The sequence below is a fragment of the Sycon ciliatum genome, chromosome 2 (assembly GCF_964019385.1).
Source record: "Sycon ciliatum chromosome 2, ocSycCili1.1, whole genome shotgun sequence".
In the NCBI taxonomy this organism is placed as follows: Eukaryota; Metazoa; Porifera; class Calcarea; order Leucosolenida; family Sycettidae; genus Sycon; species Sycon ciliatum.
The window spans coordinates 41,065,997-41,294,170 of record NC_088644.1 but is presented as its reverse complement, the minus strand read 5'-3'; the positions used below and the strand labels follow the sequence as shown (position 1 = coordinate 41,294,170).

Genomic DNA, 228,174 nt, shown 5'->3' with positions numbered 1-228,174 from the left:
TAACACCGTTGTTTAGGACACAGACAAACCTTTATTGCACATATAAGCGCATGGGCTTCTACCCGAACATGTTCATACAGCAAAAAATCTTTTTTGTAGCAAATTTTCACTTATAAGCCCATGCGCTTACATGTACATGTACATGTATATGCGGGGAAGTACGGTATAATTATGGTATTTTACGACTCCGTGGGTTCAATGGCCAATTGAGTCATCTTTCCAAGATTCCTTTTGAGTCTCTCTCTCCCCTCTCCCGGGGAGACCCACGTGACCAGTTTTGGCAGTGAGCAAGTGTGTGTGTGTGTGGGGGGGGGGGGGTATTACGAGACTGGATACTAGCACTATTTGGCTTTATATTGTGCCGCCGGGTGATGTCTTTGAGAAAAATTGCCCTCGAGTCTCAGCTAGCCCTTTCCCAAAGGTGCTCGCCCTTTTTTTGGCCCTTTTTGGCCCTTTTTGGAAAAGCCCGTTTCTTTCGCCCTTCATTGCGTTTTTTGGTGAATATTACCCCTTTTGAGCTTTTTTAGCTGAAAAAGTGCTAAAATCTGTTTCCTCATGCATGCAATCACAGTTTCCGAGTGCTCGATATGGGCCTTGCAAGCTTGGCACGCTGCTTTTTGGGGGGGGGGGCACAAGTTGGTGAAGCTTGTACACAATGCTGTAAAAAATGGGTGTTTTGAACTTTACTTCCTGTTTTCCCTTTCGTGGACCCATAAATGGAAGAGTGCGCATTCATTTCTCCGCTTGGGTTCATATCTGAACATGTACATGTATCATGGCTATGTTTCACTGAAAAAAGAGCACTTTTTGCCTGTTTTCACTGAAAAAAGAGCACTTTTTGCCTGTTTTCACTGAAAAAAGAGCACTTTATTATTTTGAGGGACGCGAAAAGTAAGTGCGAATTAAGGTGGGACTATGCCTTCGCGGACCGGCATCGGCAAACGGGACGTAACTTCAGTCTCCCTCATTGGAATTGCACAAAATTTTCTGTGCTTTCTTCTAACATATCACACCGTACTCTGAGCACATGCCAATGAACCAAACTGGTCACTCTATGTACAAATTAGAAATTCTTCGAAAAATCACGTATACTGAGCTCTAACCGCAAAATGAAGAAAATCATGTAGAGAAGAGAGGAACAAGTTGCAAAACACAATTGCTACTATATAACTTGAGGTGCTAAACCAAAGAAAGGATTGATCTGTTGACAAGGAGAAATACAGTACCCAGAGCAAGAGATATACAAATTCGCGCACATTGACAACGCCTCCTTCAATGAGGTAAAAACATCATAAAACTTGCAGTAATGCATGGAACAATTGGTTTAGCACCTAGCCAAACAAGTCACAGAGTTCAGAATATATACATTGTGGGGGGTGTCATGCACTGGCATCCTGCAATCGTGGTTAGAAGCTGCGGAACACCCCTAAAATAGGAGAAAAAAGGCACTCCAAATCTCAGCATTTCACCGCATGATCACAGCATGATGATGTATTAGTGACCACCTGGCACATAGGGAGTGCCTTCTATCTCTTCTGCTGCATCCTGTCCACCCTTCCTCAACCTCCTGCGCTTTTTCCTGGACAGCTTGATGTGCCCCAACTGCTTTCTGGCTGCACCTGACCTTCTCTTGGCATCCAACAGCACACTGGTGGAGGCGGTGTATTTGCCTACGGGTAGACCCATCTTGCAGAATAGCATCTCAATGCTTGCAGCACCATCGTTGAACCAGCTTGCTGCAATGTAGACTGCAGTTTCTACAGTCAGAGCGGAACAGAAGCTTGTCTTGGGGCAGAGCTGCCACACAATTCCGTTGAAGCATTCGTTCTGGTTTTGTGTGGCGCCACGCATACAGCGCTCGAGTAGTGGGCGTGCGGACAGGTCCATGAAGATCGGCTTGATTACAGAGAAGATTGCTTCAGGTATAACGTTGTGGTGCTCGTAAGGCGGTCCACCAGCTTGCTGTTGCTGCCACTTGCACCAGCTCTCCAGTCCCGGTGGGCAGTGCAGATGTTGGGGCTTCTCATCAGTTGACACTCGGTGCATCACCGAAGCCCATATGGCTTTGGCCATGGACTGTAGGTCGCCCTTGTTGCTGCGCACTGCCATACCATAGTAGGCTTGTAGTTTGTCTATAAGTTGGTCTGTGAGACGACCACGACCACTGATCCTGCCACCATCAGCCAACTTCTTCCCAGAGAGGTCCTTCTTCAGCTTCCGCAACCGATGTCCAACGCGTTTTTGAACATGGCCCACGCATTCTTCCTTCGTGATCTCCACGTCTTCGCCGTATGGATATGAGTCATGCACTGCCTTGAAACACTTTGTATCTCCGTCCCCTATAAAGACACTGTACCGAAGCTTCCTCGTTTCTCTGGATCTCCTCCATATCTTCAGGGCAGCTTCACATTCCATTGCGGGTGCTGAGCTCTGGGTGTTGGCACGGCATTCATGGTTGTCCAGCTTGTCCTGCAGTTCAGCATTTGTCAACTCTTTCTTTGCATGCTGGTTCTTGAAGTGGGCGCACTGGTGGCAGAATCGGGATAGAACTTCAACGTCAAGGACTTTGCCTGTGCTCCATGCCATGGCCACAAAAACACCATACAGCGATGCATAGCCTCGGCGCATCCAGGTTCCGTCATACGTAACGGCAGTGTCGGCAATAACGACATCTCCAGGTGCATTGTCCAAGACTTGTGTTGCTGCCGCACTCATGCTATGCTCAGCAACAACCTTGGCCGATTTGTGTAGAGCCTTGGCATGTCCTTGGTATGCGGAGAAGGTCATGGGCACAGGCATATTCAAAGCAGCTCCCAACTTCAGCATTGCTCCGTGCCTGCGACCGATCCAGCGCATGCCAAACACAGCTCGTCGGTTTACATCCCAAACACGCTTATGTTTGTCTGACATATACTGCGATGTGTGAGCTTCACAGGTTTGACAGGTCAGCTCCAGGCAGGATGCAAACCCTTGCCTCTTCGGCTCACTCAGAGTGACTGGTCCATGACAAATTTTGCAACACACAGAAGCCAACAAAAGAGTTTGAAGGCACACCAAGTCGACGAGCCTGAATCCATGAGGTAGTTCTGCATCATTCTCATCGTCCGAGTCTGAACTGGATCCTGAACTCGAATCGCTTGTGCTCAGGTCATCCTCGGAAGAAATCTCAGCATCATCAGAACTAGAAGGCAAATAATCGTTGAAATTTGGCAGAGAATCGTCAAGATTTTCTGGCGCACATGCTGCAGCTTCATCTTCCGATTCGGCTCTCAGCGCCGGTTGATTTCCATGAAATTTTCTCTTTCTGGGTCTGCCTGGTCGGCCTTGAGCTCGCTTCTTCCCCATCGCAATAGAAAAACAACGCCTGCAAGCTTGTACAATTGTCACAGCTAGTACAGAACGAAACAACAAAGACGTTTCCATCAAATAATTTATTTGAATCAAATTTGAATTTGCGCATGCGCAATCACTCTGACGGCTGTCATGGTAACCAAACCCATGCGCAGAGGTCGCCAAATCACTCCGCGCACTGCTCCTGAGATTTCCACAAAATTTGAACTATATCAAGGAAGGTTTTATCATAACACGATTGATTGCGTTCTAAAACGAAAAGAACCAATTGCAAAATCAAAATTGTGAAATTTGCAGATCTATCTCGATCTTTGAAATGCTCTATCTCTGAAGTCCTTTGAGCGAATCCCCTCAAATCTTCAGGAGTCGTGCTTCAGCACAAGAGCTATCGTTTGAGATAGTTTTCGACGCTTTGTGAGAGATTTTCATTTTTGACCTTCTGAAGGCATAGTGCCACCTTAAAAGAGCACCTACCTTTGGGAAAGGGCTAGTCTCAGCAGTACTACAAGTACGAAGTGTGAAGGGGGACGATTGTGATCAGTAATTTAAAAGGGTCGTGCATAAACACAAGAATATATTGTATGAGTTCAGTCAGACCTCGCTTAACCAAAAAAAATCCGGTCCTCTTTTATCCGGATCCCTCGTCATCCGGAAGAAAATCGGTTGTCACCGTTTTACAGCATATCCGGATATTTTTGTGGAAAACGGATGTGTGCGGTTAACTTCCCCTTTAATGCTAAATGCTGTTGTGACTAGCCATGGTGTAAGTAGTAGGCCTTGACGGATTATGCTAATATTTTCGTGAAATTATGCTTTTCGCATTGCTGAAAAAAATGGCAGAATTATGCTATTTTCATGCTAAAAGTTATCATATTATGCCGCATCATGCTCACATATGCTGCTAATGTATGATGGTTCTGTTCAAAATAACAAGGGAATTTTTTGTAGAGGGCGTTGTACTGTAGTAGCAAAAGTTCAACGGGGTCACGTCAACGCACCGTCCGACCTAGCTACGACCGTCACTGGACATGTTATCAAGGGAATCGTAAACCTACGACTTCCTGGTGCATCTACTTGTACTTGTAGAACATGTACAGCTGTATGGAATTTGATGCGAACAGTCGGATTATTCCAATTTATGCGATTCGTATGCAATTTGCCTCGAATTATGCGATTATTCGATTTTGGGAGGAATTATGCCAAAAATTATGCTAGCATAATCCGTCAAGGCCTAGTAAGTAGGGTCCGGCGGATTCTGCCGGCAGAAAAATTGGCAGAATTCGGTACTTTTTCTGGTAAGTTTCATGCATGTTTGGTATGTGGATAAAGAAATGGAGCAGAATTCGAGGCCGCCATAAGGTTTGTATGGTTCTGCCAATTTAACTGCTTTTCGAGCAGAATCCGGCGGTCCCTATAAAGTAGGTGTAAGTGACAGCTAGCGGCACTGCGGTCTGCAGTCTGCACTGGTGTCTCCGAGAGATTTTGTTAGACCCATCTGATCGATCAGCTGATCGCATGCGCAGGCGCATCTGCATGATCCGAAAAAGATGGACAGGGAATCTCTTGTCATCAGTCGGAAATCACACGCTGATCACTCGCCGGAGATGCGCGGTGATTGGTTGACATGAAGTGGGGCTAGCTAGTACTAGTGTCAACATTCCTGCGCCTGAATCCTGGCACGCACCGACCGTTACCATGTACCAGTCCTCCTCTACCCGTACGCGTACCCTCGCAAGCTTCACCAGCCCTTTTCTTATGGCTTTTGACGGTGTACGTGTGTGGCGATATGGCATAAACTACGGGTAGATCTACGAGTACTGTACGCCCGAGTAGGTCTACTAGTAGTACTAGTAGTGCTTGAAAGGTGCTTGGCCAGCACTGATGTAGCCAGCTTCCGACTGCCAGTGCCACTTCTTGCCAGCACGTCCGGGTCAGTCCTCGGGAGCACAGGTCTTTGAGTGAATGTGAGCAAGTGTCTGATTCTGGCAATCCGCTTTCAGGGATTCGAACGGTGGAAGACAGTTGACCGTTGTAGCGCTCTCCAACTGTAGCTGCGTTGTGGACTTCTGCTTGCCAAAGTAAAGAGCAAATTTTGCTTGACAACCACCCCCAAACTAACAACAATCAACCATGGCTGTTGACTCGAAGAACTTGCAGGCGCTCAAGGACATTGCCAACCGCCTGCGCGTGTACAGCATTGAAGCTACAAGCGCCGCAAACTCCGGGTAAGCATCCGCGGAGCGGAGGGCCACGAGCCTGCGGGAATGGTTGAGTGGTCGTGGTGATTTGATTTTGATGTGCTCTCTCTCTCTCTCCCTCTCCCTTTCTCCCCCTCTCTAATGTCCCGTTGCGGAATCAACTTGTTTGTCTTCCTTGGCAGTCATCCAACGTCATGTATGTCCGCAGCGGAGATCATCTCTGTGCTCTTCCATAAGGAGATGCGTTACGATGGTAAGTCCTACAAGTACAACCGATACCCATGGAGATCTACCGGTACAGGTGTTTTGTCCACATGCGTGTGACTGTTGTCTTCGTGTTCCGGTACCCAGCACTTTGCATGCCTTGCGGGCGTTCATTGTATGGGTTTGTGACTTTATGTTCCGAACGAATCTTGGGGTTGTCGGACGACACTCCGGAAAGCAGGTCCCAGGCGGACAATCGGAAGTCGTTGCTGTCCGTTCTGTATGGATATCAAAGAAGCACCCCTTTGACTTTGTACTTGTAGCTCGACCCCTTGCCGACATACACTTTTGTACTTGACGGTCTTCCCCAGCATTGTGCGCGTGCCGAGTCGGTGCACGTCGCGTTGCCATGCATTGTTCTTCAGTGGCTACTTCCGGTTGAGCGATAAAGACGCTGGCACTGCACTGGCTGTGTCCTGGAGCACTTTGTCTTTGTCTTGGCGTGTGCAGTGTACTAGTATTCTGCAGCTACGCAGATCACGGGTACCTAATTGTTTTCCTGCAAGTGCTGTCTCGACTCTCGAGAGGCTTCTCCAAAGCCGTCCCCAATTTTCGCCCTGGGTTGATTTGCATTGAGTCCTCATCTTCGAGTCCTGCACGAAAAGACATACAGGTATCCGGTAATGTCGCAGCAAAGCTGTATTCCAAATCGATACTAATGATTTCAAATCCAGTGGTTATTCAGTCATGGCGCCATATCAATGGGAAGGGCCACCCCACTGTTTCTGTGTGTGTGTGTGTGTGTGTGTGTGTGTGTGTGTGTGTGTGTGTGTGTGTGTGTGTTTTAGGCTGGAATATCATGACTACTGATTGTGTTACGTGCCTCTCGTTGGGCTGTACTTGTACAGTACTAAAATAGTAGTATTAGGAATGTCCCAGTATCCCTCCATGCCAGTGGCGCAGATTCACCCCCCCCCCCCCCCTCCCCCCTTGCTCGCGAAATGCATGAAGGTGTATATCCCTCCAGTACCCCAGAGTATCAGAGTTGAATAAACTAGCTGGGGATGCATGTACATTATAGCTCTACAGTCCTATACTGGCCTAGGTCTGTTCGCTGCCATGTTTGATTTCAAGTGTATGCATCGTGTGACTCAGTACAGTGCTGCCCAATGAAATCCAGTCAATGCACCCAGGGCATGTACACGCCGGGCATTGCGCAGCCCTAGACCTGCGAACACTGGGCTTCGAAATGGTGCAAGGTGCAAACTTGACTTCCGCTACTGGATTTCATTGAGCTGCACTGTACTCCGGATATTATGTGAAACCAGCAAATGACACTTTCTAATGATATCCGTCACCTCCATTAGTACTTAGTAGTCAGAGGTGTATGTTCCATGTGCACGCTTGACATGATCCACTCCATTTGGACATTCAGAACTCAAGCTGGATCCTTATCCAACAACACTGTGAAAGCCAGTCGTGTTCTATCAGGCTATCCCAAACGGAACTTTGGAGGAGGACAGAGGGCATTGGTAAATGGAATATCTTTGGTGCAAACCAGATCTTGAAAGTATTGGGGCATGACTGTCCACATGACCTCAGCCCGGGTCAGTGAGGTACAGAAGTACGAAGTATCACGTAGGATACAGTACAGCACGTGGGTGTTAGCTCTACATACAGGTATGATGGTATAAACTAAAAAAACACGCCATCTCATCCTCATCACCTCTATTCCCGAAGCTTGACGATAATGTTCCGATAGAAGATAAGAGTTTGCTTGATAAGTTTAATTGGTCTGGTTGTGTGGGGGATAGCGCTGCGATTAAGCATTTACAACGACTTTTGTTAAGCATGCGATCGGTAATTGCGGTAGATGATAATGACGTTGGAAAGACAGACGAAATACATCACACTATCACACTTACCGACAACCGTCCGATCCGCCACAACGCCCGTCGATTATCACCGGATAAAGCGAAGCTGACTCGTAAATTAGTAGATGACATGTTGGAGCAGGATAAAATCGTGAACCTAACAATGGTATAAACTAGCAAAGATGGGTAGTATGCAATCCAGAATGAAGGGCATACTGGCATCAGCCTGATAGGTAAGGACGGGTGCTGAGATGAGGTGTTGGCGGAGTTGGTTGAAGGCAGTCTGTGCCTCGGGTGGCCAGGAGAATGTTGAGTGCTTCTTTGTCAACGCATGCAGAGGCGTCGCAATCTTAGCGAAGTCTTGGATGAATTGCTTGTAGTAGAATGCAAAGCCGAGGAACTGGTGCACACCGGTGATGGACGTAGGTTGCTTCCAGGTGGAAACAGCATTGATTTTGGCGAGATCAGGTCGAACACCATCAGCAGAGAACACATGGCCAAGATATCCAACAGATGATTTTACTAAAGAGCCTTTAGACGGCTTGACTTTGAGGTGGGCATCACGGAGACGGTCGAGGACAGAACGTAGCCGCTGGACGTATTCCTTGAACATCCTGGAGAATACTATGATATCATCCAGATATACAAGACACGTCGATGGGACAAGATCTCCCAGAACAGCATTCTTCAGGCGCTGAAATGTGGCAAGTGCATTGCATAAGCCGAAGGGCATGCAGGTCTACTCATAGAAGCCAAAGGGCGTAGCAAAGGCAGACTTACGCCATGCATCTTGATCCATACCGACTTGCCAGTAGCCAGACGCGAGGTCATTCGTTGTGAAGTAGCGGGCACCACTCATTGCGTCAATGGCATCATCGATACGCGGCATTGGCAATGCGTCTTTTACCGTGATGTTGTTAAGCTGACGGTAGTCCACACAAAGTCGAATGGAGTTGTCAGGCTTCCGGACAACAACAATAGCTGCAGACCAGGGACTGTTAGACGGACGAATAATGTCATGGTCACGCATCTTATCAATGTGCGCACGGCCCACTTATTGCTGGTGGATTGGTAGACGACGCGGTGCTATGCGGACAGGAGTGTTTTCAGCTCGGAGTGACTTGCAGTGTGCATACACTGGACAGGCTCAAGTAGCTACATCATTATACTGCATGTATATTCTTAGCTCTTAGCCTAGGTGGATGGAGAGTGAAGGGGGGGGGGGGGGAGGAGGATAAACTACCAGGCAGTTACTTTGTGGGACACTAATCTCACTCAGCTATATCTACTACGGTGTCTAGGCTAAACGACTACACCGTTAGCTTAAACACTGTGGCAGGCTGGCTCAGTAACGGTAAACTATAGCAGAGCTAGAAAGTAATGTCACTTGCCTGCGCAGTGCGGTGCGTAGCAGACAGGCTCGGCACCCCCGGCTGAGGATTTCGAGATTGCACAGGTTGCCTCCATCCTTCGTTAAGTCCGTTGTCCGGCCGTCTCGCCGAGTTGTCTCTTTCTCAACAGTGGCGATCAGGTCCGGCGATCAGATCAGGCCCCGGCGTAACATCGTTGGTTTGGGCTGTTCTGTGGTGACTAGCACTAGTGTATGAAGGCGATGACGGAACAGAAGCTTAGCCGGTGAAAAACCGGACAGGCAACCGCATCAAAGTAAACTAAATTAGATACACAGTTCCAGATACATTTCAGTTCCCAATTATGCTCCTGTTGCTGCTGCTGTGTGTGCGTGTGCGTGCGTGTGTGTGTGTGTGCATGCGTGTGTGGGGTTCCGTGTGTGTGTGTGTGTGTGCGCACGCTTTGCTCTGTTGTTCAGTCTCAAAGCCAAGGGACCCCAACAATGACCGCTTCATCCTGTCCAAGGTGAGCTCTCCACGATAAACTGCAATTTAATAAAGTCCATGTCGTACACATAGCCAATGTGTAGACTCTATACTTCCAGCACCATGATTCTATTCACTTGTTCAATATGCCACGCCTGTTTGTATGACCAACCAGTGTCCGCTCCTAAATGTTATGTTCTTGGAATTGTGCATGTTAGGGTCATGCTGCTCCAGTGCTGTACGCCGCATGGCACATTGCTGGGCACAAGGACGTCACACACGAGGAGCTGCTCAAGCTGCGACAGTACGGTGCTATGCTGGAGGGTCACCCAACGCCGGTGAGTTCCGACTGTTGTGCGAGGTGCATGCATTCCTTTCCCAACTTGTGCCATGCTTCCCGGCCCTTCTTCTCCTCTCTTCCCATCCTTACTTCGCCATTTCCAGCCAGTGGCTATGTTGTTCTGTTGCTGTGTGTTGTGTTGTATGGATGGAGCACAAAGACCCTTCTTTTCCACTCTTCCCATCATGGATGCAGCTGACTATAGCATTAGGAGAGGACCTTACCAAATGCTGATACTCTAGCCATACTAGAGTGCAGAAAGCCGTGCATCTCTGTGCTATGTATGTTAGTCGAGCACATTGTATCAGTGGCTATGAGTGGATGAGTTTGGCATACGATACGGTGTCAGGGCCCGCTATGCCACCCATGTGTTTCTGATCAGCTTGTGTTTGTGATTTCATATTGGTGTCCTTCTCCGGTCCTTGCTACTGCTGCTGTGTCGGTTTCAGAAACTCGACTTTGTGGACGTGGCCACCGGTTCTCTTGGCCAGGGTCTGAGCGTTGCTGCCGGCATGGCTTATACCGGCAAGTACTTTGACAAAGCCGAGTAAGTCCTTGCGGGCTGTCACCGTTGTGGCCCGGAGAGAGTATTGATGATGAGCTATTTCCATTTGTATTACTCCCATGAATGTGTAGTGCTCCCTGATGAAGACCCAAGGACGAATAATTGGAGACTAATTTAATTGCAATTGCAGTGGAAGACCTTGATTGTGAAGGTGTTGAAGAGATTATTGGAATTTATTTCCATTCCAAACATACTAGATATGCTCTATTACCTGTAGCACTGTGGTGATATTTTGATCCGGACTGTAATAAGAATGTGCATGTGTGTGTGTGTGTGTGTGTGTGTGTGTGTGTGTGTGTGTGTGTCAGCTAGTTAGGTTGGCGGGTACACTTATGCTTGATTGTGTTGGGTCTGTTGCCAACGGGCTCGGTTACTTGAAGGTGTAATGTTGTACCTGCCACCTTTGTTGGTTCCAGGGTTCATATACTTTCTGTTTGAAGTATACATACATGTTAACCATGGACTGCTTCTGGCTAGATTAACTCTTGTGTAATCAACGGTGCTAGTGAAGCTTATATCAGATCCACTCTGATTTAGCCACCCACACTAGGAGCAAGTATTACCTTCACTGGGGGCAGGGATAACTGCAGTTGGATCCCAGGACGGATACCCTGATGCCGTCAATCCATTTTCTGCACCTTGTCCTCGCCCACTTACAGAGGTGTGGTGAGCCCATAAGTGGGATCATTTTCAAGTCCACCCAGAGTTTTGGGGATTTCAGGGGGTGTCGGCCGTTGGGCGGTTCAATAGCCAATTGAGTCATCTTTCCAAGGTTCCTTTTGAGTCTCTCTCCCCTCTCCCGGGGAGACCCACGTGACCAGTTTTGGCAGTGAGCAACAAGTACAAGTACAACAAGTGTGTATGTGTGTGTGTGTGTGTGTGTGTGTGTGTGTGTGTGTGTGTGTGTGTGTGTATGTGTGTGTGTGTGTGTGTGTGTGTGTGTGTGTGTGTGTGTGTACACAATTTTGCCCATCTTCACGTGCAAGCACACATGTGCATGATGGTATTGATGTCATGGCAGCATCGGCGGGTGTGCATCTCAGTGAATGTATACGTACGTGCGTGCACGTGAACACTTCGTTTCTCTCATGTTCTGCTTTGTGTTGTTTGCCCGTTGCCTCAGCTACCGTACATACTGCATGCTCGGTGATGGTGAGTCTGCCGAAGGCAGCAACTGGGAGGCATTCTCCTTTGCTGGCACGTACAAACTGGACAACTTGGTTGCCATTCTGGACATTAACCGCCTTGGCCAGAGTGACCCGACTGCTCTTCAACACTCCGTTGATGTGTACTTGGCACGTGTCAATGCTTTCGGGTAAGTTGAAGGCAATGCGACCAGCCTATAGTGCTGCTCAATGAAATCCGATCACGGCAGGAGGCGATGTCACGCCGGGCCCTGTGCAGCCCCCAGGCCTCTGCACATTGTGCTGTGCACTGGTGCAGGGCGCAAACTTAACTCGCGCGATCGGATTTCATTGAGCCACGCTGTGCATTGTGTGTACATGTACATGTACTCTGTACACTATTGGCTGGGCTTGGGCTGCTAGGACTAGAACCTTCTATGAAATGTACTGAAACTTCACTGCAATGCCCTTTGTCTTGTGTATGTATGTCTGTTAATCGAGCATCCATCATGAATATCTGCATTTGAGATTCAGCTGCGGCCAGTCATATGCTGCTGATGCACGATCTCTCCCGTACAGACGCCCAGCAAGCTCATCGTATTCCTTGCACTGACTGTAACGTTATGTGTGTGTGTGTGTATGTGTGTGTGTGTGTGTGTGTTCAGATGGCATGGAATTGTCGTGGACGGCCATGACGTTACTGCCCTCATCGCTGCATTTGAGGAGGCCAAGGCCACGAAGGACAAGCCAACGTGCCTGGTATGCAAGACCTACAAGGGCTACGCATGGGACAATGCTGCCGAGGGTATCAACGACCTGATGGGATGGCATGGAAAGCCTCTCGGCGACCGTGCAGCCGACGTTCTGGCCAAGATCAAGGCGCAAACCAACATGTCCGCATTCATCCCGCCGCCAAATCCTAACGTTACCCTGACCGAGCCGGGTACCGAGTTCATCGGCCTGTCGGCGCCACCGTCGTACAAACCTGATGAGAAGGTACACGTTTTAACGTACAGCCATGACTTGAACTGTGACCATAGCGTCTAGGATATACCGGTACTGAGGACAGCCGTGACTCAAACTGTAACATAGCGTGTAGGATACTTTCGTAACATGGTCACATGACTGTCACCAAGGTACCGACCACTGAGAGCGAGAGTAGAGTGGGCTGGTGATGTGGGTTGGAGGTGACATTGCATAATACATAATATACATGTGCAGTAGAATGATCCAAACGTCAACTATCTGAACGACTGATTAGCCGGAATATCTGTTCGAACTGAAGCGAATGGAGAGAAAAGAGCTTTTGTTGACTTCCCTACTTGCAGCAGAATTAATGGTAGCAGGTTGTCATCAACATGTATCCCCATGGAAAATTTCGAGGAGCTGGAGTGTGCCGAATTCCTGTGGTAATGTGGTAGAGAATGAGAAATGATGAAAGCATGCAATAATGCATGTTGCATGGGTGCTGGGCCGCATTCTTTATCCCAACAATGCCCCATCCTAACCCAGTGGAGATAGCTCCGTGCCCTGAGCTGGGGTGCGGATAACCGGCACTCTACTTTGAATCATTGATTTACGGCAGACCAGTGTTGACCATAGTTGTGCGTGTGCGTGTATGTGTGTGCGCGTGCTTTGATGCTTTTCCATTTTGTTGCCTAAGGTTGCCACTAGGAAAGCATACGGCACAGCCCTGAAGAAGTTGGGAGAGTCGAGCACGCGTATTGTTGGAATGGACGGCGACACCAAGAACTCTACCTTCGCCATCACCTTCCAGGCGGCGTTCCCGGACCGTTTCATCGAGTGTTTCATTGCTGAGCAGAACCTGGTGGGAGTGGGCATTGGGTGCGGGTGCCGCAAGCGCACCATCCCGTTCATCAGCACCTTTTCGGCTTTCTTCACACGCGCATTCGATCAGATCCGCATGGGCGCCATCTCCCAGGCCAACATCAAGTGCGTAGGATCTCACGCCGGCATCTCCATTGGTGAGTGAAACGTCTTTCAGCTGCCAATCCCGGCTGCATGCACTGATTCCACATGCTTCCTGCAGCATGCAGTTGATCAAGAGTTGCCAAATGACCAGGTGTTTGAACCACAACTACTTCATGGCAATCATTCAAACACCACTTTCACCCTAGAGGCAGTATGATTTTGAATAGCAGAAAAACTGGAAAAGTATTGGCAAGGCTGGATTACTGCATACCAGTGTTTTCAAGCACTACTTTGTGAAAGATTAGAAAGAACATTCCCGCCTGGACACATTGCCTGTACATTCTTCAACGTGTATAAACTTACTGTACAAGTATGCATGCTGTTTGGTACTTGTAATTGTGTGTGCTCAGGTGAGGATGGTCCGTCTCAGATGGCTCTAGAGGATCTGGCCATGTTCCGTACCATTCCTACTGGCACCGTCTTCTACCCGTCCGACCCCGTGTCCATGGAGCGGGCCGTGGAGCTGGCCGCCAACACCGAGGGCATTGTCTTCATCCGCAGCAGCCGCCCTACATCTGTCTGTGTCTATCCCATGGACGAGAAGTTTGAAGTTGGAAAGTCCAAGGTTAGGACTACATGTACTAGTATTGTGATGGAAAGCACCACGCCTGGCACGAGAGCTGTCTCCTTGGGATTGTAACGTCTCCTAGTGTTCATTGAGTGGCTAGGCTTGTCATTTCCAGGAAAGGCTTGGGATCGCTTGCCCAGTGTGCCGGTATATCATCCGCTACATGTATACTTTGTTCAAGCTTGTAAGCATTTACCGAGCTAGCTTGCAGTGTCTGTCCGCTTGCCACCCAGGCAGCCGGTTTGGCAGAATAGTAACAAAAATACCACTGCTGTTGCTATTGCGGCTGCTGTCTGCCTCTGCAGGTGTTGCGGCAGAGTGCAGATGATAAGGTGACTGTTGTCGGTGCTGGTGTGACTCTTCACGAAGCGCTGCAAGCCTACGAGACACTGAAGAAGGACGGCATCAACATCCGTGTCATTGACATCTTCTGCTTGAAGCCTGCCGACAGTGACTTGTTGAAGGCTAGTGCTGCTGCCACCGGTGGAAAGGTTGTCACAGTGGAGGACCACTACCCAGAAGGTACAGCCATCAAACTGCTCTCTCTTTCTCTCTCTCTCTCTCTCACACTCTCTCTAGTGTTACAGCCATCAAACTACTCTCTCTCTTTTGTGTTTAGCAGGTGAGTATCATGAGCTGACCAATATGTGTACATTTGTCGTGTTCTCTTGCCAATCAAGAGTGCGAGATGTTGGTCATTGAAATGAGGACACACACACACACACACACACACACACACACACACACACACACACACACTGTCTGGCCTCTGTCTCGGCCTGTGTGTCTGTCTGTCTCTCCCTTGCATGGAGCCACAGTTTTTATTGTTATGGACTGATTGTGTTGTACCCTGGATTTGTTTCTGTGTGCAGGCGGTATTGGCGGTGCAGTTGCCGAAGCTCTGAGCGAGGTGTCCGGCGTCACAGTGAAGCGCCTTGCCGTCAACGGCATGCCTTCAAGCGGTCCTGGCGCTAAGCTACTTGAGGTGCACGGCATCTCTGCCAGTCATATTGTCGCAGCTTGCAAGCAGCTGGCCTAAGTCGCGCACAAACCAACAATCCCGTTGCTCGCCGATGTCGGTGTAACGTTTCGGCAATGTTAGCCGCACCACCATCGCCATTGTCCTTCAATCCCGCAATGTCATCACCACCGTTGCTGTCGTACTTCATCAATCAATGTGTATTCCATGAAAAATAACTAGTTTGTTTGTCCTAGACACTCTGCCAGTGAGTTGGTAGTGTTTGAATTCACCAGTTGGATTGGCTAGAATGCTTCATTTCTTGCTTTGAATCTCTCTCCTAAAGCTTTCTTTGCTTGCACTTCATAGTTTGGATTTCTCCATAAGTAACCCAATAGGGGCATCCATTACTCTCCCTCTTCAGGGTTCTAACTTCTTCCGTTCACAGCAAGTATTAAAATGAACATTCCGTCATAAATAGTTACTCTTGTGGTGTACGAGCCTTGTGTGTGTGTGTGTGGGGGGGGGGGGGGTATTTGTTACACCGCAAGAAGAGAGGAGTATCTGCAACTCATCACGAGCCCAAGTCACATTTGTGCATGATCAATAGACTCAACGGGCGGGTTTGCTTTATGGTGCATTGTTGGTTACCAGTTACCAGGGGTTTATCTCCTCTTGCCAGAAAATTGCAATTTCATGGCTACAAATCTGACGAAGTTCCATGATTTCCTCTGTTCTCGGGTAAACCGCGATTCCATGGATGTATCTATTTCGGCAATTTTACGAATTTGCGGCGATTTTTGAAGTTTGTTTTTGGAAACACTGAAACACTCTCTCTACCCTCTTCTGAAAAATAGGCGGTTTTCTGGCAGACAAAACGGTAAATCGGCCAATCAACTTGCAAGTTTACCAAAAACTGTCGCCTGCAACTTTGCCGCAAATTAAGCCAATGTTAGAGAAGCAAAAAAAGTATTATTATAGAGGTTCCACATAACATAACCACGAAAAAACGTAGTCAATCTACGGAAAGTCTTACGTAAACTGCATGCGGATCTGTGTTCCGCCATACGGAGAAATCACGTAGCTGCATGCCCTTGGCAACTCCGAAGTCCGAACGAGGCAGTGTACGACCGGATGAAACTGGGGAGACAGTCATAAATTTGTTCCCCATTCCACCTTTACTGTGGGAAAACCCTAGTAAATAAAATAATAATAATAACTTATGGAGCACCTATGTTATCAGAGCCCTATCTACCAGATCTACGTACTCTACGTAGACAACTGTTACTTTCCGTAAGTGGAGTGCAGACTCGCGAATTCACGGGTTTTCCCGCCCATTGACGTAAAGTAATTAGTTGCTCAACTTTACGTAGTGCGGAACCTCTCTATTTGACCGCAAAATGTGCTGCAAAATTTCGAGCTATTCTTTGGTGATTTCCACCGGGGACAAGAATTAGCCGTGCTTTTTGAATTTCGTGTGACCTGAAAGAGAACCACTCCAGTTCTGATAGAAGACCCAGAGAATGGAATGCAAAAATATTCGGCAGCACTGCATATGCACGAATGCTAATGAGTCTCATGACAATGCAGGGGTGTTGGAACCAGTGCGACAGGTGCGGCCAAAGATGCAACAATGAAGCTATACAATATGGGCTATTTGGACCCAATTTTCCGATTTTTTCCTGCGGGGAGCCCCCCCCCCCCCCCCCCATAGCCACACCAATGCGGCAGCATGCCGAATACCTTCCGATGCTCTTGCAATGATGATGACCATGTGCATGTAGATATTGATTATGATGATCCAAATCATTGCCGCAGTGCGGTGCTATGCAGTTATGATGTAAGCAGAACCATTACGGGATAAGCGCACGGGGCACAGCGGGCGAATTCAATCGGCAGCGCCTCAACTAGAGAAAGAAGTCCGAGCTTGACAGTTATGTGTCTTGGTTAGCAGTGAATACGCTCCAGAGATGATCTAGTTGAAGTGATTTTAAAGATGACGTTGTTGCTTGCAGGCGAGGCTGCAGGTTTGACCAGGGTCTATTTCATGAGAGATATTACATTACTAATGGTAACTAGTGATTGGGAAGATTTTTCAGCATGCACATTGACAATACAGGTCGTCGGTGGCAGACAACCACAGCCTAAACAAAATCAAGGACAAGAAGAAAGTAATGCTAGAACAGACATTGCACATACAGAGTCACACCCACCCACACCACCACCACCACCAGTTATAACTTTGATCGCCTAGCAATGGATGATGGGCACACACAAACACACACACACACACCATGGGTGATAGGCACACACATACACGCACACACACACACTGACACGCCGGTAATGGGTTACGGACACACACACTGACACACACACACTGACACACCGGTAATGGGTTATGGGCACACACACTGACACACCACACTGGATACTGACTGACACCCTCGTTCCAGCGAAGGGTGACTGGGCCGTTACGTTAGTTTGTCAAGTTCTTTCCGGCATACGTCTGCTTCCTTCTTCAACTGAGCCAGCTCCTGCTTGCAGAAGAATTCCTACAAGAGAACAATAAATGAGACCAGAAAACATTCTCCGGACATTGTGGAATCGAGGCAATGTTCAACGGAAATGTAAAAAGCTCCGCAGTGCCCATATCAATGCTCAAGTGACAAGACGAGCAAGTCTACTCAACGAGGACTGGGAGTCTGTGTTCTATTCAACAGGTGGGTTATGCCTAAGAGCAGGTGCATGATTTGACAACCAGGTTATCAGTGATAGAGAGTGATAAATAGATAGATAGATAGAGAGATAGATAAATAAAGAGAAAGAGAGAGAGATAGATAAAAAAAGAGCGAGAGATAGAGTGAGTGAGCGAACGCGCGCGCGCGCGCGCGAGAGAGAGAGAGAGAGAGAGAGAGAGAGAGAGAGAGAGAGCAAGCAAAGACACTCTAGCCTGGTCGCCTTACCGCTCTGGCCACTTGTCTCTTCAGCTCCAATGCAAGGAAGTCTTTGACAGTCAGCTTGCCAATATCCTTACTTAGTAGTAGAAAAGGGCACTTGGCAGAGTGTGACTTGTGCTCAGACCTGTGCAATACAACAGACAACATCTCTGCGGTTTACAAAGGTGTCTTAATTGTTGAATTTTCGAAATTACACCCGGAAAGAGAATATTGGTATTCCTCAGAGTCTGCAGGATGGCAATGGAGACCCAGTGCGGTGGTGTCCAGTGCTTTTAAAAAAGATCGCCATGAGCTTTCCTCTATGTGATGGGTCATGCTGTGTGAAATAGTTCAGTACGGACACACCAAGTCCTGGGCGGAAATGGCGAAGCAAGTGAGAACTACCTTCAGCGGCGAAGACTGCATGAAAGGCCACAATGCGATACTGAGAGATGCGATCGAGGCCAATGCCCAAGCACGGAGGAACAGAAACATCCACACCCACACCCACACACAGATACGCACACACATGTACATGTCCGAAGCTGGGAGCTTGAAAAAGCAATGAAGCCGACGCTGGAGATGGCTTTGCCACACGTCTGCATCCGCATCTGCTGCGAAACCTTGAAAGTGAGATTTTGTCGCTCAACTAAGTTGTAAAACAACACCAAAAATCATGCAGCTGGCCACCATGGAAGTACAGCATTGGAAATTAGACATGGAAATCACAGTTGATACCACAGCCAGCAGCATCAGCATGCCGAAAAAAGCAAAGTACGGAGCACACATGCAGTCGTTGCCAAAACTATCCGGCCAATGCTACGCTAGCGGCACGGTACATGGACACCGTATGCACTACCACCGCTTGTAGTGCACTGCACATGCAACATATATGCCCTCAGGGCCTGCATACACTCACTGCGACTCAGTGCATGCAGTGCTGGTACAGTAAATGCATGCATGTTAACAGTACATGTACCATGCGACCCGGTGAAGCACCGCTGTGAACGCATACCATACCACTGTATCCATGGGAACGCGTACCATACCACTGTATCCATGGTATCAGCATGGGCCGGTTTTTTGGCGACCACTATGCATGTGGTCGTGTGGTGTTCACTCACCAAGGATCATCATCAGGGTCCCAGCCGTCAAGCTCCTTCTGGCAGACAAAGCATCGCACCAAGTCTGGCTCCATGGCACTGGGAATGTGAAAGAAGCCAGCCTTAGCCATCTGAGCAGCACGCAGGAACACAGGCAAGACACGATGGCATGCTGAGTGTTCATTGTATCTGACATGGACATTCATGATGTGATCGAACGTCTCTGTCTCTGTCTTTCTCTGTCTCTCTGGACGTCATCATGTGTGAACATGTGGCAATGTAAATGGCAAGGTGAATGGTACACCTTTCACTACACAAATCCAGGGGCGTAAATGGTCCCCCCCCCCCTTTGGGGGGGGGGGGGGGGTGGGGTAGGGGTGCACGGCAGCTGTATCATGCGTGTAGCCTAGGATGGCTGGCGCATGTCACCATGTTCATTATGTGCATGCTGAACATAGGTAGAAATTGGGGGGGGGGGGGGGGTGCACGTGCCCCATGCGGGCTACGCGCCTGCAAATCCTAGATTTAATTGTTCAGTATTTACTACGTAAAAGGCTGGTGTGCAATATAAACATCACGCAATGGGTTCACATGATAGCTACAGTGTGCATCAGGGTTGTGCAGCACTCAGAGGCTGCATGGTTAGTTTGGGTTTCCCTGCACCTGCAGAACACTTGGTTGTACTGGAGTTTCAGGTTGCCTAGTCAAACGCGCACACTCACACGCACACACACGCACACACACATACACACACACACACACACACACACATACACACACATATTATACATTATATTATCACACTCCTCAATGCCCAGGCTACTGACAAACAATCGGGGATACAACAGGCTTGTGCTGTGCACTGTGTACTGGCTGTGCAGAATCAAGACGTAGAACCTGGGATTCAGCAGCTGCTGCCTACCAGGTTCCAGTTTAGCTTGAGTTTGCATTGCATTGGCCAACACACTACCTTCAAGCAATGCCACAGATAATGTCATGATAGCAGGGATCACTATTATTGTCTACACGTTTTATATGGAAAAGGCAGGCAAGGTCATAGTCAGTTGCATTCAAGCATGCGAAAACATACACTTCGAGTGTGGAATTGGACCTGTCTTGTAACAGACTTGACAGAAATCTGTTTTATTGTCATCATAGTATATCCATACGTATGGAGACGAATTTGCGTTCAATGCACAACATGATTGTATTCATGTACGACGTACATGTACTTCGATTTCAAAAAGTGAGCAAGTGATTTTCGATAGAACTTCTGAACAATTTCCCCTGCTGGCCCGCGAGCCTGAGCACACTATGGTTCTGTTTTTCTACCGGTATCTTGCTGGAAACAAGTATCAAAATCTGGGAGAAGGGTTGATTGGTTTACTTTGCAACTTACGTTTTCAGGCGTGCAAGTACAATCGACAGTAAATGGCCAGCTGTGTTTCGCGAACGTCGCCAGCCGCTCCTCGTAGTTCCACAGCGCGAACTCATCGTCCACGTTGCTGTCAGGGGATTTGCTCGCGGACGCCATTCTGGTAGTGCTTCACACAAATTCTACTACACAACACAACGCCATGTCAAACTCAGTCATTCCTCTTTCCCTTTGATCCGAGGGGCTGAACAAATCCCAAACATGCCTTTTTCAAACACTCCCGCGCCACCATGACAAACGTCATTTTTCCGTTAGAAAAACGATGCAAAACACCCGGATTGCAATCCCAAACTCCCGTTTGGACAAAATCCTCGTTTTACTTTGATGAAACCAATCCATTTCCATGGTGAGCAAAGGACGCATTTCGAACGCGCAACCATACGATACCGTACCACTGACACTGCACAGGACACGTCGTTCTCATGCAAATAACCAGCCTTCTCGTTTGAATGGCGCCTCTATTTTCCATCTCTCCTCCGCAGTTGCTTTTCTGCTTCAGTGCTGGAAGTTCAGCCATGTGAGGCCAGAACGGGGGCTCAGGTAGTCGACCACAGATCGTTGTGGCCCACGACGCTATCCTCCACACCCGTATCGCTTGCCCGTGATACAAAAAGTATTTCAACTGTGTGACACCACTATGAAGCTCCGTTTCCAATAACTTACTTTCGACCAAGACTGCAAGAGCAAAAATTGGGTGGGTCGCCCTTGTGGAAAAATCTAGGCGGGAGCATGGAGGACGCTTGTTCCGTGAGCCTGCTTCAGACGACAAAGTCGAGAACGTTGGAGACACAACTTGCTGGGCAGCTCACTTCCTTGAGCGATGCCTCCGCTACCGGCGCACATCTGACAAGAACCCGCAAAGCACCAGCGTAAGTCAAAGTTACCACCAACGTTTGTTGTTGTTTGTTGTTGTTGTTGTTGTTGATTTTTATTTTACTTCGCAAGGCCACGTTTTGATGACAAACTCTCTACGTCTGTTCTTGAGGACATGTACAATGTGTAGATGGTTTTAGTGACTACGTCACAGTGCTGCTAATGGTGTCTGGTCAGTTGGTGTGGGATATTGGAGAACAAGTTTCAGTTGGAAATGTTTTCACGTTTTCTTTAGCTAGAGCCGTAGAGGAGTTGGAAAAGTTGTCATGACCAGAATTCTGCAGCCGCTAGTGTGTGGCGCGGTAATCCTGGTTTGAAAACGCACGTTTTATGTTCTTGCAGAGGACACGAGATGTACATCATGATGTACAGTGCATACACGTACCTGAAGGAATGCTACATAAATACTACTACCCCCCCCCCCCCCTCCGGCGTCACCGCACACTCCCGGGATGAGTATGGAACTCTATACGGGGGGGGGGGGGGGCAGTTGCTTAGAAGCCAAGTATTTGGCGGCATCTGCCTCATTGTGAATGCCATAGTGTGTGGCTGCATTCCCATGGAATTCACCGCCAAGTTTCTGGTGGACAAGTGGTTGAAAGTTGCTTTCATGTCGTGTGACGATTGCCTTGCACCATGTCGCAGTGATTTTTAATGTCGCTCTTGGAACCAAGCGGAGCATCCTTGCTGTTCAATCGTGGCAGCTTTAATCTTCTCAGCCCCTGCGCAGTCCACAACAACAGGGGTCTTATAGAAGTCATCCGGGCTGTCAACGTTTCTCGCTGGTAGCGTGACAGTGGGTACTTGCACTGCAGAGCTACATGTATCATCTAGATCGCTGTCGCTGTCTTCAGCTGCATCATGATCACTGGCATCGCTGTTGCTGTCACTGCTGTTAGCCTCGAGAGCCGTGAGTAGAGTGGAGCTGCCGTACTGGCCAACAATACCGCTTGTGTCCTGTGCGAGGGCAGCCTCCTGAGCTTTACGCAAGTCATCACGGAGAGATTTCTGCTCACCGGGGTTCGGGAGGCGCTTGTTCAGATGGACTGGGTTGGAGTGCGGCTTCAATTTGGCCGATTTCCTCTTTGTGCCAAGCCTTGCCCGGGATAACTGCATGTGAGCTATAGGACTTTGTGACACCTTCTTGGGCCGAGGTCGGTTCCATTTGCACAGCTTAGACGCGGGGAGGTGTTACCCTCCTCTCTGAAACCAAGACAGACAAGCTATTCCAGGACACATGGAAGAGAAGCGACATTATTGCACACTCCACCGAGGCCAGCTGTGCATGTGCAGAGGCACTCTTTGGTCTTATATACGGTGTCTTTCTTCATCGTAGGCAACATATTACAGCGAACAAAACTCTGATGTGTATGGGCAACTGCTTCGATCTTTTGCACATGCCCGCCATTGTAAATTTTAAATCCTTTGTCAACACCCTTTGCAGAGGAGAACACCTCACTTGCGTCAGGATCAGTCCTCGAGCTACTGGCATCCGCGTCTAGGGACCGGCGGGGCGGAGGCAAGCACAAACTGCTCCATGAAATGCCGGTAGATAGTTGCAAAACTGACTGAAGGTATATTGCGGAGACGTGACGTCCAACCCTCGGCAGGGAACATCACAACTTTGCTCAGATTAGGCAAAAAGATATTTTCATTGGCAGCCTTCAGTCGTGTACCGGCTTGCTTCCTGACAAGTTGGTAACAGTGCAGTAACAATGCATATGCACATTCACTGGTTCAAGCTGTTGTTTTTGCCGATGACATGATGTTGAAGATTGTTGGTGACTGTAAGTCCTCTTTCTTTGTGTACTGCAGAGCTGTGAGGACTGGACAAGATGTGCATTACTTCCGTCGACTACGGGAGCAGCACTTCATGGAGCTACTGGAGGTCAGTGATGTGAATTACATTTGTACAGACTGTGGAACATACCTCAGTGGACACCTCTGAACAAATGGCACTGCCACAGCCAAGGCACGCCTGCACAGCCCCCAACTCACGTTTCCCAAGGAAATAGTATGACGCTCTGCGATTGCAGTGCTGCTCAATGAAATCTGTGCGTGTCACTCAAGTACGTGCCGGGCGTTGCGCAGCCCTAGACCTGCAAACGCTGGGCTGCGAAATGCTGCAAGGCGCAAACTTGACTCTCGCGACTGGATTTCATTGAGCAGCAATGTAGTACGACACTACTCCTTATGCAGGACAGAAATGCCTTGTCCATGGGGATGTTTGAAGTTAGCATGTTCCACCATAGTGTTGAGAGCTGATGTGTATATTTAGAGGAGAACATAACAGGAGCTTTTTACACTTTTCTTAAGGTGTGTAGGCGAGTACTCGCTTGAAAACCGTGTTACTTCGAGGTCACTGCACCCTCATTTGTGAATCAAGTATTCGTTATGATTACTTAAACATTACAAAAAAAAAGTGAACTACTGTAGCGGACATGGAAATCCATTCGATTGACCGGGGCCGGCGCCCTTAGCGCGTAGATCTACAGAACGCTGCGTGCAGTGCACAGAGTCATGTTGATCTGATGCGACCAGCGCGCTGCAGCGCGTAATGCATGTTCCGCTTATCGATGGAAGCTTGGCCAGCGCCCTGGGGACGCTAGACGTGCGACCAGATTTCCATGTCCACGGCAGTACAACAGTCCGTTCTGCAACACTGTACTCTCTGTGGGTAGGATATTTTGTGGGATTGCCTGGGTATGAGGACCTGGGGCTATAGTCTAGTACACAGCGGGCCACACATCAACTGAAACTTGTAAAGTGTAGTTTGAGTACAAGTTTTTTGGTGTGCGAAATTGTCTGTTTTGTATGCCGCGCATGTACGGTGTGTGTGTGTGTGTGTGTGTGTGTGTGTGTGTGTGTGTGTGTGTGTTTGTATATATGTGCGTGCATGTGCATCAGGTGCCGGAGATGCCTCACTGGTCCACACTGAGGGATACGATGCAGCAGGAAGAAGCCGCATGCTTGCAGTCTGACTTCTCACCGGAGACTTTACCCTTGATCTTGCACCAGGTTAGTTAGTCCTCAACACAGCTAGTGTTCTATGTTGTGCTTACAGCCTCTTACCTTACACGGTATACCACGGTGTCATCACGCGCACCAACTAATGACATGGCGTCGTTTCATGCGGTTTACCAAGGATGTACTAATCCAGAAAAAATTACATAAATCGTACAAAACTAGGTACATTGCTCTTGTAAACCCTGGCAATTCGAGGAATTATAATAATAAATATTAGCAGCGACAAGAAATCCAGCTGCAACCATCACGTCGTAACATGGTTACTGGGGCATCTGTCAAGGCAGTGACCACGGTGGGCTTCAAAGCAGCATGGACATGGTTGCCATTGAATGCGCCACCGTGGTACACCTGACGCTCGATGTGGTGCTTCTGCAGAACGGGATCCAAGGAGCTCTGCAATGGACCATGTAACTCCTTCGCCTTGCCTGTGGCTTTCTGAATCTCTGTCACAGTTCAAGTTTCTGCTCCTGTTTCTCAAGTTCCGCACGTTGGCTAGACCCGTGCGTCAACCCGTCCTGCAGCTGGCATGCCATCTGCTGCCATTCGTCACTGTGCTGCTGTGTCCAGAATACGGTGAACTGGAGCATATGTTCTAGTAGTGTCTGCTGATGTTCAAACTCGGCAATGTTGGCAATGTATGCACTTCTAGATATTAGGCTGCTGATAGTCGGAATCCTCTTCCATCAGCATCCACCGGAGTAGACCGAGTGGCATGTTTTATGTCAAGCTGGTTAAGTTCTCGTTCTAAACGCTCGAAAAGCCATGCGAAAATACCGAGGTCCAGATGCAGACCTGGAACGACAGCGTCGGCAACTGGTATGGGAAGCAGGATTGGCCGAATGACGTTAAAGTTCTTGGCGTGACTCACTCTTGACCCGTCGCACAGGAAGCGTTGGTGGTCGTCTGCCAGTGTTATCAGTGTTCTTGGTTCTTTGCCCTCCTCTGGCTGACGACTAGGATCCTCAGCCATCGACTTTTTCAAACAATGGCAATGCTGGCATGGCCTGGCACCACTCGGGCCTGACAAGCCATAGCTGCTACATTGAAATTTGTAATCTCCGAAGAGAAAAACACGCAGGCGCTTATCCTGCCAGGCTATACCCATCAGCTCACTTATTTGGTCCTTAACTGTTATACATAAAAGCTGCGTGCAGATTCCCGGGAGTATCCTTTTCGTTGAAGATGCATATGGGAACAGTGTTCTTTACAGTGTTTGGATGCAAGATGTTAGCGACCTGTGCACGGCATAATTTGACACCACAGCAACAACACAATGTTGACATGACATCATACTGAGATCCATGTAACGTTACCTCTAGCAGTTGCCACATTATAATCTGCAATTTGTTTTCGCAATCGTAATATAATAATGCTGGTTGATACTAATGATAAATTCTTACCTGAAAGCTGAGCTTAAATGTGCCACCGCCATGGTCACCGCCGACCTTTATCCATACTTCTGCCTCAGGTATGCCATTGCTCCATATGAGCCTATCCGCGCCCTTTAACTTTGTCAGGGAAGAATGTGACGATACTGATGAGATCGGGCAGATATATAGTAGCAGCCATGACAATGTCTCCACTTCGCTTCATCATTGGAATGTGTTTCACACTGTACTGTGGGACTTGGGTGGCAGTGAACGATCTCATCTTCCTTTCCGCTGACGCCAGCTCCACACCCATGGACTTCAGCCATAGACGCACGCAACAATCGGAATTTGTTGTATGAAAGCTGAAGATTAGCTATCATTGTCAGGGCTATATCCGGACTGGTAGCCGAGTAGTGCAGGCCTATTTCTCGGAGCAAGCTCTCTTGCTCGGCTATTGACAAACGCTTTATGCCAGCTGCTTCCTGGGCTCGCAGGCCTCTCTCTCTCCACCATTGAGTATGGTATACCTGGGGTCTGGTTTTGACTTCTAGTCGTCCTTCAGTGGGTTTTATTTGTGACGATCGCACCGGCAAGCCGATCAGCGATGTCACCTCGCATCTTTGATGGTGAGGCCTGCAGGAACTTCACCGACCAGGGACGATGCACTGACTGCTCGAATAGGCATTGCTGGAGTTGCAGGGTTGAATGAGCAGTCACTCACATGCTGTTGAAGACTGCGCAGCACAACTGTGACAGGGCACCCTACCATAGCTGGCTCATAGTGGACTGTGAAGTTTTGGAGGAACCCACAAACTATGTTGTTTGGCTGCTCTAGCTCTGATGCTTGCATCGGTGCTGTGCATTTCGGACAGGCGGCTTTCTGCTGTAGCCAATTGCAAATGCATGCACAGTAGAACATTTTCTCACAGCAAGCTGCAAGCACTGCTCCCTCCATCACATTCTGACATAATGGACACTGTGCTCGCTTAACGACGTTCCGATCAATAAACCGTTCGGGCTGCAGAGGTTTACCAGCTTGATATGCGGGTGTGGCATGCTGCTGGATATCAGACTCCGTCCTATCCATGTCGCTTACTGGGTATGGTGGGGTGAGGGTTTGTTGGTGCTGCTTCTGTCGGTGATGTTGGCGTGCTCGTGCGTGCGGGCGATGGGGTTTTCTCCCATGCCGCACGTTCGTCCTGCATTTGAGTTGCGCGCTCCGGCTTCCTACCTGGTTTGGAAGGTGTGCACACTGAACATTTTGTCTCACTATGTGGCTCCCATTTCTTGACCGGTCCACATCCACCTCCAGCGAATGTTGGGCCCACAGCACTAGCACTGCGATCGATAACCAATTTGCATGTGTGGCAAAAATGATCAGGGTGTACATTTGGCTCATCTTTTGACACATTGAGGTGAAATACTGCCAAAATGGATTCAGTATGATCTGCGACACGATACTTGGTCCGTACACTCCTTGACGCGAATTTCTCCCCTCCAATGCAACACACAAAGACAGGATGTTAACATGAGCCTCCAATTCTGAACAAAATAATGTCTCTTAACTGGCCACGAATAGTTAGAGTGGTGCACGTGAAGCTTAGGAATACACTAAATCGAATGCTGGGACATCGAGGTATCCTAGAAAATTCCCTGCGAGGTGGAGAAAATTCTCTGACGAGGTTGGCGAGGCCTTGAAATCGAGCGACGATCCAAAAATAATTGTACCCACGTCGAGAAAGAAACCATGCGTAGCGCGTGGGCGACCCAAGAAAATCGGTCGAGCGGTGGCACAGCCGAAGACAAGACCAGTCCAAGCCCTAAACTCTATCGAATGACCTGGCAAACACCCGTGGTTTCAGTTGACCTTGCCCATTTGAGATGGAGGTCAAGCGAAATTGCAAACATACGACTAGGCAAGGTTGCGTAAAAAAAATGAAAAAGATTAAAAGTTGGCCGCCATATTGAATGAACGAGCGTCGCATGCATGGGACAGCCGTGATACTAGCACTCCTGCCTGGAATGGAGGCATATGCCGTGTAGACATTGATTTTCTTACATTGAATGAATAGAGACTGTGTGGTGCTGTTAGAAACACCAGTGCACAATTCTGCTGTAGGAATGCAGTGGACCAGTGCAGTGGACCAGTGCAGTGGACCGGTGCAGTGGACCGGTGCAGTGGACCAGTGCAGTGGACCGGTGCAGTGGACCAGTGCAGTGGACCAGTGCAGTGGATCTGTGCAGGGGATCTCCCCCCTGAATTTTTTTGAAATTAGGGTGCAAAATCCTGCATTCTGGGCACTTTTTGGTATTGTTTTACTATGGTGGTCGTGGTTGGGCGAAAAAGTGGTCCGGCCAATGCCGGACCGGCCGGAGCGGCTGCTACGCCCCTGCTTAAGAGCATTGGAGACATGGAAATCCAGTGTGTTGTGCCTTGTGCAAATCCAGTGTGGTGTGCCTTGTCTGTAGAAGTAGTAGTCTGTTGCAGCAGGTCAAAATTCCAGCCTTTATGTGAATGCATGGACGCTGAAACATGTGTGTGTGTGTGTGTGTGTGTCCTTCTGTACATGTGTGCATGTATGTGTCTGTGCCGTGTTCTTGTTGCTACGTGCCCATGTGACGGTGTGTGCAATGCAATACAGTTTTTCGTGGACCGCATCGCGTCGCTGGTTCGTCTTCGGCTGATGTACATGCAGCGCTGGTCTAAGCAGCAGAACGTGAACAGCCTGGGCACTACAGCACTCTACGAGCGTTACAAACAACACCTTAGGTTTGTCAGCGTAATGTAGTTGCTCGTCTTCTCCATTCGAAACCACTTGCAACCTGAGATGTGAATTAGCCTCTTTTCAGCCTTTCCCATTTCATAATTATGGACACTGTTGCGTGGTATTCGGAAGATATTGATGCAGTACACACTGGTACTGTGTCACGGTTTAGAGAATTGGATAGCATGCATGTTCTACAAGTGCGGATGGGTATTTTCAGCGTTCTGCACAATATGTGGAAAGAAATTGACGGGTCAATGTGTATGTATTGCATAGAGTACTCAATTTACTAGCATGGTGGAATGGTGGTTGCACAGGCAAGGCATGTTTAATCCTGGTGTTGTCGTGCTAATGTTAGGTTAGTCTCTCTGCACAACAAACATTTGGTAGTCAACATCTTTCTTGGCTGTTCCCTGGCATTGATTGCACGCTCACTGTCCTGCCCGCATTCACATTCGGACGGACACTCGCGCTCGGACATTACGCGAGGAAACGACCGTGACCATTTCACAAGCATGTGCACATGAGAGAAAAGACTACAAATCACAGAGTCATGATATTACACATACCCATCACAGAGTCATGATTTTATAAGTACTATACAGTCAAACCTCTTTAGGACGAACACCAACGTACCAAGGGTACTTGTTCGCAATATCGGGAGTTCTTCTTATCCAAACTATATACCCAATGAATATACAGTTCTTTGCCCAATAGAGTTACGACTACGAGTACTAGTTCTTCTATAGCAATAGTTTGTTTTATCCTGAGTGTTCTTCTGAACGAGTTTTCACTTTAGTATATACGTGGATGAGCATGACGTAATGCAAGACATAGCACTCACACTTCCATTGCGTTTTCCACTGGTCTTTGAGTATGCGTGCTTCGATCACGTTCTGCTGCAGTATGGTGATGACGGAGTATGACGACTGCGTGCAGAGAGCAGAGCGCCTGGCTAGTGCACACGATGCCTGCCTTGCTGGTAAGCCTGTGCGGCTGGGCCTGGTCAAGGACGAAGATGTCAACATCTACCTGCGGCACCTGGTCTTGACGGAGCAGAGCTGGAGAGACCCCTCTGCCTTCCTAGCTGTGAGTAGAGATGGTAGGACCATCTTATTAGTACGCAATCTGGATACAGTATGGTTGGTCCATTGTAGGTTCATCAATGCAGTACAGAGAAATGGTGTAAATTTTTGTACTTACATTTGATTTTACATGTAAATGTACGCTCATACTTGTGTTGGGGTAATTGTTTGTATTCAGCAACTGAAATGGCTACCGCATAGCAACCTTCATGTGCTCCACCAACTCTTGCCAGTAATGGATGTCAACGCCTGGGAGAATGAGGCTGACGCTCGCAATGAACTTACCAAGCTGAGAGCGGTACGTATGTGTGAATGTGTGTGTGTGTGTATGTGTGTGTGTGTGTGTGTGTGTGTGTGTGTGTGTGTGTGTGTGTGTGTGTGTGTGTGTGTGTGTGTGTGCGTGTGCATGTGTGTATGTGTGTTTGCCAGGCACCCTATATGACCACTGAGAGGTGTGGTAGCATAGTGCTAAGTTTCCCCTGCTCCTTTCAACTGTCACTTGCGCTTGACCAAAGTTGCAAACGTAATCACTTCTAGGCTATCGTTAGTGGAGAGTACCCCTACATACCACTGTATGTGCCTAGTCACCTACAGGTAGGTCACACCACTGTATGTACCTAGTCACCTGCAGGTAGCTCACATGCTTAGCTGTGTGTGTTCATCAGGTTGATACCAGTGTTGTGCCATTGCTGTCTGTCTGTGTACCCAGATGGCACCACGTGCCAATGTACAGTGGAAGATCGCTTTCCAGAAACGCCGAGCCACAGTGCCTAATCCCACTGATGTTGCCAATTCCACGTCCAAGCCAAAGCTTCCCCTACCACTCCTTTCGAAAGTTCTGCAGCGGCCAAAGTCCGAAACAATTCAACAGGAGTCAATTGCGGAGGTTGGCGACAAGCCGTACTGTCTCTCCAGTCCGCTGGAGGAGTACAACGACTACGGCGATGTCACTCCGCATGTGCACTGTGAACGTGCGTATCGCGCCGTGCTGGCAAGACTGCTGACCACATACGGCCTTCAGTCTGTGAGTTCTAATCCCCTGGGTATTCCGTATCCCTTGCGTAGTGCTTACCTCTGTGTATCGTTAATACGCACGTACTACTGGTGTGTTTGTTTGATATCTATGATTCTACTGATAGAACTTCTGAACAAAGTTATCTCATCTCTGAATGTGTGAGTCAGGTTTTCTCCTCTCTGATAACGATTCCTCTGGTTGTGCGGTAGAAACCAAGTAACTCTGTCTGTGTGTCCTTCGCAGAGTCACTGTGAATGAGTCACTTTCCTCAGGTGATGCGGGCAGCGCACTTTGTGTCAATGTTGTTGAGGATTCATCTTTTCTGTGTTGTCTTACTTCTTAGTCCTGGAACTACGAGAAGAAGTCTGATCAGCTGGAGATGTTCAAGCTTGTCTCCGACAAGTTCAAGACGACCATGGAGCGCCAGGGCAAGCAGATGACTTTCAAGGTTTATCTATTTCCAGAACACTTGGTAAGAAGCAGTGGCGAGGCTTCCTACAGCTTCATTCATAGGAAATAATTTAGCGAAAACCCGCTCTTTCCCATGCGTGCTGCAATAGTATCAAATTCGTTTTTATTAATTCTGACAACGTCTCGGCAAAATCGCATTCGCCAGATTTGCAGCTTGATAGGAAGTCGTGACTACTACTTGCCCGAGACTAGGACGCATGATGTAGGCACACTGTCGTGTGTGGTGCGCACCGCTCCTGGCCTCCTACCCACCCACACCTCGTCAATGTCTCCGTGACTGTGTTGTGTTTGCAGGAAGACAAGAAGCCGGCAGATGCTGGCAAGACGCCACGCACCTCCTGCAACAGGATCTGGTTGAAAGAGGCAAACTGGCAAGACGAAAGCAAGCTGGTGTGAGTATGACTGTAAAATTTCATTTGTACCTTTTTCGGTGTTTGACCTGTTTGGTGGTGGGTCTGATCTTCTCATGTTAGCTCTGTGTGTGTGTGTGTGTGTGTGTGTGTGTGTGTGTGTGTGTGTGTGTGTGTTTGTGTCGGCTCACAGGCCGTATGTCGATCCTGTTCAGGAAGAAGTCGTCAGCCAACTGAGGAACAATACCAAAATTGATGAGGTACCTTTTCTGGCTCTGCCTCACGCCGGTGTGTGTGTGTGTGTGTGTGTGTGTGTGTGCATGTGTATGTGCACGTGCATGCGCTCGTGTGTGTGCATGTGTGTGTAGGGAGGGGGGGGGGGTGCATGCATGCAATGCCTGTATTATTTCTACCGGTCATGTGTGTGGCTTGTCACTTCAGAGCTTTGCAGCGCTCTAGTCAAAGAGTTTGTCCACAACTCTCTCAAACTTCATAGCCAGCCTGTGTAGAAAATGTGCCATTGATGCACTGGCAACCTCCAAGCTGCTAGCAGTTTTTTTAATTTTTATTTACTTACTCCACGCAGTCTCAAAGCATAATATTATGCAAAACAACAAAAAATTCACGGTTCGCGTGAGACTCAGCTGGAAGCCGAGTTTTCCGCATCCGTAGGAACGCCACCACCCTCTAGGATCAAGGCGTAGATGCAGCTCGTAAGCGGTGGGAGGTGAGTAGATCAGACACACCGCAAATTGGTCAAAGACTGAAATCCCACTCACTGCATATATAGGCTGAGTGCATAATTGCCAGAAGAAATCCGCTGTCTGACATCCGCTAGCCGACTTTCTGTTGCTGTGCGTATACACTATCTGCACCACAAGTATTCTGTGCAAGGTATACCAAATGTTTGCAAGTAGCTTCTGCTGTTCCTGTTTGTATTATTTATATGTTTCACCTTGTCATGTCCCTTATTCCCTCTCTCATAACAGCCACCTTCACTTCCTTTCCCCAGGAGACTTCCTTTGATAGACATCCATTTGCCTCTGGAGAATCCTTGAAAATATAATATCAGGTATTGAGCCAATAATAAATGTAGAAAGGAAAAGGACATATGGAAACGAGTTAAGAGTAACTCTCCACCACTGTAACTGTATATAGTATCTAGTTACAGTGATGGAGAGTTACTCTTAACTCGTATCCATGTCCTTTTCCTTTCTACAATATAATATCAAAAAATAATTATGCAAGCAGTGCTAATAATATTGTGGGGAGCAACCTCAGAGATGAGGGCGATACCCAACAATGGCAAAGGTACAAAAAAAGAGGAGAAAACATTGGAAAGAATGGAACAGGGAGGTTTTGATAGCAAGATGACTGTCATGTCATGTGCCATCTGTCACTCTTTACCAGTTACTACGGCTGTCAATGGATGCTTGTCAGCTGCATCACGCTGAAAAAGTCATTTACTCTCTGAAACGTCACGTTGCCACGAGTCGCAAGCCACCGCCACTCTCCTCTCTATCCAGACCCTCAACCACTCAGTACCGTAGCACAAAACGAGATGACCACGTTCCGGCTCTAACGCAGATGTGGGAGCAGATCTTGAAAGGCGTTGATCCGTTTGAGTGAGTTCTCATAAGCCTTCAGAGCTTTTAGCCCGAAGAGACCAAGGGAAGGGCTGTGAAGTCTAGTACGTGTTTAGTTCTCTCTGCCCGGTGTTTAGCCGATAGGAATTAAGAGGTGCCTGTGAAATCCCGTGCATGATTGTTAAAGGGGAAGTATACCCTAAAATCAAATTTTCACCAGTTGTAGTCTTCGGGGTGCTGAGTCGAATGGTCTTGGTCCGAGGAAGCTGAGACGCTCCCTTCCTACTTGAATCCCAATCGAACTCGCGCACTTCCACCGAAACTGGGTGACTGCGCCCTACTAGATGGGGATTTGTATGCAAAATGTCACTAAAAGCGCCATTTCGTTCTTATAAAAGCACGGATGACCGCGATTGGCCCATATATTGTAGTCTTTTGGACGCTGAGTCGACTGGTTTTGGTCCGAAAAAGCTGCGATGCAGCGTTCCTCCTTTATTCCCAATCGAACACGGCTGAACAAGCGGTCACGTGCTCCTGCGTACACCAGTCACCTGGTCACCGTGCCTGCAGGGTACAACTTACTAGCCTGTTTGACCTTTTTTGGGTGCAGTCCTGTCACTCGAGTTGACCTCGAGTTGAACCTTGGTGTGAAAGTTGTCGCCTGCTGGCGCGGTGACCAGGTGATTTGGGCACCCAGGAGCACGTGACCGCTTCTTCAACCATGTTCGATTGGGAATAAAGGAGGAACGCTGCATCGCAGCCTTTTCGGACCAAAACCAGTCGACTCAGCGTCCAAAAGACTACAACATATGGGCCAACCGCGGTCATCCGTGCTTTTATAAGAACGAAATGGCGCTTTTAGTGACATTTTGCATACAAATCCCCATCTAGTAGGGCGCAGTCACCCAGTTTCGGTGGAAGTGCGCGAGTTCGATTGGGATTCAAGTAGGAAGGGAGCGTCTCAGCTTCCTCGGACCAAGACCATTCGACTCAGCACCCCGAAGACTACAACTGGTGAAAATTTGATTTTAGGGTATACTTCCCCTTTAAGTCCATGTCTCCGCTACGCTGCAAGTGCTAGTGGAGGAGATCCGCACAATATTGTGGCTGTGGAGGTTATTGGCATGCCTCGGCCACGACACACCGTATCAACATGAAACTGTGTCTGATATCAACTGTCTGTCAGTATCCCCGAATGTACAGGGTGCTGGCCGTCCAACTATTCGATCTGTTCCCAGGGGACATCCTCTGTTTGAAGAATGATGTTGCTTTCCGTGTGACGACATTTCCCAAAGCGGCTGTCTCTTGTCTCACGTGCACATGTGATCTGAGCATGATTGTATATATTTCGCAAGGGAGAACACGTCTTCACATACATTGTGTTTTTGGGTGTCAGAAGGGGTTGGATAGCCTGCCATTATCATCTACTGTACCGCACACTGTGTCCTTCACAAATAAGAGGAATAGCTAGCTGACCAAGATGTGCTGTATACAGGCAGATAGAACTTGCTCATGCAGCACATTCAAAAGAGTTGCAATACGTTATCATCTGTTCTCCCTACTATTTACTGCTGTCGATGGTTGAGCTTTGTCATGTCCTGCTGCCGTCGTGTATGCTATGTTTGTTTGTGCGTACTGTAGTCCCTCGTTTCGAATTAATGGCGGCAAGAGTCGTGCTGGCAGTGGTCGACCTCGGAATCTGCCAGACGACGCAAAGCAAGTGGATCATGGTGCGGACGGAGTGGATCCATTTGCAAAGGTTAGTGCACACTGTTGAAAATGCAACTTCAACAAATTGGAATTTATCACTCCGATGCATTCTGTGGCACGTTTGACAGGACAGTAAGACTGTGCAATGTAGAGATGTCCCCATTTCAGTGCAGGTGCTCACCATGGTTTGGTTACTAGCATACTTCCACACTACATCAACCAGAGCTGAAGTTCTAAGCGGTGGGCTGTGTATGACTATGTACTGACAGGAAACAGAACTGAGCTACCTGCTTCTCTTTCTTTTCTTCATTTCAGAAAAGTGTGCAGAAAACAAGGGTATGCAAGTAAGAACTAAGCGTTGCTGATACACACTTTCCACGCTTAGTTTTTTCTTTTCCTTTTTTTTACAGATACAGACCAGTTCGTTTGACTTCAACAGTGCTAGCAGAGTGTTGGCTGAGCAACAAGAATCGCTGTTCGGCTCACATCAGCAGCAGTCGGAGGAGCTCCTGGACAGCTTCACGGCCTTCACCATGCTGCGACACCTGCGCATCCGCGACTTGCGCCGTACGGTAAGCCAGGTTGTGTTTGCGCATGTGAGTGTGAATGCATGGGTGAGGTAGAGATACATACAATGTAGATTGATAGACAGGGAAAGAAAGAGAGAGTGAGAACATACGTGTGATTTTGCACTTCTTAGCCTTTGGAACAGTTACTGCTGGTAAGGCCACGGAAATTCCAACTGATGTGATGCCGTTGCACAGTATCACGTATGTAAAGTCACTGGCCCCTGCATCACTGCGTAGAGATCTTGGGAGGTCATGGCATTGGGCGTAGTCCATTTCACTGGACATCATCCCTCGTTTCTGGTACGGATGTTCTGTATGGTCATTATTGACACTTTCCCAAAGTATTAGTTTTCCTGACTAAACCACTCGTGCCGTAAATGCATGGTCCTAGTTGTGCCCTGGTGTTTGTGCCCGTTGGACCCAGCATCCTTGGACTACACCTGTGTGACCTAGGATTGGATGATGTGTACAGCGACATTCCAGTGAAAAGATATGAGCGGTGATTGCCTTGTGTTTTGTTTTCTCTCTTGTGTCGCCTGCAGGCGTTGAGCATTTTCAACTACTTTCGCTCTGTGGAACGCAGCCTGGTTATCGGCCTGACAGGCCTGGCTAAGGGCAAACAGCCAGGGAAAGCGGGCACAACGTAAGTGAGGGAGGGATGGAGATGGGGGAGGGAGAGGGTTTCTGTGGACTACTCTCCATACTGGATTCTACCTCACGAAAGGCATACACCGAAATTTGGAAAGGAAAAAATGTTACGAGTTAGGAACTAATAAAGTTACGAGCTACTGGAGTCCTTCTTATAATATGAGTGTAATTGGCTCACTATCCGAGTACAAACTGCCATTTAGCAAGTCATTCTATTTGTCCATTCGCAACAATGTGCATTGTTGCTGGAAATCGTCGGAAAGCTCAGTATGTGCACTAGCTGTCTAGTGCTGCTGTAACTGGGCCGGTCAAATGTAACTTTACACATTGCTGCTGTGGTTGGACTGGTGACCAGGTCTATTACAACTTTACTCGGAATGGCAGACAGTGAGACAAGAATTTGGAGCCACCGAGAAAAAGGCATGACGTCATTGTTACCAATGCATCATTGTGCCGTGAACAGCCTGTTACATATCCAACAACCTATACAGCGTCGATTGTTGTTTGTGCTCTGTTTCTACAGCCAGGCGTATGTGTTTGAGAAACCATCAGACTATCAGATTAGCGCCCAGGAATTCATGGAGATCCAAGAGGTATGTGTATGTGCCCGGCTTACCCCTTCTCCATGAAGCAACTCTGTGTATCAACATGTGACGGGCGGCTTTCCCCTTATCCATGAAGAGACTTTTGTTGTGTCTCTAACCAAGAGACTGTGGGTTCACACGTAGAGTTTACATACAAGTTTATTCTACGGTTGCAAAGCAATAAGAAGCGTTGAGGTATGATTGTGCTAGGGGATATAGGAGTTGTATCCCGGGTGCGGGATGCGTTGGGTGTTGGGTGGCAGTACAATGAATTGCTATAGAGAGTTCATGCCTAAGCGGTTGTGGTTTTAGGGTGGATCAATAGTACTTGCAATTAGATGAATACATGTCTGGTACATACACTACATTCCTCCCCTAAATGTTATGGTACATGTTGAGCTACGAGGTATTCCTATACGGCATAACATTTAATGCACAAGAAGAAGAAGCGGATGAGCTGAGAGCACGGGACAGCAATTGTGTGAGCAAGAAGCAATTCAGTCTCTCAGGCGAGCCGGCAGGACTCGGGCTCTCGGCGGGTTACGGCGGGGTTCAGTCGTATCTTGTGCCAGCGGCGACTGGACCTGCTGCGTTGCCGTAGTTGCAGCTACTAGTGTTTGCGCAGGCGGAGGTGTTGGAGTAGCAGCGGCTTGGACACTGGGTGGTGTCGGAACACTAGCTGGCAAATGAGCAGTCGGAAAGCACAAACTGTGATCCGGTTCTGCCACGGACGGCAAAGGCGCTGTGTTCATCGGTACGGATGATTGCGGAGCGGAGTCGGCTGACCGGAGCTGTTCAACATGGCGCCTCCATTGCTGGTCTGGGCCAACTTCCACTGTATAGTGGCGGAAGCCGTGTACCGCTTCTCGGTGTCCGTCAGGGACCGTGACACGAAGGCAATCGGCCTTTCCGTACCATCCGGCATGATGTGCGAGAGCACCGCCCCCAGGCCATATGGCGATGCGTCGGTTGCCAACTGCACGGGCAGATCGGCATCAAAGTGCATGAGGACCTGATCCGAGGCGATGGCTGCCTTGATAGCCTTGAATGCAGCCGCGCATTCAGCTGTCCAGCGCCAGGACTGACCCTTCCGGAGCAGGTTGTTGAGTGGATGCAGGGTCGTGGAGCAGTCTTTGAGGAAGCGCTGGTAGTAGCACACCATGCCCAAGAAGCTCCGTAGCTGGGACACGTTCTGCGGTGCTGGGGCTTCGTTGATAGCCTTGACCTTGCCATCAGTCTTGCGCAAGCCGTGGCGACTGACAATGTGTCCACAGTACTCGACTTGGTCTGCAAAGAACGTGCACTTGGCCGGGTTGACTCTCAGGCCGTGGTCCGACAGACGACTCAGGATGCTTTCCACATTGTCCAGGTGGTCATCGTCGTTGCGGCCGGTGACAGTAATGTCGTCCAGCAGGCAGGCCTGGCTTGGGACGCCGTGCAAGATGCGGTCGATAGCCTGTTGCCAGAGCGCTGGGGCAGAGGCAACACCGAACCCGAGTCGGTTGAGCTGATACAGGCCCTTGTGCGTCGTGAGTGTGAGGAGTGGTTTGGATGCGTCATCCATCTCCATTTGGAGGTATGCCTGCTTTAGGTCGATTTTGGTGAATCGCTGGCCTCCAGCCAGGGTGGCGAAGACATCTTCCACGCGTGGTAGCGGGTGCTGGTCCACCTTCAGGTGTGGATTCAATGTGGCTTTGAAATCTCCACAGAGACGAACTGAGCCGTTGGGCTTCATCACAGGCACAATAGGTGTCGCCCACTCACTCCACCGTACCTTACTCACGATACCCAGACCTTCCAGCCTGTCCAGTTCAGCTTCCACCTTTGGCCGCATGGCGTAGGGCAATGGGCGCGCCTTGAGGAAGCGAGGGCTTGCATCGTCCTTCAGCTGGAGACGAGCCTTGGTGTCCTTGAGCTTGCCAAAGTCGTCGCTGAACACATCGGAGAATTTCTCCTTGAGCTGCTCAAGACGCGTACCTGCTGATCCTGGATGCTGCTGGCCAGGGGACACGGTTGCGGAGGGGACGTCAGCCATCTCGACCTGGAACAAGCGCTGCCAGTCGAGAGCGATGTGGGCAAGCAGGTCCCGGCCACAGAGCGCTGGCCCCTGCGTGTCCACCACATGCAGTGGTAGCTCCGCGGATTGATGGTAGTATTCCACGCGTGCTACGAACGTTCCGCGAGGATGCACGGGCTCGCCGGTGTACGTACGCAACTTCAGCTTGCTCGCGGTGAGAGGCGAGGCAGACAGCGACTTTCGATAAATCGCACTCGGAATGATTGACACCGCAGCTCCAGTGTCGACCTGCATGCGGACCGACTGGCCATTGACGATAGCATCAATCCAAAGTGCCTTCCGCACGGTCGTGGGTGTCGTTTCATCCGTGGCGACTGCTGGCGCTTGAAGGACGTCTGCGGCTAGAAGAGAAAGTGAATTGAACTCGTCGTCGTCCGCGACATCGACAGCCAAGCTGTGGCAGGCGCTGCTACCACTTGAGCGTTTCGCTGAATCTGTCGATCTTTCCGCGAGGCGCTTCTTGCAAACCTTGCGGAGGTGCCCAGTCTTCCTGCAGTGGCGGCATTCATATGCCTTGAAGGGACATTCACTTGCGCCGTGTGCCGTCGAGCCACAGCGGAAGCATGCTGAATAGCTCGTACGGGATTGACCTGAGTTCGCGGACTTCGCACCTCCGAACGATGGTCTGCCAGCACGACTATGTTGCGATGTGCCCAGAACGTGTACACCAGCAGCAGTGGCACTGCCCGCGAGCTCGGATGCATCGCGAGTAGCTACCTCCAGGCTGTTGGCTTTCTCGATGGCGGTCTTCAGAGTGAGGTCCTTCTCTGCCAACAGAACTTTGCAGAGAGCTTGACTCCTGATACCACACACGAACCGATCCCGCAGCGTGGTATCCAGGACATCGCCAAACTCACAGAATCGTGCCAACCGTCGGAGCTCCGCGAGGTAGGCATTTACTGACTCTCCTTGGCGTTGATCCCGCTTGTGGAAACGGTATCGTTCCGCGATCACCAAGGACAATGCGCAGCCAGCGCGTCGGACAGCTCCTTCAGCGTCTTGGCCTTCGGTTTGTCCGGGCTGACCAGGTCAGCCAACAGTTTGTAGGTCAAGCCACCAATCAGGGTCAGGAAGGTGGCTACTTGCCTGTCTTCGGCCACATTGTTGGCAGCGAAGTACTGCTCGACGCGGTCATAGTACGTAGACCAATCCGTCGTTCCAACCGAAAATGGTTCCATGGCTCCAATTGCAACGGCCATCTTCGTCGCCAGTTGTTGTGTCTCTAACCAAGAGACTGTGGGTTCACACGTAGAGTTTACATACAAGTTTATTCTACGGTTGCAAAGCAATAAGAAGCGTTGAGGTATGATTGTGCTAGAGGATATAGGAGTTGTATCCCGGGTGCTGGATGCGTTGGGTGTTGGGTGGCAGTACAATGAATTGCTATAGAGAGTTCATGCCTAAGCGGTTGTGGTTTTAGGGTGGATCAATAGTACTTGCAATTAGATGAATACATGTCTGGTACATACACTACAACTTTGTGTATCAACATGTGACTGACCCTGTTTGCTTCTTGTCTAAGCATTGGTGGATAACCATGAAACACCCAGTAACAGCCTAAATTCAGCCTATTTCCATTGCTAACTTGTGTCCTGGCTCTGCCCTCGTGGCATTGAGTACTTTTTGTAAGGGGTTAGCAATACAGCCTGTGCTACTGACCCAGTGCAAATCAATTTGCTGCTGTTTGTTGCTGAGCCTGTTGTTGTTGTTGTTGTTGTTGTTGTTGTTGTTGTTGTTGTTGTTGTTGTTGTTGTTGTTGTTGTTGTTGTTGTTGTTGTTGTTGTTGTTGTTGTTGTTGTTGTTGTTGTTGTTGCTGTTGCTGTTGCTGTTGCTGTTGCTGTTGCTGTTGCTGTTGCTGTTGCTGTTGCTGTTGCTGTTGCTGTTGCTGTTGCTGTTGCTGTTGCTGTTGCTGTTGCTGTTGCTGTTGCTGTTGCTGTTGCTGTTGCTGCTGCTGCTGCTGCTGCTGCTGCTGCTGCTGCTGCTGCTGCTGCTGCTGCTGCTGCTGTTGCTGTTGCTGTTGCTGTTGCTGTTGCTGTTGCTGTTGTTGTTGTTGTTGTTGTTGTTGCTGTTGTGGCTGTTGTTGCTGTTGTTGCTGTTGTTGCTGTTGTTGTTACAGGTATCAAACCATGATGACCGGCATGTTGTGGAAGGTGGACGTGTGCAGGTCAAGGACCAGTGGAAGTACCATGTCGTGTATGACGTTGCCGTCGACGACCTCAAGTAAGATACATTCACCTACATGTACGCTAAGGGGTCGTCGCAAAACGTTTTTTGAACATCGTTCGTTTCGTACTCGGACCCCTCCCCTTTGAAAAGAACGCAGCTTGCTATGCTGGACGACAAAAATCGCAGGCATGAGTGATGTTCGCTTCAGGGATGACAAAAAAACTTTTGCGACGACCCCTAAGATCCATTCACCGATGTTACTCTATCCTCAAGTATTGACACATTGACGTACATGTATGCTAAGACACATTCACCCATGGTATTGTACATGCATGCCAACACTCGACTTCATTCATGAACCCAGCCTGCTGCACCAAAAACACAGACTGCGTGGACAACGGCACTGCATTGCGCTCCAGATGCCCCGTTCAGAATACCTTGGATTTAAAAGGTTGTCGGAGGATGCAGCCAGATGCTGCGTGGAGCAAATGACTAAAAACGGCAAAACTGCTTTCATGGTTTGTGAGGAAGTTGATCGCCTTGTATTTGTGCTATGCATTCACAGTGCATATTCAGTGAACCTCTGCCTGGTGGTGTTTGTTGTGCAGAAAACTAGAAGACTACTTGGTCTTGGTGGGCAGTTACTACCTAGTAAAGCACCACTCCAGTGCGGCTGCGACTGCCGACGATGCGAGACGATTCGCATTCCTGGTGAGTTTTGTTTTCGCCATGCATTATGGTTATTTTAAGGTTGCACAAGACGCGGCTTACTAGGATTTGCATGCTCAATGATGGTGTAGCAGGCTTGTATTGTGTGCCCTGTGGCCAATCTTGAGCTTGTATCTTCATCACATTCAGTCAACTTCGCTAATAACGACTGAGGATATAGCGACTATTCGCGAATAACGACAGAATTTCCATGCCCAGAGCAAAGTCCCATCTAACTGTAATACGTGTAGTGAGACTTAGGGTATAACGACGTTATACGCAAAGTTGACTGTAAATGCATGATCCATTGTTTCTACTGATTTACAAGCTGCTTGCACGCAATTCTCAAGTCTTTGGTTATCGATGGGGTCCATGTATGGTGTTCAATTGTAGCCTGGGTGTGTGAGCTGTACTGTTGACCTGCTGTCTATTCTGATTTTCCACAAAGGCACACAATGAAAACCTTGGCAAATTCCGTTATGACTCAGAGTTTCATGGCTGAACCAATCATTCATTCAACGATATATTCTGATCTTTCTTGTGTTTGCCTAGCCGGAGGAGTCTGATATGGCATCACTCAGCGGACAGGCTGTGGATCGCTTTGCTGTTCTGCTGGACCTGTGGAACTGTCACGTCAGATTCATGGAGCGCAAGCATGCGGTACGTTGAGTGGCGTGGCATGTTCTATAGGGGTTATGTTTTTATGCAGTTGTCTAGGGCCTTCGGGCTGCGAGGTTATGTGATTACATCATCAGAAGTTGTGTGATTACATCATCAGAGGTTGTGATTACATCATCAGAGGTTATTCGATTGCATCATGAGAGGTTGTGATTACATCATCAGACGTTATGTGATTACACCATCGGAGGTTATGTGATTACATCATCAGTTGAGATTCTCTGGCAGACTTCTATTTCTAGACTGTATGCTGTGTCTTGTTGTCCCTGGTCATGCCACATGCACAGTTGCTGGACTGCTATCTGGAGGCATATCACAATGTATATGATCAACAGGAGAAAGAACGGCTGGCACAGGTTAGTTAGAGAACGGCTGGCACAGGTTAGTTTATCATGCTACTCCTCCGAGTATCTGCTAACTGTGTGTGCCGGTATGCACCTTTCAGAGCTTCAATCTGATTCAATTGGATTCGTTTGACAAGCACAATTTCCTATTGAACTGTTGTAGAACGACTGAGAACTGTTGTAGAACGACTTCCATAGAAGCGTGGCAGATGCCGCTACTTTCTTGCGAGATTGTCCATGTATTGTGTGAACATTGCCATGTAATCCCGGCGGGTGAGCACCGTTCCCGCTGTCTCTCGCTCTCTGTTCCCCTCTCCTCATCTTTACTTTACAGGTCATCATAGACATTATCTACCAGCAACCCAGGCATGTTCTGGAGGCCAACTGGTTCCTTCGCTGCTACAAGACCGAGATTGAGTGCCTGGAACTGCACAGAGAGATAGCACACACTGTGCTGACGTCACAGGTAACCTACATGTGATATGGCAGTTCACAACTGAGATGACAGTGTATAGGCTCACACCATCCCTTTGCGATGGCTGCTGGGGAAGGGAAGAAGGGAAAATTTCTTGGAAGCATTGCTATCAAACGTGTTCCTTCTGTCTTTGTCAGTATGAATACACTTTTCTTGTTGTTGTGTTTACGTTGTTGTGGGTTTGAAGTTTGGCTTTGTATTCAGTCCCATTGTGGGAGTTAGCTTGGCTTGGAGTAGATCCCTTCCAATGGATACCAGCGCTTACACACATCACTTTCATTGGTGATACTTTCGTCAATAATCCAGTATTGAAAATATGTAGTTTGTGAGGAGAGTTGTATGGTCAAAATGTTCATAATACTCTTTCCTGATGGTGGATCAGCACATGACCATAACTGGCTCTGTATTGCCGTGCACACAAAACAGCGTCTTGCCGCATGCCCTGTGTGTTTCAGATTTCTGCTCAGCGAATGTTCTTCACCGGTTTATTCCCGTCGGGATCATCACCCAGTGAGTGCCGAGCACACTGTGCCAGTCTGCCTTGTGTGATAACCATGTTATTATAGTTTGTACAATACTCAGTCAGAACACGGAACAAGGAAGTTTGTATGCTTTCAAAGGATTTCGGAAGAAGAACGAACTTGGCAGCCAAAAAAAGAACAACAATACTAGAAAAGTCACAGCAGGCATGCGCTGCGTGGAAAGTCAATAAATGAGCCGAGCCAAGCTAAAAGGTGGCTTAGGCATAATTTTGGGAAATTTCTTTTTTCATGCCAAAGTGATGTCTATATATCCAACTTCCATCATGGAAATTTTGGTGCCCATCTGAAATGTGTATGTGCCATAAATAAGCATACATTGTGCACATGTCACAGAATGGCTGGTATCAATGACACTAAGGATTCCAAGACCTTCCCAAACTCCAAGAAAACATGGGACACAAAGTAGAGACAAAGCTTAGCAGGTGTGCAAGCAATAAAAGAAGAATGGGCACTTGTGTTCTAATTAGAAGATCCAAGAAAGAAGAAATGACAGATCTACATTAAATTTTCATCATGACTCATGTCATTTTATTACGCAATACGAATTTTCATATCATTCAACATGATGTTGTTGTGACTAGATGTTTCGCTGCGTTGGGGAACGTCGTATCTTACCAAGATAGTCCGTCATACTCTCTCCAATCACCTATGCCAGGATGAATTAATCCTTTCATTTAGCTCGTAGTGCTGTGCCAGAGATCTAGCTCCATTGGTGTACTGCCCTCGCACCTGCATAGGTCCAGGAGACTGCACATCGCTAACAAGCGGCACTGATTCTTTGTCCGTCCTAGTCCATGTCATTCTCCTTCCCTGCCAAGGATACTGGTAGAAGGCGCCACGGAGCAATATGCTAGCAGGTAGAGTCAATGCATCGCTTCGTCGTGTGGCACTATTTCCTTGAAACGAGGAAATTTTGGAATCCAGTACGCCACGTCATGAACACTAAATTGAAGGTAGCCGAAACAAAGTGAAACATCGCAGCAAGAGCCAACTCACCAGGCCGCTTGTCAGAATGATAGTCGGAAGGCTTGTAGACGTCTCCCCATAGCTACACTCGCCACTCTAGTCGTGGCCACGATAAGAAACACAGCCACTATGAATGAGCGACTCTTCCTCGTCAAGTAGGTTTTGGCTCACACGGATACAGAATGTCATCCTGCTCACCTCCACAGTCTCTAGAAGCTCCATTACGATCTCTGGCAGGGCTGAGGAATCCCCACAACGATGAGAGAGGGAACACTGAAGAAGTGTTGCTCAAACAGAAAAGGCTTCTCTCTTCATCCGCTTGCAAACTGGACTGAAGTGAATATTTTCGCGATCGCGCTCGAGTAGAATTTTGCCAACTGTGACGTTTTGGTGATTTTCTCGATTTGTTGGCAAAACACGAAGCCACTTTTTAGCTTGGCGCGGCTCAAATGATGACTTGCAAGTACAGATACCACACACGTACTGGCAAATAGCAGTGTGTTCAGATTGACCTAGAACGTTGGTGGTGATATTCATACTCACACCAACCAATTCAGTTGAATATTTGGTAGGGCAGTTATGCATCTGAAATTGCCTATGAAAGCATGGTTTATTCCTGTTCAGGTTGTTGCTGGGTGTATGCTGGTATTCTAATCCGGTATTTTCATGAGTGTGAACTAAAAATTAAGCTTGGGGGGCCTATCGTCCATATTGAAAATCAGGCTTTAATTTTGAAACAGGCTTCATTACAAGATACGAATGACATTGCAGTGCACTATTGTAGATGTACTGGCATAGAAGATGCTCAAGCCTACATGTATGTAAGCTGGAAGTCAATTTTAAATAATCTCTGCGAGTATTACTATTTTGCGTCCATGTGCTCTTGCAGATATGGTTGGTGTGCCTTTACCGACATTGTCCAAGTGTCCAATCTCGCTCAGCACTAGCAGGTAGGTGGTGTATATAGGTGTGCTCTGCTTGGGTTAGATAACAAGCGGACAAGGATATCCCACTGTCCAAAGAGCACTGACCCTCTACAACTGGGGGCTTGCTCTTACACTAGTAAGGAGCATTCGGGATATCGCTGCTAACCATGGATGTAGTATCACAGCATAGATATTGTACAGTTACACACTGTGAACAAATTTTGATGGCAATTGTGCCTAATCCGCAGGCATGACTCTTTAGCTACTCTTAGTAAGTTTGAGTTCAGATATTTCTTTTTGTGTGTGTTAAACTAATTCTTTCTTTCTCTTCCTCTCACCTGTTGCCAGTGCACTGGGACAAGTGTTCTTGTTGGAGTTCCACCCATCGTTATGCGTGGCCAGTCGTCTTCCTGCTGCCCTCAGACATGCGGCAAACGTAAGATTACAAGTCTTCTTTCTGAATAGGTTTGTTTTGAAGTGTAGTTGCTTAGGCTTGTGCGAGTGTACAGCTTATTTGTCTCGGCAAAATGTGTCTAAGATTTTGTTTTGGAGGAATAACACTCTGTGTCCGTCTTCTTCTGTGTTACTGTTTCTGGTATCAGTGGACGTTTTTCCAGATGGGCAAAGTCGGCACTCACAATGTCTTGCGTAGCTGTCATGCCACTTTCCAGGTAAACACATTCCTCCGCCGTGGTGCCCGCTGTTGTACGTGTCACTTTGTGTGAACCGATGTGCTGTCGGGCTTGATACTGATATGATTTTTTCCGGTGTTCCAACCAAGGTTGGTCTATAGTGTGCTGTTTTTGGGTTGCAATGAGCTGAGCTGCTGCAACCATCGCTTTACCATCTAGTTCTTTGAAGAGCTCTCTGTACATATGCTTTAATTAGTTTATGGGACATGAGGTATTCTACTGTGTCAGTTTGTGACCGGCGACAAACTCCGGCCATTTTGCATTTCGTTCAAACAGAATAGCAAGCATATATTCGGCTTTGTGCAATACTATTGACCACAAGTACCACTGTGTCTGTAGTGTATGAGGATAGGTACGGGTGCAGACAACAGGCAGTTGTGAAAAGAAGTACGCTTTTATTACACGCATGGTCATTACAGTGAAACCTGTCGAAGACGACCGTCCAAGGGACCTTCAAAACGTGGTCTCTGTTACCAGGTGGTCTCTTTTACCAGGTGGTCTCTTTTACCAGGTGGTCTCTGTTACCAGGTGGTCTCCTCATGCAGGGTCATTTGACTGCAAAAAGCATCCCTTGGTCCTGGCTTCAGTGATCTTTTAAGACAGGTGGTCGCCCTACCCGAGTGGTCGCCCTACCCGAGTGGTCGTATTGACAGGTTTTACTGTACTTTCAGAACGTCAGCTGTTGTTTTATGTTTTCCTTTCTTGCTACCCATACCATATGCAGCTGGCTGTACGTAAGCTGGGTGAATCGAACAGTCTCATCCAGGCGTACAGTTCTGAGGTCCGACAGGCGGTGAGTACACCAGATAGTACTGCAGCATGGTCTTTCCTACCTACTTTGTGGAAGTCAGCACCATTGTTTATGCAGTTTCATCAAACGTGTTCCTGCAGCAGTGTGATTGGTAGTCAAGGAACTGTTGCCGGTGGGTGTATATGTGGATTGCGTCTTAACTTCGTGTAATTGATGTCATCTGCACACCGGCCCATGAGCTGCAGCTGCTCCAACATTACCACTCACCAGAGATGGCCTCATGTCAAGCCACTGTACCAGCTCCACGGTCCACCATCACCTTACCAGCCTGTCCACTGTACACTACAGTAGTAGGCTGCTCACAGCTTTAAACTGAACAACAGCAGTAGCTACAGCAGCACCTGTAGTGTTCACATATACATGTATGGACTGTTGTATGCACACGGCACCGTTTGTGCTCCTATCCATTTACATATGCCGCTTCCCACGCCTGTGTTGACAGTCGGTACGCACCGACTCTGTACTCATACACCGACACCATTACTCTCTGTTGGCATTTAGCCGTTTCTACTCCCCCCCCCCCCCCCTCCCCGTTTCTCTCCTATAATATTGTGCCTATGCAGCTCTTCCAGAACCCCCTGATGGAGAATCCACTGTTCGTTACCTCGCTCATTCCCCAGCAGAAGAAGGTTGCAGTAAAGGCAGTGGGCGGCGATTCCTCCGACCCAGCTGAGCTGAAGAAGGCGGTGGCGTCAGCTTATTGCGATGTTTTGCACGTAAGACGGGCGACAGTTCTTCACAATTCTGAATTGAACTTTTACTGTTATGATCATAACTGGATGACTTTATTGTGTAGTTATAAAACTCTTGCTCATACTTGTGCTAGAGCAACTAGTAGCAGTGTTGTCACTTCGAAGAGGTATCTTAGTGGAGGATGAAATCGTTTCATGGATGACTGTTGCTAACTCTGATGATATTCACGGTTTTGCTCTTCTGATTGCAGTTTGTTTCTTCGTATCATCGACTGGCTGATGCCTGTTTGGAGTCCTCCCAACTGTTGAAGGTAGCTAATCCAGCAAGACTTCCCTACACCCACCATGCCCATGAGAATTGTCCTTTGCTGACGGAGAAATGCTGTTCAGGATTTGCAAAGGGGAAAGAGCGGGGAGGGTGAATCACACACGATCGCATTTCAGGGTATTCGCTGTAGTAGTTCGTTAGCCATACTTCCCTCTTGGTAACTAGGATTTGTTTTGTATGCAGACACCAGAACAAGTGCTAGTAGCCAAGTACAAGCAACGTGGCCCAGGGGGATTTCTGAAGGACTATACCTTGGTCTTTGGTCACACTAGTAGTTATAGAAATGTACTCAGGACTTGTACAGTGTTGCTATTGTTGGGTTTTGATTGCCTTTGCATGAAACCAGGCGTTCTAGCATAATAACTTACTTCACTCATTTCCTGGTGTGCTGACGACTAGGCAAGGAGCTGCTTGTGAGACCCAATGGTGAATTTCTGCCTCTTTCCGTAATCTACTGCTACCACTTTCATGCCCTCCTTGATCCCTTCCTTCATATCCTTATGTGCTCTTTTCCAGGGGTATCACCTGCTGTCCGATCCACTCGGCTTTGGCCAAATGCATGCATTCATGCGGATGGCAAGCATAGATGTTGCCGCATCCAACCCCGGCACTATCCTGAAGCCTCTCTTTCTCACCAGCATCACAACAGAGGGCAAGGACATGTTTGATCAGTAAGCTGTGCGGGGAAGCCGGGCTGCTGCTTCCAAGCAGGAGTTGTTGTGCTGGCATGATACACATATTCTGCACTTCTTGTTACGTGTTAACTGTCTTACCGTCTCCTCGACGATTGTTTGTATCTTAAACGGAGATACAATCGCGATGAGACGGAATATCTGAATAATGTGCTTCAAAAGCATTATGTTTGTAGGTGTATTGTCACGCGAGAACGTCTTGGAAATTAGTAAATTTAGAATATCCTTTACATTGTTATGACTGCACAATTTGTCTTATTCATTGCCATTTTACGCTTACTGTCTCCTCGACGATTGTTTAAATTTCTCGTCCCGTGTAATCAACTTTGCTGGAAAATTGCTACATAGCCCACAGCTCCTTATGTCTATAATGTGTAGCACATTATGTGTATCAAATACTAGTATCATGATTTGAGGCGTATTGTGTGTATTCAAATGCATGAGATTAGTCATGTTCCTATCAAGCTGATGGACACGCATGCAGCTTGATTGATATCTGGATGCACAGCACAGGTAGTGACTTGGCTAATGGTCTGATGAAACGATGACCTGCAGTGATTAACATTTGCCTTTTGCTTTCGTGGCTATGTTTTTTAAATCTCGGCCTACACTTGTGTCGACGCCATAGGTACATTCCAGTCAGCGTGCCTCTAGCAGCTCATGAGATTGATGATAAAGTGTTCGCACTGCAGCTGAGCACTAAGGAAGACGTTATCAAGGTAAACACAGAACCCGTTGGTCTGCAGCGAATGACTGCCAGTTGTGCTGGCGAGTATGCAGGGTTTCACTGTTGCATTGCACCGGTTTATTTTGCTTACATCAGTTTCCTTGTGAAGGGTGCATTTGTGGATACCCTCACCTAACTCAATTTCTCTCCTGTAAGGTTTACAGGCTAGTTGCTCTGTTCTGAAACCTGTTTTCTCTTATCGCGCAGATGCTGTCTGCAAGCAGCCTGGAGACCTTCCGAGCTATCCTCTATGCTCAGGTATGCCGTATGTGTTAGCGTGAAGGCACATCTTGTATTTGGGGGATGTTGTAAATCCAGTGCTGTTTGGTTTTGTGCCTCCACATATGTTAGAGTCTTCCGAACAGGGCAATACTAAGTACGTACCTGTACACATCTAGGACATTCCCGTCATCCTTTCCTGTCGGTTAGAGTTTGCAACTCACAGCAACAGGTTTACAGGCTCTCTCTCTCTCTAAGTCGTGTGGTTTTCATTTAGTGATCGGTTTGAGGGAGTAAAAAAGGGAGCTGGTCTGAAGACAATTGACTCGTTCCTAATCTACGGTGTAGTCATAATCCCAGTAGAGACAACATTCTCCTCAGACTGTATTTCATTCCTGCTATGCACTATCCAGGTCGCGCAGAAGAACGCTCTCATCATTGGTGTCCTGCACACACGGGCCTGTTGTCAGATACACAAGACGTCGGCATCACTGGAGCACGTGGAAGCGTATGTCGACCGCAGAGGCGGATCTAGGGGAGGGCGCGGTGGGCGCGCGCCCTCCCCTCAAATATTTCGATTTTCTTTAGTGCATGCACGTGGGCAGTTGCGCAAGTGTTTGCACATACTGTGACAAGTAGTTTCTAGTGTCAGATAAGAAAGTTCTTCTGAACACGGAGTAGTTGTTTGACTTTTAGTTTTGAAATTAGTGTTCAGTTGACGAACTTGTATAGCTAAGTCGGTGAAGGGGATGGCGCACCGCCCGCCCAAGCGGCCAGGGAGCCAACAAACTCTCCATGGATTTTTCGCGAAGCGAACTTGCGCTTCATCAGCTGCTCAGTCGAGCGACCTGTCTTTGGAGGAGAATTCGGACCACAGCGAAGGTCCTGAGATTGAGGTCTGCTCAGACTCTGATCTTCCCCAAATGGAATCTGAAGTAGATTCTGACGACGATGGTGGGACTGTCAGTAGTAGTGATGCGAGTCAGGAGCGTTTACCTGCTGAAACTATCGCAGATGACGACGTTGTGCTTGTCACGAATGATGTGGCTGGTGGCACTGCTATGCAGCATTATTGTTCTCTATCTCAGCATGTCTTGAGTTTTGAAGCACTATCTTTACACAGTTTAATGTAGTACGGCTATGTTCTACTACAGCCAGAGTCCTCAATGAAGTGGTTGAAAAAGTGGGAGTGAATGCATGTGCTAAAATATTAATTCTACATAACCGCTACCGTAGTTCCGCGCATATAAGCCCATGCCATGGGCTTAATATGTGAAATAATGCAGTTTGGGGATAAAATATCCAGTAAAACATGTTCATTTTTTAGCCCATGGGCCAATATTCGAATTTTGAAGGTTCACGAAAAAGTACAAGTCCGTGCTCATAGTGGGTCTACCATACTCTACTGCCAGTACTGGTAAACTGCACTGACCTGCTGTACCTTGGTAGGAAGAGTCTACATTGTGAAAAATTCTTGTTGACACGCGAGTTACATTTGTGTCTGTTTATAAGCCCATGGGCTTATAAACGGAGGTGGGCTTATATCCGGATATGCCCGTGGGTTTATACGCGCGGAATTACGGTAAGCCTGAGACGTAAAATAGCCGTAATGTCGTAATGTGTACAAGATACATGTATAGCATGGGTTCCCTGTCATGAATATTACCCGCACCCTCCCCTCAGCTGAACTCTGGATCCGCCGCTGGACCGCATGCTCGTATTCTGCACATCTTCATTGTGATCATTGTTATCATTGTGATGCGTCACGTATGATCTGAGTCCAGCCATATCATTGCTGTATCACAGAGTGCTTTTATCATCTCATAATAGTTTGCTAGCGAAGGGCCCTGGTTCGAGTCCTGGTGGTGACAAACCCATTTTTCTTCAGACTTTTTCCCGTTGCCTTTCCCTCAACTAGTGAAGTAATAGATAGCTGTTGGTTGTGTTTATCACCTTTATCAATGCACTTACCGTCACTCATGATTGTTTCCTCACAGAGCTGTCGATAGTGGATCATCGTTGGCAGCGCTGACCAGTGGCAAGCCTCGTGTCAGCTCAGCACAGCTTGTCATTGGCCTGGACCTTGTGCAGAAACTCACCGACATGTTTGTTTCGCTGCAGTTGCACAAGGTACGAACAGCCGCGTATCCCAGTTTCCATGATTGGTCTTTGTGGAAGCATCTGGTTTACTACAGCAAGTCTTGCATGACCCCGTTCCTCACATTCATTAAATCTACTTAAAGTAGAGTATTACTGAGGATTCATTTGGTGTGCTACATGTACTGGATATGGAAATGATTACTTGACAAACATATTGTCAACTGAAGAGCTGCACTGACCTATGCAGAATACAGCACTGCCGGGTTTTCTCCATTGTGCACCTTATCCTGTTGGTGGTCACGTCATTCCTACTTTTCTTCTATTCTGTATTCCATCCTATCGGCCAGGTGGTCAGGTCATTCCTACTTTTCTTCTATTCTGTATTCCATCCTATTGGCCAGGTGGTCAGGTCATTCCTGCTTTTCTTCTATTCTGTATTTCTGCAGGCGGCTTCTCGTGATATGGTGCTCCATGAGCTCCTGACCCAGCCCGGGATTAGCAGCAAACTGCAGTCACCACAGGAGAACGTGAAAGTGAAGCGTGTGACACTGGTGCAGTACTTTGAGAAGCTTGGCAGCCTGTTGGCACCGCAGGCCCTGCGTATACAGGTGGGAAAATTGATATTGATATTATATTTCATTTTATTTTACTATGATCACAGCTCGCAGGAAAAGACAAACAATTGCAAAATGGGAGCTCAGTAATGGCGAGTCGTGTAGCCCTCCGCCGATCTGGAGTCTTGACATCATATACTGTGCTCTGCGTGCTCTGTTGCTGGTTTGTTTTCCGTTCACATTGATTGCATGAAACAAGGTGCATTTTTTTGGACTTTCATCTGCCTCTGAATACCCACGGGGTCTTGTACATGTACATGTGGTAATGCACTAAATCAAGTTAAATGTGAATGTATTTGATAACTTGTAGCACTGTACTGGTCTACGGTGGAGTGTGCATGAGGTATTGGACACTGTCTGAGCAGTGGAAGAAGCTACATGTATGTGTAGAGCCGTGCGGCATGTCGCTGGGTTTGTTGACAGACAGCTGGTGCACCCCATTAGCTTTGTGTGTCTGTATTGCATTGCCTGATGTGTTCTCAGCTTTCAAGTTGCATGTTCAGCCTGCATCAACTGCTAAGGGATTTCCCCGGAACTCGGTGAGTGAGAGTCAGCAGATCTGAGTATTTTGCAGCACTTCAAAGGAAGTGTAGTTGCTAGGTGTTTGTTTAGGCAGAGGATCACGCTGGTGGTGAGGAAAGGAGGCTAAGGGGCTTGGAGAATAGGAACAAGCGACACTCGGCCGTTTTCAGAGTGTTAACATACAATATACAATAGAAGTAGCTATGCATGCTTGTGCTAAGCAAATGCATACAAATAGCTATGCACAGCTGATGCAGGATGAATTTTTTGAAAGGTAAATCCCCTATGGGCGAAGGAGCAGAAGGGGGAGGTAACGGATTACTTATTTTCTCGTTCTTTAAAATCCTCTTTTTCATGCCATGTGTTGTATGTTGCTGTTTGCCTGTGCTTGCAGAGATGCTGTATTTGAGATAGGTCAGGACACTGATTACAAAAGCGGAACTGGCAAGCGTCCGCAGAGTGCCACGACTGCAGAGTCAGGCGAACAGACTCCCAGCCATGGCATACCAGTATTTGAGCCCAGCTTTCGGTAGGTAACTCACCTCTTAGTTTCTACAACTATACCATGCCATAGATCAAGGATAAATATAAGTGTAATCCCCTATGTTTTGTCCTTTTCCTCGTTTTTTTTGTTCTCCACCTGTTTTCCTGTAGGGCTGTGTCAATAGTAAAAAAAATAAAAAAATAAAAAGTCCATAAAGTGTTGCCAGGGGAGTTCCAGTACCTTTCGCAATACCACCACCACACGCCACCACTGCCACCATCACCAGCAACAGCAGCAGACCATGTACATATTTACTCCAGCACTGGTTGCAGGCTGCATGAAGAAAGTGACAATCTACAACCTACAAAAGAGTGTGCAAGCTCTTGTACCCCCCCCCTCTTCCCGCCCCCCCCCGCCCCCCCCCCCCCCCCGCCGTGCCTGTCCTGACTAGGCATGTAGTTAGAATTATGTGTTCACAGTGAACAGTGAACTGAAAGTGAACTGAAAGAGGTATGGATTGATCCTTGTGAGCTGTAATGTTATTCAACTTTCATCATGCATTCTGTATTCGTCGTTTCAGGGCTGGACGATCTCGCGCAAGAGCTTTCATGACTGTGGATGGCAAGCATTTGATGAACTTGTTCTTCTTACCCCATCCACTGGAGGTGAGCGCGACTTAGCTCTTCGCATGATAACGATGATGATAACACTGTCTGTACTGCAGTCTGATCACCGGCTAGGCATTCTCGCTAGTATTGCTTACTCTGTCATGTCCTGACTGGCTGTTATCCGTTCCTCTGCCCTCCCCAGGCTCTGGCAATGTTCCGCTCGCTGGATTTGGATGAGGCAATGCCGGCTTTAAACTCTGCACTGGTAAGCAGCCTGTGCGGGTCAGCTGTATGTTGCTTATGGTGCAATGTCACCACGTTCACACCAGTGTAACTTCTACCTATTTATTATTGTGTTATCACCTGCAGAGACTTCTCACATGTCTACATGACATCTGCAGTATTATCTGTGCCCGTGCGAAACTCAACTGTCCTATACTGCAAGCAAGTGGAGGCAGTGGAGGAGGTCAGGCACGGCGACGACAAGGCTCTCCTCCAATTCTGAATGCGTACTCTACCGGGCTTAGTGCTGACTGGGGTGGCCTGGAACGGATAAGTGAGTTCTTGGGAACACAGGTGGAGTATGTGTTTCTAAAGGAATGTTAGGAGGGGCTGGCACAGATGAAAAAGTCTTGAGAATATCGGTGGATTGTGTGATTCTTAGGGAAATGGGGGAGAATGGATTTTAGCTGACTTCATTCATTATCCCATGTAGTCAATTTGCTAAGTATGATGTCCAGATGTGATCCCTTTCAGGGCTTGTGGCCAAAGATTCAGCAAAGAACAGCTACGATATTTGCCAAACTAATCCGGCCATTGCTGCACATGGTGACTACCACATGTGCAGCAATGGCCGGATTGTTTTGGAGAATATGGTAAGACCCTTTTCTGGTTGCGCAGCATGTCTTCTCGCGTGCGCTTATTTTCACATGCATGGATGCACATGTGGTCGTGTTCGGTGTACAGCAAGTGAGCTTCAAGAACTGCGCAAGGCCATACAGAAGCTTGAGTGCCCGACGGATCCTGTCCAGGTGGCGGAGTACTTGGAAAGCGTGCGGGAGGTACGCTATCGCCAGTTGCTAGTGGTCGTCCGGGATATCCTGCCCACGACATTCCTGGACATGGGCGATGAGCAGGGAGCACAGGTATGTTGATACACTGTATGAACTATGCCATTCTAGTATCCACTATGTTGATATGAAGAACAGTAAAACCTGGTTTAAGCGGCCAACCCACGGTCCAAGCAAAAGCGGCCGTTAAAGCCAGGTGGTCTTTAGAACCAGGTCCCACAGTGTGTGTGTAGAACTGTCGGTGCATGGAAAGACGGTCGTTAAGAGCAGGTGGTCGCTAAACCCAGAGGTCGCTAAACCCAGAGGTCGCTAAACCCAGAGGTCGCTAAACCCAGAGGTCGCTAAACCCAGAGGTCACTTACACCAGGTTTTACTATATACCATTCTAGTATCATTTTTGTTGATATGAAATGTGTTTTGCTGATACACTCTATGTTGAACTTAGAACTCCCCCCCCCCCCCCTTACGTCCGTATAGGAGCAACCAACTTCTTCTATGTTGATATGAAGTATGCAATGCTAGTTTCCTCTATGTTGATATGAACTATGCTACGCTTATATCCTCTATGATGATTTTCTTGAAAGAAAGAGCTCTCCAACCACCCCTGGTCCAAGAGCCAGAGGAGTGGCCTGTGTGCTGCGTTCATCTGAAATAAATATGTTCAAAGTGCTAACTTGTCTCTGTGGTCGTTTTCTGTTTCTGGTTGGACTGCAGATTGTCCAAGCCAAGTCTCGCCAGTGCTTGGACATCATCGCCAATGTCAGCAGGTACATGTATACTAATTGCTGATTGTCTGACGTTGTACTGAACTCAGAAGTGTGTTATGCAAAGCATTGCGTCAAGAAATATGTCTGCTGTGAATTAAACCTTACAACATGTTCCAGCACATTTAAAAATCTAGATGCATGTACTGTATAACTGTGCTGTCAAAGGACAATACTAATGCAATGACATCATTATGACATCATTGCTACGCTTCATATGAGTGAAAAGCCGTTTCGTGTAATGCCGCTCCATACACAGCACGTCTTATAGTGGTGTGCTTCAATACATGGCTATCTTTAACCATGTGCATAGATACAGTGCTTGTCAATTCCTCTGGAACGGCCGTCCTGTACCTCAACCACTTCATGTCATGAAGAAGAAAGCTGCTCGGTTGATGCCCTTGGCAAAATTCACATCTGAGTGAGTATCTTGCCTGCTACAGCTGAAAGGAAGTTGCCAGTCATGTCAGAATGCCTAGGTACCTTTGCACCTCCCTCAAACGTATGAACATCTAGAATCCGATCACATTAAATATTGCAAAGTGAATACAATGCCAGAGTATGTGATCATACTCTACCTTCCAGGTATTCTGTGTGTCTGCCTGTCGGAGCATCCCAGTGAAGTTAGTTTCAGTGAAGCTGCTTCCTTGGTTAAGTTCATAGGCATTTCAACCACGAATTTTACTCTTGCGAACCATGTACCACAACCGAAGTATTAAACTGGTTTGTAGATATAAAGATGTGGATGTTTAGGGGTTTAGATTTGGAGGGACTAAACGGCTTGGCGTATCTGCCTCCCTTTCTTTACTTCGAACTTTCATGCGCCTCAGTCCCAGTTCTTTGTTCAGGGCGTGTCGCTCATTTGTTTGTTTGTTTGCTTGCTTACAGCCGTGGACCATATCCGCATTGCGTATCTCCGCCGACTGAGCTGTCGAAGCAATGCATCGCCATGTTCTGCTGTTTGCACAATGAACAGCTGTAAGTTGTGTGCACGGCTGTGTCAGATGACCACACACACGCACGCACGCGCGCACACACACACACACACACACACACACACACACACACACACACACACACACACACACACACACACCATTGGACCATTGGACGCCCATCGCCGGAGGCGATGATAGCGATGCTACAGCAGAAGCCATAGCAGCTTGTGCTGGGATTGCACCATTGAACAGCTTGCAAGGCTGAAGACTTGACCACCACTTTTCAGCCTGGTCTACACCACACAGCTATGAAGTGGCTTTTTCTGGCCAGTGAATCCCTACTTTTTGGTCTTTTTCATTTTTTTTCACGCACACACATCACACCACATACTCCGGCATGCACTGGTGGTTGGTAACCACCCAGGAGAATGAAAGAAAAGTGAGGATGAGTCTGAGAAAGAGAAGAAAGACGTGTGTGACCATAATCGTCGGGAATCGAACCCGCAACCTATCGATTGGAAATCGCTGCACATACCACTGCACCATATGGGACACACCTTTGACCTTGACCTTTGACGCCCATCGCCGGAGGCGATGATAGCAATGCTACGGCAGAAGCCATAGCAACTTGTGCTGGGATTACACCATTCAACAGCTTGCAAGGCTGAAGAATTGACCGTCACTATTCAACCTGGTCTACACCATACAGCTATTTGGAGTGACATTTTTCTGGCCAGTGAATCCCTATTTTTGGTCTTTTCATTTTTTTCCCGCACACATCACACCACATACTCCGGCATGCACTGGCTGTTGGTAACCACCCAGGAGAATGAAAGAAAAGTCAGGAAGAGTCTGAGAAAGAGAAGAAAAAAAATGGGACACCCACCCACACACACACACACACACACACTGTATGCACGGTGCATACACGGCTGAGACGTTTTTTCGTGTTGTGAATTATATGTTTGTGCACAGTAATATAACACACGGCGTATTATGCGAGATGACTTTGCTACAAAACGAGGCTTGCCAAGACGCAGCAGCAGCAGCGGCAGCAGCAGCTGAGCAGAGTCTTGCAGACAGCAGTGCTGACCAGGGCCGGACATCCATGCTGCTGTCCTCTTCGGCGTCGCTCAAAGCATCCTCCGCATCTCTCAAGAAATCTGCATCATCCATGTCCAGGACGTCTACAGCTGACATCAAGCCTAAGAGCAAGGTAGGCTGTACTCGTATGCTGCTGACATCAAGCCTAATAGCAAGGTAGACTGTACTCGTATGCTGCTGACCAACTCTGCATACGTAGTATTGAGTCATATCAAGAGTAGATAAACAAGAGTGTGCAACTCCGCGATGGGTTGGCCCACGGCGGAATTTTTTGTTGACGTAATCTTTTCGACGACGCACGCGCTGCGAGTCGTTTCGGAAAGTTTTCCCTCGTGCTCTTGGCCGGCTTTACACTACAAGGTCGGTGCCCAGCACGTGCGCTCACACTGCTCTGCGGCAAAATGCGCGTTCTTCTGAAAAAAGGTGACGTCAACAAAAAATTCCGCCGTGGGCGGGGGTATCTGCAGATTATGCAGGAGAGATCCGGAGTTGCACACTCTTGTTTATCTACTCTTGGTCATATGGTTCTCCTACTCCTTTGCATAATGATTGTGTACTCGTGTCGGCTTTGTGCGATGTACATAGCAAAGTATGTTAGCTACTCGGAATGATTTATTGTTGGCATGCAACCATGATCTGCAGCATATACACAATTAAGATAGATGCAACAGTTAGTCCCAATAACAAGCAAAAGATCAAAGCCACATGCCTAAGACGTTTTCCGTGCACTATCTCATATCGTTGCCACGTAGATTCAAGTTTCCCCAATACAGAATACTGTGCGGGTGAATAATGATGGAGGATTTCAGCAGTGTGTGTTCTGTCGTCCATTGTATCTAACCGTAGGCGGTTCGCAAGCCATCACCTACGCTGGATAGCGAGGCTCAGTTGGCATTCCTATCACTGTCCAGTCGCCTGGGTATCCTTCGGTCGGTCTGGTTCGTACAGCAGAGCGGGCCCCAAGCCCTGGAGCAGAGCAGTGTCTACAGTGCTGTCCAGTAAGAACAATATTATTGATATTTATATATTTTCAAGGATTCTCCACAGGCAAATGGATGCCTATCAAAGGGAGTCTCCTGGGTGAAGGTAGCAATACCGTCGTGATGATGTGGATTGCAGTTCTATTGATTGCTTCTTGATATTTTCTTGGTTACTGGGACTTGCTTGCTACCTTGTTAATCACCATTGTATTCGACTTGAAGAGTAATGGTACGAAAGGCCTAGTCGAAACTATATGGCTTCTGTGCTTCGTGTGCTGATTTCCTTTCCTCCAACCAAGAATCTATTTTTTTCTTGATATTGTGGGAGAACTGGATCTAAACTCTACTCTCAAACATCCTTTGCCCAACACAACACTAACACACCGCCAACACAACACCAACACAACACCAACACAACACCAACACAACGGCAACCTCTTGGTGAAAATGTGATAAGTAAAAATGCAAGTCAATACAGTGAAAAGAGAAGAGAAGAACAACCCAAAGACCCGAATCACCAGCACTTTGGCAGGAAAAACACGTCACACTACACGCATTGTCATTGTACTGTCCCAATGACAGATTGCTTGCTCTGATGAAGTCTAGTTGTTTCTGTTCAAACTGGCACTCTCACCATCCTGACATGACTTGTTGTCTTCAGACAGACAGATTGGTGTCAAGGTGTGAATAAGTGTGTGGCACACTAGCATGCTCCTTCAGGTGCAGGAAGTCCTGATCATTAACACCGAGCTGCATCGTGCAACCTCGACAGCAAATGTTACCTTGAATTTGACTTACAGGAAGAAAAGGACAAAGGAACTACACGTTACGCTATTGTCCATTAACACCACCAGCTACTTTACAATCAGCTCATGCGATAACATTGTACATTGCATAACTTGTAGTTCCTTGGTCCTTTTTCTTTCCTACAAATTTATGCTTGGCTCTCCATCCGAGTCTAACTTTGAATTTGTTTCCCTGTCCCTTTCCTTCTCTCGTGGATATCTCTCCATCTCTGTGCAGGAGATTGTATCAAACGTCCGTGTTTGAAAAGGCACTGAATGCAATCATTACCCAGCGCAAGCTAACCACCGCCGAGACCAGCCAGGTGAGAAAGAGCGTGGCGGTGTCAACAACCGGCATTGGGGACAGCGGTGTTGTCACGGAGATGGAGATGCGACAAGCGCTGGTAAGTGGAACGCCTGCATTCTTTGCCGCTGGGCACTGTAAGACCAGTAATGTTAACGAACATTTAATAATTCTAACGAGTTAACGAATTTGAAAGAATCCTTAACATTTGATGTTATGTGCAAAACGATATGTACATGTACAGTCATTTGTCGGTTTTGAGACCAAATTCGTTAAAATTTCACCTTGCTAACCCACAAAAATAGATCGTTAACTTTAGTTGACGTTAAAATCTCTGGTCGCACAGTACTGCACTATTCCCTGGGCAGGTGATACAGTACAGGTGTACCCTCCTTAGTATTACATAGGTTACAAGACAAACAAACCTCTTTAGGAGACAATCAAAAATCCCTGACACATGAAATGCGTACATTCACGTCTGGACAGTATATCATACTCATTTACGGGTATAAGACAAACAGTTTGAAACCCACGGGGTTATCTACTAACCAGGGTAGACCTGTACTGCTGCTGAGGTTTCAAAGCAGATGTTGCAAACTTACCACCTGCCTTATTTGTGCTCGACCTCAAAAGAAGAAGAATCTGTACTCTCCCGCAATGCAACTAGTGCTCCATGTAAGTGCACACATCCACATCTTCCACGATTGCCTTGACACACTGACAGAACCATAAGATAACGAAATACATGGGATTACCAGACGGCCCGTCGAAGCTACTACGACAATACACGTGGGTGCATAGGAGATATTCTTTGGTTCGGGAGGATTATTCGTATTCCCCTTTGTCTGCCTATATGTACAATGTTCATTTCGCTGTGCTGTCAGACTGGCACATGTGTATCAACTGAATGTAGAGTGCCTTATTACTTCATGAAATCTCGCAATGTTAAAGATACTCTATGCGTATGGTTGCAGGTGGAGGCTCTTGTGGACTCAATCGAGTGCCACATGCTGGTCGACCTTCAGAACCGTGTCACGCGTGATATGACTCAGGTGCAGACCGAGATGATTCGTAATGACGGCACACTGCCAACGGAAGTCTGGAAGAAACTGGTAAGAGCGCCAGCGGCAGATTTGTAATAATATCCTGCTTAACATCATTCTCCTGCAATGGTGATAAACATAGCACAGACAAAGCTCTGTGTCTGAATGGAACTGATGGAAATGCTCTACTGTGCAGTCATTCACAGCGGCACTGTGTTTGTTGAGGCTGATCACTTAGGTCCGGCAGCCATACCAGCCTTTGCTGTCCACTGGACCAGGATACAGTCGTATTATTAGTTCACTAGTTGTAACCAGACAGATTCAGCTCTGAGTAGAATCTTCAGTGTTGCTGTAAGTAGGACAGGTGTCTCAACGTCAGAGCGTGGGGGAGTAGTAGTACTGATAGTACTGAGTACTTGGTCCGCGTCAGCGATATTGTCGCTTATCTTTCAGCTTTGTTTATATGTCGCCAATGCTTATTTGGCAGCCCATTTCATCCCAGTTTTGGTTAGCAAGTTAGTTTGCTAGTACCTAAAAGGTCTAGCTAGAGTTCGAGTAGATTTCGAGAGCGACAGGTGGGTGATTCTGATTGATACAGTGCCGCATCAAAAAAGATTATCTTGTTACGCTGTGCAGGCAAGAGCAGCGCAAGCCACAAGAAAGTAATCGGCTACTCGGAATCAGCTCCATTTTGGTGAACGGCCGAGATCGTTCACCTCAGGGATCGCTCATCAAGCTGAGATCGCAGCTCCCTTACCTCCAGCTCCTCGCTCGGAGTATCCAGCGCGTCGTGGAGATTTGCAAGTACATGTACTGTACGCGTCGTCGTCGTTCAAAATAAAATCTTGCAAAGAACGGCGTCTGATTTGAACCACACAGGCTGTCGCGCTGCCCAGGCGAAGTCCTTTAGAGAAGGCGACCGTCACGATCGACTTCTCTTTAGAAAATAGCCAGGCAGAGGAGAGGAAGAGAGATGAGCTTGCAAAAGCAAGAGAGTCGATCCCGAGCAAAAATATTTGTCGCCAGAGCCAAGAGCAGCGATGAGGAGGACCGAAAAAAGTAGGAACCCTTCCTTGGATAATAAATTCCTCGCAGCTAGTTGTCATTCTATACCTTACCGTCCATCGTACCAGGTTTTATCACTTCAAGTGCACGCGTTCATGTCCAAAGTCTAAGTTCAAATTGTCGAAAGATAAGCGACAATATTGCTGACGCAGACCAAGTATGTGGGTTAGGGAAAAGGAGAAAAGGAGTATCGCTTAGCTGAAAACGTAAAAACCTGTATGGTTGCGGCAGATCCCTCGAGATTTCTAGCATGGATTTCTTCTAAAGGACTGTTCTTGTTTGCATGAGTGTTGATCTATGCTCATTGCTCAGTGCTCTGTAGTCTAGAGCTCCCCCATTCTCGACCAGTGTGGTGTATCACCGGGAAACACAGCTCACTACACTGCTCACTACACTGCTCACTACACTGCTTGTGCTGCGGCAAGGCCAAGTGGTTGAGTAAAATTCCATGAGCATCTACCAGTATTCATCATGGATATGAGTGTCCTGCTTATTCACACTCTCTGTGTTTCCACTCCTGAATCTGGATCTTTACCATGCTTGAGTCCTTTTCTGTTTTACACCATTATGTTCATGATGCTATTCTGTACCTATGTGTACAGTACACAAAGGTGTCGACCTCCGTACCGCAGTCGGCAGTTGTCACCGATCTCTCTGATGCCCTGATGGACAAGTCGACAGAGAGTGGTGATGATCTGGTCATTTCAAAGGTGTGTACGGTACGGCTTGTGATGATTGCCATTCTTCCACGCTATCGTGTTTCTGGTTGAGTGGGTGCATGTCTACAGACATGTTTGTGCATTGTAACATAGCTTCACCCCTACACACCCACACCACTATGGCCGGCTTGTCATGATGCTGTTGTGATTGTTCCATGCAGTCCTCTCCCCATGTAACACAATCCCACAGCAGTACTGAACTGCACTGTATTCTCACCTTCCTGTGCATTACAGAAAGACTTCGAAGCTTGCTTCCGGTCAGCTGATCAGGCATCCGTCATCAGAGATCGTCGACTATTTGATGGGTAAGTGCAATTATGGCTATTGCTCCTGCTACTGATACTGGTTGTGAATGTCCTGGAAACTTTTTGTCTTATTGCAATGGCCTTAGTTTTACTTTGTTGATGTCTGTATGTTCTCTTATCCTCAGCTTCACGGTCTACTACGAGAATATGGTGCAGAAGGCTCAGCATCAGCTACAGCTCAAAGATCGAGTAAGTTAAGGCTATTGATACCTGCACATTATCAGACTAGGCTTCGGGAGGAGATGGTAAGCGAGCTTCTAATAGTCTTCTTTCACTTCATGTACTTGCTCACTGTACCCTGTTGTCATCTAGTGCATGATGAGAATGCCGTATATAATTGTTATTTGCAGGAGATTGCTCACTGGAAAGAGCAGAGTCAGCAGCAGGATGATTCTGCCCACCAAGCCGCAGAGAGTCTACTGATGGAGCAGTGTAACCCACTGATTATGGGTGAGTTGTACACGGCAGCCCTTTGATCATTGGAGCATGGCACACATGCCTCAGTCATCTGTTGTTTACCATGTGCAGTTCATCCACCGACCGTAGAGGGCTCAATTTGCCGAAGGCAAAGAGCGGAATACACAGACAGAAGAACGAGCAGTTGCGGTTTCGTAACTCTGAGTTTGACGAACTGAATCGATCATCAGACGAAAATTGATCATATTGTTGGCTTTGTCATGGTGGGCTGGTAGGTGCATATCCCATGGTTCAGACTGGACAATGCCAATCACAGATGTCATGATATTCATTTGTGTGTTCCCACTTGGAAAAGACTTCACGGAGAGAATGTAACGTTACATCCGAATGGCTTGTGATTGTTGAAAGCAGAATGCATGACTGCATTGCAAAAGCATAATACTAGATGCAGTGGCTATGATACCATCTAATTTTCCTGTATAGTTACAGTAAAGGACACGCATAATGCATGGTGTTGCATGGTGTTGCATGGTGTTGCAGTCTACTTGCCTCTGTTTGGCTTCATGCTCCACATTGTTATCGACTTTGCACTTCTTCATTTTGGACTTGTGATGTATTGCATGTCTTTGCTGCCCTGGACCTTTGACCCCTGGACCCCTGACCCTTGACCCCTGACCCTTGACCTCTTGACCCCTGACCCTTGACCCCTGGATCCCTGACCCTTGCCCCCTGGACCTGTGGTTTGGTTTGGTTTTATTATTTCAGTTTCGTTGCCTCAACAGTAAGTAAAAGTAAGTAAATTATCGTGTCCGTTCCCGAAAGGAACTCACGACGGCCGCTAACACCCGGTAAACCCTAGCGGCAGATGCAGCGCCTAACGGTGGGGGTGAGTGGATAAGTCTCACAACCACTGACACAAGTGCTGAGAACGACCCCATTAGCTGCATCCATGTGCCCCTTGTGCCTGGCCACAAGTTCCCAGTTGACTGTGGGTAGCAACACGGCTGGAAGAACCGCTCCCAGGCAGGACTTGAACCAGGTACCTCTCGTATCTCAATCATGGTCTTTGACCAACCCACTGTGCCTGCCTGGTCCAACAGTATAAAGTACAAATATCAAGAGGGACGAACGAAAAGAGAAAGTAAAACAGAGCAGAAAGGACGATGCACCTAGAAGGAAAGAAAAGCGGAGAAGGGATGCGGACTGGGCGGATTCATGAACCATTCGGACCCCTGGAACCTTGTCAGGAGCGAAAACACAAGGTGTATTCTAAAGGCATACATCTACATGTACTTGTTGATGCTGTAATTGTTGTTGGTGTGCTGGTGTCCTTTCAGAAATCATCTCACTTCGGGTATGCCTTCAGAATGCAGAGAGTGTGCTGGACCTGAAGGTACTTGCACTCTGCACTTGTAACATCACCGCATTCTATACCATAGGAATATGGCCTTATTGCTGGGCGTATCTCTAACTCTTTAACGGCTGCGCCAATTGTTCCAAAACATTTACAGAACAATTTTACATGCCCAGACAAGTCTTTCTATTTTTTTATCCTCGGATTTCTTTTATCTTCAAGCATCTTCTTGACACACCTGTTTGCTTATTACGTTGAAATGGCCTATAAGAGGAGTCACCGCATCATTTCCACACGTGCCCAGTCTTTGCAAACACAGAGAATACCTTCACAATAGAGGACACGCTGGTAGATTGTGCACTATTGCTCTGTATTGAAAGATGTCATGCCCTGACGAAGTGTTTCGCTTCTCGATCCCCTAGGTGGAAGAGGCACGGGCTGAATTTCAGCGGCACTACCAAAGCCTAGCGGAGGACCTCTTCAATACGTCAAAGGCCGTTCAGAAACGAATGGAAGAATACAGGCAAGTTGATACCAGCAACCTGAGCTCAGTATTATCCATGTATTTGAATCTTTCTTAAAAGTTGCAGGCTCCATTACAGCCATTTCATATCGAAAACCTTACACCACCGCAAACACAAGTGGTCTCTGTAGGTGATAACCTGTACAATCTCAATCAAAGTTTCCGCCAGGAGCCGCAATAAAAGTTTGCTTTGCCGAATGTCGTACTTCCTGACCTTACAGTATCTTGGCAATAAACCGGTGGGCTTGCATGCGTGCATGAGTACATGTGTGTGGTTGTGCGGCAGATCCTGTGGCAGATTGAGCCAGTGTGCGGCTGCTGTTCATTCTATTCATGGAGTATAGTCTGACGCTGATATGACATAATTTGTTGCTAACACCACTTTTTGTATAATTTCCTTGCATTCGGCAGGTGTAACATGTTTGGTGACATTGCTACCAACATACGTGACTTGAAACAGTCAGCTCTGGCAGATCTACAGCAGATAAGAAGCAGTGCCCTCACGTCACTGGGTATGACGGAAGGTCAGTTTTACTCTGTTGTATGACTGCACTCTGCAAACACACCATATTATCGCATAAGCTTGTCGTCCATCCATTGGCCAGTCCTCCACCTCTCTAATGCATTCTTCAAATTCCCTGTTTTCTCTTTCCTGTATTCACCCAATGAGAAAGCTGTGAAAGCGGTTTGTAGCCAATGTTTTTGCTTTATGTTCTCAGATTCTGACAGCAGCACCGCGGTTTCTGATGCGGCTAATGAGCTCCAGACAACCCACAGTCTACAGCTGGATAATGCTGAGCTTGTCAAAGCGGTAAGATTGTGAGTGCTATTCTCACGTAAATATCTACATATCACATGGTAATTGATACGCTGGGCTTGCCACATTCATGGTGTACAGCAGTACTACTCTCAGGGCAGGGTCAGTATCAATTTTCGTCTGATGATCAATTCAGTTCGTGAAACTCAGCGTTACGAAACAGCAACTGCTCGTTCTTTTGTCTGTAGGTGTTATTCTCATACTGTCCGGAAAAGTAAAATTCTTTGTCCCAGCAAAAAGCTGTGTACAGAAGCCGAGCTCATTATGCACTGGTAGCGATTGGAATAATTTTGCGCCGTAGATGATTCCTGTGAGCTGCTGCAGGGTTACCTGGGTCGTCAGCTGACATTCCCACCGAGTGCCTAATCCTATACGTGCGCTGTCACAGGAATTCGGCGATCTTCTGGTAGAAGCCCTGGTTTTTCTTCAGTATCTTGATTGTGCTGTTCCGCAGGTTATATACTAGAGTTTGGTGCACCTTTTTCCTTGCCTCCCAGTTCACCGCACAGTTCACCCTCGCAATGTATGGACAAATCAGCAGTGTTGAAAAACTGAAACTCCCCCCGACCGTCGCAGTACACACTAGTGATTAGGTTTAGTGGCTCCCTCCTATTCGTCATCTGTTTTCAATCTGATTCGTGCATTGTTTACTCATAGTGTCATGAAGCTTCTGGTTCAACTTGTTTTCTGTTTGGTGCTCAGTTGAACCTGGAAAGGTCTTTGAACCAATGGCGAGTCACAACTGCTAAGCAGGCTCATATCAAGCAGGTAGTGTTGTCAATGTTATGTGAAGTGTGTGCCTTGAATGTATCCTTGTATATCTGTATGACTGTGTGTGTGTGTGTGTGTGTGTGTGTGTGTGTGCGTGCGTGTGTGCGTGCGTGTGTGCGCGTGCGCGTGTGCGTGCGTGTGTGTTGTGTGTGCGTGTACATGTGTTTGCATGCGTGTACGCGTATGAAATGGTGCGTGTGTTAATGTGTGTATGTGCATCTGTAGTTGAGCTTGTGTGTGCATGCATGCGTGCATCTGTATTTCACTTGCATGCGTCCTTCCACTTCAGCATTGGTCCAAATGGAAGGGTAGGTTGGTGACAACTCCAACTTCGCAACCCCAACTCCACCCCACTCTGCAACACACACACGCACACACACACACACACACACGCACACGCACACACATGCACACACACACACACACACACACACACACACACACACGCAAACACATCGGCCCTAACCATAAATAATTTGCGGTGCCCTCTTTTCTTCCGACTGCTTCTCAGCTGGCTGATGCACAACTGGAGTTGGAACGATTGCGTGTTGACAGTCTAAATACGGGAACCGCCACAGCTCAAGCTAGTCAAGCAGCTGATCAGCAAAAGGATGCCATGAAGAAGGTAATGTGCCAGTATACAGTAAATACGGCCATTGAACCAGGAGACCTTCTCTCTTTACTAGAGACCACCTCTCTTTACAGACCACCTGTCTTCACAGACCACCTGTCTTCACAGACCACCTGTCTTCACAGACCACCTGTCTTCACAGACCACCTGTCTTCACAGACCACCTGTCTTCACAGACCACCTGTCTATAGGGACCACTTGTCTTCACAGACCACTTGTCTTCACAGACCACTTGTCTTCACAGACCACCTGTCTTCACAGACCACCTGTCTATGGGGACCACCTGTCTTCACAGACCACCTGTCTATAGGGACCACCTGTTTTCACAGACCACCTGTCTTCACAGACCACCTGTCATCACAGACCACCTGTCTATAGGGACCACCTGTCTTCACAGACCACCTGTTTTCACAGACCACCTGTCTATAGGGACCACCTGTTTTCACAGACCACCTGTCTTCACAGACCACCTGTCATTACAGACCACCTGTCCATGGGGACCACCTGTCTTCACAGACCACCTGTCTATAGGGACCACCTGTCTTCACAGACCACCTGTATTAGGAAGTATAGTATTGTACCTGTTCTATGCATTCTCTATCTAGGTTCGTTCCGTTGCTCCAGGACTGTCGTTTTGCCACGTCGCATGACTCTCAAAATGCTACTTTGCGGTCTTGCAGCACATGCACCTCCATTACGGCAGTTTCTTACTTGTTTCCACCTGTGGTGGTGTGAGATGGTGTGCGGTACTTTCTCTATCCTATGTCAATTTTCCTTTGACAGCGTTTGGCTGAGCTGGAGGAGAAGCTAAGCGAAAGTGAACAGCAAATGGAAGCAGAAGTAAGGTGGTGTCAATGTGTTACTCAACGTCTGTGTGTGTACGTGTGCTTGTGTAACTCTGTCCTCATTGCCTCTTTGAGGCACTGCATCAGGCGGTTTCAAGGTGTGTACATGCACGTGTGTGTGTGGTTGGCAAGTGGGTTGTACCTGCAATCATGCACACATTCGCACATGTTCGTGTGTTCTTGCCCTAGATGTGTATGTGTCCATAACAGCGTAGTTTATAGGGCAATTCTTGCGCTGTGCAACTTACTTGGTACCACTCATATGAAGCGTTTCATTTTGTTTTGTTACTGCTTTTTTGGTTGTGCCTCACCTGTAGCTTGCCATGTTTTATCATACAAAGGTCTGTTGATATAATTTCTGTGTTTGCATACTGTAGCGCGTAGCTAATCAGAAGAGACGGCAGCGGGAGCAGGTAAGTCACAGCACTTTGTCTGTCAAACTCTTGCTCTAATGAATGTGTTCCAGCTCCACCACATGCACTCTCTCTCTCTCTCTCTCTCTCTCTCTCTCTCTCTCTCTCTCTCTCTCTCTCTCTCTCTCTCTCTCTCTCTCTTACTCGCCTCATGTAGACCAGCAACATGAGTCCCAGGGGCGGATCCAGGAGGGGTTCCAGGGGTTCCGCGGAACCCCCTAAATTTCGTAAATGTACTACTAGCAGCCACATGAGTGTCCATGTACATGTATCAGCTATTCAGTTTTGACTATTCTGGAACCCCCCTGTGGAGATCTCTGTATCCGCTCCTGTATTGACTCCAAGCCGCTTTAAAGGGGAAGTTAAGGCTAAAATCAAAATTTCACCAGTTGTAGTCTTCGGGGTGCTGAGTCGAATGGCCTTGGTCCGAGAAAGCTGAGACGCTCCCTTCCTACTTGAATCCCAATCGAACTCGCGCACTTCCACCGAAACTGGGTGACTGCGCCCTACTAGATGGGGATTTGTATGCAAAATGTCACTAAAAGCGCCATTTCGTTCTTATAAAAGCACGGATGACCGCGATTGGCCCATATGTTGTAGTCTTGTGGACGCTGAGTCGACTGGTTTTGGTCCGAAAAGGCTGCGATGCAGCGTTCCTCCTTTATTCCCAATCGAACATGGTTGAAGAAGCGGTCACGTGCTCCTGGGTGCCCAAATCACCTGGTCACCACGCCAGCAGGCGACAACTTTCACACCAAGGTTCAAATCGAGTTCAACCCGAGTGACAGGACTGCACCCAAAAAAGGTCCAACAGGCTAGTAAGTTGTACCCTGCAGGCACGGTGACCAGGTGACTGGTGTACGCAGGAGCACGTGACCGCTTGTTCAACCATGTTGGATTGGGAATAAAGGAGGAACGCTGCATCACAGCCTTTTCGGACCAAAACCAGTCGACTCAGCATCCAAAAGACTACAACATATGGGCCAATCGCGGTCATCCGTCTCGGACCACGACCATTCGACTCAGCACCCCGAAGACTACAACTGGTGAAATTTTGATTTTAGCCATAACTTCCCCTTTAAGCATGTGGTAGAGGTGGAACAGATTAAGTGATGAACAGGCCAAAAGCTGCTGCTTACTATCGTGTTAAACTCGTGCTCTGTTGTTTGATTTCTCTTTTAATACATCGTAGTGTTATGTTTCTCTTGTCACCTCGATCCATAGAGTGCAGTGTGCAGTGTGCAGTGTGCAGAAAGGGGTTGAATGTGTACCATGCGGATCTCATCCACTAGCACTGCCTGGATTTAAATGGCCAATGATTCAGACATGTGTGCACACATGTATACACATTTATACATGTCGCCTGATGATCGTGAATACGTGAAACTCGGAGTTGTAACACAGCTTCCAATCTCTCTCTAGTGTACATGTTCTCGTGTACTTGTGTTCGGCGTGCACATGTAACGTTTCAAAGTGCATTGCCTGAAACAAGTAGAGAAGTAGAGATGCTCTACAGTTCCCTGAGCTGTGCATGGCTCATACAAGCACTCGGACTCGTTAACTTTGTACTAAGCGAAGGTGCTTGGTTCGAGTCCTGTTGGTGACAGTCGAATGCTCTTCAGACCTTTCCCATTTTCAGCTCCCTCAACTTTATGCATAGGTTGTATTTTTCTTGTTTTGTATCCGTTGCACGGACGCGGAACCCTTCTCTCTTGATGTGTTCTATGCATACTATTTCAGGTGGTGAAGCCAATATTTGATATGTATCAACCCACGGTGGAAGACCTGAATAAGCTGGTAGGTCTCACCTTGCTGGCCACTACCGGCCAGCCAATGGCGGTGGTCACACACCATGACATGATAATGCACACATTGCACACTGCCAGCCAGTAGTGGTCGCATACCGATACGTGTACAATGAGAGTGCACACATTGCTATCCACTGCCAGCCAGTAGTGGTTACATACCGATACATGTACAATGAGAGTGCACACATTGCTATCCACTGCCAGCCAGTAGTGGTCACATGCCATCACAACATGATGAGAGTGCACACATTGCCCCATACAGTCCAGCATACAGATGAGTACACATACTGTTGTTTGTAAGCCTGCGAGCTAGAGTCCCTGGAATCACCCGCAAGAGTGCTAGGATAACCACCAAGAGTTTAAACATACCGGTAACCTAGTAGCTTTACTAGATAAGCCGTCACATTCCCGCTGGCCAACACAATGAGCAAGTAGTCAAGCCTGGATACACTCTCTACACACACACAAACCAGCATGACAGTAATACCTCTATTCTCTGCATTCTCTTTGTACTTTCTGTTGTGTCACAGAGACTGAGTCTCCAGGATGCTGAGCACAAGCTGGCTGTGGTGCAATGTGAGTTCACAAACGCCTGCGACCACTGCACACCATTGGTATTGAACACAGAGACTCTTGTGCGTAATTATTCTGTTCATTGCTAGTATAGAAGCCTGCCTACAGAGAGCAATACAGTTACTATTTTCATCAGAAGTGTCTGAAGTTGAGCCGTTATCTTTGCGGCCTAGACTCATCACTGCCTTCATGGGAAATGACGGAAGAAAGTCAAAAGGTTTATCTTGGTAGCATGGAAGGAAGCGTGATTGCTGCTGTGCTCTGCAATGTACATTCTTGGCAGTGGAAGTGTCGCAAGAAAGGCGTATGACAGCGGCAGCCTCAGCGCGCACCAAGAAGGCAAGTGTTCTCTATTAGCCCTGCCGACTTCTGACCAGTTGAAGTTGTGTGCACTTCTAGCATCTTCACATTAGTAGCATATTAGGACATACCACTCTGGGATGGTTCATATTTCGTGACTGATTCTAAACTTGTGAACGATATGAAATCAAATTGTGCTTGAAATTGCACGGTACATACAAGCATCCCTAAAGCTGCAATGATCAAAATAGGAATGAGGTGAAGTGGTGCAGATCTGTGCTGTACTCACTATAGATAAGGGCCAGTATTGCTTGTTTGCAGTATGCTGCCATTAGCTTCTGCGTTATCTATGGCGCGATTGTTCAGTGACCTGTTACTCAATGTGCTTGTGCAGAATGTTGCCAATAGTGTCTAGAACGGTCCCTTTGGCCAGTCACCTGTTACTCAATATTCATACTACTTTTCTTGTGCAGGATGTCAAGCAGCTACAAGGCAGGCTACAGCAGGAGCGAGCAAAGAAAGTGGAAGCCTATACCATGCTGGAGAAGTACATACCAGTAAGCAAACGGCACTCACCACGGGCATTGTCTTCTCTACAAGTGATATGTCCTTATTGACAAGATGAGCAGGCTTGTAGCGCGCATGGGGAACGGGGGCACGTGCGCCCCCCCCCCCCCCCAATTTTCGACCTAGGTTCAGCATGCACATAATGACTATGAATGACATGCACCAGCCGTCCTACACATATGCGGCGGTGCACCGCCATAAAAGGCGGACTAGCTACGCCCCTGATGAGAATAGAACAGGAATCAAATTGACCAAAAACAAGGACTGAAGATCTGACAGAACGCGGCATGGGGTTTGGTGCTTTGTCTTTGTGCAGTAGTCTTGGAATTTTGTAGTTGCTATACTTGAGTTACACCATGTCCCGGCTGTGTTTGTATAAAGTTGTGCTTTGGTTGTGGTTGGGAATTGCTATTCTGTTGTTTGATGTGTGGATGCTTGTGTTGTGCGTGTAACCATGTATTCTCCAGGATGATTCAGGAAAGAGGAATGCCTTTGCCGGTGTGGCACATCGTAAGTTTAAGAGTTTGTGGTGGCAAACCTCTGTGTAATAATTATAATTATGCCATTTTGCTGTACGCTGAAGATCCAGCCTCACAGTGGAAGTGTTTGCATTCAGACTGACAGACCAGAGCTTATTGCGGCTCCACACTGATCTATGTGTTGTGCGGTATCACGAGGGCCCAAATGTAGATGTGTCGTAACTATAGTTACGCCGTCTATGGCTGCTTACACTGATCATGCAAACAAGCGGATACATGTGATTGTCACCTTTATGTGTAATATCTCGAAGTCAAGGCATGGCATTGATTCACAACAGGATGCTCTGTGAATGCATCAAATGTACAGTGCTAGTCAATAAAATCCGACCGTGGGAATCAAGTTTACGCCCTGCACCAGTTCACCATCCCAGTCAGGGTCGTCGCACATGGTACGGTCACTACAGTATTGACCGTACCACTATTTGCCCCAAGTACCCCGTGAATCAATAGAATACACTGATCTGGGCTCTAAATTTCCGAAATGTTCGGCTCAGCCATCCCCCACAAGTAAATTGTGCTTCAGACGGCTGACCGTACCACACTAAAATGCCTTCCGACGTCCCTGCCACTGCCCGCATGTCTAGGGTTGCACAGAACCTAGCGTGGCATTCTCTTGGTCGATCGGATTTTGATTTAGCAGTACAGTCTGTGCATCTGCCATTCCAGGTCTGCATAGCTGTTTACATAGCTGGTGCAATGGCAGGGCTGAACTTCGTGTTTGAATGTTTCTTGTTGGGTCTGCTGTTTTCCTTTGTTGTTTTGTAGGTGGCTCTGGTATAGCAAGTCATTCCGCCACGGCATTGCTCTCTGCTGACTTTTCTCCGGATGTACCGGTGAAAGCTGCAGGTATGCGTGCATCTCAGTCATAAACACACCCACAGTGACGGAGTATATTGCGGTTTGCATTCGTGTATCAGTCTGTCCAACCTTGCCACCATTCCAAAGCAGGACACCTACTGTAAGAGCAGAAATTTTCGGTGGTGTTTTATTTTCGGTAACTTCGGTGCCGACAGGTTTTACCGAAAATAAAACGCACCGAAAATTTCGGTACAACCGACACTGTACACATGTAGTACTAGTACACTTACCTGGAGAACGGGTTTTACCGAAAATTTCCCTCTACCGAACCGCCGATTTTGGAGAATACCGAAAATATTACACCACCGAAAATTTCTGCTTTTACAGTATATAAAATGCATACAAAGGCAATTGTCTCCCATGTAAATGTACACAAATGTTTTCGTCCAAAGCAGGACTGTCCTGCTCAAAGCAGGACTGTTGGACAGTCTGGTGTATGATGTTGCCAAGTCCCCCCCCCCCCCCCCATACACACACCTTGAGCAAGGTCCTTCTTTCAGTATTGCTAGTAGTAGTGACTTCCCTGTCTGCGTAATATCCATGTTAAGTACATCATTCAAAACTCATCCCTGTGGCTCAAAGGTCGTAGGTTGTAGGTTCAGAGTACACTGCTCAAGTCCTGGGTCAAATGCTTGGTATTGGTTTCCTGTTTTCTGTGCTCATTAGCTAAGAAAACACGGACTAAATCTGCTGCGCCGCACACACTGGATGGAGAAAGCATGTTACCACACGGTAAGCGAATGCTTGTCAGTTCTTGATAATAGAGGATGAGCAGTTGAGCACCGATTTCACTGTTCCGCTTGGGCTCCCCGTGAATTCATGCCCTGTGCAAACTAGCAAGCGTCCCTATTTGCGAATTTTTTGTATTAGGCCTGAGCCCAAACTCACTCTGCTGGTTTTCCAACGATAGTGTTGTGGCCAGTGAGAACATGTGAGAACATGTGAGAACATGTGAGAACATGCATGTAAACCAATACTACAGTCAGACCTCACGTATCCGGTCCTCTTTCATCCGGATCCCTCGCCATCCGGAAGAAAATTGTTGGTTACTGATTTACAGCATAATTATGTCATGTACACATACATACAGTATGTGTGTTCGATTATCCGGTTCCCTCGCCTATCCGGATATTTTCGTGGAAAAAGGATGTGTGCGATTAAGTTCCGCAGTGGTATTGGTATGTTGACGCTATAATTAATCATAATAAACTGTGTGGACGTGTTTTCTGGCTATGTACAGGGTATGCTCGTTCCGTGACGTCTGCGTTTACACAGGATGCTGGCCTAGCTGCCACAGGTACTTGTGGGCATACATAGGATCTGTGCACACATGTACACATCATGTGCACACATTCGTTGCACAACAAAGCCTTGAAGTCACCGGTGCTGAGTCTGAAGCCTTTCTCTGAGCTTGTTATTTAGATATCAGCCCATGGTCCTAGTAGTCGCAATAAGGGTTTGGATAAGAGGTTGGTGCGACTTCAGCGAGGGATTTCTCGTGTGCTCTGGATGGCAGTCGTCAGTCAAGTGAGAATTCAAGTCGGCAGGAATAGCGCAAGCTCCCACGCAGGGAGCAACACACAATTCCCCAAGGGTTTGGATAAAGTGCTCAGTGCGCCAAGTACACGGCTATATGTGTGCACATACAGGTGACACATGGGCTGTTTGTTCTCTGACCTCGTGGTAGTAATGCCGTAAGCACAACAGCAAAAAGGCATCATCAGACCCAGTGGTCTCTTTGCCACGTCCCCGGACACGTCTTCCTCAAACCAACTCGCTTTTTACGTCCATTGTACCCAGCAAGAGAGAATAGGGTGCGACAAATTGTATCTCTGACGTCTGTACAAGCACTGGCTATACATGTGTGTGTGTGTGTGTGTGTGTGTGTGTGTGTGTGTGTGTGTGTGTGTGTGTGTGTGTGTGTGTGTGTGTGTGTGTATGTGTATCTGTCTTCAATTTCCAGTTCCTACAACGAACCCAGGAAAACAATTCTCGGTTAGTCACATAGTGTACTCACATGTGTGTGTGTGTGGGGGGGGGGGGGTCATCACTTGCACTGTGCACAAAAGGCAGGTGTATGAACCAAGAAGGCTGCAGTGTGCGGTTGTACTGCAGTATATGCATTGTTGGAACATATGCCGATTATTCACCAGACATTGATCGGTCTTGCTCTCGGGAACTTTAACTGCGACACGTCGCCATGGGAAATTTAAAAATATTGAAATATTCCAGTACCGTAGTCTACAGTCTACAGTAGAGTCGCATGATTTGCGTGTTTCTTTGGCTTTACAATTTGAACATAGTCGGAGTTCTGAACATCACTCACAACCAAGGTCGCGTATCTGACCTCAAGTCGATCAGCAGAGTCAGACTGTGTGCCATTTCGGTAGGAAAGGGACAGAAAAGAGTACTGAGATACAAGTCAACAGCCTGGTATTTGCAACAGCCTGGTATTTGCAACAGCCTGGTATTTGGCTCTGATTAGTACTAGTTATATTGCTGAATACTTTCGTGTTGTTCTGTACCGTCTTCTGTACCGTCTTCTGTACCGTCTTCTGTACCGTCTTGTTTCCATACAGTCGAGAACCTATCAAACTGGTCGACTGTCCAATATCCACTTCAAAAAGTAGGACCACATTAGCCGACCATCCTCCACGCACACAGGAGACAGTTCCCAATGATCATCGTCGAAGAATAGATTGGCTAATTGGAGCTCCCATTGTTGGATGGTGGCTGTTGGAATAATCTACCTGATGATGTCCGTCCCACTCGGCTTGAATACTATTGCATCATTTCCCCCAGATCCCTTTATATTGATTGTCCAAGTTGCCGTCATCAAGAGAGAAGTTAACGTATATGATTGCACATCTTATTAAACCATCTTTATAGTCATCTTGTCAAGAGAGTGTCAATAAGTTATGATAAATGTATTCCAATACTTTCAAGAAAAGAACTTCATCTCAACAGAACATTGCAAACTGTACATCAAGGTTAAAATGATATTATGTATAGCATTAGGATCTATGCCTGGTGTTTGGTTGATGGTAGATACAGTAGATAATAATAATGATAGGTAATGCTAGTGTCGTGTTGAAGCTATGATACCATATCATGCAAAAGCCAATTCTCATGTTGACTCGAAGTCGCGCTGGAATGCCTGGTATTTCTTGGCCATGTGATGCGCTGAAGGCTTAGTGTGCTCCAGTGCTGCTTCCACATCGGACATCTCAATAGGTCGCACTGTCAGCTGGGGAAATTCCCCTCCGCTAGCTGCATGAAACAAATCGGGAGAGAAGGTACCAAAAACGAGACTCTTTCAGCTGGGGATTTTACCCTGCGCTAGCTACATACATACCATGTGCCGTGCCGCTTACCAACCCAATTTACACCAAAGCATTCCCCATACACCTCACCTCACCTCACTCCCCCCCCCCCCATAATGGGAAAACTGCTAGTTATATGCTTGACTTAATCTGAGCTTGATCCGGTGGCCAAATTTACAGCTATGAACCTCACTCACCCTCATAGTTTTCGAGGCAGTCGAAAATACGCCTCACTGGCCGCATGGCTGCCTCTTTGCAGACAAGCTTGATGTCTGATCCAGAATAGTTCTCCGTCATCTGCACATAGACATAAACAATAGATGAATAGTTCTCCGTCATCTGCACATAGACATAAACAATAGATCCTTACAACGCCGTTTGGCTCATCTCTGCGAAAAGGCACACATTGACTGTCGCACGCCTGCGAGACTTACCAGCACCTCACTGTCACTGTGAGTGTGAGGTGCTGCTGCATTTGCCACCTGCAATGTAGTGACAACTAGGCATGTTGGCATGTTGGTGGCTTGGTACAAGCAACTCTTAGCTAGTTGTGCTGAGGCTAAACACAATGGTGTAGCCCGTGGTAATGCAAAATTCATTTTTTTAGTTAGTAACCTCTCAAGCTTTTATATAGGCAATGCACGAAACACACAACCACAAACAAACAGACACACACACACACGAGCACGCGCTCGCAGCATCTATCATACCTGAGCTAGTTTTCCATAGTCCAGCGAGGAAGAGATGGCAAGGCCGCCATTCTCAGCGGGTGTGTGTGGTGGCAAGTAATGCTCCATCATCGCTTTGCGTGCAGCCTCTACGGGTAGATCAACAATGATACGCTTTTCAAGACGCCGAAGCATAGCCGCGTCCAGTTCCCTGTGCACAAACATAAAACGCGGAGATACTAGTTCATAAAAGCCCCATTATCGAGACAAGTTGCCCCATTCTTGGCAGGTGCACCCATGGCAAAGAGTCCCCAGTCTTCAAAATTTGATCTTTACAAGCAGACACCAGATGTGGTCACCCCCGTGGCGCAATGGATTAGCGCATTGGACTTCTAATCGGGCTAGCTGCTTGACGGCATTCAAAGGTTGTGGGTTCGAATCCCACCGGGGGTGGTACTTCTTTTTAGTCTTTTTTGAAAAAAATAATATCATATCTTGCAATATCCGGGCGGTCCAGGACCGGGCAGGGTAATTGTTTTTAAATGTTTCGCCATGTATGTAAACACAACTTCACAAGTCTGCATGCAAATCGTGAGAAACTGGTAACCATGGTGACATAACATGATACAACAACCGTGCACAGACATCAATGTGTTTAAAAAAAGGTTAATCAAAATTTCACCAGTTGTAGTCTTCGGGGTGCTGAGTCGAATGGTCGTGGTCCGAGGAAGCTGAGACGCTCCCTTCCTACTTGAATCCCAATCGAACTCGCGCACTTCCACCGAAACTGGGTGACTGCGCCCTGCTAGATGGGGATTTGTATGCAAAATGTCACTAAAAGCGCCATTTTGTTCTTATAAAAGCATGGATGACCGCGATTGGCCCATATGTTGTAGTCTTTTGGACGCTGAGTCGATTGGTTTTGGTCCGAAAAGGCTGCGATGCAGCGTTCCTCCTTTATTCCCAATCGAACATGGTTGAACAAGCGGTCACGTACTCCTGCGTACACCAGTCACCTGGTCACCATGCCTGCAGGGTACAACTTACTAGCCTGTTTGACCTTTTTGGGGTGCAGTCCTGTCACTCGAGTTGAACCTTGATGTGAAAGTTGTCGCCTGCTGGCGCTGTGACCAGGTGATTTGGGCACCCAGGAGCACGTGACCGCTTGTTCAACCATGTTCGATTGGGAATAAAGGAGGAACGCTGCATCGCAGCCTTTTCGGACCAAAACCAGTCGACTCAGCGTCCAACAGAGTACAACATATGGGCCAATCGCGGTTATCCGTGCTTTTATAAGAACGAAATGGGGCTTTTAGTGACATTTTGCATACAAATCCCCATCTAGTAGGGCGCAGTCACCCAGTTTCGGTGGAAGTGCGCGAGTTCGATTGGGATTCAAGTAGGAAGGGAGCGTCTCAGCTTCCTCGGACCACGACCATTCGAGTCAGCACCCCGAAGACTAAAACTGGTGAAATTTTAATGTTTGCCTTAACTTCCCCTTTAATGTCTATCTTACCAGGGCAGATTGCTGGCAGCAAGTACAAAGACATTGTCAGATGACTTTGCCAGTCCGTCCATTTGCACAAGTAGCTCCGTTTTCAAACGCCGACTTCCCTCATGCTCACTGCATGAGGCAAAGGCCACAGAACATTCATAGCCACATGACTTGTGTATATTCTAATAGAGGCTCACAAGATCTTATGCTGCTGCTACTTAGCTTCATGTCATGACAAGTAAAATCCGGAAGTCCGGCGAGATTCCGTGGGTTGCCTTTTGTTCTAGAAAGCTTCCAATTTCACGTCATGAGCAAGTGCAGTGAGATCACAAACAACGAGATGGTTTAAGTACAGTAAAACCTGTAAAGGCGGCCACCCGTCCCAGCAGACCACTGCACCCAGGACCAAGAGATGCTATCTCCAGTCCAATGATACTGGACAAGGATACCACCTGGTAATAGAGACCACATTTGAAGGTCCCTTGAGCGGTCGTCTTAGACAGGCTTCACTGCAGTTACGTTTTGCACTATTGTGCTACGCTGCATGAGCAGTGTGAGTATACAGGCAGATGCCGTGTGGCCGGATCTTGCTAACCTCATTCCATCACCTGACCCTCGCTTGCTCATGACCGAGTCCAGCTCGTCGAGGAATATCGTTGACGGCGCATGATAGCGTGCCAGCTCAAAGAGAACCTAAGACATTCAGGTAGAAAGTTAGAAACCATTCTATTGTTAGTACTGCATCTAAACCAATCTACTGAAGTAATTGGTAGCATTGAAAGTGCATCGTAAGCACTGGATATTCTATCCACGTACTGGTACAAAATAGATCTACTGCTGATTTCGATAAGGTTTTTCATGACATTACTTATTATAATAGATACAGTCATGGCAATTTTGTGAACGTACAGTATAACTATATAGCTTTCTTGGTAGTGAAGCAGTGATTGGCATGAGTGGATTAAATGTGAACCAATATTTGCCAATATTTGCCTATGACTGCCCACTTGCCCTGAAAAGCGGCACTGGTATCACAACACTATCATCCACTTGCTTCACAGCAGCATGCCGGGATACTCCCTGTCATTTTGTTATTCCAGCATGTGCACCGGCACGACAACTGCCGCATTGATGTACTGGAATCTGTATACGTTGCTAGGTTTCAATTTTCAAACCAGAGCTAAATAGACAGAGGCGGGGGGGGGGGGGGGGGGGGGGGAGATACTTAACTGGTACTACCTTGATTTCTCATCTCTGTTCTCACTTGGGTAATGTCACACCTGGATGATGTTGGACTTTACGATGGTCCTCCAAAGTTTCGGCTCACTGGATACTATCATCTTAGAAGTTTTTCGTAGAGTTCACATCATCCGAGCTACTTTGTATGGACCAGCAACGCAACAGGATAACCGTTGTTTGCCAATCAAATCTCAATACCAACTAGCACAGTTTGCCTCTCCGTATACGACACAACGTTTGCTGCCCTGGTCCACACTCTATAGAAAACACACGCGGTGTGCTCATTCACACAACAGCTATAGGTAGAATTTTGTCATCAAGGGAGAAATAATTTCCTATTTTCAAAATTAAAACAGCGCCGAGTTGAAAATCTGCAGCTGACCTTCACAAGTTTCTCTGAATCTCCACGCCATTTGCTGACGATGGTGGACGCTGAGATATTGAAGAAGGTAGTGTGGCATTCGGTTGCAACAGCCTTTGCCATCAACGTCTTACCAGTACCTGAAGTGTAAAGGAGGACAATGCCATGGTAAAGATTTAATGCCATGAGATCTGATAAATCCACTGTGCTTAAAGGAACAACAGATTCTGCTTTCATTTCTGGTAAATTCAGCACAACTCTCCACAGTGGACTCGTATGGAGGGCCAAGGATAAATTTATAGAAAAGAAAAGGACCAAAGAACTACAAGTTACGCTGTGATGTCCACTAACACCACCAGTTACTTGACAATCAGCTCATGCGATGACATTGCACGACACTGACCAACAGTACTGAAATTCTTCAACTTACTGCCAGTCAGCTCTAGCACGTCTTGGACGCGCACTCCAACAGCCTTCCAACTAATACTTGAAAGGTTCTAAGTTATACCACAGTAACGGTCCTTCTCTCCATAGCAACGGTCCTTCTCTCCATAGCAACGGTCCTTCTCTCCATAGCAACGGTCCTTCTCTCCATAGCAACGGTCCTTCTCTCCATAGCAACGGTCCTTCTCTCCATAGCAACGGTCCTTCTCTCCATAGCAACGGTCCTTCTCTCCATAGCAACGGTACTGTGACTGTGATGGTGACAGCAAAGCCTACTGGTTACTGGGTGTGTACTGCACAGACCATCAGTCCTCTTTTCACAATTAAAATTAATAAACGGTGAATAAAACATCCGGGCCTGGCCAATTCCTAGCCATAGTCTCAGGGAAGAAAGCTGGCCAAACTGTCTAAGTTTTAAGTTTTAACCATACTAGGAACACTGGAGGCCAATACTCACTTGAGTTGACTGGTGTTCACACTCACCTGGAGGCCCGTAGAGTAGCAGCCCTTTCCATGGCGACAATATTCCAGTGAAGATCTGGGGGTACTGCACACAGAAAGGAGCAGATAACACCGCCGGTTCATTGTGGCCATTACCCGCAAATTACAAATTGCCAGTAGACTACTACGCCTGAAAGTAGACGTCTCACCAGATATGCAGCACTGCTGACCTTTCGATCGACACACCCTCACTTGACACCACAGTATATCTACTGACTACATCTTCTGATATGAGCCCGATCTATTCATACAACACCTGCAATTGTAGGTGTGTGCTTATATAAAAAGGCGTACATATCAATCACCTGCCAAAGAGCATCTGCTGCCATACAAATTGCGGCGGTTCAGACCTCAAATATTATTCTCGAATGACCGTGACTTCTCATGTCCTAGAGTTTGTGACAAACGAGGACCTAACTCAACACAACACATGTCACATCCTTGTGCTTTCCGAGAGTTGCTGAACCAAATGGAGACTGCCTATCCACCAACTCACACCACCGTCTGCTTACCTTTATGGGATAGACAACGGCTTCCTTGATAAGCCGTTTGGCTCCCTCAAGACCAATGATGTCCTTCCAGTGAACATCAGGGTCTTCTGAGTAGATTTCCTGCCATAGTTCAGGTTGCAAGATGTACAGACCACATGAAGTTTAGAACATCGGATATTATGCATGGAATAAAACCATTCGAAAGCTGTAGTGCACCAAATGCATGTGATATTTGTGCATCTACAACACGCAATTTAAAATTATATTTGCGAAAGGTCAGCATATATTGCCACATGCCTGAAAATAAGTGAAATTTTCCTCCTTTGATTTCGTTAGAAGGAGTACTCAGTTATGTACAGTTGCGCTCACTGAAATCCGACCCGAAGTGTAAAACTGGCGCCCTGGACCAGTTCACATTACGTCACTGTACTTGAACAGTGGGTGTCTAGCCGCATTCGTACCACGTCTAGGGTGTCAAAGGCCATGCGAGTTCCGGGCGCCAGATACGCACTTTGGGTCGGATTTCACCGAGCACGATTGGAAGTACCGTATTAGAAGGATAAGATGCGAATCAACCTGTCATTTTGCAGACGTTGGAAGGGGGGGGGGAGATTCCCAAATCCTTCAGACGTGGCAGATGGGAACAGCCAAATCATGTAGCAGTACTTGGACGTCGAAGTATCATCTTTGACTTACCCGACTTATGACTTCGGCTAGGTCTCTCATTTCCCCTGTGAATCCCGACATACCAGCTATAGGCTTGAGCAATCGATCCTAACACAAAGGCAAAGACACATCCATAGAGAGATGATGACATGGGATCCTACGCAATTCTTACCACGATTAAATGCTTTTAGAATGATTTGTTGTTACCCCTCTTGATCATTATTTTGTTGAAGACCCCAAAAAATCACGGTTCGTGTTCCCGCCGAGTTTTCCGCATTCGTAGGAACGCCACCACCCTCTAGGATCAAGGCGCAGATGCAGCTCCTAAGCGGTGAAGACCCAAGTGCAGCATCAAAAATAATAACAGTGGTGTTGATGTTGGAAACACACACCAGGTTCCTAGTGCAAACTGCTGCTGGCGGTGAGAGAGGGAGCCTCTTAGCCAGAATTTTTCAGTTTGGAGAGTGTACTGGACGTGGCGTGTATTTACCACCATTTCTCCTGGTGAGCTTTACCAGCATTACTCTAGTACAATAGGGTTTTGGTGGGGAATTTGGGTGAAGAAACCGGACATAAAGACGACACGCTGGTCTGGAACAGCTGTGATCACTCGTATCGCGTAAACTACAGTTTTTGTAACCTGAAATGCAGCAAACTAGAACACGAGGCACAGAAACCACTGTTAAATCGGACAAGGCATTTCGCATCATTACTTTTTAAGATCGGTGCATTGGTGATATGAGCAGCAGCAAACAAACACAAGTCCTCGCTATCCAACTCTCTAGGTGGTCAAAGCAGTGACACAATGGCACCAAAATGTTTAGAGGGCGCAGGTCCATTGCATCCTGTTTACGTCTGCTAATTTGCCTTCTTCCACCGATACCTCGAATTAGATGCACGGTAAAGTGCTACAAGCAGCAGGCCATGTGATAGAGAAATAGTTCTGACAAGGGGTACGGCCTTTACCTGCTGTGTTTCTGTGACTTGTGGAATGCCACCGATTGCATCTTTCAGCATGGACCGCATGTCAATCACCTAACAGAAAAAGAGAGAGGGGACAGATTGTAGCTTAACAACTAAACTGCACTAAAATGCACATCCTAGTCCTCGCTGGACCCTGTAAGTAGTTTTCTATCCTCACTGGGCAATGCATGTTTGTTACTAACAAGAGATACAGAATATAGCCATTGACAAGCTGCCTGCACCAAGCACTCACCTGTCTGCCACCTACTCCTGCTGCTGCTGCCGCTGGTTTCGGCTGACTGCCCTGTATGAAGAGAACCTCGTTCTGCGCTGACAGAGGTGACGGTGAGTTGCAGCGTTCCTGGAGTAACACAAGGCCATGTTCGGAATAACGTTATTGTACCTGAAATTCATCGGCTATGAAGGGGTTCTAGAGGTTGAGGTGAATAGACCTCCAGTGAGCAATACTTGTGCTGGCAGCAACACCCTGGACCATGCATGTTTACGCCAATCAAGTTAAGTACAGTTTTAGCAAGTGAAAGAAAGTATGTCTGTCTGTGCCCCTAACTTCTACAATGGACACCAGCATTGCAGCAGGGTACTGTGGCTATACCAGCACACAACAATGACCTATCATATTTCAACTGTAGCCGTTCGCAAAAGAAAGAAAAAACGACCTACAGCAGATCGCAGATTGGCTATGTCTACTTACCGGTGGTACAACTGCCACCCGATCTCCTCTCTCCCCGGGAAGTTTGTCGGAGTTTGTGTGTCGCTGCTTGCGACTAGGCTCGGTTCCATTGCCGTTGGAATGCAGTGTAAATGGTTTGTGGTTGTTTCGAAGCTGTGTTGCCAGGCTGGTCGACTTGCCTGATAAGTAAACATCAGAAGAAGTGTGCACTCTGATGACTGGATTAGCACCAGAAAACTCAAAGTAACTAATTAGATTTCCTATGTGCTGCTGTGCCTTCCCAGAATGGACCGTTTTCCTCCGCATATTGAGCACTCTGTGCTGTGCAGACTGTGTAACGATTCGAATTATAATTATGTCACACTTATGTGTGATCACACCTGATAATTATGCTTTAAACACAGTACCGTATTTACTATTAGCCTCAACATGAACACTGTGTACAATGCCAATAGACAACAGATCAGGAGAAGTACACAATGAGTGCAACACATAACACGATTGTTATCTTCAGTGAAGCATATTTCCCCAGCACCATGCCCATTCATGATGCATGACATACGTATAATAGTTTGTGCTTATGCACTAGATAAAAACTAATTGAACGTATCCAAAATACTTGAAGTAGGATCTCTTGTGAACTGTTTGCTGTGTAAGTTCAGGTTTTCGGTAAATAGGAGAGACAAAATCGTAAGTAGAATTGTTTTACCTTCACTTGGATTAGCTGTTATGCTAGCTGTGCTTGATGAGGAATTGCCGGCTCGGCGGGGCAACGGTGGTGTTGGGTGAAGCTTGGGCAGAGTGTGGTGTCCCCTGTAGATAGACAAGGAACAGTCATAGACTTGTGAGCTACTCTGACCATTGCTCTAGCAAACATGTGCAGCACTTTGGCTGCATACACAGCCATAAGGTGCCAAGCCTGCAGGCGCCGGTATTATTAAACCTGAGCTTTCTAGGAGTGGCAATGGTGGCCTTGGGTGGAGTTTGGGCAGAGTGTGATCGAATCCATGTGTTCAATGCATTCTAGGTTGCTAACATAACAAACCAGACCAGACACGGTATGGACTCATGATTGTATGTAGGTGTGAACAAGTTAGTTTCTGGAAATGTTGTGGTGTTTGGTTTCCGCCCAACATTGTCGATCTGCATGTTTGCATGTTTGCACTAGCGTGCAGCTGAACCAACGCAGCCGAACCAACGTGCCTTGCAATGCTTTGCTAGGCTATTCTTTCACTGTATCTTTTTGGTCACATATAATACCGTACACTTTTCTTACTCAACAGAATCTTAGAACGAAGAAGGAGCGGTCGGTTGTTGTCTTTGGCGGTGTGTCGGATCATAGTGCATGCTACTAGGCGCCATTCGGTTACAAGAGTGTGGTTCCCAATTGAGATTGGCAGAGCACAGTCAGAGACTAGTGCGTAACTTTAAAACCAGTTTTCTACTCTGAGTAGCCATGTATAAGAGAAAGCAATCAATGGAAGCTTACTTGATCTTGTGACCAGATCCAGGGTGTCCATCTCCTGGAAACATAAACGGGAAGGAAATGCAGTGGAACTCACTTACTTGAAGTAGTACTTGTATGTACTCTGATAAGAAATACTCTTGCTCATTACGGACATCGCCTGGAGCACGGGTGCATTGAATATTGATCAGTACTGAAGTATGTTGGGATACTACTGAAGCCCTCCTCCTATTCATTAAAATTTTAGTGCTCGCAGATATTTGCTGATAATACTGTGATCATTTTACTGAACTGGAGCAAGTACCTTGGGTGCAAAGTAAAATTCCCTGCTGCCCATTGGAGAACAACGTATCAGAGTTCTACTGTATCTTTCAAAGTTCATTGCAGTGGCTTCTATCCTGATCAAGTGCAGTGCGTGGATTACTGGTGATGGTCCTAGACTTGGCAACTGGGAGCCTGCCACGTTCAAGGCAAGGGCTGAAACTTGGCAGCTTACGATCTTGGGAAATCCGGTGTTGTTACTTTGGGATGAAGCAGCAGCAAGAGATTACATACCTGCAAGCTTCTTGCTGATCTTCGGAATGCGACGGAACTTCACATAGTGATACGATTCAAACTCCTATTGTCGTGTGCAAAGAGAAAACACACCGATAGCACGCGAAGCTAGCGCAACAACTACATCCAAGTGGCCCAAGAAATGAGCTACACAGGGGCCAATACCGTACGGGATTGTGTATAGTACCTACTGAGTGGCATGGAAGACTAGCCGCCTTCAGTCGGAGCCTTTTACAGTCAGTAGCATCAGCATTGTATTGCGCTGACTACAGGACAGTGGTTCTCACTCATGATATGCACAATAGAGATCGATTATAATGACTGCTTCAGGAGATGAGGAGGTCACTTTATTCAATCTGTTGCAAGTAGTCTTGCAAGTACGAACAACAGAAACTAGCCACAAGACCCAAGCTGTTGTTGTGCTTACTACGGAGTCTGGCGTCCTAAAGGCAGTGTAGCCCCAAACAATTTCACCAACATCCTGCTGCTCTACGCAGTAGAATGGTTTGATGTTTCCAATGCAACACTATGTATGTATGTATGTATGTATGTATGTATGTATGTATGTATGTATAGCAGAGCTATGGTGGTAAGAACACACACGGCATAATGATTCAATGATTCCTTGATACACCATCAGTTTCTCGCAAGGGCCACTGGATCGCTCAACACACACGGCATAACTGGCAAAGTAGCCCAGTGGTAAATACATGCCTGCCCAGACAATGCTCTCTAAGGTGCAATGTTCTGGTGGCGAACTCTGCAGGCTGGGGAGCGTTGACCACTATGTAGTAATCACCATTTCTCCCGGTGTTAATAACTCCACTACTCCAGCACTTCTGCAGATATTCAGCAGGGTAGTATTCCAGAGGTGTTCATCGACTGCAGTGCTGGCCGACACCTGCCGTTCTTATTGCTAAGCGCAAACATCCAAACACACCCACCCACCTAGCACCGTACCTGTAGGATCAAACACTCCCACCCACCTAGCACCGTACCTGTAGGATCAAGGGCAGATCAACATTGTCACACAGTCCGTATCGGTTCAAACTGAGTCCGCTCTCTCTTTCCAGCGTCTGGACACTTTGCAGGTAGCTGAAGACAGACAAGACATGGCGCATCAATACAAATCACATCAGATCAGTACTGCGGGAGCAGCTACAATTATATAACCTACTTGAAGTGGCTTCTATTGACCAAAACATAGAAACTGCGACGAACCCGGCTATTCGAAAATTTGAAATACTCCACCACTCCACACTGCGCTCTTGGCCCGCATTCACAACACCATACTGCATAGCGAGGAAGTTCGTTCTTGGATAGATGTTCCATATCCTCCAGACAGCTGTTTCGCTCAAGGGCACAATGTGGAGTGGTGGAGTGTTTCAACATTCTACTGACCACTCTCACTGTAGGTTACTTCTGCAAGACACCCACATTGATAGCCAGTTAGAGAATATGACTGTGCTGGCCCTATTTTGTCTTACCCTTCATCTCGCAGGTACTCCAGTGTGAGGATGAGCAGATCTTTGCGTGTTTGAGCTGTCTTCGCCTCTTCCTATAGCGTAGGGCAGAGCAATAAATACAGTGGCTACTTTGCCGGGCCTACCCAAATCCAATACATGCACATGTACTGGCTACTAGTAAGCAAAACTTTCTACTTCAATGTACAGTGAAACCTCGTTAGGAAGAGCACTGGTAAGACAAATGTTTACCTAAGAATAACTAGTAACCGAAACTGTTTTGGATAACACCCTGTGTATTCACTGGGTAAAACATATGGATAAGAAGAACTCCTGTTATTGCGAACAAATATCATCGGTCCCTTGATGTTCGTCCTAAAGAGGTTTGACTGTACATGCACTACAAATCATGTATGGTTACACAAGAGAGTGCACGAGTGGGATTTGTTTTCAACAACCCGCACAGCCATCGGGGTACCCGTCGTACCATTACTATATGCACGTTGGTGCACTGAGACTGGTGGTTCCTTATCATGCAGTCGCGCGACTCTACGTAGGTACTGCTGCATTGGTACTGCCACTGCACTGATCCAGCTAGCCAGTGCCGCATGCATGAGCGTCACGATGGCCAAACTTACACTGACTCTCGCCTCGTTGGCATGCTTCAGTTGCAGGTAGCTTAGGTCCTGACTCATCATCGAGTCTCTGCGATGTTAGTCACAGTTTCGCTGTACACCCTGCATGCAGACAACATTGACATGACTGGTGAAGATTGGACCCATATCTGTACAATATTGACTAATGAAATCATGGCCGAATTGGCCTTTTCTTGCGGAACAGGGATAAATTGCACCTTGCAAGAATTTACACTATGGTGAATATCTTCAATTCAAGAATGCAATGCTTGTGGCAAGTCTTCAAGGATGCAAATGACCCGCACTGCTTCGTTCATGACTCCAGATTTCTTTCCTTTGACTTAATCTTGGGTAGTAGTGTACTGTATGAACTGGTGGTATCGTGTGAGGTCCAAAGTCATGAACCCGGATAACAAACAGGCCCGCCGGAACTGGTGCGGTTGGTCAGGTTATCACCGGACCAACTGTGTACCCACCAAATCATGTCTACTGCTGAGGAGGGTATACTTTCTCTGCCGTATCATACACAAACTGTATGAACTTGGAAGGACTGTGGTATGACCGGACCCGGCAATTGATGAATGCTTCCGGCGGTCCTGACAAAAACGTCGGCATGGTGTGGTCCCAGCACTGTGCTCTCTCTCTCTTTTTATAGGGAAACCTGCCCATTAGAATTCGCCAAGTAAAACTAATTATACAGCAGCGGCGGCGGCGGCAGCAACAGCAACTGCAGGAATAGCCCTTTCACACGACGGGAGAATGTCACGGATTCTCGGCTGTGCGACAGGATCACCAGGGTGATCATAGATATATTTTGAAATCTGAGCCGTAGGCCCGTAGCCCGCAAGATCGTAGCCTGCAACACCTTGACCCCCTGGCTGTGCGTTTTCGATTTCGGTTTCGCGTTTCATGAACTGGCTTGTATGCGCTGGGTCTGCAATTCATGAACTGGCTTGTCACAATCGTGTCTTTGTTGTGTGCGCTGTGTCTGCAAAGCTAGTCGTCGTGTGAAGTGTCTTGCCGTGCATCGTAGAATCATAGTATCGTGCAATCGTGAGCACGAACCGCCGTGTGATAAGGCTATAACCGACAGACTCAGTGTATATTCTTGTTGTATGGGAGTGGAACTGCGAGAAACGACCATCCAAGCACAGCTCATTGAATACGTCATGCAGACAGAGCATTGATTGTTGATGTCAGCTGTGGACGGTAGCAGTAGCAAATGCTGGTGCATGTAATGGAATAGTCACATAGGGTGAGCATACATGGATATATATGTCACTACCGCATCATCATCCATGTCTACACACAGGGCCATAGTAGCTGTGCAGGTCCGGGTATGTCTTTCATGAAGAATGCGTGGAATATGAACCATGGCATGCTTACCGAAAAGGTCTGATTTCGGCCAGTTGAACTTTCAGCCAGGGCTGCTATCGATATCTTGTGCGCTACTGGCACAAGCAGTCCATGTCGCATGTAGCAGCTAGCTTCTTTCTCCTGCCCTTGATGAGGTGAGCTAGGGAAGGCTGCAAACGTCAGCAAAATCCTGCAGGTCTACTGCAACGTCGAGTTTCTCTTTCAATGGTTCATTCTGTCCTTGGCCCTTCACATTCGCTGCCAGGGAGAGTGCAGCGGCTCCCAAAATCAGGAAGGGATAAGACTGCTGAAGAGTGCCTCGGCAGTATCGCTGTCATGTCTGATTTTTCTCACTCTCACAGCTAGCTCATGTCATGAGCTCATGCAGCAGCATTTTCAAGCGTTGCTTCGCCATGACAACAACATAATAATGTCATCACGTGCCCGCACAGAATTTTTTTGTAAACAAGAGAAGAGCGCTTCCTTTTGCAAAACCTTTTCAAATATTGTACGGTGAGGAAGTCGGAATGAAGTCGGTGGGCATGGCACTGCATTGGTGAAAGCCGAGAAATGGCGTCAAAGGAAGAGCTAGGAGTGCCTGCTGAAGAGCGGCCTCTGTGCGGAAGCACAGCGGCTAATTCATCCGGCATGTCGTGTGGAAATCTGAAATATCGCTTTCTGATGACTGGCATTGCGTGTCTTGACATAGTAAATGTTTGTCCTCGCTTTCCCGAAGAGGATGAAGACATGCGAGCTGTGGGGCAGGAGTGGAGGCGAGGTGGCAACGCTTCGAACAGCTCGTGTGTTATGTGCCAGCTTCCTGGCGCACGCTGCTGGCTTCTGTCCACTCTAGCCAGCGACGGGTTCGAGACTGAGTTTGTGCAGCGAGACCTGGAGCAGAACGGTGTGAAGTTGGATTACTGCGTGCGCCATGATGACTGTCGCCTACCGACGTCCTACGTAGTGTTGAGTCAGGCCACCGGATCACGTACTATCGTGCACTATCGTAAGCTACCCAATCTGGACTTTGCTGATTTCGATCGCATCCCATTGGAGCATTTCAGCTGGGTGCACTTTGAGGCTCGTAACATGACCGAAGTCAGTAAGATGATTGAGAAACTGACCAGGCACCAGCAGTGTCAACCTGATCAACGCCTGACAATATCTGTTGAAGTGGAGAAGACACGGCGAGAGACGTATCCGCTCATGGGCATGGCTGACGTTGTATTCATCAGCAAGGAAGTAGCTCAGGATCTTGGCCGCAACGACGCTAAGTCGGCAGTAGTGCAGCTGCACTCGTTGCACTGTCGCAAGGATGCAAAGCTGATATGTGCATGGGGCAGCTGTGGAGCGGATGGGTTCAGTCAGAGCGAGGGCCATGTTCACTGCGATGCATTTCCACCCGAGTCTCTAGTGGACACGCTGGGAGCAGGTGACACGTTCAACGCCGGTGTACTGTACGGCCTGGAGAGTGGCGCGTCGTTATTCGAATCCATACGACTGGGATGCTGGCTAGCTGGCCGAAAGTGTGGTCGCCTGGGTGTAGGCAATCTGCTCGATGGCCTATCGGAATCAGACACAGTATACAGTCTGGTTTCAGGTCAGCAACACTGACTCAACGCCGGTGTACTGTACGGCCTGGAGAGTGGCGCGTCGTTATTCGAATCCATACGACTGGGATGCTGGCTAGCTGGCCGAAAGTGTGGTCGCCTGGGTGTAGGCAATCTGCTCGATGGCCTATCGGAATCAGACACAGTATACAGTCTGCTTTCAGGTCCAGCAACACTCACCGATCGTTACGCTATATCCAGTGCAGAGCGCTGGTGTGCTAAATTTCGAATAACATTTTCAAATTCGCTATAGTCTTGATACTCAACAATTGTTTTTTTCCCATATTTCCCCTCAGCGGTAACGTTAGTCTTTATCCTCGCAGCAACCTTGCTCAAACTATCAGACCGTTGATTTTAGATCCGACAATATTTGAAGGTTTGCGTATGGCAGAACTGTTGATTTCCATAATATTTTTTAAAGAGTGTAGCTTCGGTCTGTGTATTCCGCTTTTTGATTTCGGCAAATTGAGCCTTCTACGGACGTTGGATGAACTTCACAAGGTGAAAATAGTGTAAGTAGTGGTTTTGGAATACCTATAGTCATTATCAAAGTTTTATTTTCTATTGTTGCCAGGTTTGGCTTGGTTTCTGTGTACTACTCTGATGGGTGTGAAAATGACCAAACAGTACTGTCCACTATTGCTAGTCTATTTTATTTTCGGAACTATGCTTCGGCATGAATGTTGACAGGCGACAAGACATTGTCCAGCCCCTCACACACAGAGCCCGGCTTCAGCAGCAATGGCTACCATATTGGGGATGGATGTTCGGCTGAAAAACTGGGTACACATGCACACATTGGTTTCTTCAATGAATAATAACTGTGACACATGGTCAGAATATGCTCCCCTTGGGAGCCATGTTGCTACAAGAGAAAAAAACAGAAATCTAATACTGCAAGGGAGAACACATGAAATCAAGACGGTCCATTGATGGTTCGCGCAAACATATCCGGATTATGGATTCACGAATGTACATTCTAAGAATAATAGAGTTATTACATGCGTACGTCTGTACACTCCGTCCTATCAAGAAAAAAACTATCTACACGTACATGTATGCAAAATTCTGTCAAAACCTTATCATCTCATATTGTCGATTTCCCACACACTTCGTGATATTGAGAATAATTATACGTCCCTGCTAAAGATATTGTTTATGAAAGTAACATTGGTAAATATGTGAAGAATGCTTATTCCCTGGTAAAGCCTCTATTTTGTTATGTACAAGTACTGTCCGGCAGGCGAGTGCGTCCCGTACTGGATTCATTGGCTACTCCTCTTCCGCGTTCACATCCTGACTTCTTTTCAGGTCACCAGGCATGGTAGGGCTGAGCGGTGGGGCAAAGTCATTGGGAAAGTCCCAGCGCATGATGGCGCCATCCTGGCTGACGCTGACGATGAAGCGCGTGTTCGGGCAGATCTTGATGCGGCTGATAGTGGCACTGTGGCCCACACCGATGTGTGTCACCCGGCCCTCCATGTAGCGCCACAGCTGCATGCACATGCACACACGTAAACACAGGTACAAAATCTACATCTTTGAATTTTAAGTGTGCAGCGCATGCAAAGCTCATACATATAAATTCAAATATAAATACACACACACACACACACACACACACACACACACACACACCACACACACACACACATCTTGCATGTGCATGCAGAAAGACAAGCATAAAGTAAAACTGTAAAGGAGAGTAGGAATCCACTCTCAAATAGTCACCAATCCACCAAGACAACCATCTTTCTTTAACACGGACATTGTTTTAAAGTCAATACAGCTCTATTAGGGCGACCAATAACTTAACACGATGGCCAACCACCCCTCTACAACCATTGTGTTCCACACTGCAGGCATCAGGCATACATCTCTACATGTGTGCGAAGTCATGAGCCTATGTCTACATGTGTGCAAAGACCGAGTGCTCAAAATGCCAGGGAGGCAGAGCGTACTACTCAGAACAGTCAAACAGTGGACAGAGAGGCTCTGTGATTGTAACTCAGAGTTTCATGCACAGCCCTGCAATCATCAGACACGGTGTATGAAGTCAACGTGGCTACGTGTCCTTCATGCTTCATTTGGCTATGGAGAATACCTGGCCAAGGGAACCGGATAATACCTGGCCAAGGGAACCGGAGAATACCTGGCCAAGGGAACCAGAAAATACCTGGCTAAAGGAAACCACCTTTCTTGGTGGCTTGAATGGTACGTCGTCTTTGACTGCAATAGGCAACGCTTGGCGAGCTACCAAAGTCCAAGTAGTACTGACCTTGACAAGTCGGTCTTCTCCACCGGACACAAGGAACATGCCATCCAGCGAAATGTCCAGTGCATTCACGCTGCCTACGGATGCCTCGATCTCACGAATTGCACTGCCGTCGAACGTCTCCCAGTAACCAATCTGAGCAGGTATTACAAAAAGGAAATGCATGCCATGGTTTGAAGAATAGGTTCGGAGTGGCTAGCAGAGATACATGGATTCGGGTAAAGACAGCGGAATGTTCTCCGGTCTATCCACTTGGGTGGGGAAACTCTACGCGAGCAACGCAACTCAGAATTGCACTTTAACTAATAAATGACCATAACCCAAAGACAACTTGAAGCGCAAAATGATGTATTGGTATAAGGAAACTTGAAACGCGGAGTCACAGCGCAGCTTCCTCTCTCTCCATGGTGTATCGGCAATACGGATTGCTACAGTGGAGTCCGCACATTTTAGAAAGCCGCAACACGCACAGAAACTAGGATCAAAGGTACGCGCACATTGAAGCTGAAATGGTCATTGGCCGTCCTGAGTCATGTATTGTTCGGAACAAAAAAAAGAAAAAAAGTATGTGTATGTACCTACAGCACAAACATGCTGCAGGCCCGATAATAAAATAATAATCAGAGAAACATGATGAGATTGGGTTCTTTGCCAGTACTGTTTTCCGAGAACGGATACACCTTTCCTACAAGAATTTAGAGCTTTGTGAGTAATGACTCAATGAAATACTGACCTTCTTATCCGTGCCCGTGGCTATGATTTGACACTCAGTTGGATGGTAGCAGACATTTTGAAAGAGCGTCGAGGCAAAAATAACTTGGTTGCGGACAAAGCGTCTGAAACAGTCAGAACAGGAAAACCACGTCGACTAGCGTGCATTGCACATCCGATGCATTGGCCACTGGGCGGCACTTCTAAATACTAGTAAATAGTCATGTTTCTCGGCTCTCGCAATTCGGACTAGGGCAGTTCGGAAGACATTGGTAAAGGAGAATGATGGTAGAGAAAGGCACAGAAACGACCATGGGCAGATTAAGTGACAACATGATCCACACTGGGTGAGAGGGAACATGCTCAGTTGCCTTAGCAACATATGGGACCTATTAATCGCGTATGCATGAGCAGGACCTGTGGTGAAATGAAGGTAACTGGAGTGTTTTCATTGAGACAGAGAGTGTATATATCAGGGACCCTTCAATAGTTTGCATCGGCATGAACTTGTTAATCTCACCCTAAGTCCCAGATGATACACGATCCATCCACACTGGCGCTCACACACTCAGAACCGTCTTTGCGAACCTGAGGACCAACACAGAATAGCATTATCACGATAAGGAACTCTACAGAACTGCTGAATGAAATCCAGTCACGTCACTCAAGCACACGTCGGGTATGGCACAGCCATAGACCTGTGAATACTGGGCTGCGAAACGATGCAAGGCGCAAACTTGAGTGACACGGTTGGATTTCATTGTGCAGGACTGTACTTACAACACAAAGCGAACATACCTAGTTTGTAAAAAGAATCACAAATGGCCAGCTTGAATGAGGATCCCCATTAGCCATACCACTCTCCGGATTCCGAGACAATCCGCGTTGAGCATTTCCACTGATCTCGTCATGATTGGATTAGGTCGGCTGTTGCAAACTAAATACATGATTTGAAGATTAGGATCCATATGCCAGTGCAGTGCACCGTACTGGCATATCCACGCGCTGCCTACTACTAGTACTACTACTAGTACTAGTCTGACCTTTATCATGGTGATGGGTCCCTTGTGCTCCTTCATAGCATCGGCCATGCGCTGGTAGGTCTTGGTGATGTTCCAGACACGCACCTGGCCTTCACCTCCACCGCTGACAACACGTCTGCTATCCTTGGTGGCACAGAGCGCGGTGACACCCTGCACGAAAAAAACCAGAATTGGTTTTACAAAAATATGCGCTAAAAATGGAGAAAAATGTTGAAATTGTGACAGCCACCTCAGCCGGGGTGTTGCACCCCTTGCATTGGCATTCAGCTAGGATTCTCAGCCAACAAACTAAAGTAACTCATAATTATACAGATTACATGCCTAAAGGTCTGTGTTAGCTCAAGGACTCAGGGTGTTATTGGGCTGGAACATAATTTTACAACTGGAAAGCTACAACCATCCAAGAGCAATTTTAATGTCACTGGTATTTTCTCCCAGAGGCCATTATCAGGCTCAGGATGAAACCATGGAAACGGTCTCTTTTTATTGTGTAACCCAGACCGCTAACAACTAAAAAATAAAAAAATAAAAAAATATGTCACGGTTCGCGTGAGACTCGGCCAAAGGCCCAGTTTTCCGCATCCGCAGGAACGCCACCACCCTCTTGGATCAAGGCGCAGATGCAGCTCCTAAGCGGTGGGAGGTGAGTAGATCAGACCCACCACAAAGTGGTCAAAGACCGAAATCCCATTCACTGCATCCATGTTTCCCTCGTGCCAGGCCACGAGTTCCCAATTAACTGTGGGTCGCAGCACGGCTGGAAAAAATCCTTCCGCTTCCAAGCAGGACTTGAACCTGGTACCCTCTGTTTCTCAATCATGGTCTTAGACCATCCCACTATGCCTGCCTGTAACAACTAAATGGAACGCCTAAATATTCTTCAGTACTGGTGGTACTACGAAATGCATTCAAGCACCAGGCAGAACATCATAATTTCAGACCTTGTTATGGGCATCCTCGATTGTCCACATTGGCTTCCCACTCTCGGGAAAGAACGCCCGGATCTTTCCATCATTCCAGCCTATATGAATCACATAAGAATCCCAAAGAAGTATGCATCAATGAGACAAGAAGGAAGAAAAATTAGAAAGCATAGTTTTAATATCAAAACAACCACAGTCTGGTTGTCCCCCTCCTCCTCCCCTCTCTCCCCATCCCGGGCCCTCTTTTTCTTCCCCCCATGACAACACAATCAACCATATACAACAACAGAACTGTAGGGCTTGAAAGTGCTACATCACAGCTATGCAGCCCGGGGTCATGACGACACTGACGTTTGGATCCAGTGCTTGTATGGACTCCGGCATACACGCAGTGGATGATCTTCCTTCACAGCATAGTGATACACATCCACTGGTAGTGACTGAACTGGACTGGACCACCCCCCCCCCCCCCTCCCAGTCAGGCCAGACCCACTTCTGATACAGTCAGACCTCACTTAACCGCACACATCCGTTTTCCACAAAAAAATATCCGGATAGGCGAAGGAACTGGATAATCGAACACACACACTGTATGTACGCATGGCATATGATGTAAATCGGCAACCAGCGATGTTCTTCCGGATCGCGAGGATCCGGATAAAAGAGGACCGGATAAACGAGGAGTGACTGTACAGAAAATCACACCTGCATGCGACATGAGGGGTCCACCCACCACACCCTATAATTTGCCTTGGGCAGAGTGGATCCAGAAGTCGGTATTTGTTGCAATAGATTTAGAAAAAGCCTTCCGACGACTTCTGACGTCATCACTTTCAAGCCATATTCATCAAAGTTTGCTCACAGATCTGAACAAAGTCCCCATCACAGCGGCCCACACATTCTCTTGCAGCATTTTTCAAGTGCCTGTTCAAACACCTTTATCCAGTTCTCACCTGAAATGATGGCTTTGCCATCCTCTTGCACAGCAATGGAGTTACAGACCATGTTGGGCACTGAGATCCGAAGCAGCTCTTGTCCAGTGTACGTATTCCAAACACGGATGTCGTTCTTCGCACTCGTAACAAATAGGTCAGAGCAACCTCTGCAACGGGAAGCCAAAAGAGACCAGCAGTTGGATGTATTCTCTAGTTTTAGCTTCCGCTATATTTAAAAATTAAGTTGGTTGCTCCTGCATGTTCTACTATGAGTTCGTAAAAAGATTAAATGAAAAGTTCATGGTTCGTGTGACACCCAGTCAGTCAGTAATTGTTTACATCCACACAAAGAGATGATTTTGAAACTGTCCTAACTTTGATGTAACAACATGACCCTACATGTCCAAACAGACATTTCAGAACTTACGCTGCGAAAGAAACGTCAGTGATTGCGCTTGGCTGACACGTCCTGAGCAGCGTTGGCTTGAAATCGAGATAATCCGTGAAGTAGGTCTGGGAGTGGGTACTGCCAATGTACATCTGATGGCCAACACCGCGGATAGCTACAGCGTTTACGCCGCCCTCCGCAAGTTTCAACGTCCTGCAGTGTAGAGAGCAATCACGCAGCGCAACTCAAATCATAAGAATTACATCATCATACATGTATATGCTGGATCAGCCTGGATCATGGCTGGATGACACAGTATATGCTGATATTATCGTATGTGCTGGATGACATCATCATTCATGCATTGTGTATAGATTGACAAACAAATGCTTAAATTATGCCACTCATATACATACCGTATGTCAGCGCCTTTAAAGCCATCGTCTTATATTCAAAACACCGTTGCTTTCCTAGATGTTTTAGATGCAAAATTACTCACCCACTGCGCCATGCCATAAAAAGTCAAAGTCCACCCAGAAATTTCAATCTAAATCTACTTGTTCACCCTTCCTGCTGGGCTGTAAGTGTGTTAGCATAGTGCTTATTCCTTCATTTTTGCAAAACATACTTCAAATATCATTTCATTTATGAAGCCCATGGCTTTATAACTGAGACTGGCTTTATAATAGAATATACCACCATGGCTTTAAAGGTACGGACATACGGTAACACCGAAATGATGGAAAAACCTTTCCAGAAACACCAAAGTCAGTCAAAAGGCAAAGACGACAGTGAAAAATGGTAACCAATTCTAAGAAAAGTATTACAAGCAAACATAACAAAACTTTACTTGTTATTATTATCAGCGCATCACCCATGAGAACTTTCATTCGGACTTACTTGAGCCGCGCGAGCTTGTCAAACTGGAAGACACAAACAGTACCATCACCCGCACCTAGCAGAATGTCTCCTGATCTCAGTACTGACAGGCACTTTATACCCTGGCTGAAGCGGTTCTTTGTCGGGCCGTGCTTCGAAAGAAGTGCCGTCTCCAAGTTAATCTAGAGTCCAGAAAGCCGAGGAAAAGTATGCATAGTAAGTGAAGCAAAGAGATTAGTGAAATTGTGATAGAGTTTCATCAACTGCATAACCATGCTGACCATTGGCATGGGATAGAGAATAGCAACAAATGCAACGGATGGTCGCATTTTTATCGCACCGCAAATTAAAAAATACATTTTACGCCTCCAGGTATGCTGTTCGGTCAGACTGGGTTATCCGCATCCACAGGGACGCCACCACCCTCAAGGATCACGGCGCTGATGAGAAGACAAGACCCCGTTCAGTCCCGCTTTCACTTAGCAACACTTGACCCGCATAGTTCCCTCTGTTTCTCAAACATGGTCTTGGCAGGCTTGTAGACCATCCCACTATGCCTGCATGTTTACAGCAGGAGAGAGGGGATCAATCGTTACTCAGAGTTTACACTTTCACGACCATCAACCATAGAGAACTCTTTGGGAAGTAGTTCATGACATGTATGTGTGCAATTTAGATGGTAGCACACGTCAGAGATAGCTCACCTTCAGTATGTCACCTGTAGTGGTTCCACAAATTGCAAATTTGTCTCCTTCTAGCACCTTGTTGGGAATAAGGAAACACATCGCACTTACAAAAATGATGTTCATTGTTGGTACCATAACTACATGTCCAGGAGCCAAACTAACAACTGGTTGATCAGGTGCCGTTTCACTACACCACACTGTTCAATATGATCTTGCTACGTAGGATACGCAAGGCGTTCAGTTGTACTTCAAACAATGATTATCCCCAGACGTACAGAAACATCATGCCATGGAAGATCCTCTAAAAGGCGAACTAAAGGGTGACAACATTTGGTGGCTCACATCTGCAATGACTAGTACTAGGCTGTGCACATGATGAATGGTCTGGCTTGCAGTACAAGGTACAACAGGATACTCCATTTCACAGTTCCTTAAAAGAAGATGAGGTCAATAAGTGCAGCTTAGCTCACCTGTATGCACTCGACATTGCGCTTCATCTGTCCCATGTTGATGTCCTGAGGGTGTATCTTACGATTAGGCAGGTCAAGCTTCCACACACGCAGTGTACCACTGAACATGACAGACAACCAGATAGACATGAACCGAGTTGAAGGATCGTATACGACATAGCACTAAAGAGAGAGAGAGAGAGAGAGAGAGAGAGAGAGAGAGAGAGAGAGAGAGAGAGAGAGAGAGAGAGAGAGAGAGAGAGAGAGAGAGAGAGAGAGAGAGAGAGAGAGAGAGAGAGAGAGAGAGAGAGAGAGAGAGAGAGAGAGAGAGAGGGAGAGAGAGAGAGAGCCAGAGATGGACATTCCCACTTCAACGACTATGTGCCACTACGTTCGCATTGTCGGAGCAATTTTTTTATCCGGCTTCAAATGTGCCATAATCATACTGAGCGAGGACTATTCAAATGATGCTCTCAATAATGTTATGAAAACGTCTGAGAAAAGAAAACCTTAATGGATGACACGCACATGACCATCATCGACTTATTTCAACTCACTCTCCTCCAGTTAGGAACCGTTCATCGTCGTCACAACAGTACGCCACCACCCTTGCTTGGCCAGCGCTGCGCATTGCCGCAGGACTACCGCACACGGCGTCCTTCTTCTCCAAGTCCCATACCACAACACTAACAACACAGAAAAGCAAAACAAAACAAAAACCTTTATAAAGAGAACGGATGGAAGCGTTCCAATCAGAGAAGCGCACATGCATTGGCGCATGTGTGTGCCCCCCCCCCCCGGCCCTAAAAGAATTGATACTGGATGTCAAATCATCAGTCCAGATGCGGGTAAACTCTCCCTACTGCAACAGTACGCAGTGTCACACTCACTCCCTGATGCCCTGACTCCCGCTGACTCACCTGGCATCGTCTTTGCCACCGAGTGACGCAAGGTACTTGTCACTCGGCGAGAACGCCAGACTTTGGATGTGCACACGGTGCAACGTGAAAGTGGCGTATCGCGTCTTAGTAGGATAGTGCCATACAATGATGTCCGCCTGAGCAGGAAAAAGCAAAAAAAAAGTGAAATGGGTTATTGCCACGTTACCCAGCAATACTCTGATCATCCGTACCGAATCCTGAAGAGATTCTGAAGAGAGCTGAGGAAAAAATTAAACAGGCTCAAGAGGGGTTCGAACCCTCGATCTTCGGTTTACAAGACCGACGCCTTACCACTTGGCCATTGAGCCACATGGAGTGTTTCTAGGAACCCGTATGAACAAGAGCAAGCAAGTACCACTGCTAGAGTGAAAAAGGGGTGCGGATGGTCCTGCCGTTGAAAGTTTTGTATCATGGTCTTGAGTCTGGCAAGGTGAGTGAGATACATGCATGTTCCATGAATGGGTTGGGATAATGACACTGCAACATGCGTCAGTGCTTTCAACTTTTCACTTCAAACCCGACTTCAGTCTCGGTTATCAAACTTATCATGGATGCCGGGTTTGAATCCCAGCCAGTAGGGCAATGTCTCTACGAAACACACCTTGAATCCCATGTGTGTCATCTGTCCCGACGCAATCAACTCGCCGCTCTTCGACATGGTGACGGCCGTGATGAAGTTCGTGTGGCCGGCCAGGATGTTCTGCTCGTGTGTCTCCAGGTCCTCGATGATCAGGCTGCAGCCGACCGGGTAGATCATGTGGTCGGCGTCCGGGTGAACGTACAGGCCTCGTAGCACATCACCTACAGAGTATGCGCCCGGAGAGCAGAAGAGCACATTGTCTACACAATGAATGAACGTCAGCACATTGTGTATTCACTTGTGAGGGTGATGATAAAACACACCACAATAATCAATGCACTGTGATAGCAATTCAGGTCACTTAAACTAAATTATACGTCAGTATTTCTGAGGTGAAGCAGCACAAATCGTGACCGGATATTAATATACAAAAGAAAACGGACAATTATGAACAAAATGCAGACATCTACATGTACATCGTATAGAGTGCACCAATGTTGTCCACTGCCAGTTCATGTACTGTATATGTAGTCAATGTTATCCTTCTTGAATCTCCTGTCCTGTAACGCTAGGTCAGTAGTGCCTGTGTACTCCACGCCGGTACTGTACTACTATCAATGTACCATCAACTGCCTCCAGTACTCCCTACATTCCCTGCATTCTGCTGCTGGTAGGTACACTACCGGGCTGAAAACTAGGATTACGCGAAGTCAGGACTATCTTTCCAAAATTAATAACAGTCAGTCTACGTGTGTGTGTGTGGGGGGGGGGTGGTGGGGGTGGGGCATGTGCAAAAAGGCAAAGGAAGCACTGTTGCTACAGGCCGAGAGGTAGTGGACACATGGTCAGCTCCTGTGATGTAATGGTATGGACGGGGGGGGGGGGGGGGGGAAGTGGACGAGAGAGCTGGCCATGTTTATTTATATGCTGTATTGGAGCTGTAAATTTCTTCGGAGCAGTCTACCTGCATGGTATGTGAGCACATGGAATGTGTACTGTTTTATCATGGCAATTCTCTGCTTTGATGTTATTGATCAGCAGTCGAAAGTAGAAGCACGGGGCAACACTCCCATGGCTGTATTGTATACCAATGAAACTACTTTTTTTTTAAAGACGGTCAACCGAGTATCACTAGCAACAATTGGCCCACTCTATACCTGGGGGGTCAGACAGAGAATATTTTCATAACTGGCAAGGAGAATGACAAACAAAGATCTACCTTGCAAAGCAGAGTAAAAAACACAAAAGGAAAGCATGTAAAAACAACCCCTCGCGCTCCAAATCACTAATGCAATATTTATGTGAATCACTGACCGCTATATCCGACCACATTGGTGAGTTGTAGTCGCCGGACATCGTCGTTGACCAGGTCACCATCACGTGTTCCACCGGCCGAGACCAGCGGTGCACTGGTATCCTGCACCTCGGCTGTCGCCATGGCTACGATGACGCGGCTGCTGCCGCGATCCAACCGCTTGTACAGCTAAACAAAACACTCCCCAGTGGAGCCTTCTGCTGTTTGGTGTGCTTGACTTCACAAACTGCAGCAGTGCACACACGAGCAATGGGTGTACAGCATTTTAGTCATAGTCAGTCGTCATATGATTCTACTAACCCACTGGACACTACTGCATCATGGCAAGTGAATAGAGAGAGAGATTAGACGAGATGAAACCCTCTGCTCTCTCTGCGACCGTAGGCTATGGTAGAATCTCATGATGTTTCAGCGTCATCCACACTCATATTATTTCAATACTGGTATGCTTTGAATGTGTTACAAGAACATGGACATGCAGGGGCGTCGGAAGGAGTTTGACATTGGTGCGGCGAAAGTGTGAGAGGGGGGTCCGGGGGTTCTCCCCCGGGAAAAATGTTTAAAATTCGGCCTAAAAGGCCATATTTTAACGCTACAAAATAATATGAGAAATAAGAATATGCATGCTGATGATACACCGCATTGTCGATGTAAAACATGGTACCTGTACAAGAGTCGACAAGCCAACAACAAGGTTGAAATGTAAAAAAAACTTCGAAAATTATTGGTGCGGCTTTGGCCGCACCTGCCGCACCAGTTCCGACGCCCCTGACATGTGATTGCGACGGAAGGCAATTACGTAATTACATGTATTTGACTGAAACCCTAATTCTGTAAGGGATCAGTAGCAGTTCAATTTTGTAGTCATGATTGTGTACATTAGCCCGTGTTTGAGAATGTGCGAATACCCGATTGAACAGGACATTTGTCTTGCCCATCATACGTTGCCTGTAGTTGTGTAGAATCCGGGCTATCACTGAGCATTTGAGCGACATTCATCATTGTGAGACAATTCATTATTAGAAATTACCTGATGAAGATTTCTTCTAGATTGACAGTATCCGCCACAGCGTGCTCAGAGCTGCGTTGAGGAGTGGTCGTGAACAGGTGCTCCGTCTCGGTGAACGGGTCGACTCACCGTCCTGTCCAAGCGAGAAATTTCGTTACCGGATGAAGGCCTATTTCTTCATCTGCAGGAACTGATATTGAACAACTAGTATTCAGCTTTCTACTTCAACCCTTCAACGGTGAAGTCGCAGCGATGACTGGACACACCATGGACTGCTGGACATCGACGCTCCGTCCTGCCATGTCGAGAAAAGGAAACGCTTTGAACTGAAGTGGAGCGCAAGCCAACCAATAGCTGCCATGGCTACGAATCGCCAATGGCAACACGAAAATGACATGTCACTTGTCAAGTGTCACTGTCACTTGTCAGTGACCATGGTGACCTGGGACTGGGGACATGTCGACAGCTTCTGAATCTGAAGTAATACTAATAGTAATAACTACAGACAGTAGTTCTGTCAGTGTCACAACTAACTTCACTTGAACTGTGTGCGTCACACAGCGACGACTGACACAAATCACGCAATAGTCAATACCATGAACACCCAGGCCAGGGATTATGATAATTATGGTGGCCTACTGGCTAGCCTGCTCACACAGTACCAGTACAGTTGTACTGCAAACGGCCCAGTGGAGAGTTGTGCAATGAAGGATACGTATGCCGCACGTCCATATACAGAGATAAGCACACATACCATGATACGGGTAACTAACACAACTACTTGCGGACCCTGCAGAAGCAATATGCTCCACTGTGCAATAGAAACCATCAAAGACTGAAAAACAAACGTACTGACTGAAGTAATCCACAGTACCCACTGCACATGTCACAAAACCCACAGTACACACCACAATACCCTCTGCACACATCAGGCTCAGCAAATAACCCATTGCCCCCGGACCATAGTACACACAAACATAACCCAAGTCCAGTAATTTTGCGAGTCCTGATGATTGCTTCACAAAGCATGAAACTCGAGTAGAGACTGAAGTTATAATTCACTGGATTTCCTGTAGTGTCTTGTATAATAGCGTGTCTCATATAGAAGCCTGATTTTGAAGATACACTGTCAGCACATATGCCTGGTTTTGGTATTGACATACATGTACATAGAGATACGTGGTTCGAATAGAAGCCTGACTTGAATAGAAGCCTAGCACTGATATCGGCTTCACAGAAATAAGCACAGCTTTTATGCGCGACATTACAGTAGTATTATCAGTGCTTGGTATTACGCTCTGCCATAGGCATTGAACACTGTGACCTGTCATCACGATTCCTTTGGGCACACAAACATAGATTGTCCAGAAAATTCAAGATTTCATCATTCAGGCGTGACCAAAATTTATAATACTAGCGTGGATACAGAGTAAAACTCAAGCATAAGCAAGCATACACGAACGCACACGAGACGCAATCTCCGCCATACACTACGGAGCAAGCGCAAACAACACAGAGCCATCTGACCGGCAGGGCAGGGCAGTACAGGGGAGGGCAGTACTAGTGGTGCAACATGATGGAGCCAGCCACCACGTTGCACTTAGAGAGAAAAATAAAATCCGTGCACTAACAAAAAGAGACGCTACACTAAACAACAAGTCAAAGCCAAGCATAAAATACAACCATCTCAAAACTGTCCAGATCAACAGACAACTTGATGAGTTCAATTACAACCGATCTAAAAAAAAGAAAAAAAGAAAAAAGAGCGTGCTCCCAGCAGGGCTCGAACCTGCGACATTCGCGTTATTAGCACGACGCTCTAACCGACTGAGCTATGGGAGCTCATGCAGACTGTTCATCAATTCGCCACCTACCACCAAGTGGATTGAATCGCTCGAAAGACTCAATGAACTGCAAACAAAAACAGAAAACTCAAGCTGCTGCAGCAAGTCTCACATATCTTCCACAGACCATTGGTATGCCTCCGTTGCCGTTGCTTTCTGCCTAGCCTTCATCTCAAAGCACTTCTTCTCAAAGCCATTGGAGCGATCAACACCATCCCAGCGATGTCCAGGACGTATGTTGTAGCGGTTCGGAGGGAACGGGCCCTGCCACACCGGTCGAACTGCAGGTACACGGAACATCAAGACGAAAAGAGGAAAATAAATATGATCAGTAAACTATAAAATAATACTTGAAATAGGGGTGAAAAGTGTGATCCGGGTACATCCAATTTTGGGGTGCTCGTTACTCCACAATATCGATGGTGACCGACTACTTTGTTGGCTATTTCATCTCTACATGTACATGACACACTGAAGACACTGCATACTTCACATCCCAGACATTTCGGGCCAATTTGAAAATCTGATATAGTTTCCAGCTACCTTAAAGGGTAGCCACTTCACCCCTAAATACAACACTAGCCAAAAGCGACAGTAATGCTCATTGAAAAATTAACCTTTTCAACAGGGCCAGAGATGGTTTGGCCAGTGCAAGCATCAGCTGATGCTGCTCCAGAAGGGGCCAAACGTCCAGTTCTGGTCTCTGCCCCTGAAATATTTCAGCTATCCGAGTTTCAGAGATGAAAAAAACCCAGATGACCAGTACGTGAACTGTACATGCAAAATTTCGATTGGCGCGGAAAACTCAAGCGAAAACACTCCCTTTGCTAAAATATCACCGGCGCTAAAATTAGCCGTTTTGCAGTAAGTGGAGGACTGTTGGCCAAGGTGTTCCCGACTAGGAAGCAGACAAGCCTGCTGCACTGCCTGAGTGGGTAGTGGCAGCGCGCAAGAAGCTGTCAAGCGTTTCGTACATGAATACCCCCCGCTGATCCGTGTCTAATCTGGGACTAAAAATTAAGGTCGATTCACAATACAACTTTCTGCGACGCAACACGCGATTTGCGACAGTTGCGACAAGAAACTGCCTGTCGCGAGCTGTCGCGTGCAGTCGCAAGGCACCTGTCGCGGAAGTTGAAGGAAGTTCAACTTTTGCACGTGCATAGTACTACTAGTGCATAAGGATGTCGCAAACATGAAAACGATTGTGAACCGTGTGTTAACCGATGTCCGAGTGTTATTTTATGCCCTGTAGTAGCTTTCCAGGAAGCTAAAGACCTTGAAAGTTAGAGAACGCATGCCAGGTCTGATCTTTTACATGTGGTGTGTTTTCAGTAAATATACAGTGCTGCCAAACGAGAGAGCTTGGAAGCTCAGGGCCCTACGCTTTGCTTTTTTGCCTTGATGACCTAGACAAAAAAAGCATAGGGATGTTATAAATTCTTATAAGTTTCTATTTTTTGTTTTTAGACATAACCTGGGATTCGAACCCGCACTATCGCCCTGCATGCATCCCCCGATACACTTCGCATACATACTAATTCTTCCAAGTTGCTTCACGTTATGGTCTTGTATTTGAATGCCCCATTTGAATATGCATTGTGGCCAGCCATCTTTGAATGTACGGTACGGTACGGGATAGGTACGGGACAGGTACGGGACAGGTGCGGTCGAGGGTAATACGACACCGTCTACTGCCTTGATGACGGCAAAAAAAGAAAAGGGATGTTATAAAATTTTCAATTCTCCTATTTTTTTAGGCATTACCTGGGATTCGAACCCGTACTATCGCCCCACATGCATTCCCCCATACACTTCGCATTCATACTCATTCTTCCCAGTTGCTTCACGTTATGATTTAGCGTTTGAAAGCCCTATTTGAATATTGCGGCCAGCTGTATGTGGCCAGCTGTGTTTGATGGTACGGTACGGGACAGATAAGGGATAGCGCCAGGCGTGACACAAACACACAAACACACAAACAAACACCAAATTAAAGCTGTGTGGACCCTGGCTAGCGCCAGACGTTACTGAAGTAACGTCTTCTGCATAGCTACGGGAATAATTAAATTTTATTTTCGCCCCAAATCGGACACCCTTCACCACCACGTACGAATTATTTTCCTCGGCAATTTTTTTACAGAGAATTCAAAATATCGCCTAAAACACCATGAAAATTCGCTTCGTTGCCATGGTAACCCCAGAGTTGTCATGAATTTTGTAATGATGAGTGTGGTCGCACACTGACTCTGTAGACTGTAGCTGTACAGACTTTCAGTGTATATGCCATCCAGCCTGATCCAGGCATGTTACTTTGCACTTCCACAGCCAAGCGCTAGCCTTTTTAGAAGCAAATGTACAGTGATTTGTGCCTTCAGTTTTATTATTTATTATTTATTCTTCTTTTACTAGGGAATTCCCAACAGGCGTCAGCGCCTTTTTTCAGGGAACCCTAGGTATAATTTGATGGATGAGCAAAATTCAGCTGGTGAACTAGACATGCGGCAAGCCGGTGGAAGTGTATTCCACCTGGCAGCGCCCAAAAAAGAAATTGCACTGAAGCCATACCGGGTGTTAGCGGGGGGGGGGGGGGGGGGGGGGGCAGAACAAGAGCAGCAGAGACTTGGCCACGGGTGAGCTGAAAAGTGAAAGTACAGGACTTCTGCATAGGAAAGTAATGATCTCCGACATTTTGGCTGCTTTTCGGACCCCTCCCTTTTCGGACCGGTTTTCGGAAGAGCCTTCAAAAATCGGACGGTTTGGCAGCACTGAATATACGACCCGCTTTGCTGGTCCTTAGGGCCCTGGTGCACCTCCCAGCAGCAGTCAAAGGGTTAATTAAGGAGCCCGGAATAATTACGTGTACAGTGTCTGCTCTAGGATTGTAGGACAGCCGGGTACACGTGTACCTGGCGCTGTCTCACCAGCCGAGTCACATACCTTAACTGGTTGGCTGGTTTATTTTAATTCAGACAACGAGAGAGCTTGGAAGCTCAGGGCCCTACGCTATGCTTTTTTTTGCCTTGATGACTTAGACAAAAAAAGCATAGGGATGTTATAAATAATGCAATGAATATAACTAAATGCGCATTCATATCACAACCATGGGGACGAATAATGTATTCCAGAACGTTTTCTTGTCACAATTATCAATGAGTGCGCATTTAGTTATATTCATTGCATTATTAAGATTATTGTCTCCACGTCGCCTTTTTGATGTTATAAATTCTTATAAATTTCTACTTTTTGTTTTTAGACATAACCTGGGATTCGAACCCGCACTATCACCCTGCATGCATCCCCCGATACACTTCGCAAACATACTAATTCTTCCAAGTTGCTTCACGTTATGATCTTGTATTTGAAAGCCCGATTTGAATATGCATTGTGGCCAGCCGTCTTTGATTGTACGGTATGGTACGGGACAGTTACGGGACAGGTACGCGACAGGTACGGTAGAGGGTAGTACGACACCATCTACCGCCTTGATGACGGCAAAAAAAGAATAGGGATGTTATAAATTTTTCAATTCTCCTATTTTTCAGGCACTACCTGGGATTCGAACCCGCACTATCGCCCTACATGCATTCCCCAATACACTTCGCATTCATACTCATTCTTCCAAGTTGCTTCACGTTATTATCTTGCGTTTGAAAGCCCTATTTGAATAGTGCGGCCAGCTGTATGTGGCAAGCTGTGTTTGATGGTACGGTACGGTACGGGACAGATACGGGAAAGCGCCAGGCGTGACACAAACACACAAACACCAAATTAAAGCTGTGTGGACCCTGGCTAGCGCCAGACGTTACTAAAGTAACGTCTTCTGCATAGCTACGGGAATAAACGGGAACTAGGCCCAATGATATAAAGGCGAATGGATAAGCCGCATTTAGAAAAGAGAGGACAGGAATTAGAAAATTACGAAAGAAGAAGAAGTATCTGAGTCCTAGGGGTGAAACAATTAAACCGAATATTCGAATACTCGTGTTGCAAACCACCAGTTCTCAATTGGGAAAGGCCTTCGCGCTTATGGCGTTGTATTCGTCGCAATGTTGTCTTTCGACTCCGCCGTACCGCTGATGTTGCTGCATGGCATACGCTATATGCGCTGTGTGTGTTTTTTTGCTGTATACGCTGTTATGTCCAGTTTTATATGCTTATGTTTTGCATGTACGCTGTTTTGCATGCTATAAATAGTTGTCCTCGTGCCGTGTGGGGTCGTTCGTTCCTGATACTTTAGAGAACCAGAGGGTTCACAACATTTGGCGACCACGCCAGGATACGAAGCGAGCATGGCACAGGAACTATGGATCATTGAAGCCAGCTTTATCGCCAACGGAATTCGGTATGGATTTGAAGGCGATAGGTTGAGAGAATACGTGGAGAAGAGGCTCCGACAGAGCGAGGAGTTTGAAGAGCGCAGTGCTAGACGGCAAGAGTGTGCGCTCCGCGCAGAGTTTAACGAAAAGCTCAAGAAGATGGCTGAGCGCATCGCCGTCAGTACATATTATGAGGAAGCAAAGCGAGATTTGCTTGCCTCGCCCGGAAGGACGCCGGACAAGGCGTGTAAGACTTTGCTTACAGACAAGCAGCGGTCAGAAGAGTGCTTGAAGCCAGTGGGAGGATCAGATCCAAGGCCCACTGCGTCGGTACAGAGCGTGGCAACATCGGTCGGAGACGCTCAGAAGCAGCTGGAGTCTCGGCCGAACGACGTAGAAGCGCAAGACGTAGAAGCGCAAGACGTAGAAGCGCAAGACGTAGAGGCGCAAGACGTAGAGGCGCAAGACGTAGAGGCGCAAGACGTAGAGGCGCAAGACGTAGAGGCGCAAGACGTAGAGGCGCAAGACGTAGAGGCGCAAGACGTAGAGGCGCAAGACGTAGAGGCGCAAGACGTAGAGGCGCAAGACGTAGAGGCGCAAGAGTTAGAGGCGCGAGACTTAGAAGCCCAAGGCGTAGAAGCCGAGAAAATGAGAAGGGCGATACTGGTTAGCACGGAAGAAGTAAGCGGCGAGACTGTGTGGAACACGGAGATCGAATGTAGGTTATCTGGTCCAGCGTCCGCCCCACGAGGCAGTGGCCCAGTGACTGTATTGTGTGTGACAGCCCAGAAAGCCACACGTTGGGGTTGAAAATGTAGAGGTGAAGCCGTTCGGCGCGGAACCAACCCAACAGCGCATGGATAAGTACGCCATCACGATCCAGGGTAGCTCCGCTAGCATTCGGGTACGCGCGTTCGTGAAACCAACGCTTGAGCTGGACCTGAAGTGCGCAAGTCCGCAGACCATTGCGCAGTGGCACAGTTGGGGAGTAGAGCTGAGTGACAAGCCTCAACAAGGGACATCAGACGAAATACATATGCTGATTGGTGCAGACTATATCAACGCGGTCACAGCAAGAAGGAAGTTAATGGTGAGACGGTGTGGAACACAGAGATAGGTAATGTATTATCTGGTCCAGCGTCTGCACCAAGTCGAAACAGTCAGCCGGTGACCGTGTCATGTGTCACAGCCCACATTGAACAACTATGGCAGTTGGATGAACCTCCAGAACAACATCAGCACCTGCCATCGTTCCCGCTATGTCGCCAGGGCAGCGGGTACCAAGTGGGTCTCTTGTGGCGAAATGAGCGTCGCCCAACGGATAACTTTACTCAAGCTAGAGTCATCGCAACGCGGCTTCTTGAAAAGCTGAAGAGGAATGGAAAGCGTGCGCTCTATGATGATGTGCTGATCAGGGAGTACCGTGAGCTTGGAGCAATTGAGCTGGAGCCATGTGAGAGCGATGCCGGGTGCTATGTACCGCATCATGGTGTATTCCGCGAGCACGCTGCAACCACGAAGTTAAGAGTGGTGTTCAATGCCTCGGCGACGGCTCCAGATGGCAAGTCGTTGAACGACATGGTTGACCCTGGACCGTCGCTATTGCCGAGTCTCGCAGGTATGCTATTACGGTTCCGTGAATATAAGAGCGCGCTGCAAGCGGACATCCGCAAGGCTTTCTTCATGGTCGCGGTTAATCCCGAAGACCGTCCGTACCTGCGTTTCTTGTGGCCCGGTCGAAGCGACAGCGATGAACTGTTAACCTGGAGGCTAACGAAACTGCCATTTGGCGTAAACTGCTCGCCGTACATGCTTACTGCGGTGATTCAGCATCACTTGAAGGAGCTACGGGCGTTGTCTGCACCCAAAGAGCGAGATCGTATTGATCTCTTGCTCACGAGTTTCTACGTTGACGATTTGGTCTCTAGTGTCTCAAATGCCTCGGAAGCCAAGGAGATGCAAGAGTTCAGCGTGCGTGTGCTTACGGATGCTGGCATGGAGTTACGCAAGTGGCGAGGCAACGAAATCCCGTGCGATCCAGAGGCCGGAGATAAAGTCCTCGGTCTGAAATGGAAAACCAGTGATGACTTGCTCAGCATAGCAGCGCTAGGCGAGTCCGATAGGCCGTCTGTTTGGACCCGGCGATCCCTCCTCAAGTGTGTTGCATCAGTGTTTGATCCGCTAGGTCTAGCAGCACCGGCAGTTGTGCCGGGAAAGATACTGCTACAGCAAGCCTGGAAAGTCGGAGGCGACTGGGATGATATGTTGCCTGATGGCATCGCAGCCGCATGTGCGCAATGGTGGGGAGAGTTGGCCGAAGTGGTGAGCATTGACATACCACGTTGGATTTGCTGCAATCTTGACACGCCGATTGCGCTTCATGCCTTCGCCGATGCCAGTGAGAAAGCGTTTGGATGTTGTTTGTATGCCGTCGTCAATGGACAGTCGCACTTGGTATTTGCCAAGGCCAAAGTGGCACCTGTGTCTCCGCCCACGTTAGCCCGCCTTGAGTTACAAGCAGTATGTCTAGCGGCTCGCTACGCTGAGTTTGTGGTGAAGGAGCTGCGTGTGACCGTCACGCAAGTCTATGGCTGGACTGACAGTCTCACTACCGTTCATTGGATCAGTAATCCATCGTACAAATGGAAAACATTTGTGGCTAACCGCGTCAGTCAAGTCCAAGAGATATCGAAGAAGGTCGGCATTGTGTGGAACCATTGCCCGGGCCTTCACAACCCAGCAGATTTACCGTCGCGTGGGAGTAGTGCACAGCAGATCCGTAGTCCGTTCTGGAGGGGCGGACCAACCTGGATCACGGAGCCCAATGACTGGCCCACCGCATCCTCAACCGCAGCTACAGATGAGTCCAGTGTAGAGGTACGAGTGTCAGCCACCACCTGTAGTCGAGAATCTGATAAGGAATGGTGGCTCCGATTCAGTAAATGGTCGAGGGCACAGGGCATGGTGACTCGGATGTTGCAGTGGAAGCACACTGAGCCTCGTGCTGAACTCTATTTTGCAGCAGACAACGTATTGTACCGCATCGTTCAAGCCGCATGTTTCGCTGAGGATCTTGAGCTGATCAAGCAAGGTCAACCAGTGAAGCCTGGGTCGAAGGTGTATCAGCTTGCACCGTTTCTGGATGAGCATGGAGTGCTCAGAGCCGGGGGACGACTTCAGCACAGCGAGTTGGCGTATGGAGCCAAGCACCCAGTCCTGTTAGGCAAACATCATCTGACCGAGTTGCTGTTGGAGAAAATGCATGTTGAAAGGATGCACCAAGGTGTAGAAGGAGTCTTGTCGTTCATCCGTCAGAAATTTTGGATCATCGGTGGTCGACGGGCGCTACGCAACATTACTCAGCGATGTGTTACATGCCGCCGCTACAAGGCTAAGGCTGCCTCAGAAGTCTGCCCGCCGCTGCCGGAAGACCGAGTTGTTCACGAGAGGCCGTTCGCAACTACCGGCATCGACTATGCTGGTCCGTTGTACGTGCGCCGTGGTGAGTCATCTCCGAAGGTATGGATAGCATTGTTTGTGTGTGCCACCACCAGAGCAGTTCACTTGGAGGTGGTCGATAGTTTAAGTACTGAGTCATTCTTGATAGCATTTCGGAAGTTTGTCGCGAGACGTAGTTTGCCGTCTCGGATCAGGTCTGACAACGCTACAACGTTCAAGGCGGCATCTGACAAACTGAGTGTGCCATGGATGTTCAATCCTCCAGCTGCACCATGGCATGGAGGCTTCTATGAGAGAATGGTTGGTACAGTGAAGAGTGCCTTGAAAAAGGTAATGGGAACAGCGTTTCTGAAGGTCCAGGAGCTTGAGACCCTCTTGTATGAGGTTGAAGCAGTGGTGAATAGTCGTCCGCTAACTTATGTGTCTGATAGCCTGGATGAGCCACCAGTAACCCCTGCAATGATGATGGGTGACATCTGGATGTCGTCAGAGAAGCCAGCAGGTACCCTGGACGCTGCGCAGATGTCATCGAGATTGCGTTACCTAAGTCGGACACTGGAGCATGTCAAGAATCGTTGGGAGGTGGAGTACCTAAGTCAGCTGAACAAACACCAACAGACCATGTCCCGCCCTTTAGCTGTGGGTGATGTTGTCTTTGTTCTCGATGATACCAAGCGCAAACAGTTCTGGCGTTTGGGACGGATCATCGAGTTATTCCCTGGTCGAGATGGTAAGCGTCGTGTTGCCAAGGTTAAGTTGAGTACCAGTACCCTGTTGAGGCCGATTCAAAGGTTAGTGCCGTTAGAAGTATCGTCACAGGACGTGGCTCCTGGGCTTGCAGATACCGCTCAACCTGCTATCGTCGCTCAGCAGCCAGCGTATGAACCGTCAGCACCGTTACCACCACCGCGGCAGCAGGAGATGACGCGTTCTGGGCGCATAGTCAGATCCCCGGATCGTTTTTGACTTGTGTGCATTGTTGTACGGCGGTGAGAAGCCCTTTGGTGGGGAGAATGTTGCAAACCACCAGTTCTCAATTGGGAAAGGCCTTCGCGCTTATGGCGTTGTATTCGTCGCAATGTTGTCTTTCGACTCCGCCGTACCGCTGATGTTGCTGCATGGCATACGCTATATGCGCTGTGTGTGTTTTTTTGCTGTATACGCTGTTATGTCCAGTTTTATATGCTTATGTTTTGCATGTACGCTGTTTTGCATGCTATAAATAGTTGTCCTCGTGCCGTGTGGGGTCGTTCGTTCCTGATACTTTAGAGAACCAGAGGGTTCACAACAACTCGTTTGGATTTTTCAAAATTAATATAATCGTACTCGGAATAAATCAGAGTACTCGCTCATACATGGTACATGCATTTACCACAGAAATCTGCAGTTTCAGAGCAGCAGTGGGCAGATATTGATGTGCAGAGGTGTGGTTAACATTTGTTCACCAGTAGAGAGAGCCCAAATGACCCACCAACCAATACACTCGAGAAAAGGACTGCCGATTGGTTCAATCAGGGTTGTATCACATGATTTTTAACAAAATTTAAAGGCCTTTAGTGTGCGAATTCTTAGGACATCAAGAATACTCGAATACTCGAATATTCGATCGGAGAAAATCAGAGTACTCGAACTCGGGATCTCAGTGCCAACTTTCACCCCTATTAATCTGACACATACAAGCCATGTAGTCAGTCCTTTCAAAGTTCCGGAAAGTGTAAAGACGTACCAACAGGGTCACAGGTGACCCTGTACTATATTTTCAACCGGGTCCAAGCGCCGCCCAACCGGGTGGATTACCCGGCTCACCCGGCGCTGGAGCAGACACTGGTGTATACAAATAATTTCGTATCTCAACTTGTACACACAGGAGAGTTAAGCCTAGTTCACATTCGACGCAACGCCGACGGTACGGGACGTAAGGGCTTGTCGGGAGGGCTGGGGTGAGCTGTAAAATCCTGTACGATTCGTACGACACGACATGCAGCAGTCGTTGCGACGTTCAACGTCGAACGGCGCGAGTCATAAGGCACGGTCCGTGACGGGGTAACTTTCGGACCTAATTTCTCGTTTTCGGGACTTCTTTTCAATTATTTCTCCTTGAAAGAAGCGGAATCAAGTTAACAATACCAGTTTTTCATGAAGAACAAAAAATTAGCCCTGAAAGTTGTGGCATTCAAATAATAGCCCCAGGAAATGATAGAATAGTTCGTCTGTCACGCTTCTGAACTATCCCTAAATAAAATAAGTGACATGAGATCTTATGTTGCTAAAATTCAACTCAAGTCGTGCTAGCCATTGTGTGAGTTATCATGGGAAGCGCAGTGTTCGAAATGCTAAAAATATCTAAGTACGAATCGGGAGTAGTCGGCGCACGACGCCGTCTTCTGTTCACATTCGAATTGCAACCGTTTTGTACGCTTGCGTCCCCGTCTACGGTGTGAAAAGTTGGATCGATCCAACTCTTCCCGTCGCTTCCCGATCTGTACGGTAGTACGGTTGCGTTCCCGTTCCTGGTGTTCACATTGGACGCCGTCAGACCGTCCCGTCGATCCTTACGTCGCGTCCCGTCGAATGTGAACTAGGCTTAACAAACGACCACTCTACGCTTAATCAACAATACTGTACTTTTGGCTGGAACCTGTAAATTAACGGAAAAGGGCACCTCGCAGACACACCTAGCACAGCACCAACACTATACCTGGCTTGGTCGGGTCGACTTTCGTCTTTTTCTTCTTCATGAATGCCAGCATGGGGTCTCCCTCTCTGTCTTCGTCACGCAGCATCCGATCAAGGTCAGTGTCATCTCGATACCGTGCCAGAGGCTTGCTCATCTCGTGTAGCATGTCATCGACCTTGTCCGCCATCTGCTGCTTCTGAACGAGTCTGGACCAGAGAGTGAGGAATAGGACACAGTAAGACACAGGCTAAATACAACATCAACAATGAACTGACCAAATACAGTGTCTGGAGCAGTGAACAGCGAGTCTACATGTACATTCACAAACAAAGTTTAAAGAGGACAAGTCAAATTGACATGTGGCTACTATATTCAATGTGTCTTCAGAGAGTGATTCAGAAACTCTATCTGCAGCTGTGTGTATCTCGACTTGCCAGGCATCAGACGGCAGCAATGCAACACCACCAAGAAAGCGGCAGCAACAAAGGCATGCCACTGATCGTAATCTTTCGGATAGCAGAGACACGTCACTACCACGAACACGGCGGCAGCAGAGGCACAATCGCCATAGTTGGGACAGAGACGCGTCACCAGGGTGAGTAAGGCGACAGTAGAATACTGCTGGTCGTCATAGTTTGGTAATCAGAGGCACATGGCCACCAGGAGTACGGTGATAGCAAAGTGCAGTTTATTATGATTATGATTATTTCTTATTTTGGTAGGGATTTCCTAACAGGCAATGTTGCCTTTTTACTGGGAACCCTAAATGTGACTTTGCGAGAGCGCGGAACAAAGCAGGCGAAAGCAGGCGAAAGCAGTTTGAAGACAATGCTGGTCAGACGGCTGCAGTGGCTGGTGCACTGCAAGGTAGTTTGACCCTGTTTCACCACCTGGCATCAGCACCATTATCACAGTTCTTCACCGATCAGTATCATGATGGCATAGCTGACTGTACACTGGGTACGTATCGGCCTTGGCGGCCATTCACACTTCTACTTTCAAGGGCCATTCTACACGTGATGCATGTGCTTTGCAGGCCGCCGCGGCCTCTATATCTGCGGATGATACTATCAAGGTAGTAGGGTGGAAGAGTGTGAACAACTTCCAGAAATTCAGAAATTCTACTGTCGGCGACCTATCAGAGACACCCAGAGTCGGGCCCGTCATCAGTTTGCAGAGTCCGTTCTTAGTTCCTCTTCTGCCGTTGAGAATGCCTGACCTGCACATGATGGCATGTGCATCCTGCTCTGCTTATCAGTGGCTAGGGTGTGTGCCAGTACTAGCAGACTCTACGTAAGACCCTCTGTGCTACAATTAGACAACAGTAGTGCCCATGGGCTATTCTCTGCTAGTTTTACCACCTACTTATACGTCTCTAGCATTATGCTGGATACGCCAGTGTAACCAGGGAGTTCTATAGACCCGGTAGAGGACACGGCGCAGATGCCCGTGGACTGTGTGTGACTCACCTTATGTTCAAGCCTACACAGGGTATCATAATTCACGATTCGACACACCACAAGAAAACCCATCTGGGAGTGGGCTGTCCATGAGTATTTCTTTGAGAACTTTTGGATAGTGATAGCAGGAAATCATCCTATGGGGCGTGCTGACCACTTGAACCGAGCAAAATAGAAAACTATGAGATTGTGGGTGCGATTGAAAATTGATACTTGCTGATTTTTTCAAGAGTTTTTACCAACGACGAGTGGTGACGTGCTGTGTTCCTTTGGCCCAAACTCGCTCACCCGTTTCTCTCCAGAAAACTGATCCAGGGATATATTAGGGCACAATAGGACTGAGCCCTTTTTGAAATTTCCGTTTCTTTTTGTTGCTTCTCTGTCACTGGAGGCTTCTTTCTTTATCGATTTTCGGGTATTCCTCGCTGTATATCCACGTTGGAGAAGAGTCAAATCTTTGGTACTTTTGTTCAATTTTTGATGAAAGTAAAAAAATTGGAAAGTTGTTATATATCTGCACATTCCGAGGTTCCGGCGATTTCTACTCAGGGTCTTTCGAGCTTATGTGTGCCATGTTTTCTCCCGTGTCTATCAAATCCCTGAAACAAACCTGTCCTTACCCTCTCCCCCACTGCATCTGCTTCTCCAGCTCTGCTGCCTTGACATCCTCCTCCTCGCGTTTCTTCTTCTTTTCCAAGGCAATATCCATCTTCTTGCCAGTCTTCTTATCACGGAATACTGTAGCCGTCCGAGTGTCCTGCGTCTGCTGTCGCCGCTTTCGTGGTGGAGATGCATCTCCACCGTCTCCACTGTCCGAACTACGGCCCTGCTTTTTATGCTGCCTTCTTCGGGGTGGTGATGCATCTTGGGTTTCCATCTGCTGTCGCCGCTTTCGCGGTGGAGATGCATCTCCACTGTCCGAACTAAGGCCCTGCTTTTTATGCTGCCTTCTTCGGGGTGGTGATGTATCTTGGGTTTCCATCTGCTGTCGCCGCTTTCGCGGTGGAGATGCATCTCCACCGTCTCCACTGTCCGAACTACGGCCCTGCTTTTTATGCTGCCTTCTTCGGGGTGGTGATGTATCTTGGGTTTCCACGACTACAATTGGCTGGTCACCGTCAGAGTCGCCTCCAAAAGCAGCTGATCTGGCAGTGAGATCTTCGTCTACTATAACCATTCCTTTCACTTTTTTCCGACGGACTTTCTTTTTTGCTTTGCCTCCACCCTCACAATCTTCCGTCGACATGTAGCGTTTCAAATAATCCAATTTGCTTGCCATTTTCGATATCAAATCTCATTTACTCTCAAGGTACCAAGTTGATATGGTACGTGGCTCATTTACAATTGAGGGGGGATACTAAAAAGAGCCAGTATAGCTAAGAACACTTCAGTCTTCACCGAACTTTCACCTCGACTTTTCTCCATTCATTCAACAGCTGATCTGACATGAAAATCAAATCATGAAGGGATATTTTTTAGAAAACAGGGATCACGATAATTATCGATCGACGTGCGTTTTCTGGCGACACAACGCGTTGCTACGGTGATGACATCACGTGGATCGATGCACAAAAACCGGAAATCAAAGAAAGTCAGAAAATAATTCAAACAGCTGAACAGAGCTAGACTACAACTTAGTAGTACAAGAGACGTCCAAATGCCAAAGGAAGTAAGAACTGAGAAACGACAGCTATAAACACAAGGAAAACGAAGATCTGTGCTGAAGCCTGAAAGGATTTGAAAACAATTTCAACCCTATCCTGTCAGAGAATGTTAGCACCCACAGGGTGAAGGCAAGCCTTGTCAGAGCAGAACCTACACTAGGACGGACTAGAGCTGCAGAAGGGGCTTTCTGAAGGTATGCAAAGGTAAGTACAATTCGAATTCGAGATACACAGTAATCAACTTAGAAACAGCACCAGCTGTATTATAACCTGTGAACTGCTTGTAACAATCAGTGATGTACTTGTGACTAACTCCTGGTCAGCGCTTTGACTGTGCTCTGTGACGAACTAATGATTCAATAATTCCAACAAAATAGAACGTTTTCGTTCCCTTATCAGAATACTGCAGGGAATGATAAAATTACTCAGGAGACCATAGCAACGAGAGAGCTTGGAAGCTCAGGGCCCTACGCTATGCTTTTTTGCCTTGATGACCTAGACAAAAAAAGCATAGGGATGTTATAAAATTCTTTAAAAAATTCCTTTTTTTTTAAGACATAACCTGGGATTCGAACCCGCACTATCGCGCCCTGCATGCATCCCCCGATACACTTCGCATACATACTAATTCTTCCAAGTTGCTTCACATTATGATCTTGCATTTGAAAGCCCTATTTGAATATGCATTGTGGCCAGCCGTCTTTGATGGTACGGTACGGTAGAGTTAGGTACGGGACAGGTACGATCGAGGGTAATACGACACCGTCTCCCGTACCGTACCATCAAACACAGCTGGCCACATACAGCTGGCCGCAATATTCAAATAGGGCTTTCAAACGCAAGATCATAACGTGAAGCAACTTGGAAGAATGGGTATGAATGCGAAGTGTATGGGGGAATGCATGTAGGGCGATAGTGCGGGTTCGAATCCCAGGATATGCCTGGAAAAAATAGGAGAATTGAAAAATGTATAACATCCCTATGATTTTTGCCGTCAGATACGGGATAGCGCCAGGCGTGACACAAACAAACAAACAAACACACAAATACCAAATTAAAGCTGTGTGGACCCTGGCTAGCGCCAGACGTTACTGAAGTAACGTCTTCTGCATAGCTACGGGAATAAAGGTAATTAGTTGCTCTCCATCTGAGTCCATTAGTTGCTAAAACTACAACATTTAACCAGGCGTGATATGATATATAGAGAAGACAAATATGCAATGTCAAGGTGAGATAACAGCAGTACTGCCAGTAGCTTTATGCATTGTGCATGTACTTACAGCTACAGAAACAAAAAAAACAAGGGAAACGCAGGAGGACACACCACACGTCAAGAATTCTTCGTGATGCATTCACGGCCGATAGTGCCAAACAACTGCAAAGCCAACACGTTCTCCTTCTGAACGCATTGTTCAGGATTCAACTTTCGAAAGACTTGGGACAACTCTTCTAATACAGCAAGATGCAACTTTGACGTACCACGTGTCAAAACAGAAAAGACAATCAGTGTACCACTCACGACAACTAGCACTAACTCAACTGACAAGTGATGAGCGAAAGCGATAAATACAGATAACTGTGGCTTCTTGGCTGGTTGTGCGAAATAACTTTGGTGCATGCGTATACTACACACTAATCTGGCTCCTTGCACACTCTGAGCAATCTTCACGAGTTACTGATGTGCTGGAAGTGGGGATCCTGAACATGAGTAGGGAAAAAAAGATATTTGGGGAAGCTATCATCTTGTAATGTACGGTGCTTAGCTATCATCTTGTAATGTACGGTGCTTGCCAGTAGTAGACGTGTGAGAAAGCTGATATTTTCCAGTCAGGGCGGACCAGGGTATGGCAGTGCAACAGCGCAAGGCACCCCAGCAGTTAGAGGTGGCGAAGACAGTGGCAGTATCGGCATCTACAGCAGCGGCTGTAGCAGGATCTGATCTGCGAGTGCGTGTCTCCGGGGGAGGGGGCGATCCCTGTAAGCTTTTTCTCGAGTCTGACTTCTTTTGCGATTCAATCCACAAGGTGGTAGGTAAACATGTGAATGGTATACTTGCATGAGCTCCCATAGCTCAGTCGGTTAGAGCGTCGTGCTAATAACGCGAATGTCGCAGGTTCGAGCCCTGCTGGGAGCACGCTCTTTTTTCCTGTTTTGCTGAGATTCGTTGATATTGAGTTTTTTTTAGGTGTCTGTTGATCTGACTGTCTTGAAACAGACTTTAACTTTCACCTGTTCTTCAATGTAACTTCTTTTTAATATTAGTGTATGGACTTGTTAGCTCTCTACACATTTATATTGTTCAGCACAGATACTCTTCAGTCACGACATTCCACTGATGAATGTGACGGGAAGATCGATTTTGGAAAGCTTTCATGACTTTGTTGTAGTGTGGCGATGACAGCAGAATTTGTTCTCTTTATTGCTATTTAAAAATTTATAATACCGGTAATCTTTGTGCAGCGTGGTGGCTAGCTCCATCTTGTTGCACCACTAGTGCCCTGTACTGCCCTGCCCTTGATGGCTGTGTTTTTTTTGTTGGTGCTTTCTCTCTCTCTCTCTCTCTTTTGTCCATGGCTTATGGCAGAAATTGCCTTTCGTGTATGTAGGTATGCTTGTCCGTGCTTGAGTCTTACATTGTACTCTGTTTCGCCGCTACGGTCATGCTTAAATGATGAAATCTTGAATTTCGTTAAAAATAGCTATCTGCAAGATTTGTGTGCATGTGGGGTGGGGGTGGGGGCATGTGGGGTGGGGGTGGGGGCATGAGGTCACTTGCTACTGGTTAGTACAAATTAGAACACTCTCCTCCTGTTCAGAGTTGTTCTCTTCCTGTCGTGTCGACAATGGTCGTCCTTCTTTCTTTCTGTTTCCCAATGTCGCGTCTCTTATTGACTGTGGATATAATAGTACTTACTTGAAGTACCAACATACCATGGCGCAATGTACAGGATTCAAACCTGTGCTTCTCCTGATGCTAGTGATAGCGTTGCCACACGCCGGTAGCCAGCTTGAAATTCTTTTGTAACTTTTGATGTCTGGCTAGGCATAATAGCGGCACTGAGCCAAGTGACGGGGAAAGACTGCCGACGTGCCATAGGCTGAGAGATCGTTGAGTTGCACACTCTTATTTTAGTATATTTTGTATTACATGTTGCTCATCACATCAGACTTCATTGCGATCGGTTCGGCCAGTAACTCCGAGCTCCGCTGACGAGACCTAGGAAGGCCGAAACAGCTAGCTGTGAGGAGATTGAATTGTGTTTTACATATATTTTCCGGAGTATAAGCCACACCCAGAATTTTGGTCTCAAAATTCCGACATGTAACCCTATTTATCACCATTAATTTGACCATCGTAGCCGCACTGACTTTTGTTGTTGTTGTTGTTGTTGTTCACTTGGAGCTTCTTGCTTGTTCCTGTGGGTTTTTTTAGAAGACTTGTTCAGACTTCTCCAGGACCGGCAGAAGTAGTTCTTGACTGGTCCAACCTTGCCATAGTCGTTCATGCCTTACATAATGATATCACAGGTACACATGACCTCCTCAGCAGTAAATACACGTAAGTCGTTGGTGGCCATAGAGTTGGCCCGGTCTTGACCTGACCAACTGGACCTGTTTTCACTGGTAATGCAAATGATCCAGCGTTAGGACACAGCATATAGTCGAGGGTGAAACGCTGAGTAAGTTGTATCTATAATTTCCTCTCTCCCCACTGTGTGTACGTGTAATGACTCGTGTATGCACGTGCTTTGTGGGACTGTGTCAGTTGCAGGACTTTGTGGGGGTTCCATTGCGGTGCCTGGGTATTGTAGGGTCACAGTGTGACTTCCTGGTGGCACTGTCAGGACTGAGGCTGCATGCGGTAGATGGTAGATTTGATTGGCCATTCGGCTAGTTAATCGTGTTTAATTAGGACCTGAGTCGCCATGGTATCACAATTATCATTGTTCTCATGTCGGCACTTGGAGACATGCTTTAAAACACTTGTTGGGGCATGATGGTGATCCTCAGTGAGCGTGAGAACCACATCGTAAAAACCGAATCACTCTTCTTCTAAAAGAATCTTGGAAACGGCACAGCTGCTCAAACAGTGCCGAACACCCAGGGGCAGAGCCGTGTAGTAATGCTTCAACTACATCCTGAACCAGAATGGATGTTCTGCAACACATGGTTCTGACTTCTGGGTGTATTGTTTACATGTAAATAAATAGATTCCCAGACAATAATTATTATTTCTTTGTTGATGATTTTTTTTGTTACGTTGTACTTCAGTACTCCACAGACCGTGACCACGGGGCAATTATTAGCATAGTTTGCTCGGCATCAGTGCGGAGGTTTCGGAGCACCTCGTGGGTCTTCAGCAAGAGGTGTAACGTCGCCTGTTTTCACAAACCAGTCCAGAAGATCCATGAGCATAGTATCACGAACCTGTAGGCAAACAAAGAAATGGAAAAAATTCAAAGAAAAAAGTTTTCAAAAGAACTGATGCATTCACTAACCATACTGATAATAATACTGAAGTAATACCGATACAAAGAGAAGACAACTCGTGCAGGTGTGTTCACTGAAGACATGTGTGCTTTCCACTGCTTGGAGCAGCACATGCATGAGCCCACCAGGGGTCTTAACCCACTCGACTTGATAATGACTGACCTGCTGGGAGATGCGACAGTCAACACCTTAGCACCTCTGGGAAACTCTGACCATCTGGTGTCGGCGTTATGCTCGGCCGCCTGAAATTACGATTTTGAAAACATATCTCCCCTCCTGCTGGAGCAATTTCTCCATGCTACGCTGATAACCACACAAGAGATGAGGTTATACTGCATGAAGATTGATCAACAATATCGTGTTTCCATGCCCATATTAAACCAACACAAGACCACCGGCTAGGGCATAGTACTCACCTCCTGATATTTCACATTGTCATACATATTTGTGAGCTCCCGTGGGTCCTCCTTGAGAGCGTAGAACTCGGACACCCCGTCAGCTCTGAACACCAGCTTATAGTCCATGTTCTTGGCCATCACTGCCCGAGGAACTCCCTCGTTGGCTTCTTCTCCTCTGCGGGGGTAGTACCTGGATTCGAAGTACATTTACATTGTAGCAACACAGGCAGTTGGCGAGGAAGACTGTGAGAACAGAGTAAGCGGTTGAACCATGGCTGAAATGAAAGGTGCAATGTACATGCGCATTGACTACCCAGGGTCTAGGCACTATTCAATTACAATGCACTTGTATGCTAGAGAAGATGACCAAGTATGAGGTAGATTCACTTGCTAAGAATACATATTCAAATTATTGTGCTGTAAGAATCCGCTTCGGGCCTGAGACTGAGAGAGAGAGAGAGAGAGAGAGAGAGAGAGAGAGAGAGAGAGAGAGAGAGAGAGAGAGAGAGAGAGAGAGAGAGAGAGAGAGAGAGAGAGAGAGAGAGAGTCTCCTTCCAAGTATTATGAGAGAGAGAGAGAGAGAGTCTCCTTCCAAGTATTATGAGAGAGAGAGAGAGAGTCTCCTTCCAAGTATTATGAAGCGAAGATGCAGACAGAAGATGCCGGCCGAAGATACAGACAATCCATGCACAGTCAGCCTATGGACATGTTGTTCAGCTTTATACAACTTACAAGTTGTGCGGGTCTTTGGTAGCATCATGTTCTGGGTCGAACGTCTCGATCTCACGATGGTACAGGAATCCCCCTTCGCTGTACACTGTCCTGTTGGAATCTCCCGGTGATCCGTGAAGTTGAGCCAAGAAGCTCTTGGCAAAGCGTATGTGAGACACATTGACGTTGGCCATATCCGCAATGGTCTCCATCATGTCAAAGGAATTGATGGGCTGCTCAATGACCTGGCCGGCCTTGCCTCCAGGAATGCGAACAATCATCGGTACTCTTGTCAGAATGTCGTCCATTGCACCAGGCCACTTCTCCACTAGGTTATAATCTCCAGAGAAGTCCCCGTGATCCGATGACACAAATATCGATGTGCTGTCTGCCAACGGGGATTTGTCTATGCCCTGAACAAGCTGACCCAGAACCCAGTCAACGTAGCTGACTTGACCAAGGTAGATTGCATTGATCTCTTCAAAGAATGTCTGGTTAAAGGATTCCAACTCCCGGTACTTGATAATGCCAGTGTGGTATTTGGGCTTGTTTGGCTGGTTGGGCGGACGCAAAGGAGCCTGGCTGTGAACTTGCTCCGCTGAGTACCTGAAAGACAACATGTTTGATAGAAGAATTACTATGAACACGCAGCTTGCAGGCAAGGGACTGCAGCTTGCAGGCAAGGGACTGCAGCTTTTGGTTCCATACATTGCCCAAAGATGAATTATGTGATTTGCTAGCGTTGTGTTCCCGCATGCCTAGCAAGTAGCAATGCCAATGCTAAACTGTGGCAATGTTGCAATGTTTCAGTGCATCATGCATTGCATACACATATCAAACTATACTTACATGTCATGGAAACCTTTCGGCGCACCGTAAGGTGGATGTGATCCAATACCAGGCAGAAAGACGATGAACGGTTCCGGTGGCTTGTTGTTGATGAAATCCAGTGTTTTCACAACAGCATTGTAGTCACCAATGTCCGTGCTGTTGGGTTCCTCAATAGAGCCATTGAACTTGAAGGAGTAGTAGCCAGGTTCTCCAAACTTGAATGCATTCTGGCCAGCCGGTACGCCAATTGTACCATCCCAGTCAGAAACGGATAGGTTGAAAGCAGTCTGCAAGGCCGCAGTACGAACAGAAAACGACAAGAGATGAATTGACTCCATCGGCATCCAGCAGTGAAACCTGACTGAGGTGTCTGCTCGAGAGTGGAACGTATGATATCAAGGTACACTACTGCTGAATCCAGGTACCCTCCAAGACATTGCAAGTGCACGGTGCACAGACACTCTCTAGAAGGGTTACCATGGTGAGGTCACTGTTGTGAAACCACAAGTTCTGGAGAGTGAAAAGCCTTCTCGCTTGTGACATTGTCTTCGTTTCAATGCAGTTGTATCCCGACTCCGCCGTACCGCTGGTGTTTACAACGTAGTATACGCTACATGCGCTATGTGCGGTTTGCTGTGTGCGCTGTAGTTGTATGTTGTATGTGTATGCTTTCTCATATACGCTGTCATTTTCACGCTATAACTACCTGGTGGTTTTAGTGTTAGTTATTCATTCATTGTTCATCATTAGTTAGTCGATCGAAGTCAATATACTGTTGAGAATAAATAGTTGTCCTCGTGCCGTGTGGTCGTTCGTTCCTGACACTTCAGAGAACCAGAGGGTTCACAACAGTCACCATGGTAATGGTGAATGCTCCTGTGCAGTCAATCTAGTAATGCAATACTGTAAAAGCCATATATATAACGAAGTGCTAACGAGGAGAAATCTGTCGTTAAAATAGAAATCGTTATACAGAAATCGATACATATACTGTCCTATTGAGCGTTGAGAATGAGTGCAAATCGTTACCTTTGGTCCACGTAAACTAGTCAATTTTGGGAAATCGTTATATATGCGCCTCGTTAGAATAATGGCTTTTACAGTATTGAATTCACCATACATGTGGTTGCATACCATAGTAGCCAACCCTACCGGAATTTCCGGAAAAATCCAGGAAAACTAGTTCTCGACCGGTGTAGCGGAAAAGTTATAACATCTACTGAATTTTCGAAAAATGTCCGACTGCACCTCTATTTCGAACCTCATCAGTGTCAAGGAAACTGTTTGCCAGGGGTTGGCAAGTATGGCATGCACGGACACACACACACACACACACACACACACACAAACACACAGACACACACACACACACAGAGAAACGCAAACAGACACACGCAACACGTGGCCTTACCTGGGAGAACATGTCATTCTTGCCATGCCACAGCACATGGTAGCCACTGTCCTTTAGTAAGCGGAAATAATTGGGCTCGTAGTCCTGGACAAGGTGGTTCTGGGTGCGATGTCCAAGCACATGCATGTATCTACCCGTGATGATGGCACAGCGACTTGGTGCACACTGGGTGTGTAGGACGTGGGCCTGCTTGAACAGTGTGCCCTGCTGTGCCAGCGAGTCGAGGTTTGGTGTCCGCACGAACGGATGACCGTATGCCCCAATGCTCTCCGCTCGTGTTTCTACAGGTTGCACAGAGATAACACGCAATACACAGGCGTCCAGTGCTTGCAGACTACAACATCTCCGCACAGTTAGTTGTTTCAACTTCAATTGTTAGGTCTTCTCAGCTCAGCTCAGAGTAAGGGTGGCGAATCGATTGCAATGAAGTCCGGCGAACAACAAAGCATCTGTAACCTGGCCCATGGCAACTAAGTCAGAGAGAAGACTACATATTTCAAGTGATTATGGGAATGGCATTGACGTCTAGTAATAATTAATACGAGTGAAACACCTGTGTTTGGATTGGCATTCATTGCGCCAAACTCCTCAAGTAACGTGGCGTGTTCCATTGCGGTTTGCGACAGGAAGTGAGCTTGTACGTTTTATAAATAGATAATGTCCTGAAGGCTCAGTGAAGCTGGTTCGAAGTGTCAACAAATATCGCAGATAGAGGAGTATTACATGTATAGGCAGATCTTTTAAATTGCACCGGTCCATTAACGCAACTCACATCTGTTTCAGTTTGGACGGGACGGTCGAGACCTGTTCCTTTTGCCAACATACCATACTAGCTGACATCATGTGGCATCAGAAAATTATTTTTTCCCACCTTCCTACCGATGTAAATATACAGCCAGTTGTAACATAATATGGGTGCAGCTGACATATTGGCTATCGCACCAATTACTGTAAGACCGGAAATTTCGGTGGGGATTTATTTTCGGTAACTTCGGTACAGGTAATTTTACCTAATATAGAACACGACCTGAAATTCAACCATGCCATGTCACACAGTGTGCAAAATGCACATTTGGATCTGGAAAACTGGCTTAGCTTACCGAAACATTGATTTTGGGAAATACCGAAATTATTACACCACCGAAAATTCCCGGTTTTACAGTATACTGCAAGTTCCTTGAAGGGTGGTGATTAGGCCTTGACAGATTATGCTAATATTTTCGTGAAATTATGCTTTTCGCATTGCTGAAAAAATTGCAGAATTACTCAAGTATGCTATTTTTATGCTAAAAGTTATTATGCCGCATTATGCTCACATATGTGGGACAGTTGCTAATGTATAATGGTTCTGTGCACTAAAAATAACAGGGGATTTTTTTGTAATAGCAAAAGTTCAACGGGGTCAACCTGTCCCTGCGGGAATTTGCGGAAAAAATCCTCGAAAACTTGCGGAAGAAATTGCGGCAGAAAACAACAAAAAATGCGGCGAAAAGTGCGGAACTTGCCAGGAACTCGCGGAATTATTGGCAGAAAATTGCGGATTTGGGCCAAATCACGAAATTTGTTGTATCCTTAGAATCGCTATTTGCGTACTGTGGAAATAACCTACGAGCAGGATCATGGAAAGCACTGTATACTGCGTGAAAAGTGCAGAAAAATGTCAAAAGAAGTGCAGAAAACAACAAAAAACGCGGGAAATCGCGGATTTTTCAGAAAATCGCGGGTTTGGGCCAAAATCGCGAAATTTGTTGCGTCCGTGGAATCGCGATTTCCTGGAGGGACAGGTCAACGCACCGTCCGACATAGCTACGACCGTCACTGATTGTAGTGGACTGGACATGTTATCAAGGGAGTCGTAATTTACCGACTCGTAAACCTACGACTTCCTGATGCATCTACTTGTACTTGAACAACTGTATGGAATTTGATGCGAACAGGCGGATTATTCCAATTTTATGCGATTCGTATGCAATTTGCCTCGAATTATGCGATTATTCGATTTTGGTAGGAATTATGCAAAAATTTATGCTAGCATAATCTGTGGTGTTCGTATGGATGCGGAAAACTCGGCCTCTAGCCGAGTCTGGCGCGAACCATGACATTTGTAACTCAGATCTTTATGGCTTGAGAATGATTTTTGGGCCATTGTTGAACACTTCAACCAATTCTCATCCGATCGCCTTGGAGAATGGAGAGCCTCTGGGGAGGCACTAATATTCGGAGTGTGATTGCTGTAGAATTTTGTTCTGGAAATCACAGTCAGTGGCTGGCATGCTCTCAGGGACGTGATGATAAGTGCCCAGTATAGAAACGCATGTAGTCTAGATGTGAATGTACTACTGTCGTGGACATGGAAATCCAGTCGATTGACCGGGGACAGAGCCCTCAGCGCGTACAGAACGCTGCGTGCAGTGCACATGTTGATCGGATGCGATCAGCGCGCTGCACTCCTGCAGCGCATAAATGCATGTGCGTGCCGCTTATCCACGGCTGCATGGCCAGCGGCCTTGGGCCGCTAGACGTGCGACCAGATTTCCATGTCCACGACAGTACAATGCACAGTGCAGTGTCTTTGTGGACTCGGCTATTCCAGCCAGAAAGGAGCGGATACATGATACCAAGAGTCCATAACGATAACCCAAGGGGTTATCGTTATGGACTCTTGATGATACAGTAGTGTAGTATATCTGTAGTACATGTCAACATGATTGTACTTTTGAAGTACTGTACCAACGCATATGGCCGATTGGTTTGCAGGCCTGCCTGCGAATCATGAGGTCCCGAGTTCGAGACCCGCGCTGGTAGCATGGAGCGTGTAAAGACTTTTTACGTGAGTAAAGACTTTTTATGCGTGGTGAACTGCGCCGACACCCACGGTCAACTGGGTACTCACAGCTCGGAGTGAGGGTAACAAGGATGCAGTTTACAGGGTTATGGGCCGTTACACGCCCGATTGGTTGAGAGACTCACCTACTCTCCCCTGACTCACTTGTGAGGTCTGCATTTGCCACTACAGTCCATTCATAAAAAGATGGGTCCTGGCTCTGGCGAGCTCCCGTATTTGGCGATTTTTCGTGATTTCATCGTACAAAGTGCAGTGATGCGAACTTGAAATTTGAAAAAGGGTCCAAAAAGGGTGCCTGAACTGGGGTTCGAACCGCAGAATGCACTGTTGCAGGCGGGGTCAAACGGCCTGGATTTTGATGGGTTTTCCCAATTCAGTGCTTTTGGGGCAAAACCTGGCCGAAATCCTATTCTTGCTATGGCTTGCTTTTTGGACAAAAAAACTTCAGAAACATAATTGGAAGAGGATTCCATATGGGATTGCAGAAAAAAATTCTAAAAAAACTCAACGTTTGACCCATTTATGGCCAAAAGCTAGAAGTTCATTTTTTTCTGAATGGACTGTAAGGTGTGCAAGGCATAGGCATAGTGGTGGCCTGCGGAAGCGAAGGCTAGTTTGTGTGTTTCTGAACATTCAAGCGATGCCAACGCGAATCCCGCGAATTATTATATTAAGTACTGAAATCCAAATGTAATTGTTCCGATCCGCGCAATCTGAGAATTCACGCAATATCCAGATTGCGCACGCATTCTCAGATTGCGTGGAACATAAACAATGAACACTACAGTCATGTACAATCATGTGCAACTCCATTCAACCAGCTGGCCAGGCCAAAGCCAAGGCAAAGCCAAAGGTGCATTCCTAGATCCGTACCGTCAGGGAAGAATATGACGAAATTTGGACGAGTGTCGCCCGGTGCTCGACCATACCGCCTCTCACTGCCACTCGCTCTGTAGAGCGACCTTGGAGGTGGCGCATGATGTAGTACATGTACTTGCTCCAATGACTCTGCTGAGTGCGGCTGATCTGCGAAAGCTTCCCAACTGGAGAGGAGATTAGTGAGCAGCAACACGGCGAATACATAGGCACTCCCCGCCATTGTAAGCACAGCTGCTTCCTCGCTGAACACAGCTCCGAGCCTACTCAGACAGTCAGAGGATCCAAATGAACAACCAGCGAAGTTTCTTCCGAGACTCGTGAGTCGTGACTGCATCAAGCCCAACTGCGAATACTCATGATCTCTGACTCTGAGCTGTCAAGTAGTTGCATGTTGTATTCATGGTATTGGACGGGGTGACGCTGTGCACAGCTGAGGCGGTTGTAGATCTACTGCCTTGTACTTACTGACACCACTATTGCACTAACTCCTGGCCCGGAGATCTGACCGTGACAAGTAACAATCATTGAACATCGCCCAGATCTACCCATGCATGCAGTCCTGGGCGAAGCAAAACATTGTTTCGGATCGTGGTCAAGGTGACTCGATCGCAAGATCGGAAAACAGCTTCATCTCGCCCGTGCAGACTCAAATCGAGTGATGGATAGCCCGGGGCCACAGGCGAGGGCCACACTCCACAGCAGGGAGTTGTATTTTACTACTCCCTGCTCCACAGCTCTGCCTCTGAGTCTGACCCTCCCCTTGATTGATAGCCACATGTGCAAAATCAATGAGCGCCGGACTCACTGCCGATAGGGAATGATTATAGGCGCTTTGGCCCAGTTTGGGGCTAGGCTGAGCCGGGCAAGGTCCTGTCCAACATTGGCAACAACTGAATGCCCAAACTAAACTACAATGACTAATAGACTACATGTAGCTTCCTGACGTGCCTATTATAAAATGAGACTTGAACAGTTTTGATGTAGAATATTATTATTTTGATGCTGTCGTCTGCCAGTGAGCTCCGCGAGTCTCAGAAGAAACGTTGTTGCTGATCTACCAGACTAGTTCGGAAGGACTCTGGAGTGAACGAGTCGGTGCTGTACCACTGTGCGGTAACAGCTCTGCGGCTGATACTGAAAATGGCTGGCTATCTTTTCGCGGCGTTATTGGTCACTGCTCTTCTCACAAGTTATGAAGGAGCAGCAAATCACCCACACTCGACAGAGCAGAGCGAGGCTGTTCAACATCGCTCGCCCCCGCCAAGGTCGCTCTACAGAGCGAGTAACAGTGAGAGGCAGTCTCGTCGAGCACGAGGCGATACTCGTCCAAATTTCGTCATCTTCTTCCCTGACGGTAAGGAATCCACCTTTCGGCTTTGGCTCAGTTTAAAGGGGAAGTTGTTCGGTCACGGAATCTGGACTCCAAAGAAGACTGTATTTATTTCTGAAACTCGGATGTTGAGCCATAAATAAATGTAGAAGAGAAAAGGACATATGGATACGAGTTAAGAGTAACTCTCCATCACTGTAACATGATACTTTATACAGTCAGAAAGTGCAATAACTAGGCACAAAACTGACAGAGTACTGAAACATTCGACGTCCTGACACCTAGCTTCAACACATCTCCATAGCGCTAACCGACAGCCTTCCAACTTGGAAGGTTCAAGGTTATGGAAAGACCAAAGAGGGGAAGGCAAGCGCAACGAAAACGAGCAAAAGCTACAGTCCCAACGGAACAAAGAATGTCGATTGTTACTGGACGATGACGAGACCAGTACGATATTTGACAAAGCGGTCTAACTACAATTCGAAGCAGCAAAGCAGCGCACCACCCAACTTGGGTGGGTCATAAATATCAAAGATAAGTAAAGAAAGGGAAGCTTTGCGAAAACGAATTGTACAAGCCGAAAGCCAAACTCCTACAGTACTCCTCATGCATGACATTGTGATGGACTAGTTGACTACAAAACAAGTTGTTTCACACGACGTACGTTTCGCCGTATGGTTCGTGACGGCTCATCAGGTGTGCAATATGAAACTCGGATGTTGAGCCATAAATAAATGTAGAAGAGAAAAGGACATATGGATACGAGTTAAGAGTAACTCTCCATCACTGTAACATGATACTTTATACAGTCAGAAAGTGCAATAACTAGGCACAAAACTGACAGAGTACTGAAACATTCGACGTCCTGACACCTAGCTTCAACACATCTCCATAGCGCTAACCGACAGCCTTCCAACTTGGAAGGTTCAAGGTTATGGAAAGACCAAAGAGGGGAAGGCAAGCGCAACGAAAACGAGCAAAAGCTACAGTCCCAACGGAACAAAGAATGTCGATTGTTACTGGACGATGACGAGACCAGTACGATATTTGACAAAGCGGTCTAACTACAATTCGAAGCAGCAAAGCAGCGCACCACCCAACTTGGGTGGGTCATAAATATCAAAGATAAGTAAAGAAAGGGAAGCTTTGCGAAAACGAATTGTACAAGCCGAAAGCCAAACTCCTACAGTACTCCTCATGCATGACATTGTGATGGACTAGTTGACTACAAAACAAGTTGTTTCACACGACGTACGTTTCGCCGTATGGTTCGTGACGGCTCATCAGGTGTGCAATATGAAACTCGGATGTTGAGCCATAAAAAAAAAAACCCCTCTTTGGTCTTTCCATAACCTTGAACCTTCCAAGTTGGAAGGCTGTCGGTTAGCGCTATGGAGATGTGTTGAAGCTAGGTGTCAGGACGTCGAATGTTTCAGTACTCTGTCAGTTTTGTGCCTAGTTATTGCACTTTCTGACTGTATAAAGTATCATGTTACAGTGATGGAGAGTTACTCTTAACTCGTATCCATATGTCCTTTTCTCTTCTACATGTATTTATTTCTGTTCTTCGTAACTGAACGAAAACCTCTAGACTAATAGTATGCACACATCAGTGGCGGATCCAGGGGGGGGTTCCGGGGGTTCCATGGAACCCCCCAAATTTTGCAAAGTCATAGTTAGTGTGCTGCTGAGAAATATCGATAAATGGGCCTCAACCAGCGAAAACAGCCCTTAGGGTCGAATTTTTCAAAATTCCTTTTTGGTTAGAAATTTGTTGAAACACATCTACTGAAAGACCTCAGCCAAGAAAAAGTTCAATATTCCGATTCAAAACAAGTGTATACACCAATATACAAGGTGTACTCCAAATTGGTGCAATGTATGTATACGATGTATGTTTACAATAAATATTCAGCATTCTAAGATGGGTAGGCAGCTTGAATACCTTTGAAAGAGTGTAGTAAGCAGCTAGAATGACAAAGAATAGCTGAAGAGTGCGGAGACATGATCGACTTATTTGCAGCTGCATCCTGCGTGGAGTCGTTCCGCAATGACGGTCTTCCATTTCTTCCTCCGCAGCTGATAACACGACGTCGCTGCCGTCACTAGCCCCAGACTCACAATTTATCTCAGGTGATGACTCCTCATCTTCCGACTCTGACGAGTCATCGACCACCTTGAGCCGCAACGCAGCAGGAGATGACGGCTGCGATTCCGCCTCGCTGTCGACATCGATGTCGGAACCAAAGAATGTCTCATCCTCACTCTGACCTTCAGCGGCTACTTCAGCATCCACTCCCCACCAGGCTCGAGCTAACTGTACACAATGACTGCCGCGTGTGCTCTGCGAACAGCTCTGGCGTCCGCAGCCATCACAACAAGATCAAGGAACACTCAAGTCGCCACTCGACACCACTTCAACTAACAAACTTCAAATAAATTCAAGCAAGGAGTTCAAGAAGAACTCGCCGCACTGTTCGCAGCGCGATCAAAAAACCGTTGAACGTCACAAATCGACCTTTTTCATGAAAAAATTACGAAACCTCTAAGGGTCGTTTTCGCTGATTGCGGCTCAAATATCATGTGTGCACAAAAGGACATCCGTCCGATCACAGTCATAATCAGTGCAGTCACTGCATGCGCGTTCGGTAGATCGATACTGCATGTATACCGGTAGTCTAGTACAGACAGTGTACTACTCTGTACTGGTGTTCACGTCCGTGATTTACAAACGGACACTGTAGACAACATTGGGTGGTTGTTTCCTTTTTGATCTTTCGAAACGATCCAAACTTACCTCCATTGGCGCTGTCATTCACTGCTGCTCAGGATGGGTGCGGTCAGTATTCCTTGGACAAGTTTTTTTTGCAGAAGAGAAAGGATGTTCCGAGTGATGACACTCTTCAACGAACTTCGAATCCTACACGTAGAGTTCAAGCTCCTCAGAAGATGAGGGCTCCGACATCCAAGCAAAGTCAGTAATCTCTACCTGCTGCAGCATGCAGTAGTGACTAGTTGTTCCTCCGCAGGAACGGAGTGCTGCGCCAGCGATGTGTTTTAGATGACATTGGAACCGGGATTGTGCAATTGTCGACACTGTTTCGCTGTTGTTGTTTCTGTCACTGAAGCGAAGACGATGCTCTTGTCCTGTGAGTATAGAGCATTTCGCATCGTAAAAATGCCAAAAATTTCCGAAAGTACAAATGGACAGGGAAAGTAATTTAGTTGTCATTTCGGCATTCCTGGCTCTCAACGTACCCATGTATGTTATTATTATTATTATTATTATTATTATTATTATTATTATTAGTTCAACATCTCCTGGCTCGTCAGAAGACTGCCAATATATATGAGAAGTCGGGTGGTAGCCAACCACGGCGTATGTACTCAAGTATATTATGATTATGTGTCCGTACTAAATAATAATTATACAATGTAGCCTTTGTAGGGTAAGCAGCAGCATTTGGCCCTGTACAGGCTTTCCATCGTCCACCACACCACAACTGCGCGCTGCAGCGATGGTGGTGTGCTGTGGCAACGTTACGTGTCGAGGCGATGTGCGTGTCCTGAATGTTAGTTACCACTACGAGGCTGGAGGGTGCAGTTATGGTGTGGTCGATGATGGAAAAATATATGTCCGTAGTGCGTTTTAAAAGCATGCGATTGCCACTAACACAATCGGATTGTCGTTATTACATGTGTTAACCACACAACTTCAAAACAATCTGATTCCATAATATTTTGCCTGTTGAATTTTGGTTCAACCGGAACCCCCCTGTAGAGATCTCTGGATCCGCCCCTGCACATCATCGTGCCTTGGCACGGACATACCAAATCTGCTGTTGTCCTCTCTCCAGAACAAAACTCTCTCCCTACAATGTGAAACTGGTACTATAACAAAAGGCACAGCTGATAAAGCGAACAGACCTACAGCCAATCAGCAAACCAGTTCCGTAATATGATCCGGCAGGTATTGCATGCCATGCATGTACTAGATTAATGCTACGGTACAGACAATCGCATGTCTAGACAGGTCCTAACAGTGTCTAGTCAGTACTAGCATCATGCTCACATGTGCCGGGTCAGCACACAATACATCGACCTAGCAAACGGTAACCTACGGAATCTACTGGAACATATCCCCCTCTCACACGAGGAGAAAACCACACTAAAAAAACAAAAAACAATCCGAGTGTGACACAACTACGTAATCATGTCCATCACTGTTACTCATTTCCAACTGGCAAAGGAACGAGATGATGGATGGCACGTTGCAGGATCTTGCCTCCAATCTTGACGTCCACGACGCGCACCTTGTTGTCCTTTCCTGGGAAGGTCTCCATAATGCGACCCAATGGCCACTCTCCGCGCGGAGTGCCGGGACTCATCCACATCACCACGTCACCCACCTTCAAGCTCTTCTTGGCCTGGCGCCAGCACTTCCGGAGGTTCAAGGATGGTAGAAACTCTCTTTTCCATCGCTGCCACACTTCGTCTACTAATCGCTGTACTGCCGCCCATCTCTTCCGCTGATGCTGATGCTCACCAAGCACCGTCACTTCCTTGGCCAGTGGCGCATCCATACGTCCCACAAGGAAATGCTGGGGAGTGAGGGGCTGATCATCCTGAGCATCATCTGAGACTGTAGTCAACGGACGAGTGTTGATGAGATGCTCTGCTTCAATCAGTGCGTCAGCAACTCCTCGTCGGTAAGCGAAGCATTAGCGAGTACTGTGGTGAGGGCACGCTTAGCAGCTTTCACAACAATTTCGAATACTCCTCCGAAGTGGGGTGCTCACGGAGGATTGAACCGCCACTCTATTCCTTCATGAGCGAATTTCCTGCTGACTTGCGTGCGATCAATGGCTTCGCTCGCCTCTCGGAGCTCTCGCTCGGCAGCTGTAAAGTTCGTGCCGTTGTCCGACACCATGATGGACGGAGTGCCGCGACGCTTGATGAATCTGGAGAATGCCAGCAGGAATGCTTCTGTGTCCAAAGAGAAGGCCATCTCCAAGTGGCATGCTCTGGTCTCCAAACAGGTGAAAACGCACATGTACCGCTTCTGCTACCACGCCCTTGCTTTGTGTAGAACGGTCCTGCGTAATCTACTCCACATCTGGTAAATGGTTTGAGAGAACCACACGTGCGATGGTTGGGTAGCGGTCCCATGATCTGCTCCGCAGCCTTACTCATCAATCGGCTGCATGTAACGCATTGTGCACGTACACTTTTGATCGCTGATGTACCATGTACAATCCAGAATCTCTGTCGTAGGTTGGACAGCAGGTGCTGGGTTCCGACACCATGGCAACAGAGGTCGTCTTCGCGCTGGATGAGTAGCGTAGTGACTCGGTGACGCTGTGGTAGGATCACTGGCTGGCGAACACCAACAGGTAGGTTGACAGCATGCTTCAGTTGTCCGTTGACGACCATGAGAGCAGGGTGTAACATCGCATCCAGGACCGCGTTGAGCCGGTAGAGAGGGTCAGATGGTGGTAATTCCTCACCTGCCCGTAAGCGCTTAAGCGTGGCTGGGTACACTGACAGCTGAGCTTGTGCAAACCAATGTCGTTCGGCTCCTGCTACTTCTGCTGCCGTCAGCACCGGTACTGTCACTACTGATCTTGGCTTATGACCGCTTGCTAAACGGACATAGACTAGTGGGGCACTGGTGTTGGCGGTGTCGACGTGGGTTTCCCCCCTCGTGACTGTCGCAGTCTGCCGTCGGGCATTTTGTACGAACCGTAAGCACCAGGCAGTCACCCTGGTAAGACGCTCCCACGTCGAATACGTGGCAGGATCTAGTCGAGATGGCGTCACCTGGCTGGCGAATGTCATACATGGCTTCTTCTTCAGCTCACCAGGTAGTTGCGGAGGGGTAGCAAGCTCCACAAGCGGCCACTCTGCCTCCGGTCTGGTCAGGAAGTCCGGACGACACCACCATGTGTGACGTCCAACGAGGTCCAGCACTTTCATACCTCGAGATGGGAAGTCGGCTGGGTTGAGGACTCCTGGTACGTGTCTCCATTGGCTAGCTTTGGTGTCGGCTTGAATCTCACCGACCCGGCAGGCGACATCTGAAGTGAAGTTCTTGGCATGGCTCCTCACCCAGTACACGGCGTTGAGGGAATCGGTCCAGAACACATGTTCAGCAACAGGAATAGCGAGGGCTTGGCTGACAACTTTGCTGTTGCGCAGGCCAAGTACTGCACCTCGCAACTCCAACTTAGGGATGGTGACTTTCTTGATAGGGGTTGCCCGCGCCTTGGCGAATGCAAGGCTGACCTTCACAAAACCATCCGGATACGCTGCTTGGACATAACTTACAGCTGAAGTGGCGTGCGCCGAGGCATCGGTGAAGGTATGTACTGTGAGCTTCGCGGTGTCAGCCTGGCGCTCCATGCTTTTGAAGCATCGTGGCACTTTGATCCCAGCTAGATCTGGTAGTTCTGCAAACCACCTCTGCCACTTGGTCTCCAGCTCTGATGGGAGACGGTCATCCCAGGAACAGCCGAGAATGCATGCCTCCTGGAACAGCAGTCGAGCCCTTATCGTAAACGGCGAAATATGCCCTCTTGGGTCATAGATGCTGGCCATCTTGGATAGGACGCTTCATTTCGTCAGCCGCTGGTCATCCGGTGTGTTGTAGCGATAGCTGAACGTGTCAGACGCTGCGTCCCACACGACACCAAGCGTCTTCACGACTGCAGCTGATGCGGCGTCGCTGCAATCATCGATGCTCACCAGAGCGTCGGCTGCTCGGTCGGCCTCCGGGATAGAACGGAGCACGTCACGGCTCTTACTGCGCCATTTCCGCAGGTGAAACGAGCCCATGTGGAGCAGGTCCTGCACCCCCTGCCGTACTGAGATGCCGGCTGGTACTGATGGTTGTGAGTTCAGGAAATCGTCAACGTAGAACGATTCCTCGACCGCTGCTCGGGCTGCTGAGTCGTACTGTTCCCCATGCTGTGCGGCTACCTCCCTCAGAGCTCGGCAGGTGATGAACGGTGATGCCTTCAGTCCAAACACGGGCCGAGTAAACTCGTAAATGGATGGTTCCTCGTCTATCGACTTGCGCCACAAGAAGCGTACGTACCGCCGATCTTGCTGTTGTAGCTGGACCTGCAGGAACATCTCTGCAATGTCTCCTACGATCGCAACCGGCTCACGGCAGAACCTGAGTAGGACGTGAATCAGGTCATGTTGCAGTTTCGGACCAGTGTACATCTCATCATTGAGAGACACACCCCGCTGACGAGCCGCTGCATCGATGACAACCCTCACTTTCGTGGTCGCCTTGTCGTGGCGCACGACAGGGAAGTGCGGTAGTAGCCATTGGTCACCGTCTCTGGCGGCACTATCCTCACAGCGGACCACATATCCCTTGTCGATGTATGATTGGAAGACTCTGTCGTACTCTGCTTGGATGTCCGGCTTCTTGAGAAGAGATCGCTCGAGGCTGATTGTGTTCCGGCAGGTATTGCATGCCATGCATGTACTAGATTAATGCTACGGTACAGACAATCGCATGTCTAGACAGGTCCTAACAGTGTCTAGTCAGTACAGTGGTCCCTCTATAATCCGGCACCATTTGTGCCACGAAAATCTGCTGGATTAGGGAGGGTGCTGGATTAACAAATCTGATTTACTGCTGCAATGTGCATGAAGAGGACATTTTGGCTACTGAAAATTGTGCTGGTTTATCGAGGGTGCTGGATTATAAAGTGCCGGATTAGAGAGGGACGACTGTACTAGCATCATGCTCACATGTGCCGGGTCAGCACACAATACATCGACCTAGCAAACGGTAACCTACGGAATCTATTGGAACAGAAGTTAAAGGGGAAGTTAAGGCAAAAATTAAAATTTCACCAGTTGTAGTCTTCGGGGTGCTGAGTCGAATGGTCTTGGTCCGAGAAAGCTGAGACGCTCCCTTCCTACTTGAATCCCAATCGAACTCGCGCACTTCCACCGAAACTGGGTGACTGCGCATGCGCCCTACTAGATGGGGATTTGTATGCAAAATGTCACTAAAAGCGCCATTTCGTTCTTATAAAAGCACGGATGACCGCGATTGGCCCATATGTTGTAGTCTTTTGGACGCTGAGTCGACTGGTTTTGGTCCGAAAAGGCTGCGATGCAGCGTTCCTCCTTTATTCCCAATCGAACATGGTTGAAGAAGCGGTGATTGTCCGTATTCCTGGAGGCAAGGCCGGCCAGGTCATTGAGCAGCCCATCAATTCCTTTGACATGATGGAGACCATTGCGGATATGGCCAACGTCAATGTGTCTCACATACGCTTTGCCAAGAGCTTCTTGGCTCAACTTCACGGATCACCAGGAGATTCCAACAGAACAGTGTACAGCGAAGGTGGATTCCTGTACCATCGTGAGATTGAGCCATTTGATCCTTTCCAAGCGGATACTTATAAAGACCCGCATAATCTGTAAGAGATGCTATCTTAATGGAATAGAGCAATATCCCATGTCTGGTGTATGAAAATCTCTTGGCTACATCTCTGCTTAGAATATTTTTGTAAAAGTGTTCATTTTTCTGTATCTCGGAAGGAGCTTTTCGCACTTGGCCACGCCTGGCAAGTCCATGATTCTATACTATAGTTGCTCTCAAACACCACCCATTAGTTGCTGAAACATTTGGAAGTGTTCAAAATTTCCTCCTCAGTGTTCAACCATGCGAAAAAGAGCTCTCGGAACAAAAAAATCATATCCTACTTAAGCCAAACTGACGAGTGTGTTTTGAGAAAGGGAAACATATTTCTGGCGTAGCGTATATATAAATGTAGCAAGAGCGTCAAAAAGAATTTGAAATCTCCTATGGCGTCCTTGTAAGATGAGCTAGCCCAACTAACCTCCTGGTGCCTTGCAATCATGCACCCGCAATGGCACTCTCAAAGAGGAATGGCTTAGTGAAGAAGGGGTAAGGTTTTCTAAACGAGTATTTATATGCGCGGCTGCCGTGCCAAACAATGTCGGTTTCGCTGCCAGGCTGCCCGTCCTACTTGCTCTTGGGGCACTGCCACAGTGTCGATTCATGCACCGTCGTATATTTAACTGGGTCGCATTTCACGGTCAGCAGGTCATTGACTGTGGATCTTGTAGAACTTCCAGATCCGCGGTTCGAAACGCCTATCGTTTTGGTTATAGGTACGCAGTTCTCGTGTTTTTTCCCCTCGACGCTATGGCATTGTTGTGTCCTCATTGCTGTGCAGCTACTACCCACGTGGAAAGGAGGAGGTGGAGGAGGGAATTCCCCGTGCAGTGATGGCCAAGAACATGAACTATAAGTTGGTGTTCAGAGCTGACGGAGTGTCCGAGTTCTACGATCTCAAGGAGGACCCACGGGAGCTAACGAACATGTACGACAATGTGAAATACAAAGAGGTGAGTGTATGGATTGGTGTCGTTGTGAATTTAGAAGTATTATGATCAATCTTCTGTCTAACTGTTATGGGGCCTCGGCATGTGGACTGGTCAGAATATGGCCGCACCAGTGCATGCAAGTATTATGCATGCCTCTGACGGTTATGGTGGATAATGTGGCAGTCAGGTTTTACGTTTGTTTGCACTACAGTACTGAAATTCATGAATTCATGTTCAGAGTATAAGATACAATGGGGAGTTTTCTGCAAAATTCCGAAATATCGTATTTTCCGGTGAAAACGCGTAATAAACTTAAAATTCGCCCTGCAGCCTATTTTGTTAATGTGAATCGACCTGCACTCCATGCGTATGATGGTTTGCGTGTAGCGTTCACCCTGGAACTATGCTACTCATCATTATGTTATCGGATGTAATTATTTTGTACAATCCGGATGCATCAGTACTGCGTGCTTTTTCGACTCTGTTTGCCTGCAGGTTCGCGATAAAATGCTCATGGATCTTCTGGACTGGTTTGTGAAAACGGGCGATGTCACACCTCTCGCGGAAGACCCTCGAGGTGCTCCAAAACCACCCCACTGAAACGGAGCAAAACAAATGTCCAATGGAGAACAGCTTAGTAACTTATTCTAGCGATAAGGGCTACTTAGCTATAAACCTTGCATATAGCTGCGACAAGAGGCGACTGCTTGGATGTCTTCTTAGTCTAGGAACATGCTGTGCAGCTCAGAGCCTGGGGTGGAATGCGGAAGATGGAGGTGTTTTCAATATGATTACATGTCCAAATGTTTCTATTCTGAAATCCAGTTTTACATTACATTGCGTAATTCATATTTTCGCTTTTCTTTGCATAAAAGTCGGCGTGGAGACAAGAAACCTAATATCGATGAAAGTAAAGTGAGTGCACTCATACCACTAGAACAATGGAACGATATTACATTTTGTATTATTAGGGTTTTTGTAGTCCAACACTCAGTTTGATGATGATTTCTGATGATAATCACCTGAAGACGAAGTTCAAATCCTAAAATATTGTTCCATTGTTCCCGTGGTATGAGTGCGCTCGCTCACTTTACTTTCATCAATAATTCTTTGCATAGTGAGTAAATATCAGGATGGCAGGAGGGTGTATGCCGTAACCTTTAGGCTGTCCTGTCAGACAGTATTTATATCAAAAGTTGAAAACCGATTTTATTTTCAGACATAACTAGTTTAATAGTAGCATAAATACTCTTAGCCACCTGGATATCTACCACTGTTGGGGCTGTCATTGGTGATAATGCTCACATTACTCTCAATGATCATGTATCTGTATGTTGCTGGCTATGTGTAGGGCGAGCTGCGTGTACAGTCAACTTCGCGTATAACGACACTCGGCGGGGCATCAGAAAAGTGTCCTTATTCGCGAAGTGTCGTTATACCCGAAGTCCCATTATGTATTACAGTTGGATGGGACTTTGCTCTGGGCATGGAAATTCTGTCGTTATCCGCGAATTGTCGTTATATCCACAGTCGTTATTAGCGAAGTTGACTGTATTATGGTGACTGGTACCCCCCCCCCCCCCCCCCCCTAAAGGCGCCGCCACTGGCTGAACATGCATGATGAATACACGGTACTTAATCAGGGATAAATTTACTGTCAGGTTTTTGCGTAGCAGGTTTTGCTATGCAAAATCTCAATTGTGGCGTAAGCTACAAAAAGCATGGCTAGCCTGAATGTGTATGTATGGCAGTTTTCTGCGTGTCACTGTGATTTTTGAGTAGCAGTAGATCAATTTTGCGTAGCAAACTGCGATGCGATACCGGATAAATTCATCCCTGCTTAATACACCATGCACTAGATTAATACACTATGCACTAGATCAATACACTATGCACTAGGTCAATACAGAGCACATGATCGTGATGTACAGCACACTACTGCAGTATTCTAACATACTATTGTTTGAGTCACGGTGTGCATGGCTGCTCGTCATGCCACATTCGTCTCCATTCATCATAGTCCTTTGCACCCGTCACGGGTAGACACGTGCGTGCCCAAGCGGCGTCTAGCAGAGCTCGTGTTCTATCATTGAGCAAGTGTCGCTTACCGCCTGACGTTGCCACCTTGCTACACTGCATGCCAGCCGAGGGGGAAAGACCCATGGCTATGTTTCTCGCAGCTTTCAATACATTGTCATTGAACTGCTCACGATGCTCAGACATGTAGTCAAATGTAGATCTCTTCACAGCGGTTTCCACTGCACTGGTGTCGTCAACTCCAATAAACTCTGCAACGCGCTTCACCTCCCGCTCCAGATCCTCTTTCATGTCCTCGTAGAACACAAACAAGACATCCTTGTCATGTCGTCGAGGCCACCAGCCCATGTAGTGTTCACATGCCGGAGCCCACTGTGAGTATCCCTGCGTCAGTTGCAGATGTACGGAGCCTCCGAGGGAAACCTGCTGGACGTAAAGATTCATCTCGATATCCTCTGCCCGAAACATCCAGTCTGCATGGTACCTGTACTGTGACACAACTACGTCATACGGGTGTCGTACTACTGTGATATATTTTCCGCCCTTGGGACAAGACGCCTCTGTGAAATGGGTTTTGTACAGCCTTGGCTCAGCTCTCTGTTTGTCATCACAATTCTGTCCCAAATCCCCCGCACATTCCAGGAAAGGCACCACCTCGGTGATCTCAGTGAAGTCCATATCACCACCGGTGCGTAGCTGATGGCATATTTGTGTCATCCACGTTGTGCCTGCCTTTCGTGAAGTCGTGATGATAACATCGCTTGGCTCAGGTTGAAATTTGAGAGCTGCCTGCTTTGATTCTTCGGTAGATGCCTTCCATCGCACGATTTGATACTCGCGGCAAGCTGCGATCGCTTCTGGAGTGAGTGGCTCTTCCTGCAGTGCTACGTCCGAGTCCATTGCAGGCTCCTTTGGTGCGTCCCGGCCTACATCACAGTAAATTAATTTAAACCGACCGAGCGCAACTATCTGCTAGGTCCTAGAGTACAGGGACGTTCGGAGCAAGATCGAAGACCAGCATGCCGTACAGTAAAATTAGTTTGCAAAAATAATAATCTTTCTTTATCCATGATCCACTGACAATGTTGTTCAGGACAACGAAACGTCTGGAGAAGTATCGTAAATATTTCTATCTTTATTAGTCAAGTGATGGGTTTCACTGTCCGAATTGCGAAGAGTGCTCAGGCAGAGCCTTGTACACAAGAGAGAGAGAGATTGGAAGCTTTGTTACAACTCTGAGTTTCACTTATTACTACGTTGCCTGATGTCTGATGATCGTAGTATGTGAAACTCAGAGTTGTATTATAAACAAAGCTTCCAATCTCTCTCTTGTTTCTTGTTTTACCACTCTTTTGTCTATGAAAGAATACTTTTTTGATATAAAGATAATAATAATAATAATAGTAATATAAAATTAATGATCTCATATCGACCAGTATGACTATGACTCTGGTAACCGGTCTGTACTACAAGTACAGTCAGTCGTCCCTCTCTAATCCGGCACCTTTTGCAACGTCATTTTCTGCTGGATAAACAAGGCCGGGCAAGGGTGCTGGATTATCAAATCCTGCCCTCCAACCCGGCGCATCTATTAACATACATGTTTGTGTCGTACGTCAAAACGTAGGGATTTTCTGTGTCAATCCAAGTACTCAATGCATGTCTATAACATACACTCGGGAATATCCTATGCACTGGCGTAGGATATTCCCAAGTGTATGTAACATGTATTGTGTATGTTACAATGCTCCCTGACGGTGTGCGATGTACAACTGCTGGATTAGAAAATCAAATTATATACAGTTTGAGTGATTTGTTGCAGAAAATCACTGCTGGAGGCGGAATTCAAGTGCCGGATTAAAGCGTAGAAAATGAACTGAAAAAATCCGTTTTGCCAGAAAGTGTGCTGGTTTGCAAGGGTGCTGGATAAACAAGTGCCGGATTAGAGAGGGACGACTGTACTACTGTCGCAGACATGGAAATCCAGTCGCTAGTCCATTGACCGGGGCCGGCGCCCTCAGCGCGTAAGGAACGTAAGTCGTTGCATGCTGTGCACAATCATGTTGATAGTGTTAACCACCATAATACTTCTCCCGCCCCGGGCCCCCTTCCTTCCTTTATTGAACGATATCAGTTACATCTGTGCACACCTTTCGACCGCGGGCATATAATTATTATACAGTGTACTTACCTTCAAGACCACAATTTCCACCATACACAACTTCCGACAAGTGTCACTAGTCCACGGACCATGACGACCGAGGACGTGAGAGACACATCTTCAACATGACACCGCTCTAAACTCCACACTGGATAGTGCATCCGTTCCAGCCACTGTGATTGCTAATTATTTTACAGTGAAACTGTCTAAGACGAGACCGCTCAAGGGACCTTCAAAAAGTGGTCTCTGTTACCAGGTGGTCTCCTTATCCAGGGTCATTTGACTGTAAATAGCATCACTTAGTTCTGGTTTCAGTGGTCTTCTAGGACAGGTGGTCGCCTTGACAGGTTTTACTGTATATACATCACATAAAAGAGTAGACCCATAGACCCATAGACCCATACCCGGATATGGGCGGGAATAATGTAAACTGACCACATCAAAATACACTCAAGAAAAGAACGAGCCTCAGGCTACTCACAGTCAACATCTTCAGGCCTCAAAGCTCTTCCACTAGTTTTTTCATTGCCTTCTCATGTGGAATACGAAAATGTCAAAGTGATCTGGCCCTAAATACCAAACCAGCTCGCATGCTCAACCAACCAAGTTCACGACAGAGAGTAGTTTACTGAAACAATCATAGAGACAGAAACTGCGAGAATAACCAGACTGAAAGAACGAACAGGAGCATGAGGAACGCAATCCCCCTTCTGGGTGCGTCCAATGCAACAACAGGGGCGTCGGAAGGTATTCTACATTGGTGCGGCCATGAATGGGTGGATGGTCCAGGGGGCCTCCCCTGGGGAAAGTTTTAGGGAAATTGGGTCCAAATAGCCCATATTCCATTGCTTCAAAAATTCCAAGATGAAAATAGTGGTGCGGCTTTGGCTGCACTTGCCGCACCGGTTCCGACGCCCCTGAACAACACAACCGAAAGCCGGAGTTCCAACGGACATGGGGAGCTGCACTGGCAGCTGCGCAGAGCTCACACAGGCGCAATACAGATGGGTTCAAAGTCTGGCATATGCACTTGAGCTGAAATGTCACTGCCATTTGCGATCAGAACACATTGCGACTAAAAGGCGCCGCCACTGGCTGAACAGTCATGATGAATACACGGTACTTAATACACCATGCACTAGATCAATACAGAGCACATGATCGTGATGTACAGCACACCACTGCAGTATTCTAACATACTATTGTTTGAGTCACGATGCGGATGCCTGCTCGTCATGCCACATTCGTCTCCATTCATCATAGTCCCTTGCACCCGTCACGGGTAGACATGTGCGTGCCCAAGCGGCGTCTAGCAGAGCTTGTGTTCTATCATTGAGCAAGTGTCGCTTACCGCCTGACGTTGCCACCTTGCCAGACTGCATGCCAGCCGAGGGGGAAAGACCCATGGCTGTATTTCTCGCAGCTTTCAATACATTGTCATTGAACTGCTCGCGATGCTCGTACATGTAGTCAAATGTAGATCTCTTCACAGCGGTTTCCACCGCACTGGCGTCGTCAACTCCAATAAACTCTGCAACGCGCTTCACCTCCCGCTCCAGATCCTCTTTCATGTCCTCGTAGAACACAAACAAGACATCCTTGTCATGTCGTCGAGGCCACCAGCCCCATGTAGTGTTCAAATGCCGTAGCCCTCTGTGAGTATCCCTGCGTCAGTTGCAGAGGCACAGAGCCTCCGAGGGAAACCTGCTGGACGTAAAGATTCGTCTCGATGTCCTCTGCCCGAAACATCCAGGCTGCATGGAACCTGCACTGTGAAACAACTACGTCATACGGGTGACGCACGACAGTGATGTACTTTCCGCCCTTGGGACACGACGCCTCTGTGAAATGGGTTTTGTACAGCCTTGGCTCAGCTCGCTGTTTGTCATCACAATTCTGTCCCAAATCCGCAGCACATTCCAGGAAAGGTACCACCTCGGTAATCTCTCTGAAATCCATATCGCCACCGGTGCGTAGCTGATGGCAAATTTGCGTCATCCACGTTGTCCCTGACTTGGGCGTTGTCGTAATGAATACATCTCTTGGTCCAGGTTGAAACGAGAGGCCTGCTTGCCTTGCCTCTTGGCTTGCTAGCTTAGACCTTGCAACTTGAAACTCGTGAAGTGCTGCAGCCGTGTCAGGGCTCAGGCGTTCCTTCTGAACGGTACCGTTCATGGTGTGATCTGTAGATCTACACCAGCTTTATCAAGCCTTGATGTGCTCTTGTGCAGAAACCTACGAATGGAGACTGAGCCGCTCGAGAGATCCTCTGAAAGCCAGGCGAAATCAAAGCAAAATATAGACCTATACTACAATTGAAGAGCTTGAGAACAAAACATGGTATATCCATTTTGGCACTTTTCGGGTAAAGTCAAAATTCTGTTCTGACATTGTCTTACATCCCATCCCAATGGAAATTTGGATTTAGTACCAGAAGGAATACTGGACCCCAAACACCATGTCATCAAAAATCCACACCTCTCAGATTTTGATATTTTTTGAATTTTTCACCTTCTTTTTGGCAAAACGCAGTATATCCGGGTGAGAATATAGGCACAAGACGCCCTCTCCCAGCAGGAGACAAAACAACTGGCTCACTCATACCATCTAATGTCACCTCCGCCACGCTGATTAAGACAAGAGCTTTGACAGCGTCAGGAAGAAGAGAAAGCTAATTTGACAGCCATAAGTCGAGTCAAGCGCTCGTTCAAAAAAATAATTCGAACTAGTTTGAAAAAATGACAAAAAGCAGTGTTCTGCGCGTTCTGAACACCACGCGCGCTGCCCACGACTGTATAACTATGACAACTGGCGTATACTGCGTTTTGAAAAAAAATCCTAGCCGGATATACAGCGTTTTGCTCTGAAAGCAACTGTTTGAATGGGGTTTTCTGTAGGATGTACTGCGTTTTCGCCAAAAATGACCTCGCCATCAAATTCAGCTCGATGTGATCTTTCAGTTGGGTCAAAAATCTCGATTTTGAAGATTTGGCGCATACAGCGTTTTGTTCTCAAGCTCTTCAATTGTACTTGCTGTGATCGTTAGCGGTACGTGTTGATCCAGGTGAAGTAATTTTGTTTTCTGCCCCGCGATCCGTTATATTGGCTCCTGCATGGCCAGATGAAGGGAGTCCTGTGCGACACGTACTCTCTATAGATCGAACCGAATCAGTACTCTCTTCCTTGAATGGAATATTTCGTCTTTCATAGAGATTTAGAGGTATTGCGAACTATTACTGAACGTTGCCTAGTGGACGTGGCCGGCCCGTAGCTAGCTGATCTACTCGGCAACCAGGTGACGCGCTGGGAGTACATTGTATCCCTTGATCCTGCTGCTTTCTCCTTCCATGGTTCTGTAGTTTGTTGATACAGTGTGTATAGTGCATTTTATTTTTTATAACGACTTGCGTGTTGGCACGTGATGTGCCATTGTATGTGCATGTGATGGGCATTGTAATGTATGTGATCAGATGTGCATGGCACGTGCATGATGACTGTACACTAATATTAGTAATAAAGACTTAGTATTCCCAACTCATCACAACCACGCGCTCTTCAGCCGAACCATACAGACACCAGCAAGGACACTTCCGTTGAGAGATAATAATTATTGCTCCACGCCTCTAGACAGCTGTTTCGCTCCCTGTCGGAGCTCATCAGTAGAGGATGATAATGATGATAATGGAGGAATGATCATTCTTATACACAAGAAATGGCGCAAGTGCGCGCTTTCCACATATATCAATGGCATATGCAAGCTGCTAAAATGGTAAAGTGTGAGAACAGCGATAAATAATCATAGTACGCGCTCATTGGTGGAGAAACACACCACACAGGCGACGAAAATCTTACGCGGAATACTGATGCCAAAGGAAAGTACATGTATGTTGTTTATTATTATGATGTTGCAATGTCCATGTATGCAGGCCAGGCGAGACTCACCGCCGAGATCCCCCAACGCGACAGGCTCGGTTGCCGTTCAGGATTCACACCGACCTGTCCGCCCGTCAACAGGATCGACAGCGGGAGGCCCCACTGATGCCGATGTCGATGCACACCAGGAAACTTGTAGTCGTGAGTGTGATACTAACACGTCCATCGGCAACCACTGACAAACGAGAGGCCAGCTGGGGCATTCACTCCAGTCAGGGATGCTTGGTCGACGCTTCTTTATCAGCAGCTCAGCTCATTTTGATCAAACAAAGATGTTGCAGATGTGTCTTGCTTTTCTCCTTCCTTCTTCACCGACTCGTCTTGTCATCTCTCCTTCTTTCTTCACTGAGTAAATAATAATATTTTATTAACTGGTTTTGATATTTTAATTTAAAATTAAAATTTTTATTTTTCTAAAACTATTGAGTACAATCATGTACATGTACTAGTATTGCAGTAAAGTAAGTAATTAGTTGAAGTCGAGAGTCGTCAAGACCTGGAATGACAATGTCATGTACGAGCGTAGTCTCTGCATATCTGGCCCACTGCATTGGCAGTATCACTGAGCCTCGTGTCTCGTGTACTCAGAAGAAGGTTCAACACCCATCCTCTGCGGTCTCTGGGCTTCTAAATGCAGTAGGTATCGGTCAAGGCTTGTGTTCGGACGTTTCGGAATATTTTGGCGGAGACCATCAACGAAGTCCTTCCAGACGTCTACGTGGAGCTGGAGTCATTTACCATGGTTACCGTGACCGTTTGACTGCGACTTTGCGAGGCTCTGCCCTACCGCACTGCTAATCGCTCCCCGGATATGTAGGAGGCTCGCCTGGACATTCGGGGCCTTTTATTTCGGGCGCAGAGTTTCTGGACGCGGCAGCAGGATGGCTCGTTTGATGTCAGTGTTACCATGGTTACCCAGGCCAGCCGAAGACAACCGGTGCTGTCGCCTACAGTCCATTCAGAAAAAAATGAACTTCTAGCTTTTGGCCATAAATGGGTCAAACGTTGAGTTTTTTTAGAATTTTTTTCTGCAATCCCATATGGAATCCTCTTCCAATTATGTTTCTGAAGTTTTTTTGTCCAAAAAGCAAGCCATAGCAAGAATAGGATTTCGGCCAGGTTTTGCCCCAAAAGCACTGAATTGGGAAAAACCATCAAAATCCAGGCCGTTTGACCCCGCCTGCAACAGTGCATTCTGCGGTTCGAACCCCAGTTCAGGCACCCTTTTTGGACCCTTTTTCAAATTTCAAAGTTCGCAGCACTGCACTGTGTACGATGAAATCACGAAAAATCGCCAAATACGGGAGCTCGCCAGAGCCAGGACCCATTTTTTTATGAATGGACTGTAGTACAGACGTCCTGTACCAACTCAAGACTCACGAACACGCCGGAGAGGGGGCAGTAAAACTCCCCAGATCCGGGCAGGTTGGGAGCGAGCACTGCCCGTAACTAGGAATTGCCCGTAACTCAGAACATACATGTACATGTACAGTACATGTACTTACTGCATGCAAGAAAGCATTTTTTATTTTAATCAATATGACTGTTGGGTTGTTTTTCGTTGAAAAGCCATTTTTGTGACTCTGGGTGAATCAGAAAGGTGCCCAGTAAACGGAAATGCCCGGATTAGGGACGTCCGGATCTGGGGACTCACCAGCAGGGAGTTTCACTGCACTCATTAGGATACTCCCACGCAAACACTCAAAATACGGTCTCTTTGCTGCAACGTTCGGTGAAAAGTTGATCACATACATGCACATGTACATGTACATGTATGCAGCAAAGACTGGGCCGTAATTTGAGTGTTTGCGTGGAGGTATCCTAAATGAGTAGAAGTATTGAGAGGTGATCTTTACGCCATTGATGTTTTCAACATCATGGTATGTGCGGCCCTGAGGTATTCTTTTTCCAGAGTGTGGTTGCTCTCATATCAGATAAAATTACAAGAGCTCTATCGTTGCACATCAGGGTATCAATTTCTATGTAAAATTCATGATCGCAATATTTTGAAGTACAAAATCAGGAAGTGAACTGTTTGAAAATTGAAATAAATGCCAGACCCTGTGTGTGTCATGTACATGTACAGTTTGTACATGTAACCAGGAGCAACAACCCGCCGATCCAAGAGCATTCCTTGAGTGCGAGGATCTGCCCCTGCTGGAGGATGTTCATATCACTGGTGCAATAATTGAACAGGTGGCCCGTCGACTCTTCGGCAGTGCCGGTCCCAGTGGGACCAACTCTGAGCAGTGGAGAACGTTCTTGCTATCCCATGGCAACGTCAGCAGTCGCCTGCGGGAAGCTGTGGCCGCCTCAACCCGTCGACATGCAAATGGAATCGTGCCCTGGTGCAACATGCGAGCATTCCTTGCTTGGAGAGGCATTGCACTGGACAAGCTACCAGGAGTGCGGCCAATCGGAGTGGGCGAATGCAGGCAGCGCATTGAGGCAAAGGCCATGGCCCTTGCTACGGGAATTGATGTCCAGGAGGTCTGTGGGGCTGACCAGCTATGCTCGGGTGCAAAAGCTGGGATTGAGGCAGCTGTTCATGCTATGAGCGACGTTTTCACCGAGGATGACACCGAAGGACTCCTTCTTGTCGATGCAGCTAATGCATTTAACTCGCTAAGCCGTCCCGCGGCCCTATGGAACTGCCGGGTGCTCTGGCCGAGATGCGCAAGGTTTCTATTCAACGCCTACCGTGGGTACGCTGTGATCATCTTGAAAGGTTCCTGTACATCTGAGGTCCATACCCTTCTCAGCCGGGAAGGTACTACTCAGGGATGTCCCCTGGCTATGCTAATGTATGCCATTAGTCTGCACCCTCTGATTGCGAGTTTGAAGGAACCCAGCCAGCACACCCAAAACTGGTACGCTGATGATTCTTCTTGTGCGGGACGGTTGCGCAACATCAGGAAGTGGCTCGACCGCCTTATCGATCAGGGTGAAGCTTTCGGCTACCAAGTTAAGCCGACAAAGAGTATCATTATTGTTTCCCCGGATCTCGTTCAGCAAGCTAATGATATCTTTGGGGATCTGAACATCCAAGTAGCCACATCCGCCCGTTTCCTAGGAGGCTGTATCGGTGAACCTGACGGAGTGAAATCGTTTGTCAAGGAGAGAGTGGAGACGTGGGTGAGCAGTGTCAATTGCCTTGCCGCTGCTGACAGGAAATACCCCCAGTCGGCGTATTGTGCGTTGAATCGCTCGCTCTCCTGTGAGTGGTCATACCTGCAGCGTGTTGTCCAGGGTCTTGAGGAGGAGTTTGCTCCGCTTCGAGACGTCATCCTGGAGCAATTTGCCCCAGCAATCCTTGGGCGGGAGGTTCTTCCTCGAGAACACCAGCTCCTCACCCTGCCAGTCAAGTATGGTGGCTTGGCTTTGGCCGATCCTGTCCACACAGCACCCCAGGCTTACCAGAATTCGAGAAACGCAACTGACATCCTGCGCAACTCCATCCAATCTGGTAACCCCGTAAACGTAAACGATCACAGCGCTCACTGTCGCCGCATCACAAGTCAAATCAGCAGGGAACGAGATGTGATTTCCGCTGAAATCAGCCAATCAATTCTCAGTGACCTGCCACAGCTTGAGGAGCGCACCCTCTCCCGCATCGTACGGGGAAATGCCTCCGGATGGCTTACGGTGTTGCCCCTGAAGCGCGAGGGGTATGATCTGTCGAGTACAGAATTCCGCGATCAACTTGCCATCCGCTATGGTCGGCAGCCGCTTGCCCTGCCAGCGCAATGTGATGGCTGCGGGAAGCCCTTCTCTCTCCAGCATGGCCTTGACTGCCCGAAAGGTGGACTTATCAAGCCAGGCCACAATGATCTGCGTGATAGCGATGCAAAGCTAGCTGATATGGCATTCGGTGGTGTTGTCGTCGAGCCGATCATGGTGCCGGAGGGTGATCGGACGGGGCAGCCTGCTCTTCGGGCAGATTGGCTTGCCCGGGGTGTGTGGGAGGATAACAGGGTGGCGTTTTTTGATAATCGCATCATTGATGCCAACGCACCCAGTTACTCCCATTCATCCTGGGAAGCTACTTCCAACCGCGCTGCTAACGCGAAGAAAAAGAAGTATCGTCAGGCCTCCGAGGACCTCCGTGGGTCGTTCACACCACTGGTTTGTTCCACGGATGGGGTGCTACATCGCGAATACGCCAGCTATCAGAAGCGACTTGCTGGTCGCCTCGCCCTCAGGTGGGACAAGCCATTTTCAATCATCATGGCTTGGGTGCGAGTTCGCAGCCAATTTGCAGTGATCCATGCAGTCGACCTCCAGCTACGCGGGTCTAGAAGGCGCCTGACAGGCCTGTCGACGCAGGATGGTGCTGGGGTAGGCATCGGCCATTGAAAACTGAATCCCGTCTGTTTCACGTGGAATTTCTTGGAGTTTCCCAATGTATTGTACTTGAATAAAATTCTATTTTACCTTTCATGGTATCTCAATTTTTTTCACGTCTACATGACTTTATTTTGCCCGTAAAAGAGGCCGTTACCCCGAAAAAAAAAAAAAGGGATACAGGACCAAGGTAATCTGGGCCCAGGCTATCATGACTGCACCAACAGCAGCTGTGGTGTATGGGTGTGTAGAAACGGGCAGAACTGAAAGCTCCAGAACAGCTCAAGGATGACTACCGACTGACAGAAGACTCTCAAGAAAAAAGGGAGAGGGTAACTGTAACGGGAATGGTCTTAGAGACTGCTTCCCCATTCCCGTTGGCCTTCCAATCACATAATGACTTACACTCTTTCTGCATGCTCTGTATGGTGATCCCCGAATTACTTATTATTATTCATGCATAATGGACAACTATTTCTCTACACACATCCTTATTCTACCTCCCACACCGTACTCTGAACACAGCAGGGAGTCGAATATGACTCCCTGCATTTATTCTGAAATATGAAGCTGGCCACGACGAGGGTTTCCCCTCAGTTCTTGGTTAGTCCAGAAGGAGTGAGTTCGATGTGTTGTGTCGACTGGAGCTGCTAGTAAATTAGTATGCTTACTGTTACAGTAACATTTAAACATTTAGCCAACTCCAAACTTCACCACACCACAGACAGTGCGTTTTGACCAACACACCTGAGAGTCATGAGATAGATGAAAGTCAATTATTGTTTGGCTCGCTCGGCTTGCCACATCCTCCTCCACTCTTCATAGTCCTTTGCACCTGTTACGGGTAGGCATGTGTTCTCCCACGCAGCGTCCAAGAGACCTCGTGTGTTATCGTTCAGCAAGTGTCGCTTGCCACCCGATGTTGCCACTTTACCCAGCTGCATCCCCGCTGACGGCAACAATCCCATAGGGCCATTGCGCGCCGTTTTCACCAAGCTATCATTAAACTGCTCGCGATGCTCGTACATGTAATCAAACGTCGATCGTTTCAAGGCCGTTTCCACCGCACTGGCGTCGTCAACTCCAATAAACTCTGCAACACGCTTCACCTCCCGCTCCAGATCCTCTTTCATGTCCTCGTAGAACACAAACAAGACATCCTTGTCATGTCGTCGAGGCCACCAGCCCATGTAGTGATCCAAAGGTGTTGTGTTTCTACTGGCCTCACCCGTTATTGTTTGTGGGATTGGTCCCTTCAAGGTTACCTGCTGTATGAAGTGATCTGGCCCGATGTCTTCCTCAGCAAACAACCAGCCACTAACAAACTTATACTCCGATGCAGTTACATCATATGGGTGACGTACTACGGTGATATACTTTCCGCCCTTGGGACACGACGCCTCTGTGAAATGGGTTTTGTACAGCCTTGGCTCAGCTCGCTGTTTGTCATCACAATTCAGTCCCAAATCCACAGCAGATTCCAGGAAAGGCACCACCTCCGTGATCTCACCGAAATCCATATCACCACCGGTGCGTAGCTGATGGCATATTTGCGTCATCCACGTTGTGCCCGCCTTGGGAATGGTCGTGATGAATACATCACTAGATTTGGGTTCAAATGCCATTGCGGCCTGTTTGCCACGTTGTGTGCCGAACTTAGAGCGTGTCACCTCTAACTTCTGGAGTCAATGGGTCTTCTTCAATTCGAGACGCCATTCCAAGCAACTTGCTTTGGGCGTCGTGACTGCTATAAAGACAAGTAGTCACTCGCGCTATTTCCCACAGGTCACTTGCCGGAAAACTCAGTACAGTGTATCAGTAACACAACTATACTCCAGTAGTACACCGTTGGTTACCAGTTACAAGTCCTCGCTAGTTGCACTGCACACTCGCACTACGAGCACACGTCCCGTCACTAACCAATTTGCACCACAAAATAAGTGCATTGCATTGCGATTCAAAAGGATTATCACAGCAATGAATAGACTAGGGTTTTCTGACCATCCCGAGCTGACAGACAGTCAGTCGCGCAGAAAAACACAGACATAGTACATGTATACAGCGTACCTGTACATGATTGTACAGTGTAGGTCTACACAAACAGTGGCCACAAAGACGCCATGCATGCGTCAGGTCACGGGGATCATTTTTTACATCGAACACACCAACACCGATGAATTATGAAGGAAAGGGAGAAATGAAGCAAGAAACATTTTGTAGTCTCGGCTTCATTGCCAGAACTACGCACCGCAATAGAGAGAAGGAGGGGAGAGCGAGTGAGCGTGGAGGGAGGGAACAGGCAAGAGAGTTTTTGAAAGAGAGAGAGAGAGAGAGAGAGAGAGAGAGAGAGAGAGAGAGAGAGAGAGAGAGAGAGAGAGAGAGAGAGAGAGAGAGAGGGAGGGAGGGAGGGAGGGAGGGAGGGAGGGAGGGAGGGAGGGAGGGAGGGAGGGAGGGAGAGAGAGAGAGAGAGAGAGAGAGAGAGAGTAAGTTACATTTATAAAGACAGGCAAGTCTAACAAATGAGGACTGAGACCTCTACAACAGGAGAGAGAGAGAAAAAAGGGGGATAGAGAGAGAGAAAAAAGGGGGATAGAGAGAGAGACAGAGTATGAGAGAGAATAAGTTCCATTTATAAAGACAGGTAAGTCTGAGGGAAAGAGAAGGTGAGAGAGAAAGAGAGCGAGGGAGAGACAAATGGGGAGATAGCCAGACAGACAGATTGAAAGTCAGACAGGCAGAAAAATAAGGTTATGTGCGTTTATACTGTAAGCCGCTTTCTGCATCAGGCTTTAATGCAAACCAGGCTTGTAGGCAAACCATGCTTATATGCACCACTGATATTTTTGCCAGGCTTGTATGCACATAGAAGCCAGGCTTCTACGCGCGACACGCGTAGATCTACCACTGACTACTGGTATGGCGGCAGTTTTACTATGCACCGTACATAGCGCATGCACTCTTGACCTACCCGATCGTCAACTCAACTCTGTCTCTCTCTGTCTCCGTCACACACACACACACACACACACACACACACACACACACACACACACACACACACACACACACACACACACACACACACACACACACACACACACACACATACGCACACACACACACACACACACACACACACACACACACGTACGCACACACACACACACGCACACACACACACACACGCACACACACACATACACACACACACACACAAGCACAGCTCATGTAGCACCTATACACACACATTGCTGTACGTTGTGTAAGTTTGTGTTTGGTTTCCCTTCTTTTCGTAGGTATGTGCACTGTAATAAAAGTAATAAATAAACAACAGCGATGGCACTTCTGGAAATGATACTGATAATTTGTGATAAATATTGCAACTGTCCAGACAGCTGCTTCGCTCTTTTTGACCTCATTGGTAGACGTCAGGCATACGTTGAATGAGTGAATCACGGAATCACGAATGTTGTTTCGCAGCCTAAAATAGATAAAAGTGAGTAGTAACGTTGTATCCAGCAACGTGGTCTATCCTTACTCAATAGTGCATCTCTGCTGACTATCAAACAAGCCAAGCTGGGTTTAAAAGCTAACCATTGTGCAGTAGAGCCAGGGATGGATACAGCATTCAGCATACAGAACACTGGCCTCATGGGACTCCGCCTGAGCACACTGGCAACGAATGACTCGCCAGTGCAATCACTCACCGCACCATTGAATCCCCAGACTAGTGTGTGATCGGCCGATGAATGACACCACCAACTCTCCAGTTGACGTGCTCCTTTCTGAGCAACGCTAGACGAGGGGATCTATCAGCTACCTTGGGTTGCACCAAGGACGCGTGTGCATGTGGACTGGAGTTACAGATGCAAGCATTACTATTACTACAGTTCTTCTTGGTGTTGGTGGTCTCGGTCATCACCGGGCCGGCGGCTAGCAGCAGAGTCCTGCTCCTTGCGCCACATCCGCCTCCATTCCTCATAGTCCGTTGCGCCCGTCACCGGTAGACACATACGTGTCCAGGCAGCATCCAAGAGAGCCCGCGTGGTATCATTCAGCAAGTGTTGCTTGCCACCAGCTGTTTGCACCTTACCATGCTGCATGCCCGCTGATGGCGAAAGGCCCATGTCAACGTTTCGCTTCTTTTTCACCAAGTTGTCATTAAACTGCTCGCGGTGCTGAAACATGTAATCAAACCTCGATCTCTTCAAGGCGATTTCCACCGCACTGGCGTCGTCAACTCCAATAAACTCTGCAACGCGCTTCACCTCCCGCTCCAGATCCTCTTTCATGTCCTCGTAGAACACAAACAAGACATCGCTGTCATGTCGCCGAGGCCACCAGCCCATGTAGTGGTCGAATAGTGTTGTGCTGCCAGCATTCGCAGGCGTTACAACTTGCGGAAGAGGTGATTTGAAGGTTATCTGTTGTAGGAGGTTGTTCGGACCGAGTTCGTCTTCTTCGAACAGCCAGCCGCACAGGAATGTGTATGCCGATGCTGCCACGTCGTATGGGTGGCGCACTGTGGTGATATATTTGCCACCCTTGGGACATGAAGCTTCCAGGAAATGTGTTTTGTACAGCCTTGGCTCAGCTCGCTGTTTGTCATCACAATTCAGTCCCAAATCCGCAGCACATTCCAGGAAAGGCACCACCTCGGTGATTTCACCAAAATCCATATCACCACCAGTGCGTAGCTGATGGCAAATTTGTGTCATCCACGTTGTGCCCGACTTCGGTGTGCTCGAAATGAACACATCACTAGGTTTTGGTTGGAAGGAAGCTGCTGCCTGCTTTCCACGTTCTGTGCCCAGTTTGGACCGCGAGTCTTTCACCCTCTGGATCACTTTTTCCACCTCGGGGGTCACAGGATCTTCAGTGATGCTGGACGCCATCACTAATACTAGGAAATGCAATACCCGGACGGCGGTATTAGCTAGAGCATAAACTAGTATTATCCTACAATGGGCCACCCCTTTCTTGACTCGTAATCATGGGCCATGGGGTAGATCTACTCGAGTCGTAATCGTTTCTCGGAAGTTTTCTTGTATTGTTTTATTTTTTCTTCTGACAGTGACACAGCGGCTACGTGCGTGCACGTGCAACATCGCTGGTGGTCATGCATGCTGCCTACAAAAATTTGTAGAGCCTGCAGGCTGCAGCAGCACAACATGACCTGCACTCCTCAGATCGATCAGCCTCTGCACAGTCTGCAGTCTGCAGCCGAAGCAGCACTGCCAGCAGGAGCCAGGACTCATAAATTCATAATCATCAGGTCAGTCATCAGCTGGTCATGTCACGTCAGGAGTCAGGTAGATCTATGGCCGTACCGTAGATCTAGTCATGACAGAAATTTATGGCGTGGACGCTTCATACCGCGTCTCCAGCTCCGGGCCGTAGATCATCCACGTTTTCTTGGATGTATAAAAACATTCTGGCAAACAGAATCAGCTGAAGCGATCAAAGGATGAGAAATTATTGAAAGCCAAGTCTGCTCTTGTACGATATCTTCAAACTGGCAGTGTGTGTTTCTGTTTTGCGAAGAACGATACCGTTGTGCTGTCGAGCCGACAATGGATGTCAACCAGTCTGAAAAATTCCCTCGCCCTTTCCTCCTGGAGAGGTATTTTGCTGAACATGAATTCACAGCACCACACATGCTGTGCGCGTCGGATTGTGAGTCGCTACCCATGGCTCAACTTGTGTCCATGATGAAGCCAGACACTCGAGAGCTGTGGGACAACCTTGCACTGGGATACACAGAAAGCCAAGGTCATCCGAAATTACGTCATGCAGTCGCGGAGATGTACGAGCACGATGCAATCACGCCAGAGAAAGTTCAAATCCTAGCTCCAGCAGAAGGCATTTACGTCGCACTGCGTAGCTTATTGAAGGCTGGGGATCGTGTCGTATGCACATGGCCTGGCTATCAGAGTCTGAGCGAAGTGGCTCTTGCACAAGGTGCCCATGTGGATCGCTGGGAAGTTGAGGAAGGTGATGCAGGATTTTACTTTGATGTGGATAAGCTGGAGCAGTTGTTGCAGAGTGGACCGTGTCGGGGTGTGATTGTGAACTTCCCGCACAACCCGACTGGTGCTCTCCCGTCGCATGACCAGTGGGAACGTATCATTCGACTGGTGTCGCAGCACGACGCATTCCTGTTCTCGGATGAGATGTACCGTGGACTGGAGTACGACAGCGGTGATTGTCTCGCATCGGCCTGTACCGTCTACAAGCAAGCCATCTCCTTGTCTGGCATGAGTAAGGTGTATGGGATGCCAGGGTTGCGCATTGGCTGGCTTGTGTCTCAGAATACTGATATGCTTGGCAGTTGTGCAGCGTATAGAGACTACTGTACGATCTGCGCATCCGCTCCAGCGGAGGTGTTATCGTTGGCGGGCCTCGAGAATAGTGCTAAACTCCTGGCTCAGAGCAAGGCTCGTGTCCTCAAGACGATCGAGGCGATTGAAGAGATGCTTAGCCACCCGGAGGCTTCGGCCCACTTCACCTTCCATCGTCCAAAGGCTGGCCCGATTTCGTTGATCGGCTTACGTGGGAAGCAGTGTGGCAAGGCCTACTGCAAACGTCTTGTGGAGCAAAGCGGCGTTTTACTCCTGCCCTCTCATCTGCTGGAATGGAAGGAGCATTACATGAGGATTGGGTTCGGTCGTGATTCAGGACCGGCTGTTGTACGTCGGTGGTATGAAGCGGTGAAAGGGGGACTCGTGCCAGAGTAAATAATGTGCGAGTAAATAATGTGCTCTGCTGGACTTCCTCCTATGATGACTGCTCTGAGCTGCCAGGCTGCTTGCGTGGTGTGACATGCCTGGCTAAGAGAGGTTTGTGGACCTAGGCCGCTGCAGCCTTCGCGAAGTGTGATGTGGCTGTGCATTGAAACACACAGTCAAGGCTATACCAGCAATACAATGCCTACTACCACTGCTGAGCCCTGAACTGCCATTCCATTGCTAGTGTATTGAGAGAGAGAGAGAGAGAGAGAGAGAGAGAGAGAGAGAGAGAGAAAGAGAGAGAGAGAGAGAGAGAGAGAGAAAGAGAGAGATAGAGAGAGAGAGAGAGAGAGAGAGAGAGAGAGAGAGAGAGAGAGAGAGAGAGAGAGAGAGAGAGAGAGAGAGAGAGAGAGAGAGAGAGAGAGAGAGAGAGAGAGAGAGAGAGAGAGAGAGAGAGGATGCACGGCCTTATGATCCTGATTTGACGTGAAATTCTCACAACACGTTCCCTCTCTCTCACTTTCTCTTCGCACAATGAGCTCTCAGCACTAGCTTACTAGCTGTGTGCATCTACAAGTTGGCTGTGTTGACTGTAATGCTCTCCTTGCGGCAGCAAAACCGCCATCACTGACCAGCGGCTGTGATTGTTTTCATGGATACACAGGAACTCACCCTGTATGTGCATTGTTGAGTCTGGAGAACTCTGGGAACTCTGGGACCTTGAAACGGTTTCCATTCACAGCACTTCTGCGAAGGAAAACTAGTGATATGTTTCCTTTGTGACCCTTGAATGGAATGAAGAACTTCATTGGCTTTTTCAAAATGTTCTTTAAAAAAAAACTTTTGTGCTGTAGTCTTCAATTTCTTTCACTTGCTCTGTTGACTTTTCCCTTTCACTTTTCAGCACATCTTGAAGCAACGTTTGACTCTGTAACATGCTTCTACTTGTGCTATCCAAGTTTTTTAAAACATTTCTGATGTGGCAGAGTGACAACAACCCTAATATTTCTGGGAGATATACGTTTAGTGTCAGTTGTCCTTAATGGCAAAACATTACCCTCCTACTTTGGTGTGTGCCTGCATGCGCGTGCATGTGTGCCTTTGTGTGTATGCGTGGTGTACGTGTTGTGTGTGTGTCACGTGTGTATGTGTGTGTGTGTGTGTGGGGGGGGGGGGGGGTGCTGTGCTGGCCCCAAACCGTGCAGCTGAATCTGCACATTGCTGCCTTGATACCCTGCTATAGAGAGCCATTGACATTCCCTCGTGTCACCGTGAAACTCGTCTGTGAATGAACTACTAAACCCGGCCGTGCTTTAGATGTCCATGGTGATTGTCGTGTAGTTCTTAGTTTGGACGATGCTGTGCTGGTCACCACCTCCTGGCCAGGTCTTGGCACTAATATCACGCGAGTTCATTGCTTGTGCTGCCTCACGGGAGAGGGAGGAATCCCACTCAACATCAGGACTGAGACAAAAGCAAGCAAGCCGAGATAATTATGATATCTAACTCGACGAGGGAGGCAGTGAGACGGCGGACGGATTTGCGTGCCATGCAGGGGGTTGCATATGGACGGCATATGCGCGGCATGTTTGGGCGCGGAGGTCTCACATGTAGTGCTTCACAACTCAAGTCACCCTGCACCTGAGGGAGTCTAGAAAGCGGTGGTACTCTGATGACTATGCTCCATCTGTTCTATCGCTCAGAACTATGGGCTGCTTTATAAGGCCGGGTGATCCGCAGCATCTCTAGCTGAGCGCTTTCCCTTGTTTTTGTATATCCATGCCATCCGGGTCTGTACTGTATAATAATCTTTATTCCAGGATTACCGTAGCAAAGGCTAATGCCTTTCGGGGCATCTCCTATTTGTGTATGTATAATGAGCATTGTAGTTGGGAAATGAGAAAGCGTGCAAGGTGAGAAAGCGTGCAAGGTGAGTGCGGAAAAGAAAGATGCTGTACAAAATGTACAGTGAAAGAACAAGCATGTCAATCAACGATTGCACATCAAAGGCAGGGGCGTCGGTAGGTATTTTAGTGTGGTACGGTCAGCCATCCGAAGTACAATTTCCTCGTGGGGGAGTGGTGGCTGAGCCGAAAATTTTGGAAAATTAGATCCCAGCTAAGTGTAATTTATTGATTCACGGGTATACCTGGGGCAAAAAGTGGTACGGTCAATACCGTAGTGACCGTAGCGTGTCCGACGCCCCTGAAAGGTACGTATATGACTGTACCTTTGACATTATTCCGGGCCCGGGGGGGGGGGGGGGGGGGTACAAGCCTGCCGAGTGCTAGCTGTGACTAGTGCCAGTAGCAGTGGAGGCAGTGATTCTTCCAACCGTTGAATTCTAACCGGGGTCCAGCGCAAAGCGCCACGCTCCAGGCAGTAGATCTGTTTTCATGGGAGTGTGCGTGCGCGGGGTGGGGGGCTGACACTTGACCTGAGCAGAAAACTCTTAGGCCACACCAAAAAGATTTCGTGTTTCCGGTCGGCCGACCGGGTCCGTTTTTTCAAAAATTATGGAATTTTTTTTGGTTTACAAGTACAAAAAAAACAAAGAAAAACAAGCAAAAACACTGAAAGCATTGTGTTGCTTTGCTCGAACCGAAATAAAAGTTTGACTGAATGCAGAGACGAAAATTCCGGAGCTGGAGAAAAGGTCGCCAAGAACGATGGCTGCTTAGAGCAGCCCGCTTTGTGCCCAGTGCTGACGATGGCTGCTCAGAGCAGCCCGCTTTGTGTCCAGTGCTGGCGGGGTGCGAAGTGTCTTCTTCAGCAAAGGATAGTTCGCGTCTCCCATGAAACCACTTTGAAGGAGTTGTTTTGTGAGGAAGTGCAGCCTCGCTTGCCTGAGGACGTCACGTCTTTAGAGTGGATTGTCGCAGCTACAGCAAGCAGCAATGGTGGGGCAGGAACGTGGAAAGATGTAGAGGTAACTGACACTGTCGGCCTTGTTGTCGAAATACGAATTTGGATGCCGTTTCCTGGATTTTCGCTTGGTGGACGTAGCTCCTGCTGCCAAGCGACCGTGCCCTGACCGTCCCTCGGCATTCGATGTGCTTCTGGGAGCAGCAGCTACTGCGTCCCGCGGTGGTATTCTACTCCATATTCCATGTGTAAATATGTATAATGTGTATCACCAGTGTCTGATCCAAACTTTCTCAATTTGGCTCATGTCTATGAACATGATGAATACAGCAGGGAAATAAACTTTCAAACCAAAAAATAATAATTTTCCGACCGACCGGGCGTATTTTTTCGGGGGGTGCCGACCGGAAACACGAAATCTTTTTGTTGTGGCCTTATGTAAATGCAGCGAAATGGTGCAAGCACTAGATTTGTGGCGCCTTACACGGGTGGATGGTGTCACTAAAAAGCAGTACAGGGTGGCCAATGGTAGATTTCATGTTGGTTAGCTTCACTCACTGCAAAAGCCTGGCACTATTAGTACTGCCTTTACTGGGGCATTGAAAAAGCGAATTCCGAGACCACAACGTTATGAATGGCGATAATGAGGACGAACTGTAAGGGGACCCAGCACCCAGTTTCGGTGGAAGTGCGCCAGTTCGATTGGGAATAAAGGAGGAAGGGAGCGGCGCCTCAGCTCAGCTTCCTCGGACCGAAACCATTCGACTCAGCACCCCGTTGACTACTGGTGTTCGATTGGGAATAAAAGAGGAAGGGAACGCCTCAGCTTCCTCGGACCGAAACCATTCAGCACCCCGATGACTACAACTGGTGTACTCCTTGTCAGTTTTGTGCTAAATTGTGCACGTCTGACTGTTCAAAATCTGGTTTAGTAGTTGGTGGACTCGATCGCATAACTTGTGTCCACAATTTCCATGTTACAATTGTTTTTCCTTGGCTCACCATCTGAGTTCTTAAAATACATTATGGAGTGTATATTTAAAATCATTGTTCAGCACGGATACTCTTCAGTCACGACATTCCACTGATGAATGTGACAGGAAAATCGATTTTGGAAAACTTTCATGACTTCATTGCAGTGTGGCGATGACAGCAGAATTTGTTCTCCTTATTGCTATTTTAAAATTACCAACTATCCGAGAACTTCGTACAGTGTGCAAGCTAGCCGCAAGACAACTAGACCTTGACGGATTATGCTAGCATAATTTTTCGCATAATTCCTACCAAAATCGAATAATCGCATAATTCGAGGCAAATCGCATACGAATCGCATAAATAATGGAATAATCCGCCTGTTCGCACCAAATTCCATAGAGTTGTACATGTTCTACAAGTACAAGTAGATACACCAGGAAATCGTAGGTTTACGACTCCCTTGATAACATGTTCAGTCCATTACAATCAGTGATGGTCGTAGCTACAATTGTAGGTCGGACGGTGCGTTGACCCCGTTGAGCTTTTGCTACTACAGTACAACGCCCTATAAAAAAATCCCCTGTTATCCCCTGTTATTTTGCACAGAACCATAATATACATTAGCAGCATATGTGAGCATAATGCGGCATAATATGATAACTTTCAGCATAAAAATAGTATAATTCTGCAATTTTTCAGCAATGCGAAAAGCATAATTTCACGAAAATATTACTTCTTGAAGTAGCATAATCCGTCAAGGCTTAAAGACGACACCAAGACGGGAGACATGGTAATAATTCAAATACATTACATAATGTAGATGCCTGAAACTTAGGAAGGGAACACAACTAATGTCGTCTGAGCTTTTACGAAACAGTACTCCACACCTGGTCTGGTATGTCTCTGCATGAGAATTGCCAGTTGGCATCTGACAGAGATGCCTGGCAGTCGCACTGTGCATCTACTGCTTACACAGCTGCATAATGCCGTTTAGGCCAAACTAAAAAAGGTGTGTGGTTCGACTAACATGGACATTTTTTTTACGGGCGGGCGGGCAGATTTTTTTTTTTAATATATTTTTTAGTACATGTAAATACACTGTATACGCGTATCGAGTAGACTCTACTACCAGCACAAGGCAGCAGTCGTACCACTCACTGCACTGCACTGCAGTACAACTACAAGTCAAGTCCAAAAGGAGCCGCCTGCGTCCGCAGACTCACGCCGCACAGCACGTAGACGTGGACGTGTTCAGTCCACGTACGTCAGTCACACGACAGCCCGCCGAAAAAAAGTTACGGTTGGGCTGAAATTGTACGGTCGGTCGGGTGAGTCGAACCACACACCTTCTTTAGTTTGGCCTTATTATTATTTTTAAAATTTTACTTTTATTATTTTTTCGGCAACGCAGATGATGATGATGATGATGATGATGATGATGACTCCACACCTGAACTCTTCGATATAATAAGGTCTATTTAGTGAAATAGAAGATGTGCACAATGAGTAGGAATATGGTGATTGGGCTGACAATTTGCAGGGTGGAAGCCTTGGAGCTCTCCATAGGTGGGATGGGTGGAGTGCCTGAGTTGCAGTCATCGCCAGTACAGCATTTCCAGCAGTAGCCTACAGTCCCATTGGATGTCTCCTGCGTCTGGCAAGTGGAGTTCTGGGTTCCGCAGTTGATCTGGGCTGTGTCAGCTGATGTATAGCACTTCTTGATCCAGGTCCTCTCACCAGTACCGGCACCTGCAGAGGACGGGAGGCGGCAGAAAAGTCACAGAACAGAGCTGTAGCATCCCCGGCATCCATGATCCAGTCCGGCCGGTCAGGCCATGGCTGGACCACACCTTATTTCGAAAAAAAACGTGACCCATCCAATTCGTGCAAACTGGGGAAGTAGTTAGTTGAAGGTTCTTGAAGCTGTTTGCATTCGCAGTGCACGCACAAGCTTGATCTGTTAGTTGAAGGTTCTTGAAGCTGTTTGTATTCGCAGTGCACGCACAAGCTTGATCTGTGTAAGCAAAAGGAGCATGTTGTTGCACTTAGGTTATTTGGTGTGTCTACACCATCTTGACTAATAATACTGCTGAAGTCGCAACTTCTAAGTTCGTGTTGTTGTCCCTAACGCGGACGTGCGACTAGTTGTTGGACGTGACAGCGTTGTGAATAGCTACTGGCTCTCAACGTCTGTTTAGCACAACTCCATGAGCGACTCTGACTCACGCTGCTACGTGGGGCTTCACGAGGTGTTTGTCGCGCTGGAAACAAAGCGTCTCTGTAAGTTTGTATCCCTAGTGATGGTTTGGCCTGGAGAGCAGTATAAAAGTGGTGCTTTTCAGGCACAATCTTCCCCAGCCTACTCAAGCTCAACTGATTTATTTGTTTATTCATGGATTCCCCAAAGGCCGAGGCCTAAGTCGAGGGGGTCTCCGTTCATGGCTTACTGGGAATATATCTGCAAAATTATAATTATAGATTGAGAAGAGGAAGGGTTATAACAAATGCGTACTGTAGAAATCAGCCATAACATTCGTTACTATGTTATAGAAACTCTAGAAGGAATGAAACCAGCGGGTTCGAAGCGGGTGTTGGCAAAGATGGTACGGACACGAGACACAAAGCAATGACTATTTTGGGTGGTTCTAATGTCAGTGGGGAGAGAATTCCAGGTGGCAGCGGTAACAAAGAGGAAAGTGGCACGCGAGTAGGTGTGCGCCCTGGCAGGCGGGACAAGTTGGAGAGGACGATGAGGGGTGAATTCCCGGAATCACTGTGTATTGAGCAGGGAGTGGTGCTTTCTTGCAGGTTTGCGGAGTGGATGGTGCGACGTACTCCTTGTGTGCTCCGGCTGGCAGTCGTTGTTGTTGTTGTTGTTGTTATTTTATTTTACATCGCATGGCAAACGGGCAGTTCTGCCCAATATTATGAAAGCGATGACAACCAGTAAGAAGAGTCAGAAATGAAGAGAAAATAAATGAAAATAAAAATACCAAAACGGAAGTAGCAATGAGGGGAGGCAGGGTCAAGACGAGCAGAAAAAAATGGATCTCAAATTTACAAGTCGGGTCATCGTAGCATGATTCTATCGAGTCTCATCAGCAGGTTACGAAAGCCATTACATTTAACCGAAGTAGAATACGCGTAGCATGCGTTTGAATTCACGGACAGATACTATGGACTTCATACAGTCGGGCAGGCCATTCCAGAGTCGGCAGCTGGCTAGAAGCGGTCGGCATGCGCCAGAAGCACTGTGGGCCAGGGGGAGGGGAAGGTTGCGTCACAATTGACCTCGAGTGGTCATGCCTGTCGGCGGGCCTTGCAATACAATTCGGGACGACAACAGCTCACTGACGATTCCAGAACGGATTCTAAATGTCAGGAGTCGGAGCTTGCATTCCCCTCCTTCCAGCACTGGGCAGACACCCAGCCTGGTGTACAGGGGAAGAGTGTGGGCCAATGGGTGCTCATCGGCCACGCAACGGATGCAACGTTTATTTATTATAGTCGTGAGTCAGTCAAGCGTCAAATTCGGCAAGAAGTGTGTGTTCCTCATTGGAACAACCAACTTCATGACTAATACCGCCGAAGTCGCAACTTCTAAGTTCCTACACCCCCTTGTTCATGATTTGTTTTCTGAACTAATCTTTATCATATACATTTGTCACACGTACATTCTATCTTTACCTTTATCCTCTGCAATAGCAATGAATACAACTATTATATATGGATCTACGGGATTCTACGAGATTTTGTGGATCTGTACAAATGGCAATCGGTCTATTGTGCACTCATAACCATGCACATGTACTTCATATGAAACAGTAATTTATTTATGAAAAAATCCATAGCGTTTTCTCGTGACTAACTTATCATCAGTGGAACATCGTCACATGGTAAGAATCACTAAAACAACCAGTTGTATAGCTTAGTTATATAGTTATTCCTTCTTTCCATGTCGTATTGTTTGAATAAACTCGTTTTGAAGCAGGCTATACATGTATATACTCCTCAGTCGTCACGACGATAGTCTATTTTAAAATAATCATTATAGTCTACTTCGAAGTATTATAGACTCATATATGAGTTGTTGTTGTTGTTGTTGTTGTTGTTGTTGTTGTTGTTGTTGTTGTTGTTGTTGTTGTTGTTGTTGTTGTTGTTGTTGTTGTTGTTGTTGTTGTTGTTGTTGTTGTTGTTGTTGTTGTTGTTGTTGTTGTTGTTGTTGTTGTTGTTGTTGTTGTTGTTGTTGCAGTTGTTGTTGTTGTTGTTGTTGTTGTCGTCGTCGTCGTCGTCGTCGTCGTCGTCGTCGTCGTCGTCGTCGTCGTCGTCGTCGTCGTTGTTGTTTATTTTACTTCGCAGATTCTAACGGGCAAGTTGCCCACTAACAAGAAAGCGAAGGCAAAGAAAATAATAATACTAATAAAAGAAATAATCGGGGGCAGCAGAAAATGAATAATAGCTTTAGGAACTCAGCGGGTGAGCCAACGAACAAATTTCCATGTTACAAATAATCGCTTTTAAAAGTAAAAAGAAAAGAGCGGGTGGTACAGCAGACTTCCTATTCTGAATTCCCTGAACGAAGCAGAGACGTTATCATGGGAAGCGCAGTGTTCGAAATGCTAACAATTTCCAAGTACGAATCGGAAGTAGTCGGCGCACGACGCCGTCTCCTGTTCACACTCGATTGCAGCCGTTTTGTACGCTTGCGTCCCGGTCTACGCCCGTCTACGGTCCAGCATCGCAGGGAGCAGCCTTGTGGGTCTGTAGCGACCTGACTCACTGAGTATTACGTCATTCTACAGACGCATGCGCAAGAAATAAAATCACTCTCTTTGGTCACAACTTCTTCGTTGTCGGGTTGGCCAAAGTAGCCGTCGTCTAGGGCATGTCTCTCTTTCCTGCTTTTCTGATTTTTGTTTCAGCATTTGTGCCACGATGTTAACAAATTTCACACACGCAGCGTTTTCGCTTGTACATATGTATCATATTATTATATTTTTGCCTTTCCGCCTTGTACATGCTGCGTTTCCTTTCTCTTCTCTTTTTGTTTCTTGTTTATCGTGCTTCGCTCCTCCCGACCTCACCACTGGCGGGGGAGTACTGTAGCGACCTGACTCACTGAGTATTACGTCATTCTACATACGCATGCGCAAGAAATAAAATCACTCTCTTTGGTCACAACTTCTTCGTTGTCCGGTTGGCCAAAGTAGCCGTCGTCTAGGGCCCGACGTAAAACCCTAAAGGTCTCTGCGCTCTAAAAGTAGCGCTACTTTTTACACTCGTACCAACAGACTGGACGTAGTGCTAGTTTCAAACATCGATTGTGCTAGACAAGGTAAACATTTGGAAACTTTATGCTAGGGCAGTGCCGGTCTTCCCCACATGGGTCATTATGCTAGTTATTATGCTAGCATTATCCGCCCGTGCCTACCGCCGGCCTGATCACTTTAGTACGGTGTTTCCACTGATGATCGGCCCCTGGAAATCGATTCTGGACACAAACACATTTACACATCTACCAAGTATTAGTTGTCATATTGCGTGGTGATGTCTGCAGCATAATGCCGCCATTCATACTCTTCATAGCTCTTATAAACAATTTTTGGCAATTTTTTCCCGAGCAGAATTTGCAGACCCCTATAGGTACACACAGGGTGGTACGCTTCACACTCTGTGACGTTGTGCACTCATGCCAACAATATTAACTGCAGAGAATAAGTCCGGGACAAGTGCAAGAGGTTATGGTGGTGTCGCTATCCTTGTTCGACAGAATAAGTTTAAGTCTGTTGCCATGCGTCCCGATCTAGCTCGCGATGGGTGCGAAGCCGTTTGGGTTCAAATCCAGCCGTATCCGGCTGCAGCTGAGCCGATCCTCCTCTGCTGCAGTTATCGTCCACCTTCTGCTAAGCCAACAGATATAGCAAGGTACTGCCAGACTCTCGAAGACGTACTCATTACTCTTCCTCTTTCATCTTCTCACGTTATCTTGACAGGTGATTTTAACAGCAAACACACGTCATGGTGTTCGACAGATTCCACCAATACTGCCGGTGCTGGATTGTATCGCACGCTCAGTCCATTTGGTCTTCACCAACTCGTCAACACATGTACATACACGTCACCCTCTGGTGTCCAAGCCTGCTTGGATTTGGTATTTAGTAACCGTGCCAATCTCTCGTCTTGCGTCGAAACTGACTGCCCTCTGGGCGCCTCAGACCATGCCATTGTGTACTGCCAGTTCGACATCCCCCTGCCTCAGTCTCCCCGCGAAATAACGTCTCAAGCTCAGGAGCCTAACTCTATGTCTTTCGATCTCCGACACGTCACACCTGCTGTGTGGGAGGCGGTCAATGCAGACTTAGACTCAGTACCTTGGAACTCATTAATATCCTCAGACGTGGACAGTGCACCTAGTAACCTGCACAGTGTCCTGCAGACTGTGCTGTCCAAGTATGTTCCCCTTCATAGCTCCCGCAAACCAAATCGAACTCCCTCAACCCCAGGGTCTACACGCAAATATCATCCATGGGTTTCCACTGAACTACGCAAGGCTATCAAGTTGAAGCGTGACCTATTCAGCCTCTCCAAGAAATTCCCTACGGACTACAACCTATCAGTATATAAGGCACAGCGGAACCAGGTGAGACATCTCTCCCGCTGGTGCCACCGCCAGTACATTCGTTCAATCAAAACAACACTTACCTCAGGCAGCACTACGCTTCACCAGTTTGTCCGCAGTCAGCGATCGCACAAAGTAAAACCTGGCATCCCTGACATTGCAAGCCCTGATGGGCTGCTGGTGTCCGACAGCAACCATCCTCAACAAGCAGTTTACCTCTGTCGCGGTGCCTGATGACCCACGTTTAGTAATACCCCCTCTCCAATATGACACTCGTCTTACTCGCCAATTCACCCGCGTTCATATCACTACAGCAGATGTTCGTAAAGCCATCTCAAACCTGAAATCTGGGAAAGCGCCAGGGCTAGACGGTATCACGAACAATATGATAAAGAAGCTAGCTCCTGCGATTTCTTTTCCACTTAGCCGCCTATTTAACCTCTCCTTTACCACAGGCAAGTTCCCTACTGACTGGAAACTGGCTAAAATTGTGCCTATTTACAAGTGCAAAGGCAGCAAATCTCAAGCTAGTAACTATCGCCCAATTTCCCTCCTGTCCTGTATTTCCAAACTTTGCGAACGGCTCTTCTTCAATCAATTGTATAATCATATTTCTCCTGCTCTGGATCCCGCGCAATCTGGGTTTCGTCGTGGTGACTCGACCGCTCTACAGCTCACCAAGCTGATCCAAAACATTGCCGACCATCGTCATATGGGGCGGAAAGTTGCCATGTGCTTTTTCGACCTCGAGAATGCTTTCGACACCGTGTGGCACCGTGCATTACTTGCTAAACTTTCCAAAGTTTTCGGTGTGTGTGACTCAGCGCTGGAGTGGATTACAGACTACCTATCCGACAGAACGCAAGTTGTCTTTGTAGGTGGAAGTCTCTCAGATGCTTCACCTGTTCTGTCCGGAGTGCCCCAGGGATCCATCCTAGGGCCCCTCCTTTTCCTAGTGTATATAAATGATCTTCCTAGTCATGTTGAAGGTGTGTCCTTATTTGCTGACGATACTGCACTGCTCCGGTTCAATGAGTGTCTAGACAGGCTGCGAGACAGTCTCCAGCGCGGTATCAACGAAGTCCATCAGTGGATGACTACCTGGAGACTAAGACCTAATATCGCCAAGACTGAGATATTATTCCTGCCGAACTCAGAGCCAACCTATGCATTCACTCTTCCCGGATCCCTCACAGACCTCACAGTGGTAAAACAACACAAACATCTTGGTTTGGTCATTGACTCAGACTTATCGTTTAGTAGACATGTCGACTATATCTGTAGCAAAGTCAGTAAAGCTGTTGGCTACCTCGTGTCTCACTGCTCCCACCTACCGCTTGAATGCATTCGCCTTTTTTATCATTGCTATATTCTCCCCATTTTTCTCTATTGCTCAACCGCCTGGTCATCCCTACTTAGTAAATCGTTAATGAGTACCCTGGAAGTCCACAATAAGAGGATACTCAAAGTCCTTTTCCGCAAACCATCATACTTTCCTTCTGCCGAGCTGTATGATATGTTTAACACCTTCCCTATCTCTAGTCAAGCGGATCGAAAACTGTGTATTGTTGTTCATTCTATTCGTCTTGACAAAGCCCGGCCACACTTGCGTAAATATAACTGGTTTCTTCCCACTCGTCCTACGCGCAATCCCTGCACTTTACCTAAAGCCCGAACCTCAGCTTATACCAGATCTCCGTTTTTTGCTGCTTATTCTCTCTGGCTGGCCCTGCCTCTATCAGTAAAATCGTCTTGTACGCTAAAGGATTTCAAGGCCAACATGAAGCTCGTGTTCTAATAACTGCTAGTTCTTCATCCACATTTGTTTCTCTTTGCCTCCAGTAATGTGTAATATTTATTTATTTTTGCTTTGTTTTTGTTTACTGCCATGGTTGGCTACCGCCCCCTCCCTCCATATTGGCCTATATTCTCTGGCCACGGGAAGGTGAAATAAATAAAAATAAATAAATAAATAACCCAAACGGCTTACCATCAACCCCGACATAATTGGACCCTGACAGGCAGTAGGAATCGCACAACTCTGTTCTCTCTTTGCAGTTGTAGGTGCTGCCAGTACATGTGCCCGTGGTCACTTGGCATGTCTTCCGAGATTGTAGATAGGATACGGCACTGGGTGGAGTGGCGTCCTTGCAGTCACTTCCAGTGCAGCATTTCCTGCAGTATGTGTGTCTGGACGCGCTATCCGTCTTGCACGCGGAGTTCTGGGTTCCGCAATCAATCTGGAAGGTGTCAGCGGAAGAATAGCACTTCTTGGTCCAGGTGGTTACACCAGCTCCTGCAGAGGTAAAGGAAAACAGCGGGAGGGACTCATTATTGAAGTTTTTGAGGAATAAACCCAGGTGACGTGGTAATACACACTGGCTATAGTCCTTAATCTCTTCCAGGGCACACCGCGCAAACAAACTGTTTCAATTCTCATTGTCGCGTCTCTTCTTCTCTCTTTCTGCATACAATCGCTAAGCTATGGAGCTGCCTTCCACCAAGGCTGACATCCCTAGATTCCCTTTCTACATTCAGCAGCAATTTTGCTGACACGAGAAAAATAATTTATTACTTGAGTATATAATTGAGCATGGTGGTATATCACTGGGCTTTTAATTGTTTACTTCGAATAAACTACTTCAGGAGTAGTCCTGTTTTATTGCTCAGTATGATTATAGTTCGAACTCAGATGGTGAGCCAAGGAATTTTAGAATTGAAGATATGGAAACCAGTAGGGCACAAGTCATGCGGTAGAGTCCACGAACTAAACCAGATGTTCAACATCCAGACGTGCTCCAGCAACAGGCTCACGAGGTGTAGGCTCCTTCGGATTATGCTCGCGAAATCATATTCTTCCATGATAGCTCGCATTATGCTCTCAAAGTCTGCATATTTTGCTTTGAGATCCGGGGATAAAATTCACTTTGCGGTGATGCTTTATGGAGCTTCTGAGTTTGTAAAATTGTGTTCTTCGTACTTTCAAGTGGCCGCAACTTACTATAGAAGCGCGAACACGATACATATGAACGATAAAAATGAAGATCAGGCTCGGATCAGCTGTAACCGTACGAAGGCACCAAAACGGAAAGGAGTCTATGAAGAAATACAGGATCGAAAACGGAAAACGGGACGCCGTGCGTGCCTGCGTGGTCGTGTAATTGTAAACGCAGCCTACGCTGGCTGCGTCACTAGCATTTGTCTGTTTTACCCTAGTTTCTTGTGTTCATCACATGACATATGGATACATTTTTGGATACATCATAGAGTAAAAGAGAAGCAGAATAATGGTCTTTTGAGAGCAAATAAATTGAAATAATATCAGATTGACTAAGATGAAAATAATGTTTGCCAGTATCCCGAGCAGAATTCGCCAACCCCTTCAGGTCCAATATTTAAACTCAAATGTTGAGCGATAATTATCTAGTTACGGTGGTGGACAGTTACTCTCAACTCTCAACCATATATTCCTTTTCTTAGCCGACAGATACACACAGGGCTTTAAAAGCTCTATACTCTGTGATGTTATGCACTCATGCTAACAATAATAACCCAAGCGGCATACCATTAACGATGTCATAATCGGACCCTGACAGGCAGTAGGAATCGCACCACTCTGTTCTCTCTAGGCAGTTGTAGGTGGTGCCAGTACATGTGCCCGTGGTCACTTGGCATGTCTTCAGAGATTGTACATAGGATAAGGCACTTGGAGGAGTGTCGTCGTTGCAGTCAGTTCCATTGCAGCATCTCCTGCAGTATGCGTGTCCGAACCCATCCGTCTTGCACGTGGAGTTCTGGGTTCCACAATCGATCTGGGATGTGTCATTGGAGGTATAGCACTTCTTGGTCCAGGTGGTTACACCAGATCCTGCGGAGGTAAAGGAAAGCAGCGGGAGGGACTTATTATTGAGGGTTTTAAAGAATAAGCCCAGGTGACGTGGTCACACATACTGACTATAGCTTCCAGGGCACACAGACCAACAAACTGTTTCAATTCTCATAGTCGCATCTCTTCTTCTCTCTTTCTGCATACAATCACTAAGCTGTGGAGCTGTCTTCCACCAAGGCTGATATAATAATATTCCCTTTCTAAATTCAGAAGCAATTTCGCTTGCACGAGAAAAATTATATAATTGAGAGTGGTGGTATATCACTGGGCTTTTATTTGTTTGCTTGTAATAACCTACTTCAGAAGTAGTCCTGTTTTATTGCTCAGTATGATTATAGTTGTGGGGATTGCCCGATTCAAAATTTGAATAATAATAATAATAATTTTAGAATTGCGATCAACAGAACGAGCTGAACCGACATTTCACAAAGGCTTTTATTGTTTTCAAAAAACGAGTGGATACGAAGGCAGTGAAGAACATGGAAGAAAGAAAAAATGTGATATGGAAAAAATGATGAACAAAAAATTGTACTTTGAACTTCCGTGATAAGCATCCATTTGCTTTTGGAGAATCCTTTTAAATAAATACAATACAATACAATACAATACAACTAGTTTTCGCATAACACTCCTCAGGAAGCTACGTTGTACTAATGAAAAACAATCCAGAAAGATACTAATAAAGAGAAATGGAGTGAGAAGAAACAACACCTATGAAAATGATAATCCTAGCACTAAGGTAATAACAGGAAAAACTGCGAAAGCACTTAACGAACTTGTAAGGACTACTAGTATACTGTGACACAAGATATGACACCATGGCCAACCAGAGCCAAACAGACAGAACAAGCTGCTACTAAAACAATTTTAAACGAATAATGCTGTCCTTCTGGACACACAGATTAGGCTTATGAATACGTTGACAAACAGCTTCTAACACACTCAACTGCAACTTACAACCATGACGAGCACGGCACAAAACAGAAAAAGAAGAATCAGAATAAACCTTGCAGCAATCAGGACGAGTGTGTCCAGAAGGACAGCATCATTCGTTTGAAATTGTTTTAGTAGCAGCTTGTTCTGTCTGTTTGGCTCTGGTTGGCCATGGTGTCATATCTTGTGTCACAGTATACTAGTAGTCCTTACAAGTTCGTTAAATTAAGTGCTTTCGCAGTTTTTCCTGTTATTACCTTAGTGCTAGGATTATCATTCTCATAGGTGTTGTTTCTTCTCACTCCATTTCTCTTTATTAGTATCTTTCTGGATTGTTTTTCATTAGTACAACGTAGCTTCCTGAGGAGTGTTGTGCGAAAACTATTTATTTATTTATTTATTTATTTCACCTTCCCGTGGCCAGAGAATATAGGCCAATATGGAGGGAGGGGGCGGTAGCCAGCCATGGCAGTAAACAAGAACAAAGCAAAAATAAATAAATATTACACATTACTGGAGACAAAGAGAAACAAAGGTGGATGAAGCACTAGCAGTTATTAGACCATGAGCTTCATGTTGGCCTTGAAATCCTTTAGCGTACAAGACGATTTTACTGATAGAGGCAGGGCCAGCCAGAGAGAATAGGCAGCAAAAAACGGAGATCTGGTATAAGCTGAGGTTCGGGCTTTAGTTTAGGTAAAGTGCAGGGATTGCGCGTAGCTACTAGTTCGAAGTACAATTTTTTGTTCATCATTTTTTTCCATATCACATTTTTTCTTTCTTCCATGTTCTTCACTGCCTTCGTATCCACTCGTTTTTTGAAAACAATAAAAGCCTTTGTGAAATGTCGGTTCAGCTCGTTCTGTTGATCGCAATTCTAAAACTATTGTCGCCTCGACGCCTATTTAAATAATAATAATAATAATAATAATAATAATAATAATAATAATCATGCACCTTACATTTACGAACACGGGCCTGAATACGTTTAGGTGTTACGCCATGTTTAAGACAATCACGCAAAAAAGAGTGATTACAAAGAACATTGGCGACGAAAACGTTTAGGAACAAGCTTATTTATTATACATGAAAACAAGTTTTGCTTATGGTGTTTGTACTGAGTGCGCAGCTTACTCTATTTATTGCGTTGATTACATTTTTATCTCCACGGAAGCTTTTTAATTATTTGAAGAGGAGACATGATAGATCTGAGATTGAAATTCTCAACAATGCGCTGCAGTGTCGCGGCCGTCTTAACAATGTTCTTTGTAATCACTCTTTTTTGCGTGATTGTCTTAAACATGGCGTAACACCTAAACGTATTCAGGCCCGTGTTCGTAAATGTAAGGTGCATGACTACATGAAGATTGAGCGAATAATTGTTAATAATAATAATAATGGGTCGCAAATATCCACGCAAACACACATCCAGTCATAATAAGGCACTTGTCATAAGTATCCGAACGTTTTCGGTCCCTTCTCATCAAGGATTATACAGGGAATGGCTCAAGCTGGAAAGACTAAAACTTATATAGCGTAAAGAACACTCGTGACAAGGTGGAAAATTATCAAGTTTAGCACGACACAAAACTCGAAGGAAAATAATAATAGTGACAACAACATAGTGAGCAAATTAAGTTACATTGTTACCACCTCGACGAGGAGTAACACCAAACAATTGTAGCGACAACACATTTTCTTTCTGTACGCTATATAAGTTTTAGTCTTTCCAGCTTGAGCCATTCCCTGTATAATCCTTGATGAGAAGGGACCGAAAACGTTCGGATACTTATGACAAGTGCCTTATTATGACTGGATGTGTGTTTGCGTGGATATTTGCGACCCATAACTTACCTTCGTTTTAAAGTATTATCCGCCTCCGACCTCTTTAAAAAAAAAAAAATAATAATAATAATAATCCAAGGTAGGACGTCGTTGAGGAGGATTCGACCAGTGAGTCCAGTGAGTCCGGTGAGTGTGAGAGCGAGAATGATTGTGTGAGTAAGAGTGGGTGCGAGCGTGTGTTTTCTAGTAGGAAGTCATCAGTGTACATGTATAAGCATCTTGTATCTCGTCCTGATTGCTGCAAGGTGTATTCTGATTCTTCTTTTTCTGTTTTGTGCCGTGCTCGTCATGGTTATAAGTTGCAGTTGAGTGTGTTAGAAGCTGTTTGTCAACGTATTCATAAGCCTAATCTGTGTGTCCAGAAGGACAGCATTATTCGTTTGAAATTGTTCTAGTAGCAGCTTGTTCTGTTTGTTTGGCCATGGTGTCATATCTTGTGTCACAGTATACTAGTAGTCTTTACAAGTTCGTTAAGTGCTTTCGCAGTTTTTCCTGTTATTACCTTAGTGCTAGGATTATCATTTTCATAGGTGTTGTTTCTTCTCACTCCATTTCTCTTTAATAATAATAATAATAATAATAATACGAAGTAGTGGTTGCGACTTCGGCGATGATTTGCAAGAAAGGGTTTGCTCCCCACACCGGAGCTCGCGCTATTCCGCCGACTTTACTTGACACTTGACTGACTCACGACTGCCATCCAGAGCACACCAGAAGTCCATGGAGCGACACTGACTCACGCTGCTATCTGGTGTTCACGAGGTGTTTGTCGCGCTGGAAACGCAGCGTCTCTGTAAGTTTGTATCCCTGGTGATGTTTGTGCCTGGAGAGCACTATATAAGTGGTGCTCTTCAGGCACAATCTTCCTCAGCCTACTCAAGCTCAACTGATGAGGGGTGAATTCCCCGAAACACTGTGTATTGAGCAGGGAGTGGTGCTTTCTTGCAGGTTTGCCGAGTCGAAGGTTCGATGGACTTCTCGTGTGCTCTGGATGGCAGTCGTGAGTCAGTCAAGTGTCAAGTAAAGTCGGCGGAATAGCGCGAGCTCCGGTGTGGGGAGCAAACCCTTTCTTGCAAATAATAATAATACAAAAAATGTATTATCTACGCATGCATCTACGCAAGAGTCACCACCAGCCAATTAGGACATGTGTCAAAGTATTGAACGTTTTCGTTCCCTTTTTGTCAAAATACTACAGAGAATGATGGAAATAAGCTAAAAGACTACAACTATAAGGAAAAGAAGTTCAGAAATATATCACTCCAATTATGTGTAGAAGTGACACGAAAAAATAGATGTGAAGAATCAAGAAAACAGCATGCAAATCCAATAAGTGACAAAAACGTAGTGACAAGAAAAAGAGAGAAATATCAAGAGATCTATTTCGCACCTTCACGACGAACAGTGCCAAACAACTGCAAAGACAACACATTCTCCTTCTGAACACAAAGCTCAGGGTCTAACTTACGTATGTACAAAGCTTCCAACACGGCAAGATGTAACAAAGACCTACCACGCGACAAAACAGAGAATACATCATCGGAATACCACTCACGACAACTAGCACTGCCCGACAGGTGGCACTTGATTGCCGAGGTACCGTTTCCCTGACCCGACGACTTGGCCGTTGTCACCTCCGATATTGCCGCTTGCGAATCTCTCCCATTACGCCCTGCGTCCCTGCAACTCCAACTGCCTCGGTCGAGATCAGTGTGCTGCTCCACGTCCAGTCTGTCCTGCTTCCATCTTGACTAATAATACTGCTGAAGTCGCAACTTCTAAGTTCGTGTTGTTGTCCCTAACGCGGACGTGCGACTAGTTGTTGGACGTGACAGCGTTGTGAATAGCTACTGGCTCTCAACGTCTGTTTAGCACAACTCCATGAGCGACTCTGACTCACGCTGCTACGTGGGGCTTCACGAGGTGTTTGTCGCGCTGGAAACAAAGCGTCTCTGTAAGTTTGTATCCCTAGTGATGGTTTGGCCTGGAGAGCAGTATAAAAGTGGTGCTTTTCAGGCACAATCTTCCCCAGCCTACTCAAGCTCAACTGATTTATTTGTTTATTCATGGATTCCCCAAAGGCCGAGGCCTAAGTCGAGGGGGTCTCCGTTCATGGCTTACTGGGAATATATCTGCAAAATTATAATTATAGATTGAGAAGAGGAAGGGTTATAACAAATGCGTACTGTAGAAATCAGCCATAACATTCGTTACTATGTTATAGAAACTCTAGAAGGAATGAAACCAGCGGGTTCGAAGCGGGTGTTGGCAAAGATGGTACGGACACGAGACACAAAGCAATGACTATTTTGGGTGGTTCTAATGTCAGTGGGGAGAGAATTCCAGGTGGCAGCGGTAACAAAGAGGAAAGTGGCACGCGAGTAGGTGTGCGCCCTGGCAGGCGGGACAAGTTGGAGAGGACGATGAGGGGTGAATTCCCGGAATCACTGTGTATTGAGCAGGGAGTGGTGCTTTCTTGCAGGTTTGCGGAGTGGATGGTGCGACGTACTCCTTGTGTGCTCCGGCTGGCAGTCGTTGTTGTTGTTGTTGTTGTTGTTGTTGTTATTTTATTTTACATCGCATGGCAAACGGGCAGTTCTGCCCAATATTATGAAAGCGATGACAACCAGTAAGAAGAGTCAGAAATGAAGAGAAAATAAATGAAAATAAAAATACCAAAACGGAAGTAGCAATGAGGGGAGGCAGGGTCAAGACGAGCAGAAAAAAATGGATCTCAAATTTACAAGTCGGGTCATCGTAGCATGATTCTATCGAGTCTCATCAGCAGGTTACGAAAGCCATTACATTTAACCGAAGTAGAATACGCGTAGCATGCGTTTGAATTCACGGACAGATACTATGGACTTCATACAGTCGGGCAGGCCATTCCAGAGTCGGCAGCTGGCTAGAAGCGGTCGGCATGCGCCAGAAGCACTGTGGGCCAGGGGGAGGGGAAGGTTGCGTCACAATTGACCTCGAGTGGTCATGCCTGTCGGCGGGCCTTGCAATACAATTCGGGACGACAACAGCTCACTGACGATTCCAGAACGGATTCTAAATGTCAGGAGTCGGAGCTTGCATTCCCCTCCTTCCAGCACTGGGCAGACACCCAGCCTGGTGTACAGGGGAAGAGTGTGGGCCAATGGGTGCTCATCGGCCACGCAACGGATGCAACGTTTATTTATTATAGTCGTGAGTCAGTCAAGCGTCAAATTCGGCAAGAAGTGTGTGTTCCTCATTGGAACAACCAACTTCATGACTAATACCGCCGAAGTCGCAACTTCTAAGTTCCTACACCCCCTTGTTCATGATTTGTTTTCTGAACTAATCTTTATCATATACATTTGTCACACGTACATTCTATCTTTACCTTTATCCTCTGCAATAGCAATGAATACAACTATTATATATGGATCTACGGGATTCTACGAGATTTTGTGGATCTGTACAAATGGCAATCGGTCTATTGTGCACTCATAACCATGCACATGTACTTCATATGAAACAGTAATTTATTTATGAAAAAATCCATAGCGTTTTCTCGTGACTAACTTATCATCAGTGGAACATCGTCACATGGTAAGAATCACTAAAACAACCAGTTGTATAGCTTAGTTATATAGTTATTCCTTCTTTCCATGTCGTATTGTTTGAATAAACTCGTTTTGAAGCAGGCTATACATGTATATACTCCTCAGTCGTCACGACGATAGTCTATTTTAAAATAATCATTATAGTCTACTTCGAAGTATTATAGACTCATATATGAGTTGTTGTTGTTGTTGTTGTTGTTGTTGTTGTTGTTGTTGTTGTTGTTGTTGTTGTTGTTGTTGTTGTTGTTGTTGTTGTTGTTGTTGTTGTTGTAGTTGTTGTTGCAGTTGTTGTTGTTGTTGTTGTCGTCGTCGTCGTCGTCGTCGTCGTCGTCATCGTCGTCGTCGTCGTCGTCGTCGTCGTCGTTGTTGTTTATTTTACTTCGCAGATTCTAACGGGCAAGTTGCCCAATAACAAGAAAGCGAAGGCAAAGAAAATACTAATACTAATAAAAGAAATAATCGGGGCAGCAGAAAATGAATAATAGCTTTAGGAACTCAGCGGGTGAGCCAACGAACAAATTTCCATGTTACAAATAATCGCTTTTAAAAGTAAAAAGAAAAGAGCGGGTGGTACAGCAGACTTCCTATTCTGAATTCCCTGAACGAAGCAGAGACGTTATCATGGGAAGCGCAGTGTTCGAAATGCTAACAATTTCCAAGTACGAATCGGAAGTAGTCGGCGCACGACGCCGTCTCCTGTTCACACTCGATTGCAGCCGTTTTGTACGCTTGCGTCCCGGTCTACGCCCGTCTACGGTCCAGCATCGCAGGGAGCAGCCTTGTGGGTCTGTAGCGACCTGACTCACTGAGTATTACGTCATTCTACATACGCATGCGCAAGAAATAAAATCACTCTCTTTGGTCACAACTTCTTCGTTGTCCGGTTGGCCAAAGTAGCCGTCGTCTAGGGCATGTCTCTCTTTCCTGCTTTTCTGATTTTTGTTTCAGCATTTGTGCCACGATGTTAACAAATTTCACACACGCAGCGTTTTCGCTTGTACATATGTATCATATTATTATATTTTTGCCTTTCCGCCTTGTACATGCTGCGTTTCCTTTCTCTTCTCTTTTTGTTTCTTGTTTATCGTGCTTCGCTCCTCCCGACCTCACCACTGGCGGGGGAGTACTGTAGTGACCTGACTCACTGAGTATTACGTCATTCTACATACGCATGCGCAAGAAATAAAATCACTCTCTTTGGTCACAACTTCTTCGTTGTCCGGTTGGCCAAAGTAGCCGTCGTCTAGGGCCCGACGTAAAACCCTAAAGGTCTCTGCGCTCTAAAAGTAGCGCTACTTTTTACACTCGTACCAACAGACTGGACGTAGTGCTAGTTTCAAACATCGATTGTGCTAGACAAGGTAAACATTTGGAAACTTTATGCTAGGGCAGTGCCGGTCTTCCCCACATGGGTCATTATGCTAGTTATTATGCTAGCATTATCCGCCCGTGCCTACCGCCGGCCTGATCACTTTAGTACGGTGTTTCCACTGATGATCGGCCCCTGGAAATCGATTCTGGACACAAACACATTTACACATCTACCAAGTATTAGTTGTCATATTGCGTGGTGATGTCTGCAGCATAATGCCGCCATTCATACTCTTCATAGCTCTTATAAACAATTTTTGGCAATTTTTTTCCCGAGCAGAATTTGCAGACCCCTATAGGTACACACAGGGTGGTACGCTTCACACTCTGTGACGTTGTGCACTCATGCTAACAATATTAACTGCAGAGAATAAGTCCGGGACAAGTGCAAGAGGTTATGGTGGTGTCGCTATCCTTGTTCGACAGAATAAGTTTAAGTCTGTTGCCATGCGTCCCGATCTAGCTCGCGATGGGTGCGAAGCCGTTTGGGTTCAAATCCAGCCGTATCCGGCTGCAGCTGAGCCGATCCTCCTCTGCTGCAGTTATCGTCCACCTTCTGCTAAGCCAACAGATATAGCAAGGTACTGCCAGACTCTCGAAGACGTACTCATTACTCTTCCTCTTTCATCTTCTCACGTTATCTTGACAGGTGATTTTAACAGCAAGCACACGTCATGGTGTTCGACAGATTCCACCAATACTGCCGGTGCTGAATTGTATCGCACGCTCAGTCCATTTGGTCTTCACCAACTCGTCAACACATGTACATACACGTCACCCTCTGGTGTCCAAGCCTGCTTGGATTTGGTATTTAGTAACCGTGCCAATCTCTCGTCTTGCGTCGAAACTGACTGCCCTCTGGGCGCCTCAGACCATGCCATTGTGTACTGCCAGTTCGACATCCCCCTGCCTCAGTCTCCCCGCGAAATAACGTCTCAAGCTCAGGAGCCTAACTCTATGTCTTTCGATCTCCGACACGTCACACCTGCTGTGTGGGAGGCGGTCAATGCAGACTTAGACTCAGTACCTTGGAACTCATTAATATCCTCAGACGTGGACAGTGCACCTAGTAACCTGCACAGTGTCCTCCAGACTGTGCTGTCCAAGTATGTTCCCCTTCATAGCTCCCGCAAACCAAATCGAACTCCCTCAACCCCAGGGTCTACACGCAAATATCATCCATGGGTTTCCACTGAACTACGCAAGGCTATCAAGTTGAAGCGTGACCTATTCAGCCTCTCCAAGAAATTCCCTACGGACTACAACCTATCAGCATATAAGGCACAGCGGAACCAGGTGAGACATCTCTCCCGCTGGTGCCACCGCCAGTACATTCGTTCAATCAAAACAACACTTACCTCAGGCAGCACTACGCTTCACCAGTTTGTCCGCAGTCAGCGATCGCACAAAGTAAAACCTGGCATCCCTGACATTGCAAGCCCTGATGGGCTGCTGGTGTCCGACAGCAACCATCCTCAACAAGCAGTTTACCTCTGTCGCGGTGCCTGATGACCCACGTTTAGTAATACCCCCTCTCCAATATGACACTCGTCTTACTCGCCAATTCACCCGCGTTCATATCACTACAGCAGATGTTCGTAAAGCCATCTCAAACCTGAAATCTGGGAAAGCGCCAGGGCTAGACGGTATCACGAACAATATGATAAAGAAGCTAGCTCCTGCGATTTCTTTTCCACTTAGCCGCCTATTTAACCTCTCCTTTACCACAGGCAAGTTCCCTACTGACTGGAAACTGGCTAAAATTGTGCCTATTTACAAGTGCAAAGGCAGCAAATCTCAAGCTAGTAACTATCGCCCAATTTCCCTCCTGTCCTGTATTTCCAAACTTTGCGAACGGCTCTTCTTCAATCAATTGTATAATCATATTTCTCCTGCTCTGGATCCCGCGCAATCTGGGTTTCGTCGTGGTGACTCGACCGCTCTACAGCTCACCAAGCTGATCCAAAACATTGCCGACCATCGTCATATGGGGCGGAAAGTTGCCATGTGCTTTTTCGACCTCGAGAATGCTTTCGACACCGTGTGGCACCGTGCATTACTTGCTAAACTTTCCAAAGTTTTCGGTGTGTGTGACTCAGCGCTGGAGTGGATTACAGACTACCTATCCGACAGAACGCAAGTTGTCTTTGTAGGTGGAAGTCTCTCAGATGCTTCACCTGTTCTGTCCGGAGTGCCCCAGGGATCCATCCTAGGGCCCCTCCTTTTCCTAGTGTATATAAATGATCTTCCTAGTCATGTTGAAGGTGTGTCCTTATTTGCTGACGATACTGCACTGCTCCGGTTCAATGAGTGTCTAGACAGGCTGCGAGACAGTCTCCAGCGCGGTATCAACGAAGTCCATCAGTGGATGACTACCTGGAGACTAAGACCTAATATCGCCAAGACTGAGATATTATTCCTGCCGAACTCAGAGCCAACCTATGCATTCACTCTTCCCGGATCCCTCACAGACCTCACAGTGGTAAAACAACACAAACATCTTGGTTTGGTCATTGACTCAGACTTATCGTTTAGTAGACATGTCGACTATATCTGTAGCAAAGTCAGTAAAGCTGTTGGCTACCTCGTGTCTCACTGCTCCCACCTACCGCTTGAATGCATTCGCCTTTTTTATCATTGCTATATTCTCCCCATTTTTCTCTATTGCTCAACCGCCTGGTCATCCCTACTTAGTAAATCGTTAATGAGTACCCTGGAAGTCCACAATAAGAGGATACTCAAAGTCCTTTTCCGCAAACCATCATACTTTCCTTCTGCCGAGCTGTATGATATGTTTAACACCTTCCCTATCTCTAGTCAAGCGGATCGAAAACTGTGTATTGTTGTTCATTCTATTCGTCTTGACAAAGCCCGGCCACACTTGCGTAAATATAACTGGTTTCTTCCCACTCGTCCTACGCGCAATCCCTGCACTTTACCTAAAGCCCGAACCTCAGCTTATACCAGATCTCCGTTTTTTGCTGCTTATTCTCTCTGGCTGGCCCTGCCTCTATCAGTAAAATCGTCTTGTACGCTAAAGGATTTCAAGGCCAACATGAAGCTCGTGTTCTAATAACTGCTAGTTCTTCATCCACATTTGTTTCTCTTTGCCTCCAGTAATGTGTAATATTTATTTATTTTTGCTTTGTTTTTGTTTACTGCCATGGCTGGCTACCGCCCCCCTCCCTCCATATTGGCCTATATTCTCTGGCCACGGGAAGGTGAAATAAATAAAAATAAATAAATAAATAACCCAAACGGCTTACCATCAACCCCGACATAATTGGACCCTGACAGGCAGTAGGAATCGCACAACTCTGTTCTCTCTTTGCAGTTGTAGGTGCTGCCAGTACATGTGCCCGTGGTCACTTGGCATGTCTTCCGAGATTGTAGATAGGATACGGCACTGGGTGGAGTGGCGTCCTTGCAGTCACTTCCAGTGCAGCATTTCCTGCAGTATGTGTGTCTGGACGCGCTATCCGTCTTGCACGCGGAGTTCTGGGTTCCGCAATCAATCTGGAAGGTGTCAGCGGAAGAATAGCACTTCTTGGTCCAGGTGGTTACACCAGCTCCTGCAGAGGTAAAGGAAAACAGCGGGAGGGACTCATTATTGAAGTTTTTGAGGAATAAACCCAGGTGACGTGGTAATACACACTGGCTATAGTCCTTAATCTCTTCCAGGGCACACCGCGCAAACAAACTGTTTCAATTCTCATTGTCGCGTCTCTTCTTCTCTCTTTCTGCATACAATCGCTAAGCTATGGAGCTGCCTTCCACCAAGGCTGACATTCCTAGATTCCCTTTCTACATTCAGCAGCAATTTTGCTGACACGAGAAAAATAATTTATTACTTGAGTATATAATTGAGCATGGTGGTATATCACTGGGCTTTTAATTGTTTACTTCGAATAAACTACTTCAGGAGTAGTCCTGTTTTATTGCTCAGTATGATTATAGTTCGAACTCAGATGGTGAGCCAAGGAATTTTAGAATTGAAGATATGGAAACCAGTAGGGCACAAGTCATGCGGTAGAGTCCACGAACTAAACCAGATGTTCAACATCCAGACGTGCTCCAGCAACAGGCTCACGAGGTGTAGGCTCCTTCGGATTATGCTCGCGAAATCATATTCTTCCATGATAGCTCGCATTATGCTCTCAAAGTCTGCATATTTTGCTTTGAGATCCGGGGATAAAATTCACTTTGCGGTGATGCTTTATGGAGCTTCTGAGTTTGTAAAATTGTGTTCTTCGTACTTTCAAGTGGCCGCAACTTACTAATACTATACAAGCGCGAACACGATACATATGAACGATAAAAATGAAGATCAGGCTCGGATCAGCTGTAACCGTACGAAGGCACCAAAACGGAAAGGAGTCTATGAAGAAATACAGGATCGAAAACGGAAAACGGGACGCCGTGCGTGCCTGCGTGGTCGTGTAATTGTAAACGCAGCCTACGCTGGCTGCGTCACTAGCATTTGTCTGTTTTACCCTAGTTTCTTGTGTTCATCACATGACATATGGATACATTTTTGGATACATCATAGAGTAAAAGAGAAGCAGAATAATGGTCTTTTGAGAGCAAATAAATTGAAATAATATCAGATTGACTAAGATGAAAATAATGTTTGCCAGTATCCCGAGCAGAATTCGCCAACCCCTTCAGGTCCAATATTTAAACTCAAATGTTGAGCGATAATTATCTAGTTACGGTGGTGGACAGTTACTCTCAACTCTCAACCATATATTCCTTTTCTTAGCCGACAGATACACACAGGGCTTTAAAAGCTCTATACTCTGTGATGTTATGCACTCATGCTAACAATAATAACCCAAGCGGCATACCATTAACGATGTCATAATCGGACCCTGACAGGCAGTAGGAATCGCACCACTCTGTTCTCTCTAGGCAGTTGTAGGTGGTGCCAGTACATGTGCCCGTGGTCACTTGGCATGTCTTCAGAGATTGTACATAGGATAAGGCACTTGGAGGAGTGTCGTCGTTGCAGTCAGTTCCATTGCAGCATCTCCTGCAGTATGCGTGTCCGAACCCATCCGTCTTGCACGTGGAGTTCTGGGTTCCGCAATCGATCTGGGATGTGTCATTGGAGGTATAGCACTTCTTGGTCCAGGTGGTTACACCAGATCCTGCGGAGGTAAAGGAAAGCAGCGGGAGGGACTTATTATTGAGGTTTTTAAAGAATAAGCCCAGGTGACGTGGTCACACATACTGACTATAGCTTCCAGGGCACACAGACCAACAAACTGTTTCAATTCTCATAGTCGCATCTCTTCTTCTCTCTTTCTGCATACAATCACTAAGCTGTGGAGCTGTCTTCCACCAAGGTTGATATAATAATATTCCCTTTCTAAATTCAGAAGCAATTTCGCTTGCACGAGAAAATTTATATAATTGAGAGTGGTGGTATATCACTGGGCTTTTATTTGTTTGCTTGTAATAACCTACTTCAGAAGTAGTCCTGTTTTATTGCTCAGTATGATTATAGTTGTGGGGATTGCCCGATTCAAAATTTGAATAATAATAATAATAATTTTAGAATTGCGATCAACAGAACGAGCTGAACCGACATTTCACAAAGGCTTTTATTGTTTTCAAAAAACGAGTGGATACGAAGGCAGTGAAGAACATGGAAGAAAGAAAAAATGTGATATGGAAAAAATGATGAACAAAAAATTGTACTTTGAACTAGTTTTCGCATAACACTCCTCAGGAAGCTACGTTGTACTAATGAAAAACAATCCAGAAAGATACTAATAAAGAGAAATGGAGTGAGAAGAAACAACACCTATGAAAATGATAATCCTAGCACTAAGGTAATAACAGGAAAAACTGCGAAAGCACTTAACGAACTTGTAAGGACTACTAGTATACTGTGACACAAGATATGACACCATGGCCAACCAGAGCCAAACAGACAGAACAAGCTGCTACTAAAACAATTTTAAACGAATAATGCTGTCCTTCTGGACACACAGATTAGGCTTATGAATACGTTGACAAACAGCTTCTAACACACTCAACTGCAACTTACAACCATGACGAGCACGGCACAAAACAGAAAAAGAAGAATCAGAATAAACCTTGCAGCAATCAGGACGAGTGTGTCCAGAAGGACAGCATCATTCGTTTGAAATTGTTTTAGTAGCAGCTTGTTCTGTCTGTTTGGCTCTGGTTGGCCATGGTGTCATATCTTGTGTCACAGTATACTAGTAGTCCTTACAAGTTCGTTAAATTAAGTGCTTTCGCAGTTTTTCCTGTTATTACCTTAGTGCTAGGATTATCATTCTCATAGGTGTTGTTTCTTCTCACTCCATTTCTCTTTATTAGTATCTTTCTGGATTGTTTTTCATTAGTACAACGTAGCTTCCTGAGGAGTGTTGTGCGAAAACTATTTATTTATTTATTTATTTCACCTTCCCGTGGCCAGAGAATATAGGCCAGTATGGAGGGAGGGGGGCGGTAGCCAGCCATGGCAGTAAACAAGAACAAAGCAAAAATAAATAAATATTACACATTACTGGAGACAAAGAGAAACAAATGTGGATGAAGAACTAGCAGTTATTAGACCACGAGCTTCATGTTGGCCTTGAAATCCTTTAGCGTACAAGACGATTTTACTGATAGAGGCAGGGCCAGCCAGAGAGAATAGGCAGCAAAAAACGGAGATCTGGTATAAGCTGAGGTTCGGGCTTTAGTTTAGGTAAAATGCAGGGATTGCGCGTAGCTACTACTAGTTCGAAGTACAATTTTTTGTTCATCATTTTTTTCCATATCACATTTTTTCTTTCTTCCATGTTCTTCACTGCCTTCGTATCCACTCGTTTTTTGAAAACAATAAAAGCCTTTTGTGAAATGTCGGTTCAGCTCGTTCTGTTGATCGCAATTCTAAAACTATTGTTGCCTCGACGCCTATTTAAATAATAATAATAATAATAATAATCCAAGGCAGGACGTCGTTGAGGAGGATTCGACCAGTGAGTCCAGTGAGTCCGGTGAGTGTGAGAGCGAGAATGATTGTGTGAGTAAGAGTGGGTGCGAGCGTGTGTTTTCTAGTAGGAAGTCATCAGTGTATAAGCATCTTGTATCTCGTCCTGATTGCTGCAAGGTGTATTCTGATTCTTCTTTTTCTGTTTTGTGCCGTGCTCGTCATGGTTATAAGTTGCAGTTGAGTGTGTTAGAAGCTGTTTGTCAACGTATTCATAAGCCTAATCTGTGTGTCCAGAAGGACAGCATTATTCGTTTGAAATTGTTCTAGTAGCAGCTTGTTCTGTCTGTTTGGCCCTGGTTGGCCATGGTGTCATATCTTGTGTCACAGTATACTAGTAGTCTTTACAAGTTCGTTAAGTGCTTTCGCAGTTTTTCCTTAGTGCTAGGATTATCATTTTTCATAGGTGTTGTTTCTTCTCACTCCATTTCTCTTTAATAATAATAATAATAATTTGGAAAGGATTGGGAGAACTTCAAATTCAAAGGATCAGTCGGGGAAGTGAACTGCCTGAAAAGAGAAAAAAACACCAGACCCACCAGGACTCGAACCTGGGACCCTGCTTGTCATGAGCAATGCTCTAACCACTGAGCTATGGGACCAGGCTGAACCCAGAAGGCGCCGACATGTCTTCCACTCCAAAGGCAGCTCACAACACGTGCCACACATACTGATGGCACTTGGGTCTTTTTCCCTCCCCCAGGGGACCAACCACGGTCAGTTTCTGGAAACTACCAGAGGTGAAAGAAAGTGATTAAATTTGGAAAGGATTGGGAGAACTTCAAATTCAAACTCCTGGTGGGTCTGGCGTTTTTTTCTCTTTTCAGGCAGTTCACTTCCCCGACTGATCCTTTGAATTTGAAGTTCTCCCAATCCTTTCCAAATTTAATCACTTTCTTTCACCTCTGGTAATTTCCAGAAACTGACCGTGGTTGGTCCCCTGGGGGAGGGAAAAAGACCCAAGTGCCATCAGTATGTGTGGCACGTGTTGTGAGCTGCCTTTGGAGTGGAAGACTTGTCGGCGCCTTCTGGGTTCAGCCTGGTCCCATAGCTCAGTGGTTAGAGCATTGCTCATGACAAGCAGGGTCCCAGGTTCGAGTCCTGGTGGGTCTGGCGTTTTTTTCTCTTTTCAGGCAGTTCACTTCCCCGACTGATCCTTTGAATTTGAAGTTCTCCCAATCCTTTCCAAATTTAATCACTTTCTTTCACCTCTGGTAGTTTCCAGAAACTGACCGTGGTTGGTCCCCTGGGGGAGGGAAAAAGACCCAAGTGCCATCAGTATGTGTGGCACGTGTTGTGAGCTGCCTTTGGAGTGGAAGACTTGTCGGCGCCTTCTGGGTTCAGCCTGGTCCCATAGCTCAGTGGTTAGAGCATTGCTCATGACAAGCAGGGTCCCAGGTTCGAGTCCTAGTGGGTCTGGCGTTTTTTTCTCTTTTCAGGCAGTTCACTTCCCCGACTGATCCTTTGAATAATAATAATAATAATAATAATAATAATACGAAGTAGTGGTTGCGACTTCGGCGATGATTTGCAAGAAAGGGTTTGCTCCCCACACCGGAGCTCGCGCTATTCCGCCGACTTTACTTGACACTTGACTGACTCACGACTGCCATCCAGAGCACACGAGAAGTCCATGGAGCGACACTGACTCACGCTGCTATCTGGTGTTCACGAGGTGTTTGTCGCGCTGGAAACGCAGCTTCTCTGTAAGTTTGTATCCCTGGTGATGTTTGTGCCTGGAGAGCACTATATAAGTGGTGCTCTTCAGGCACAATCTTCCTCAGCCTACTTGTTGTAAACCACCAGTTCTCAATTGGGAAAGGCCTTCGCGCTTATGGCATTGTATTCGTTGAAATGTTGTATTTCGACTCTGCCGTACCGCTGATGTTGCTGCATGGCATACGCTATATGCGTTGTGTGCGTTTTGCTGTATACGCTGTTATGTCCAGTTTTATCTGCTTATGTTTTGCATGTACGCTGTTTTTGCATGCTATAAATAGCTGGTGTTATTAGTGTTCATTGTTAATTATCAGATGAAGTGAAATATACTGTGTAAAGGAAAAGAGTTGTCCTCGTGCCGTGTGGTCGTACGATCCTGACAATTTAGAGAATCTTGCAGGGTTCACAACATTTGGCGATCACGCCAGGAAGCCAAATGTTGTGAACCCTGCAAGATTCTCTAAATTGTCAGGATCGTACGACCACACGGCACGAGGACAACTCTTTTCCTTTACACAGTATATTTCACTTCATCTGATAATTAACAATGAACACTAATAACACCAGCTATTTATAGCATGCAAAAACAGCGTACATGCAAAACATAAGCAGATAAAACTGGACATAACAGCGTATACAGCAAAACGCACACAACGCATATAGCGTATGCCATGCAGCAACATCAGCGGTACGGCGGAGTCGAAATACAACATTTCAACGAATACAATGCCATAAGCGCGAAGGCCTTTCCCAATTGAGAACTGGTGGTTTACAACATTCTCCCCACCAAAGGGCTTCTCACCGCCGTACAACAATGCACACAAGTCAAAAACGATCCGGGGCTCTGACTACGCGCCCAGAACGCGTTGTCTCCTGCTGCCGTGGTGGTGGTAACGGTGCTGGCGGTTCATACGCTGGCTGCTGAGGGACGATAGCAGGTTGAGCGGTATCTGCAAGCCCAGGAGCCACGTCCTGTGACGATACTTCTAGCGGCACTAACCTTTGGATCGGCCTCAACAGGGTACTGGTACTCAACTTAACCTTGGCAACACGACGCTTACCATCTCGACCAGGGAATAACTCGATGATCCGTCCCAAACGCCAGAACTGTTTGCGCTTGGTATCGTCGAGAACAAAGACAACATCACCCACAGCTAAAGGGCGCGACATGGTCTGTTGGTGTTTGTTCAGCTGACTTAGGTACTCCACCTCCCAACGATTCTTGACATGCTCCAGTGTCCGACTGAGGTAACGCAATCTCGATGACATCTGCGCAGCGTCCAGGGTACCTGCTGGCTTCTCTGACGACATCCAGATGTCACCCATCATCATTGCAGGGGTTACTGGTGGCTCATCCAGGCTATCAGACACATAAGTTAGCGGACGACTATTCACCACTGCTTCAACCTCATACAAGAGGGTCTCAAGCTCCTGGACCTTCAGAAACGCTGTTCCCATTACCTTTTTCAAGGCACTCTTCACTGTACCAACCATTCGCTCATAGAAGCCTCCATGCCATGGTGCAGCTGGAGGATTGATCATCCATGGCACACCCAGTTTGTCAGATGCCGCCTTGAACGTTGTAGCGTTGTCAGACCTGATCCGAGACGGCAAACTACGTCTCGCGACAAACTTCCGAAATGCCATCAAGAATGACTCGGTACTTAAACTATCGACCACCTCCAAGTGAACTGCTCTGGTGGTGGCACACACAAACAATGCTATCCATACCTTCGGAGATGACTCACCACGGCGCACGTACAACGGACCAGCATAGTCGATGCCGGTAGTTGCGAACGGCCTCTCGTGAACAACTCGGTCTTCCGGCAGCGGCGGGCAGACTTCTGAGGCAGCCTTAGCCTTGTAGCGACGGCATGTAACACATCGCTGAGTAATGTTGCGTAGCGCCCGTCGACCACCGATAATCCAGAATTTCTGACGGATGAACGACAAGACTCCTTCTACACCTTGGTGCATCCTTTCAACATGCATTTTCTCCAACAGCAACTCGGTCAGATGATGTTTGCCTAACAGGACTGGGTGCTTGGCTCCATACGCCAACTCGCTGTGCTGAAGTCGTCCCCCGGCTCTGAGCACTCCATGCTCATCCAGAAACGGTGCAAGCTGATACACCTTCGACCCAGGCTTCACTGGTTGACCTTGCTTGATCAGCTCAAGATCCTCAGCGAAACATGCGGCTTGAACGATGCGGTACAATACGTTGTCTGCTGCAAAATAGAGTTCAGCACGAGGCTCAGCGTGCTTCCACTGCAACATCCGAGTCACCATGCCCTGTGCCCTCGACCATTTACTGAATCGGAGCCACCATTCCTTATCAGATTCTCGACTACAGGTGGTGGCTGACACTCGTACTTCTACACTGGACTCATCTGTAGCTGCGGTTGAGGATGCGGTGGGCCAGTCATTGGGCTCCGTGATCCAGGTTGGTCCGCCCCTCCAGAACGGACTACGGATCTGCTGTGCACTACTCCCACGCGACGGTAAATCTGCTGGGTTGTGAAGGCCTGGGCAATGGTTCCACACAATGCCGACCTTCTTTGATATCTCTTGGACTTGACTGACGCGGTTAGCCACAAATGTTTTCCATTTGTACGATGGATTACTGATCCAATGAACGGTAGTGAGACTGTCAGTCCAGCCATAGACTTGCGTGACGGTCACACGCAGCTCCTTCACCACAAACTCAGCGTAGCGAGCCGCTAGACATACTGCTTGTAACTCAAGGCGGGCTAACGTGGGTGGAGACACGGGTACCACTTTGGCCTTGGCAAATACCAAGTGCGACTGTCCATTGACGACTGCATACAAACAACATCCAAACGCTTTCTCACTGGCATCGGCGAAGGCATGAAGCGCAATCGGCGTGTCAAGATTGCAGCAAATCCAACGTGGTATGTCAATGCTCACCACTTCGGCCAACTCTCCCCACCATTGCGCGCATGCGGCTGCGATGCCATCAGGCAACTTATCATCCCAGTCGCCTCCGACTTTCCAGGCTTGCTGTAGCAGTATCTTTCCGGGCACAACTGCCGGTGCTGCTAGACCTAGCGGATCAAACACTGACGCAACACACTTGAGGAGGGATCGCCGGGTCCAAACAGACGGCCTATCGGACTCGCCTAGCGCTGCTATGCTGAGCAAGTCATCACTGGTTTTCGATTTCAGACCGAGAACTTTATCTCCGGCCTCTGGATCGCACGGGATTTCGTTGCCTCGCCACTTGCGTAACTCCATGCCAGCATCCGTAAGCACACGCACGCTGAACTCTTGCATCTCCTTAGCTTCCGAGGCATTTGAGACACTAGAGACCAAATCGTCAACGTAGAAACTCGTGAGCAAGAGATCAATACGATCTCGCTCTTTGGGTGCAGACAACGCCCGTAGCTCCTTCAAGTGATGCTGAATCACCGCAGTAAGCATGTACGGCGAGCAGTTTACGCCAAATGGCAGTTTCGTTAGCCTCCAGGTTAACAGTTCATCGCTGTCGCTTCGACCGGGCCACAAGAAACGCAGGTACGGACGGTCTTCGGGATTAACCGCGACCATGAAGAAAGCCTTGCGGATGTCCGCTTGCAGCGCGCTCTTATATTCACGGAACCGTAATAGCATACCTGCGAGACTCGGCAATAGCGACGGTCCAGGGTCAACCATGTCGTTCAACGACTTGCCATCTGGAGCCGTCGCCGAGGCATTGAACACCACTCTTAACTTCGTGGTTGCAGCGTGCTCGCGGAATACACCATGATGTGGTACATAGTACCCGGCATCGCTCTCACATGGCTCCAGCTCAATTGCTCCAAGCTCGCGGTACTCCCTGATCAGCACATCATCATAGAGCGCACGCTTCCCATTCCTCTTCAGCTTTTCAAGAAGCCGCGTTGCGATGACTCTAGCTTGAGCAAAGTTATCCGTTGGCCGACGCTCATTTCGCCACAAGAGACCCACTTGGTACCCGCTGCCCTGGCGACATAGCGGGAAAGATGGCAGGTGCTGATGTTGTTCTGGAGGTTCATCCAACTGCCATAGTTTGTCGATGTGGGCTGTGACACATGACACGGTCACCGGCTGACTGTTTCGACTTGGTGCAGACGCTGGACCAGATAATACATTACCTATCTCTGTGTTCCACACCGTCTCACCATTAACTTCCTTCTTGCTGTGCAGTACCGCGTTGATATAGTCTGCACCAATCAGCATATGTATTTCGTCTGATGTCCCTTGTTGAGGCTTGTCACTCAGCTCTACTCCCCAACTGTGCCACTGCGCAATGGTCTGCGGACTTGCGCACTTCAGGTCCAGCTCAAGCGTTGGTTTCACGAACGCGCGTACCCGAATGCTAGCGGAGCTACCCTGGATCGTGATGGCGTACTTATCCATGCGCTGTTGGGTTGGTTCCGCGCCGAACGGCTTCACCTCTACATTTTCAACCCCAACGTGTTCTGCATCGATTGCTGACACCAACGCTGCAGTCACGAATGACGCCTCAGCACCCGAGTCCAGGAACACGCGAACCTTCGCGTTTCGAGTTCTTCCCTCAACTCGTGCCACTCCGGTCATCAGCCGCACACTTGGCGAGTGTAGACAGCACGACCCAACATTCTTCTCCGTAACTATCTCAGTCGGTTTCTCCCGGCTGTAACCTGCTCTATCCAACACATCATGTATTAGCAGGTGGTGTTTCCTCTGGCATTTCGTGCATCTCGAGCCTGACCGACATTCTCTGGCCATATGGCCATACTTAAGGCAGTTCCAGCAGAGTCTCTCTCGCTGCAGAAAACCCTTTCTCCCTTCCTGTGGCAGCGACTTTAGCTGCTTCTCTGCATCTGCGACCGATATCGCCATGCACTGTGCCGACGCCGTGGGCCTTGGCACGGATCGTTCTACTGGCTTCCTGGCAGTATCACCCTGTCGTCCGTGCGCGACCTGGTAAGACGCGCCGTGCTCCTGTACCTGGCGCAGTGACATCCCGTAGCACTGCCGTTCGACCAGGTACGTCTTCATCTCAGGTCCGCATTGCTCCAAGATTACCTGCTTTGCCATTGCTTGCAGCACCGGGGACATTTTTCCTATATCGGCGCTATACTTGGTGTCCACCTCGCCATCTTCTGTCATAGCGAGTGTGGCCCACACCTCTACCTCTCGGCAAACACGGACAACGTATTGATGAAACGACTCATCTGACCGCTGCTTGCCTGTCAGCAATGTCTTCCACGCTTTATCCGGAGTCTTTCCGAGCGAGGCAAGCAACTCTCGTTTTGCTTCCTCGTAATTATTGCATCCAATACATATCCTCTCCGCTTTGCTACCCGCTAGCGCAATGCGCAGTCGCAGCAGCCATTCGCTTTCTTCGAACTCGTTCTTGGAACAGATGTCCTCGAACAGGTCAAGATAACGCTCCAATGGCTGCGTTCCATCATATGAGGGGATTTTCATCACCGGTTGACGCCCACCGCTGTGACTGGGAGATTCCTCTGTACCTCCCATCGTGGCTTTACCCTCACCCTCCTGCGCATTGGCGATGCGCTCGTTAATCTCCTTTAGTGTTTTGGCAAACTCGGTGCGGAGCGCCTCCTCTCGCCGTCTGGCACTGCGCTCCTCACGCTCCGCGTACTGTTGGAGCCTCTGCTCCACATGTACCTTCAACAACTCGCCTTCTAATCCTAACCGCTCTCCATTGTCGATAAAGCTGGCTTCCAAATTGTTCCATAGTTCCTCTGCCATGCTCGCTCCTATCCTGGCGTGGTCGCCAAATGTTGTGAACCCTGCAAGATTCTCTAAATTGTCAGGATCGTACGACCACACGGCACGAGGACAACTCTTTTCCTTTACACAGTATATTTCACTTCATCTGATAATTAACAATGAACACTAATAACACCAGCTATTTATAGCATGCAAAAACAGCGTACATGCAAAACATAAGCAGATAAAACTGGACATAACAGCGTATACAGCAAAACGCACACAACGCATATAGCGTATGCCATGCAGCAACATCAGCGGTACGGCGGAGTCGAAATACAACATTTCAACGAATACAATGCCATAAGCGCGAAGGCCTTTCCCAATTGAGAACTGGTGGTTTACAACACTACTCAAGCTCAACTGATGAGGGGTGAATTCCCCGAAACACTGTGTATTGAGCAGGGAGTGGTGCTTTCTTGCAGGTTTGCCGAGTCGAATGTTCGATGGACTTCTCGTGTGCTCTGGATGGCAGTCGTGAGTCTGTCAAGTGTCAAGTAAAGTCGGCGGAAGAGCGCGAGCTCCGGTGTGGGGAGCAAACCCTTTCTTGCAAATAATAATAATACAAAAAATGTATAATCTACGCATGCATCTACGCAAGAGTCACCACCAGCCAATTAGGACATGTGTCAAAGTATTGAACGTTTTCGTTCCCTTTTTGTCAAAATACTACAGGGAATGATGGAAATAAGCTAAAAGACTACAACTATAAGGAAAAGAAGTTCAGAAATATATCACTCCAATTATGTGTAGAAGTGACACGAAAAAATAGATGTGAAGAATCAAGAAAACAGCATGCAAATCCAATAAGTGACAAAAACGTAGTGACAAGAAAAAGAGAGAAATATCAAGAGATCTATTTCGCACCTTCACGACGAACAGTGCCAAACAACTGCAAAGACAACACATTCTCCTTCTGAACACAAAGCTCAGGGTCTAACTTACGTATGTACAAAGCTTCCAACACGGCAAGATGTAACAAAGACCTACCACGCGACAAAACAGAGAATTCATCATCGGAATACCACTCACGACAACTAGCACTGCCCGACAGGTGACACTTGATTGCCGAGGTACCGTTTCCCTGACCCGACGACTTGGCCGTTGTCACCTACGATATTGCCGCTTGCGAATCTCTCCCATTACGCCCTGCGTCCCTGCAACTCCAACTGCCTCGGTCGAGATCAGTGTGCTGCTCCACGTCCAGTCTGTCCTGCTTCCGTGGTCTACCTCGTTTCTTGTCCCTGTAGCTGCACGTGGTTCTGCACGTGGTTCTCGACCTCGGCGTGGTCGTCCACCGAAGTGTCCAGTGAAGTCTGTGTCTGAGGTGGACTTGTCCAAGTCCGCTGTGGATACGCTTGCCGACGCCTCCTCCTTTTTGTCGGGCGGAGGGCTGGAGCCAACCCAAACAACAGTCAACAAGAAGAAGAGACCGATACGGAAACCACCGAAACTGACATCTGGACAATCGAGCCCCGGACGAGTCACCAGAAGTCAATTGAGGAGACGAATTGATGACGAATCAAAAGAACCAATACTGGAAGTGACAACAACGGTTAATGTGAAGAAACGAGGTAGACCACGGAAGCAGGACAGACTGGACATGGAGCAGCACACTGATCTCGACCGAGGCAGTTGGAGTTGCAGGGACGCAGGGCGTAATGGGAGAGATTCGCAAGCGGCAATATCGGAGGTGACAACGGCCAAGTCGTCGGGTCAGGGAAACGGTACCTCGGCAATCAAGTGTCACCTGTCGGGCAGTGCTAGTTGTTGTGAGTGGTATTCCGATGATGTATTCTCTGTTTTGTCGCATGGTAGGTCTTTGTTACATCTTGCCGTGTTGGAAGCTTTGTACATACGTAAGTTAGACCCTGAGCTTTGTGTTCAGAAGGAGAATGTGTTGTCTTTGCAGTTGTTTGGCACTGTTCGTCGTGAAGGTGCGAAATAGATCTCTTGATATTTCTCTCTTTTTCTTGTCACTACGTTTTTGTCACTTATTGGATTTGCATGCTGTTTTCTTGATTCTTCACATCTATTTTTTCGTGTCACTTCTACACATAATTGGAGTGATATATTTCTGAACTTCTTTTCCTTATAGTTGTAGTCTTTTAGCTTATTTCCATCATTCCCTGTAGTATTTTGACAAGAAGGGAACGAAAACGTTCAATACTTTGACACATGTCCTAATTGGCTGGTGGTGACTCTTGCGTAGATGCATGCGTAGATAATACATTTTTTTGTATTATTTTCTGCCTCCGTCCTACTTTCAAATAATAATAATAATGATAATAATAATAATAGTTCGAACTCAGATGGTGAGCCAAGGAATTTTAGATTTGAAGATATGGAAATCAGTGGGGCACAATTTATGCTGTAGAGTCGGCGTATGCGTATGCGTCTAAGCACCTCATTCCCGCTCGTTCCTCATTCTTCCTTCCATTTGGCAAATGCTGGTTTTATATGTAGGACTCAGTGAGCAGTCACGTCTCGATGACCGATCACGATCCCCGTGACCAATCAAACAGTCACAAATCCCCGAAGAGCAGTCATAAAGTCACACTCCAGTTTGAATCCCGATGACCAGTCACCATGGTCACAAACAGCCGCGACTTTCTCTGTGAACGGTCACAGGGTCCACGTCAAAATATTACGACTCAACTGTAGGCACTCACGCGATCAGCATACCTTTTTCCTTCACAGGTTTCAGAACTTCAAGTGTCAGAAGTGAGCAAGAAAGATTTCGATCAACTCTCGATCTCCGCGTAGTTTACTTGTAGCTCGAGTCTGGTGTGTGTGAGCTCCTCTCCAAAACGAAGGGTGGTCGAAAATCTTGCAGGCTTCAGATAGAATCTCTTTTGAGAGGACGTTCTGTCATTGTGCTATTCGTCATATTTGAAGAACAAACTTCGTCGTTCAGAAAAGCTATTTCGGAATATTTTCAGTCAAGTAATTTTTTACATGCCGATCTTGCTAAAACGGAGACTGATTTCAACTGATCCAGCATACAAGCAGCACTCGCTTTGTGTTTTTGGAGAGGATGGGCGACAAGATTACGGAGTCAGAAGTGAACATCGTCGACAATGCAGAGACGAAAATATAATGAAGATGGAAAATAAAATAATTATGTTCATGTACAAGAAGGTACTGAGTACATCAAGCACCTTCGTGTGTGGAGCTCTGTCTTTCTTGTGGAAGACTCCACAGAAAAACAATGTCCAGCTTGTTGAAACTGAAACTGCCTCTCAGTTGAAGTCGTTCAGGGAAGACATCTATTCAAGACATCATTGATCCATTCTCAAGAACCATCGTAAGAAATTAAATCAAGTCATGCTAGCGATAAGAATGGCGAACTATCCCCAGAGAAGTGTGAGTGTCTTGAAATGACTGCAGGAAACTGTATTTCAATATTGTGGCTCAACGTAGTGCTTACGCAGTTTACTGCTTCGAACACATCTTCATTCCTTCTCCCAAAACTAACTCTGTAAAATGTATTGATGTAACATTATGGTACATGTACATGTACATGGTCTTTCTCGTTGTGCTGCTTTAACATGTATTATAAGTACATGCATACGAGCACTGTGTACCGTTTACTGTCTCTGTGTCAGTGTTTTTGGGCGATCCTCCACACCTTCATTTGTACATTACGTATTTTCCTTCTACTTATTAACTTTATAGAAATATTCACTCACTACAACTTCTTGTGATTGCTGGTGCAAAATCAACGGTACCCTGCGATGCCTGCTTGTTAGTGAGAGTGCACCAGACATGTATCGATATGTATGTCTGACGAGACGTTTTTGAACTGGCATATCAGTATCACCAAGAGTACGGTTCTTCCGTCTACGCATCTCTTCTTGGCTTGTGGATTGTTTGAAAAGAGATAAAATAATGATACAGAAATACTTGTGTCCAAGTGTCGTCATGAAAACAAGTTCTACCTCCGTAACTTTGTCCGCAAGGTCACGTGAATCTAGCTGGTAGTCCCGCTGCCAATTTGTGTGTGTTTGTGTGAGTGTGTGCGTGTGTGTGTGTGTGTGTGAGTAAGTGTGGGCGTGCATGTGTGAGTGTGTGTGTGCGTGTGCATGCGTTAGAAAGAGAGAGAGAATGTGTGTGTGTGTGTGTGTGAGAGAGAGAGAGAGAATGTGTGTGTGTCTGTGTGTGAGAGAGATTTAGAGAAGGAGTGTGTGTGTGCGCGCGTGTGTGGATGTGTGTGTGTGTCTGTGTGTGTGTGTGGATGTGTGTGTGTGTGTGTGTGTGTGTGTGTGTGTGTGTGTGTGTGCGTATGTGAGAAAAGGGACAGAGTGTAGGTGTGTAATGGTGTGAGCATGTGTGCATTTGGCATTTAAGTCCCCAGCTCTATTCTATATCATTCACGCTGAAACTGCTGCTGCATAGCCCCAAGTCTGAAGACTTGGCAACTTCACCCCTGCACCTGACTCTTGTGCTATGATACACGTCGCCTATGATACCCCTCAGAATTTCCCACCTTGCTCCCCCTTATGTTCAGGCTGTCCGTTTTGGAGCCATCAGTTGCCTGACGATCGTAGTAATACGTGAAACTCAGAGTTGTGACAAAGCTTCCAATCTCTCTTGTAATACAGAGATACATATTATGCCTGTGACTACTCACAGAGAAAGAGTGGTCGCAACTGTACATTCCGCATATAACTGTTCGCTTGGAATTATAATGGTCACAACTGTATTCTGTGACCGCTCAAAGGGAATTATAGTTTCCACAACAAATCTTGCAGTACGAAGCACTCTGCGAGCAGCCACGAACTGTGTGCTTTACACATGTACAATGTACATGTATGGTGATTTGTGACTGGTCATGGGGCATTGTGACTGGTAAACTAATTTGTGACTGGTCATGGGGAATTTGTGACTGTTTGACTGGTCACGGGGACCGTGATTGGTCATGGGGCCTTGACTGGTCACTGAGTCCTATACATTGTGTAATTACTCATCGTTATTTCCAATAATAATAATAAAATAATATCACGATCCGAACTTAAATGGCAGTAAATTGTTTTCATTTTTTGGTGTTGTGTTCTAATCATTCGCCATGCCGCTGTCAATTGTATTCTGTTTGCCAGTAAAAGAGGCCTACTTAAATGGCAGTCGTAAGTCAGTCAAGTGTCAAGTTCGGCAAGAAGCGTGTGTTCCTAGTTGGAACCCTGAATCAACTTAATATCACGAATCCACGATCGTCAATTTATACGAATTTAGGAGTCGGCGACGTCTTCTATCAGATTCCACAGGCGTCTGTTTTTCTCAAAATGCCGCCGAAGTCACACGGATCGATGGCTTTGCCAAGTCATGGCCTGGAGAATGAGTCCGTGTCCATGTCGTCTTCGTCACACGGTGAAGATAAATTGCATCGCAGGGACGCAGCTCAAAGAAACTATGTGGTCATAAAACAAATCGGGACTCATGCGGCACTTCAACATTTACCACGGTGTCGACTTGTCCTCTGTGACTCCATATCGATACGAGCAAGAAATAGGTTGTTTATTGTAAACCAGACGTACATGTACCTCCGCTGCGTGCATATGTTGTCATAGTTTTCTATGCTTTCGCACGGAATATTTCTTCGAGTTCACAGCGAGTTTTTCCAGGCACCACATACGGTAAGACGGCAAACTCCTGGGCGATTGCAGGATTGTCAAAGTTTTTTTTTAATGGATTGTAGGTGCTATTTATGCTAATGTATTTGACTATCTCATTGCACTGGTGGTTTCAGGATCAAAATCGCAGTTCTTGTCGCCGTTTCTGTTGAGTAGTGATAGTTTACAGTAAACGTTGGGCTCTGTTTTGCTTTGTGTTTATGCTGAATGACGCAAATGTACCAGCACTGAAAAAAGTACCCTCTCTTGAATAGTGCCCTCTCTTGAATAGTACCCTCTCTTGAATAGTGCCCCATCTGCGATGGACATTGAAAAAATAGTGCCCCAGGGGCACTAATCGCGTTCCTTTCCTTTCCCGACAGGTGCAGAAAGGGGTTTAAAATCTTCATACTCTTTGATGTTATGCACTGATACTAATACTAGCGTAGTAACCCAAACAGCTTACCATTAACTATGTCATAATTAGACCCTGACAGACAGTAGGAATCACACGGCTCTGTGCTCTCTGCGCAGTTGTAGGTGCTGCCAGTATTTGTGCCCGTGGTCACTTTGCATCTCTTCAGAGGTTGTGCATGGGATGAGGCACTGGGTGGAGTGCCGTTGTTGCAGTCAGTACCGGTGCAGCATCTCCAGCAGTAGGAGAAGGTCAAACCGAACGCGGTATCCGTCTTGCAGGTGTAGTTCTGGGTTCCGCAGTTGATGCGGGAAGCGTCACTGGCGGTGTAGCATTTCTTGTGCCAGTTGGTAACACCAATACCTGCAGAGGGACAGAGGTAAAGAAATATGCCCAATATATGTGATTTTTCTTTATCCTAAGACCTTCGACCGCTTTAGGAGCTGCAGCTGCGCTTTGATCCTTCTAGTACCGGTGGTGGCGTTCCTACGGATCCGGAAGCCCGGCTTCCAGCCGAGTCTCACGCGAACCGTGAAATTAATAAGACCTTCGAGGGCGTTAGGTAATGATTCTAATGAATGACCTAGCGCCCTCGGATAGCTAAGAATCAGGCACTCAGGGTTTCTCTCACTATAGGATTGCCTGTTTCCTTCCTGAGCACTCTTTGTTAGCCCTTGGCGGATTTATGCTCAGTGTATTGCTTTTAACAATACACTAAGCATAGTCCGCCACTGGAAAGCATAAATATAATTATGCTTTCCAGTATGCCCACATTACCAATAAATTTGCTACATTATGCTGGAACTATGCCAGTGATAATGCTACATCATGCTGGAATTATGCCAATGTTAGTGCTATACTATGCTGTGGTACGATTATAATATAATGGTGTGGATGGTGGACTCAGTACAAACAGCCCTTGGCGGATTATGTTCGGTAAATAGCTTTCCATTATGCCTCCCATTATGCTTGAATTATGCCAATGATGGTGCTATACTGTACCCTTGCACTCATGTTGCACTTTGCAACGTTACAACGACTCTAGCAGCATGACAGCACAGCTTATAAGGGGTAACATTCACCAGGTTATTTCTAGTAGCATGCCTAAATATGCCTGGAGCATGAAATCTATCTTCAGCCAGCATCGTAATGTTATACCGACCGTAAGGTCTCAGAAGTGCTTTTATGCCAGGGTGGGTTTTTAGATAAAATCCGAAGATTATGCCAGAAATTATGCCAGCATAATCCGTCAAGGGCAACTCTTTATCCTAGACACGGTTATGTGTGCAGTATTCATCATAACATGCAGTTAGGTACTTCTGCGGTAATTTCACCTGAGCTCGCTTGTGGATACGGCTATTCACCACATCCGCTCATGCTGGATTATTTAGTGATTTTCGAGCCAGGGGTGCACTAGCCCTTTCCCAAAGATGCTCATTATTGCTCGCCACATTATTCGCTACCTTTGGTTGTTTGGAGTGAAGGAGGGAATGGGGCGAGGGATGAGAGCGCATGGACGGCCAGTGTGGAGTCGCGACTGGCAGCTGTTCAGCTGGTTAGTCACCCCGAGCTCCCTCAACGCGGGATCCCTTTTCCTGAACATTCGAACCTTTTTGCAAATTGTCTGTGCATGTGAAAAAGGTTTACCCATGTTGTCTAGTTTTCGACCACGTGGCAAATGTCAATAAACACAACAGACACACGACGACCTCGCGGACGACCACGCCTGAGATGGATCGACGTTGTTAAGAAAGACTCACAATGCATTAATCTCTCGCTTCTGGATGCTGTGCAATCTGCTTCTGATAGAGCTGCTTGGCTCGAAATTGTCACCAGATGCGTTGACCTCATGCGGTGAGTGATATGCGAACTGTCATTATTATTATGGGGTGGCTTTATTGGTTTTGTGTTTGTATTATGCAGCATCCCGGGTCATTTAAGACCATGGGGAGTACTGCTGTTGTATGTGAAGAAAATTATAATAAGGGAGACTGAGAAAAAAGAAAGAAAAAAGAGAGAAATACTGTGAATAGCAAATCTACAATGATGCATGTACAATCTAACATATTGCCAAGTACAACTGGTTTGTTACCACTAGACCAACACGCAATGCCTTATCACTGCCCCGAGCTAGTTCCTCTCTGTTTTTGAAATCCCCTTTCTTCTCAGCATACTCCCTTTGGTCTAACCTGCCTACTAGCATTAAGACATGCCAGGATATCAGGAAATTCACAGTCCAGCTTTCCACACTGTCTCATCCGAAGTGATCCCATGTATTATTAATGTGCCTCCCTTTCTTTTTCTCTCCCTATCTCCTTTCCCTCTCTGACAGCATCTTTCTTTTTTTTTCCCTTTTAGCTTGCCGTGGTTGGCTATCACCTGACCTCTCATGTTTATTGGCAGTCTTCGGACGGGCCAGGAGATGTTGAATAAATAAATAAATAAATAAATCTATTATACAACTAATCTGCTAGAAAGAGACATAACACAAGCAGGTGAAGTAATAGCAAGAGAGCTAAATCAGAAAACAAAAACAAAACAAAATCCGTTGAAAAGTAACCGTCATCAAATCTGAAATCGAGCCCTTCAGCGACACAATAGCACTGAAGGCAGTGATATAATTCTTCTCATTCAACATCAGTGAAGCACCGTCAAAACCGGTGAATGGGGGCTGATGGTATTATTATTATTATTATTAAGCTTACGTGGAGATAAAATGTAATTAACGCAATAAATAGAGTAAGAGTAGGCAGAAAAAGAATTTGTTTACTTTGAAATTAATTGTGAATTTAGACCAGTAGTTCTCGTTTGTGGTTGCATGGTTACTTTCTAGTGGTGAATTTATCTCATCTGTTGTCACCTGATATCGTTGATTGATGTAATGTTTCTTTCAGCTCTCATTTCTCGCGCTAGATAGGGTCTAAATTATTACTTGCATTGTGCGTATATATATTGAGTTTAGAACTAATGATGATTTGCCAGTAATCCTCTGATGAGATGGCGACGAAAACGTTTAGGAACAAGCTTCTATATTTACATGAAAACAAGTTTTGCTAATGGTGTTTGTACTGAGTGCGCAGCTTACTCTATTTTATTGCGTTAATTATTATTAATATCGAGGTGCGATTTCTCACAAAAGTGTGCAGAAAACAAGGGTATACAAGTAAGAACTAAGCGTGACAAGTGACAAGTTGTATACCCTTGTTTTCTGCACACTTTTGTGAGAAATCGCACCTCGATATTCCAGTGCTGTCATTGTATCGTGTCACCCTACCTTGATTGCTATATTAATTATTATTATTATTATTATTTAAAGAGTCGGCGTGGAGAAAGCAATTTTATTAGTGCAATTAGGAGTATAATCGATGCAGACATGGCCAAACAACAACGAGTTCATGGAATTTTTAAGGATTTTTATGTTATTCAAAATCGATTTTCGTGTTCCGCTCATCAGTGAATAGTATCGGAACTGAGGGTACTGTGTACAAAAATAGAACATTTTATAACAGCATAATTAATTAAAAGTGTGAACAACAAAGGAAGTGCTACAGCATTACATAATAGGTGTCAAACATAGTGCTAACGTATATAACTGAGTGCAGCCACAAAGCAAGAGGTGATACAGTGCAACATGACACAACATTTACATCTGATAACCAGCTACGAGAACAACTTTAGCGCGACTACATGCTTCTTTTGTTTACAAAGAACAGGAATATGCACACGAATACATACAGCTTCCAGAACCTTCAACTGCTTAACATAACTTGCACGGCACAAAACAGAAAAGTGAGAATCATCGTACACACTACGACAATCTGGACGTGATAACAAGTGACAAAATACAGCTGACTTTTTGCTCACGTCGCTCTCTTCCGTCTCATCCCGCTCCTTTCCTTCGATCTCCTCCGCCTTATCCTCGTCCTCCGTCTCATCTTCATCATCATCGTCCTCATCACCACCATCATCATCATCAGTCACTTCCTCATCATCCGTTTGATGCTCAGTCTCACTGCACTCCTTATCACCCTCCAACATGGCTCCATCATCTCCACCAGCATCACAAGTCGTTTGACCGCTGCTCCGCGTCACCGTTGCTGGGTTCTCTGCTACTGCACACCCATTTCCACTGTCCATTTTGCGTGGGCCAAGTCCATTCCGTGCATAAATTTCAAGTGAATAGTTTGCTGTGCTTCTTCTGGGTCTATGGGTGAGGATATTGGTTTCATTTTGGTTTGTCGATGATCTCCCTCTCTGTCCAGACACAGTCGGCACCGTGGATCCCAGCACCGGGGGGACCACCATCTCGGTAGTCACCAAAGGTTATTATTATTATTATTATTATTATTATTATTATTATTTGAAACTCGGGTATTGAGCCAATAATAAAAGTAGAAAGGAAAAGGACATATGGAAACGAGTTTTAAAGAGTAACTCTCCACCACTGTAACTAGATACTATATACAGTAAGAAAGTGCAACAACTAGGCACAAAACTGACAGAGTACTGAAACATTCGACGTCCTGACACCTAGCTTCAACACATTTCCGTAGCGCTAACCGACAGCCTTCCAACTTGGAAGTTTCAAGGTTATGGAAAGACCAAAGAGGGGAAGGCAAGCGAACGAGCACAAGCTACAGTCCCAACGGAACAAAGAATGTCGATTGTCACTGGACGATGACGAGACCAGTAGGCGATTTGACAAAGCGGTCTAACTACAATTCGAAGCAGCAAAGCAGCACACCACCCAACTTGGGTGGGTCAAAAATATCAAAGATAAGTTAAGAAGGGGGAAGCTTTGCGAGAACGAATTGTACAAGCCGAAATCTAAACTCCTACAGTACTCCTCATGCATTACATTGTGATGGACTAGTTGACTACAAAACAAGTTGTTTCACACGACGTACGTTTCGCCGTATGGTTCGTGACGGCTCATCAGGTGTGCAATTTGAAACTCGAGTATTGAGCCAATAATAAAAGTAGAAAGGAAAAGGACATAATATTATGGAAACGATGTCACAATCACAATGACATCACAATGACATCACAATGTCATACATGAGGAGGCTAGGCCTAGGCCATTACTATCAAGTATCATGATTATGGCATAGGCGTAGGCGCTACATGTAGCGAGTCGAGAGTGACTGACTGTGCCCTGACAGTCTGTGTAGAATCTACTGAGTACTCAGTACTCACAGCTCGGAGTGAGAATAACAAGGATGCAGTTTACAGGGTTATGGGCCGTTACACGCCCGATTGGTTGAGAGACTAACCTCCTCTCCCCTGACTCACTTGTGAGGTCTGCATTCGCCACTAAGGTTAACAGGCATAGTGGTGGCCTGCGGATGCGAAGGCTAGTTTGTGTGTTTCTGAACATTCAAGCGATGCCGACGCGGATCCCGCGAATAATTATTATATTATTTATATACTTCTCCAGACGTTTCGTTGTTCTGAACAACATCGTCATTGGATAAAGTACTACAGAACTACTTTCTTTATCCACTGACGATGTTGTTCAGAACAACGAAACGTCTGGAGAAGTATCGTACATATTTCTATCGTTATTAAATTTTATCAAATATACCACTCTTTGGTCTAGAAAGAATACTTTTTTGATAATGTTAGGTATCACAAGATGGTGATGAAGGACGAAGGACCACGGCACAGGACGGCCACAGCTCATTTCGGATAACTTGTAAACTTTTGGTCCTCTTTTTGAATTTCAATCCTTGGCTCTCCATCCGAGTTTAATCTGCACACCTGATGATCCGTCAGCATCTTTACGGCGAAACGTACGTCGTGTGACACTACTTGATATTGCCGTTTGTTAGTCCATCACAAGTTCCATTCCACATGTACATGTAGTATAGTACAAAGAGACAGTGCCGTCCGGTCTGTCTTGCTTCGTGATCGCGTAACTTCCCCTCTTTTGCTCATCTCTGATAACATGAGCCTCCCAAGTTGGGTGGTCGTTGTTTCTCACGACTGCCATCCAGAGAACACGAGAAGTCCATCGAACCTTCGATTCGGCAAGCCTGCAAGAAAGCACCACTCCCTGCTCAATACACAGTGTTTCGATAGCGTTTCGAGCTCTAGTTTTTAGTTTTCTGTGGATTTTCCAGCTTCTGCGTGCCTCTGCAGCAAGCCCACTGATGCAGAGTGCCATTTGTTGCCGGTGCAACGGCAACGGCACCTGCGTTCGGTGTGACTGCAAGAGGGAGGGTCGCGTGAAGACCAGGGTACGCAATGAAGCCCGCCGCCGTATTCAGGAGGCTGCTGCGTCTTTCATCACCGCAGCTCCTGAAAGCCTGCAGCGCACTATCCACCTGGCCCGCGAATCTGGAGCATCCAGCTGGCTAACCTGCCGTCCACTGAAGGCTCATGAGTTCTCCCTATCCAAGAGTAAGTTCAGGGATGGCCTAGCTCTGCGGTATGGATGGCAGCCCAGCCGCCTACCATCAGCGTGTGTGTGTGGTGAGCCATTCGATGTGACCCACGCTCTTTCCTGCAGCACTGGCGGCTACCCGACAATCCGTCACAACGAGCTTCGTGACGTGACAGCGAATCTGCTCAAGAGAGTTGCCACGAATGTGGCAGTCGAGCCTCGACTCCAGCCGCTAACTGGAGAAAGGCTGCAGTACCGAACCGCTATCACTGACGACCAGGCCCGATTGGATGTGGCGGCTAGTGGTGTGTGGGGTGGAAGATTCGAGCGTGTGTTTCTCGATGTACGGGTTTTCAACCCTTTCGCGCAATCGAATCGGACCTCCTCACTCACCAGCACGTACCAGCGCCATGAGAAGGAAAAACGTCGACACTATGGCCAACGCGTCAGGGATATTGAGCATGCCACCTTCCTGCAATTGGTTTTCTCAGCTAGTGGTGGGATGGGGAAATCTGCCACCACCTTTTACAAGCGTGTCGCGTCTCTAGTCTCAGAGAAGACGAAAGAGCCGTAGAGCCAGGTCATGTCGTGGATCCGGTGCCGGCTGTCTTTTGCCCTGCTGAGATCCAGCATTGCTTGTTTGCGGGGCGCACGGCGGATTCGTCCCCTGCCAGCCATGACCACCTCTGTCGTGAGGGTGGTGGCTGAAGCGGCTATCCGGTCCTGAGGCAGTTGTGTTCGGTGTCCAAGGCCGGTTTTTGACATGACTGTACTAAGTACATCGTAGTTGTACATTTGGAAGTACAATTGTTATTTACATTAGACTGTATTTACAGCCATTTTATGACATTAGACTGTAGTACTAGACTGTTTTCACAGCCATTTTTGCTCTCTCGACTGTTTTCACAGCCATTTTTGCTCTCTTGACTGTTTTCACAGCCATTTTTGCTCTCTCGACTGTTTTCACAGCCATTTTTTGCTCGTTTTTCTTCCGGTGCTGTTGAGGTTGCACTCGTAATAATTATTGTGGTTTTTTTGCCCGTACAAGAGGCTTGGTTGCGTTGGAAAAAATAGCTTAGCTTCCATATTGAAGACTGAAAGGGGTTCGCTGCGCCGATTTTAATTCCTCGGGTCTTTTAGAGCTCTATAGAATGACTTACCTAGAACCTTGGCATACGTAGATCCGGACATGCAGTAGGAGTTGCAAGTGACTGTGACCTCAGCGCAACTGTACGAGTCACCAGTGCACGTGATGGCGGTAGTCTGTTTGCAGCTCTGGGACCGCACGGCCACTGCAAGGCATACGACCAGGAAAGCAACGAGGACCTTCATGATGAACGTGAAGAAGATGAGATGGATTAGACCAGCGACAAACCTAAGCTCTGTGTAGCAGCGAATATCCAAGCAAATGGAGCTCTTTGTAGTACAAGCCTGCGGGATATAGACAATCGTGATCCCCACCTATTCTGGACAAGCGATTCTGAACTGCTTTTGAACCTGTCAGATCTATGTGACATCTTTTCAATCAACTTCCCACCCGCAGCACACGAATAGTCCTTTTACTACATCATGCAACTGGAATTTGTCCGAATCTTGACGCAGGAAGGCAACAACAGGGATATATCTACATGTACATGTACTCAAATCTGTGGACAGCAACTGTTTCGCTCTGTTAGAGCTCCTCAGCACAGCTCAGAGGACCGAAGCGCAGCTCTTCACAATGAAATACGTTTCCGTGAAGCAAAGCATTTTTATAAAGAGCTGCAAACCCCGCCAAGAGTGCTCAAAATGCTCCAAGAGCAGTGAGCATTGCACAAGGCGAGCGGCAAGGGTTCGCGCTAATACATGTATCAGTACATGTCTGTATGACGGAATGTATTTTTACTGAATTCGAATGTACGCATGCACGAGAAATAAGCGCAATTACTTGAACATATAGAAGCGAATGTAAAAAACGAGTTAAATTAGTGGGCAAGGAGTGTATGCTGTATGCCATGTGCAGCAGTTCCACTAGCAAGCCTGGTAGCGAAGTAACATCGTGGAACAAAAACAACATAGAGCAATGGCCCAATGGCGACAATGACTGAGCTCCAGTGTATCTGTCCAGTATCTGTGGAGTGACCAAGCACTGTTTGTGTGTTGAGGGTGGATTCATGTGATAGTCCATCAAAACGTGCTAGGCGGGATCTATCAAAGCCGGGTTAGGATTGTCAAACTTCCGCTACCTTCTCTGTCTAGAGCCCCCAAGGAAGATCCGTCTACCACATGTTAGGCAGTCGTTATGGTTCCGCTAATCTGAGTGCTGCTGTGAGCCGTTACTGCCTTGGGGGTGCGTGACCAGCATGGCTCTAGACAGTTTTCGACCGGATTAGGATGGCCAAATACCTGTGTTCCTGGCCAAAAGGGCAGTCAGCATGCCATAAGCTCCTTCTCTGTGCACTGTGTACAATGAACTGTCTAGTACGGGATGTATCTGTCAAACATCTGTCTGGCCGTCAAACCGACCAGCAAACCTGTCCATGGCGCGCGGGGACGCCTCTTGTTTGGGAAAACAACACAATAGAATGCAATGTACGAAAATGTGATAAAAGAAGTAGTACACTATACAACCGGAGCTACCTATCTCGTAGACCTGTGCTGTTATTTTCCATCGTGCATGCTTTACTCCAGATTGGATCAATCATGATGTTGATGACGGTGATGATGGTCCTGTCCACCTCAGTTGGCAGAAACGCGGTCGGCCACGGAAACAACCGCCAGATGGCATATCAAGTGGACTAGTGGCTCGCTCTTGGGCAACATTGGCAGAGTTGCTATCGTCCTTGTTATTATCATCATCAATCATCGTCATCGTCAACAGCCTCAACAACCGCTTTCTTCCGTAGTGCTGATTGAAGAGGTTGGCTTATTGAAGTTCTTTTTCCTTCTTTTCCTTCTTTTTCCTTCATACAATTATTCTCTTCATTTGTGTTAACATCCTTCATCTTGGCAAATTGTGTTTTGTTGCCCGTAAAAGAGGCTTTTGGATTATCTCAACAACCGCAATGACATCAGAAGTAGATTCGAGATTGGCAGTGGATCAATCAACAGCATCGGTAGTGACCACACCATCGTCACGATCAACATCATTTTCTAGATCGTTCATATTAATTTTTACACGCTCCTCCGCACACACTAAGCACAGAGTTGAGTAAACCACATCCTGGGACACACATTGACCAACTAATGTATACCGGCATCACAAGTATGACATTCAACTGGCCGTCCTCGTCGTTTCTTCTTCTTCTTCATCTGTTGACTAGCGCTATCGAGCAGTGCTCAAGCTGACTTTCATGCCGTGGAATGTCTCAGTACTCATTGTCAGTGTTTGGCTAGATTGTGCACGTCTGACTGCTCAACATCTGATTTAGATGGTGTACTCGATCGCATAACTTGTGCCCACAATTTCCATGTTATAAATATTTTCCTTGGCTCACCATCTGAGTTCCTAATACTATTAATTTTATGTATTGTGCTTTTGATTTCTTCCGTTTTTTCTCCTTTTGGTGCGTTACCGACATGGCGATACTGAGACCTATTGGTCAGTGTAGTGCCTGTAGGCTGTAGCCTCACCAGTACTGTTACTATCTGTGACTGTGGCGACCGCCATGTAATGTTTTGTCCTCCCCAAATCGTACCCCAACTCTTTCTCTCTCTCTCTCTCATTTACCTGTCTTGTCTTACGTAGAACATAATTATCGGAAGATAATAATGCATCAACGGGAGTCAAATATATCACTATATTGACTATGGTGAATAGTGGCGAGAAAAGCTAGCTAAAGAGGCGAGAGAGCCTACAACTTGACATGACATTTAACATGGTGTTTAACCGTCTCATATTGGATATAGCCTTTCTAACATCCGCAGTTGTGGTGAAGACCTGAAAACATGTTTCAAGAAGTTGGCTGAGGGTACCAAGAGCTGGAAGTGATAGCGACGGATCATCTGGCACAGCAACGGAGGCGAACTGGCAGCGTTGTGAAGTGAGCGCCTGTGGGAGTTAGTGAGATTGTCCAATGTCACTCTTGTCTGTTTATTCATGTCCTCGATCTTCACATTAAACGTTCCGAACTATCTGGACAGTTTAGCATAACAGAAACCTTTTGAAGTTGATTGTTCCAACTAGGAACACACGCTTCTTGCCGAACTTGACACTTGACTGACTCACGAGAAACCTTTTGGAGATAGCTATCACGGGATATGACCACAAATTTGCTTTTGTCAAAATGGTCTTTTATAAGTTAGTGCATGGCAGGGAGGGCCTTATGGCTTGTTAGTGCCCGACAGGTTAGCGTGAGGCCCGTGGGCCCGAGGGCTACCCTGAAGGACACAAACAAGCCATTAGGCCCTCCCTGCCATGCACTACCTATTTTAGAAGGAGGTTACATGTACATGTATTATCTCCCTTGCATTATCCTTGTATTGGCTAGCTTTGTGGTTTGTGTGCGGAGAGAATTGGTGTGGTATGTTTTCTTCTGGTAGCTCAGCACCACTGAGGACTGCTAGAAGGAGAATAGAAGCGAATGAAATGCTGGGCTCTTATTGCGAGCTTCTTTCTTAACGTTATTCATAGCTTGTGCAGCTATTTTAAAAGTATTCATTCTCGCGGATATCACTCATGGCTCCTCGCGGCGTGAGGTGTCGGCTGTTGATGCTGGTGCTTTTCATTTCCCGGTGATACAACTTTGTTCTCTTTCAGGCGTCTCAGACCATTCTACTCCTTCTAATCCATGATGGGTGCTTGTTCTGTGGTCTATCATAGCGCAGGTAGGGTTGGGTGGGATAGGGTGTGCGGACGGTTATATCCGTGAGCCAGAAAGAACTGTTCGAGAGTGTTTTGAAGAGCGTTGTAGAGAGGCCAGGGCGCAGGCACGAATGCTTCAATTTTCGCCAACCAATCATCCCTTGTGGGGGGGGGGGGTGCATTTCGCCGAATTTTTGGCTGTTATACACCTAGTGCTTTCAGGTACAGGTCCTGCTCCACCAATGCGGCCTCGCGATGTAAGGCCAGTAAAATCGGGACAGTTAAGCGTCCATGATTGCGTCACTAAGATGAAGGATTTCTTATGCAGAGCTTACAGTTTTTCAGTGAAATTCGGCGACAGGGACAGTGGTGAAAATGTAACTTCGTCGAAATGTACTCGCCGAATTTGTTACGTGGCGAAAACATCAAGCTGTGAAACAGCACAGTCGCGAAATGTCCTTCTATGAACCGAACCCCTCGAAATGTCACGTGCCTAACCGACCGGATACCTTGCAACAGGCATACATGTACAGTACATGTACGTGGGCTCTCTGTAGAGTGGAGTCGGCTTTGGATGTGATTGTTTAACGGTGTAGTGAATACGAACACCAGCAGTCAAGCACAACACACATGCGAATGTCCTAGCCTGGACCCTACCAACATTTTAATGTGAATACTTAACTCTCCAAGCTGCAGGAGATAGACTTACTTGGCTTGACAATGTTGACAGATGCGTCGACTCTGCTCCTGTCTAACAGGTTCAGGGAAGATGTGAGCTGTGTGTATTATTATTATTTAAAAATATTCTCAAGGGAACTTTTTTTTTATCCAGTCGCCTGTAAACCTACATGCATCTGTCCTGTCCGAATGTCCATGTTTCCTATCCACTATCCGCTGTAGCTGCCGAAATTACTTTCTTGTGATCAGCGTGTGCCTCATCTGAATTATCAGTAGCAAAATTAATGCAAAAAATGAGAAAATTATTATCTCATTTTTGCTACTTGCTACTTGCTGTGTATGGGCTGCCCCATCAGATTGCTGACTGTTCATATTAAAGCAGTTAAAACTGTTGTGACTGCTACGTGCATACATGTACATGTATGTCCTGCCCTTTTTCAGGTATGCACAATCAGTCATGTACATGGCTGTACATTGTTTACATGTATGTATATGGCTTGTGGAAACATAATGCCGTTCGGTCGCTATATACGTGTAAAGGTCTTAGCTTTTTGCATGGCTGTGGCAGTGTGGGCCATGCCAGTCTGTTGCTGGCAGTGCGCACTTTTGTATGCGAGTCCATGTTCTGGGCCAGCGTTGACTGTTCGTTGTGCTGTGCGTGCATGGCATGATGCGGATGTGGCGGCTGCCAAAACACAGATGCCAATGCCTGTCTACTTCATCTACATGTAGCTGCATTGTCCCCGTGGCAGCCGCTTGACGTAGGACCTTGTGAGTTGTGACCATTTACATCCTTGCAGGCATGAACACTCTGCACTCTTGCCAGTCTTGGTATCATGCAATGGTGTTGAGAGGGTGAATGGCTCGACTAGTTATCTGATGGCTTGAACATGGGTCTGTCTCGTGATGCTCTTGTGCCAGTTGTGGCAAAAGAGTTCTGACAGCAGAGTCGACAAGACATAGTCAGAACTGTCCGGCTGCATGAACCAGGGCAAACGTATTGTATTAATTTTGTATCCAGGTAGTGTATGATAATGTAGTTGGATACCATACACATGCAAGTGGATAGATATTGTGCAGAGCCAAACGAGTCACGGAGTAGTCACGAGTTACAGCGTATCACGCGTCTGGTTTACGCGTCTGCAATCCGGTGTATACAGAGCCATGGAAATCTCTCCAACAAGGTATGCATACAGGGCCCTGCACGTGCGCATGCAGGGGCTCATGATGCCTGATATTGCCATTTATGTACAATGACCGGCATGTTGACGATCATATAATAATACTGTCTTAAGTATAGCAGACTACCACGAGGAGATATCATGGAGTCATGCCTACGTCCAGGCAGGTTTGCGAAAACCATGGCCGGCCATGATGCCAGTGTAATGATCTACGCTTGTCCGCAGTAGCTAGAGCGGTGCATATCCTACACCACACTCAACTCGTGATAAGCCTCTCGAGTCGCTCCGTATCGCCCGCGACTCTCCGGAGTCTGGGTAACCCGTGCAGCGCTGGTCGATGTTGCTTGAACCATCATCGACATCGTCATGATCATGTGAGCAGCACAGACTTTTTTGCATTTTTGAGTTGTAGCCAGGGTCGGAGAAGTAAAAATACAGTATGGTATTTTTACTTCTCCCTGGTTCACGTAAAGTGGCTGCACACACCTCTTTTGTCTGTTTTGCATGCTGCCCGCATTTGATAAACTGAACGTTGTGTTACTATTTGGGTCAGCTGTTCGTCCCACGCAGTTTCTCACCTTTAGCCTCAAGTTTAGGTGTTTAGTATTTGTTTGGAGTGCTTATCCGTTTGGAAAGTACTTTTCACAATGAACTGGCTGCGGCAGGTCTGCATCGGCGATCTGGACTTGGAAGACTCGACGAATCAATGGACGACAGTGCTGTCCTCGTTTTTATTCTTCTTATGTCTATACCTCATCTGCCTAGCCCTATCGTTGCTGTCTGAAACCTACCGTAGGCTAAGCAACCGGGAGAAAGTGTTTTGGCACCTCTCTATCGTTAGAGCGGTGTTTGGCGTGTTTGGCGCTTATTCTGGAATTTCCACCTTTCTGTGGACGCCAGAACTGCATGCTGACATTATCAATGGCAAAACACCGGAATCCTACTTTATTGTGATGGTGACGACTGGATTTTTCCTGTTCGAGTGCGCTACACTGTTCGCATCCAACATCTACTTCCGCTTTATAGATTGGAACCTGGCGCTGCACCATTTACTTTCTTTGATGGAGATCCTGATGACAGTCCATTACGGAAAGGCTCATTTCTTTGGCTGTCAAGGGCTCTTGCTGGAGGTCACGACACCGTTCTCGGCCGTGTGCTGGCTGCTGCTTAAAGCCAAGAAAGCAGACACGATGTTGTGGCGTGCTAACCAGTACATTCTCATTCACCTATTCCATTGCCGCACGACAGTGGAGCTCTACATCTGGTGGGCGACCTACCAGAACCTTCCGATTGTGCTGAGCGACATGCCGGTCCCGCTCGGAGCTCTTCTTAGCATTGAGTTAACACTGATCAACTTCTACCTGACGCCATTCTGGACGTATAAGAAAACGAAGCAGCTGTTCAACCCCGTCGATTGGAATCATCCCGACGCCAAGAAAACGCAATGATCTAATAGTTGACTGAGTCATGTCTATTCTATTCAATTTTTCTATCTACTGTGTTGTGAGACACGGCGGGAAGGTTACACACCGGTAGATGTCTGATGGCAATCATGAGACGGAGAGAGTAGAGAGGTTTCTAGGTTGCAACTATTTTATTCCTACTTTTAAATAGCAATGTAAAACAGTGTACGGCTGTGGCAGAGTCTGTTACCACGTCCTGCATAGTGTGTCTGTGATGGGTTTATGCTCCTCCTGTGTTGTGAACTGCAGTGCATGTACATGACATTGTGTTGCAAAACCCAGCCACCACACACCAGGCACACACCAGTGCCACACTCACGCTCTGTGATCTGAATGGTACATGTAGAGTTTTCGCTTGTGTTGTTTGGCTGTGGTTTTCGTGATGAACATTTAAACGTGCGAGCTCTACCGTTGTGCATCAACTTGGGTGTCAGTTTCTATGTAAAGGTATCACTTGACTCTTACCGCAATTTTCTTCTCCACTCAGGCCATATCTCATAGTAATCGAATTAATATTCCGTCAAGCCCATCATAAGACTTACTTCGTATACTTATGCAAGCTTACTAGGCAACATCGTAAACAAGTTATAATAATTATTCTGTTGAGCCGAGAGAGAGAGGCTCCTGGTGCCATCGCTGCTGTTGAACAGTTCTTTGGGCCATTGGCTTTTCATGGGCTGAGCATACATGTACGTACATCTGTGCTTTTGGCTTGTTTTGAAGCTTGTGAAGCATGCACTTGTTGCATGCATTCTGCACAGATAATTATGAGTGTGAGGTCTTGCAAGGGGTGAATTCCCTGAAACACTGTGTATAGACCGGGAGTGGTGTTTTCTTGCAGGTTTGCGGAATGGAAGGTTCGATGGACTTCTCGCGTGCTCTGGATGGCAGTCGTGAATCAATCTAGGGAGAATTCAAATTCAACACAAATTCCCCAATTATCGCCGAAGTCGCACCAACCAACCCCTCTTCTTCACAACAGTCTTGTAAGTAAACAGCAATTACAGTACCTGGTAGTGGCATGATCTTTTCTGTGGAGACATGTCTAAAACCAAGAGTCCATAACCCCAAGAGTGTTCAACTGGGGTCCGGCTGCTGTACTGCCTGTAGGCTCTAGGCCCATTGCGCGGCGGGATTCCAACATTACGTCATGCTGCCGAGGCACAGCTAGCTGTACAAAACTCCGCATTCCGCGGTGCTTGGAACCAGGGAGTAGTACAAGCGCAACGAACGTGGACGTCATTTTTGACGTAATGTTGGAATTCCGCTGCGCGGATCCCCTTGTATAGAGTTGCACACTCTCGATGTTATGGACTCTTGCTAAAACCCATAACCTGCCCATCCCATTCAACAAGTTGTATAAGAACTGCTATTTGATTTGTGTTGGGATGCCTGTTGGGCGTGTGCTTTCAATGTATTTGTGTGCCTACAAGTCAACGTTCCTTCCCATTCTCCACACTGACTGACTGTGCTGCCGCCTTTATTTCTCATTTTCTCTGTAGCGCTCCTTTTGTTCTTTTGTTCTTTTTCTTTCTATTTCCGTATTTTTCTATTTGGCGCGCATGAGCAGTGATGATACCGAGGGCCTTGGTCGGTTCAGCAGCTCTTGCGCCGCCTCCACTGCTTCCGCTACGAGGTGATTCGTCATTATTTAACACGAAAGTAAAAAAGCCTTCCGTAGGGTTCGAGGTGTGAATCTTTCTATTTCTTCCTCTAAAAATGTAATACTGATGTCCTTGGATTGCAATGTTGGGTTTCTTATTCACATAATCCTTGGTGTTGGGAAGCAGGTGGCAGTTGAAAAATGGCAATTTTTCCGCATATTAATTTTGTTGTGGTCATTTCTTAACATCATGGTAAAATAGGCCTTAGCAGCACAATTTCAAGTCAGTTTTCAATAGAAGGAGACCCTACGTATCCAGGATGGTCCAGCAAGACTGGATCAAGATCATGTTCATCCAAATACAAGCCATTCAAGCTTGCAATTGTGATCAACATCTGTTAGCAAATTCAATAATTGCCAATGTTTGGCCAATACCAGGGCCAACACACCGACATTAATCCTTTCCAGGCGTCACTTCCAGTATGTACCTATCATATGCTTCCTCTTCAGCTAAATATGTTGTCACTGGAGGTTGAAACCAGCGGCTATGACTCTCTTATTCTCTATTTTACCGTAAACATCGCGCACATGCAGACTGAAAGCTCTTGCAATGTCACTTCCTGAAGGAATATCAGTCTCAATTTTGGAGGCGAGCTTGACAGAACATGGGATATGGCAATGGTAAAAAGAAATTTGACGTGACTTTTTGCAGGCGCTGGCAATGAGATATTTTAGAGATTTTTAAGAAATGACTCAATGTTACAAAAAAATACGAATCACCTCGTACCATTGCTATCTGTAACTCTGCGAGGTGTTGCCAGCGTTTGCACCATGATGGTTTGCGGCTATATCTGGTAAGAAAATATACTTAGTGTGATACTCTCTATTATTTGAAATACTTCGAAGTAGAAAAGAATTCATGGTTCGCGCTGTTACTCATTTAGACCGAGTCTTCTGCATCACACTCGCCACCACAATGGTCAATGACCGAAAATCCGATCCACTGCATCCCTGTTTCCCTCATGCCAGGCCTCAGTTACCAGGTGGGTCGGGGGGGGGGGGGGAGGCTTCTAAGCAGAACTTGAACCTAGTGCACTCTGTTTCGCACACATGGTCTTAGACAATCCCACTACACTCTTCATAGGTATTAAAAAAATAGGTATAGTAACTATTTTAGCATGCAGCTGAATTTTGATTTATCTTTATCCGAACTGAGTCTGTATCTGTATGTAGGACTCTGTGAGCAGTCACGTCTCGATGACCGATCACGATCCCCGTGACCAATCAAACAGTCACAAATCCCCAAAGAGCAGTCATAAAGTCACACACCAGTTTGAATCCCGATGACCAGTCACAAACAGCGGCGACTTTCTCTGTGAACGGCCACAGGTTCCACCTCAACATATTATTACGACTCAACTGTAAGCATTCACGCGATCAACAAACTCTTTTCCTTCACAGGCTCAGAAGTGAGCAAGAAAGATTTCGATCAACTCTCGATCTCCGTGTAGTTTACTTGTAGCTCGAGCCTGGTGTGTGCATTCCTCTCCAAAACGAAGGGTGGTCGAAAATCTAGCAGGCTTCTGATAGAATCTCTTTTGAGAGGCCGTTCTGGCTAGTAGATTGTGCTATTCATCATCTTTGAAAAACAAACTTCGTCCGTCAGAAAAGCCATTTCGGAATAATTTAAGTCCGGTAATTTTGCATGCCGATCTTGGTAGAACGGAGGCTGATTTCAACTGATCCAGCATACAAGCAGCACTCGCTTTGTGTTTTTGGAGAAGATGGGTGACAAGATTACGGAGTCAGAAGTGGACATCGTCGATGATGCAGAGACAAAAATATAATGAAGATGGAAATGAAAATATGTTCATCTCCGGGAAGGTACTGAGTATTTCAAGCACCTTCGTGTGTGTAGCTCTGTCTTTCTTGTGGAAGACTCCACAGAATTACAATCCCAGCTTGTTGAAACTGAAACTGCCTCTCAGTTGACGTCGTTCAGGGAAGACATCTATTCAAGGCATCATTGATCTATTCTCAAGAACCATCGTAAGAAAGTAAAGCAAGTCATGTCACAGTTAGCAATGGGAATGGCGATGTAGACCAGAGAAGTGTGGGTGTCTTGTTTTGACTGCAGGAAACTGTATTTCAGTATTGTGGCACAACGTATTGCTTTTACAGTGTATTGCTTCGAACTCATCAAAGCTTCATTCCTACTCCCAATATAACTCTGACGGTAAAATTTGTTGATGTAACATTATGATCTTTCTCGCTGTGCTGCTATAGCGTGTATCATACTATTAGCAATAGTACGTGCATACGAGTACTGTGTACCGCTTACTGTCTTCTTGTCAGTGTTCTTGGGCGATCCTCCACACCTTCATTTGTCCATTACGTATTTTCCTTCTACTTGTTTATAGAAATATTCACTGGCTACAACTTCTTGTAATTGCTGGTGCAAATGTAGCCTGCTATGCATGCTTGTTAGTGAGAGCACACCAGATATGTAAATCGATATGTATGTCAGACCAGATGTTCTTGAACTGGCAAGCTGCTTTGACAAGAACTTTGGTTAGATAAGTTTTAGAATTGGGTGCTGAATGACCTGGAGGAACTAATCATGTTTGCGATCCGTATCACACCATGAGCACGGTTCTTCCGTCTGCGCATCACTTCTTGGCTTGTAGATTGTTTGAAAGATATTATAATATTTCTTAATGTGCGCAAGCTCCACTGCAGCCACTTTATTAGAGATTTATAATAATACAGCAATACCTGCCAGTATACTGCCTGCGGCCGCTCATAGGGAATTATAGTTTCTATAACAAATCCTGCAGTGCGAAGCACTCCGTGAGCAGTCACGAACTGCGTACTTTTCACATGTACACGTATAGTGATTTGTGACTGGTCATGGGGGGTTTGTGACTGTTTGACTGGCCACGGGGACCGTGATTGGTCATGAGGCCTTGACTGGTCACTGAGTTCTACCTGTATGTTCTAACTCCCTAACCTGGTTACACTGTCTAGGTGCAGATGTCTTGCCAGCAAAGCATACGAGACAAGAATGCATTCGAGAATCAGTTACTTTAAACATGGATGAATCTCTATTCTCACTCTCAGTTAGAAACATGGGATTCGAAGCAGGGACCTTGGTGGTGTATCTGATAACTATTTCTCAATTTCGTATTAGGCTTAAAACCAGTGTTGAGTTTGGGAGAGAGAGAGAGAGAGAGAGAGAGAGAGAGAGAGAGAGAGAGAGAGAGAGAGAGAGAGAGAGAGAGAGAGAGAGAGAGAGAGACAGAGAGAGAGAGAGAGAGAGAGAGAGAGAGAGAGAGAGAGAGAGAGAGAAAGAGAGAGAGAGAGAGAGAGAGAGGGACAGACAGAGACAGAGAGAGAGACAGACAGAGACAGAGACAGACAGAGAGACTGACAGAGAGAGAGACAGACAGACAGACAGAAAGAGACAGACAGAGACAAACAGGCAGACAGAGACTGCGCGACGGTGAAAGCAATCGCAAGCGCTGTGGACCTTTCAGCTGTGCCAATCAGTTGCCGTGTGAGTAAGTACTCAGTAGCTGGTATTTGCTGGCACAAAACTCGGAGACGTAGAGAACTGATACCCTGGTTATGTGCTGCGTGACCGGCTGTGCGCTACCTGCTCGGCCTTCAAGCATTGAGCACTACTACTTGTAGTGAGAAGTGATATTATACAGGTACATAATTATAGAGTGTAACTATGCGGTTAGTACCGCCGGTTACACTCTCCGACTACGTCATGATGTATTGCTTAGATACTACCCTGCATGCCTGGCTGTAACATACAGCGTGCCACTGCTGGTTTAGTTTTGCAGGATCATGGCTAACCTACATAGTAGCTACAAATAAAGGATCCGCCAGAGGGAGATGTCACAGATGTGGGTCCACACAGCCTCCCAAATCTCCCAATGTCCCATGCCATGGCCACCTACTCACACACATGGCACTAGTCTGTACCCGCTTTTTTCCGCTACATCAGTACACGCTATCGACTATCGTTGCTATCACTAGTATCAGTGTCACTGCAATGCAATGACTAATAATAATAGTAACACTGTACTAGTATTTATGTCGTGACAGATGTAGAACCATTAGGCATTACTGTTTCGATGATCGGATCGCACTCCGGCGGATCGCGCCATCAAGCTTCAACTAACAGGCACCATCGCGGAGGTCGCGGACTCCGGCTGCGACTCGAGTTGATCTACTCAGTGCACTGAGTGAGTCTGTATGTCACTTCACAATGAATATAATAATATTATTATGTCATGACAGGACTAGCTGTTACTACCCACTTCGGGAAGCTTCTTTATCTCTGTTCACTTGACCACTACCACTGCTTGACACAAGTCAAGTACAGATACGTAGTCTACGTACATGGACAGCATGTAAAAAACAGTCCAACACAATCATGACCTTTGCCTTTTTAGCCGATCTTCCAAGGCCAGCTTGCATACATGATATAGCACAGATAGTCAAATGGACGGTCACTACGTACATGTAGATCTACGTGTTACGTGTAGGCCAGGGCTAGGCCGGCCGAAGCGCCCAGGCGCGTGCACGATCAAGGCGATCGTACATATACATAATCATTAGGCCAAAACAAATAATGACCTTGTTTCCGGTAGGCCGAACGGGCCACTTTTTCCCAAATTCTGAAACTTTTTTTAGTCCCGAATATACAAACGGTGGCAATGCCATGTGTGCAAGTGCACTCAACGAGTCATAACTCAGTCAAATCTCAACCGAATTCCACAATCGAAACACCTACAATACATGTACAAGGTAGCAGACATTCTCAGCTGTCGACTCGAAAACCTCTGGGGTCGATACGAGCTAGAACAACGGAACTGGAAGGACTCGAACTGTTTGCTTGATTTCTCAGGATGTACGAAAACAGGAATACACCACATGCTGTACAAGAACAGTGAGTCAGTCAACTTACTTGGACATTGATCCTTGCCATGTACGTACATGTAGCATTGTAGGTGCTCTTGTCCATCAATACCACAACGATTGAGGAACCGAAAAAAAGTATCCAAAAAATTTCATTCCGGCCGACCGAGTCTCCTTTTTGAGGGGTTGCCGACCGGAAACAAGCCTATTTTTGTTTTGGCCTTACTAGAATGATCTACGCGTATACGAGGCACGCGATATCGCGATCGCGATGCGATGTCGACAGGTACTAGGTCACGCGGTTCTGGAGGTAGCCCACCACCTAGCACCCGTTGTCAAAACTAGCCAATCGCTGGCCACTCATATGGGCTTAGACAGCACGCTCCTTTGCACGAAGCGCTTGCCTACACACAAGCAAGTGGGATATCGCCTCATCACGATCATTGCATGATGTCAAGCGACTGGTTGCGCAAGCGCTTTGCGTACGTGAATGGCAATGCGCGAGCGCTGTAAAACTGGAACGCGCGCTCTAGCAGCTTCAGTCTATCTACACTTTGCTTGCTTTCAAGTTGCTGCTCGCTGTGTCGACACTTCTTGATCGTCTTGCGTAGGGACTTGCTTTTTCAAAGCTTTTCAATTTCCTCTAAGCCGAATACCCCGTACATCAACCAACAGTCACTATGTCTCTCGCTCGTCAGGAGTTCCACGAGAACTGTGAGGCTGGCATCAATGCCCAGATCAACAAGGAGTTAGGCGCTATGTATGCGTACATGGCAATGGCCAACCACTTCAGCCGAGACGACATTGCTCTCTCGAACATCGCCTCCTTCTTCAAGGACAGCGCTCAAGAGGAGAAGGAGCACGCTGAGAAGCTGATGGAATATCAAGTGAAGCGCGGCGGTCGTGTCGTCCTCACTCCTATTGACAAACCGGCCAAGACCGACTTCGACTCTGCTCTGGATGCCTTCCAAACAGCCCTGGCTTTGGAGAAATACGTCAACAAGGCTCTCCTGGACCTTCACGCCGTCTCCGACACACACAAAGACTACCAGATGAGCGACTTCTTGGAGGGCGAGTACCTCAAGGAGCAAGTGGATGCCATCAAGCAGCTGTCTGACTATTGTGCTCAACTGAAGCTCGTCGGAGACGGTCTTGGTGTATACCACTTCGACAAGACCTTCAAGTAAATGCCAGGCAACGCCACTGTCGCAAGCTTTCCGCTTCAATGACTTGTCTTTGTGTTCACTTGTGCGCTTGTTTCCTAGCTATGAGGCCTGTCTTCTTTCTTGGCAACTGCACTTGTTTCTAAAACACTACTTAAGTCTCGCTCGTAGACTCTATCTCTGAGCACTTTTTTTACACCGACTTATTTGATCTGGTGTCCAACAAAAAGTTTCCAGCTAGCCGTAGATCTACTCTGGTTCTACTTGGTTTGGTGATTGGGGCCAGTGGGGTAACCTGCGGTACTGCGGAATGACTTACCAAGAACCTTGGCATGCGTAGATCCGGATAAGCAGTAGGAGTTGCAAGTGACTGTGCCCTCAGCGCAACTGTACGAGTCACCAGTGCAAGAGGCGGCGGTAGTCTGTTTGCAGCTCTGGGACCGCACTGCCACTGCAAGGCATACGACCAGGAAAGAAACGAGGACCTTCATGATGGATGGAACGACGGGCGAGATGGATGAGATCGGCGGCAAAATTACAATTTCCAAAGTTCAGGCCTCCAGAGATAGTATTACCCATTACCATCCACTGGGCCGAGAGTAGCTAATCGGATACTCTCCTAGCCAGGCAGCTCAATGCCAGATAACTAACTTCTAGAGAGATGAATGTGGGTTTATATAGGAGCCAATGACCCAGTACTTGTTCATTGTTCGGCTTGATCGCAGTGTAACCCGCAACACGCACTTATTTGGACTTTTTGTTTGTTTTTTTGTTTGTTTTTTTGTTTGGTTCGCTCAAACTGATGAATATTTTGGTATGACTAAATCCCGTGCAATACATGAGTACATATTGGTGATAATGCACTACAAAGTTGAACAACAAGGATGTTAGTTGCTCCCAACACTGGAGCTCGCACTTGTTATTCCGCCTTTGACTTGACTGACTCACGACTGCCATCCCGAAATCCATACATTTCGAATCTGGTTGCAGGATGAATGTTTTCCCCTTCTTCAAATTGTTCGTTTAGTAGTCCCCACGTCTGTTAACCTATCTAGTAGTATACAAACAGTAAGAGATGGCAGTGCAATCATGTACAACATGTTCGTGGCTCACCGGCCTCAGGAGGCTTAACCGAACAGGAAATGAAAATAGTTGTGCAAGCTGCCCGGAATCCAGCTGTCTCTTTCTGGAAGTCACTCTCACGCAGTCCGCTCTACCGTATACCTAGGCCTGGTTCACAATCGACAGGACGGGACGCAATGTAAGGAGCAACGGGACCCAACGGGACGCTCATTATGCCGATTGACCACGTCCGATGTGAATGCTAGAAACGGGAATGCAACCGTACTAGAGTACAAATCGGAAAGCGACGGAAGAGTGTTTTTTGAGGCAATGGAGCAAGTTTTATTTTATATTTTTTACTATGGGGAAAGCCTACTACTGAGTAGGGGCTGCACCCAGACGCAGCAAGTACGCGCATGCAAGGCAGCCCACACCAAGCCCTGTGGACTGCCAGGTAGCTGCAGACCAAGGAGCTGGTGTAGGGCGCTGCTGACAGAATGCATTGAGCCATTGCCATTGCTTCCGATAAACATGATGAAGGAGCACCTGGCTAGTTGGCTTGTTGTCCTCTGAAGAGCTATCGTTGTATTTCGTTGTCTTCATCTTGTTATCTTTTCATCTTGTTATCTTTTCATCTTGCACGGATGGCATTTGCCGACGCTTGCGCTAGATATCTCTAATTTGCCATCTACAGTGCATTTCAAAACTATAGACGCGTAGGGTTTTTGAAATATTTCAAATTTGGCTGGAACTTTTTGAGAATAGTTTTCGGAATATTGCTCAGGATCGCTCCACAATTACTCTCATGTAGTTTCTAAGGCCTCGGTCACACTACGGCAAAAATGCTGCGTCAGCGTCAGAATCATGAGCTTTTCCATGGCAACTGACGCAACGCGGGAAGTTTGAGCGTCAGACGCTGCTGCGTCTGACGTGGGGAAATCGGCTGCGTTGCCGCTGATGGGAGTGACGCTTGGCGGAAAAAACAGTGTCTTTCAAGTAAAATTAGTTTCAAGACACTTTGCTTGAGTTGAGCAGTTATTCGACATAATATAAGTCATTCGTCTGTTCAAGGTTTGTTTTGTTCCCTCTTTTTGTTCGAGATAAGTCCGTGGACCTACGAGGCCGAGGCTGCTCTGCTGCGAACCTGGCGGAAGAGCGAGGCGTTTTCTGAGAAGAAAATGATGTCGAGAAACCGGGACCAGTTGTTTGAGTGGGTCATCGGCCAACTGGAGCCTGTTGACTTGTGAGTGTTGTGTTGTCGTCAAGAGCCCCAAAAAGGACAACCAGTATGACGAAGTCAGGAGAAACACAGCTGCGATGCGGACTTTACTTGCCTGATCAATGACACTACAACTGAAAAATGGCTTCAAATTCGGAAAGAAACAACAACGATCGTGGCACGCGTGGACCTACAGTACCTTTCGTCTTCTTGTAATCAAAAATCAATGAAAAATTCGAAAACTTTGTCCGACAATTTTTTTGTATAATAAGCAAAAGGCCGGTTTCCGTGGGAATCCGTGTCGTCATTGAGTTTTCCTGGTGGTTTTGTGACGTAGACAAATGCGTCAAGCCGCGGCAGTCATGAGCTGCAAAAAAAACAAAACACTGTGTGACCCCGCGTCTCCGGCAAGTGCTGCGGCTTGACGCTGCGTCCAGCTTCAAACTGCCGTAGTGTGACCGAGGCCTAAAGGATTGGATAACAGACGCCCAATTTGGAAAAAATTATGCACAAAGTGATCACAGATTTTATGTGATATAGATGCTGGCATAACGGTTTTTGCCTAGGTACGCGTCCATAGTTTTGAAATGGACTGTAGCTGTGTGCTGTTTTTTGTTGTTGTTGTTGTTGTTGTTGTTGTTGTTGTATACTTTATTTATAGTGGAAATCAAAACAGGCAAAATGCCTAATAACATTGGACCCACTGTGAATAACATGTTAAAGGATATTGTGGA

General features: G+C 46.9%; 18 protein-coding genes and 4 non-coding genes across 22 annotated transcripts; 9 read left to right on the top strand and 13 right to left on the bottom strand.

Moving 5' to 3' along the window:
- The first annotated feature begins 5,272 nt into the window (after positions 1-5,272).
- LOC135810123 (transketolase-like) lies at positions 5,273-15,493 on the top strand. Its single transcript, XM_065323587.1, has 11 exons — positions 5,273-5,576; positions 5,732-5,802; positions 9,456-9,502; positions 9,681-9,800; positions 10,252-10,349; positions 11,491-11,682; positions 12,157-12,487; positions 13,155-13,476; positions 13,834-14,048; positions 14,357-14,573; positions 14,924-15,493. The coding sequence occupies exons 1-11, from the start codon at positions 5,482-5,484 to the stop codon at positions 15,088-15,090; spliced, it is 1,875 nt and encodes a 624-aa protein (XP_065179659.1). The 5' UTR covers positions 5,273-5,481; the 3' UTR covers positions 15,091-15,493.
- A 1,291-nt stretch (positions 15,494-16,784) lies between these two features.
- LOC135810122 (baculoviral IAP repeat-containing protein 5.2-like) lies at positions 16,785-20,685 on the bottom strand. Its single transcript, XM_065323586.1, has 4 exons — positions 20,451-20,685; positions 19,073-19,182; positions 17,976-18,093; positions 16,785-17,564 (listed from the first exon to the last, which is right to left on the bottom strand). The coding sequence occupies exons 1-4, from the start codon at positions 20,583-20,585 to the stop codon at positions 17,484-17,486; spliced, it is 444 nt and encodes a 147-aa protein (XP_065179658.1). The 5' UTR covers positions 20,586-20,685; the 3' UTR covers positions 16,785-17,483.
- A 244-nt stretch (positions 20,686-20,929) lies between these two features.
- LOC135810591 (uncharacterized) lies at positions 20,930-76,278 on the top strand. Its single transcript, XM_065324084.1, has 68 exons — positions 20,930-21,355; positions 23,175-23,247; positions 24,267-24,377; positions 28,399-28,526; positions 29,427-29,610; positions 29,785-29,904; positions 30,316-30,630; positions 30,965-31,093; positions 31,387-31,484; positions 31,636-31,702; positions 32,853-33,067; positions 34,670-34,787; positions 35,149-35,310; positions 35,850-35,950; positions 36,479-36,548; positions 40,733-40,836; positions 41,391-41,493; positions 42,043-42,150; positions 42,456-42,524; positions 42,847-42,978; positions 43,443-43,497; positions 45,385-45,445; positions 45,770-45,857; positions 46,024-46,092; positions 46,838-46,906; positions 47,488-47,640; positions 47,868-47,927; positions 48,461-48,615; positions 49,265-49,355; positions 49,571-49,621; positions 49,996-50,090; positions 51,580-51,712; positions 52,129-52,290; positions 52,780-52,835; positions 53,213-53,347; positions 53,883-53,967; positions 54,113-54,175; positions 54,280-54,466; positions 54,877-55,055; positions 55,695-55,747; positions 56,058-56,165; positions 56,633-56,722; positions 57,658-57,898; positions 58,633-58,784; positions 59,790-59,955; positions 60,830-60,967; positions 62,566-62,673; positions 62,917-62,987; positions 63,113-63,176; positions 63,338-63,437; positions 64,742-64,797; positions 65,181-65,281; positions 65,693-65,805; positions 66,001-66,092; positions 66,801-66,866; positions 67,381-67,494; positions 68,284-68,340; positions 68,723-68,758; positions 70,499-70,555; positions 71,097-71,142; positions 71,423-71,478; positions 71,913-71,996; positions 72,474-72,516; positions 73,311-73,391; positions 74,070-74,135; positions 74,644-74,700; positions 75,367-75,398; positions 75,983-76,278. The coding sequence occupies exons 1-68, from the start codon at positions 21,216-21,218 to the stop codon at positions 76,031-76,033; spliced, it is 6,993 nt and encodes a 2,330-aa protein (XP_065180156.1). The 5' UTR covers positions 20,930-21,215; the 3' UTR covers positions 76,034-76,278.
- LOC135810121 (katanin p60 ATPase-containing subunit A-like 2) lies at positions 76,251-90,014 on the bottom strand. Its single transcript, XM_065323585.1, has 19 exons — positions 89,750-90,014; positions 88,367-88,465; positions 87,753-87,823; positions 87,264-87,360; positions 86,266-86,329; positions 85,735-85,768; positions 84,955-85,058; positions 84,267-84,424; positions 83,808-83,915; positions 83,558-83,626; positions 82,622-82,699; positions 81,947-82,045; positions 81,417-81,480; positions 80,511-80,629; positions 79,485-79,582; positions 78,911-79,018; positions 77,437-77,605; positions 76,924-77,023; positions 76,251-76,673 (listed from the first exon to the last, which is right to left on the bottom strand). The coding sequence occupies exons 2-19, from the start codon at positions 88,424-88,426 to the stop codon at positions 76,531-76,533; spliced, it is 1,743 nt and encodes a 580-aa protein (XP_065179657.1). The 5' UTR covers positions 88,427-88,465; positions 89,750-90,014; the 3' UTR covers positions 76,251-76,530.
- Positions 77,752-77,847, top strand: Trnar-ucu (transfer RNA arginine (anticodon UCU)). The gene is made up of 2 exons: positions 77,752-77,789; positions 77,812-77,847. It is a non-coding gene; the product is annotated as a tRNA-Arg (tRNA).
- A 196-nt stretch (positions 90,015-90,210) lies between the features above and the next one.
- On the top strand, positions 90,211-92,045 carry LOC135810120 (ketohexokinase-like). The gene has a single exon (XM_065323584.1). It carries the CDS (start codon positions 90,290-90,292, stop codon positions 91,331-91,333), a length of 1,044 nt encoding a protein of 347 aa, XP_065179656.1. The 5' UTR covers positions 90,211-90,289; the 3' UTR covers positions 91,334-92,045.
- An 86-nt stretch (positions 92,046-92,131) lies between these two features.
- Positions 92,132-103,733, bottom strand: LOC135810119 (cilia- and flagella-associated protein 52-like). Its single transcript, XM_065323583.1, has 16 exons — positions 103,485-103,733; positions 102,454-102,680; positions 101,161-101,360; positions 100,539-100,675; positions 100,176-100,304; positions 99,640-99,739; positions 99,188-99,244; positions 98,505-98,665; positions 97,644-97,817; positions 97,235-97,383; positions 96,300-96,379; positions 95,359-95,508; positions 94,836-94,903; positions 94,338-94,440; positions 93,608-93,739; positions 92,132-92,823 (listed from the first exon to the last, which is right to left on the bottom strand). Exons 2-16 carry the CDS (start codon positions 102,575-102,577, stop codon positions 92,602-92,604), a joined length of 1,986 nt encoding a protein of 661 aa, XP_065179655.1. The 5' UTR covers positions 102,578-102,680; positions 103,485-103,733; the 3' UTR covers positions 92,132-92,601.
- Trnat-ugu (transfer RNA threonine (anticodon UGU)) lies at positions 100,796-100,867 on the bottom strand. Its single transcript has one exon. It is a non-coding gene; the product is annotated as a tRNA-Thr (tRNA).
- Positions 103,734-104,819: 1,086 nt separating the features above from the next.
- Positions 104,820-118,771, bottom strand: LOC135810118 (BUD13 homolog). The gene is made up of 3 exons (XM_065323581.1): positions 117,843-118,771; positions 115,784-115,968; positions 104,820-105,588 (listed from the first exon to the last, which is right to left on the bottom strand). The coding sequence occupies exons 1-3, from the start codon at positions 118,499-118,501 to the stop codon at positions 105,416-105,418; spliced, it is 1,017 nt and encodes a 338-aa protein (XP_065179653.1). The 5' UTR covers positions 118,502-118,771; the 3' UTR covers positions 104,820-105,415.
- On the bottom strand, positions 105,232-105,305 carry Trnai-aau (transfer RNA isoleucine (anticodon AAU)). Its single transcript has one exon. It is a non-coding gene; the product is annotated as a tRNA-Ile (tRNA).
- A 2,175-nt stretch (positions 118,772-120,946) lies between the features above and the next one.
- On the top strand, positions 120,947-121,020 carry Trnai-aau (transfer RNA isoleucine (anticodon AAU)). Its single transcript has one exon. It is a non-coding gene; the product is annotated as a tRNA-Ile (tRNA).
- A 1,475-nt stretch (positions 121,021-122,495) lies between these two features.
- On the bottom strand, positions 122,496-130,701 carry LOC135810117 (uncharacterized sulfatase YidJ-like). Its single transcript, XM_065323580.1, has 6 exons — positions 130,447-130,701; positions 126,729-127,009; positions 125,336-125,604; positions 124,508-125,092; positions 123,794-123,965; positions 122,496-123,314 (listed from the first exon to the last, which is right to left on the bottom strand). The coding sequence occupies exons 1-6, from the start codon at positions 130,670-130,672 to the stop codon at positions 123,210-123,212; spliced, it is 1,638 nt and encodes a 545-aa protein (XP_065179652.1). The 5' UTR covers positions 130,673-130,701; the 3' UTR covers positions 122,496-123,209.
- A 5,876-nt stretch (positions 130,702-136,577) lies between these two features.
- Positions 136,578-138,379, bottom strand: LOC135810590 (uncharacterized). Its single transcript, XM_065324083.1, has 2 exons — positions 137,029-138,379; positions 136,578-136,768 (listed from the first exon to the last, which is right to left on the bottom strand). The coding sequence occupies exons 1-2, from the start codon at positions 138,377-138,379 to the stop codon at positions 136,578-136,580; spliced, it is 1,542 nt and encodes a 513-aa protein (XP_065180155.1).
- Positions 138,380-139,951: 1,572 nt separating this feature from the next.
- LOC135810589 (ulvan-active sulfatase-like) lies at positions 139,952-142,479 on the top strand. The gene is made up of 3 exons (XM_065324082.1): positions 139,952-140,229; positions 141,013-141,184; positions 141,659-142,479. Exons 1-3 carry the CDS (start codon positions 139,952-139,954, stop codon positions 141,761-141,763), a joined length of 555 nt encoding a protein of 184 aa, XP_065180154.1. The 3' UTR covers positions 141,764-142,479.
- Positions 142,480-142,803: 324 nt separating this feature from the next.
- On the bottom strand, positions 142,804-144,279 carry LOC135810887 (sulfotransferase 1A3-like). The gene has a single exon (XM_065324294.1). It carries the CDS (start codon positions 144,098-144,100, stop codon positions 143,132-143,134), a length of 969 nt encoding a protein of 322 aa, XP_065180366.1. The 5' UTR covers positions 144,101-144,279; the 3' UTR covers positions 142,804-143,131.
- Positions 144,280-145,982: 1,703 nt separating this feature from the next.
- On the bottom strand, positions 145,983-147,909 carry LOC135810116 (sulfotransferase 1A3-like). Its single transcript, XM_065323579.1, is given in 2 exon segments — positions 145,983-147,001; positions 147,003-147,909. Coding segments are annotated over 2 exon segments (963 nt in total). The 5' UTR covers positions 147,537-147,909; the 3' UTR covers positions 145,983-146,572.
- Positions 147,910-154,026: 6,117 nt separating this feature from the next.
- LOC135810115 (sulfotransferase 1A3-like) lies at positions 154,027-155,608 on the bottom strand. Its single transcript, XM_065323578.1, has one exon. It carries the CDS (start codon positions 155,261-155,263, stop codon positions 154,415-154,417), a length of 849 nt encoding a protein of 282 aa, XP_065179650.1. The 5' UTR covers positions 155,264-155,608; the 3' UTR covers positions 154,027-154,414.
- A 1,273-nt stretch (positions 155,609-156,881) lies between these two features.
- LOC135810114 (sulfotransferase 1B1-like) lies at positions 156,882-158,693 on the bottom strand. Its single transcript, XM_065323577.1, has one exon. It carries the CDS (start codon positions 158,531-158,533, stop codon positions 157,523-157,525), a length of 1,011 nt encoding a protein of 336 aa, XP_065179649.1. The 5' UTR covers positions 158,534-158,693; the 3' UTR covers positions 156,882-157,522.
- A 378-nt stretch (positions 158,694-159,071) lies between these two features.
- LOC135810113 (capreomycidine synthase-like) lies at positions 159,072-161,417 on the top strand. Its single transcript, XM_065323576.1, has one exon. It carries the CDS (start codon positions 159,212-159,214, stop codon positions 160,373-160,375), a length of 1,164 nt encoding a protein of 387 aa, XP_065179648.1. The 5' UTR covers positions 159,072-159,211; the 3' UTR covers positions 160,376-161,417.
- A 3,372-nt stretch (positions 161,418-164,789) lies between these two features.
- Positions 164,790-210,759, bottom strand: LOC135810112 (low-density lipoprotein receptor-related protein 1B-like). Its single transcript, XM_065323575.1, has 8 exons — positions 210,517-210,759; positions 203,023-203,334; positions 187,304-187,606; positions 185,723-186,028; positions 174,391-174,693; positions 172,816-173,121; positions 165,657-165,955; positions 164,790-165,093 (listed from the first exon to the last, which is right to left on the bottom strand). Exons 1-7 carry the CDS (start codon positions 210,686-210,688, stop codon positions 165,681-165,683), a joined length of 1,977 nt encoding a protein of 658 aa, XP_065179647.1. The 5' UTR covers positions 210,689-210,759; the 3' UTR covers positions 164,790-165,093; positions 165,657-165,680.
- A 5,886-nt stretch (positions 210,760-216,645) lies between these two features.
- Positions 216,646-217,446, top strand: LOC135810588 (protein CLN8-like). The gene has a single exon (XM_065324081.1). The coding sequence runs from the start codon at positions 216,646-216,648 to the stop codon at positions 217,444-217,446; it is 801 nt and encodes a 266-aa protein (XP_065180153.1).
- A 7,098-nt stretch (positions 217,447-224,544) lies between these two features.
- On the top strand, positions 224,545-226,081 carry LOC135810111 (soma ferritin-like). The gene has a single exon (XM_065323573.1). The coding sequence runs from the start codon at positions 224,677-224,679 to the stop codon at positions 225,181-225,183; it is 507 nt and encodes a 168-aa protein (XP_065179645.1). The 5' UTR covers positions 224,545-224,676; the 3' UTR covers positions 225,184-226,081.
- Positions 226,082-228,174: the final 2,093 nt, after the last annotated feature.

What these genes read in the sequence shown, in the direction of transcription:
- LOC135810123 (XM_065323587.1), top strand. Translation starts at nt 5,482, where the DNA reads ATGGCTGTTGACTCGAAGAACTTGCAGGCGCTCAAGGACATTGCCAAC. An exon ending in TGGAGGGTCACCCAACGCCG is followed by an intron (nt 9,801 to 10,251) that starts GTGAGTTCCGAC and finishes TGTCGGTTTCAG; the next exon opens with AAACTCGACTTTGTGGACGT. An exon ending in CGTACAAACCTGATGAGAAG is followed by an intron (nt 12,488 to 13,154) that starts GTACACGTTTTA and finishes TTGTTGCCTAAG; the next exon opens with GTTGCCACTAGGAAAGCATA.
- LOC135810122 (XM_065323586.1), bottom strand. Translation starts at nt 20,585, where the DNA reads ATGGCGTCCGCGAGCAAATCCCCTGACAGCAACGTGGACGATGAGTTC. An exon ending in GTACTTGCACGCCTGAAAAC is followed by an intron (nt 19,183 to 20,450) that starts GTAAGTTGCAAA and finishes CGTGCTGCTCAG; the next exon opens with ATGGCTAAGGCTGGCTTCTT. An exon ending in GACCCTGATGATGATCCTTG is followed by an intron (nt 18,094 to 19,072) that starts GTGAGTGAACAC and finishes TGTATTGCACAG; the next exon opens with GTCTGAGCACAAGTCACACT.
- LOC135810591 (XM_065324084.1), top strand. Translation starts at nt 21,216, where the DNA reads ATGGAGGACGCTTGTTCCGTGAGCCTGCTTCAGACGACAAAGTCGAGA. An exon ending in TACCCTTGATCTTGCACCAG is followed by an intron (nt 24,378 to 28,398) that starts GTTAGTTAGTCC and finishes AATGCAATACAG; the next exon opens with TTTTTCGTGGACCGCATCGC. An exon ending in CGCAGGCCCTGCGTATACAG is followed by an intron (nt 52,291 to 52,779) that starts GTGGGAAAATTG and finishes ATGTGTTCTCAG; the next exon opens with CTTTCAAGTTGCATGTTCAG.
- LOC135810121 (XM_065323585.1), bottom strand. Translation starts at nt 88,426, where the DNA reads ATGATGAGTCAGGACCTAAGCTACCTGCAACTGAAGCATGCCAACGAG. An exon ending in ATTCAGAGAAACTTGTGAAG is followed by an intron (nt 79,583 to 80,510) that starts GTCAGCTGCAGA and finishes TGAATGTCTTAG; the next exon opens with GTTCTCTTTGAGCTGGCACG. An exon ending in ACTATGGAAAACTAGCTCAG is followed by an intron (nt 77,024 to 77,436) that starts GTATGATAGATG and finishes GTCTATGTGCAG; the next exon opens with ATGACGGAGAACTATTCTGG.
- LOC135810120 (XM_065323584.1), top strand. Translation starts at nt 90,290, where the DNA reads ATGGCGTCAAAGGAAGAGCTAGGAGTGCCTGCTGAAGAGCGGCCTCTG.
- LOC135810119 (XM_065323583.1), bottom strand. Translation starts at nt 102,577, where the DNA reads ATGGCGACAGCCGAGGTGCAGGATACCAGTGCACCGCTGGTCTCGGCC. An exon ending in CGGTTCCTAACTGGAGGAGA is followed by an intron (nt 99,740 to 100,175) that starts GTGAGTTGAAAT and finishes TGTCATGTTCAG; the next exon opens with TGGTACACTGCGTGTGTGGA. An exon ending in TGGCAAAGCCATCATTTCAG is followed by an intron (nt 96,380 to 97,234) that starts GTGAGAACTGGA and finishes TGATTCATATAG; the next exon opens with GCTGGAATGATGGAAAGATC.
- LOC135810118 (XM_065323581.1), bottom strand. Translation starts at nt 118,501, where the DNA reads ATGGCAAGCAAATTGGATTATTTGAAACGCTACATGTCGACGGAAGAT. An exon ending in CAGATGCAGTGGGGGAGAGG is followed by an intron (nt 115,969 to 117,842) that starts GTAAGGACAGGT and finishes TCTCTGGTCCAG; the next exon opens with ACTCGTTCAGAAGCAGCAGA. An exon ending in AGTCGACCCGACCAAGCCAG is followed by an intron (nt 105,589 to 115,783) that starts GTATAGTGTTGG and finishes GTGTACCTGCAG; the next exon opens with TTCGACCGGTGTGGCAGGGC.
- LOC135810117 (XM_065323580.1), bottom strand. Translation starts at nt 130,672, where the DNA reads ATGGCGGGGAGTGCCTATGTATTCGCCGTGTTGCTGCTCACTAATCTC. An exon ending in CGTCATATTCTTCCCTGACG is followed by an intron (nt 127,010 to 130,446) that starts GTACGGATCTAG and finishes TGCAACCTGTAG; the next exon opens with AAACACGAGCGGAGAGCATT. An exon ending in AGAATGACATGTTCTCCCAG is followed by an intron (nt 125,605 to 126,728) that starts GTAAGGCCACGT and finishes GCGGCCTTGCAG; the next exon opens with ACTGCTTTCAACCTATCCGT.
- LOC135810590 (XM_065324083.1), bottom strand. Translation starts at nt 138,379, where the DNA reads ATGGCCAGCATCTATGACCCAAGAGGGCATATTTCGCCGTTTACGATA. An exon ending in GAGATTCTGGATTGTACATG is followed by an intron (nt 136,769 to 137,028) that starts GTACATCAGCGA and finishes CTTTGGACACAG; the next exon opens with AAGCATTCCTGCTGGCATTC.
- LOC135810589 (XM_065324082.1), top strand. Translation starts at nt 139,952, where the DNA reads ATGGTTGAAGAAGCGGTGATTGTCCGTATTCCTGGAGGCAAGGCCGGC. An exon ending in TATAAAGACCCGCATAATCT is followed by an intron (nt 140,230 to 141,012) that starts GTAAGAGATGCT and finishes ATTGCTGTGCAG; the next exon opens with CTACTACCCACGTGGAAAGG. An exon ending in ACAATGTGAAATACAAAGAG is followed by an intron (nt 141,185 to 141,658) that starts GTGAGTGTATGG and finishes GTTTGCCTGCAG; the next exon opens with GTTCGCGATAAAATGCTCAT.
- LOC135810887 (XM_065324294.1), bottom strand. Translation starts at nt 144,100, where the DNA reads ATGGACTCGGACGTAGCACTGCAGGAAGAGCCACTCACTCCAGAAGCG.
- LOC135810115 (XM_065323578.1), bottom strand. Translation starts at nt 155,263, where the DNA reads ATGGCATTTGAACCCAAATCTAGTGATGTATTCATCACGACCATTCCC.
- LOC135810114 (XM_065323577.1), bottom strand. Translation starts at nt 158,533, where the DNA reads ATGGCGTCCAGCATCACTGAAGATCCTGTGACCCCCGAGGTGGAAAAA.
- LOC135810113 (XM_065323576.1), top strand. Translation starts at nt 159,212, where the DNA reads ATGGATGTCAACCAGTCTGAAAAATTCCCTCGCCCTTTCCTCCTGGAG.
- LOC135810112 (XM_065323575.1), bottom strand. Translation starts at nt 210,688, where the DNA reads ATGAAGGTCCTCGTTGCTTTCCTGGTCGTATGCCTTGCAGTGGCCGTG. An exon ending in TAATTATGACATAGTTAATG is followed by an intron (nt 187,607 to 203,022) that starts GTAAGCTGTTTG and finishes TTACCTCCGCAG; the next exon opens with GATCTGGTGTAACCACCTGG. An exon ending in CGATTATGACATCGTTAATG is followed by an intron (nt 173,122 to 174,390) that starts GTATGCCGCTTG and finishes TTACCTCTGCAG; the next exon opens with GAGCTGGTGTAACCACCTGG.
- LOC135810588 (XM_065324081.1), top strand. Translation starts at nt 216,646, where the DNA reads ATGAACTGGCTGCGGCAGGTCTGCATCGGCGATCTGGACTTGGAAGAC.
- LOC135810111 (XM_065323573.1), top strand. Translation starts at nt 224,677, where the DNA reads ATGTCTCTCGCTCGTCAGGAGTTCCACGAGAACTGTGAGGCTGGCATC.